The sequence below is a fragment of the Cavia porcellus genome, unplaced genomic scaffold (genome assembly GCF_034190915.1).
Source record: "Cavia porcellus strain 051 isolate PalLab524CR breed Dunkin Hartley unplaced genomic scaffold, mCavPor4.1 scaffold_1, whole genome shotgun sequence".
In the NCBI taxonomy this organism is placed as follows: Eukaryota; Metazoa; Chordata; class Mammalia; order Rodentia; family Caviidae; genus Cavia; species Cavia porcellus.
The window spans coordinates 200582420-200870777 of record NW_026947484.1 but is presented as its reverse complement, the minus strand read 5'-3'; the positions used below and the strand labels follow the sequence as shown (position 1 = coordinate 200870777).

Sequence of the window (288358 nt, the reverse complement as noted above, 5' to 3'; positions counted from 1 at the left end):
TTGAGAGGGCTCATAGAAGCCTCAAAGAAATTTTACAAAAACAAAAAGGGGGAGTAGGCCAAGGCCTGGCCCCAAAGGCACGATTATCCATGGCACTATTCACACACAATTTTTTAAATTTAAATAATGATAATCGCTCCCCAGCTGTGGAGCACTGCAACCCTTCCCCCAACCATAAAGGGTGGGTGAAGTGGAAAGATGTCCTGACGGGACAATGGATGGGCCCGGATCCAGTGGTCAGCTGGAACCGAGGCGCGGTTTGTGTTTTCCCACAGGAACCGGGACGAGAACCACTGTGGATACCGGAGAGACTGACACGGGCAACAAAGCCCTCGACTGAAGATCAGACCTGCCCTACTGGAGATCCATCACAGACCAACCAATAAGATGAATAGAAATAGCGGTAGCCCGAAATGGACAAGAAGATCCTCAGGCATATGCATGGCTTGCTCAATTGGCCCACGACCGAGTCTAGATATGGCGGGCATCCCTCATTCTCCTCCATAAGGTGACAATACACAGCAGGGTAGGTGAGTCAATGACGGGTAAGAGCGTGCCTCCCCAGCACGACTCGACCTAAGCCAGGCCCTACCCCATCCTGCACGTAAGCCGCTGGACTGTTAGATGCTGCCCAGGTCTAAATTTCTCTCCGAGGGGATTTCTTTACGGAGAGGAAATGAGTGCAAGCTTGTGTGCATCCAGGTTCCGTCCAGTTTGTGCCTGGCCCTAGAAAAAGGACGAGGGCCTCAGGGCCTTGGCAGACCATGGCATGGCCAACCAGGGTCTAAGCCAAGGACCTACGGTGGACCTACACATAGGGCATAAGCCTCTGCACCCAGTCCAGGAAGGGCTACGATGCGCACATTCATAAAAAATAAAATAGGGGGAGATGTTGGGAGCCGCGTCTGTGATAGCTCGCCTTGCGCGGCGGACGTGCGGCCTGTGGTAAAGAGCAAAGCCTGAGGTAGATTACCCCTCCCATCGAATATGTTAGTTTCCTGCTTACCGCGTAAACAACCCGCTCAACAATATAGTCTGCCTGGCAACTGATGATGTTAGCCAATCAGCTTGCCTTGCTTACTTTAACATGATTGGACACTGTACCCGTATATATACCGGTGCCACCCCTGGGCGGAAGAAGAAGCCAGGTAGAAGCCCGGAAGTAGAAGCCCAGAAGGAGCCGCGGAGAGCGGACCGGTAGAGGCTTCGGAGCGAAGCCCGGAAGGAGCCGCGGGGAGCGGACCAGAGGAGGCTTCGGCTGGGAGCGATCCCAGGGCAGGCTGTACGGAGAAGGAAAATAAAAAGAAAAGGTTGTCCACTACCAGACTTTGTCGTGTGTCCTTCCTGCCGGCCGGGAGCGGACATCGACAATTCTTCACTGAGGACCTCTTTGGATCGAGTCCTCTTTGGTGACTTTTGAACTTCACATATGTGACTGTTTGTGTCTTCCAAGACTTGGGAAGTTTCTAGCAATTAATTTATCAAGTGAGCTCTCTGTCTCTATCTCTGTCTTGTTTCCTTCTTAAACACCTGAAATTTGAATGTTTATTTGTTTAATGGCATCCTATAAATTCCATAGTTTTATTCACACTTTTTTCTCCTTTTTATCCTCTCTGGGAAATTTCAAAAGGCCCATTTTCAAATTCAGAGTTTCTTCTGCTTGATCCTGTCTGTGGTTATAACACTCTATTGTATTTTTTATTTTATTCATTGAGCTCTTCAGCTCCAAGATTTCCGTTTCATTTTTATATCTATCTCTGCTAAATTTCTCATTTTTATCATGACACTTACTTTCCTGACTTCACTGAATTGTTTAGCTGTACCCCTTCATCTCACTAAATTTCCTTGAGGTTATAATTATATTTTAGACAAATTGTAAATTTTCTCTGCTACAGAGTTACTCTGTTCATTTGTTGGTGTTACTTTACCTGCATTTCCATGTTTCTTTTGTCACTGTCCCAATATCTATGCATCTGGCAGAATTATCCTTTCTTCTGAACTTTACAGAATGGCTCTGGAGGCCTGGGCCTGGGGAGCGGAATACAGTTACAGTTTGGGAACCAGAACCAACAGGGCACAGGGATGTGGCATTACATTGTGGTGATTCTGAACTCTAGCACAGTGGGACAAGCAGTATTTCAAACTCTGTGAGTCAGAGGCAGTGTCAAAAATAACTCTGGGGTGTCAGAGCGTAGGCCCTGGGCAGTGGGGAGCAGCACAGCAGTAATCTCTACTCCCCAGGGAGAGAGCTTTTCAGCAGTGCAGTCTTGAGGGAGCTTTTAAAGTTCCAAAGAAGCATGGTAGTGGAGGACAGGATGTTTCAGTTTAGCCATTGCTCTGTTTCTGAGGGATGTGGGATGCCACTCCAGCTCGGCTAAGGTACCCTTTCCTTGGGAGGCAGACAGCAGCTTCAGCTTGGTCCCCAAGGGGACAAGGGACATCAACAGGTATGAGGGTAGATGGTGCAGCTCTACTGCAGCTTGGCCCCACAGATTTGTGTGTAGCAGCTCCTCGGGCTGGTAGGCCCTGGGAAGAGGTTGAAGGGTGGCTAAGTTTCAGGGATGGACAAGTGTAGTGGCCACTTGTCCCCAGAGCAAAGCATGTTCCAGCAGTGACTCTGGTTCATGAATGACTTAGTGCAGTGGCCTCATATGGGACAGGGCTGGGTCCTTCTAAGAGGAACATGGTGCTGTGGACTCCAAGTACCTCCCTTGGCTACGGTCAGTGCTGTGAAGATCCAGGAGTCCCCAGTGAGGAGGATTATGGGTGGCCACCATGTTGGTAGGCAGTAGTGATCTCTTCCCTGCAGGGGAAAGTCTTTCCTGGTTTTCAGTTGGTCCCCACTGGGAGATGGGATGGTAGAAGCCAGGCATTTCCTTGCATTGGGAGTTTCTGCACTCTGTGGGTTTTCTGCTACTCCTTTGCTATACTCTGGTCTCCTTTGTAGTTATTTTCCTCAGTGTCTACTTGTTCATTCATTGTTTCAGCTGCCTTTGTTTGAGGCAGAGTATGAATACCAAGAAGATCTAATTGGCCATTTTGTAGATGTTAGAAAGTAGGACCAATTCACTCTTTTCTGTGAGAGGTTGTCCTGTGTTTTATAGGCTTGAGCGTTGTTATGGTTGGCACATTGTGTTGTCAGTGTTCTAGAGTCAGCCGGGAGCTAGGATCCTTACTTTGTGAACATCTGGAGCCTGTGCAAGAGGAGGGCAAGGAGATTTTGTGAGAGCTATGCCCGCTTAGGTGGAGGGTAGCCTGCATACAATAGAAGGGAGGAAAAGAGGCTTGCTCTGCCCCCCTTTTGCTCTGGCTGCCTTTGCTGGCTGTTGCCTGAAGTGTTGCCCCTGTGCCATGTTACCCTGCCTTGGAGCCAGCTGACTATGGACTGAAACCTCCACAAACAGTAAGCTAAATAAACCTTTCCTTCCTTTATTTTGGGTATCTGGTATTTTGTCCCAACAAAGAAAGAAAGTAACCAAAACAAGTGTCTTTGGTTTCTACCCACCAAACGCTAGTGGCATCTTCTCTCCAGTTATGACAACCAGAAATCCTCCAGGCATTGCCCAGTGTGCAGGTTCCATTGCCCTGGGAGGCACAGTTTTAGCTTCACTCCTTTTGGGGCAGATGTAGTCTGTGAGGGAAAACCAGGACTTGCCTCTGAGGTCAGACAAAGAATAATTACAGCTATAAGAAGCGGGTTCAGGGGTATTGAAGACAATGGTGACAATAATGCGTGTGTTAGGTATTCTCCAAACAGTGTTTTATTTAATCCCTACCCCAGCCTCCGAAACCCCATGGTGCAAGGTTGGTGAATGAGATTGTGGAAATTCAGCATCTCAAAATCTTATCTTTCTCACTTTGCAAAAGAAATCCCATGTCCTCAGCTCCCTCAGCCTGTGCTCTGGGTCTTGGTCATTACTTCTGAGTACTGCTCAGTGGACTGAAAGTCCTGAGTCTATCACAGCTGCTGCAGAGGAGCATCTGTCCCCAGGACTGCTCATAATGCTTTCTGGCTGTGGATTTCAATTCTTGGTTCTTTGATCACCTTCACCACATTTAAGGGCAATGTCTACCTGGGTGGATCCAAGAGGTAGCATCCTAGTTTTATAACGAGCAGTGTATTTACCTCCTAGAATAAGGGTGCACGTTTAGGAATTCTAGTCTAAATACCTCTGGTCCCAGATGATCAAGGGAGCACTGCAGTTTCTTGGTCTAAAGCCCTTAAAGAGGAGCAGGTTGGCTTACTCAGGCCCATTCCTTTCAATCAGCATCAGATATTTCCTGAGCATCAAATGTGCATCAGACACTGAGAACAGAACACTTATAGAACCTGCAATTTAGTTGGGAAAAGACAGCAGCAGAAGTCAATGAGGTCATCAAAAGCCAGACGACGTAGGCCTGGTGCTGAGCTCGGGAGTCAGGGGTCCAGGCTGAGAGGGCCACCTTGGAACAGGCAGCAAGGGAGGGCCTCTGGCCCAGCCTGGGCTCTGCAGAAGCAGGGCTGGAGACAAAAGCATAAATGCGAGGACTTTATGGGGATTGTGAACTCAGAGAGGGGTGGACTGGGGGAGGAGGGAGAGCCAGTGTGAAGACGGATCATCAAGCTGGCCGCTGAACCCAGGGGTGACCAGTTCCATAGATCAGCTGAAGGACGGAAGTGGGGAAATTGGAGGGATGATCTTTCTATCAGTCTCAGCCCCTTTTGGTTCGATGTTTACCCCATGGGACATTAACCTTGCAGGACATTTAGGTCACACATGTGTGAGCTCCCTGTAGGTTTCCATGTGCACAGTCCAACCTGGATGAGACACTGTCCTGTTGTCCCTTCTGGGACTGAATGGAGCCTCCAGAGATCCAGATGCTACAACAGCCAGGGGTTGGAACAGACAGGAAAGTCCATTGGGATATGAGGTGCTCAAAAATGTCCCAAGCAGTACCTCTGAGAAGGTGACATGTGGTACCCAAGTAAGCACGAGTAAGCCTTGTGCTTGCCCACTGAGCCCCACTGGAAGAAGCCGTGAAGAAAGAACACGTGGTCATGGTTTCTGTTGATTATTTCGCAACTTTGGGGTGACCTGGGGCTAAGCACTGTGAGCCTAGCTGGTCTCTAGCACCCGTGTAGAACTGCATCTGGGTTCTGAAGAGTTAGAACAGAGGAGGAGCCCCAGAATCACAGAAAGACCACGGTGCATGCCAGCTGGATCTTTACTGATTAAAAGATGATTATAGATACTGTGGTTACTGGGAATAGTACTCTCCAATAGAAATACAGAAAATCTGTATAACTTAAAAATTTTTAAGGACTACACTAAAAAATAGGTAAATTTAATTTTAATAAAATATATTATCTAGCTCAGTATCTCCAAAATGTTATCATTTCAACATGTGATTGATACAAAAAAACTAATGAGCTATTTTAACATTCACTGATACTCTATGTTGTAAGTCAGGTGTGTGTTTTATACTAACAGCACAGTCAATTAGGATTGGCTGAATTTCAAGTATTCAATAGCTACATGTGGTTAGTGGTCACTGTATTGGACGGCACTGCTCTGGAAATTAAGTACAGTTTATTCCACACATTTCAATGATGTTTTTCTCTCATGAAATCTAGAAGAGTCTGAGGGGACGGCTGGGCCATCCATCAGTCACTTTCCCAGGAGTCTGCCAGTGTCAGCTGCTGAGGAGTCAGCTGCAGGGGACATCCCGTGACTTACAGAAAACTAAACTAAACATTTGACTTGCAGTAGCTTTACATTTACACTGTACCAAATACTATGAAGCCACACAATGCCCTGTAGCAAATTTCCCTGCAATAATAAGTGACATCTTGTAAACTGTGCTACAGTATCACCACTAGGAAACTGCCAGTGATAGCAACCCACTCAGATTCTTCTCTTTTACTTATACCATTGTGGGGTGTGTGTGTGTGTGTGTGTGTGTGTGTGTGTGTGTGTGTGTGTATCACGTACCCACCACAGTTACAATACAGAACACTTCTGTTTCAGTACTGAGAATAATTACCTAGGAACAGAATTTTAAGTATAAGTTTTCTGAATTGGCTCTGAGATTTTTGGAATTGGGTCTTTGGTCTGATTAGAGTTAACGGTGCTGGTGATTCTATTTGCAGTAGATCACTAATGTCCATGGTGTGAACTGTTTATTAGGACATGTAAAATATTGGATACTCCCAATCGACCAGTTAGAACAGGTAGGGGGCCAAGTGCTTCTGTATATGATACTTCATTTTTCTTTCTTTAAACTAAGTACTCTTATGACATTGGTTGGTTGCTCCTAATGTCTCTGGACAAAATAGTGAGGGGAAGGGAAGCGCTCAGGGAGTGGAACTCCCATTTGAGGGAGCCTAAGTGACTACTGGGCTTCAGGGTGCGTCCTGAAGGAGAGCCCTGTGTCCTGCCCCAGTGTGGAGGCTGCTGAAATTCAGATGCAAACCTCGCCCCATGATGACCAAAACACACTGCAAATGAGCTCTCAGTCTTGAGGGTTTTGCTGTTAAAGTGAGCTATTGACTGGCATAGAACGGGATCCTATAATTTGAGATAGAGTTGTATGAGAAGACTTGAGTGACAGTGAGGACACTGGATCCTATATTCTGATGGATATTATTTGCCAGTAGACGTTCTCCTATCCTTGTCAAACTGTTTTCCTCACCCCCAGCCAAAGAAGTGCAGCCAGGAGCCCACATTCACGGGGTCACTGGAATTACCCTGCTCCTCGACTTCCAGAGGCAGCTGGCCTGATAAGCCAGTGGGTGAGTCAGCCGCAGCTCTGCTGGGTGGCAGCGCCCTTCTGGCTGGGGCAAGATTCTCTGGAAGGCTGTGTGTGCTCTGAATCAGCATCTAGTACGCCATCCCATTTCTCTTACAGCCAGGATTCACAGGTCCAGGAATCAAGAAACGGACATGGGAGAGCCACTGTCACTGTTGTTCACTAATGACTCACTAGTAAAAGCTTGGCTTCCTATTCCTGAGACTTTATGCTCTACTGGCCCAGAGGGCTGAGTTCCAGAGACAGGATTGCTTCCAACAGGAGACACAACAATGACTCCATTGAACCAACCGACATTCAGACATTTTCCTGGCCACGCTGAGCTCCTCAAGCCTCTGCATTAGCAAGCAAGGAAGGGAGTCATGGTGTTGGCTGGATGATTAACCCCAACCACCAAGGGGCATTTGGAGCTCTGCTCTGTAGTAGAGGTGAGGAGGAGGTACCTGGGACACACGGTGGCTTTTATTAGCACCATGCCCCTTGCTTTCAGAACTGCAAACGGTCCAGATGGACCTGTCAAGAATGAGGACCTGAGCCACCCACCAGGTAAAGGCCTGTGATCAGCTGCGTCCTCACTGAAAAGGGAAGGGAGGATGGGTGATCCAAAAAGTCACAAATACCAGCCACAACCACGTGACCAACTTCAAAAATGGAGACTCTCATTGTTAGGAGCGTCCCTCCTGCTTTTGGTTGTGCACACCATTGCATGTGCACGCACACATGAAGCCAGTCTCCTTCTTTGTTTCCTCTCTTACTCCCTTTTGTGCAACATAAGAAGCGTTGATTTTATACCAATACTTAAAGCGCTGTTAATTCACATGGTAGATTTAAATTATGAGGCCTCAGAGGAGTAAATGCCAAGGTTTCACCTCCTCTGGGGAAGGAGCAGTGTGTTTTCTGTTGTACTGGAGACAGTCAGGTCACTGTCCTCAAAGCCGTGACCTTGTTAATGTCTTTATTTGGAGATGAAGTGTAGTTTATGTGTTAGTCATTTTCTCATTGCTGGGACAAAAGCCTGTCCAGTTTCAAGGAGAGGATTGTGGTGGCTAATGGTTTTTGAGGATTCAGTCCATGGTTGATTCAGTCCAAGGCAGAAACAGCATGGGGGAAGGGCCTGGTGGGGAAAAACTGCTCTATCCATGGCAGCCAGGAAGCAGAGAGAAGGGGGGTCCCTGCTGGCTCACTCCACCAGGTGACCACCTCTCCTAACCCAGCTGCACTTCCTAGCAGCACATTCAGCTTCTGAGCTCAGGGTCAGAAGAACCACGGGTGAGTACGGTGCCCCAGAGCCAACCACTTCCCAAACACAGGACCCACAGCCATCGAAGAGGAACCGTGATACCAAGTTGACAGCGGGGTGCAGCTGCAATGGTTTCGTGTGTCACTTGACTGGCCTAAGGGCTGCCCAGGAAGCTGGCAGAACATTATTTCTGGGTGTGTCTGCGAGGGCATTGAAACGTACCTCACCAGTGTGAGAGGGTGTCGGTCAACCCATTGAGGGACCAGACAGCAAAAAGGCAGACGGAGGATGAATCGGCTCTCTCATCTTGAGCTGAGACCCATCTTCGGCCCTGGACTTCGCTGCTCCTGTTTCTCAGGCCTTTGGAGTGGGCCTGGGGCCATGGTATTGACTTATATTAATTAAAGGGAGATTTCTTGATTTTTTTCTTTTTTGGTCCTTTTGAGACAAGATTTCACTACGCAGTTCAGGCTCACTTTGTAGCCCAGGCTGGCCTTGAACTCATAGTAATCCTCCTGCCTCAGCCTCCCGAGTGTTGGGATTATAGGCGTGAACCACCATGTCTGGCCCTGTTTTGTTCTTTGAGCGTAGGTCTCACTATGTCGTCCAGGCTGGCCTTGAACTCCCTATCGCACTGAGGGTGGCCTTGAACTCGTGGTGCTCTTCCTCCTGTCTCAGGCTCCTGAGTGCTGAGATTACAAACCAGCACCACCCCAGCTGGCAGTTCATTCATTTTCACCGCTCTCCACTGTTTCTTTCACTGTTCTTCACTTCCTACGGCTTTCACTGGGGTTGTAGCTAATAACCTTGCATGTCAAATGGTTGCACACAGGTTCCTGATGTGTGCTTCATAGCCAGTTTCTCCTGGACAGTTGGACAGATGCTGCGTCTATCATAGCTGGGAGATCTGACTGTTTCACCAAAGTGATTACTCAATGACCAAGGGCTGAGATTCAGGACGGGTGAGGATTAAATCTTGCATGTAGGCGAGGAGCACATTTACCCAGCATCCAACGCTTTGGTGCTGCTCTCTCCTTCAGATGCTTTTGGAACCAGGAGCCGTGGCTGCATGGGAACAGGAAGACGAAAGAGGGTTCTCCGGTCATAGCTGTGGAGGCCGGAAGTCCAGGATTAGGTTTCCTTGTCTGCCTGGCCCTGGTAAGGGCCTTCTGGCAGATGGCATCCCCTGACGGGAGCTCGTGGGAGAGACTGGCAGGAGAAGATGCAAGAGAGGAGCCAGGGTCCCTCTTGGTGGCAGCCTGCTCCTGAGGCCTGACCCAGGCCCAGAGAGATACATTAGTCCCTTTGGAGGGTGTGGATCATCCCTAGTTGAGGGGACGTCTGTGGCGGTCTGCTTTCATTTGCATGTCAGAGATGATCAGCCACCGGTGAGGCCTGGGGGCGGAAGACCTGTGCTTGACCCTGCCCTTCAGCTCAGGTCATGTGGCAGGCACATCCTGGCTCCTGATACTGTAGGCAGCCGGATCCCCAAGTCCTGCCTCCAAGGGGCTCCCAGGAGAGGCACGGAGACAGTAGGCAGTGCAGAGGGGCCATCTGCCAATTGACGGTGGTCCTGTCACACGCCAGGCTCACCCTGGCTCCTAACATCAACCCAGGGGTCACCATGGACCTGGTACCTGAGGTCCTGAGTGCTAACAGTTGATCCAAAGCCTCAGCGCTAGGAGGTGGCACTGGGTGTGATGCTCGCTGCCTGATGTCATCATCTGTGGTGTGGGGACGGAGGAGGCTGGGGCAGAACCATTTTCTGTGGGTCACAGGCTGCTGTGAGATCTGCATGCCAGAGCCACCTGCAGGTCGCCTAGCACGGGGGCAGGGTGTGGGGGTGTCCAGCTTTCCCAGCCTTTCTAGGTGCTTCCTAGGGTTCTGTGGGGCTCTCTCCAGGGTCCAGCTCCTGCACCAAGGAGCCAGGGTGAGCCCCTTGCTTCAGCCTGAGTCCCCACTAAAACCACCTTGGATTTCCTCTCCCGCTGTACAGGGACGCTGACTGCATGGAGCCACCAGTTTTGTCTGCCTCCCCCAAAGGGCGTGGCCGGCTGCTGCTGCAGGACTCAATGGGGAGAGGCTGGGACACAGGACAGTGCTAGGCACATCCCTGACCATGGGGCATGAGTCTCAGCTAGACAGGGACAAGGCAGAATGGGTTGATCTCTGGGAGCTGTCCCTGGTCCCTTCTCTGGGGCCGTCACCCTCCCACTTGGCAGTGGCAGGGACAGCGGCTCCCTCTCTGCTCCAGGCTGTCACTGCCTTTGAAATCTTATCTCCCATCTTGTTCCTCGAATCCTCTCTGTCCTCCCAGCCTTCTCTGTCTCCTGCCTCCCCACCCCCATCTGCTTCCCATCTGCAGCCCCTCCCCCTCCTCTGCTGGCCACTGCCTCTGTCCTGTCCAGTCCTGTCCCATCCTGTCTGCTGGCTCTAACTCTTCCCTTCCCTTCCAGGGAAGAGCTTGGAGCCGCAGGTTAGGACTCTGCCTGCTGCCTTGTCTGCCGCACACCTCAGACCCCAGACCCGTTATCTCCTCCCCTCCACGGAGACACAACTGCAGCTCCTAGGATGGCCCTGGCCCAGTGCCCACCTGGGAGGTGCACCCACCGACCTCTCTGCTCCCAGAGGCGCCCCACACAGCCCGCATCTTGCATCTCTGCACCCCCGTACCCCGTTACACTTCCTCGGGCACCACCTCCTACCTTGCAGGCCAGTTGGGAAGGGCTTGCATCTTCGGGTGCCAGAGGCAGCTATGAGCCAGCCAGGTGCCGGGGATTGAGAACTCCAGCTCCCCACGCTCTCTGAAGCCCTGGCCCTGCCTCAGGGGTCCTAGCCACCCCCAGGGGCCTGGTCTGTGGCACTGACCTCCTGGTGCAGCCTGCCTGGCTGCCTGGTTTCAGACCCCAGCTCTGCCACTCAGCATGGAACCTTCCAGGCTGGTCCTTCTCGATGGGTCTCAGGGCACTGGGAGGAATCGTGGATGAGGGTGCTGGGCTTAGCGCAGGCTGGTAACTGAGCAAACACATGTGAGGAGCTCGAAGAGGAGTCTGGTGTTGGTGACCATTCAGCAGGTGGCAGAGCTCAGGGACGGGGACTTGGGCCGGACGCTCCCCCCCCCCCCCGGGCGTTCACAATCAAGCTTATCGGTCTGTTGTGCTGCTGCCCCCTCGAAACTCTGGGAGGTGTGGGCTCTTTTTTTAACAATAAATTTTTATTAGGCCACTTTTGTATCACCTAACGATTACATTCATCCGGGGAACTGGTACACGTACATAGCACGTCTTAATTCTTTCTTGTTCCTGTCTCCTCCCCCATTTCCCCTCCTTCTAGCCCTCTTGTGGTCCCCTTTCCAGCTGCAAGAGGTCTATCTCCCTGTCTCCTGTCTTTTATTTCATGGTTTAATCTGTTTATACTTTAACTTGAGGGCTGTGGGATCTGAGGTCTAAGCTGTCCCAGGTACTTCCCACAGGGTGGCCCCGGACAAGTCATGGTCTCCTCCAGCCTTGGCTTATCCATCTGTAAAATGGGACCCGATCACCGAGTGACAGTGGGAATCCAGCGACTTTTGGTGAGCACTGGGACAGTCACCAACAGCGAGAGCTCCAGAGTGGGCTTTGCACAGGCCTGGGTGGCCCATGACAAGTGAGCCTACTTCAGGGTGGCAGTTTAGATCTGGTGTGTTTCCCAAAGGTCCAGATGTTAAAGGGTGCTGCTTTGGGACAGGGTGAAAGCTGAGGCAATGTCTTCCAGTCCTTGCTCCATGCTCTCGGGACTGTGAGACCCAAGCTCTTCCTCCTCTTCCTCCGCTCTTGGCCATGAGCGTGTGTGGCCACAAACCCAGAGCAATGGGGCCAGTCTGGCATGAAGGTCACTGCATCTCCAGAGCTCTGAGCCTAGGAAACCTTTTTTCTCTCTCTGAACTGATTCATCACAGACATTTGTTACAGTGCAGCCACCTGAGAATGCAAGTGGTCCCCAGACACCTCGTGCCCAGGGTCCCCCCATTGGGGAGCAGCTGGGTCTGAGTCTCCTGATGGACTTAGCTGTGGATTTTGTGTCTTACTGTGAAGCCTAAGCAGGGTGGGGCAGGTCCCTGAGGGAAGGTCTCCTTGGCAGCTTTGCTCAGAGCTAAGGGAATTCCTGGGATGTGGGGCTTTTAGCATCCGGGCAGGCTGGGCCGGGTTAGGCACTCCCAGGGGCCTGAGCATGAGAAAGTCTCAGAGGTGCTTGGAGGCTGGGACAGCGGGTCAGTGACAGTGACAGCTGAGGCTCTGTGTGTGTCGCAGGTGACACCACCCTCCTGCTGGGTTCACAAGCCTCCCCCTGGCCTGCTTGTTCTCCCCATTCTGAAGCTGCTGAGAAACTGAGGCACAGAAGGAACTGGCAACACATCTGGGTCACCAGGGTGGAGGGCTCACCCACGCTCCTGCCTGGGAGCCCAGGCCTGCTGGCCGCCAGTCCCTTCCCACTGCTCCTGCCGTCTCACCTGTGGTGAAGCCGTGGGAGTGGTGGCTTTGCAAGGGAAGGGGACAGCAGGCCTGGTCCCAGAGGGACAAGTCATTCAGCTCTGCTGCTTCTGGGCTGCATTCCCCAAACGTGCCCACCAGGCCCCTTTGTTGCCATGGCGCTTGTGTCCTGGGTAAGCAAACTTCCTCCTGGGGCTAGGGTGGGCCCACGTCTCAATATGGACCGGACTGGGCAGGGCTGTCCTGAAGCCCAGTGAGAGAGCCCTGCGCTGGGTGTGCGGCAAGCGTGGGGAAGAATAACACAGGAAGACCTCCTTCGGGATCCCTCTAAATCCCCACGGCGCCACTCAGCTGGAGCTGGCTGTGATTCTTCTTGTTTTCCAGGTGGGGAAACTGAGGCTCAGGCCAGGGGAAGAAATCGCCCAGGTGACAGGAAGTGAGGGTCGGGACCAGGCTTAGTGCCTCCTGCTGACCTTGCTCCCAGACGCCCTTGGCGCTTTGCCTCACCCCACTCCATTCCTGGCCTCTGATTTCTCCTTTTCTTGTCATGGGACTTATCACCACTCGTGGGAATCGAATGATTGGTTTTCCTGCCCATTACCCCTGCCTCCCATATGAGTGGCAGCTCCAAGAGGCCTAGGATTTTTGTCTTTAATGGTCCCTGAAAATTCCCAGTGTCTGAGCGGATCCTCAGGGAAGATCTGTCAAAGGATTCAATCATTTTCTATTTAACAGTAGGGCAAATGAACTGTGGTGTTCTTCCAGCGCCCGCTGTGCTGCAGTGCCCCATGCCAGCCAGCAGATGGCAGCAGAGAACAAGGCACCTGCCGGGTGGAGCCCAGGTAAAGCGGCAGATTTGACCGACGGGTCCTCTGGTTGTGAGTGTGCGCGAGTGTGCGTATTTGCGTGCGTGCATGGGAGCGCGCGCGCGGGGTGTGATGGGGTGCCTCTCCCTCCATCTCCTTACCCTAACCACTGGCCAGGCTTGAAGATCCCTCCCGACAGGAGAAATCCTTTTCTGCTGCCCCGCACTAAGAGCTGTCCTTAAGTAAGCTGGGCCTGCACTGCGCTTAGCCTTGACTCGCCTGCCTGCCGGCGCCCGGAAGCCGAGGTGCAGTCGTACTGCCCACGTCGCGGTCGGTGGGGTTCCTGGAGTCCTTACCCACAGCGAGATAGGGCCTGTGATCTTCCACTGGTCCGCTGTGAAGTCAGTGGGCCGCAGGGGAGGGAGGGAGTTCCCCGCCACTGGAGGTGTGCAAGCTGCGCCAGGTGAACTTCCAGCAGGTGGAGAGGCTGCAGGAGCACGAGATGCCCAAAGCCACCTCTGGCCAGGCGGAGCCCAGTGCAAAGCTAGAAGCCTTTCAAGACGGAGACAGCAGGCGCTAGCCCCGTGCACGGCCGCTCCTAGCTGGAGGCCCTGCGTGACCACACAGGCCGCATGCTCGCTGGCTCTGGGGCTGCAGTGGGAGGCGCGGCGTCGGGGTCGTCCCGGGGCTGGCAAGGGCTAAGAGCATGGGGACTGGGACGCAGCGGGGGACCTGGCCTTGAGGCTGCTCGGTGTGAGTCCAGCCCCTCAGGAGCCCGGGCCCCCGGGCCGTTCCTTCTCCCGGGACAGGGCCCCCTGTCCCCGCACCTTTTATCCTCCTGCCCTGGCTGTGATTTATCTCCCTGCCAGTGCCCGGTGGGCCCCGGAGGCCTTTTGATGGCCCATGAATCTTTCCTTTATGAATCTGCCGGCCACTCTCTGCATGGCCGGGCTGACCCACCACTTCCTCTCTGCCAAGCAAGGATTAGGGAGCCATAAAACAAGGACCCCAAATCCCTGGCTGGGAGAGCTCTAGGATGGGACTCAGATGCTCCACCGGAGGACAGGGGGCTGCCAAGCTTAGAGCCCCAGAGAGGGCCCTTCCCTAGGGAGCCCCCATTTCCAGGCCCCTGTCCCATGGAGGGGGACTTCCTGGCCAGTCCTGGTCAGGATGCCCAAAGGGAGACGGCTCTCGGCTGACACTGAAAGTAAGAGTGCACGTGATGGGAGCAGGGAACAGGGAGCCCAGGCGGGCTGGGGAGTGAGGGCAGCCCGGTGAAGCTCGGCGGGCAGAGCTGGGCACCGCATGGCTGGGCACTGACCGTGCACATGGTGGTCAGGTCTCCCTGGGCTGCCACTTGCTGAGGCCACACAGGAAGTGATAAGGCTGGGGTTGGAGGCAGTGAGTAGATAACAAGGGGAAATTTGCCCTGAGAGAAATTTTAAATCCATCATTCACATGAACGTCACCATTTATCCTGTTTCCCTGAAAATAAGACCTAACTGAAAAAGAGCCAGCCTTGAAAACTAGAGGTCAGAATTGCCGCCCAGCCTTACCTGGCTGGCCGAGTGGCCACCAGGCGAGGGAGGAATGAGATGTTGGTTTTTGCACCACGGACCGTCACCATGGTAACGGCAGTGCTTGTTTTCCAGGTAGGTCTTATTTTTAGGGAAATAAACATTAAATAAAAATAAGAGGCATGTGGCACAAAATTATAAAGCAACATAAAATAAGACTTAGAAAAAGATGTTTTTCTCTCCTCCCTTGTTGGTTCCAGGGCCCCATGTCCCAGCCCAAGAAACAGTCCTGGCTGCCAGGTGTTAATAGCTTTCCAGACAGAGTCTAGAGACTAGAAATATCTGGCATATTTTGTCTTCATATATATTATTGCATTCTTACTTTAAAGAATCTTAATATGTCTTGGAGACGTATCCATGTGAGAATGTATAATGACCATTTCCTTCTTTCTGGCTGCAGTGTATTCCAATGTGTAGATGGGGGTGTTTGAGTTAGCTATTGCTGTATAACAAATAACCTTACCTCTTAGTGGTTTTCAACTCATCCTTTAGTGTATTGTGTATGTCTGTGGGTTGCTGAGAGATTCTGCTGATCTTGGCTCGTTAACACTCAGGCCTCTCTGGCTGGGTGGCTAGGTAGTGTGGCCTCAGCTGGGTCCTGCACTGTCCTCCGTGAATGTCCCACACCCCTGCAGCAGACAGGCCTGGATGTGTTCCTCAAGCAAGGTAGGGTGCAAAGGGAACCACACCAGCAGCGTGGAGGGCCTGGCAGCACGGCTCGTGTCCCATCTGCCGAGGACTCACTGCTCTGAGAGGCAGGGAGTGGGGATCATAGAGTCGCTGGGCAAAGGTGCGAGGCCTTATGTCCAGGCCTTCCGGCTAAGCTTCATTCACCTGGACCTTAGTGTGGAGGATGCGACAGGAAGGTGCACAGGGCCATGTCCTGGCATGGCCTCGCCCCCTGGACTCTGAGGGCCCCCAGTCACGCAGCTGCCACCCTCCTGCTGCAGGACAGCGGCATGGGGAGTGGCTGTCCTGCCCCAGAGGCAGGCAGGTGCTTGCTGCCTGTGAACGGAATGAACCTGGCTGGCTTCACAGCCTGATGATGTCCCAAGACATCTTGCGAGAAGGTCCCCCTTCCTCAGTGCACACTGTGGGAGGCCCCTGCAGGCGGCCTCTGAGCTGGCCCTGGAGGTCACGACCCAAAGGGAAGATAATTCAGAAAACAGCCAAAGGGTGCAAAGCTTACACAGGAGGAGAGGCCATCCTTGCTGTCCTGGGAAGCGCTCTGTGAAGACGTCCTTCAGGATGGGACAAGAGCTCTAGGCTCTGAAGGTGAGTAGGAGTTCACCAGCAGGCCCAGAAGGAGAAGAAGGGCATTTTAAACGGAAGGCACAGTTAAGGCGAGGGCGTGGAGGTGGGGCAGGGCTGCAGAAGTACACAGTACACGTGTCTAGGGGTTGGGAGGAGACAGTGCTGAGGAGAGCCAGGGCCAAAAGCCCTAGAAAACTGTTCCCCGCAGTGGATTTCACGGTACGCAGGCAGAGCCCTACGGCTCAGACGCAGCGAAGCTTCCTCCAGGAGCCCGGCCTGGCCCCTGCTAGGTCGGGGCCCCTGACGACGCTGTGAGGTGCCGAGTTCTCTGTGGCAGGACGGGCGGGGCCTGTCTCCTCGGGGTCCTCAGCGCCACACACAGGCTCCCGTCCCCAGCGCCCGCCCAGCACCTGCGGATGAGTGAGTGGACGGACGAGTGGATGGAAGATGATGGAACAATGGGTGAGTGAACACGTAAATGGCCAGAAAAAACGAAACAAAAAGGGACAGTACTGGATTATGGGGGAGTCCAATGTCCATTTTATACTCTGTCCTGTCTGCAGCTTTGTACCTGGAGTTTATCTTATAATCAAGCGAAGATCAAATACACATTATTCTAATGAGCGGGTGAGAGGCTGGTGTGGAGGGGTGGCTGGGGTGGCTGCTGCCCTGTCCAAGGACGTGGCACACACAGGAGGGGCCCCGAGGGAGCAGAGCCTTGCTTTCCGCATCTGAAACAGGGCCAGCAGTCAGTGAAAACCGCCATCCTGCTTGGCCTCCCGGGATGCAGCCGTCCAGGGTCCTGTTACAGCCCTCACCCCCAGGGGAGGGGCACCCCCTTCCTGCTCAGGTGAGGACGCTGGGGCAGTGGTCCGTTCAGACCCTGGCAGCCCGAGCGAATCAAGTCGTGGTGGTAAAGTGGATTATGTCACCTTGATTGGCTTGGTAGCCTCCCCCCGGGGGATGTTGGGGTACACTTCTGGGTGTGTCTGGGTAGGTCATGGAGGGTGACCTTGGGTACTGGATCTGGTTCCTGGCTCCTTCCTTTTTGGTGCTGTCCCCATGGACTGGCCAGCTTTGTCCTACCATCCCCTCGGCCGTGATGCTGCTGTTTGGAGCTAGCGGACCATGGACTGGATCCCCCAAAGCCAAGTCAAGCCAAACCCGGCCTCCTGCCCACTGTGTCCGGCATTGTGGGTAGCAAGGAGAGAAGTCAAGTAGGAGACCCAGCAAAGTGGTTTCCAGGCCTCAGTGTCTCTGTCTACAAAGAGAAGACGACAAAACTTCCTTCGCTGGGGCATTGTGAGAGGCAGTGGGACTGCGTGGTGATTCCAGGTGGGTGGCACACAGAGGGGACGTGGCTGAGCAGGGATGCAGCCCAGTGTCCTCCCAGCCCCGGGGCAGGAGGCTCCCACTCGCCAGGCACTGACTGGCAGAGGCCCACCACGCAGCAGGGCTGGGTGCGGGGCCCCGCCCAGAGCATCTCCCTGGTGGGCAGAGTGGACAGGGAGGATCGGGGGTGCCGGCCCACGAGGGGCTCCGGGCCGTGTGTCCAATGAGGCTGGTGGTTTCCCAGCAGTGGCTGCTCCACGGCTAATGGCCCCCTTCATAACCACCCGTGTGATAACAGACAGATTTAATTAAAAAGCACGAGTCCCCTCTCAGCGGGTGGCTGCAGCCAGTGCGTGGGGGCCCGGGGCTGCCGGGATTTCTAAAAAGAATGTGCCCCCTCCATGCCGGAGTTATTTATCGAGTTAATTTCATCCTCTGGCCACAGTGTGAACCAACTGCAAGCCCTGCGCGCCAACCTTGCCCTGCCTCCTGCTGCCAGGCTGCACCGGACACAGGCGCCTCTTTTGGGAACGAGCAAGGCTGGGGACACCAGCTTCAAACTGGGGCCACACGAGCCTTTGTGGGGTTGGACCCCTGACTCTGCTCTCAGATCTCCTGTTTCAGTACTCAGAGCTATAGCTGCACCCCCGAGGTGAGGGAAGGTGCTGCACGCCCACGGCGCTTGGTCACTGGCTGTGCCACTGTCATGGCCCACATCGTGACAGAGCCCAGCAGGCCTTGTTGAGGGTGGCAGGGAAGGTTGAGGAGGCCCAGGCAGGTGCCCAAAGTAGTAGGCTTAGCACAGTGGAGACCTGACAGGCAGGGACACTCAGGTCTGGTTCCTGATTCTGCCACTTACTTGCTGTGTGGCGCTGGGGCTTTGTTTTCTCATCCGTAAAATGGGAATGAACCCAGAATCTTCGTTATAAGCTGAGAGATCTATGTGAGCTCAAAAGGCATGAGGCTGAGTGCTGTGGCCTCCGGAGGATGATCCTCAGGCCAAGTGGAGCTTGTTTTCTGGCCTGGCATGGGGCAGAGTTTCTCCAGAAGCCACCAAGCAGCACCGAGGGCCGGAAGGGGACCTCCCGGGTGTTTACTCCCAGGCGCCTGCTGCTATCAGGCTGCGGATGGAAGTGGCCGCCTCATGGACAGATAGGTGGCCAGATAGCTGGCCTTCAGGAAAAAGCTATCACAGGTGGCGACAGGATACTGAATGGGTTTCTCTGAGCTGGTGCAGAATTGCATTGGGCTTGGATTTAATTAAAAAGACTCAAATCTTTCTGATAATCCTCCCGGCAACGGCTGGAGCTGGGCCTGAAGCCGGCTCCCTGGCAACAGCGCATCCTGTTGATAAAGAACTTTCGGGGAGGAAGCCGCGAGCCCCTCGCTGGCCCAGCAGCCCAGCAGCCCCGGCTATCAGCCCTGCCATCGCCAGGGAGTAGGGAGCGGGGAGCAGCTGTGGCCCCCCTCCACGGCTGGCCTGCTGGGTGCCCTCACTCCCGTGGTGCTCGGGGTGGACTCTTTGTTCTCAGCACAGCCCTGCTCCCTGCATCTGCCCCCCTCCCCAGGTGCACCTAGCCCCTGCCTCCTCCTGGCTCCCCAGCAGGCTGTGGTGCCATCTCCCTATTGTGCAAGGAGCCGGGGGCTGGTTCTGCTAGAGGCTGAGATTAGAGGGGCAGAGTGTGGCTGGGCACCTGGTCCTCCCCGGTACCACCCCCACCCCAGAGCCTCCGCAGGCCTCTCCTCCCCAGACTCTCTCTTGACCTAAGTCCCAGCCCAAACGTCCCTCTACCTCATCCTTCTGATTTGCATGTGAGTCCCCCACTATCACTGCGGACAGTGAGAGCCCAGAGAGAGAGCAGGGCTCCAGGGATGTGTGAAAACTAACAGATGGATGGACAGACGGATGGACTGACTGAATGAGCTTAGCTGGGCCAGGCTGCCTCAGTGCTGGGCTGTGAATCAGTCTCACCACACACCACAGCCTGGCAGGCAAGGGACGCCCCTCCAGCCTGAAGCCTGCGTCGCCTTCATCATGGTGTGCTCCTGGGGCACACTCTAGGCGAGCACGGACTCGGCCCAGCGCTGGGTGGGCCACCAGGACAGCACCTGCTAGGTGCTGTAGCAGGCAGGACCCCTGCTGGCCGGTGCTGGGAGACAAGGCAGTGCTCATCCCATCACCCTTGAGCCCTGGGGCTCTCAGCAAACCACCGGGCCTCCCTGGCCTGGAACCCCTGTGTTTTACACTGACCCGGTTCTAGGCTGTGGTGAGAGCAGCAAGCCCCTGATGGCCAGAGCAGCATCATGTGCTTGCTTATATTGCTCCATTTTACAGATGTTGAAATGAAGGCCCTGGAGGCAGAGTTGGCAATGGCAGGCAGGGCTGCTGGGTGCGAGGGTACTTACCCTCCAGGCCCAACCTCTCTGGCCTCCTGGGTGGCAGCTTCTGCCTGCTCCTCCTCTCCTTCTCCTTTCTCCTCCTCTTTCTTTCCTTTCCCCTTCTTTCCCTTCTTTCTGGTACCAGGGATGTAGCTCAGGGCCTCATGTGTGGCAGGCCAGCACTACCACCACAGCTCCAGCCCCTTTAGCACTGTTAAAATTTCGAGGCAGGGCCTCCCAAAGTTGCTGGGCTGAGGTAGTTTGTGACCTTCCTTCCTCAGCTGTCTCAGCAAGTGGGGTACAGGCATGCACCCCACACCTGGCTGCCCAGGGTTTCTTGTCTGCTCAGTGATGCCCTCCCTTGCCCACCGCGAGGGCCTTTGCCTGCCGGCCCTGTGCTCTGGGTCCCTCTGTCACCCCTTCTCCCCATTCACTCATCTCCCAGGCGTCTTCCCCGGTGCGCAGGAGTCAGCAGGAAGCAGGGCGGATGTTGCCTGTGACCGTCAGAGCTCTGGGCAGGACAGGTGCTGCAGGAGGGGGCTGAGGACTGGGGGAGCCTCGTGGGGAGGCGGGGCCAAGGCACCCAGAGTCAAGAGGCCCTGGTGCAGGAGCAGAGGTGGCCAGGCGAGGCTGTGAGGAGGGCACTGCTGCCCACCAGGAAGCTGGTCCTGGAAGGGGAGGTGCAGTGGGGGGTGTGGCTGCGGGGGGCGGGTCCCGAGCGGCTTCAGCCGTTAAACTCCTGCAGCTAATGCTCTTTATTTCATTATTTGTGGTATGGAGGACTGAATGAATCCTGAGCCTTTGCACAGAGCTACATCTCCTGCCTTATTTTTATTTTCCAGTGACCAATTTTTATTCCAGGAGTTGGAATGCAAGGGGAAAGACGTTTCACTTATTTTACTTTAAAGAGAAAAGAATGTTTCAAAACAAGATAATAAGAGGTGACAGTGGTTAATGCGTAACACGTTGTTATCTTTAAATTAGTTACTCAGAGTGCAAGATATTGATATTCAATTGTCTAAACAATATTAGCACAAGCTTTTCTCTGCCCTATTAAAATTTTTTCCTTTTTTAAATTTTGAGACAAGTCACTAAATTCTCCAGGCTGGGCTCCGATTTGCAATCCTCCTGCCTCAGCCTCCTAGAGTGCAGGGATTATGGGCAGCTCATTAATATTATGCAGAGTGGTGGGAAGCAGAGGAGGGGGAAGAGGCGAGGGTGAGGTTTAGAGCTCTTCTGTGCTCTAAACCGCCCAGGGCTGTTCTCATTCAATCCACACCCCACAGGCGCAGACACCATCACTCTGCCCACTTGCGGCCTGGCTGGCTTCTTCCAAACGGAAGCACGCGCGCCCCCTCCCGGAAGCCCCCAGCCCTCGGCCCTCGCCCCGCACCGCTGTGCGAGGGTTCGCCCCGCGCTCTCCGTGCTCCGCGCCGGGGCGCGGCGGCCGGCAGGGGGCGCCCGGGAGCTGGGACCGCGAGCCGCTGCGTGCGCCCGCCCCGCCCGCGTCCCGCGGGGGCCCCGCCGGCCGTGCGGCAGGAGGCGGCGCTGCATCCAGACGCGGGCCGCGTGGGCGCGCAGGATGGGGAGGCCGGCGCGGGCTCGCGCACGTCCGAGGTCCTGCGGGCGCCTGTGCCCAGCGAGCATCCGCGTTTGCTTTGTGCTTCCCCGGGCGGGCATCAGGGCGCTGGGGAGCAGGTTGGCGGGTGCAGGCCAGCGGGGAGGGGCAGGACGCTGTTCGTGGAGGTCTTGGGGTGCTGAGCCGGGCTGGAGGAGCTGGGGGTGGGGTCGGGCGAGCGGTGGAGGACCAGATCCCCGCGGGCAGGCCCAGCCGGGACCCCCTTCTCCAAAGGCTGTGAGGCTCCCGGGGAGAGGAACCCCCGGGCTCCCCACTGGTACGAATCCTAGAACCCAGGCTGCCGGGCGGGAGGCGGGCAGGGGCCTCAGAAAGGACACAGCAGGTCACTGTGGGGGCCGCAGGTGACAGGCCGAGACCCGGTGACGGGGATGGGGCCAGGGGAGTGCTGTGGAGACCCCGGGACGCCGGGCGCCCTGCAGCTGCAGGCCTTGGGGACTCAGGGGTCAGTGCGCACCGGGACGGGGTGGCGGGGCGGGAAGCCGGAGGGGGCGCAGCGCTCGGGAGGCTCAGGAGAGACCTGCAGGACCACGCGGGAGGACACGGGGCAGGGGTCAGGTGGGGGCGTCCCGCTCAGACTGCGGCCAGCCTCTCCAGATGCCTTGGTCACTCAGGGCTGCTTCTAGTCCCCGTAGTCAGCCGTCGGGTAGAGAAGTTAGAGGCTTCTGATTTTCTTTTTAATTGGAAAGTTATGAGGGGAACACACATAGTGCCTATTAGAGAAACTTCCAGCGGGGCCCGGCAAGTGGAAGAAAGCAGAAAACGCCCACCGTCCCATCAATCAGGCTCAACCAATATTTATTAATCCCGAGCTGTTTGGAAGCAACGGAACCGCCAGGTTACAGACAGTATCCGTACAGGTGTGCCCTCACACACACTTTTTTTTTTTTTTTTTTGGTTTTGTCTTTTTCCTTTTTATCGGTATCGGGGATCGAACTCACGACTGCCTGCTTTACAAGGCAGGCGCTTATGCCATTGAGCTAAATCCCCAGCCCCACACACATTATTTTTAAAGATCATATCATATTATTTGCACCACTTAGTTACCTGATTATTTTTCAACAACTCTTCCCTCTGAAAATGTATGCATGTAACTGTTGGAGACAGGGTCTCACTAAGTAGTTCGTGCTGAACTGTGGACTCTATGTACACTGGCCTCAAACTCCAGGTAATCCTCCTGCCTCAGCCTCCCGAGTGCTGGGATTACAAGCAGATGGCACCATACTTCACTTTTAAATTTTATTTTAAATAAAAATAATAGAAGAATAAGGTGAAAATTTAAAAGAATAAAAAAAAAACCTATATTCTGCCAATATCCATTACTATTTTTGAAGGATGTTTTCAGGACTTAAAAATATAAATGTGCCAGCCGGGCATGGTGGCATCCGCCTGTAATCCCAGCACTCCGCAAGAGGATCATTGCAGGTTCAAGATCAATGCAGGCTACAAAGTCAGCTCAGGCCAGCCTGAACTGCATAGTGAGACCCTGTCTCAACAAGACAAAATAAGTGAATAAGTACAAATTAAATAATATAAATATGTGTATATATTTCACTACTACAAACATTTTATTTACTGTTTGATTTTATTTTTTATTTTATATTTTGATGCTGGGAATTGCAACCAGGACCTGGCATATGCTAGACAAGCGCTCTAATACCTAGTTACACCCCCAGTGCTGTTTTCTTTAATTTTACACCGAGTCTCACTAGGTTTCCAGGACGGTCTGGAACGTGTGATCCTCCTGACTCAGCCTCCCCAGTAGCTGGGATTACAGGTACACACCACCATGCCAGTTTAACATTTTTAAAAAATGCTTCGATAGTCTGGAGATCTTTGTAAGCACTGACAGACTTCCGTTCTATTTGATGTTTTAGGATGCAATGATTTATCCGTTTCCTTCCACCTGTAACTTGTGGCTTGATCTTGCCTGTTTCTGCATGCTTCGGAAGGGTCCGCGCGGTTAGGGCCTTGTTCACCCCGCGGGCCTGCAGGAGGCTGCACCAATGGCCTCTGCTGCCCGCGGGTGAACCGGCCGCTTCCCACTTCCTGCGCCTTTGTCAGTGCTGAGGGTTGCGCTGACGCTTGGCGAAGCAGTTAACGAAACATGCTGCCTGGAGCTTTGGGGAGGTGGCGTGTTTTCTTACACCCGTGGCCTGCTTGCGTCTGTTTTGTGAACCGCCTGTCATCTTTGTACTCCTGGATTTCCAAGAGATACTTCTCTGTGAATATATTCATGTATTTAGCAGATATCTCTCCTCTCCCCAAGTTAACTTCACTTTTTTTTTTTTTCATTTTTATCGGAACCGGGGATCGAACTCACAACTGTCTGCTTGCAAGGCAGGCGCTTATGCCGCTGAGCTAAATCCCCAGCCGCTAAGTTCACTTTTTATGTTTTGTTCTTTTGGCATGCTTTTATATCCAAATATTTAATTCTTTTATGTAAGCATTCCATAAATATTATGTAATATTTAATGAGTTTGAGAAATTTCAATATAGCATTTAAGACTTTGTTTTCATCTTTGGAGCCATACTTAGAAAAAATTTTTTTCACACTCAAGATTTTCTTCTGATAATTAAAAAACACTTCTTTTAAAAATTTAAATCTTGCGCCTGGGGATTTAGCTCAGTGTCATAACTGCCTGTCTGCCAAATGCGAGTTAGAGTTTGATCCCCGGTACCAAAAATAAATTAATAAATAAAAAAATAAAAGTTTAAATCTTAAATCAATCTGGAAATTATTTTCACACAAAACAGGAATCTGACATTATCTTTTTCCTAAGAGCTCCCCTAATATTTCCACATTATTTATTTTAAAATTTATTATTTTCCCTCTTGAGTTGAAATCTGTCCTTACCCTGCCGCATGTAATTGTCTTTGGGTCCCTGACTGGTGTGCTTGTGTCTTTTTCTAGGAGTGTCTCCCTGATTTAATCCCTGCACTCTTGCAAAATGTTTTATTATCTTACAGCAAAACATCTCATGAATCCTTCTTTTAAAACATTTCATGACAGTTGGGCAGCATAGTGCATGCCTCTAATCCCAGTTAGCCAGGAGGCTGAGGCAGGAGGAGGGCCATTTAAGGGCCGGTCTGAGCAACTTAGTGAGACCTTGTCTCAAAGTTTAAAAAATTAAAAGTACTGGAGATGTAGCTCAGTGCTCCCTGGATTCAACCTCCAGTGCTGAAGAAACAATTAACAGTAATTCTAGTATATTTCCAGGTAAACTTTAGAATTCAGTTAAAAGAGAAACTGCTAGTGATATGTTGTTTTTGCTGGTGTTAAATAGACTGCTTTGCGGAAGCCGTGCACTTTTATAGTGATCAGTCTTCCCATCTAGGAAGATGCCTGTTTTTATAAAGTTCTCCCTAGACCTTATTTAAAAGTTTTATCTATACTCCTTGTAAACTTTTATTTTTATGTCCTGTACATTTCTGGTTATGCTTATTTCCAGGCATTTAGAACATTTTATAATTGAAGTTTTTTTCCACTTTACTTTCTAACTACTTGTTACGGAAATGCAGAAAATCTGCTTTTTACTTAGCTTCTGCTATGGTCTGACCTCTCGTCTATTAGCTTGCTCTCTCTCTCTCTCTCTCTCTCTCTCTCTCTCTCTCTCCCTCTCTCCTGTCTTCCTCCATCATCTTTTCCCTGCTCCCTTTTCCTTTTGCGCCAGTGGGGATGGGCCCAGGGCCGGCATTCTGCCACCACACCATCCCGGCCTTGCGTACAGTGTGCATTTGACTGCTTGGGTCTTACGGCAGATGCACCTGTGTCAGTGGTGCTGTCCCCATTTCTCAGTCATGTGAGATCTCGGTGTCCTGGTTATTTGAGCAGGTGGGTTATGGTCCTGGTCTGGGGCTCACGTGTACCCTCAGGGGTCACCGAGCAATGCTGAGTGTCCCCTTCAACACCTGTGGACTGGGGGGGGGGTCACAGAGATGTGTGCGTGTGTTCGTGCTGTGAACACCAGACGAGATGACCACTGACTGCACGGCCAGCGTCAGCAGCCCAGTGTGGACCCTGTCCCTGCGGCCTGTGCTCCACTCTTTTTTTTTTTTTAACTTATTCTTTTCTGTGTTCCACTCTCGAGGCCAAAGTCTGTGTCTACGTGGTATTTATACTGTGAATGGGTGTTAAATGCGATGGATTTTGTAAGCAGAATTTCCTCATCTGACCCATATTTCTGAAATCATCATTTAATGTTGGTGTTTATACTGTTAATGTTCACCTAGACACTCTCTGACAGCGTTTGGCTTTCTATTTCCTCATCAGTATTGACAGTTTGTAAGGTTTATGGAGCCGTCTTTGTTGACTTATGGGATTCAATTTGAATGAACTGCATGAAATTATAAATGGAACTTCCCAACTTTTCCGGTTCTTTGGAAAATTACAAATTACATTTGTGTTATCTGTTCTTTGGAGAATGCAGGCAACCATCTGGGCCCGGAGCCGTTTTAGCATCATCTTTTCAGAATTGACATTTGACTATGCTACATGCTTTTGGTAGCTTCTCACTGGTCACAGGATACAGTGCAAATCTTCAGTGTGAATTTAAGGCAGAAAATACTTAACTACATCAACTCTCACTAACCCCATACTTATACTCTGGCCACTGCCAGCTTTGGAAGTTCCCCAAACCCTAGCATGGGAGAGGTCAGAGGACAAGAACTGTGCTTATTTTGTTCCAAATGAAGTCTCTGGCCCCGCTGACAGGTGTCCTCTGTGCTCTTGTGGAGAGACATTCACTCTCCTAATGCTGTATCTTTTTGCTTGTGCCAAGATGGTTCACTGAGCACCTCTTCTGTGCCTGATCACCTGGCAGTCCTGGGGAGGAGGAATCCTGCTCTCCGGTTGCTGGGGAAATAGATGGGTAAACAGCTTGATAAACAACAAAGTAAGTGCAGTGAGGGGGCACACGTGGGCATGTGGGAGCACCCGAAAGGGCTCCCCACCTGACCCAGGAAGGAAAAATCAAAGGCTGCTTCCTGCTTGGTGGCGCCTGCCTCTTTGCAGTACACTGGGAGGCTGAGGCAGGGCGCTTGCAAGTTCGAGCCCACCTGGGCAACTTAGCATGACTGACCCTCTTTCCTTCCTTCCTTTATTCCTTTCTTCTTCCCTCCTTCCTTCACTCCTCCCTTCCTTGTTTCAGTGCTAGAGATTAAACCCAGGGATGCTCTACCACTGAACTGTATCCCATCCCCTTTTTATTACTAGTTTGAGGCAGAGGCTCACTAATTTTCCCAGGTTGGCCTCAAATTTGTGCTCCTCCTGATCCAGCCTCCTGAGCAGCTAGGATTACAGACTTGTGCCACAGGAAGATTTCTTTGTTAGTGCTTCTCTCCAACCCAGTGAGATGTTGGTACGTGTCTCACAACCAGCTCTCTACAGAAAAAAGCATCGATCTGTAGTTTGGCAATTCCTATGGTGTAAATGCCACCACGATGGCTGATTTCAAACACATACTGCATGTGGTGTGACCAGGTGGGTGGCAACCTCCAAACCATAGTCTGGATCTTAAACTGTATAAATTTCTTCTTGCAGGTATTTTTTTACAGTGTCAGAAATTCCACATGGAATTTCTACCATGAGTAAAATAGATGCAGCCTTGTGAGCTTAGATGATAGTATAATAAAACAAATCTACAGGGATTGATGAGTTTGGAGTATTTATTACTTTGTTAATTATTGGTTGTTTAATTGTAAGTTTATGTAATTTTAAATTTCATCTATAGCAATTAATTTTTGGTGGTTCTGGCAATCAAACTCAGGGCCTTTTCCATTGAGCTATATCCCTAGTTCTTTTTAAAAGTTTTTTGAGACAGAGTCTCCTAAATTGCTAGGTTGTCCAAGGTGGGCTGGAAATTTTTCTCCTCCTGCCTCAGCTTCCCAGAGTGCTGCGGTTACAGGTGTATACCACTACAGCAGGCTGATTTACAGTTTTAACAATACCAGTGCTGAACAACCAGCTCACAGAATTACGTCTGAAAATTGAACAAGATGTTCTTGCAAGCTGGTGTGAGCCAAGTCCAGCAACCACTGGGACAACCCCAAGATGCAGATGGGAAGTAAAGTCAGGTCAGTAAACAGACTGGGTATTCCTGAGCGAGTAACTTCCTGTCTTTGAGCCTCAGTTTCTGCATCTGTGAAATAGGGATAAGGAAGTGTCCTTCCCAGGGTACTGCTGGAGATTGTGTGAGCTAATGTTCACAGGGCAACTGGCACATAGTAAATGATTCATAAGCATAAGGAACATGGGTCCTGCCCTCCAGGGATTCTCAGTCTTGTGGAAGGAGATGACCACAGTAAGATACACACATAGTTATAAAGGGCTCAGACTCAGGCAGGAAACAGGCTCCTGGGGCACCTGTGTTTGAGCCCACACTGATAGGCTTGGGAGAGGTGGGCTCCTGCGGTTAGGGTGGAGCTCTCCTGTCTGTTGGTCCTCAGCAAGCAGAAGGGTGTGCACAGAACCCAGCATGCCTGAAGATGCAGTGGAGCCAGTTGAAGAACACAGAATACAAAGTCAGAGCGTGCGCTTTCTTCCAAGGGCAGTAGGGAGCCATAGCAGGTTCCTGAGCAATGCACAAGGTGTCATGTTGGCCTCTTGGAACATCAGTGTAACCCTAGCAGAGAGGAAGACCAGGAGGGGCCAAAGAGAGGCAGTGATCATCCAGGGAGTGCTGGGTGGGGCAGCGGGTGTCCCAAGACACAGGCCCCCTTGACCCCTGCTCTTGTGCAGCTACTGAGGAGGGAGGTAGGGCCGTCTCCCCTCGGCCCTGCTCCAGCAGCTAATCCTGGTGACACTAGGTCCTGGGGCTGGGGTGGGGCAGTGGGCAGCTGGCCTCAATTAGCTAGAGAGCAGGGTCTGGACAGTGTCATTAGGAGAAAACCAGAGCCTGGCCATAAACTCTAATGAATGCATTAATGGAAGGCTTGTGTGCCTCAAAGGGGGAAAAAAAGCGGGTCTAAATAAAGTTATTAACACAGCCCACCTGTGTTCGGGCCTCGGTCTCTATTGTTCAAATAGCCCATTAGCTCCCGAGCAGCCGGTTGGAAGGCAGCCCTGCCTCTCTGAAGCAGACGTTTAACTGCGTTCATATAATTCAATTAGATTCCACAGTCCTGGTCCAAAGGAATTCCCTTTCTTTCATCTCCGTAATGGCCTGCAGGCCAGATCGGGGAACAGGGGGTTAAAAAGAGAGGCTCAGAACCTGCCTTGTGGCCCGACTCACCCCAGCACCCCAAGGGGTCTCAAATGAGTTTTTCAGAGCAGTGCCCCCACCCCCAAGCTCCCCTGGCGAGGGGCTTCCCTGTCTGGATTCGCATTGGTGCCTCTCTCCTGCCTTCCGGGCACGGTGTCCAGCCCGGTGCACCCCATTCTGCTGCGGCCCCTTTGTCCAAGTGTCCAGCATGCCGCCCACCCCCCAACTCCACCGACCCTATTAATAAAGTTAAGAAAATTCATTAGGAAGCGGGCCTTTTATAGATTCCATGAAAGCCTTCTTCCTCCCTCTGTCACCGAGAAAGGATAAAAATCCTTTTATCACTCTACAACTTGTTAATGTTCCACCCCAGGAGCACTTCATCTGTAATAAACATCTTCACAAAATATGCATCCCCAGGGAGGTGCCGTTAATTTCCTCGAGGCCTCACACATGTAAGGGATTTTATTGCCTGCAGGTGCTTCATGATATTGCGTGGGCTTCTAATAAACGGCCAGTAAACCACAGGTAGCGCTTGGGAGACCCATGGCTCCATGCACCTGTCCACGAAGGGCGTCCACTCTCCGAGCCTCTGCCTTCCGAGGCCCAGCCCTGGCACAGGCGGCTCCCAGCCCGACTTGCCCCCAGCCTGCCCCTTGGGATGCTGACAGGTAAGTCACCTCACCTCAGCCCACTTTAAAAACCCTGGGGGAAGCTGGGACTTGCCGCCAGGAAAACTGTACCCCGAAACCTATGCACCCTGGCAGGAAAATATAGACATGAGATGTCAAAGGGGCTTGCTTTCGTCTTTCTAGGTTTCTTTCTCTTGTTTTCTTTGAGTCACTCCCGTTCCGCTCTGCTGCGGAGATGTGATTATCGACAAGTTGAACTTTGCATTTTCTTAATAACTGAGATGGAGGGGAAAAAGAGAGATTGCCTCTCTCTCCTACGTGCTATTCATGCAAAATATGATTTGCATATCTTAAGCGCAATTTTCCGAATGTTAAAAATAATTGCTAGAAAAAATAATGTTGTAGCTCAGTCACTGGAAGAAAAGATTACTAAAGCAATAATTAGAAGTTTGCATTTAATAAATATCTCTCTGCTCTCCTGGATTCACTCCAAGTTTTGATCATCAAATGAGTGGTGAGGTCCATTGCTAGGTATTGGTTGCTGTTGTGATATTGGGGTGGGGAGCTGCGGGTTTGTCAAGAGCTCTTTCCTAATCCTGATGTGAGCTGGGGATGTGAGCCTGGGGCATCATGGAGGCTCTGGGAGAGGAGGCAGAGGGACTGCCAAGCTCAGAAGCAGAAGACGGGCAAGATGGCTTCTTTAGCTCTGTTCAGGGTTCTGAGGTGGTTTTGAGAACCAGGAGCAGGACGGTGGGATCACTTCTAAATCAGAGGAAGTGTGTGTCATTTCTGGGTGCAAGGCAGCCAGCGTTTCTGGGATGCCTCCGTGGACAGTCTCTGAGGATGTGATCTAAAACCTGGACAGTGGCTGGAGCTCCTGGGAGCTTGTTTTTTTTGAAGGATCAAATTGGTAAATCCTCAGTATGGATGATTGGTCCCCTGGCCATGTCAGCTAGATGCCTGTGGGGGCTTGGGACACATATATCTTGCCCTGGGGAGCCACCAAGCTAGGGACTATGGAAGCTTCCAGAAACAAGAGATCTCCATAGGGATTCTGGAGGCCATGAGAAGGAAGAATTAACTAGGTATTGTTTTAGGCCCTCCTTCCCCAGCCGGGGCTGCAGCAGAATCCAACAGGCTCTGAGTCCTCTTCCAGGACAGAGCCATGCCTGGGCAGGATGGTGCATTGCTGGCCGGGGAGGAGGATGGTGATGCAGAGACACTGTCTCTGCACACAGAGACACACACAGAGCCCCACAAGTCCATGGGGCTCTTGCTATGGGCCGAGCCCACCTCACAGGGACCTCATCCTTGGAATCTTCCTAACCACCCCTTATGGGTGAGGAAGCTGAGGTTTCAAGGAGAGGTCATCTTCCATGGTCACCTAACCAGGGATGAAAAGCAGTGTCTCTATCTCAGTCACCCCAGGCATTGTCCTCCAAACCTGCTGGCAGAGCTAGAGGCAAATGGGGCTCACCAGGCAGCCCCACGCTGCTCTTCCTCAAACATCCCCCCACCCCTTCCCCACACAGTGAGGGGAGAGGGGCCTTTGGTGGTGCCCCCACCCGCTGGTCAGTCTGGGCTGGCCCAGCAGAGCCATAGGAGGGCCAGGGAGCCTGGAGTGGCTTCAGAGGCTGGATGGACAGGATGAAAGCCCTAGAGCACGGGGCCCAGCCGAAAGGTTAGAGGAAGCGGGATTATTCTGCCTGGGGAGCGGAAGGCCCAGGGGGCAGGGGCCCTGGCTAATGGTGAGCACCAGATGCTGGCCAGCTGTTCTCTGTCTCCCTGGAGGCCCAGTGGGAGCAAAGGGCTTGTCCTGCAGCAGGAGGGAGTTAGAGGAGGCAGGAGAAAGAACTGCCTGAAGGAGCGGTACCCAGTTAGAAACCAGTCACCAAGCAGCGATAAGAACCAGGAAGGCAGGTTCCTACCTGCGCCCCGGGCATTGAGCTGGGCACTGGGACCAGGACGGCAGGGATGCCCTTCGAGGTGCTTGGAAGAGCTGGCCTTGGAAAACTGTTCTGCCTTCTAACAATACAATCTGACCCAAGCCACCCTTCTCCATGTCCATCTATCCTGCTGCAGGGCCCAGAGGCTGAAGCTGGGGTAGGGCTCAGGCTGTGGACAGGAGCCTCTGAGGCCATGTCTTCAGGGTCAGTGCAGCAAAGGAGGTTTAGAGTTAGGGTTAGGGTCTCAGAGACTTGGATCCAACAGCTGGCTGGGGACAGCCTGGCCCCAAAGCAAGTCCTGCAGCGGCTACAGCTCCTAAAACCTGTAGTGCTCCGGGCCTCAGAGGTCATCAAAATAAACCATCCTTCGCTGTGATGTCCGTGTGAGGGAGGCCTCCTGAGGCCCGGCTGGCCCAGTGGAAATCATTTGGGCTTTAAAAAGCTTCGAGGTGTCCACACAAACTCGGGTCGCCTATTGGGTGACAGAGCCTAGTGCTGCCTCCTCAGGGCCTCAGTTTTGTCCCATGAGGCAGGGATAGGGAGGGAGAGAGGTGAGAGCCCACAGGGCAGCTCCCTCAGGGCTGGCTCGGAGCTGGGCGGCCCTGCTCTCCTGTGGGCTGCCAGCAGCCAGGCATGGTTTCTTCCAGTGTGAAGCACTGATTTCATGGATTCAATTTTACATCTAGACTTTTAAAAAAGAAGCAGAAGGAAAATTCTGTTTGGTGCCCTTGATGCTATTTGGAACCAAAGCTAGAGCTGCCAGGTAAAATACAGGTTGTGCTATTAAGAAAAAGTAGCGTATGATATACCCAGTGGAATACTATTAGGATGCACTGTGAAATGTGGATTTTGGATAAACAAGGGAGTAATATTTTTAGTATAAATATGGCCCATGTGGTCTTTGGGAACATACTTAGACCAAAAAACAATTATTCTTTCTCTGAAATTCAAATCTAATACAATGTCCTTATTTTCATTTGCTAAATGTGAGGACCATCCTCAGAGTCCCTTCTGCAGTGGGGTGGCCCTGGTTCCTCCTTGATGGAACCTTCTAGCCCCTTCTCTGGCAGCAGAACCGCCCCCCCCCCCCAAATCTGCTTTTTCTGTTTGTGGAAAAATCAGGAGGCTCTAGTTGCTCTTTTTCTGCTGCAAAGGACAGAAAATGCATTTCCTTTTGACACTGCTCATTCGGTGTATATTTTTGGAGGAGGATTCCTTGTAGCAGGAATTACCTGTGGGGAACAGAGGCGTTTGTGGGTCATGTTGGCAGACTGCAGAGGCCCGGCAGTCTCTCTGATCTGGGGTCTCCTGAAAGATGCTGGGAACAGCCACGGGAGAAGGGGCGCTGCCATCTCACCCTGCCAGGATCTTAGCTCTTCAGTGAACAGTTTCTGAGGATACAGGTGAATTCTCAAAGGGTTAACACGGAAGGCAAGAAAAAGACAAAAGTGTTTGCGAGTTTACTGAGCGGCCCTGCGCCTGTGGCCCCTTGGCCCCGTGGTATTTCATTTTTCCAATTGTTGTGGGCTTTGTAAAAAATTATTTCCAAAAGGGCCATTCCATTTGCATAAGAAGAGATTCAGGAAAGCCTTCTCTTTATTTTTCTCCTCCTCTTTCTTTGTCTTCCTTAAGCAAAGACAAAAATGTAAAAGACAAAGCATTTGAACTAAATATTGGGGAAGAAATACTTACAGAGTCAAGAAAGATGAACCAGACACGTATGCAAAAGGGAAACATGAAAAGTTAATAAAACTCACACCAGAAAAAGTCTTCATGTTAGATTTTCTTGAAGACATTTTAACATTTGAATTTCCACCTTGGCTTGCTATTTAGATCACATTTAGTTTCAAAAATGCCATAACTGAACTCTTTAAATCTCGAGTACTTTTTTCTCACCTTTACTGAATATCTGATACTTTTTTCCATCATTTTATTCTTTTAAAATGAAATGGGTTCACAGACATAAAAGTTGGACCTATGAATGGGTGGTTAATGCGTACAGATGCAAATATTGTGTAACATTTAATCAAGTGGAACTTTTTATCTCCTCAAATATCACTTCTTTGTGATAAAAGCTTTGTGATAAAAACCCCTTTTCCTAGCTTTCTGGAATGTCCCTGACTTTATCACTTTCTCTTGTCACCATCCTGGGCCGCAGCACCCAGAGCTCCTTGCCGTTTAACCGTAACTTGGTGCCTGTCCCTCACTTCCCCAGGCCGGCAGTACCGTCCCCAGACACCCAGCATTCCACTTTCAATTTCTGAGATCAACTGTTTGTTTTAAATATCTTCTCAGACCAGGAGAAATGTCCCCATGTAGGGAGATGATGTCTTCAGAGATACCCTTTCTAGAATGGTCTTCAAAGGCGGTCAGAATCTGCCGTTTTTTTTTGTACCAGGAATTGAACTCCCAACCTTGCACTTGCCTGGCAGGCGCTGTGCCACTGAGCTGTGCCCCCGGCCCTAGGGTCTGCTCTTAAGGTGAAAATCTGAAGTGGTGCGGTCCCACAGGCTCAGCTGGCTCTGAGCGCAAAGTCGGCGTCGCTGCGCCCAGAGAAGGGCTGGAACTAAGGGCCAAAGCCTAAGCCTGCACCCTGTTTTCCATCCCTCCCACTTTCTCTCAGAGCGTCGACCCCAGACGGGAATCTCAGCTGAGCCTGGAGAGGGCAGCTGCGGCCTGATGTCAATTACGGTCCCCTTCTCAGGGTGCCGTCAAAGAGTTAACTAGGATGTCCCAGTGCGCAAATGTGGGATAATTGGGAAACAAATTCTACAAACATCTTGAAAGGGGCAAAAGACCTTTGATCTTCCTATGGAAAGGCAGACATTACAATGCCTCTGCCTTTTGGGGCCTGCACACATCTCTCTTACCAGGCTGGAGGATGGCATCTCTCTGAGAAATCAGCCAACACCTAATTCCACCGCACCTTAATTACCCTAACTGGTTTCGCATGGCCAAAGGCATTTTCCCCGAAGATTAGAGGAGAAGGAGGGTCTGACAAAATAATTAAATATGCAATTTGCCAAGCGTGGGCAATATGGCTTTGAAATCACCTTTTCAGGAAGTTTTACCGCTTGTTCATTGACATGTATATTGCAGACTTCAGACTTTTATTTAAGCTCTTTTGATTGCCTTAATGGATTAATACCCGAGTACCATCAGCAAGGGGCAGAGACCCGAGGCTGTTTCTAATTTCACAAATATTGCACCGCTTCCTCTAGTGCTATGACAAAAACAAGTATGCCCAACCTGTCTTCTCACTTAGAGCAACATGCTGAGCCCCTCAAGTGACTGTCTCATGTGCAGAGAGCAAACGGCGCACGGTGCTGTTCCTTACAGGAAGTGCTCACGGTGCCAGGGCTGGGGTGGTGGCGGTGGCAGTGGCGGCAGGACTGCGCTGTGTGCGTGCATTCGGGGCTGTGATCCATTTGGGTGGCATTCCTGAGATGAGTCCGTGTCCTAGGGCCGGGGGCACAGCTCAGTGGCACAGCGCCTGCCAGGCAAGTGCAAGGTTGGGAGTTCAATTCCTGGTACAAAAAAAACGGCAGATTCTGACCGCCTCTCAAGCTAATGCCCCGGTGGCGTCCAGGGGGTGTGGAGAAATGTCCTGCTGTCCTTGCTCCTAACTCCCCGTGTGGGTACCGAGCATTCCGTAGGGTTGGGGTGGAGGAGGCTGTGAGTTGGGATTTGAAGAAGAATCTGGGCTCAGACCCTGCCGCATCTGAGGGAGGCATCCGGAAACCGGAGCTGGAAGTTTGCTCGGAGGGAATAGTTTGCATTCTGTACTCTCTGATGGGGAGAACTCAAGTTCAGGAGGAGAAGCAGTCGGTGGGAATGAGATCACACAATTCCCCATCTTTCGGCCAAGTGGGATGTCTGGGGCAGTGTCTTAGGGCTATGAGAGCAGGGGCTCCTGGGGCGTCATTGTGTCTGGTGTGGGGCATCTGTGGGTCCCCTGTGGGCAGAAGCAGATCAGCGTAGATCGCAGGGGAGTTTGGTGCTGAGAGGTTAGAGGATCAGTGGAAAGAGGAGAGACTGGAGACAGAGCAGAAAGGAAAGGGGAAGGGAGACCCACACAGACACGGCCACACGCCCTGCAAGCCTTTGAAGGAGAAGGGACAAGGCCTAATTGTCCCCGGGATGTGCGCGGCAGCGAGCGGCCTGGCTTTTTCATCCTTCCCAGAGCTCCCTAATGAGGCTGTGGCCTCTCCTCCTGGTGGGAACTTTGCTCCCTGCAATCGGCTTTGATAAAGTGGACAGACCGTCTGGGACGAGTTACCGGGTTTTCCTCTTTCCCTTTTGAACCCTGCGGTGGTTTGGCTCTTTCATGGCAAGCTGAGCAGGGACAAAGTCCCTGGCCTCTGTCCTCGGGCAGCACAAGGCCATCCCACCTCCTGGGACACCTAGGCAAGGGGGCAGGGTGATGGCAGGCCCTGGAGGGGCCTGGGCCCAGGCTACTGGCGGTGGGCAGGGAGGGGACTTTTCAGTGCTCTGCAGTCACATGTCCTTGGGCTGTGCAGGGTCCAAAGGGCCTCACAGAAACATCACCAGACCCCGAAGGGCCAGCATCATAAGGACAACAGCATTGATAGCAACAATGCTGAGCAAGGGTGGGACTCTTCCCACCAAGCCTTGGTTAGACAAAGGCTAAGGCTGGTATGGCAGAGATGCTTTTACCTTGTACCTCTTTTATGGAAGAAACATTAGAAGCTTAGAGAATTAGATGTGTATCCATCAGAGGAAGGAGGGGACTGAGCTTGTCAGCCCCACGGCCTGTCACTCAGCCACTGACTTTCCCTGGGCACGTGGGTTTCCCAGTTGCACAAGCACACCCATGATTCCTCTCACCACTGCTTTCTGCAAGGCCACAGCTGTTAAGCTGGCAGCACCCTACCTCTCAGCTTCCTGGAGACCTGACCTTGTCTCCCTTAAACCCCTACTACAGAACACAGTGTCCAGAGGCCTCCCCAAGCCCTGGCTGGCCTGGCAACGGCTCTGGAAGGGAGGGAGGGGTGCTGAGCTGCCACACTGGGGCAGGAGCAGAGGAAAGGGCTGGTGCCTACAGCGGCCACCCCAGGAGGACCACCAGCCAACGGGGACTCGTCTTCGATCTCTGATGATTAAAACGAACACCTCTCTGATAGCCCCTCTTGAAGGCCATCCTTCCTGGCTGGAGAGAGGCTGTCTTGTTTGTGCCAGAGTCCTTCTGGGAGGCATCTTGGTGTCAAAGGCAATGCCAAATACCTGGGCTCTGGCCATCCCTGCCCAGATGGCCCACATGGCATCTCCTGACCGCCGCTGCCTTCCCCCTGCTCTGACCCAGTCACTAATGCTTTAGGCTTTTCCACTGGGCTCTGTGACCTTCTCTTGGGCAGTACTGGCCTGGCACCTGCTCATGCTCTGATGTTGCTGTGTTCAGGAAGACAGGTGGCAGGGGTGTCCTGTCCCCATGTCACTCACCCCTAACCTCTGCATGCTGCCTAAGGAGTGAGCTTACCGCTCTTACAACTTGTGAAAAAGAGAACATTTGTTGTAAGGGTTGGTTCATTCCAGTGAGCACCTGCTTTGGGCCTGGGAATGGCAGGAGGGTGGTGGACACAGTTCCAGTTCTGATCAGGTGACCTCTGTGCTACTTGCTTCACAGCCATTTGGAACACTGGATAGAGTGGCCATGACACGAGGGGAGAGAGCTAGGGACAGATCTTGCTGGCGTCTGCTGATAACCTTCCCAGTGGCCTCATAGGTCCCCAGGGAACCACATGTCCCCATGCTAAGGGCTCCCAGCTAGAGTCTGCACACACCTCCTTCGGAAGGAAAGTTCCTCACTCCTGGCAGAGGTTCTCCCCATGTCCTGGCATCGGTGTGTCCCTGGCATCTCCAAGTCACTTTGTGGTTAAAAGATGCAGAGGAAAAGAGGAAGGGAGGGGCATGATGAGACCCACAACCCGCCCCCCCACTATTGATTTATTTGTTTACTGGGATCGAACTCATGATCTCACACTTGCCAGGCAGGCGCTTAACTGCTAAGCTAAATCCTTAGCCCCTCCCAGCGATTCCTTACGTTCAAACATAAACCATTTTTAGGAAGAGTACAATAGTCCCCCACCCCCACTCCTTATCTGCAGGTTTCAGTTACCTGTGGCAAACCTTTGTCCAAGAATATATTTATCTTGACTCTTTCATGAGACCACATTCCCATCATTTTTATTTCGGTCTATGATTTTTTTAAGTGTGTATGGTTAATCCTTACTGTGCCTAATTTATAAATTAAATTTCACCCTATATATGAGCAGGAGAAACAGTGTTGTGGGGATGTGTGTTGTGCATACACAGTTTACGTCTGGGACGCATGAACTAGCAATGGTCTTAGACCTCGGCAGGGCCCTTGGGTTGTGTCCCTGGAGGGAGGTGGCTGTGCGCCGAGCTCACACAGACACACTGCCGTCCCTGCCCTGTGTCTCTGTATACACAGGGCTCTGTCCAGGTGTGTTTTGCTGTAAGTCTGAAAGTAAGTTTCAGGTGCGTTGTTAGATACCGTGTCCACTTCGCAGAGTGAGGTGATTCTCTGCACAGCACCCTGTTCGATGAAAATTGATAGTAATGGGGGAGGCGAGGGCTTGAGGACTGGTCAAGACATCTGCACAGGCATCTCAGCTAGGAAAATCAGCCTTGCAGAGTATATGATTCGGACGGTCCCCTTGGGTTTTGGTTGGAGCAGGACAAGAGAGGGAGGACAGAGTGACACTCTGGTTACAGAGCCCACAAGCTCCAGAAGAGCAGAGGTGGCGTACAGTAGGCGCTCAGGCATGCTTGAGTGAGCATGAAGGTAACACACCTCAGCCCAGTGAGAGTGACCGTGGGCAGAGCAGGGCCTTGGCGAGGACCTGAGCCGGGTCGGATCTACAGGAGACCTGGGCTGCCCCCACCAGGCCCTGCCTCCCTTTGGGGCTACAGAAGCAGAGTTTGGGTGAAGAGATACAGTGCCTCCGCAGGTGACCTCTTCCCTTCCCCCTGCTGAGGGGGCACAGGGCCAGGATCCAGGGTAGAACAAGGCTGGGGTTCAAGCACCCAAATCTTCCTCGACTCCTGCACTGCGGTGACTCCTGGGACCGTCTAGCTATGGTATCCAGGGCTCTGCAAAGCCTCCCAGAGCTGCCCCAGAGAGCCACAGGGTGTTCAGCCCATACCTTTGCACACAGGACAGCGTTGGAGCCCCACGGGCACGACTCTGCAGGGACCTCCCACAGGTCTAGGAAGATGGTGCACACAGGTCCCAAAGTGTGAGAAAAATGGGGATAAGGTATACATTTCAGTGTGCACGCATATAGGTGATGGTGGGGACCTGAATATATTGGGGTACAGATCTGGGTGTGTTGGAGTGTGAGTCTGTGCCCTGACTGATGTTAGAAGTAGTGTTTAGGGACAATGGGATTTTTTTAAATTTTGTTTTTCAGACAGGGTCTTGTGTATAGCTCAGGTTGGCTTTGAACTCCCGGAAGTCCTCCCACTTCAGCGTCCCAGGTGCTGAGATTATAGGCATGTGCTGCCGCACTTGGCAATGGAATGTTACTTAGCTTTGAAAAGGAAAGAGAGAAACATGAATGAACCCACAGAACATTGTGCTAAGTGAAAGGAGCCAGATACAAAAACACAAATACTACATGACTCCACTTACACGAGGGCACAGAGAAGTCGCGCTCCAGAGACAGAAAGGAAGGTGGAGTTTGCTGGGGGTCAGGGAAGAGAGAATGGGGAGTCTAATGGGGTGTCTAATGGGGACTGGGTCAGTTTTGCAGCTTGAGTGAGCTCTGGAGGTGGATGGGAAATGGTACCAAAATGAACTTGGTGCTGCTGAGCTGTACTTAAAAGAAGTTTCGAGAAAAAAATATATACAAATTCTGCCATAGGTATCTCAGCACAGTTGATAGAAGTGGCATTCTGGTGCCTGTGACTGGCTGCACTGTAAGGATTTCTTGTCTATTTAACAGTGACAGTGGCACCTTCCCCTCTCCGTCCCCCATGTGAAAGCCAGAGCACTGTCACCCGAGCTGGGGTGTTCTGGGGGCCCCCCAAGTCACAGACCCACGTCTGCACATGGAGCGCATCTCTGCAGCCGGGAACGGAATGGGAGATATTTTGTCAAAGGAAAGAACTTGATGAAAAATTGTTTTATGAAACTTGAATTTTGGCATGTTTTCACGTTTTCATTTGTCAGAACACAGAGCAATAAATGTTAAACATGTTGTTTATTATTATGCATGTTTGATTTCTTTACGATGACAATCTTATTCCAAAGTTCATAGTGGAGTCATCGCAGGACGGGGTGGGAGCTTGAGCAGAATTCTAGAAGACTGGAGCGGGAGAGACTGGGGAGTTTATTTTCAAAAAAAAGGGGGGTGATGTGGTCCAAGCCCCAGCTGCCTCCGGTGGTTAGAGAGGGCGGGGTGGCGGGTTGCGGTGCGGGTCTGGGGTCTCTGGCTGAGAAGCTGATGGCAGCTGCAGAGGGGTTTGCTTGCTGTAGGCCCGGCCTGCCGGCCTGACGAGCCCTGGTGCTCAGCTCTGCTGCTTTTGCCCTGGCTCCTGGGGCCGCGCCTGGGGGGCTGCTTTGTGGCAGGGTGGGAGAAAGCCTGGGGGACCAGGGGGCCAGCTGGGCAGCCTCTGTGGGGTCTCTGTCCCTATGCTGTGTGCTCAAAAACTAATGAGTTTCTTTTCTTTTCTTTTCTTTTCTTTTCTTTTCTTTTCTTTTCTTTCTTTCTTTCTTTCTTTCTTTCTTTCTTTCTTTCTTTCTTTCTTTCTTTCTTTCTAAAATCAGTGTATTTACAGTAATAGCCACACCCCTGCCTGGTGGAAACCCACATACATAACATATCTTGGTTATTTTTGATCCTTCTACCCCACGCCCTGCTCCCCTTCCCCCTTTTGATTCCTAGCGTCCTTCTTTAGTTTACTCTTTTTCTAACTCTATTTGCCCCCATGGATTATGGGGCCCATGTCCCCCTGGCTGTGGGAGCTCCCACCTCCTGACATGGGCGTTTGGAGGAGGCACTGCACACAGCCCGCAGAACAGCACTGTGTCAGTTCTGTATTTGGGTCCCAGTTGAGGAATCTGGATCAGAGAGAAGGGAGCCTGTACCCAAATCACCCAGCCATGGGGCACGGGGGTCCATCTGCTTGGAATGGGGCAGACATAGGGGCTTGGCTCTGCCTGGCCAGTGGAGGGAGGCACTGGGTCCCCTAGGGGAGCTGGCACCTGACTCAGGACTGCAGAGCATGGGCTGGCTTCTGGGGACCATCGTGGCTCCCAGTAGACCCCATGCTTCTGCTCAATGCAGCGACTCAGGAGGCTCCAACTCTCCTGGATGGAGCTGGCAGCCTTGGCCTCTTGGATCTACACCTGTGGCCTCAGCAGCCCCATACAGCCAAGTGATGAATCCCAGCGTCTGCTTGATTATGAGTGGTGGTGGAATCCTCTTCAGGGGTCCCGAGCTGCAAAGCCAGAGTCAGGGGCAGGGCAGAAGGTCCAGAGGCCCTTCCTGAGGACAGAGGCCGCCACGGGAGTGTACACATGGGCCTCAGAGGAGGGCACAGAAAGGCCAAGGTCCTGGCCAGGGCTCACCAGGCATGTCGGCCGAGGGTCACCAGCCAGCTCTGTTTGGGGTTAGGGTTGGGTGGGGAGCAAGGCAAGTGTTTCCCAGTCCACTGCCACCTCCACAGCTTTCTTTGGCATGTTGGTGGGGGCTGGAGGGACTTGGAGGAAGGAAATGTGTCCTCTCCCGCAAGACTAGGCCATGTTCCTGCTTCTGAGCACAGACACAGGTCGAGGAGGCCAGTGAGGGTGAGCTGGGGTCCTTCCCCAGACACACACCCAGCCAACCCTCAGGGGGCCCTGGCTCCTCAGTCTCCCCTCTGCTCTACAGGAAGTGGTGGGATCCGGTAGTGGCGTGAGTATCCCACAGGGGCCGTGCTCAGAGGGGCGCTGGGCTCCTGCTCTTTCTGACCCGAAGCTCCTGCCGCCCACCGCCTTAGCCTCCAGCCTGCACGATCCACTATAAAAGGATAAGGATCACATTCCTCACTTTTTAAATCACACAAAAGCTGTATGCATAATTAATGCGCAATAAACGTGAGCGGCTGGAAATTAACTAAATGAAAAAAAGGAATACACTTAATTGTGGAAATTTAATTTTGCCTTTATTCTTTTCTTTCTTTCCCTCTCTCCCTCCCCTTTCGCTTGCTCTTTTCACAACTTGTTATATTCACGGAGCCCCGTCAGATCTTGCTGGAGATCATGGCGTGAAAGAGTCGCCTCCTGACCTCTTGCCAGGGACGGGGACAAGATTAGTCTTAAGCTGCAGCCTAGTCAAGTTACTTTCAGTCCAGTGTCTGAGGGTGACCACGAGCGGGGGCTATTGTGTGGCACAAAGGGATGTTGTAATCACCCCCCAAGCCCTTCCTTGGGGGATGTGGGGATTTTCAAGGTTTTGGTAGATGCAATTTTGAGAGTCGCCTTTGGAAACTCGGAGAAAAAGCCTATCATGCTATTTAAAATTCCTCAAATAAATTTATTGGTTAAAAGTCAAGGGCCTAAATACATTTACGTATGTTCAAACAAAGCACTTGAAACTGCAATATCTCAGGGTCTTCTAATTTTTTAAAGGACAAGACCTTTTCTAGGTGGTAAGATGAGGTGATGAAATTTCCCAGTGGAAAAATTTATTGACAATTTCTGATTGTCGTATCTCTTAATAAAACCCGAAGATTCAACTTCAAGAAACAAGCCATCCACTTGAAAGAGAATTTAAAAATATTTTTTAAAAAGAATAAAACTCTATTAGCTAGATATTTTAAAATATGATTTATTGCACACATATAACAACAACAATAACCTAAAATATCAAGTCCCTGGAAATAAATCACTCCCGGTCCATCTTCCCAACATGCCAGCTGCTTTCCTGCTCCTGCCGTCCTTTCCAGGCCTGGTCTGTATCAGCAGATAATTTTCAAAGTGGCAGGAGAATGGAGAGATGGAACCCAGAGGCATTTTGGCTGTTTGGGGAAAAAAAAAAAACCCAAGTGTTTAGAACATCCTACTTTATTTGGTAGTTTATAACTGGGTCTTCTCAAGTCTTTACAAAAAGTAATTGATTCAGGATATTTCTGGGTTATCCTGTTACCAGATAAATGGATGAATGTTCATTCATTACCACCTCTGCCTGTGGACCTGGTCCCGTTTCAGGGAACTCCGGTTTTCCAAGAGTTGCCTGGTTGTTGGGGACTGCGGCTGTGATCTGTGGCTGTGGATCCCCAGTTGGCCAGCCCAGTTGGCAAATGTGGCTGCCTCCATAACCAAGTGGCTCACAGGAGACCGGGGACGGGCAGTGGGCTGGGGTAGCAGGCAGGATCTGCCACAGTTGGTTCAGCCCAAACCCTCCAGCAGCTCCTGCTGGACCCCAGCCGCAGACCTTTGCATCAAACAGCGTCTGACACTAAAACACCCGGACTGCTGGCCGTTGTCATAGGAATGCAATATCCTCTGGAGGTCCCCTTATTAAAACCAAGCTTGCTGCCACCGCCCAGGATAGATTTCTATTCCATTTGTATCGATCACAGGGAAATGTCTCATTCCCTGGTTGACAAATATGGCCAGCAGGGAGGGGGTTAGCACTGCAAGGAAAACATTTGTTTCCACGGTGATTTTGGGGACTGGGAGCTGGAGCTGTGATTATCTTCTTGAGGTTGTGATGTGAGCTCTAGCAATGATAAATACAGAATTACAAATGTGGGGTTACCATTTTGCAGAACAATGGAACCTGCCTGCAGGGGGAGTGGGGGGAGGGCTTCAGAAATGCTTTGATGCAGTTTCACAGACCTGGGGCCAAGGAGAGGGACTTACAGGGTCCCGGGGGGCAGGTGGTGGCATTTCTAGGAACCCATCTCTCAGATACCTGTTAGTGGTGGCAAAGGATTCACATCACAGGTAAAAGGTGGGCAACGACCTTAGTGAGCAGCACAGGTAAAAATGCTGGTGTCAGGTAAAATCCGGTTAAGTTACTGTTTTTGCTCTTCAGAAGCAGTTGAGTTTCTGTATTCAATCTACAGCACCTACTGAATGCAATGGCACTCAGGATCAAGAGGGAGAAGCTTCCCAAGCTATGTTTATTTATGAATAAAAGCAAGCAAGCAGCAGAGGGATGTACCTGTTATGCTCCGTCTGTGATTTCAACGAGGAAATGCACACATATCTGCTGGTCTAAGTCTCAGCGCTCTGGAAGGAAACAAAATTGTCAAGGTGGCTGCCTGGGGAGCGAAGCTGATGTTTTGTTTTACAGGCTCTGTGCCCTGTGTGTGTGGTAGCTATCACTAGGTTAGCATTAGAACAAAGACCAAAAGGTCTGCAGAGCCCTCCCTCCTACGGTTAAGAGCTTGGCCGGCTCTGAGGTCTGTGAATTCCAGGCTTCATGGTCCTGTAGCCCACCGAACCTCAGTTTTCTACTCTGTCCAGTGGGGGTGATGGTAGCGTTCACTTCCTGGAGTGGAAGCAAAGGTTTCCTTGAGATAGGAATGAGGAGGGCTCGGCCCTGGGGCACGGAGGTGTCAGCAAACGCTGGGTGTTGTGATGAACGACACATGAATCACACACACACACACACACACACACACACACACACACACACACACACCTTTATCCTGACTCGCTTGGCACTTGGATTTTCTTGGCAAGGACATTAAAAACTCTCCACGTGGGTTCAGAATCTGAAGCTGTGATTGTTGAGTGTTATATCTGTTGGAGGGGCCTTTCTGCTGTCTCGGTGGGTCTGATGTGGAGGAACCAGTAGATGGTCTTGCATGGCTGTGTACATAGGCAGGTGGACTAATAGAATTAAGCGTATTGGTTTAATTCCTCTGGGCCCCCTTGGCAAGAGAAGAGCAGCTGGATGAATATTTTAATTAAGCTCTGACACCCAGGAGTCAAAGTCCCCGAGTGGTCCCAGTGGGCTGTGTCTCACAGTTTGGGGTTTAATCAAGTGCGGCTTCAGAGTTCAAATTTCTTCCTGGACAGAAATATGTCATTAGGCGTCCAAGATTTCCACTGGAAAAAAAATACAACTTGACTATATTTTCTCTAGAGAATGACACCATGATTCGATTAGCCTTTTCTCCTTGACATTTTGCCCACTTTATTAACTTCTGCTCTGCTTTTAAGCAGGCAACTACTGTTTTACTTCCCTGAAGAAGCTCATAATATTATAATTCAAGTGTCAGGACAGATTAGGTTAAACGAACTGTGTAATTCCCGAAGGAAAACAAACTTCAAAACCAACGGTTAGCCTTGTAACATGTCATGGTTTGCATTAGCATCTAGCAGCGATTCCGATTCCGTCACCTAATGTGCTAAAGTTGGCTCAGATGCCCCTGCTCTGCAAGGTGAGAAATTACTTAGCTAACAAAACATTTAGTTTTCCTCTCTTTGCATTCTTTCTTTATGAGATCCTGAATGTGACATTTTCACCAAAAAATCTCTGTGCTTATTTGTGAAAAATGTATATTAAAACCAAAACCCATCAAATGGAAAGAAATCACAGATGGTTTTATTCACAAGCAGTAGAATTAATGGCCTCTCTTCTCTTTATAAATATTAGAAGCAGATGAGTTCATTACGATTTCACCCTAATAAAGAAAACCTGCTTGATTTTGACAAGACATCCACTTATCTAATATAATCTACTAAATAACAAAGCTACTTCCCGCCGGTAAAACACAGCCTGAAGTCACCAGCTCCTACCTGGGCTGTTTCTAAATTAATGAGAAACACTCTAAAATTCTGCAAAAGAAAGCGTGGTGGTGGTGGTGGGGTGGAATTCGAGGGATTTTTGAAAATGTGACTGATTTTGCAAAGAGAGGGTTTTGAAATGTTTACTTTGTGGTGGTTTGAAATTTTTACATCTTTCAACAAAGCGGGCAGAGAAGTGAAACCATCTGAAGGGGCTTTTGAAAAGAGCGATTCAGCATTCGTGGGCGAGGCTGAGGCTCCTTTATCTGGGGAATCCACACATCACATCGCGCTGCGCGCGCGCGGGGAGGCCGGCCTGCGCCCCGCTCCACCCTGGCGAGCCCCAGCGGCCTCGCCCGGCTTCAAAGCGCAGCGGCGGAGCGTCCTGGGAGGGAACAGGACACCTCGCCCCGCTCCGGGACCCTCGGGCGGCGCTCCTCTCCCGCGCTGCCGCCTGATGTGGTCATCTCGTTAGTCACGGGAGCCCGGCATTTCTGTTCGTGCGCTTTCACCACTTGTTAAGCGAGAAGCGGGAGGCTTCGCGAGAGACTGCAGAAGATGTTTGTTCTCCCCAGGGCCGCAGCATTGGGGCCACAGCCCATCCATCACTGCAGAGGCCTCATGGAGAAATGGAACGAGTCAGCTTTGCCCAGAGGGGGAGAGAACTGAAGGGCACGGGGGGCCTCTGTCGGGGACCCTGCTGGCCCGGCTCCAGCGCGGAGCGTGGGCTCCACCTTCGTCTGAGAACCGCGGAGGGCCCGGCAGGGGAGGCGAGCCACATGGCTAAGAAGAAAAGCAGCTCGTGGCTCCGGGCTGCAGCCCAGATCTGTTCCCGACTTTCCCCAGCGGGTGGGGCTGACACGGAAGCCCTCACACACCTGCCCAAACCTGTCTCAGCTGAGGGAGGGGTGAGAACCAAGGTGGATTTAAAAAAAAAAGTTCCAGGTGCTGGGGATGGAACTCAAGGCTTTGCACGTGTTAGGCAAAGCCTCTGCCAGCGAGCACCATCCTCAGCTCAGAAATCCTATCTCTAAGCGGCTCCTAGGGGTGAATGAGTCAGGTACCTCCACACTTGCAGAGCCTGCATGCTTCTGCTGGCCAGCGCTCTCCTTCCATGCTAGAGGCCTCCCAGGTGGACTTCCAGGCTCCGAGAGCATCCATCCAAGCACCTCCTTCAGGTCTCAGTTCCTCCGGCACCAAAGTTCTGGGGAAGCAACAAGTTTTTGAGCCAAGACCCCATGATTGAAATTCCCCAATAAATCCCTCCCAGCTGAGCCCCGAGGGTCTGTCGCCAGTTCAGCAAGTGGGGAAGATGGGGTTGGGGGGGTTGCAAATTTCAAACAGGACTTGGAGGCTTGGGGGATTGTGCCGAGAGAGGAGGCCACCAACCAAGTGCTCAGAGTTAAAGAGGCCACATGGTCGCATCTATAAAGTGGACCTTCTATGCACTAAAGCACCAGCCATCTGATTCTTGGCCATGTTGCCTTTTTGCTTAGGGGAGAGCCTAGAAAGCAGGCAGTCTTGGGCCACATTTAGGATGGACATTTGCTGCCCTCTGTGAGGCCCCAGCTGGAAGGACCTGCCCTTCCACAGACTCCAACACCTTTCAGTAGCAAATATGGAGAGTCTATTGTGGCCCAGACACCTGGCGAGGGCACATCACCAAGGGACACAGGCCAGTGCAGCCTGCATCTTACACGTGAGGAGAGTGAGGCTCAGACAGGCAAAGTCCCAGCCCCAGGCCAGAGTGCAGTGTAGGAGAATCAGGGTTGGGACCTGTATCCTCCAGCTTTGGCCACTGGCTGATGTCAGGTTCAGCTCAGGGAGCAGTGGAGCCCAGTGCCATTTACCTGCCACCCTCCCCTCAGCCCTGCCCCCTGGCACTGCCCATGACATTCAATCAGGTGGCAGTGATGTCTGGCCCGGCCATTAGGGAAGGGCCTCCCTAGCTTCCCAGCGACAAATGGTTCTCATTTGAAAGGGAGGTTATAAAAACACATGCCAGAAGACACTGCCAGGGAGCTGAGGATTAATCTCATTTCAGTCAAAGACCATTCCAAATATTTTTCTGGGGGTGGAGTATGGGTGGGCAGCAGTCCTGGCTGGGAAGGAAGTCTGGGTTCCCAGGCGCTCCTAAGGTCAGCCCTGGGAGGCGCGCTGTGGTACAGGCTGCTGGGCCTGGAGTCACCTCACACCAGGCAAGGCAAAGCCGAGCCAGGACCCTGCGGTGCTGCCTCAGTCCCCGAGGCTGGCCGCGGGGGAGGCTGTACTCTGGCCTGGGCGTGCATGCCACATTTAGGATCTTGGCTTGGTTTCAGGTCAGGGCTGCATAAGTTGCCAGAAGGAAGGGAAGGATTAGATGTCTGGGCCATTTTCATTTTCTGGGTGTGGTCAAAACTGAATGGTTTTCTCTGCTCTGCTAGGCAGAGACAGCCCTGAAGACCAGCCAGGGGAGGGCACTGCCCCTGAGCCCTTGTTCAGACAACTGTGGGCCACTCAGTGAGTCTCCTCTTCAAGTTAGGGGCCAGGGAGCATCCCTCTCTGTGTCGGGCAAGCAGCTTCCAAGGGTCCCTAAATGACACCCTATAACTGAAGGCACATTACCATCCACCCCATTGACAGAGGGGGTGGGTGCCAGGCAGTGGTCTGCAGTCTTCAGCCTACAGTGATCCTGTAGGGCTTTCATTAAACCCATTTTACAGTTGGGGAAATCAAGGCCCAGGAAGGTACAAGTGGCTTGCCTAAGGCCTGGAAGTTGGGTAACAGTGACATATACATCTTAACCTTGTCAGCTTTTCAAAGCAGGGACTATTGACCTCCCTACTTTACACATTTGGAGGTTGAGGCTCAGTATATGTGAAGTGGTGTGGTAGGGCTGGGGGCTCTTGGTCCCTAGGCCCGTGCTCCCTCCCTCTTCTCTGAGGTTGGCCAGGGTGGCTGGGCAGGGCCTGTTCCTTCCCAGAGCTGTGGTTCTCATGGGCTACTCAGCAGTGGCTGGCCTCCTTCCAAACACACGTCTGCAGTGTGAAGCCAGTGGATTTATTTTCTGGTGGTCAGGGGAGCTCCCAGCTCGGCTTTCTCTGTGAGAGGCTCCAGAGTCACTGTGGTGAGCGTGGATGCGGTGACCCGCAGAACGCAGCCAGGGTCGGCACTGGGCTCAGTAGAGGCAGCAGCCAGGTGTGGCTGACCAGGGGCGAACCAGCTCCCTGAGGGCGAGATCCTGGGGGACCATAGTACCAAGGGGTTAGGGCATCCATCCATGCTGCTCAGCAATGCCTCCCCACCTTGGTGTTACAGAGAAGTGTGTGGGGGAGCCCCACCCCACTCCCATCCACAAATGGGATTCATGCTGCAAGGTGCTTTACCTGGGACCTGCAAAGAGTCACCCTAGGGTGGGAAGTGTGGTCCTCAAGCAGGTTGCTCAACCCTGGCAGCAATCTCTGATGCACAGGTGCAGGGGTCAGGGTGGGAGTACTGGCTCAGACCCCAAGTACCTCACTCCTCTGGCAAAATCCAGGAGGGAGCATGCTGGGAGCAGCCAGTCTGCACAAAGTGGGGGCACCCACACTGGGGGACAGGTGTTGGCTGGCTAAGGTCTCATGGCTCTAGGTTATCAGTACTTCTTACCCACAATGGAGGTGCCTTACGGCGCTTCTCCATTGCCAAAGGCCTTATATGGGGCCTCCATTCCAACACCTAGATTCCCCGATTCTCCCCATTGTGTAGGTGGTCTGATCTCAGTTTCTCTGCCTAAAAGCCTTGCCTGGCTGGTTACTGTTAGCCTGGAGCCCCAGGGTGGCAGTGAAGTGAAGTGGCAGACCTGGAATGGGTCTGTCTGACCTTATGAACCATCTTCTCCTTTAACGATCCATTCCCATGCCATGACAGGACAGTGCCTTTCAGATGGCCATGATCTGATTGTGTCCAGGCCTTGCTCCGCAGTTAGGTCTCTCAACTGCCCTGTATGCTTCTGAGTACTCTCTGGGCCTCAGTTTCCTCATTTGGAGGAATCCCTAGTTACAAGGCTTGGTGATGCCTAGTGACACACTGTGACTTATTAAATATTCGCTGACATGAACAAATGCCACACCTGCCATCTGTTCATCCCTCACCTGGAATGTCTTTCACCCCAGGGCCACCTCTTAGAGCTCACACCTTGTTTCCTCCAGGCAGCTTCCCCACCTGGCTCCCAGTGAAGGTATTGCCAGAAATTAGAGCCATTTTCAAAGCGTTCTGGAGGCTTGGCAAAGGCTCTTAAACAGGAAGGGCCGACCACAAAGGAAAAGATGGTAACTGAACCAAACTCATTTCTGCTCATTACAAGATACCAAGACTGAGGCAAGCCCCAGAGAGGAGAAAGGCATGTGCACCTATCTTGGGCGAAAGACTTGCTTTGAAAACACGGAAGGAGTATAAGGAATAAAGTAAGGAAGAGAGGAACAATCCAATAGAAAGATGGGCAAAAGACTAGATTGTTATGTTTATGTTTGGATGTCCCCCCAGAGCCTCATGCAGTCATGGAGGTAGCTGAATCTAGCATTTGTGACTGGTTCATTGTCAAGTGCTGGGATTGGCAGTGTGAGTGCTGTGTCCACCAGGCTGCACACAAGGTAAGGGAGGGAAGGAGGTGTGCTTTCCCTTTTGCCCTTTTTGGTCCTGTTGCCTTTGGTACCTGCTGCTGCCATGAATGGCTGCCCCTGTGCCATGTCCCCTTGCCCGAGTATGGACTGGAACCCCCAAAATACTATGAGCTAAATAAACCTTTTCTTCCTTCATTTTGGGTGTTGGGTATTTTGTCTCAGCACTGACAGAAAAATAACCAGACACAGATCTTCACAAGAGATATACAAATGTCCAATAAACATATGAACACATGCCCAGCTTCTTAGCCAATAGGGAAAGACAAATTTCAACTACAATGGGATGTATCACATCTCATAAAATTGCTAATTTTAAAAAGTCTTAATGTGCCTGATTTTTTATTAAGGCTCTGGAACTGCTGGTGTGAGTGTAGGTTGCTACAACTCTTTTAGAGATTGCTACAGTCACTTGAGAAGACTGCTTGGATGTATTTCCTGACTCCGATGCTCCACCTGCTCTGTAACCTGCAGTTCCACCCCTAGATTCGTGTGCAGCAGTGTTGTGTCCCTGTGTCCATGAAGTGAGACAATTCCTCTGGACCACTTATCACCATATGCCTATTTTAGAATCAGTATCACATTGCTTTGAAAAGTTATTTTACTGAAATGTTAGAAGAGTTTTAGATTTATAGAAAAATCGCATGTTTCCCTCGACTCCCACGCCCAACTTCTTGTTACTGAAGTCTTATAGTCGAGCGGTGTCACACTGTTTTCATTAGATTTTCAGAGTCGATCTCTGGAAGAGCGAATCCTTCTTGTTACTATTTGCTTTGTAAAAGGATACTGAACGTGGACTTTTATTCTCCCATAAATGTTTTATCGTTTTAGAATAACTTTGTCAAATTCTGCCAGAACTCTTGCATGTACTTTTTGTTTTAAAAAAGAATTTGTGGTTTAAAACATTTTATTTCTTTTTGCTTAAATCTTGCTGCACATACTAATTAGAGAAGACAGGCCTCTTCAGACTAATTCATTGAACATATATTTAACAAGAACCTATTCTGTGCCCAGACCCTGCCCTATCTGTATAGGGCGTATGCTAGACAAAGGCTCTTGCTCTCCTGGTACATATAATGTTCTCCTGGACAGGGACTTTAGAGTGATAAGATAAATGTAGAATATCTTTCTGTTTATTTAAATATCCTTTGTCTTTTGAGTGTCTTTTCGGGGAAGCCTTGCCCTTTTTGTTCATCCCTGGCTATCTTATGGTTTGCTTATTTTCTATTTTATTTCCTTGTTGGTTGTTATCATATAGAGCAGTGATGGAAGACGTTTCAGATCTGTCAATGATAGCAACATCCCACCGTGGCACGTGAGCCTTAGGTCCACCACCGCTGACCGAGGTAAGCCATCGACTGGGGGCAGTTGTTTCTGTGTTTCTAGCAACCTTGCCCAATCTTTTACTTGTTCTGTTTGTTGTTTCTGTTTGGTTTTGTAGGAAGATGAGTACATAACCTGCCACGAAGGCCGGCTTTGTCTTCTCCTTTTCAGTCCTTACGCTTCATTTCTTACAGCAGTGCTGGGGATGGAGCCTGGGGCCTCTGACCCGCTAGGCAAGGGCTCTACTACTGAGCTACAGCCCCAGCCCTGCGCTTCAGTCCTTTTCCTTATCTTATGGCATCGGCTTAGTCCTCCATTGTACCCTGAGGAAACAGTGATAGTGGCATGGTTGACTGTCCCTGCCCTGAAGAAGATGCTTATAGAGGTTCTTAGTAAGGTACTGCCAAATGCATGTTCTGCATGGGTTGGGATCATTGTAGTGATTGTTAGTGCAGCGACACCCAAATGGCCATTTCCGTGTTGAACATTCTTGGAATGATCGCTATGATTTTTTAATATACTGTTGAGTACAGTTAGATAGTATTTTAGTGAGAATTTTACACCCATGTTCATGAAAAAGGCTTCTAATTTATTGTGTGCATGTATCATCCTTGTCTGCCTTGGAGGCAGATGAATGGGGTGGGCTTCTTTCTTTTCCTGTGTTCTAGACTGAGTTGTTTCAGAAGAAGTTTCTTATTTCTTGGGAATCTGAGGAAAACTCAGCCATATGATTGATGATTTGGTTTGGGGGATACTGAAGGAAAGGGGAGAGATCTTTGATTTAACTGTTTAATAGTTGTTTATTTTTATACTGATTTTTCCAGATATTTAATGATGTATAATTACTAAGATACTCATTTTAGTTAATTGTTATATTGTAGCTGATTTCAGTTTTTAAGTTTTTATTAGCACGTTTCATTACAAAATGATTACACTTGGTACGGGGAGTTGCGATGTGTCCATAACACAGCGTAACTCTGTTTTCTGCCCCAGCCCTCTCCCCCCTCTCTCCTCCTGCCCACCAGCACGATTCATAAAGCTAAATCTTGGAAGCAGCCTACGTGTCCATCAGCAGATGAATGGATAAAAACGATGATATTTGTAGGCAGTGGGGAACTAGTTTGCCATTAAGAAGGATAAACTTGAGTCACGGGAAAATGGATGGACCTTGAGAGCATAATAATAAGGAAATAAATCAGACACATGAGCTTAAATACTGCAGGGTTTACCCTACATAAGAAACCCAAAAATACATAAAGAGCAAAATAAGAAAATAGGAAAAGGGAGGTCTTTCTCAAAGAGGAAGAGGAACAGGAGACCGAGCATGGGAAAGAAAGGGAAAATGGAAGAAAAAAAGAAATGGAAAAACATGGACAGAACTTCTTGTTTAAATCCTTATTATTTCTATCGTCTCTCTCATGAGAAGTTTAGTCTCTAAAGGACAAAATTGAGACTTTTTTCATAATTCATCTTTGTTTTATGTATTTCATGGATTCTTTTTAAAAATTATTATTTCCTGTTTCTTTTCATTTACTTGCTGCTTTTTTCTGCCTTTCCTCAAATGACAGCTTGGTTGGTTTCCAGTTCCCTTCATTTTTGGGTAAATAGAGTCATTATGTGTACTGCCTCACTGTCTTCCATGAATTTGATACGTGGTAATTTCGCTATCGCTGCGCTCTGAAGTCCTACTGACTTCCCTCACGGTTTCCTCTTATTTAGTTGTATGTTTTGAGTTTTGCAATCTGGTACAAGTTTAAAATGTTGTCATTCTGTCATAAATCTCTAATTGTGTCACCAGGTGATCAGAGGTGACCTTGGGCACGATACTGAGAATTTCTGGAGGCTTCTTTACTGACGTCTCTAATGGCACTGGATGGTTCCATGTTGGGTTGAAAGTTTTGTGTTATCAGTCAGGTTACTCAAATCTTTTGCATCTCTGCTCAGATTTTATCAATTTGACTACAGTTTCTGAGAGAGATATATTAAAATCCTAAAGGGCAACTGCTGATTTATCTGGCTGTTTCTTATTGGGTGTGTATTTCAAACTGATAGGCTTTTATGCAAAACAACCCACCCTGTGTAACATTCCCAGGGCCCAGGGTCTCTGGGAGGACACTGTTTATATGAAACTAAGGTTCTGTTTGAACTGTGATGTCTGCCGTGGGCTGCTCATCTCTCTTTTCCTTCTGGTGGATGAGCTCTTTGGGTGCCCATTTTTTCTGTCAACTCACTATTCCTTGGGATGCAGCTCAGCTGGGTGGTAACATGTATTTGGGTGGGTAAGTCAGCTTTCTGTTGCTGTGACAAAATACCCGAGATAAACAACTTTGGGGAGGAACAATTGTTTGGCTTAAGGTTCCAGAAATTTCAGTGCGTGGTCACTTGGTCTCATTGCCTTGGGCCTGGAGCAAGGCAGAACATCATGGCAGGGACTGCTGGTTGGAGAAAGACTGTTCATTTCGTGGTGACCCGGAAGCAAAGAAAGAGAGGAGGGGCCGAGTCCCAGTGTCCTCTTCAAGGGCATGTCCCTAATGACCTAATATCCTCACACTGGGTTCTACCTCTTAAAGGTTCCACACCCAGTGGTGCCACATGCCTGACAACCAAGCTCTTAACACATGAGCCCTCAGGGGCATTTGAGATTCAAACCATAATTCCAGGAAAGGACCAAAAGCCTGGAATTTAGTCTCTATCTGAGCTATGCATTGAAATCACCTGCAGAGCTTGAAATGCTGGTGTCCCCAGTGCTCCTCTAGGCTCTTTTCTAATCAGTCCAGATGGGGTCTGGGCACAGAAGTCCCAGGGGCAGCTAAGGCTGAGAACTCTGTGCCTCTCTCCTGAGGACAAGGATGCACCTTGGGTGCTCCAACGTCTGCTATCCTCTGCCTGTGCGTCCCCTCTGCTCCAAATCAGGAATGCTAGCTAGGTCCTCAGAACCTTGCAAGACTTTGGCCCCAGCACCGCCATTCCCAGGGGCAGTCTCTGTGGCATCTTTCTGGGGAGGAGGAGGCGGGAGCTCAGGGCCCCGCCCAGTCACCCCAGGGCTCCAGCCATGCCCCCTCCCAAGGCTACTCCCTTTCTCACACCCGTGGAGCGGTGAAAACAACCCACCCAGGGTACTGTGGGAGAGAGAACACAGCCACAGCACCAGTTCCTCCCCCCCATCTAAGGTGTCATCACAGACTCAGGTTTCAGTCCAGGGTCGCTAGGCCCTGTTGCTTTGGAGCTGTGGTGCGGTGAACATCATGGCGGGAGTCAGGTCAGAGGAGGCTCCTTCCCTTCATGGCAGCCAGGGAGCAAATGCAGAGAGGAGAGCCTGGGGAGACCCTAGTGACCTCGTTTCTCTCCACTGTACCCCGCTTCCCGAAGGTTCCAAACTCAGCAGTGCCTTTCAGCCCAGCCTGCTGCTGGTCCTGGTCTCCGGGACCTAAAGGAGCCCCATGTAGCCTTAGTGTTGGGTCCTATGAGCCACTGGTGCCCTTTCCCATTTCTCTGGCCACCCCAGAGCTGGGTTCTCGGCTGGGAGTGAGCAGCTGGTGGCAGATCCATCTCCTAGTCCACTGTGGACTTAGGCCTGGCTCTCACACCAGGTCTCTGGTATTTTTTAGGCCACATCAGGACTTGTCCAGTGCTGGGTGTCATGGTTCCTGGCCTCCTGACCTCATTGTCTGCCCCACCTGTGTCAAGGGACTCATTCAGAGTCTTTGCGGGCACCTGCCATTCTCTGGGCTGGGGGCTCTGAATACTTATGTGGCAGGAGAGTGACAATAAATGGGACGTGGACACCTTCCTCTAGAAGTACAGAATTCAATGAGGGGATCAGATGGCTGCAGTCCAGCGACACATGGCACCCTGTGTTCAAGGGATGGGGGACAATCATCACCTTTGCCTCCTAAGGGTCAAAAAGGTTATCACAGAGGAGGTGCAGAAGCTGGAGAGGGGGACAGAAATCTACTGGGAAGAAAAGTGGGGGACAGCACATTGGGCAGAGGGAAGGGCATTAGCAAAGTAAGAAGGGACATAAAGCCAAGGGTTTGGGGAGTCACAAGAGACTCAGGTCCAGGAGGGAGGCTTTCTGAACCCTAAGGGGCTCCAGCTCGTTCCTAGGTTGGGAGGTACCAGGGCAGCGAAGCTAGAGTTAAAGACACGTAAGGGAGACAGCTGACCAGCTGGGGGCAGGGTGGCCCCAGGTGAGGGATGGGAGACTGGGGGTGATGGTGGGGCTGTTCTGATGGGAGGAGGAGCAGCTCAGGATTCAAATAAGAGGGTGTTTTCACCTCCGAGTGGGCTAGGCTCGCTGTGCTTTTGGAGTACCCAGGTGGAGACTTGCAGGTGGGCCCCTGGGATGGCATAGCTGGAGCTCAGAGGCCAGCGAAAGAGCAAATTAAGGAGAGGACACTGAGGGTGAGCTTGGGAGACCCAGAGCTCTGGGGAGGCAGCTGTGGCTTGGCTGGGAGTGGGCAGCCTGAGGAGCAGGGAACAGAAGGGCAGGTGGACGGCCGGTGCCACACGGTGTGACTTGGATGGATGGGCGGATGCATGGTGCCCTGCCCACCCCTTTCCCACCTCCCAGCAAGGACTCTGTCCTCTCCCTCCCTATGGGTCTGCACCTGCGGGACCTGCTCCTCACTCTCCGTGTGCCCACCCTGTGCTGCCACCCTGAGCCAGAGCTGCCCAGGGTAGAAGGGCTGCCTGAGTCTGAGTCTGTCCTGGAACTCTGGACTGAGGCTCATGAGATAGAAAATGAGTAGACTTGGTGCCAGGCAATAATGGGCACCATGATGCTGGTGTGCAAAGTGGGGTTCCCAAGGACAGGTGGCCACAGGACCGGTAGGGGAGCCACCGCAGCCTGGCCTGCTTCCGAGGTTCAGCTGCATTGGTGACCTGGTGCTTTGGGCTCTGAGCCTCCTCCAGGCATGATCATGTATAGTGTATGCAGATCATACCCACCAGCCCGGGCATCCACCCACTTGTTGTGCCCTGCAGGGCCTGAGCCCTCAGACACTGGCCCAGAAGAGACTTTGTGCATTCTGTATTGCCAGAACCTAGATCCTGAAGTGTGAGCCGCCAGGTGGCTCCATCTCTGCTGGACACTAATGTTCCCAGGAGGCCCTCCCACCATGTTCCCAGGAAGTCCTTGAGGGAGGGCAGCTGCCCATTCTGTCGGTGGTGCTGGGCAGGAGCTGAGGATCACAGGGTCGGGGGGTGGCAGAGGCTCTTCCAGTGGGTGGAGGGGAAGACTCATCCCCTCCTGCTGCTGCAGGGGAAGACTGAGAGGCGGTGGGGTGTGGAGCAGGCTGGTGGAGTCATGCTCTTTGGGGACCCGCCCTGTGCCTGGGAGCTGAGTGCTGGCTCATTCTGACTCCTTTCTGCCAAGTGTGAAAGGAGCTGCAGGCAGTGACAGCCCAGGCTGACATGAGTCCAGAAATGCAAAGGTCACCAGCAGGGAGGCTCAGAGCTTTGCTAGTGAAACCTGAGCTGCCAGCACCACTCAGGAGCCCCAGGCCGCCTCTGTCCAGCCGCCTCTGCCCGTGTGGCGTGGCGTCCTGCAGGCAGGTGAACAGTTGGGACAAGCCTGAAGGACGGGAACTGCAGCGTGTTCCTGACACCGATAGCCAGAGGTACCCTGCACCCCATAGTCAGGGCTCGGGGCAACAGGAGATGAAAGCACGCTTGGCATTCCTGGCCAGCCCGCCTCATGGCCACGGGGACTTCCTCCTGCTGCAGCCAGCAAACAGCTGGGCTCTGCAGCCCTGCTAGTTCCTTGGCCGGTAACCAGGTCACTGGAATTAAAGGGGGCACAGCAGCAATTTCTAGAAGGCTGGAAGGCCCGCCTGGCAGAGGGAAACTAGGAGGAGGAGCACCAGGCATCCTGGGGGCACACTGACCTCTGGTGGCTTGAGACACAACAGCAAAACCGGGAAAAGGATTAAAACAAACGTTTATTTAACAAATTATATTAAGAATACAGACAATCACACAGTGAATCCTCCCTTTGCCAAGTACAGAGTCACCTTGAATAAATACGCAGTAAAGGGGCCATTCCTAAGGGCTTTGTCCAGGGCTGGCACAGTGTGAGGAGCAGGTGGATCCTCTGCAGGGAGGACGATGCCCGTCTCCGGTGGGGATGGTTTCAGCAGCCCCCAGGCCTGCGCCTGGGACAGATGAAGAAAGCCGGGCTGCCCCGAGGTGCCAGGCTGCCCTAGAGGGAGCTGGACACAGCGGACAGGGGCCCTGCTATGGGTCAGGTAGACCATGAACTGATCCATGAGCTCTGTTTTTGCGTGGTTCCCAGTAGCTGCAGGCCGGGAGCCCACACACGTGGCAAGTGACGGGCAGCCAGCAGCCTGTGGGCTGTGGAGCCCTGGGCTGTATGCAAGGGGCAGGACAGAGGCTCCCGACCTGCGACCTGTGCTCACTGCATGACGTGACGTGGTGACTGCAGTTGGGAAGTTCATCACAGGACCAGGAACAGTAGCCAGTCTGAAACCTGTGCTTACAAGAGGACACCAGCCCTGTCTCTGCCACTTGCCAGCCTGAGCCCATGTGGAGCCACCTCAGATCCCTTGTCTGTAAGGAGGGGCAGAGGGCGTCTGCTGCTGGCTCTCTCTAGGGGGAACCGCAGGAGAGATGTGCTTAGCCTCGGGCCTGGCAGGGAGAGGTGCTCAGCAAGTGCAGTCCCCGTGTCCTCCCACTGCCTTCTGCAGTGCTCGGGGCCACTGGCCGCAGGCAGCCACAGGCAGCCACAGGGTCAGGGGTAGCTCTAACCTGCTCTTTTGGAGGCCAAGGTTTCCTTCTCTCCAAGTGACAGAGGCTGTGGCTGGCACTGTTCTTGGACTTGGGGTGGGGAACAAGGCCTGACGATAAAATTTGCAAGGGGACCTGAAAGATGCCACGGCTCCCTGGCACCTCTGGGCCACTTCCAAGGCCCTCTGAAGGAGACTGTGTTTCCTCAGGGAAAAGGTGGGGATGCTGTGCTCTGGTTAGTCATTTCAGAAGGACTCTGGGTGCTGGGCAGGGACAGCAGCAGCTGTGGGACAAGTCAGAGGGGACCCAGGGGAGAGGCTGTGGCCCTTCACATTTCCAACAGAATCCTGTGCTTCCTTTCCATGGTGGCCGGGGGGGGGGGGGGGAGAAAGGGCTCCCTTGGGACTTGAAAGGTTGTTGGACCCTGGATGTGGGGCCAAGCTCCACCCTGGGCCCTGTGGGCCACCTGAGCCCATGCAGGTATGCGTGTGCACATCACCCGTGGCTCGCTTGTCCTCCTGGCTCTCAGGAGGCGTGAAACAGAGGGTTGGGGGTAGCTAAAATCTACCACAGACACCCAGGGCTCCTTAACACCATCACTGCCTAGTGAGCTTAAGCTGCCAATATCATGACGTTCCAGTCAAGGCTGTCCTCGGTCTAAATCCACGATGCCACAGAGGTCTCTCCGGCTTGCTGGAGTCCACACAGCCACTCTTCTTGGTGGCCCCCACCAGCATCTGTGGAACTTCTGGGTGTCCTTTCCTCTCTCCTGATGCCACCTTTGAGCCTCTCCAGGCTATCAGACTCTGCTTTCCATCCAGGGACTTGAGGACACAGAAAGAGATTGAGGACAAAGTGCACGAACCAAGTAAGTGGGCAGGAGAGGCCAGCCTCTGCCCCAGCCTTCCCACTGTCCCCAGCCTGCTGGACATCACCCCTCTGTGCTGGCCTCCAGTTGTGCAGGCCACTCGGTGTGGGGTCTACCACCACAAAGTCAGCAGTAAACACAGGTCCTCAGTGCTCCGGTGCCTCCAGAACACAGCTACCTTACCTGGCGAGCATGCTGGGGTTGGCTTGTCTGCTCTGTCCTGTTAAGCACCAGCCCTGAAATGGGTCCCCCTGGCCCTTTGGGCATTGGCAGGTGAGCTGAGTGCCTGGTGGCATGGGACAGCCAGCCCTCTGGGGGGGGGGACCCAGGTAGGTCTTGTGGCAGGGAACCAAGTGACCATGTCCCAGCAATGAAGAGGTACTAGAGGAAGATGAAGGCTGGCGGTGGCAGAGGCCGATCCACAGAGATGCCCTGGGGACACAGGGCGTGACACTGGCGTGTGAGGTATTTGGGTCCCTCCCCAGCTCCTGGCCAGCCCTGGCATCATCTTGTTTCTTGGGCACATAGGCTACCCATTATCCATGGGCTGTCTATGGGACCACAGACGGGGGATCTGTACTGGACCCGTCTCTGACCCCTCTGGAAGTCCCCATGACCACAGAGCCCCCCCGCCCCGGGGACCCAAAGATGCCAGACACCTATAATCTGAGGAGCCCAGAGAAACCCTGACAGCCAGTCTCAGCGAAGCAGCCCACTCATGGGTGAGGGTCTGGGCCCTGAGGGACGTAATGAACCCTGGCCTCCTGGCAGTCATTGTGGGTTAGACTGGGCACCTCTCTGGACTCTTGCAGAGAAATGTTGATGCTGGCCCAAACCAGAGGCATGGGGCACAGGGCTTTCTGGGCCAACTCGTTCCTACTGGTAGATGCCTCTGAGATAGCCTGGTTCTGGGAGCAACTGGATGTCCATGTGCTTGGGGACCCTCAGAGAATGCCCTGTGGTCATGGGCCAGGGCACCGGGCTGAGGCAGGGGGAGCTGCTGCTGGCACACGGGTGTCCATGGATGAGCCCTTCAGGGAGGGAGCATGTGGGCAAGCCTGGCATCCTGGCAGCAGCGCCCACATCCAGAATGGTGCTGGATCACTCAACTGTCCCCCCAGAAAATGAAGTCCCCTCTGGCGGCGGCAGGGGCCTGCAGTTGTCCAGCCTCTGGACGTCCAGTGTGTGGACCAGGTGAAGACGCCACAGGTGTCCACTGAGGGGCAGGTTTGGTCCTGGCCCACTGGCTCCTCCTTGCCCTTGTCTCTGGGCTGCAGGGAGATGCTTGGGCCACTTGACCCTGTTGGTGAGAGGGACTTGCTCCCTGGCAACCTTGGATCCAAGGGGGTCTCACGGGGGCAGCCAAGCTGAGGGTCTTCCGGGAGGTAAACAATGGCTTCGTGGGATTCCCTTGGAGGAAAGGAGCCAGAGGGGTCACTGGGAGCCTTGGGGGCAATGGGTGGGTGAGGTGTTTTGCAGTACAACTCATCACACAGACACGCTAGGAGCTGTGGGTCACTACGGCACACATAGATTAGTTGCGATTATGAATGGCGCCCCCAGGAGAGCTGGGGAGCCTTGTCGGGCAAGCTGCTGACCGTGTGACCACTCAGCTGCCCAGGGTCCGATCACTCGGTGTGGGAGGGGCTGGCGGGAAGGGAGGCAGTAGGGCGGGCAAGGGGAAGTAGCCCGCAGCCCCAGCCGCTGGGTCAGTAGTGTGGGCACCGGGTGGGCGCGTCTTCTCCCCGAGGAGGCGCCTCAGGACTGTGGGATCTGCTGGCACCGGGTGGGACTGGGTGGGAGCCTGGCGGCGGCGCTCTGCTCCGTGCGGAAGCTGTACTCGTACTGCGGGGAGAGAGGGCGGGAACGGAGAAGCAGTCAGTCCAGAGGACACAGGAGACCGTGGCCATGTTGAGGTGCTGATGGTCCCCCGAGTGTCCATCAGAACAGTGGCTGGGGGCTGCCCGGTGGGACACACATGGGTGATGAATGTGAGCTGCGGACATTTATACTTGGGAACACACCTCAGGGATGACAGGCTCAGGTGGGGACCGCTGATTGCTTTCATAAGCACCAGCAGTGCCCCATGCCCTGATGCCAATGCAAATCGGTGCCAGCTTGTATGGCCACCTCCCCACCCACCAGCTCACAGAACAAGAGTCCTCTGATTCCTGCTGCTAGAGGAGACCACTGTTCCTCTTGGTCAGGGACAGACCTATGATGTGACCTCAAACCTGATGTGAGGCTGGGGTGACAGAACGGAGCCACTGGTGCACCCCCAAGCCTCTTGCTTTCCTACTGTCTAGCAGCCAGGCCCAGGCCACCATCCGGGTAACAGTGGCTGGAGGCCGGCAGCCCCAGATAGTGGCACCGGCAAAGGCTGGCATCATGCTGCCCCCTGGTGGCTTCTTGGGTACATGCAGGCCACCAACAGCTGCAAACTATCCCTCTACCCACGAGTTTCAGCCTGTGTTGGATGCCTGTCAGGCACTGGCCCACGGGGTTTTCCCTCCCAGAGCTCAGAGGGCAGTGGGGAGTGGAACAGGCCCTCTCAACACAGCCCAGTGGAAGTGCTACTTCCCACAGTGGCTCACGGGATAGGGCCCCAGGAGGGCACCAGGAGGGCTGGGGGCCAGTGGCATTCTCATCTCTAGAGGACAGAGGGGGTCTGGCATGGGACACCAGAGCAGGGCACAGCAGGTGCACAGGGACCTACATGACAGCACCCATACCTGAGGGGACAGTGGTGTGAACAATCAGACACCAGCCCAGACCCAGGACACAGGGGCTGGGGAGGGCACAGAGTGTGGCTCCTCTCAGGAGCGTACTAGGACGGGTATGGAAACAGGGACAAGGGCTGGATGGGGCTGGGGGCCACACCAGGGGGCGTTTCAGGAAGAGCACGAGGTGAGAGGACAAGCCTGCACCCCGAGGAGGGGCTGGGGAGGGCGCCTAGGGGAGGGAGGCGAACTCCAGCCCCTGGGCCTCCTGAGATGCAGATTCTGGCATGGGTGCGAGGACCTGGGCAGGCCTGGGAGGCTGCATTTTCAACCCTCCAGGTAAGCAGTCGCGGGGGCTGGCGCTGGATGCGGCAGTGACATGGATGGGGAGGGTGGAGAGCAGGAGACCCTTTGATGTCAGGGCTGGTGGGAGGACGAGGAACAGTGACCAGAGGTCAGCTGAGGGCGGGAAAAGGCCCAGCGCTGGGCCGCAGCCAGGCAGGATCGGCAGGGGAGCAGGCGCTATGGGCAGCAGGCTGGGGGAGCAGTGGCTGGAGCAGAGGGCCTGGGGGAGTCAGGCCAGCCGTCTTCCTGGCCAGGAGCAGGGCTGTGTTACAGGGAAGCGCAGATGGGCCTTGAAGATGAACTGCTCAGTCCCTGCCGCACTGGTGCACTGGGGGAGGCGGGGGGGGGGGCGTCACAGGGGCTGCTGCCTCCTCCTGACCCCTGGTCTGAGCACTCCGAGACCCAGGGGGCTGGGCTTTGGGGAGCACGCAGACTGGTTTTTCCTTTTTAGGTTATCTTGGCTGCAGAAAAGCACCCTGCTCAGCTCTTGTTTTCCTTAACTCCCCAAATGAAATTTCAACATATGTCCCCCGACATAATCCCCCTTAGGCTGCGGATAACCTTCCCACAGATGCTGTCCTCTGCCCAAGATTGCCCGTCCCCAAAATGTTTGCCCAAGAGACTAGGGCTGCTTCTGGAAGCTCTTTCAGTCCCTCGGGCAAACAGCGACTACCTTTGAAGGTGGATTTGGGCCTGGATCTGTTTACCCAAGACATCAGTCTCCTGCATAAGGAAACCCTGCACTCGACTACCAACAGCAAATCCTTTTTGAATTAAAAAAATTTTCAATTAAAAAGCATTTGGTTTGCAGAGCCCTTTGCAGCTGAGCGGCGCTGGGCCAGGACACCCTCTGGTGGCTACAGGTTGCCACTGCAGCCACACGGCCACCCTAACCTAGCAGCTTGCAGGAAAGAGATGTCAGTGTCAGATGTCAGAGGACTTTCCTGAGGCCTGGGGCGCCCTGAGGCTGCGTGAGCCCCAGCTTCCACAAACCTCTGCCCACCGAGAGGGCAGCGTGCCATCGATAGGAGGTGCTCAGCTTTAACTGCACCTGACTTCCTTGCAAAAGGGGCTCTCAGACCCTCCCTGTATACACCTATGGATCATGAACCCACTAAGATGCTGTGTATGACACCACTCTGACAGGAAGCCAGCAGTCCTAGCTATGCACCAAAACTGAGGATTTAACACATTCACAACAGGGCTGTAATTTGTGTCTTGCTGCTACGGGTTCTGAGCCACCAGTGGTACCTGTGTCCCATCTGGCAGCATGGGACAGACATGCATGTGTCACTCATGTCATGCATGGTGGGAACGTGTTAGCCAAAGCAATGAAGGGGGAGGGCATTGTGTACCAGCACCGGGTGATTTTAGTGGCCAGCTGGGCAAAGCACGGCCTGCTAGTGTGTAACTGAACGTCTGATGAAGGGAAGGGGAGAGCGTACCCTCTCCGGGTCCGTCACCTGTCTTCCACTCTGAGACGCCACTACTTCCAGCACCCGAGCTTTGCAGATGAGGAACCCAAGGCCGGGGAAGGATGAGACGTCTGAGCCCTCAGAGTGAGCTGCAGCAGTGCCCAGGCCCAAGAGGACGGACAGTGGGCGGGGGGGGGGGGCGCTGAGCTGGTGGACACCATATCAGGGCGCAGATGGGTGGGAAGCAGAGCCAGCCGGTGCTGCAGCGATCTCAGGGTCCAGCAGGGTGAGGCCAGTTGTGGGGTAGGGTGGCCAGCTGGCTGCAGAGGTCTGGCCAGCTGAGGACAGAGGATGAATCTGGTCTGGGTGAGTCATGAGGTGGGCTTGGGCAGGCTGGGGAGCTGGGTGTCTGTTCTCCCACCCTCCTCCCCAGGGCCCCCTAATATGCTGCCCCCCCCCCCCGGGCCTGAGCCCCAACCTGCTGTCTTTCCGCTTTTAAATTCTCAGAGCCTTAGCTTTTTTTTTTGTACCAAGGATCGAACTCATGACCTCGCACTTGCCAGGCAGGTGCTTATGCCACTGAGCTAAATTCCCAGCCTGAGCCTTAGCTTCTTACCCCTGGCTTGACTGTCTGGAAATTTCCTCTCCCTCAAGAAGCCTGCGTCCCTCCAGCTGGCTTCTGGAGCTCAGTCCTCTAGGAGGAGAGGGGCAGGGCCACCCAGGGCAGTGCTGTGAGGCCTGAGCCCTGCTCTCCGCAAATGGACCAGGCTATTGTTGTCTGTCTGTCTGTCTGTCTGTCTGTTCTGACAGGACCTCTATGTAGTCTAGGTTGGCTTTGAACTTCTGACCCTCCTGTCTCGGCATCCCTAGTATCTGGACTGCAGGAGTCTGTGCCCACATCCAGCTGACCAAGTTGGATTTTAGGATGGTTTTTAGCCTCCTTGGGCACTAGGGCTCAGCAGGTGTGGGCACCTGTGTTTACACAAAGTAAATTCTACTCAACATCCAGGTCTGGTACCCCCGGACATGTCCACTCCCTGCATGAGTACAGGGCAGGCAGGTGGCGGAGCAGGGAAGGTGCGCTGTGTGGCCTGGCTCTTCCATCTGGCTACTCTGGGCCATGCCCTCCTGGCCTGCAAAACTGGCCTCCATGGACCCCTCGGAGTCCTGTTCCCTGCTGGAACGTCAGCTCTCCAGACATGGCAGAAAGGATCAAAGGCAGGAAGCCTGGAGGCCACTGTTCCCTGTGGACCGGGGCGTCAGGGTTTTCGAGGGAAGCCAGGATGGCGGGTGGAGGTGGGGCCCTCCACTGCTCTGGAGCTAAAAATATCTCACTCCACACCTGTGTTCAGGTGACACCTGCCAGCCGGGCTTGCAGCTCAGGGCTGTGGATGACAGGTGCTCATGATCCCTATGGTCTCTAAGACGGTGACAAGAGCGGCAGGACCTGCTAGTCCCGAACCCCCAGGGCCTGGCAATACTGGGGCAGAATCTGCATTTCCCTCCTGGTGCAGAGGAGGAAACTGGGTCCAGGAAAAGCTGAGCCTCCTGACCAAGGCCATGGGGGGCTGGGCCGCAGCGGGGAGGCCCCTGAGCCACTGACCCTCGGGGGCGGCAAGGCAGAGGAGGACTCCCCCTGGGGCCACCCTGGATGCAGAGGCTCAGCAGGATCTGCTGGCTCCTGTCTCCCCTTTCGGTTTACTTCGTGCTGCACCCCAGGCTCCCCCAAGCTCTAGGGGCAGGAGCCACACATCTGGGCACTGTGTCCCCACCCTACAGCCCGGCCCAGGGATGACGCTGGATGAGCCCAGGGCACCCCCTGCAGCAGCCCTTCCTCTGCGAGGACCCCTCGGGCCATCTCTGCCCACCAGAGCTTGGCAGTGGCCCTCTTCACACTGCTCCCTGGCCCGAGTCCAGGCCTCCCGGGAGTGACCACACCAAAGGTCCTCCTCCACCCGCTCCCTGTGCTCAGGGCCAAGACAGGGCCAGTCTCAGGAAGGCCTTGTCTCCCAACAAGGGACGAAGTGGCGGAAGGCAGGTGAGGGAGCCGAGCCGGAGCCCCCCGCCCCGTGAGGCCGCAGAGGCCTCTTCCGGGTGGCTTCAGACCTGGCCTTTCTGCCACGCATCACTTGCGCCTCCACCCCTCTGAGTGCTGTCCTGTCTGCCTGTGGCGCTCTTCTCCCTAAGTATCAAAGTGCTACTTGTGCTTTATAACCCAGCTAAGGGTGTCTCTGTTCTGGGAAGCACCTTGCTTCCCTGGGCCCCTGAAGCTCAGGTGGCCACGGCATCTCAGCCAGTTTTGCAGGTCAGGAGGGGCATGGCCCAGAGTAGCTGGATGGAAGGAAGGATGGATGAGGATGCATGGGTGGGTGGGTGGTGGACAGGCCAGGCGCTGGGCCTGGTTTAACACAAAGGAGAGACAGCAGCTAGGTTGGTGGCTCAGCTCTTGGGTCGGTCACTCTGATTTTAGTCCTCTGTGGCAGCTGTTGCTCGTGGGCACAGCCTTGGATCCTCCGAGCAGGACAGTGGAATGGCCCTGTCCCATGGAGCAGCAACTCATGCATGGCAAATCCCAAGCCCAGTGCTGACCTGGCTCCGTGCTCTCCTTCCCTGTGGATGGTGAACCGTGATCTCTGCAGAGTGTGCTCAGGCTGCCCAGGCAGGCTCACACGGTAGTGGCCTGAGCAGCGCTTAAAAGTAGCCACCAACACTGAACAGTTCCAAGACTGCTCAAAAGGCCAACATTCCCCAGGCTCTGTGGAAGAGAGCCTGCAAAGCAAATCGCCCGCCTCCGCTGGGTGAGTGTAGCTCGCTTCCTCCAGAGGGGCAGCGCTTTGGGCCTGCCTGGGACCCCACCAGGCAGTCAGGGGCTGTGACAGTATCTGTGGGTGAGTGTGGGAGGTGACGGGGACACACTGTACAAGGAGAAATAGTTTCAGTACCCCAACTATTAAAGGAAAACAAAAGGCTAAGAAGACCACAGATGAAATGAACGCTACAGCTGTGCCACTGTGCAAGTGGCCCAGTGAGATGGCATTTCAGAATTCACCTGCACATCACCTAAAAAGTATGGTGGCAATGCCTGTAATCCCAGCACTCTGGGAGGCTGAGGCAGGAGGACTGCAAGGTCAAACTCAGCCTGAGCAACTTGGTGAGACCCTGTCTTTAAAAAAGGGCTTATATGTAGCTCAGTGGGCAGCCCTCAGTTCAACCTCCAGTACTGAACAAAAATGGGTATTATGATCCCTCTCTTCTAAGTTACTGGTATAAAAACCTGAAACAATGCTGACTTCCAGCACTGTTGAGGAGCCCTGTGACACTCTGGGAAGGTGCCCCCAGTTCTTTCCCTTTATGCTCACATATTACACACATGTGATAAGGGGAGCCGGACCTGCTACCAAGGTGTCGACTGAATTTCCAAGTACTTGGTGGGGTCATCCTGTGAATGCCCTGGGCCACTGTGGGGACAGCCTACCAGGTGACGAGTGTCTCCATAGATGATGAGAGGACACTTATCAAAAGCCACCATTCATTCCTGATTAAAACATTTAGAAAATACAAAGAAATGGCCAACTCCTGAGCATAGTAAATAGACAGGCGGGTGTGTGTATGTAGCAAACCATCACGCAGCTGACAGTGGAAACTTCTGTTAACGACTCTGGTACAAGCAGGAGGTGGGGTGGCAGGACCTGCTGCCAAGGCGTCGCCCAGAGGCTGGGCAAGGGGGTCGGTGCCGCAGCGCAGGAGCCCGAGGGTGCAGCTGCTGCCTGGGGAGCCCCAGGAATGCACCCCAATCAGCAAGGAAGGCAGTGAGACAGCCAGCTCCAGACCAGTGAACAGAAGCTGGCAGTTTCTTTAATAAAGTGACAAGGAAATAGGAAGGAAGGAATCTACCAGAGCCACAGAAACACCGAGCAGGAAGGCGGAGCTGCGGAGCAAACCACCTGCCCTGCCCGGTGACCACCAGGGCCTGGGTGGACAGGCACAGCTGTCCGGAGACAGGGACACTCCGTGGGACACGTCAGCCACCCTTCTCGACTGTACCCGCATGATTCCAATAAAGCTGCTGAGTGGAGTTTTTAGGACCCCCCGTCCCCCAAGATCCTAAAGGTCAGCTGAAGGAGCAATCATGCACTGTAACTAGGAAAACTCCGTGGGAAGAGAGACCTACCCTTACTGTGTGTGAAAGCTTATAATAAAGTGAGAACATTCAAACCTGTGGCAGTCATATAAAAAGAAAGCAGAACAGTCAGGAAAAACCTCCACTGGCCCATTTCCATGTGGAAATGTTCGGGAAAGGCCCCACTGCAAAACCGAGAACTAACACTTTGGGCTCAAATACAGCTGGCTTTAGGTCCTCCTTGCTAATACATTTCAGAAGGTTCTCCGGCAAAAAGGGGCACAAAGGCACACGCACGTGGAAGAATACTGAGCTGCGTACTGACAGCCGATTCAAAAGCCAGTTAACGGGGACTGGTCATTGCATGTGGTGCTGGGGACTGAATTTAGGGCACTGCATTAAGTTACAGCAACACTGTCAGCTCTTCTTTTCTTGAGACAGTGTTGTGCTAAGTTGCTAAACTGCCCAGGCTGCACTAATGTGCGACCCTCCTGCCTCAGCCTCCCAGAGTACTGGGATTACAGGCACACACCACCTGTACTTAAACATTTTTTCTAAACCGATAAGAATTATGTAATCTGCAACGTAGACATACGCATCATGAAGACTCAGTCGTGCTAATTAACAGACACAGCGCCTTGCCAGCGTATCGCATCTTTGTGGTGAAAATGTCAGGGGTCTGTTTTTTGCCAGAATGGTCTCAGGCCCATGTGAGAGAGCTGTAAGGTTTTGGGGGAAGGCTCTCTGTCTTCAAGCAGTATACAAAAGGGGAGCAGAACAGATCCGCTCCTGTTGATGTAACTAACTTTTATCTCATGAGCAGATCAGGCAGATTTCTTTTCCCGAACATTTCAGGTTCCAGACGAAAAATAAAGCGATCAAAAGGACACTTGAGTGGTGAGAAATAGTTGAATTTCAAGCAAAGGCAGTTTCCCGCTGCAGTTTAACGCCTGGCCACTAGATGGTGCAATGGGACCACGGATCGTGTGGTAGCAACTGAGCCCTCCCAGAAATTGGTTCACGATAATAAGCACAATGAAAGCGTTCCAAAAGTAGAAAGATTGAACAATTGTGTTGGGATCTGAACATTTTGCTTTTATAAAATTGGGACTCTGCCATTTCATTACCGATACAAAAATCTTCCTTCTCTTTACCTGCAGGATGTAGGCCCGCATTCACCCTAACCTCATATATTTGAGGAGCCAAGGCAAAGCAGACCTCCTAAAGTGGAATTCGAAAATTCTTTTTACCTCTTGCTGCCAAGTATATTTTCATTAATTTCACCTCAAGTCGTGACGTAAATGCGGGTGGAATCGGCCCCAAGCTAAATAAGCAATAAGCTCCATTTTTCAACACACAAACACATAAAGATGTCAGCTCAAACTGTTTACTAATTAACACTTAAAAAGACACAAATTAGATATGCGTGGCTAAGAGCAATTATAATCAAGACGAATTTCTCTAGTCATTTGGGAACTGAAAAAAATGCCTAATTGCTGGAACCAATGTTTTAAAAACTGAAATCAAGCTAGTTAGCAAATATGTTCATTTAAAGAACATTCCACGTGACTGCACTCTGGAGGATTAACTAACAAACAGGAGAACAAGGAAAATATTTAGGTATAAAATTAAAATTTTAAGCTCCTTTAGATTTATAACTTCTTCATTAAATATGTCTGCAAACAGCAGCCCATAAAAACCTGTAGCAATTAAGTGGTTAAATGAACTGCCTCCCTTGTCAATTTTAAGGGCGTGATTAATATTAGAGCGTCCCTTTACTAATTAGATGCTCCCTCCTCATTCAGCCTTTGAGTCCAGTGAAAATGGAGGCCGGCTGCTAGCCATAAAGCGTGGTAGGCTAACGCATTCTTCCCTCGGCCTCCTTTTCTAAGGTGTGCACCTTGGTTTTGGGGAGCTGGGCTGTGCGTGGGGCTGGAGGGCCCAGCTCCCCCTGCCCTGCGCAGCTCGCCCCGGGCCGGGCCGGGCCGTCTGTGCCTGCAGGCAGAGGCCCAGGTGCACAGCGAGCCAGTCCAGGCCGCAGCCTCCTGGGCCGTTGGAGAGCGGCGGGAGGATGGGGAGGCGGCGGGATGGAGCCCCTGGGCGGCGCGGGAGGGTCGTGGGCCGGAGAAGAGGGTAAAGAGGGAGCCAAGGAGCGGGATGATTTCCGAGGCTGCCGCCTGGATGCAGAGCTGAGGCGCCCACCCCGGCTGCGGCTGCGGCTGCGGCTGCGAGGGGGAATCCATCAGATGGAGAAATGGGGCCGCTGCTTACAAGGGAAATAAAGAGCGGCGGCGACGGGAATATTTATACGCCCGTCTTCGCACTCCGAGCCGAGCTGCTTCATCACGGCGCTGCCTGCGGAGCTGGAGCGGGTCTCTGGGGCAGCAGGGGCGGGACAAGGCTGTGGACAGGCTGCGACGAGGAGAGATGGGCGGGCTGGACTAATCTACATGCGTCCGCGAGGACGCAGGGCCCCGCGCCGTGCGGTGGCTGCGCGTGGGTGGCAGGGGACAAGGCCGCGGGGCTGGAAGGCGAAGTGGGAGGCGCCCCGCAGCTGCAGCCCGAGGGCGGCCGCGTTAGGGCTGCATTAGGGCCGCGTTCCGCTTCGCACGTACTCACTAATCACAGCGTCCTTCATCGCTCCCCCAACCCACCGCTATGTCTGTATTCTGCTGTCTTTCCAGTGATTTTTTGTTTTGGAAACCTGCTAAAGGCCCTGGCAGAGACGCTTGGCACGCAGGGTGGGACATCAGGCCTGCACTCCAGTCTGAAGTGGGGCCAACCACAAAGTGCCCAGGGGCCAGGCCTAAGCAGTGGATTTGGGGCTCTGCAGCCTGCAGACCCGGGTGGGCCTGTGTCCCAGCCACCGCACCACATCACCTTCGCCATCTACAAGTCCACAGACGCCGCAGACACTGCCTCACCACTGAGATGCTGGCCAGTGCACGTCCCCACTTACTGCTCACTGAGTCCCTGACTGCTGAGACCTAGGGTCACACTCTCCTTTAAGCTCGTGACCGGTGACCACCAGCTACTGGACGCCAAGCAGCTCCGTGTGTCTAGGCTGTGTCGGATACCTTTGGGTGCAGGAGTTCATCTGAGGTTCTTCTGCTGGGGACCATCGCCCACCATACTCACAGAGGACCTGACAGTGGATCCTGTAGGCCCAGTGAGGGAAGATGGGAGCACAGCCGGTGGCAATAAAGCAATCGGTCCTGACACGGACAGACAGAATGACACGCTGCCTTTGGCATTGAGCAGTGGTATTTGCTTTCAAGTTGGGGCCTCTTGAGTGGAGGGCTGTGATCATTCAGCTAGGGTCACGCTCAGCCTCTTGCTAGCACTGGGGGAGCCTGTGTGGTGCCTCTTCCTGCTGGGGACTCTGGCAGCTTATTCTGCTCCTTGAGTCTAAGTTTGTCCTGCAGGTGTGGATACCAGGTCCTCCCATGGGGGACACTCCAGCCCAGCATGGAGCAACCACCTCACGAACACTGGGTTCTCCTGCCTTGTGAGAGAACCTTGGGGGGACCCAGGAGTTTCCTGGGGTCACGAGTCTGTGTCCTGAACCCCAAAGCACTGTCCCTCCTTCACTTACTCTGTTTTGAGTTTGGTTTAATGATGCAGAGATCTACCCTTAGCAAAGCACATTTCCAAGCTGAGCTCCTGAGGCCCCTCTCCAGAGGTAAACAGACTTAGAATGGAAAAGAGTGAAATACTGTAAAAAACCAGAAATCATCCCTGCCAGGGAATATGTGGTCTGATTCAGGGAACACTCTGCCTGTCCCAGGCCCATCACACAGCAGAGGCTGCAGAGGCTCCTCCTTGTCGGGGCTCTGACCCCCACAAGCAGCCCTGCTCTCAGTTCAGGGGCCAACAAGGGCTTATTCAGGAGACAGTCCTCGGAGGCTGCTGTAGAGAAAGAGCCACTCACAGAGGTGGCCAGCAAGACACTGGTCACCATCAGATGTATACACAGGGCTGCTGGAGGCTGCTTTGAAATTCTTGATCATGTGAAAAACTCCGGGCACCCCCTGCCCCAGGACAATTGTGGTTTTACACCCCATGGAACCTTCTCATCTCCATGTCCCCTGTTTGCTCTAAAGCAACTTTAGTTCCTTTCAATATTGAACACAGACCTGTTCATTTTTACTGATCACTAAAATGAGAAATATGGCAAGGGTCATTTGGGGTGTGACCTGCACAACGGGGATGGACGATGCCATGTTACGCCCTTAGCTGTGGACAGGGATACCAGGTGTGGTGACAATGACCGTGACCGTGCACAGCTGTCTCAGACCTGTAACAGCTGTTGGGTTAAGGATTCTTATTCCCCCCTTGGTTTTACACTACAGAAACTGAGGCCTGGAAAGCTCAAGTGGAGGAGCTGAAGCACCCCTAGCTCTTTGCCCGCCTGGCTCTTTGCCTCCCACCTGGGGCAGCCACGCTGTGACTCAGGCGCCTGATGTTGATACCCACAGGACGTCCAACCAGATTCCAGTCCCTGCAGTGGGAAAGAGAACCAGGGTCGCCCTGTCCTTGCTGCACACCTTGGCCAGGCACTGGGCCTCCCCAGGAACCTGCTCCCGGCAGCTGACAGGCCCTGGCAGTGCACAACCCCAGCCATGGCCATGGTCCCCTCGGCTCCAGAGGGGCCCTGAGCGGGGGCTGTGAAGTCAAGACCTGGGTCTCAGGTTTCCTAAGACCACGACTCTATAGAGTCTCAATTTCTGTCCCATGAAACAGGAAGGACTAAGGTTCCTATGATCAGCTGTGGTGAGGACCAGAGACAGATGCACCAAGCTGGGCCCAGAGCTGTGCATGGAGCAGGAGCAGCTGCCCGTAGGTGAGCTTCATGGTGAGGACCACAGGGCAGAAGCCTGCTGCTGGGACGGCCACGCCTTTCCCCGATACCGGACCCTGGTGATGGGACCATGGCTGCCAGCCCCTTCTAGCCTGCATGGACGGCATCCACGGAACCACCCTCGGGGGCCGGTTCTGCTGTCATCCTGCTCTCAACACAGGGTGCACTTATTAATCTTCCCACCCCAACCAGGCTTGAATTTGGTTTCTACCAAGCCCTCAGGGTCAGAGCCCCGATTTCCCACCTGCAGCTGAAACAGCCATCTTCTAGGGCCTTCCCCACACAGCCACCAGGCCCCGCACTATGGGGACCTGTGCAGAGATGACACTCACAAGGGCAGATGTGAAGGTGTATGTGTATTTACATTTCTAAGGTTGCAGCCCAGACATTTCCCCCATTAAGTTACTATGAAAAACACTCCAGAAACTATGGATGGCAATCAGGCTGGCTTTTGTGATTTACTGAAAATCAAAGACAAAGGGGGAGTTTTTTGTCTTCTTTTTGCTATGACAGCTTTGGAAATTTGTTGTACTACATTGATTCAATTTTCCTTGATTTCAGCCATCTTTCAATAATGCAACCTGCTTCTGCTAGCTGGGTACACAGGAGAAAACCCCAAGGAACCGAGAATATTGAAATGGTTCTACCATTTCCATCTTTGAGACAAATGCTCCTCTCTGAGGGGGAGAGCTGGCTGCAGCACGTGACTGCTTAACAACCTGCTATACATAAAAGACGACGTGAACGCCAACGCTGTCTCAGAAGGAGCAGACGCTGCTGGCAGATCGACCTCTAGTTTGATTCCACCATCTTAACCTTGAGTCTCCCGAGTTCTCTGGACTCTCACCCTGGATGCCCTTCTTTTTATACAGGGACATGTCCCAGCTCCCACGAACCAGGCTGCCAAGTGGGTCTGACTCATCGAGCTTGCACAAGGTGCCTTGACCCCTCTTCTGCGTCACACCGCCGTCTGACCTCTTCCCCACCGAGAGCCTCCTGCTGGGAAATCGTAAAACCTTGTGCCTGTCTCCCACCTCCACCTGAGCTGAGCTGAGCCATTTTAAAAAACAAAATAGAACTGATCGCTCTGTCTGCCTCTTAAAACCTGACTTGGAGAAGACACGATGTTGGTTGTATTTGACTGGAAGTCACAAATGCATTAAAAATGAGTTACTTTTCCTAAGAAATAAATTTGAGTGAGGATTTTCCCCCCCGAATAGGGCACTCACCCTATCTGCTGTCCCGGGCAGCAGATTTTGACGTAGGCCCACCCACCACCACTGTGAGTGCTCACTTACCTCCTTCTCAATTTCTGCTAGAGATTTGATAGTGATCCCCAAGAGATCAAAGGGCTGCATCTGGAAATACAATCAAGTCACCCTTTTAAATGGCCAGAAAATCCTTTTTATATTTCCTTTCTGCGTGGCCACAGTGAAATCTCAAGCCATCCTGCGGGAACCAGCATCTCCCCACCCTCTTCCAAAAGAAACTACCACGGTGACTCTGCAGTCACTGGTGAGGGTGCAGGGAGGAGTGACAAAGACTAGAGTGGCCATTAGAGCCATCGGCCTCTGTCCTGTGGGCACCATTTAGTCATGTCTGTGGCACCCATGAGAGTGATGGCTCCTGGGTGACAGTCACTATGGGTGGACAGCTTCACCTCTCTGTCCCTGCTGCCACAAGCAAATGTGGCAAGGTTTGGTCTTTCGTGCTAGAACTGTGGGATGGGAAGTGAAGGATGTCACCAGGGGCCAAACTACTACCGTGTCTAAGGAATTCCAGGAGTCTGGAGGTCCAGGGGAGGAGCTGAAGGGACTCCAGGTCTTTGAAAATGCAGATGAATGAAGAAATTGCCCATCAGTTACCTTTTGTGAAACTGATTTTTGTCAGAAATAACAGCCTTAGCCAGGCGTGGTGGCTCACGCCTGTAATCCCAGCACTCAGGAGGCTGAGGCAGGATTGTTGCAAGTTCGAGACCAGCCTAGACTATAAAGTGAGTTCAAGGCCAGCCTGAATTGCACAGCAAGACCCTGTCTCAAAAAGACAGGAAAAAAAAAAAAAAAAAAAGAAAGAAACAAACAACAGCCCAACAGCCTGCCTCTGTCCCTCCATCCTTTCACCCCTCCCTTCCTCGATGCTTCATCCCTTCCTTCTTTTCTGCAGAACTGGAGATGAAGCCCAGGGCCTTTATCTCAAGTTTTGTGTTTGAGACATGTTGTTGCCAAATCACTAAATTGCCCAGGTTGCCTTGAATTTGCAACCCTCTTACCTCAGCCTCCCAGAGTGCAGGGTTATACGTATGCATCACCATGTCTGACGTGTAAGGTCCTACAATTTCATGAACATGAGGACCTTTCTTTGCAACTGCTGCCTTTTTATTTTATTTTATTTTTATTTTTGGTCTTTTTCGTTTTTATCGGTACCGGGGATCGAACTCATGACCACACACTTGCAAGGCAGGTGCTTATGCCGCTGAGCTAAATCCCCAGCCCAAATGCTGCCTTTTTAACAGACAGCATACAAAGCCAAACACATAGGCAGTGTGAACTGCCTAGAGACCCATGTGGCCGGGCCGAGACACAGAGGAGCCTGTCTGTGAGACCCCGTCTGGGTCCCTTCTGGGCACCTTAGTTCTACATTTCCAAAAAGGCAAGTGGCCCAGCCTCTTGGGTCTGGGTCAGCAGCTGGCACCCTGGGATAAGCAGGTGGAACCTGAGAAGTGGTTCTGACCTGCAACAGCCCAGCAGTGGGCTGCATGATGGAGTGGCTGTGCGAGTATTTCCAGCAAGCGGCCAGCTGGAGGCTAAGGGTCTGCATTCAAAACCGGCTCCTTGTGATGCAGCTGTAGGTTAAACCGCTGCAGTGCTCATCAGCCCACCCACCCCATTAGCCTGTTACAAAGCTGGGCGGGCGCTCCTGGCCGGGCTACAGGGGGATTAAAGACAGAAGTGCTTGCAAGGGCCGAGCTGGGCTTGGCCTGAGTCCGTGGCCTCGGGCACTTGCTGAGTAGACAGCGGCACATTCGCAAGGGGCAATCTTGGGACAGGGCCACCAAATTAGACACTGCGCTCCTAGGGCTGCTCTGCCAGGAGCCACAAAACAGTTTGGCTCTTTTCGTGCTGCCAGCCTGAGGGGAAGGAGCACGGGGCCACCTGCCCAAGCTGCCCGGATCCAGCAGAGGTCCAGCTGTTGAATCATTAGGCTCTGACTACGCCACTAAACTTTCCCAATTGGAGCTGGTGAGCAGGGCAGAGCCCCCTCTCCCAGGGAGCTGGCGGGAGAGGCGCCAGGGTCTCCATGGCAACGCGGCCAAGTGAGTCTGTGGAAGTTACTCAAGCTCCGCATGTCACGTCAGGAGCATTTTTCAAGATTAAGCTGCTTACCAGAAGGGTTCAGAGGAGGCCTATTATATTTCATGAAAATGGAAACTACAGAGCAGGTCAAATCATAAGCAGGGTGGTTTTAAACTGGGTCCAAGAAAAACACTGAAAGGGTCTTTAGCTGGTGCCCAAACTGAGGCCTTGGTGTTTCTCAAAGCGATCTTCTGCAGAAAGGATAAAAGCCAGGCACAAATTTTCTGTGCTGCCGTGCGCCAGGCCTATGCACTGAGGGAGGGCCACCGCCATCCTGGGGCACAGGCTCTGTCTGAGAGGTGCCCCAGCACAGGGCCCTGTGTGTGGCAGGTGGCTCCTGGGTCTGGATCCTGGCCTCTAGGCCAGGCCAGCTCACTCAGTCCCTCTGCACAGGGCTCGGCCTGGAGCTCAGGGAGCTCATGTGTATGGTGGGGTCAGTACAGCCAGAGACCTGCAGCCAGGACCCCTGCGCGGCCACAGAGTCCTCTGGGTCACAGAAGAGGATGCAGCAGTGGCAACGGGATGATGGGACAATCTCCTTGCTGCATGACGTTGTCACTGTTACATAAAAAAGAACAAAAATGACTAAGCTGAACTTGGGAAACCAAGACTTCACAAACAACCAAGTGGAATTCACCATCGTGGTGGAAATGAAGGGTCTGGCTGTGTGTGAGCCAGTCTAGCAGTCCAGCTCACGCCCCACAGACCTCCTTACTCCTCCCTGCACTTCTCCAGCACCTATGGCCCACGGGTGGACATGACCTCTCTGCAGCTCTCTGCAGGCACAGTCATTAGACTGTGGAGTTCAGGTCTCCACGGGGAGAGAGGCGAAGATGATTTCCCTGGGGTGGGCTGTGTGGACTGCCCACAGCAGTCAGCACACACGGAACCATGGCAGAGGGATTCAGGCTGGGGGAGGCAGGAGGGTGACTGAGCGTAGAACTTACACTTTCTGGAACACACGAAAACTTCTCTGAAATCATAAAAGGCACGCCATCCATCGCTGCAAAAGGAGAAAGGAGAGAATAATGGCACTGAAGACGTTGTCACGGCCTCATAGGACATCATCACAGAGTACAGTGAGTCCCTGCTGGAGCTGGGAACACCCAGAGCAAGTAGTAGGGGCCACGAGGTGACAGCAGGCACCCCGTCTCTAGGGACCATAACCTAATGAAGGAGACAGATGCTTTCTGTCCTCCCATACCAGGCAGATGTGGCTCTGGGACCTGCACAGGGCTGGCTCAGAAAACCACCCACCCCACCCGTGAGTCTGGCCTCCTGGCTGGAAGCGGTAGGAGCCACCACAAGGCTGACAGCAAAGGAGGTGACACAGGTAGGAGGAGTGGGGTGCCCCCTGGGGGAGGCAGCAGAGGCGGGTCCATCAGACCCTCTGAAGGGGAGGGAAGAGGAGTCCCTGGGGAGCAGCTGAAGTCCCTTGCACAGGAAAACGGTGCTGTGAGTCAAAGGGCAAGTCAGGTTGTGGGGACACCCAGCCCCAAGTGTGCAGGTGAGGAGACACACATGGTCACTGTCACTGACTGTCACCACCCAGGGCTGATCTGAGTCTTGTGAGTTTGCTTTAACTTAACAGGACATAATGGGAAGGGTATAAACTGGGCCCAGGGAGTTTGGAGACCAGGAGTTCCAGGGGTTCCTTTTCTGTGGGTTCCCTCCTTTGCTCCTTCTGCACCGTCCTCAGGTCATCACTGTCAGAGGAGAACAGTGTACTAGGAGTGTGTCTCCACGAGCGCTTTCCCTCTGCCAGTCACAGTGTTAGGGGAAACTCTGTGGTCACTGAGGTGCTGGAGACCTTGCCACAGAGCAGGAACGGGAGAGCTCTGACAACATGTGACTCGGGCTTGGCAAGTGTGACCTCTGGCAGCCCAGTGCCGGGCTGAGGCCAATCTGGGTTCCCCCTTCGGACTCTGCTGACCTAAACTCAGCCTCGTGGCTCTTTGAGAAGATCAACAGCTCTGAGGCTGGCTGTGGGCCTCACCAGAGGGGGCTGGTTCTAGGATAAGCTGTGGTTTTAGGAAGGAAAGGGGTGAGGGCCTAGAAACCTTGGGGTGTGGGTTCCCAGGAAACTGAGAATCTTGGCTTTCCCTGTGCTTTTAGAATTAGGACTTCCAGGTCTCTAAGTGCTACACAATCTTTCAGTTCCAGGGCACAAGAGCAGCAGAGGCAGAAGAGGCAAAGCAGGAGGGAAGAAGGGACAGGAGAGAAATTCAGTCACCTCCTTTTGGGTTGGCAAAGATGAACCAGAGAAAGCATTTAAACTATGTTCGTGATTGATTCCAGGGAAGGAAAAACAAAGCCTCCTTTGGTAGTCTGAAGAGAAAGAGGGCATGGGTGCCCCTGTGTCTGTAATGGGGACACCTGGGGAAGGCCACTGTCTTCAGTGTGGCCACCAGGCTCCCAGAAACACCTGCAGGCAGAGCCCTGCACCCTGCTGTCAACAGCCCAGAAGAGAGGCCTCTGAACACTGCAACGACGTGAAGGACACTTGTCCAAAAGCGCAGGCAGCAAAATCATCTTATACACCACATGTCTAAACATACCCGTGCCTGGTGAACACCTATGCCAAGTGCCTACTTATGGCTGAAATAATTCTGTGAGTAAGAGGCCCTTGGAAAGCCAGAGCCTCCAGAATGGGACAGAACCATGTTCCAACCATGTATCTGGGGAGACACTGTACTGGCTCCTGCCACCAGCTGCCCACGAGGCTATGAGGGGACACTCAGCTCCACATGGCATTGGATGCTCTGACCTCTGGCCCTGTCCATGCTGCTGCCAGGCCAGGCATGCAACATGTACACACTTTGGGTCACTCTGCAGATTGGGAAGCCAAGGCTCCAAGTGGTGAGAGCTTGCCAAGATCATGCAGGTAAGAAGCAGTGACCTCAACACCCTAACTCGTAAAGGCTGGATACTGACAATGATATTATACATATATGATACATGTGTTTAGGACATGTAATCTATTACATGCCTGGTCTAATCTATTACATGCCTTACATTCCTGCCTGGGCTGGCAGCAGCGAGGACAGGACCTGCCTAGACCCCAGCCTGGGTACAAATGACCACTCCATGCCAGAGCTCATGACATAAGGCACACAGCCCTTTGCTGCTCATATCCTTTTAGAAAACAGATTTTCAACAAACTCGCAGGACAGCAAGCTGAGGAGAACAGGACTCTCACTGACCGGAGGCTCCAATAAGGAGAAAGGAGAACTACAAGGAGCACAGTCAGCATTTGCTGGTAAAGAGGGTGCCCTGCCGACCAAACTTCACTTAGAAAGCACAGGGGTTTAACAAAGCATTTTGACAAGATTTTTCATGTTATTCATGTAGCCGAGATGGATCAATGTGGCTGGAAACAGTAGGGTTTGGAGGGTTCCTAATGGGGCCTCTGAGATGGAGATTAACGGGGTGATACCCACCCTGAGTGACTTCTCTGGAGGGTACCAAGGGTGTCCACTAAACATAGATACTCAAGGGATGCTTTCCAGAGTCCTGCTGCAGGGAGCCTATGAGGGCAGTCTACGTGCTGCGTCACAGTGAAATCCGATCACATTCTTAAGCCACCGGCCTCCTGGGCTATCTGAACAGATGGAGTCCACAGAGGTCAAAGTTATATCCTGCAGTTTAGGTCCAAAATCCAACTACATTAGGCACAACAGAAGAATTGTGGACTAATACACATAGAAAGGAATCAAAGGCTTGGTTGTACTTGAGTGTCAGTTCTACAGTGATTACTCAAGGTGGGGGGGGGTATGTGCACCATCACAAAGGCCATACCGCCATGGTCCTGGTGCCACGACTCACATGGTCGCCCTGGAAGCCTCGAAGGAGGCCCGGATGGTGAGGGGCCCTGAAGCCTGAGCCCATGAGGAAAAGGAGAAGCGGCCATTGGGCTGGATGCCCCAGGAAGGTACCATCCCATCCACTGTTGTTCACTGTGTCTGGCCCCACCACAGCCCAGAGCAGTGTCCATCAGCAGGAAGTGTGGCCTGAGTGGGATCCTGTCAGGTCAGACTCACAGTGAGAGCGAATGTCACACAGTTTTGCTAGTTGTCACGGAAGAAGGGTAGACAGATCACCCATGGTTGGGGGGGGCAGACCTCTTCTTCCAGGAAGGGGTACTGGGCAAGGGGATCAGTAGAGCCACTGGCCAGGGTCCAGGCAGATGGCTCCTGGTTGGCCAATCAGTACAGGATCTCATCTGTGGGACAGCTAAATCCCCTTCTAATTCTATAACATCTATTTCTACTCTCCTTATCTGGGCAGCCTTTCTGTATTTAAAAATATCCAGAGGGTTCCCAAACATAATTCTTAAAATCAATGGCACATATTTTTCATGTGTTCCCGAAGACTGCATAAATCACCTCCACCCTGGCTTCTCATGGGGAGCATTCGCCTCTTTTTTTTCTCTCCCCGCCATCAGAGCGGGCTTTTCTTTACTGCTTCTCCAGAGCTGAGACCCTGTAATCACTACCTACCAGCCAGCCTTTCACCAACCCTGCTTAGAGTGACACCCTGCTCCAGGACCTGGTGACAGGGAGCCAGGTCTACAGTGCACAAGGGCACCTAGCCTGCCCTGCCAATCTGCAGGGGCTGGGAGGGGTCCCTTTCTTGCTGAAAAGGCCTCCAGGGTGGGAAGGAAAAGAACTATTGGCCTTGCCAAGTTCTCCCAAAGAGAAAGAGGAAAGAAGACCCACATTTGTTGCCCACATGCTAGGTTTGTGAACTTGCAGCAAATGACTGAACCGTCAGCGCTAGCATTTGCCAGTAGTCTGCACGCCACAGAGGCTGGGAGGGAGCCAGGATTCAAACCCAGAGCCTGGTCAGTGCTGGGGCAGCTGACGGTGGCGGGGAGGCATCTGGCAGGTCTGTGTTTCTTCTTACAGGCCCAGGCCACGATGCATCTCCCAGCCCTCACTGTCCTATCCGTAAAGACAGAATTAGGAGCAGAGGTGAAGAGCCCAGTGTGCGGGGCTGGCTGCGCGGCAAACTGGGTTTCAAAGACCAAAAGCCATGTATTGAGCGGGCTTCCTTTCAGCCCAGCCAGTGTTGCCTTTTTCTTCCTTTTTTAAAATAATACGAAATTTTTGGTGGCAGTTTTAACAAAACGCTGATCGGCAGCACTGAGCACCATCCAGAGATGAAAGCAAGGATGTGCCGCGGGCTCTGTAGCGCAATTAGCATTCTCCTAAACAAACGAGCGTCAGCAGAGCTGTAATTAAGCAGGCCTGTAATTAAGTATATGCCCTTTATCATAACGATCATGCTTAAAAATGGCACGATGCATGGAACTCTGTTATTAATGCTGTAATCCTGAACTGAAGTGCGAGTACATGGAAATCAGCGTGTCAGGCCTGTCACGGGAGTGTTTGTAAAATACATTAAAGAAAAACCCCAGAAAACAATGAGCTCATTCAACTGTTCTTTTTACAATCAGGCACTACAAGTCAAGAGGATTGTGAATGCTTACAGGTTCGGCAACATTTAAACAAATAAAGCTCTAATGTGCTACTACATTAAGCCTATCCCCTACTTTAAAGAAGGGGAAGTGGTTTTTCTTTTTTTTGGCCAGCTGACCTGATACCTGTCTGCTGATCTTAGGGAAGCAAGTCCAGTTTGCATTTGTTTGGACACAGAAGTGGATTCCTGTTTGCAGACAGCGCTGCCACGCATCTGTAGGAACTGCATCTGGCAATGGGATACAGTTCCCGCCCCTCCTTTCCTGTGGGAACCCGCCCAGCAGTCCCCAGAGCGGTCCCTTGCTTCTCCCCTCTCAGCTTTGCCCAGGTTCCACACAAACCCACTGGTGACCCAGTCCCAAGGGCTCTGGACCCAGGGCTCCCCACCATCCCACCGACTATGTCCTGCACTGTTTCAACAGACAGGGTGAAGAAATATTCCCATCCACACACGGATTTAATTTCAACATGTTTGATTAAAAAAGTCATAAAAATCTGGCAGTAAAAAGGTAAAAATTTAAAACCAGCCCCCATTACCAGCATTTCAACTGTCATCTGCACACAGTCGCTGGGTAGTATTAAGTGAACCCGCAGTGCGGTATCTTAAAAAGTACACTTGGACCATGCTGAACCACATGGCTTATTGGCAGGTAGTCATTTTCAAAATAAAATTAAATGTGGCTGGAATGCTAGGAGACCTTAATTCTGTGTACTCGCTTTGGGCTCTGAGCTGTAAATAACCAGCAAGCCCAGCCCTTTCTTCTTCCCTTTCCTGTAGCGTTTTGAAAGTCCTTTACAATTTGTGATGGGAAAAATGCCAACAATTCAAGATCTCAAGGCCATTTCTCACAACTCATTTGCAAACCAAAATACGGAGGCTGCTCTGTGCTTTCCTAGTGATTTCACTTTGGGGATATTCCTTGGAAGATATTTGTAGATGCCTCCAGAGCTGTCTGCCCAGTGACATTCCAATTGAGTTTACAAAAGGCCAACAACTTCCTTCTAGATCCCCAAAGTAATTTGTTTTGCCATGTTATTCATAAGCCAAAAGGGGTGATTTATCAGCCAGGGCCAGCACCTGTTGAGCCCCATGCATGAGAGGTGGCATCATTGGGGGGAAGTGTGTATGCACAGGGTCAGAGACGTTTGCCAAGCCAGGCTCAGCGGCTCATAAGCTGTGCAGCCTTGGACAAGTCACTTAACTACTGAGTCAGGTTTCACGTGTCACATGAGGGTAATCATGCCTATCCTCTGGCACTGTGGAGGAACATGACAGTAAACGTGAAAGTCTGAGCAGAGCTCGCCCTACAGCAGCCCCTTGAGATGAGCTCTTCCAACCCCAAGCAGCTGACTGCCGCGTCCAGGCCCACCTCTGACCAGCGTGCAACGTAGAGCAAGTGTGAGCTCCCCAAGCCCTCCCTTCCTCAACTGCAGGAGACAGGAGGCAGGAACATCTGGACTGCTAGGGAGTTTCAACAGATAAACACCAAGCTCTACGCTGATAATGGTTAGGCGTTATTATTACTAGTACTATTATTATCCTCTCTGTCCGAAGGAAAGTGGGCTTCTGTGGGAAACTCTGCAGTATGTGAAACCCTAGGTGCAGCCATATTACACCATGTACTGTGACCCAGGAGCTTTAACTCCCAATCCAAGAGCTTCTGGAGTCACGAAAGCAGCGCCAACCAGTGACTCACTGGGTCTGGCCATGGCCTCCCTGGTGCCAGTCATCTCCTCAGTGTCAAGCTAGTCTGGGCTGTTTGATGTCCTGGGAAAAAGCCCCCAAAGAAAAGAGAAGGAAACTGCCTAATAAAACAAAGAGGTCTCCACCCTACAAATGAGCATTGTCTGAAGTTCTGCTTGGTAACAGCAATCTGGGTCCCACACCCAAATGCCCCCAGCTCCCATCTCTATCCAGAATGTCCAACAGTCACTGTTCTCTTAATCACAGGGCACCTCATCTCTCCACACCCCTGTACCCCAAGTCCTCTGACCTCTTCAGAACTTCCTGCAGACGCCTGGGCAAGCGTGGGGGGAGGGGAACAGGAGACCACATGGCACAGCCAGGAAAATCTAGAAATAGCCTGAATTAGTTTTTTTTTTTCCCCCCCACTGTGACTAAATACCTCCCATATACAACTAGAGAAGGAGAGGTTTATTTTGGTTCTCTGTTTCAGAGGCTTCAGTCCATGGTCAGCTGGCCCTAAGGCAGGAATATCATGAAGGAAGGGTGTGGAGGAGGGACACTGCTCACCTCATGGCAGCCAGGAAGCAGAGACAGAGACAGGGTCAGGGACAGAAGCAGGGGATAACACGCAACCTTCAAACTCAGGCAATAGACTGCTTCCTAGTAAGCCTGAGGTGGATTAATGAATGGCCCACTTGTAACACCAGCTGAGCTGAGTCAGCCTGGTGCTGGGTGTGGAGGGCCCACCTGAGGATTGTGGTCAACAGCATAGAAGGAGACCTGCAGGGGAAGCTACTCAGGCAGGCTTTCCTGATATGAGCTCAGCTGTCCTCACTGTTGAAGAAGCTTGGGTCCTCCCTGTTACTGAGGATGGCTGCAGTTCTTTTCTGGGGAGCTTGAGTCTTTACCTCAAGGGTCGCTTCCTGGCTCCAGTGCAGACCCTCAGCCTGGTGACACAGATCCTTCATCCCAATGGTTCGGACCTTCTAGCTTCTGCCACTGCCCTTTGGGCCTTCCCAGTGCAGACCCCTGGTGCAGACTTGCATGAGACACTGTTATGGGCTGTAGGGCGCCAGTTGGACTCATGGAGGACATTGCCACGGGCTCTGGGTCCTTAGCTAGTTATCTGTGCAGGATGCTGCGGTGGGATCCAGGCCCTCAGCTGGATTCTTTGGGTCTCTACTGAGTGGACATATTTCCTCTTTTGCATTTGACTCTTTGGATGAATATTATAAAATAATCCTATAGATTATGTGTCCTGTATTAAATCATTTCCTTTATAAACTCTGATGACAATGAAGCCCATCCAGCTATAGACTGAATATCATGATCAGTACTACCATGACCTCCACGCCCTACCTCTGATCACTGCTGCATTAGGATCAAACGCTCAGGACAGGGTCTTTGCAGGGGGAACCTTTGTATTTAAACCATAACATGAGGCAATCAGAGCATCCTCAGTTCTCCAGAGAAAAGCTTTCCTAGCATGCGCAAGGCCCTGGGTTCAATCTGCACTGCAAAAGAAAAAAAGTTTTAAACTTTATAAATATTTAATGGCTGAGGAAGAGTCCAACTGCATTTTGCTCAAGATAATAGTAAATTCAACCCAGGGTCAGTGTTCACGCCTGCTTAAGTTGAAGAAGAGCAGTTGTTAGAAATGATGGGAAGAAGACCAGAATGAGGAATCGGCACAAACTTGGCTTAATAGGTAAATGTAGACATTTGTATGTTTACACAGAGATAGGTGTGCATTTGCATGTGTGTATGTTTGTATAGCTATGTACACAATCACATTTTTCTCTGCAAAAGCACTAAAACAGTCACACCTGACACACAGTGAGTCACACCTGGAACCCAGGCTGTAGTGCTGAACATCTGCAACAGAAACAGGCTCTTTGGAGAAAGAGCTGCTGATTCAGAGCTGGCAGGGAAGAAAAGCCAGGAGCATCTCCCTGTGCCAGCCAGTGAAGATGTCTGCAAGAATCACAGGAGCACAGCGGTAAGACAGGAGCCAGCCTGAAGGAGCTCTCCCAGCTAAATAGAGAACAATTTGAGCATCAAAATAATGGATGATGATAATGAATAAGAAGCTGTTAGTCCACAGCAAATAAACAGATCAACTGGGGATGAGAGAAAACACCACCTTCTAGTCCAAGAGCAGCCATATATGTGAAGAGGATGATGGGGAAGTAGTGGGACTCAAGGGATGTGAAACTGGTGGTGAAAGTTAGATGAGGTGCAAGCCTTAAATATGGTCCTGAAGTATTTCCCACAAAGCGGGGAAAATACTAACTTTACAGTGGAGAAACTGCTCACCTGGGTGACTCAAGCTGACCACCAATCCCAGGCCAGGGCAGCGGCGCGAAGGTCCCAGGGACGACCCAGCAGCAGCCACACACATAACACGAATTCATCACTGAGAACTGAGGACACTGTGAACAGTACAAGCTACTGAGGCAGAAAAGAGAAGCAGTTCCCGCGCCCTGCTCACGGCGGTTCCGGAGAAGGCGACGTTAGGTTAAAATTATCTCAAATGCAATTTCCCACTAGAGCCAGGGGAATCCAGTGTGCATGAGTGCATATGAGTGGACATGTTCCTGCATGTCCATCCTCTGCCATGCATGTGGATGTGGCCACCCAGGACCACATGCACGCAGTCCAGCTGTACTGGCCAAGTCAGAGTGGGCACCTGCTGACCCACAGGACCAGGATTACAGATGGTGGCTGTTTTAAGCCTGAAGTCTTAGGGTGGTTTGTTAGGCAGTGAAAAACTCATGGAGGGCCTGCGTCTTTGAGAGGAGATGCTGGTAGATTTGCTGCAGCACTTCAGTTTATAAACTTAACTCTTGCCGTGAGTCAGGGCACAGAACTGGAATTCAAATCGTGGAAATAATTAAGCTCGTGAACTAAGGTACAACTGTATATCCAGAAACTGCCGTCTTCTTTGTATCTTTACTTAGTCTTTTATGGGGCTGATTACCCGAGAGGTGATGCAAGGACCCAGCAGGAGAAGGCATGTGAACAGAACGTCCAGTGTGTTAGCTGGAATCATCACCACCATGACACGAGCTGAGGAAGCCTTTCTTGACTGGTTGCTGGAAGGGGCTGTGCTCCATGTGCCCCCACCCTAGCACCTACCAACTGGGAGGTCACTGTGCACTTAGAGCTGCGTGACTACCACACAATATGCACCCACAAATAACTGTCCAATAAATAACAAGAAGAGGACTGGCCCCTGGTCAGTCATCTCAGGGTCTCCAGTTGTAAATAAAAGGGTTGGACTCATTGGACATCGTGGCACACATCTGTAACCCCAGCACTATAGGAGGCTGAGGCAAAAGGATTACAAATTTGAGCCCAGCCCTGACAAGGTTGTGAGACCCTGTCACAAAATAAAAAGGTTTGGGGTGTTGCTTGCTGCCAAGGCCCTGGGTCCAATGCCAATGCTTACTAACACACACACACAGGGGCTGGACCCGTGGCTGTCATCTGGGTGCTAACCTGGTGATTCAAAAGACTGCTGTTGCCTGCTGGTCTCAGAGAACAGGGATTCTGATTTAGGTGCTCTGAGGGGTGAACTCAGGGCCTAGCATCATTTCACAGCTCCCAGGAAACCATGCAACTAGGTCAGAGGCGTCCCGGGCTGGATGTGGTCTGAGATCCATCTCTGGCACTGTCAGTCTTATAGTGGCATCGGTCACCATGAGGATTAACTATGGACTGGTGTCTGGAGAACTTAGTTAAAACTCCAAAGGAGGCAATGCATAAAGTCTACAGAGTTGTCTGTTTCGAGGTTTCTGTGGTCCTCACCCATTTCCCATTACAGACGAAAGTATGATCCGAAGGAAACAGCAGGTCCTCGGCCAGGCGCCCTCCTTTTCCACCTTGAGCCCAATGCTTGGAAGAGATGGTGTCGCAGACCCTCCAGGCCTCTGAGGCTGGTGTCACCCCCTGCTCTGGAGCACAGGCATTAGGAAGGGTCTGCCCAGGGGGAGAAGAGGGGCCCAGGACACCCAGACTTTCTCACCTAAACCTGTGATGGCCCCGTGCGGAATCACCATCCCACTCTACCAGGAAGGGGCTGGACTTCAGAAGGGAAGGGACTCAGCAGGGCCACAAGCTGCTGCGTGGCAGTGCTAGGGCAGACACTGTGGTCTGCTAAGACCCTGCTGCCCACATTTGCAGGACGAGGTGGGAACACGTTCCTATGTGACATGAAGAAGAGTTGGTGAAAGATGGGAAGAGAATACTAGATTTATTTTCCAAAGGTGGATTCATGTTCCACAGGGTGAAGAGGTGTTAGGAGGGGGCACACGGATCCTCTGTGTGGGTGGGGGCGCCCTTCATGGCCAGTCACACATCCCCCCGGCCAGTTCTGTTCCCTCCAGCACAGCCCTCACTGCGTCATCTCTTTCCTGGGACACTGGCTCTTTTCCTGAAGTTCACAGGGTGATGTCTAAAAGCCACAGTGTGGCCCAGACAAGAATAGCCCAACCTAGCTTCGTACAGAGATACCCCACACTCAGGATGGGCCCTCCAGGCCCCCCAGCAGACTGAGTCCACATTTCCTACTGATTAACGTATTCTGGGTGCCAAATGCCACTCTCCCTGCCATGGGTTCACTCTTACCTGCTCAGGGCTCCTGAAACCAGCAGCACAGGTGTCCCCCTTGGACATCTCCAAAGCTGCCACTTTTTGGTCACCCTGGGCTGCACTCAAACCATCTACTAAAGGTTCTCGTTAGGAGGATCATGAAGGAACCTACCCCCGGCACTGGGGAACTCCTGACAGCCAATGCAGAAGGAAAAGCCCTGAAGTCTTCAAAATAGAAGAAAGCTGTTTTGTAACAGGAATTATTTAGGAGCCCACAACAAAGGGACAGTCTAATGCCTTCTTGCCAGATTGTGATTTCATTATTCATTTATCTAAGAACTTTAGCAATAAAAGGGTAGACCTGGATATTCTCAAACAGAAAAAGAATTGTCTTGTCATAAATTTTAGTTAAGATCTGAAAAAGACCATTGATGAACTGAAAAACAGAAGGTTCGAATGTGCCATTTTGGTACCACAGCCCTGAAATCTGACGCTGACAGATTGCATTCCCCAGGACCTGGGCTCTATCCCATGCCCTGAAAGCACTGAGGAAGAGAGTTTCAGGGCTGAGGCTGTAGTTCTGGGCTGAAAGTGAGCCCTCAAGGGGTGGCCACTGAGAGAGAAGCTGTCTGAGGGGACAACCCGGGACTTCTCTCTTCAGAAGCCGAGATTCAAAACACCAGACGTCTGCAGGTGGTCATGGTGGTGCATGCCTGCCGTTCTAGCATGCTGGGAGGCTGAGCATGAGCAGAAGGATACAAGTTCAAGGCCAGCCTGGAAAAACCTAGCAAGACCCTTTGTGAGCTAGAAAAAGGCTGGAATATAGCTCAGTGAGAAGAGCCCTGGGTTCAATCAACAGAATTGAAGAAATAAAGGAAAATAAACGAACAAAAAAAGACCAGTCAGAGTGACAGGCAGGTGCATACCACGTTAGTGACCTGCTGAGGGTGTGACCTCAGTCTTAACCCAGTTTACATTTTGTGGAGTACTGTACTGCTTGAGTGCTTGTGTTGGTTATTATTTACCAGCAAAACTTATTTTGAAGAAGGAAAAAAAAGGCATTTCTAGGCCTTATATTTTCCCTACTTCACAAGAGACTCAAACATGAACCCCCATTCAAACTCATCCCCTAACTGCCCTATCCCCATCATAGCTGGGCTCATAGCACCTCGTCAAGTGCAAACACCTGTGGTCCTCAGGGCACAAATGTGCAACCATAGACATCTGAGTATTAACACTGTTGGCTGGGACAAGGCACAGGGGACTGAGCACTGCAGCCACATGGAGGCAGGCTTTCCCAGCACCGGCTCCATGGGAAAGGGTTCCTCTTGGAAGCAGGAAAGGCACAGCCACCATCCCACACTGTTCCGGTGCACAAGCTCTCTGGGCTGCGGTGACAGGGATGAAAGAGCAGCTTGAGGCAGAGCCGATGACTGAAGTGACGTCTGCTTTGATTTGGAAATACCAGGGAGTGTGCTGCCTTCTATCTAGCGGCCGTGTCAGGGAAGTACAATGCCGTAAATCACCCCAGTTTCAGATTTAATATTAACCTTTAAAGGGCATGCCACAAAAAAAAAAATGTATCCTCTAAATATTGGTTGTTAGTTCACTTTGTAGGTCTTTCAGGGAAAATAGGTGTGAGGCTGCCACCGTCTCTGCCTGTACCTGTCACGTACATCTCCTGCCACCTGACAGTAATTCCGAGGGAACGCAGCAGTTCCAGGAAGGAACAATTCAGCCAGCCACTCCAGCCGAGGCCCAAGTGCAGCCGTGAGACTTAATAATAGAGCCTGCGAGCATTACTCTAATTTCTAAAGCTGATGAACCTACAGAGGCAATATGAGCTGAAATAATGAGCAGAGATGACAAAGAATTTTAATCCAAGGTTCTTTGAACTATCCAGTATAATAAGCACTTGTTCTTTTCTACAATGGGCATATAAAAGAGAAATCTAAATAATAATTGCTGTAATTATCTTGAAAAATATGCAGAGATTAATGGTGATTATGAAAATCTGTATAATTGTTCTCTGAAATCATCCCCGATCAAGTGGTATCTCGAAATGGCCACAGCCAGGGAACTTCTGACACCGAACACCAGGTGGGCGCGGAAATGTGACACGTTAGCTTTCTCTCTGTAAAATATCACCCTGTGTTTACGAAGTGCGTTTGCATCACGTCCAGGCCCTGGGTCTGTGTTTCAACTCTTCATCCCAGTGCCCTGAAGAGGCTTCCAAGATGCCCTTAATGCGATATGGGTGTTATTGTGGTTCAAAGCCCCAAGTTCAACTTGTTATTTATTCAAATAATTAATTACTCTTGTATCCATCGAGCAGTTTGTCATGACACATTAATGACTTGATAGACTTCCATGAACTGGTGAACACAGAACAGCAGAGCGTTTTTATCGTCATTTAATTTTAAAACGATCCTGTGTGAAATTATCTCGTCGTGAGTGATGGGCGCATAAAGAACCGACTCAGCAAAGCCCCTTTTGGATCATTGCTTTATTAATGGTAACGTCAGGGAAATGAAAAATGCTAACATTGTCATATTCCGCTGCTGGGTGGAGATGGATGGCGGGAGTGGGCTCCACGCACACACTGCCGGGAGCACGAACCCCTCCTGGTGCTGGGGCCCGCGCCCACCCATTCCATGGCTGGGCTCCGTTTTCTGGGGCTGATGGCTCCTGATGTCTGTTCCTTTGTGTCTGTGGCTTTTCTTTTTCCTGATCTTGAATTCTCCACCAGTGATATAAAACACCCCCATGAAACGCGTTTCACTTTATTGCTTTGAACATTAAATATTATTAATCCAATAGAAAAACATTAACGATATCACTGTCACCTTTAAATGTGAAATGATATTAGGAGCTAAAAATCCCTGGGTTAGGAGAGAAAATGTTCTTTTAGTCTCTTTCAAGTCTTGAGATAACTGCCGGGTTGATGGGAATATTTCTACACGGCTCACAGCACAACATCTGCTGAAGAGAGGCTTTCTGTTTGGCTTTCTTTTCTTTCTTATATAGTGAAAATTGTTTCTTGATTGTTTTAATTGTAAACTTGGGAATCTATGCAAACTACTCCCCAGCCACATGACTCGAAGACGACAGAGCCCAAGATCCCTGTGGAGCTGCCTGAGTCAGCCTGTGGAATTGTGGGGCTGCTGACAGCCGTGCAGGTCCATGCCAGGACGATGGTTAACCAGGAACTGGGAACTGGGGATGGGCTGGTCCTGTTCCGGCTTCCTGGTGAAGCAGGGAAGCGCTTGGTTCCTTAACCAGCTTCCTGTTTACTTCCCCCACCTCATGATGCTCAGGAAAACAGCAGCTAAGTACCTTGCCCAGGAGCACAGGGCTAGTGAAGTTTGAGCCTGAGTTGAACCCAGGGGGCATAATTCTCTCCTGTCACAACCCAGAGCCCTCTGTTCTACACACAGAGCTCCTGGGAACCTGCCCCTCCCCTCCAAGCCCAGCGTCATCCACCCCAGAATGTGCTGCTGTTAGCTGCCTGGCCACTCCTGGCTGTATACTCCCTACAGTGCTAGGGGATTCACTTGTAGCGTAGGATTCGAGCTGAAGCCAGGGAGTTAGAACCTGAGGGTGCACAAGGCAAAGCAGGTGGATGGCCTGAGTTGGATGCTTACGTGGGCAGATCGCCTTGTGACGCTTTCCTTCTGCTGATGGACACTAAAGCTGAGTGCACACAGTTCACCCAGGGATGGCCAGCGAAGGGGCAGCAGAGGTACCTCATACGGCAGGTGCTGATCAATGCCATTAACCCTACTGGGAGGTCTGAGTGGTGTCACAGTGATCAAGAGTGGCTGGGTGGGAGTTCTGCCAGGTTTACAGGTACAGGAGTGCACAGCAAATTCATCTGGGGGACCTTTTGGGGGACCTTCAAAGAGACGGGCAAGCATCCCTCAGAGCAGCTGGGACCAAGTGATGTGAAACCACAGGTGCCATGGGTTGTAAGGAAGGTATCGCAAATAGGAGCCCCGGGATGAAAGTCAAGGCACCTGCCCTAGGTCACAGGGGAAGCTGCTTCCCAACCAGGCAGCCTGGCTCAGAAAATCAGGCTGCCAAAGACAAGCAGGGAGCATGGACACCTTGTCACTGGAGAGCAACCTCTTCCCTCAAGGTGGGCGAGGAGGAGCTGGTTCTCAGAACGAGTCACCCTGTGGCAGAGGTGGCCTGTCTAGATGAGGGAGGAGGTCAGGACGGGCCAGCTTGGCCCTTCTTAGTGCCTTAAAAATGGCATCTTCAGATTCCTGCATCTTGGAGGCCTTGGCTTGGGGATACCTGGCATCCCTGGACCAGGGAGCCAGTGTGTGCCTGGCTGAGAGTTGTCTGCCTGTTGCAGTTCGGTGAAACTTTCTGCCCCAAGGGGGCTCTCTGTTACCTGTGAGGACCAACTGTGACAGGGATAGGCGGTTGTGAACCTGGTCACAGCTGACACCTGGCCAAAGTGCTGGCCTTTGTGCGAGGCCCTTCCACAGGTCATGACCCTGTGAGACCCATTTTCCTGCTGTGAGAGGCTGGGCAGCCTCACTTTGAGCCCTAATTTTTTAAGATGGGGAGCTATCAGGGCCTTCTATGGCCAGGACCTTCCAGTCACTTAATTATCATTGTGTGGCCAGCCCAGGGTCCTCTTGGGCCCACTGTGTGCACTGAGCCTCTGGAACTTACAGGAAGAAGGGACCTTGGAAAGGCCCTGGCCTGTGTCTACCTCTGAGGTGGACTTCTGAATTCTCAGGGTTTCCATGGCCCTTACTTTCAGTGGTAGGGAAAACAAAGACTAAAATAAATGCAGTCATCACACTAGTGTCTGTCTTTCCTGGAGTCCATCAGAAGGTGCCCCTCAGAAGATGCCACTGAGCTCTTCCTATTTTTTTTTTTTTTGCAGGATCGGAGATCGAACTCACAACCTTGTGCTTGCCAGGCAGGCGCTTACGCCACTGAGCTAAATCCCTGACCCGAGCTCTTCCTATTCTGAAGCTAAAGGAACATGATTGTTCTAACTTGTACTGGATTCCTGTGTTTCCTCTTTAAATCTTTCTGAGTTTCTATAATGATTTCCAGCCACTTGAAAATCTACCCTGATCCTTTTAAAGGGACTTTTTGGTCAAAACAAAATGTAAAAGGACACATTTCCATAGAACCTAACAGCTTAACAGGGTCCACACAGGTCATTTTCCACCACAGGGTTTCCAAACCTGCACAGCCACTTGGGGTGGGGGGCTTGGACTGCAGGCATCTGGCGGGGGGGCGGGGCACAGGCTGATGGGAACTGGCTTGTGCTTAGAAACACTTTCTTCAAGGCCCCAGGGGAGAGAGAGGCGCGAATAAAAAAGTACAACCCTCGCAGAGGAGAGGAAAGCTGCATGTGACACTCGGAGGCCAGTGTGAACAGGCTAGCTGGCCTGGGCAGGGGTGGAGGACCCACGGGGATGCCCAGAGGTCCCCCAGCAACTCAGAAAGACAGACAGTTTCTCAGACACATAGGAGTTGCTGTGGTGCTGCTGCGGAGACTCCAGGCCGGGAAGCACCCGTTGATCCCGTCTTTGCAGTGGCCCTGTGCTGCCGGTCCTATTCCAGCTTTGCCATGACGGCACCGGGTTTACTGCCGTGCTCGGTGCCACCCTGTGGGCTAGTAACAGCGCCGGGTGTTGAATACAGGTCTCCAGGCTGCTACATAATCATTTATTGTGTCAATGGAAAAATCGTTTCTGCACAGGCTTGGCAGGGACTCCAAAAATCAAACATCAAGGCGGCTTCTTGGTGAGGGAAGGGCCGGGCCCCTTTTCCTACCCTGGTTCTTGAACCCTGGTGGCCACTAGCTTTCTGCTCAGTCTTTATTGTGGAAATTCCCCAGACGTCTTCTGGTAGATATCTTTTGAAGGCATAAGGCTTCTGCTGGCCTTACTGAGTGGTTTGTGGCGGATGGAGAGGGGGGTTGGCTTTCTGCTGTGGGCTCTCAGCTTGACTCCGCCTGGGCTCTTGGACAGGCACCAAAGTGTGATTTCATTTGTGCCTATGGTTGTGAAAACACAAGGTGGCTTTAAACACTCTGCCTGTAAAGTCCTGAATGGCCAGGCGATGGGCACTGCTCCAAGCACACACCTTTTTTCCCCTGGCAGAATAAGGCACCTCCAGATGTCTTTTAGGCCTCAATCTTACGAGGAATGACAGAAGGGGCGGCAGAGGTGCAGGTATGGGCGTCCTGGCACCTGAGACACTGCAGTGGCTGAGACTGTAACACGGGGGCTAGAAGCATCGCAGGACCTGGGAAGGTCATGACATGAAATAATCTGTCATTTTGCAGGGGTTTTTCACAAGGATTCCATGGGGAGGGTACACCTGTGTAGGGTGCTGGGCCTCCTATCAGACAGCACACCTTCAGGGGAATTCCTACTTTTTCTACAAAGAGCAGTAACTCCCTTAAAGCAAGAGTTTGTTTCCTTATTAAACAAAATAAAACTGAGCCAACCTAAGAGCTAACTGCTAGTGCTGGTGATGGAGGGTCAGGGGCCAAGACACAGACAGGACTTCGCTGGGTGTGGTGACGGACAGATCTGGGGTAAGTAGACAAGTGGACAGGGCCGCTCTGGGCTCCAGTGCGTGCAGAATGGACCTGCCACTGCCCACACAATATGCGGAGAAAGAGGAGAAAGAGGAGGCATGGAAACTGCTCTACCAGGGAGAGGGAGAGACCCGGGTGAGCAGCGACGGGCTGTGTGAGCTCCTGGTCTAAGGAGACCAGCAGAGCCCTGGGTGAGCATTTCCAGCAGGAAAGTGGTTTTGTAGCTTTGAGAAGTCTTTTCCCTTTAGCTTTTTTACACACTGAAGCTGAAATGGGGCACCCATTGGCAGACTATGGCTGGGAGCCTGCGGTGGAACAGACTCAGCGTTCAGGGCAGAGGCACTTGGCTCTGCCTTCTCACACCAGCCGCGGTGGGAGGGGAAGAGCTGCCAAGCTCACGGGCACAGAGGGGGAAGAAGGATCCTTGTCCTCCCATGCTCCACAGAGCTCCTAACCACCCAGCTGGGCCTGCACCAGCACTTCGCCTTCCTGCGCAGAGGAGTGCAAAGGTCAGGGCCCCGCCGTGCATGCTGACAGCTTGTGTTTAAAAAAAACATTAATTCTTTTTTTATATAACAAGAAGTCACAGTTAAAGTTATTAATCATGATGTAATATAAAGAGGAATTTACTTTAGTGAGAATTTATTTAAATAACTTTATAAATGACATCAGTTTTTACTTATTGAATCATTAGTTCCAAAAGTTCACCAGAACGTTTCACTTCTACATTTACTACATTTTGTGAGAGAAATTATGTACTAAAGAGTTGTTTTTAGAATTTGGAGGTTTGGGAATATCTTGGAGAAGTATTCTACAAAAAAATAGGTAGGGTCTAATTTCTACTTTGGAGGCAGTATTTGAGATGACCCCCAAACTTGATTATTTTAGAATCATAGCAAAACTGCGCCACGGAGCACCTGGGTCTCAAAAAGCTACTCCTACTTCAGTTGTTTAGTTCGGTCTTTGGCAAGGGGTGGGCAAAGATACGCAGGGGTTAAACCAGCCAGGCCCACCTCCCCAGGTACTGGGACTTTCTTTTCTCTCTCCTTTTTTTTTTGGCTTTTTAAGACAGGGTCTTGCTGTGTACTTCAGGCAGGCATTGAGCCTCTGGGAATCCTGATGTCTCGGCCTCCTGAGTGCTGGGATCACAGGCGCCACCACACCTGATTTAAATGGAAACTTTCCTTTGGCCAAGGCTGGAGTGTCCTTTCCACTTCCCCAGCCACCACAAGATCACGCTCTCCAAGGCTGGCGTGGCAGAGGAGCTGGGAACAGTGTCCAGACAATTAAAATGAAAGTCACTGCCCACTGGTCTCTAGCTGAGCAAAACTCAGAGCAGGAACGGAACGGGGGCGGGAGGCCAGAGTGACTGCTGTGAAGCAGCCAGGAGCCGGGACTTTGTGGTCCCAGGACCCGGCCAGGGGGCAGAGCAAACACACGTGAGCAGCCAAGCTCCCGCTCTCACACATGTGCAAAGCTTTTGGAATTTCACTGGAAAACTTTATTTCCAGTGTGATCTTTGAAGTTTGCAAATGAAAGGAAAAGGCCCTTTCGCAGTGCCGAACGATGGTTTTAACTGTTGGGGGGATCACAGGACAGCGGTGATGGGGCCGGGCAGCCCCACTTGGGGGCGTGGATCTCTGCCCCCAGGTCTCCTTGTGCTTTCTCCTGCTCTGCCATCTCTGTCCCTTTTTGCCTGATTTCCCCAATGGGACACCAGGCCTTCCTTTTCTCTCCCTCACTGTCCTCTGTCTGTGGGAGCTGCAGAGCCCTCACCCGGCCCTGGAAGGTGAGCTGGATGGTACTGCTAGGGGTGGAGAGGGGGGTACCATGGGCGTGCATGTGAGTGTGCGCACATGCGTGTGTAAGGAGGGGGCATGGGCGAGCAGAGGCTGTGGCAAAGATGAGACCTGGGTCACTGAGATTCCCAACCTCAGGGCTAAAAGGAAACTCCGGACCTGAAGACAAACAGGCCAGGTGGCGCCTGGCACTCTGTCTTGTTCCTGTTGCTCCCGCTGGGCCTTGGCTCACTCGGGCACCCCAGTGTTGCCTGCCTGCACGGCGACCTTTTGTGGTCCTAACTCACAGGTTCTCCTGTCCATGGACAATGCACTGCCATGGGCATGGATGCTTACGTGAAGGTGGTACCTTCCTGAGGTTTTGTGTATGTGACACAGCACAGAGATGGGCAAAAACAGATGCTCACTGAGACCCATTGAGCTGGGTGTGGTGGTACACATGCCTGTCATCCCAGCATTTGGGAGGCTGAGGGAGGATTGTCACAAGCTCAAGGCCAGCCTGGAATACTTACTGAATTCAAGGCCAATCAGAACCACATAGTGAGACTCTGTCTCAAAAAACCAAATCAAACCAAAACAAATCACAAAAACCCTACTGAGCGGGAAAAATAGAGACTATCATCCTGGTGTATTTCACACCCACAAAGCACCTTAGCAGGGCTCTCCTCACTGGTCCTTGCCATGATCCTGGAAAGCTGGCACTGCACCCCGATAAGCCAGTGACTGCTCTGTCTGGGGTGGGGGGCACCAAGTCCAGAGCTTTAAAAACCGAAACCCCACTGTCCGATGGCCACTACCCTCCCAAGCCACTTTTTTCCAAGAAAGGACTGCACTCAATATGCAGAAATGGCTGGAAAAGAAAGGTCCACAAAGTTGTCAAGCATTTCATATTTTTTTCTTTCTGCCCTCAGCAATCACTCTTGAATTTCTCTTCCTTTCCCCCTTTCCTAATTCCTTCAGTCAAAACTCACCAAAACTCCCACATCTCACCCTGCTTAGCTGTCACACACATCGTGAGATCAAACGCCAAAGAATGGGTTCTGATGACCCGACTCCCTCCCCTGATTGGAATGCTTTTCCCACTTGTTAACTGAGAAGAGAGAGGCTGCACAAGCACCATGGAACTCATAGGATGGGCTGCAGTGGCCCTACATCCCCGGATGGACCACACTTCCCCTGCTGCAAGGCAAACCCAGGGCTGCAGCTCTGGGCCGCCCATGTCTGCTCTAGTGAGGGAAAGCGGCCCAGGCTCAGGGCAGGGGCATCTGCTCTGCCTTTTATGTTCCAGAGTCAGGCGGGCGAGCAGCGCACAGGAGGGCCTCTGGGTTTAATAAGTGACTGACTGGCGGCCTACACCTGGACACCAGGACCATGCCGTCCATTTTTAATATGGAAACTCCCCGGGAGGCTGCGTGGGAATGCACACCTGCACGTGCACACACGAGATGAAGGCACTTGTAACACTTCTTTCTTCAGCTGCCAGGGCAAAGAAGGTGCATCTGCTGGTCATTGTCACCTCAGGCCTCTAAACAGGCTTTGACACACTGACCCCCTGCTTCTGGCAGGCGCTGGCTGTGGGAACAGGGCTCACTGCAGTGTGAACTCTGTACACACGAGAAAGAGAGCCACTGAAAGAAATTCTGTGGCTGTCTTAAGGGCCGTGTCCCAGGTGTCCCAAGTGTCCTCCATCAGCTGCCTGAGTGAATGAAATTTACACAGGCGCTCAGCAAACAGCCCGGGATCAACCGCATGGCCAGGCTCATCTGTGTCCCACCTGGCTTTCCAATGTCTATCTGTGACCAGCAGCTCTGAGTCCTGAGCATCTCTGAAGCTAAAAGACAGATGAAAACAAATCCCTTCTAGATGACACTGTTCTGAGCGCCCAGCCCTTGCGCCCTCTCTTCCTGCCTCAGCCCCCAGGGTGGCCCGTCCTTTTGGCCTCGATTCCTCTGCCCCTGGGACTGGAAAGTCTCCTTCTCTTGGTAGAGGGACTGAGTGTGGCCTGGACTGCGCCCCTGGCGGCTCTGGTCCCCACCTGTCTCCAGAGCTCTCGTGGGCTGCGGCTCCTTGCATCCTTCATTGGTCACCCAGGGATGCACTGGGGGACCGAGGCCTCTGGCTAGGTCTCCTCACTGCTTCTCAGTCACCCTGCATGGCAGAGCACCCTGTATGGCCAGTCACCTGGGATGTGCTGCCGTGTAATCTTTACCACGGTTCTGAGAATGATTTTCCTGCCTCTGTTTTTGGTTCCAGCCGTGAGGAAGCTGAGGCCCAGATGGTGAAGGGCCAGCTCCCAAACCCAGATCCCAGACTCGGTGTGAAAGGCAGCGCTGGCACCCAGCCTTCCAGGCCTCTTCCTCCTCCTCCTCAGACTGAGGCCTCTGCACCCTGTTGCCTTCAGGGTCCTGTCGCTGTTGGGGAAAGGCCTAGCCTCCGAGTTTCTGCTGTGGAGCTGGAGGTACAGCTGGTATGGATCTGAAATGTCCCCTAAACCCCAGCCCAAAGCAAGGGGCAGCTGCCCTCTGAGCCCTCTGACACGCTCGATGGTGGGGTTAAGGGCAGCATGGGGCCAGGGAGGAGAGGTCCATGCAGGTGTCAGTCGCTGTTATGATCATTCACTTGCAGAACACAGATGAAAAGGCCCAATGTCGGTCCTGGCCGCTTCCCTCTTGTGTCCCTTCCACGCTCCAGAAAGCAGCTTCCTGGGAGAAATCTTCACAACTGGAGGGGAGGCGCAGGCCAGGGAGGGAAGTGCCCTGAGCCACCAAGGCTGCCTATGACATGACAAATAAGCTGTGGGCTGACGTGCCTCTGGGACAGACTGGTGCTTACTTTGTCGTTTGGACCTGCCATCTGTGCCTCCCCTGCGGATGTACTTTCTGGGCTGTGCTGGGAGTGGGCAGGAGAGGTCACAGGGCCCTGGATGGACCGGCAGGCCAGGCTGCCCCAGGGGCAGAAGTGGAGGTGCCTACTGTCTCGGGGGACAAGGTCTCCTAGGGCTGCAGTGCTTATTGCCCGACAGGCCTTCCTGGCCCTGCCCAAACCAGGCTGCTGGCTGAAGGGGAAACCGAGGGGAGATCGGACAGTAACATGATCTTGACGGCAAAGCTCTCGTAGACAGCTCTGATGCTGTCCATCAGGAAACGGGGGCGAAAGACGGAAAAGGCCAAGCACATGCTTTAAAGGGTACACAGTCTTGGAACTGAGAAAGAAACTCAAAGTCAAGAGTGGAAGAGAAAAGTTACAACAGAATGCTGCAAGAGACACCACGAGCAACCCGGAGTGGGGTCCACTGTCTTGGTTTGCTGGGTGAGCTTGGGCAAGTCACTTGATCTCTCAGAATCTCAGTGCCTCATCTGTAAACTACGGATGACAGTTAATACTACCGAGTGTTTCCGAGGGTGATTTTGAGGTGACTTAGCTCCATCAAGGCTATGATTCCTGAAGCGATGTGAGTAGCTTGCTTCTCTGTAGTACAGCGGCCGGTCGGAAAAGGACAAAAGCCAGCCTCTCACTGCAGGCAATGACATGTGGTCATCCCGACCCGAGTACAGCTGTCCTGGGACTTGTGGGAAAGGCTAGCCCTGTCCATGCTCAGAACTCCTCTTAGGTTTGTGGGTGAGAGAGGCAGGGAATATCGACATCTGCCCACATCACAGGTTGTGCTAGTTTTTAACACAGCCTTCCCCTGGGAGGAGCTGTGCGAGGAGGCACTTTAGGCACCATTACTCGCATCCAAAACCACATTAATGGCAGGAAACAAGGGCAGCACAGCCTGTGTGTCAGCCCGAGGCTGGGAGGGAAGGCCCGCGATGTCTATGGCTGTCCCTATCTGCCAGCGTCGCACTGGGGGAGGCGGTGATCCGCCCTGGCGAACTGCACGTCACACCTGAGTCCCACAGCTCCTGTTCCGTGGCAGGCGACATAGGCTCTGATGCCCTCTGAGCATCCTGCCGGCACTGTGGTGTTAGTGACCAGTCCTGGCTATCACTGCAGGTGGACCCACACTCCACTGGGTCCTCACAGCCCCTGGAGACGTGCAGAGGTCCTGGTGTGATAGGAACCTGAGACTGGGCTTGAGAAGCTGGCCTGTCGCCACAGTCCTTGCTGTTCCTCAAACCCCATGGTGCCTGGTGTTCATGCGTTTGTCCCTGTAGCATCACCAGGGAACATGGGGAGGTTTTCACACCAGCACTTCCAGTGAACAAAGTCCTGGGATGAGTGGCTTCTGAGAAATATCAGCTGGTGTTTTGTGAAATGCTCTAGACATAGAAGAATCCAACAGCCACAGTGGCCCTTTCAGCAACAAACTGGCTCCTGGCTAGGAAGCCGAGGGCTGAGGGAGGAGCAGCAGTGCTCACAGGCAGGTCTGGGGCCTGCAAACGGTCCTGAGAGCCAGCCTGGCCCAAAAGCCTCACAGGAATTAAGACCCAAATCAAAATGGAACACAGGGCCATTCTACTCAATGCAGAGTGAGAAACTCAATGGATCACTTACAGTACTGAATTTAGTGCCCCCAAGCCAACAAATTCAATGGTTATAATAGTCTGGAGAAGAAATCTGCAAAAACAGTAACACTAGCACTCTTTGGTCAAGTAGGGTGGATGTAAACGAGTCCATATGGGTCTCACCGACCCATTGCCCTTCTCTGCCAAAGAATGGTGAGAAGTACGTGTACCAGGCACTCTGGCTATGAAAAGAAGATATATTTTGAAGGTATTTTTCTTTTACTAAAATTGATCATCTATTAGGTCATAAGGATTATAAAACCAAAAAGATAAAAAAGTACTGACTACCATGCAATGAAGTGAGAAACATGAAAAGATTAGGCAAAAATCTCATTCATTAAAACATTTTTTAACATGAGTCAAAGACGCCATCAAAACTACAATGATGGTATGTTTATAAGACACTGTAGAGAACAAAGCTATATAATGCCACACAACCAATATCTAAAACCATTTACAAAGCTTTGACTACTTTGATTAAAATTCAAAATGGACTAAAAACAAATGAGGTGATGATTCAGTCCAAGAAGTTATTAAGAAACAAAATAAGCCAAGAGGAAGTACAAAAAAGAACTCATCCAGATAAAACTAAATAATGAATATAAAGCAAGTTTAATGGTCATAAATAAATTTAAAAATTATTTTTTGAAAATATAAATAATACAAATTTCTAGCAAGGGAAACCAAGCAAAAAGAAAAAAATTGAGAATATTTACCTATCTATCTAATAGGTATATTAATTTTAAAACCATAAATATTTAGGCCTACTTTTGTACCAGTAAACTTCAAACTTCAGATGATTTTTCTTTCAATAAAAATGTAAATGAGGGGCTGGGGATTTAGCTCAGCAGCATAAGCACCTGCCTTGCAAGCAGGCAGTCGTGAGTTCAATCCTCGGTACCGATAAAAAGGAAAAAGACAAAAAAAAAAAAAAAAGTACAAAAATGTAAATGAAAAAACTGGCTGTAGGAAAAGTAGAAAGCCTTAAAAAAATTGTGAAAGAAATTAAAATTGGTATCTCTTTCCTCAGAATATCTTAGTTTCCTCAAAGGCTTCTAGGTCCATTTAATTCTCACAGGAAAATTTTCTTCATTCAAAATCCCCAAAGAAGGTATTACAATATTTTAGCAATATTATTATATCTCAAAAAAACAACTCTGACTTTTAGATCACTAAAAAATAATATTTTGACAGTATAATATTAAGCCCAATCTCACTTCCATTAGTGCTCAAATCCAAACTTAAGTAACAGCTCAAATCTAGTATTACACTTAAAGAACACTGAAACATACAAAAGTAAGATTTATCTCAGAAACACAGCTTGCCATCCAAACAAAATAATTTATATCAAAAGCTAAATGAGAAAAATCCACAATATTATACTGATAGATTCTGAAATTTGCTTATATTAAATTCAAATTACTGCTTAAACTGAAAGAAAAATTCTCAAGAAACAGGTATAGAATTGTTCTTTTAACATTATCAAACCCTCTCTCTACCAAATGACCAATCTGTATCAGACTTAACTGAGAAACCTAGAATCAATCAATCCAGAAACTAGGTTATTGTCACTGTCGTCTGCTGCTTTGAATGTCCTAGACAACAATATTAAGACAGGAAAAAGAAGGATATGGTGAAGTTATCAGAGGGATGTTATGTCTGTATTTGTAGATGATGTTGTATACTAGCAGGAAACTACATCAATCAAACAGAAGCTCCTAGAAATAGCAACCAGTTACAAAGTATTCAACCATATCATCGCCCCCCCAAACATAACAAGGGGCAAAGTAACAGCTACAAGTTTAAAACCTAGGAAGGAAACAGAAGTGAACAATAACACTTTACTGAATAATATAAACAGGCATCCAAATAAATGGAGAGTCCTATTATATTTCTGGAAGGAAAGACCAAGTGTTTTGAAGACCATTCTTCCCAAATGAATTTATGGCCTTAATGTTTTTTTAATCAAAATCAAAAGTATTTTCCTTAACATGTCAAGTGATTCTGAATTTCATCTGGGTAAAAAAAAAAAAAGTGAACTAGAACTACTAGGAACATTTTGAAAAACAACTACAAAGAATAAGGTAGAGAATCAAAACACACATATAGTAACTGAAAGTGGGATTCTCCCAGCAGAATATGTACCCAAGTTAATGGAACAGGTCCCAATGATATTAAGGGGTTATCAGAAAAGTGCTTTTCATCCGAGTTGATTAAAAAAGAAACAAGAGATGATGTAAGTAGTAACATGGGGACATTGATATATAGATTGGAAAACCAGATCCACATGTCTTACAAGAAAATCTGACGTAAATCTTAGATGTTAATGTAAAAAATATGAAGTTACCAGAATATACCATGAAATAAGGAAGGCTTCAGAATCAAAGGGCAAAGTGCAAACTAGCAGTGTGATGGAAAGAGACTCGCCACACAGAAGTCCTGGAGCTGACACCCCAGGGCAAGGCTGAGAAGCAAAAGGCTGAGTGTGCACAGACAGAGAGACAGAGTGCAGTGGCCACCACGCCACATACAGGACACAGCTGTGGCCCGAATCAAGGCGGTGTAAACTGGCCGCCACACGCCATCCTACCTTTCAGATTCATAAGGGTTCTGGACAATACCAGTCAGTTATTAAGGGCTGGGGAACAACCCTTTTTCATATGTGTTTGTATAAGCAATCTGAACTACCTTGTGGACGATACATTATTATGTGGGAAAATAATTAGAAATGTGTTTACCTATATTTATCTAAAGCAATGCTCATCAAAGTACAGAGGACCCTTGAACGATTACAGGGTTGGGGTCACAATAGTCTGGAGACTCAATCTGTGAAACAGTAACTCTAGCACTGTTTGGTCAAGTAGGGTGGATGTAAACAGGTGTATCACCCATCCACTGCCCTACTCTACCGAAGAATGATGAGATGTATGTGTACTCTGGCTATGAAAAGATAGATTTTGAAGGTATTTTTACATATTAAAATTGATCATATATGAGGTCACAAACATAAAATTGAAAAGATAAAAATTGTACTGACTAACGCGCAACAAAATTAGAAATGTGAAAAGATTATTAGACAAAAATCTGAATCATGCCAGGGGTTTACCTCAGTGGCACAAGTACCTGCTTGGCAAGGATGAGGCTGTGAGTTCAATCCCTGGTATCAATGTGGGGTGGGGAAGGAACCAACCAAACAGAAAAAACTGAGTTTGTTCAAAAACCTGAATCACTTGTTAAAAAAAATTTTTAAACATTTGAGTCAAACAGGCCATCAAAACTAAAATGTTTATAAAGCAGACACTTTATAGAACAAAGCTATATGATGTCACATAAGCAACACCTAAGAAAATTTAGATAGTCCCCATGTAATAAAAAATCCAGGTATAAACTGGCAGAGTGGCCTGTACCATAACCCCAGTGATGTAAGATGCAGAGGCAGAAGAATGACAGGTCTGAGCCCAGTCTGGACAAATTCATGAGACTCTTTCTCAAAAAAAAAAAACAAAGAAACTTCAGGTCTAACTTCTAACTACCTGGAAAGGCAACAGGGGCTGCAAAATCATTACAGTAGTACAATGTGGACTACAGTTAATTTTATACAGCTGTGACAATGCTGAATGTATAGTTCTCTTGGCTGAAAATTGTACCATGTGCCACCTGTAAGTGTCCATGTGCCTTTGTTTTTTAAAAAATGTGTAATTTTTATAATAGAGAGGTATAATTTATGACAATAAACAAAACAGACTGCTATCTGTATGTATTTCATGCATTCATGATATATCTTCAAAAATTCAGCAGACTGATGCGGTGTAAACCAGTGTTGCCCAAGGGTCCCTGTACGCTGGTTTCAGAAGTGAGAATGACATAACTACCATCCCCAGAGGACTGGGGAGGTGACGTGTGTTGTATACAGTGGAGAAGGAACATGGGACCGATTTCACAAGCAGACTCGACCCAGTGACAAGGACCCAGTTTCAAAACAGAATGGACATACTCGGCAAGAAGGAGGAGCAAACCAGTGACACAGGCAGCACGGTGGGAGAACCCGAAGTGTCCCCTGCAGGATTCCACGTACATGATGTAGAACAGGTAAAGGGCTGCCAGGGAATGGCTACACGGGACAGAAATGACTGGAAAAGGGTGCAAGGGGACTTCTGGGTATGATGGAAATAGTCTGCATCTTGCTTCTGGAGGGGCTGTCATGCATTTGACATCTATCAAAATTCACTGGTCTGGGCTCATGAAAAGGGTGAGTTTTAAATTGTTTGTAAACCGGGGATTTAGCTCAGCAGCAAAGCACCTGCCTGGCAAGTACAAGGTTGTGATTTTGATTCCTGGTACCAAAAAAAAAAGTTTTTAAAATTATATCTCAATCAGTTGAATTTTAAAACAACCTATGATGGACAATTACACAGAAATATACTCTTGTATGTACACAGTATAGAAAACATGTCAAGAAAGATATACTGTAAAATACTTGTTTCTCTGGTGAGTGGGACTATGAATGCCACTTTCTTCCCTTTACTTTTATGTATTTCCCAACCTTTCAGCAATGAGCATGTTACTTCATAATTCAGAAAAGAAAATGTTGTGTATGGTTTTAATTTAACAACAACAAAAAAAAAGTGTGTGGGGGGAATCTCTCAATGAACTGTTTTGTCCAGCAACAGACGTTTTATTAGGTTCTTTCAGGAAATGACGGGCAGCCCCTGCTCGGTCAGCACCTTGGTTCAGCCAGCCCTGCAGCAAAACTTGCCAGGGACCTCTGTCCAGTCCCAGTGAGGTGCCTGGTTCTCATGGGGCTCCAAGGCTGACGGCAGGGCAGAAAACACAAAGGCCATTGGATCCAACAACAGTGCAATCTGCAGCTAGGAAAATGGAATCCCAAAGAAAGGAAGTTTGGAAGTTTGGAAAGTCAAAATGTGCCAAAACCTGTGAAAGCCTCGAGTTCAATCAAAATGGGTCTTCAACCCAGAGAGGTGCTATTTCCACAGCTCTGTGACACCTGCCCACGTCCCTGGTCTCTGCCTACCTATGACAGGAGGACCAAGCTCCTAATGAGCTGAAGGGTGAAGGTGACACAGGGAAAAGCTACTGATGCTATTGGCCAATGTTTCCCAGACTCCTGGAAGCCCTGTCTCATGTCACTATTACCATCGTTGTATTTTTCTTTCCATCTGACACTTTTTAACTCAAAATACCTACCTCCAGTGGGTTTGCCATTCCCCAAGTGCGTGCTCTCACTTTCAGTAAGAGTATGGGCATCTCCACCCACTGCCATAGCAAGGGCAAAGCCTCCTGGCAGAGGACAGGCTTCTGCCTCACTGGTGCTGGCTGGGCTGTATGCCTGGCCTTGCCACATCAGGCTAGAAGCTTTAAGAGCCAGGGGCTGTTTCTCCCAGGTCTTCACTTTCCCTCCACTGTAAGAACCACAATGCAGTAGTTAAGGGGTGCTGGCTCCCAGGATGAGGACACAAAGACAGAGTCCCAGCCACCCAGTCACCAACTTATAACTTGAGTGACATACAGAATGTTGTACTGTAAGCCACTGGGATTTGGAGGACTGTTTGTTACTGTAGCATAGCCCAGCGGGGACCAATACATCTGTGTTAATCTTACTCTGAATAATGATACCTATTGTTTGGGTGAAATAAAAGATTAAAGAGGTCATCTGTGTCTACTCTAAAATCACTTCCATCCATGACAGCATACCTTCAGGAAACACTGCTACATCCCCCCAGGGAGAAGGAGGTGGAGACAGAACAAGCTCTGAAGGGAGGAACTTCTAGGGCCATGTGGCGGGACTCAGCAAGGTCTGCGTCTCCCCTGAGACCCACGAGCTGCGCTGCCCTGCAACTTTCCTGTTTGACTGTATTCTTGTGTTATGGCTGTTTGAAAGACGTAACTCTAAGACAGATTCCAGATTCAGAATTGTGTAGGGAAAGTACATCTAGGAATAAAGAGATGTTGGGAACCACAAAGGTATCAAAGTGAAGAAACTATTTCCCTAAGTACTTGGTTTCATTATCAAATCCTCCAGCTATCAACTCTGTAAAACCAAATCTACCTGACCAACTAAACACAAAAGTTCCTTGGTGACTCCACCACTAATTTAGATGTCTGGCATAATAGGTACTGTGTAGCTATCTAGAACCTTCAATCAGCTACATCACAGTCTAATAATTAATGGTCCACTTGTTTGGCTCAGGTAAATTACATTTGCATATGCAAATTATGTCTAAATATTCTGTACTATTAATGTTATCACTAATTATATAATAATAGTTACCAATTTCCACATGGATCAAACTTACAGTTTTGTAGCTATTAGGGAAATTGTGCTTTGTAATTAAGATAATCCTCATTTCCAGATGCTAATTAACTATACAATAATTAGTCTCATTCAGTAATGCAAATTAAGGATTTTCATCTTTATTGATAAAGGAGTTGCTTCTTATCGGCTAAGGAGCAGTAGCCCCAGAAATCTTGTAGAGAAATACTTTTTTCTCCCCTCCAAAGGTTAAAAGGTAAATCCATTTTTATCAGTCTCATTTGTGAATGCAAATTAGGTCTGATTAATCAAGTCAAAGATAAATGTGCTAGTTTTCTTTCAGGCCAGAATGTGTAGCTAACTGAGTTCACTGCTTTTCTCTTTATAAACACGCAGATAAACAGAAGTCCTCCTAATGGGAGCGATTCTTCTGTGTTCACAGATCCACTAGTCTCTGTGATGCTACCTTTTGTTTCTCCTTCAGCTATTGGGAGGGATCCCGAAAGAGATGTGTCATTAATGTTCAAGCCACAAATGGGGACAGGGAGGAGAGACGTTTGTGAGTAAATATGGAGAACGGGAAAGCCGCATTTGCCTGGATTATTAAGTTTTCTGTGCTCCAAACAGCATACAAACTGGCCCCTCCCCTCGTGACTAATGAGGGCCGCCTGGGCGAGAACAGAAGGGCTGACAGCCAGCGAGGCCTGGTTGGCAGGCTCCGGCCCAGGCCTTGCCACATTCATCATCCGCTAAACCAATCCACCAACTCCGCACCCCCATTTGTCATTAATTATGCTAATCAGCACGCCATTACTCTCTGATGACACTGTAGCTGTTATTAGCTAGTTATGGCTTTTCAAAAGCACAACTTATTGTGCATGCAACGAGCTGTGCACATCAGCCCACAGGGAAGAGATGTCCAATTATGAAAAGAAGAAATTTACTATTATCTTTTTATAACAAACCAATTTAGTAATTAGGAAAGTCTCTGAACTCATAGGTTCTCTTCACCCCTACTTCCTTAAAATAACTGAAACAAACAAAAAATGCCTTTCAATATTTCTCCAAAAAAGAGGGAAATATCAACCTGGAGCCTTTTTGCTACACAAAAAAGGGGCCCGGAACATGAATGCATGTGTATGTGGACATGGAGATCCTGTTGGGCTTTTATCATATCCGATCCTGAATTAGCAGGACCACTTTATTACGTGTCTCAGCCATGCTGAATGCCTGAGCAGTGCAAGCACACCCATGTGACCTTTTATAGCGCGCTCACGGTGGGCAAAGCTGTTCACATATGGATGCCAGGCTGCACGCTCCTTACCTGGCAGATGCTTCCAGGAGGGGCACAGGAGCAGCCTCCTTAACCCATCACATGCCCCAGTGACACAGCCAGGAGTGTCAATGCCTCTCAAGTGACCTTGGCTGGGATGGCACGAGTCCTTGCGGAGGGAAGAGATGGCCCTCATGCTAGCGGAGGAATGGAATCTGCTGGGGTCAGCACCCATGTCAGGTCGGGAGAGGCCCCTTTGTGAAACTCCAGGATTCACACAGGGGTCGAGCTGATACTGGGGTTGGTCTGCAAGACTAACCTAGCGCTTGTCCAAACCAGGCACCGATGCTGAGTTGTGTTGGGGCTGGGAGTCTTTACCACTATTTTGAGAAGCTTCATCTGGATTAAGAGCTCATTAATATCATCAGAGTAAATGGGCCTATTAAAACATCTTTAAGCAATATCTGAACATAAATCTCCCTAAACTATATTTAATGACTGTACTTAAGATACATTATATGCAAGTCTTAATGAGACATGAGATGGCATTTGAAGATTAAAATTAGAGAATCCATATAAAGTCTGTCCACTTAATGTAGCCTTAAGCTATCCTGATGAAAGCATTACTACCAAATTATTACTGCATTAGAACAAATATTTTTAATCATGTCTGATTTATGCATTCTCTTTTTTGTACAATTTTCATTTTCGCAAAAATGTATGTGAAGTTTACAACAGAGTATATGTGAGAATTTTCGAGTTTACTGGAAGGGCTCTGGGGAAAGGTGGAAACAGAATTTCATTGGCACTGCCTGATCAAAGCGTCCTGGGTGCCGAACCACATTTCTTACTCGTGGTTTCATTAGTCATTCTAGTACTATGCTTAGCCTAGTGAATTTTACCTTACTATCAACTTGCTACAAGATCTGATCAGATAGAAAGCAGATTTAACCAAATATGTCCTGAAGTCAGACAACAGACAGGGTACAATGTGTCCAGCATGAACAGTGTTAACCTCTGGGCCCCTGAGAGGTTCCCAGAGCACAACTCCCACCCTGTCCCCAGATAAGACATTTTGAGCTGAGAGGTCTGAGACCTTCTGTTTGTCTTTTGTTTCCCTGCAGCCCGCCGAGGAGGCATCCACGAAGCCCTGTTTCCACGCCAGGGACCTCTGTGTGAAGAGCAATAAATGTTGATGGTAGAAGGATATTAAAAAAAATTATTTTTTGATTCCTCTGGGGCCAAGGGGATTTGGACTCCTTAAACAGATCCAAATCCTCCTCAAGTCTGCTCAAACAAGGAAGCATTCTCCAGGCTCATGTGGAACTGCTGGGGGGCAGGATGGGAGCACGGGGGTGGGGCACTGCAGATAGGCAGGTGCCAGTCTCGGGGGGGGGGGCTCTGCTCCCCATAAAACAGGAACACAGGCTCACATAAGCTGTACCTGAGAGAAACCTGATAAGACTTCAGACTTCCTGGTCTTCTGAGAACAAGTCAAACTTCAGACTATTGGCACAGGACTATTTTCCTACATATTTATCTACTATACTTTTAAGACACACACCCAAATGATATTTTGGTTTTGGTTGATGTGCAGTGCTGGAGTTAGAACCCAGGGCCTTACAGATGTCAGGCAAGTGCTTGCCCACTAAACTGAATACCTGGTCCTAACAAAAAGAGTTTTGATGCAGAAGAAAACTCTGTCCATACCCACCACACAGCTGCCCTCAAGAGGACCAAGACCTGAGGTCTGTTCCTGGTGGATGTGCAAAGTCTGCTGAACAGAACAGAGGTGTGCTGCGTGAGGCTGTCCTGGTACCAGTTGGTGTGAATGCCTCTGGGGAACACGCACAACTTGGGCTTAGCCTGACACCAGCACAGGTGCCTGGCAACGAAGTGGCACTTTGGAAAACGTTAGAGGCAAATTATCATTGAAGGTTTTCAGACTGCCCCCCCCATACTTTATACCAAAGTGTAACCGCCTTTATACATGCGATTCAATTATGAAAGACTTCTGGGATTATGCAAATCAAGAGCAGTCGATCTGTGACACCTCTCTTAATAGAATAAGAATATCTAGTTTTTTTCCTCCTTCAAAGAAGAAAGTAACACAATTTGAACACATTGGTCATTTAAAGAAGGCTCCTCCCTTAGCATGTAAGATGGGTAGCAACAAGCCTATTTCCATTTGCTCTTTCCAGATATTCTCTCTCCAAAAGGAACTACTTCATAATACAATTTCGCGTTTTTAACGGTACGAATTAGGCATTCTTCATAAATAACAGCTATGTTCTATACACAGGAGCTCCTTTTTATTAGGGACACAGTAATGAACAATGAGCAATGTGCTCTATTATTCTTTGTCAAATCACAAAATGCTACATTAGAATAACTGTGCTGGTCAATGTAATATAGTAGATTAAATTCAACTTCTGTGGAAAAACCACTGTAAAACAGCATGATAAGAAGGCTATAAAAAATTTAATTTTACTCCAAACTCCATCACAAAAAAAATGGTGTGAAAAGTAATTTTGCATAATCAGTACACGCCATCTGGAACAATTAACCGATTTCTATAGAACTATGAGGATCAGTCATATCTGCTTATTAAAGATCAGAAATTATACAAGTAATAAATCCTTGAAAAAACTAAGCGTACTCCCGCCTGTCAACGCTATTTTAACTTCAAATACTGAAGAATGCCTGATAAGGCTGAAAAGAAGAGATTAATATATGCAAATTACATCCAGCATTTAAAATCCCCACAACTGTCTCCGGGTTTCTGTCCCTTATTGCTGCCTTTATGTTTTATTCATACACCAACTCACCTGTCACTTCATAAGCTATAATATTATGGGGTATTATTAAACAGCATAAAGCCGTGCTTTAATTGGAAAGCTTCATTGCATTTTCCAATTATTTGGAGTAAATTAAAAGCAGATGCACATAGTTTAATAAGGAGTCTAATATCAGTTCCGGGAAATCAAAATTCATTGTCATTACTATGCGGTGATAGTTTTGCAAACTGTACTCAATTTCAGAGGTTTTCAAAAGAAAATCTGTCTATGCAATCTGTTAATTGTCATTCGGTTAATAACTGTTTAAATATCCAAACTACACAGCAGCTTCCTATTTTAAAAAATTAAACTATAGCGTTTGTGAAAGCAAACAAATACGCCATGCGGCTCCTGGGCACGGCTGGACTTCTCAGCCTTGGGTTCACCGAAAAACAATGGGCGGCTTTGGCAGCTTCACCCTGGAGCCCGAGGACAAAGAACTGCAGATTTGCACCTCTCCATGCACGAGGTTACTGTACTTGCAGACAGCTCTTTGCAGAAAAGGGCAGAAGCCATGTTATAAATCGTGCTTTCTGAGGTCTGCACCACTCAGCAAAAAATTAGCTTCCAAAGTTTTAATTGGTCCATCCAAAATAAATCCTTTTAATGGGTGAATTAACTGATTCAGGCCACAAACATGGAAAAACCCAAAAGAGCAAATGTCGTGAGCAATTTGTTTGTTAAAAAAATTGACCCCTGAAGGGCCATTCCTGCACTAGCTCACAACCCCTGAATGGAGGGTGCCTTACGCTCTGTAGTCACCGGCCACCGTGCCTTCAAGTGGACCCAGCTGCCACACAAAGGGCTGTAGCCTAAGTCATTATGGACTTAAAGGACCAAGCCTTATAGGTTACTCTTGGTAAGGAATCTTGCTGCAGATGTAGTTACAGCGGGCTCTGCAGCTACAAGTTGCATACATACAAATACGTGGAGCAGAGAACATTTACAAACGGGAAGTCATAGGTGTGCTCCAACCAGTACACGTAACCTTTTCATTTTTATACTAAGTGACAGACTTTCAAATCCTCGGTGTGTAAATTATAATAGGACAAGTAGTAATTGACTTTTAAACTCCACCCACCACGAGGGCTACAATTAATCTGTTTTTAGCGTTAGAACTGCTGTGCTACAAAGTTCATAAAGTGTAGGGTCTTTCCCCGAAGCCAATTAAAACCTGAATCTTTCAAAAAAGTAACTGCAGAATTTGCTCTGCAGCTGGTGTTTCAGAGGGTGGAATGGCCAATGTCCGAATCACAAAAGGGTAAACCCCTCCAGGCCAGAAAGGACACCAAACACCAGACCGGACAGCCTTCTGCAAAGCCACTGGGATCTAAACTCAAAGATGAAGATAAAAGCAATTCTTGTGCAGTGATCCAAAAAATAGCATCTCTTTTTACCCCCAAAATTACCTGTTTTAATAAAGTAGAAATACTGTGCTAACTGAACCATTTAATTATCTGCAAAAATGATGAATCAAAACAATAGTTTGCAAAAATAAATGACTAACTTCTGATTAAAAATGTCTGTCCTCATTAAATCCAAATAAAAGGTATGATATCTTAAAAAAAAAAAAAACCATAGCCTGAAGAAATGAACAATCCCTCAGCAGTGACAATCCTACACTGTATGGTGCCGGTGACCTCCCGTAGGACGGGACTGCTAAGAAAGTTGGTTAAGCTGTGCTCTCAAACCCTGAGAAGAGACATGCGGAAGGGCAACTGGGTGCAGTGCATGGCGTGCCCTCGGGGACTCAGGGCAGAGAGGGGCAGCTCAGGACAGGGCCTCTGCTCCGCTGTGCTGCGCTCGGTGTGTGATTCTGGGGCAAGGAAAGGGAGCTCTTAATATTACTGTTATTGTTGCTATTTTGCTAAAAGATCTAGGGAGGCGAGTGACTGGGAAGGCAGGATCCACAAACCTAAGAGAACATGACAAAGGGCAAACGAGAAAGAAGAAAAACCATTTGGAGGCTGCAGCACAGACATGATTCTTTCTCAAGTCAGAGATGATTTGAAAAAAAGGGAAAGGGAAAATCGAGGCTGATTTAAATCTTGAGAGGGTAGCAAACTAACATCTCAAGCAATTACTGATTTCTGTGCTAGGAGAGACGGTTTGATTTACATTGCTCCTGGCTGGTGCCAGGTCCCTTCAGGTGTTCCCTGCCGGTGGCTGCTGAGCAGAGGGGCTGCCCTTTCTACTCACTTGTGGGGGACACAGTGCAGACAGGGAGGCCAGCGCCTCCTGCAGGTACCAGAAGCCCAGTGCTGGGATGACAGTGGTAGTGGACACTGTTTCTGAAGTGCCTATTTGGCACTATGTACTTCATATGCATCACATCAAATCTCAGAAGTCAGGAGGAAGAAATGTCATTCAGAATTACAAAAGAGAAAGTGACTGAATGTTATATAAATGGCCTAAAGTCATGCAGTTGAATACAAAAGGGCAAAAGGTGCTGAGACCAGTTTCTCTCCAGGATCAATTGAACTGCAAATATTGAGAGTTTCCTGCATGCCTGACCCTGACTTGGGCACTGGACACGTATCTCCAAAAGAACTTGAACTCTGGCTGAGAAGCCAAGCACCGAACAAGATGCCATCACATGAAAAAGGGACTCCTTCCTTAGAACAGGGAGTCTGAGCACATGGCCAAAGCTTTCTAAGAAGCATACATGGCCAGAAGGCTTACTGCCAAATAAGCTGCCCATCCTGGACCTACAGAACGGACAGTAACCATTGATGGAGAAAATGCTCATGGGTGTTGTGTAATCCATGCACCATAGGAACTCGGAAGAGGAGTGAAATGGGCATTTTGCTGGCACAGGGCATATTTCGGGTAAATACACCAGCTGAGGGGGTATAAAGACCGGTGTGCTTATTGCCTGTGGATACAAGCGATTAAGGACTCCTAAGAGTGTCACCAGAAGCAATGCTTAGGGCCAACGAGGCAAGCTTTACTCTCTCACTCAAAATAATGGATGCTGCCTCGCCAGTGGATCATGAGATCACTCATGCTGTAAAGCAAGTCAGGCGTGAGCAGCCCTCTCTAACAAAGGATCTCACCTTAGACGGGGGCTCACATCACTCATTGTCTTAGAGACAAATGTAAGACAAACCTGGGGAGTGAGGGGCCTCCTTCTCTGAGTATACAATAAATAATTCCATCTGAGTTCCAGGCTGGAGAACCGAAGTGTGTGTGTTTTTTACGTAAACAGGTTTAGGGTCATCACTGACCATTAATAAAAAGAAAGAAAAGCTCTCGTATTCAGGACACAAACACAAGTGAATGACAGGGATGGGTTCAGGTATTCTGCCCACATGGGAAAGGCGGCTTCATTTTCTAAAGGTATCAGAATCTCCTTTGTCCTCCTGTCAGCAATTAAATGCTTTTGTTCTGACACAGGTAGGAGTGTGTGACAGCTGGCTAACTTTTGATCTTATCACCAAAGCTCCTACAGCCATCTCCAAGTTCTGCCAACATGTTCACCTACTGGTAGAAGCTACTGAGAACTTAAACACGCCCACCTGGAATCAGAGGCCCTGCTGCTACCATCGAAATCCAGAGAGGATCGGGAGCTGGAGAACTTGGGGACTTAGGAGCAGGCGGGGAGGGGAGGCATTGGGGCTAGGAGCGGTGGGTCACAGGAATGGGCCCTTTCTGAAATGCTGGCTGGGACACTCAGGGTCTGGGATGATCTGGGTACTTGGCTTGGTTTCAGCTAAGGCTTGATCTAGAAAATGAAGTTTCAAAGCAGGGAAGCTATAGGGTGGCACTAAGGTGACTGTCAGTTCAAACAGGACCCCTGCCCATGGGCAGATAGGCTACAAGAACTCAGTGCCAGACAGCAAGGGCAGGGGAAGGAAGCACTGAGGGTTTGGTCCCCCACTGTCATTACAGGGCTCAGAGAAGCGCAAGGTGACATCGGGTGATCAGAGATCCCCAGACAAAGGTTTACCATGGCAGGGCCAGTCTAGTCCCACCTACTGATGGGGCCTTCTGGGGTACCTGGTCTACCCTTTTTCCTAGCGACGAAAGGGTCTGAGAAGCACTGGGAGGGAGGGGCTGTGGGACAGTCACACACCCACAGCACTTTCTCTAGCCTGGACCTGGCTCTGACCCCTAGCATAAATCACTGTCACCCTCACCTTGCAGATGAGGGATTACAGTGGTCCTTAGCTCAGGTCATGTTAAATAAGGAATCCTGTGTCTCCACTGTACTGTTCTGCCTGGCCAGAGCTGACAGGATCCACCTGTCATTCATGACACCTTTGTACCCTGGGCACTGCCATCAGCCAAGTGTCCGAGGTCTCACTCCAAGGAGGTCCCACACACAACAGTCCAGGGGTCATCTGAGATTTTATTCATTTATTTATTTTTTTGGGTACCGGGGATTGAGCTAAATCCTCAGCTCCTCACCTGAGATTTTAAACAGTGCCAGCACCCATGAGTGCAGGCTAGTCCTCGCATGACTTAACGCAGGTATATGCATCTTTTCCCACTCTCTGTCTGACAAGAGGAGGAAAGTGCCCCTGTGCATCCTGGGCTGAGAAAGCTCCTCAGGTCAGGGGCTCAGAGCACAAGGTCTGGAGTCAGAGACCTGGGCTTGAGTCTCAGCTCAATGGTGTAAGTCACAACCTCTCTTGGCAAGGAGGTACTGAAATTAAGTGATAAAATGCAAGAAAGCGTGCATTGGAGTCTTGTTCATGGCAGGCACTGGAGGAAAGTTGGGTATTATAAAATAAATCAATTCAATTAGTTTAATCCCGTTTAATAAAGCAAAAATAACTTCAGCTCCCTAAATGTGTTTAAATGAAAGAAGTTGCCTTAATTATATCATTTTCCCCTCTCAGCTGATAGTTTATTATTGTGAGAGAGACAGAGACAGAGACAGAAAAGGCTCACTGATACAAGCTACCCCTAGGCAGCAGTGCCTGCAAAGCAAACTGCTTGCTCCCTCCAGAGCCAGCCTCTGAGGAGGTGCTAAGAGTGGATAAGAGCTGGGATTAAGGTGCTCCTTGGTATCCAGAATTTCTCTGCCAGGTCTGTCGTCACGCCACCTACCAGGAAGGAAATAACAGGTCTATTTCTGCTGAAACACCAGACAAAAGAGACAGAGGCCCAGGGAGGAAGATATCAAAGGTCCAAGCGTTTGCTAACTGCTCACAGGTTAGGGACTTTCTGGTCAGGACAGGGTTAGGACACAAGGTCTGTGAAGTCTGGGGCCGTAGCTGCATCTTTGCAGGCCTCACTTGGGCCACTGCAAGGTGTGCAACGCACCTGGCTCCTTCCCACAAACCTGCGGCCTTGGAGGTGAATGCTGCTTTGTCCCTTTAACCACCAGCAACTTTGCACACGGGTGGCTTCTGGTCACTATTAGCTGAACACCACTGCTGAAGTGACGGATGTGACTGCAGCTGCTGGGGCTAAGAGACGTGGGTATCTGGATCCAGACAGGCTGAGCGCCGGCTTCTCAGTGGAGAACCAGGGCCTGACCCCAGCTAGTCCCCTCTCAGGGCCCTCTGAATTTAAGAGGGGATGTGGTCCATTAAACCAACGCCGCCTACACCCTGCCATGCTTAAAAACCAAACACAGAATGAATATATGGTGGGAGGGCGGGCACCTTTCTAAGAGCACTGAAGTATCCGTCACCTAATAATATCCATTTTCCATCATGATGAAACTGGAAAAAGTCTTTGCTTCCCTTCCCATGCAGTGTGGGAGGAGCAGGCATGAAAGTCTCCAGCAGAGGCCAGCCCGTAGTTGCTCTTCCCCCAAAACACCAAGAGTGGGTTGGAGGGTTTTATAGAAGCCCCGAGCTTCTCTCCTTCCTGCTCCCCAGCCACCATTCTGTCACCTCTGAGAGAAAGGGCTCATGGGCTGCTTGCCACGGAAAGCAGCCCACTTCTAAGTGATGGTGCGTGACAGATGTCTTGGCTTCCAGGAGCGTCGCCTCGGGCCTCTTATTGCCAGTTTCTCTGGACTGAGGATGGAATTTTCCATGTGCACTCAGAGAAATAATTTTATATGCCACAATTTCATGAGAGAGCATGAAGATGATGACAACAAGAAGATGAAGACCAAGCTGGGCCCAGGCCAACATGTCCTGACAATTCTCAATTTCAATCTCTGGGCTCCCACATGAGTGCCCACGTGAAGGTGGGGGAGAAGCGGCATTCCATGCTAATTCCTGGAGGTCACAACACGCTTACAATCCCTGGCTCTTACAACAACCCAGGGGATGGAGCATCAGTAACTAGTACTGAGGGGCTTGCCCAAGGCTGCATCATGCAGGACTGTAGTGGGTGCTGGTTACCTATGTTGTACAGTGCACATCCTGGGCAGCTATGCACAGCAGCTCTGCAATGGTTTGTATGGATCACAGCCAAGACTCTGTGCTTTTGACCTCAAACACCCCATTGGTCACAGGCTTTCTGCTGCTGTCAGGAGCACAAGGTCCACACAAGGCAGCTCTCAGTGCTTACAGATGAAGAGAAAAAACAACTTTGTTCTTTTCTTGCTTTTATTTGCATCCTCCTCAACTAGAAAGGCCCGAGGGCTGCCTTCAGCCTCTAAACACGGTGTCCAACTGCTCAAGCTGCTCACAGCTGAAATCTCCCCAGCACAAAGCAGCGTGGCATGAACCAAGAAGAGAGCACCAGTTGGAAAGGAATCAGAAAGCTCTCATGGAAAAGCGGCTTGGGACAGGAAGCGGGGAGGCAGATATTGGAGACAAAGCAAGGAGGAGACGGGGAGCAACCTGGGCTGGAGCAGCACCAGCGCGGAGGTCACAGGTGGGAGCTGACACCAGTCGGGTGAGCTCCGGATGGATGCAGGTGGCTGAGCCCTGGGGTGTCGGGGGACACAAAGGTTTGACTGAGGGGCAGACAAGCCCAAGCTGTGCTTTGGGAAGAGGTGTCTGCCACCTGGGCAACTGGACTGTGGCTGGAGAAGCCCAGTCCAGGAGGAAAGCCCAGGAGTGCCAGAGACAGAGCCTGTTCCCTGGCAGGTCCTGCCCAAGAATGGGGACGCAGGAAAAGAGAGGTCACCCTAACGCTGGCTCCGGTGGACTCGCTGGGGCATTGGCTTGATCCAGGGGCAGGTGGCTCGGAGACTTCTCACCTGTCTCTGTGAGATCCTGCCGTGGATACTCACAACAATGAGCTTCCAGGAGGCGAGCACTCCCGAGTGCCCAGTGTGCCTGCCCGCACACGCTGTTCATTAACTTTGGTGACACAGCCACCACAGTGGATGTATAAAAGCACATCCAATTAGCCGGGCCTACATGAATATTTGCACTCTTAAATCTTTTGCATTTCGAAAGGGTTAAAGCTTATTATTAGCATATAATTTACAGCCCTTTCTCCCAGGAAAGGAATAATGCACAGTAAATGCCACATTCATTTTAATAATACATGTTACAGTCTGTGCCCAACATCTGCACAAAGGTAAAGGAGACAGATTTTTTTGACATGTCCCACTCTGCCATCTAAACACAGGCTTTTTGTTTCTTAAGTGACGGAAGGTTTAATCAAGAAAGCAGGCAATTCATCAATCGAAACAAGGCAGCGTGCGTGCGCCTGACAGCACACACATGGTTGTGTACAGAGCAAACCTGGCCACCTGTCAGCCGCACCTTTTACATCAGGATATACAAATATGCTGTGCGATCAATTCCCCGTCTGCTCCCACTCATTTCTTCTTTTGCTTATTATATTTTTCTTTATACTCGATTTTGTTGTCAGTCAGGGCCAGAGGAGATGGATAGACAGGGGAAGCCACGGCTGTTACAGGTGATGATAAAAATTTATATGCCTTTACAATGACTTATTTCCTCCTTGATTTGAGCACCATCATTAGAAACATTTTTCACCTCATTCAGGAATTTTCCCCATATGCTACTATCTGTGGCGGTGCCAACCTGAGGTGACTTGCTGGGACCCTTGCCGCCTCCCAGGCACTCACGTGCTACCTCTCCAAACTAACCGAGGTGCTTCTGAAATGCCGTGGCAGAGGGTAAAGGGAAGCAGCGGACAGAAACACAGTGCCCCATCAGACCACAAGAACAAGTCCTAGCAGGAGACAAGGCTGACACCCCCCTCCCCATCAGTGCACACCGCTCATATATTTGACCCATGCACGAGCTGACACCCAAACCCACGGGCCATGGTGAGCCAGGCATGCACACACACGTGCATGGTGTAGACTCTGCAGGGTGAGCTCATCGGCCCCCACACCAAGCATCTGGGACACAGGGGCTGAGCCCACTTTACACACACCCTGCTGTGGGAATCTCTCCCCTCTCGTTTTCCAACCCTTCAATGCTTCACTATCACTAAGATACTAAGTTTAATTCTGCCCCCTTTTTCCCAGCCAAGGGATAGTAGTGAGGTAGACACTACCAGTGAAGGGAAAATGTGTTTGCGATGGTTTAGTATGCACTTGGCAAGTTTCTAAATGATTACACTGTAAGATACACAGATTTCTTTCTATCCTAAGATGAAGAGCTCATGGCAGAAATTTTATCCGATTGGATGAAATATATAAATCATGAATTGCACAATACTGATAATTAAATGTCCATCTTCCAGTTTAAATGAGGAGTAGATTAAAACTGCATGGAGGAGGCTGATACTCAGAAATCATTAATTATTTTTAATTGCTTTGTGCCTTCCTAGTCCGATGTCAGAGCTAACATGGCTCGTTCTTGGCTCTTTCGGGATCTTGAAAGGGGGCAGATGTTTAAGAGGGGACAGCTATGGAGCGCAATAAGGTGGCTTTTCCAGAATTCAAAGAGAAAACTGAAAAAAAAAAAACTGGGAGGAGAAAGCTGAGATCAGGTGGTCAATACCAGATGTGAGGGTCAAAGCACACAGTGAGTGTTAAATGTTAAACATTTATGACAGTAAAAGACAAACTGTCATTGGCACGCTCGGGATAGCATCCCTCACTGCAAACACACTTTCTCAAGCGGTTCTGCAAGTTCTCTTCTGTGTCCTTCTCCACGCTGCATGGTTGCCTGAAGTCCTGAAACAATGCAAAATGCTAACGTTTTGTGGTCATTTTGGCTTTGGGGAAGAGCCAGAAGTTTCCGGTGCCAGATCCGGTGAACAAGGTGGTTGAGGACACACTGTCCAGTTTTTATGAGACTGCCCTTCCACTGGACAGCACCGGGCAGCAGTGCCCATCATACTTTTATCACCCCTTATAACGATATGAAAGAGGACTTCCAGAATTGCTTCAGAAAGCTACAAGAATTACAGGATAAATATGTTCCAGGACAGGGGAAGTAAACTGGGGATAAATGACAATATGTCTTTTACTAAAGTAATTTTTTTGTTGGGGGAGGTACTGGGGATTGAACTCACCACCTTGCACTTGCCAAGCAGGAGCTTACACCACTGAGCTAAAGCCCCAGTCCTACTAAAATAATTTTTAAAAATTAAATATTCATCATATATGCATGTGCTTTGCTCTACAGCATTTTTTTCAAGACAGGAAAGTTTTCTTTGGTAGAAATATCCTCTGCACTTGGAGACAGAGATTAGTTTATAGCAGCAGCAAGGCTGGGTGCATTGGTACACTTGGGAAGCAGAGGCAGGAGGAGCACTCCAAGTTCAAGGCCAGCCTGGGCTACACAGTCAGTTCAAGGACAGCCTGAATTACATAGCAAGACCCTGGGCTTAAAAACAAACAAACAAACCAGCAATGACAAAAGAACAGCAAGCAAGACTTCCAAATCTGTTCATTAAGCAAAGCCAGCTGCAGGGCTGAAAGAAACATCCCCCAGGCTAGGAAAAGTAATGCTGCTCTCCTCCCTGCTGAGCTGTATTCCTGGAACCCTCAGGTACCACTGCAGTCTGACAGGGTGTGAGGCTAAAGGACATTCCCCTTCCTGAGGTCCCCTAGGTCCCCACTGCAGGTGATTCAACTTTCCATCACCCCAATGGGCACACAGAGTGTTCTTTGGTTGTTTCTGTGTGTTTGGTTTTGCTTTCTTTCTTTCTTTTCTTTTTTTTTTTTTTTTTTTTTTGAGATGGGGTCTTGATATGCAGTTCAGGCTGGTCTTGAGCTCACTTTGCAGCCCAGGTTGGTCTCAAACTCGCAAGGATCCTCCCACCTCAGCCTCCCGAGTGCTGGAATTACAGGCATGAGCCACCATGCCCGGCTGTGTTTGATTTCTTTTGAGATAGGGCCTCACTATGTCCCTTTGTGTTCAGGCTGGCCTTGAACTACTGGACCCAGGCTGGCCTTGACCATCCTGCCTCAGCCTCCCAGGTGCTGGTATAGACTGTTTTTATCAAACTCACAGTCATCACTGCTGGAATGTTATGTTTTCCACAGCACTTTACAAAGCCCTCTTTTTTTTTTTTTTTTCCAGGTTATAAATATTTATAGTTCTCTCACCCACATACTTGCACAACGTTGTTGGATACACTAATGAGCTTTAATACGCATCTGTGGGACTATGATTTGTCAGGAATAGAATGTGGACAGGGACAGAACTGAAGGAATGAACCCATCTGAAAACAGAGCACATGTTTGGACAGTACAGACTTTCTACTCCTTCCACTGGGCTTTCCAAGGACCGCACCACGGCGGGCCAATAGACCCAGGGCCTCTTCTCCAGGAGGGGCTGTTTCCCAGGGTCAGTGAAAGGAGCAGTTATCTTCTTCCCAAGTAATTAGCTTGTTTCAGCTCCTCCATTCAGAGATTGTCTTAGATGCAGAATCAATGCAGAGACCCTGCATACAGCTATCCCCTGCTCCTCTGTTCTCTTTCATGCATTCTCTTGTTCCTATTTCACTTTAAACATAGATATGTACGTGGGGGCTACCTTGGCTTGTCTGAGACAGGTGAATAGAAGCTAATGAGAAGTCAGTCAGACATCCACGCAAGAACTCTAAGACAGGAAAAGAAGTCTGTCTGGGACCAAAATAGAAGACATCTCAGGAAAGACAAGATATTCTTAAAAAGAAAACCAGCAGCTAGGAAGAGTCCAGAGGAGGACACTCAGGGCAGTTTGGGTACAATCTATAGAAATCAGCACCCGCTGAGCACAGCCCCCCAAGATCACAGAGCTGTGAGGCGCAGCAGGGGGAAGCGCCAGCCTGGCAGATAAGAGCTGCCACTTACCTATAATAAGGGGAGAAAGATGCACTGAAGTGTGGACCAAGGGAGAGCGGCGCCTACACTAGGGTTGACGGCAGAGGCCCAGCTGGGTCGGGCACTGAGCATTTCTGGCTTTGCAGGCCACAGCGTGCCGCCAACAGGACCCTGCTCCTGCGGTGCAAGGCAGCTGCAAACGGTGCAGAGGAAGAGGTGTGCTGGGATCCAATAAAACTTTATTTGGATTCCTGTCATTGTTGTATGGCACTAGATATTTTTTTTCTCAATGATTAACATCTCCCTCCACTAGTAGGTAATAGCATAGACTGTGGGTGGGTGCTGGCAGAGGGCTCCTCTGGGGAAGCCGCTCCAAACCCTAACACAGTAAGCAGGACATGCAGAGCAAGAGAGGTGGGGACAGCTGGGTGTGCAGGGCCAGCAAACTGTGAGAGGAAGTGGCAGTCAGGATCATGGAGCAACCCGAGTGAACAGAGAGAGGTTCAAGGGGCTGAATGGCAGGAAATAAACTATATTTTCAGAAGACGGACAATAAGAAAATGATCGATCTGTGGTCTGGAAGTGATTTCCAGTAAAATCCTAAAGCCTATTATGAGCTAGGCATGGGTGATCATTAGGGGCAGCGGGGTTTACCAAGAACATGCCACATTAACACCAGGTCTGTACTTTTCTTATTACAAAAGCAACACATGCTATTACAGAAAAATGAGTCATGGCAAGGAAACCAAAGAGGAAAAGAGGATTGGAAAGTCCAGGGTGAACCACTGCAAATACCTTGGTGTAGACCTTTTCAGACTTGAGATATACATATATATACTGAGATCCCATTGAACATTCTTGTTTGTCAGCTGCCTTTTCCCCACCTACCCATATTCGTATGCATCTTTCTATCTAAGTCAGTTATTGGGATAATTGAAAAGTCAAGGCCACTGGGTGGATATTTTACAATTTAACCATTTATCTTTCTTTTGGGCATTTAAGATATATTTACCCTCGACCTCTGGCTTTGAAGTATTATTTTGAAAAATCAACAGTGTTCATCCTTTAACAAATCTTTTCCACACCAGCTAGTATTTTCTAGAAGAGACCCGTGGAAGAGGAAGTGTAAGACTCAGAGGTTTGCCTTGTGGCCATTTTGAATGGGTACAAGAATTTAATCCTCAACCCAGATTTTAGTGTTGAACCAGTGAAAATTTCTTACTCTGATTTCATAGGCAAGAACCAAGTATTGGTTGAACTATGTAGGACACCTGGAAAATTTGCCCAGTGGAATGTAGAATACCCCAAGTAGTGGGTAAATAGGAATATACAGGAAGGCAGAGTCCAGCTTGCCAAGGGAAGGTCTTGTGGAAATGGCTGGTTGGAGGTGGTCACCCCAGACACCGAAACATTCAGCTGGCAAATCAGGGTGATTGCCTGCCCCAGGATGTTACAGGGAATTCCTGTGCAAGGGAGATGCTGAGCGAAGCACTCTCCTGCCTCCCTAACCTCATTCCCGCCTCTGCATGCCCGGGGCAGAGCTGCGTATTGTCCCTGCTGTCACCTCCAGCACCTCTGAGCAGTGGCTCTCCCTTTGCAGGCATGGTGGGGGTGAACTGTTATTATGCAATGCCCGAGAAAAGGGGCCCACTAATAGGCGTGCCACTGAGCAAACCGTTAAAAGCACATAACTGTACATACACACTGAAGTGGGAAGTTTTTCACACCTCTAAGATATTGTTTGGAAACTTACTTATCTTAGGAAGGGACCATTAACTAAGGGAGCAGGACCAGTGTCTTGGCATTTGTACCAGAGTCTTAGTACAAGAATATGTCATCAAAAAAGTGCCAGTGTTAGTTCAGAAGAAGAACACCTGGATGACTCAATTCATTACCAGTAGAACTCCAGCTATGCAGGTGTGGACCGTGGGCAGGGCTGGGTCCTTGGGTATACTCTGCCTTAACTGTTTCTGAAATTAACATCAGAAAACCTAACTTCGCAGCACTCACTGAGCTGTGCCACTTGGTGCCAAGTACTGTTCGCGTAGGGGGTAAGAGCGTGGTCTCTGCTCCCGCCTAGCCAGAAGGACGCAAGGGCAGACTGCCAGCAGCGGGTGGAGGGGCGGGCAGGCTTCCCAGTTGTGCCCTTATTGCCCAGTGCTGAGCTTGCATGCATTATGGGTCCCTTGGGGTTATTTCTGGCAGCATCACTGCTGAACAGTTTTGGACCCTGGACGAGCAATTTGGTGTCTGCAGCCGTGGAAGAAGCCTGAGCTGTCTGTGCTGTGGGCTGGAGCCTCGATACTTCTGGAAGATAAAGCCCCATGGGCTGCCACTTGAATTAATATAACAGGAAGTTTCTGAATGGCTTCCCCTGTGTCTTAATACTGTTACCTTGGTATTGCTAAACTAACAGCTGAAATGAACCCAGACAACACCTCATCACAGACTCGGAGCGAGGCAGCAGAGGTCCACAGGCAGACGACCACACTCCTGCTGGACTAGAGATTCCTTTCACTGGGGTCCCTTCGCTGTAGAAACGCCACAGCTGGGAAAGCCATCAGGGACTGCAGGGATGGCGGGGTAGCCTGACACTGTGCTGGAGAGAGATTTGCAAGCTGCAGAAGAGAAGTCGTCTGTCTGATGGAGCTGTCCTTGTGTGTATCAGGACCAGGGCTGCCCGGCTGGATTTCACGGGCCTGTTATGCACCACACTGCCACTGAGCATCTGGGGAAATACTCAGCTTTTCTACAAAATAGGTCATCTTTCCACACTTGTTATGCTCCCTGTCGACTCTGCTGAAATAGCCACGCACAGAAGAAATTCTCCCTGGAGATGCTTTTCTCAAGACAAACACGCTTTCCCCTCTCCCCTCAGTTCCTGGAGCCGAGTGGGGTGGGGGCTTAAGGACAACCTTGTTCCTTCCCTTCCTAGCAGAAATGTCACCTAGAAATGGAACAACTGGCTTTTGCTTATACTTCCAAACCTATTAGGGAGTGATCATAACGAGAGAAACTAATACTGACAAGAATTATGCCATTGTTCTATTTCATCTGTTTAGTAACCTGAAGTTGCAATTTTTAGAAAAAAAGATTACCTTTTAAATAACCGATTCATTATGGTACATGAACGAGTGCCATGTTCCCGTGTTCAGAATGTCACTCACCATTAAAGGCGTGCGCTGGTAAGTGGCACCGATTTGCCACTTCCCCCTTGTATATACAAATGCCCCTGCCTGGCGGCCCAGGATAATCAGAGGCGAGTTTGTGGGTTTCTCCAGCTCTTAGCAAGTCACCTGTGCTGCCAAGCACCTAATGAATCTCAATTCTGTAATAAGGCTGGTAAGTTTTCCTCTCCCTGGGCGAAGGTGAAAGGGAAACGAGGGCTGATGAAGTTCCTGCCAAGGTAACGCTATCAATTTCAAGGCCAAGTTCAGAAATCACAGACTCATGCTCCAGGCATGCGGAGGGGGACCGCGGTGTGCCCTCCGGCCACAGCCTGGCTCTGAGAAATGAGAGGTGAGGACAGACTGAGATCCGGGAGGGCAAGTTGGCCCCGGCTGAGCTCAGTGCTGCTCTGGGTCCCCCGGGGAGACCCGGCCCCTGGTCTGGCAGGTACTCGATGTGGTGAGTGTTCCCCAGAAAACTCCCTTCCAGCCTCAGAAACATGCACCTTGTTTTTCATCATTAGTTTCAAAACATGCTGAGTATTTGGCCTTTCTCTACATCCTGCGGGGACACAAAGGAAAGGGAAAGTCTGGTTCCTGAAGAGATGGGTCCAGGCCTCTTGCAGGGAGAAAGGAAGGTGAGACAGATGGGTGTCACCAGGAGACAGTGAGGGGGAGGTGGCACCCAACACAGAGCCAGCAGCTGGACCGCAGCAGGGGCCCCGCATACCTGATATGGCATACAAATTGGAGTGCTGGTACTCATAGTCCGTCCGGGTGCTGTTCCTGCCTCGGAAGGTGGCAGGGAGTGTCAGAGAGATGTGCCTGGGAAAGAGACACAGCAGAGAGAGAGGTGGTTACAACAAATAAGGAGCAGCTCCCAAGGTTCAGAAAACACCCAGCACCACCATCAAGAGACAAACCGCAGCAGGTCCTCTGGATTCCAGGTCCTCTCAGGAATCCAGAAGCTTCCAGACATCAGCAGCCACCCTTTTCCATACTGGAGATCTAAGAAGAGTTGCCCAGACCTCCTAGCATGTCCAAGTGTGGGCCCAGTCCACCCACTCAACAGTGTGCACCAAGGGAACCAAATCCATTATCCATCCAGTGGCTCCCATACCTGCTGTGGTGTGACAGGGGCACAGCACAGGAAGCACTTGGGAAATGGGGAGGTTGGGTATTATTAGCAGGTGAGCCCAAGTCACTAATGACCTCTGTTAATCAAGGTGGCACAGCACAGAGCTCTGCTGTGCCTGTGTGGTCCCCCTTTGGGAGGAGGATACCGTAGGTGCTCAGGAAAGCACATTCCATGGGTCTAAATGCTGTCTTTTATGGTTGGAAGTTGGTCATGACAGATGTGTCATGAGCACACAGGATGTCTTTAACCCACACTGAAGAATCCTTTAGGTGTGGCCACCAGCTGCCTTTAGTGAATGGGGAAAATAATTATTATGGGAACAGGAAAAATACTCAAATCCCAAACCTCTTGGAGCATGACTGGTGGGTGGCTGGAAGTAGCTCGGTAGCTGTGATTTGGCCATCCCTAGCCACTTCCAGAAGGAAAGAGCCTGGAGGGAACCGTTAGGACACAAGGAAAGCTTTCAGTGATGTGGTGCCTTTTTTTGAATAACCAATGTGTGACCTTGTCAGATGCCGGTTTTGTCCAAGGACTCCAAGGAGGAAAGAGCTCAGGCAGGGCTGTGTCCTCAGGGCCATTGTTGAGCCCCACAGGCAGGAGCCTCACAGGGGCAAGACAAGTGTGGAGGGCTGCTCTCGTGGCGGACAACTATACCACAGACTTGGGGGCTGCACCCAGCAGAGGCTCCAGAGTGCGATCATGTGTCCAGGCTGCAGGGACCAGCGGACACCTGCACACAGGCACCCCTAGGCACTCTCGGGCCTGGAGGAAGGGGTACTGCGTGGGTGTCACTAGTGCTGCCTACCAAGGCAGCAGTGGCTCCCCAAGAGCTCTGGAGCTTCGGGGAAGATTGCTGTGCCATGTTACAGGTGCTAGGAGAAAAGGGAGACCCAGGCATGGTGAGCATAGAAAGAAGAGACAGCTAGTTCCATAACGGGGGGTAGGGAGGGGCTTCCCGACACCTCTGATGAAGAAGGTATGGCAGAAACGCACCAGGCAGATTGTCCTGTCCTGCAGACTGAGGGCCCCATGATTCAGTCATCTTCAAAAGTCCCACTGCTGAACATACAAGGCTTTGGGGGACACTTTAGATCCAAACCATAATCCTGTCCACTCCCCAGGGCACAGACAAAGGCACTGTTGCTCAGGGCTCAGTGACAACACAGACACACAGGCTGGCCCTGGGGAGCCCGGTCCAGGGCCACATGTCACAGGCTCTAAGGCAGCTCTAAGGACAGCTAGGAGGGACCCTGAGAGAGTCAGGACTGCCGCAGGGGTTTCGAGCTGTGGACCCATGGCTCATTCCAGCGGTGGAGCTGAGTAAACAGAGGAATGAATGAGGATGGCTGGCGGCGCTGGCTGAGCAGAAGCAGCATGATGACAGGTGACCCTGCAGAGTGTGGCCAGGTGGCAGACCCGGGCTTATGGGGACAGCATGCAGTCTCCAAGGCTCCTCGAGGTGACCCTGTGAGCTGGCTGCAGGGGCCTACGCATTGCACAAGGCCTGCTGCAAAATGAGAACACTGAGTACCCGTTCAATCATGGGCACCTTGTGAGTGACAGCAGCTCACGTCCTGACACCGATCAGCGGCAGCAACTGCCGTGGTCCCCATTGTACCAGTGAGGGAACTTCAGCGCTGGGAGGACCAGTGTGTTAGGGCTGCCAGACGCTAAGATTTCTAAGTCTCCAAAGGCCTAAACAGGTGCCTTTGACCCGCTCAGGGCCCGCGGGCACCTGTGTGCTGCTGGGGCCTTCACAGAACTTGGAAAGGTGAGTGGCAAAGCACTGCCACAGGGTCAAACACACATCCACACAGTCTGCAGGGACTCAACCAGACGTGAAGACGTCCACGAACTCGCACTGAGTGTGAGCTCTCGTGGAAGCGGAACACCACCACTGCTGGGAGGGCAGGGCGGACAGAGCTCTCAGGAAGGCTGAGGCAGGAAACCGAGGCCCGCGGGGAGGACTGGTGCGCATTCTGGGCTCCATGGAGACCCCTCAGAAGTTTGGGGAAAATTCTACAGCACACAGGACTTAAAAAGAAGAGATGTCTGAGAGCCAGAGAAATCACACAGCCTGGCTATTTGGCCACCCCAGACAACAAAGAATTCTTCCTAGCTTCAGCTTTCTGGCCTCTCCTGGGTGAGCCTGGCTGACCATGCCCTGCAACCTTCCCTGCTTTCTCTACTCCCTTCCTTTCTCTCCTCTCTGTTAAATGCTGCCGTTTGTGGGGTCCTGGTGTGGCGCCCTCCTCACAGCACACACTTTCTCTCTGCAGCCTAATACATACCCACAGCCCTGGATCCAGCCAGTCCTGCATCCCAGCCCACCTCTGCAGACTGCCTCCTATCACAGCTTACTTAAGAGCTCTGGGAGTCTCTGAAGAGGCCTTACTCTTGCAGGTCTCTGCCTACCAATCAGTGCTGTTCCCTCTTCCCAGAATTTCTATTCTCCACCTTCTTTCCAAACTCCCATTTATCCTTCAAGACCCCAGCCCATCACTTGTTCTTTGGTAGAGTCTTCCCTGGGCTAGTCCCAGGCTGGACTGAGTGTCCATGTGTCTTCTCTCATGACTGTAACCTCCTCAGCAGCAGGGCCAAATCTCACCAATTTTATATCCCATTTCCGAGGACAATTTCTGCCACTGAGCACAGCCAGTTACTGAACATTTGTTCACTGAATCAAGTGTTGTGTTTCACCCACTAAAACTGGGGCAGAGTCTCTGTGCTGTGTCTGCCCAAGTGGACCCAAGGATCCCCGTATTTTTCACAGGTGCCACCCTTCTCAGCTGCAGAGGGAAACAGGAGTGGTGTATGAAGAAATCAATGGCAATCAGTGGTGGCAACCATGATTTACAAGGGGACGAAGAAAATAAAGCTTCTGTTTGTACACAAAGGACAACGTTTAGCTGACGCGGGCCACGTGCATTTAAGGGACAACTTGTGTCTCAGGTCTGCAGCTGCCCAGCAGGAAGATGCTGAGCTGAAATCAAGTTACCACCAGCCCAGCTCCAGTGGCTGAGGCGAGGGTGGGTACAGATGGGTTTCAGAGCAGCAGGGGACTGGTGGAGCCCGAGACTGCTCTGGGGGAGAATGGTTCCTCCCCACCCTGCAGTTAGCATTTCCCTTTCTCCCTCTCCCTGGACAGAGGACGCAAGTGTGTGAGGAGAGCGGGGTGAAATGGCCCACTGGGGCCGCCGGTGCCGAGAATGAAGAGTCTCATTCTCCTCTGCGTGAACAGGACAGAGAAGCCCCTTGCTGCAGGAGTGGTGACCCACCGAGGCTGGAGTCGGGGCAGCCTGGAAGGGGCAGCAGAGGCCGGCAGGAGGGCTCTGTGATCAGCTGGTTCAGGGCGCCGTGAGACGCGCTCTCTGTGCCAGGTGGACAGTGTTTCTTGGTAGGAATAACAGCTCTCACCTAACACAGCAGGAAACAGGCTCTCAGAGGCAAAGCTGATACGAAGGCGGGGAACCCAGGGACAGATGGCCCGTGTCCTCTGGAGGTTACTGTCACCGTTACCCTGATGTGTCACCTTGACAATCAGGTCTGGAGACTGAGGTCCCCCTCCATCAGGGCTGCAGGCTCCATCTTGAAGACCCCCTTGGAGTTAAGGATGCCAGGGACTCAACTCCTCTGCCACTTCCTGGCCACATACACAGATGGCTACCAAGGGAGGCAGAGCAATCGCAGTGGTCAGCCATTGGACAGAGGTTCGAGTCCCAGGGCAGCATCCAGGAGTGGGTGGCCTTTGGCAGGGCTGTGCCACCTGGTACACACCTGGCCAGAAACAGCCATGTGGTGAGCATGGACCAGCACTCTGGCTTCAGTTCCTATTTTGATTCTTCCCATTCTCACCCACCCTGGCATTATTTTAGAGTCCAGCTCATGAGGGTCTGAGGGTAGGATTGTTACAAAACCTACTGGGGACTTCCTTTTGCATTTCAACAAGATCAAACTATCTCCCATGGATTGGGAGGTCTTACCAGTTCCATCTCTCTCTCTCCTATGAAGGCATCTTGTTCATATACCCTGCTCTCATAGCTGCCAACCTCAGCTGAGGATTTTGTCCCTTTATCCCCTTGGCTCTCATTCTTGCCACAGGGCCTTTGCACTTACTGCTCCCTCTGCCTGTAACACTGTTAGCCTTCTAGAATTTTGCTAAATATTTTTGGGTTCCTTAGAAATATCTAGCCTGGGGCTAGGGGTTTAGCTCAGCGGCATAAGCACCTGCCTTGCAAGCAGGCGGTCGTGAGTTCGATCCCCGGTACCGATAAAAATGAAAAAGACAAAAAAAAAAAGAAAAAGAAATATCTAGCCTGATACTCCTTTGGAGGAGATACCCCATCTCCAGCCACTCTCTTGTGACACCCACTTTATCCTCTGCACAAACTTTCCCTCTCTACATGGCTGTCTGATTTGTTTCTGTGTCACCAGAACATGACCTCCACTCCATCCTCATCCAGCGCCAAGGATAGTCCATGACGTAGCTGGCACTCACAAGCATTGGGGATGATCCTGCAAGATTAACCAATGCTTGCTAAATGAATGAAAGAATCCAACTCTGACTGTAATTAGAGATAATTTTGGGAGTCTTCCAGGAAGCCTTCCCACTTGTCTCCTTCTCATCCCCAGGACTGGCTGGTTAATGGTTTGGAAAATGCAACTATTTCTGATTCATGGACATTTTTACATAAATAGTAAGTACATACCTTGGGGCATTGCTTATAAAGCCAAAAAATAGAATCAAATGAGATATTAAACAATAGGGGACTGGTTAAAAAATTATGGTACAACTGTGTACTGAAATATTTTGCAGTCTTTTGAAATATTTTGGAAGATTACTTAATATCCTGGGCACTCACCCACAGCATTTAGTGAGAAAGATATACAATCCTGATTTTTATATTGCACTTGTGATCAGTCTCCCAAGCGCTCTGGCTGAATTGCCCAATGAGGTAAGTGGTGCACCCAGTCCTGGCACTGGGCTGGAGGGGAGGGAAGAAGGGGACAGGGCCACCAGCAGAGTGGGTACCTGGCATTCGGCTCCTCCACAGCACCAGAGCCAGGGGCCTCAGGAGGGTGAGCAGAGGCTGGACAGACAAAATGGAACCAGAGGTCTGAGAAAATGATGGGGCTGTGTGGACACCCACTGCAGTAGAGTATTTCTGGGGCCCCAAAATGACCAGATCACAGCAGACCAAGAAGTCCACCTAAAGGTCCAGGACACCATCTCTGCATGGGATGTCACCTAGAGAGGAGGACCTGCCAGCACCTTCCCCAGGAAGTACTGGCAGCCATCAGACTCAAGTGACGGCTTCTTATTCTGAAGTCTGTCTCATAACAGGAGAACCGGGACTGGAAAAGCCCCCAAATCTCCGAGGGGCTTTTACCAAGCTGTCTTCCCCAAGTCCTGCCCACAGAACTGCCCAGCTGGGATACACTGCTGCTTCTGGTGGCCGCCACATCTGTCACAGCAGGGACGAGCTGCTCCAAACAGACCAGCATCACACACTCTGCCGATGACAATGGCTACGGCTAAATAGATGCTGAAGGAAATTTCATTTTTTTCCCCCCAGTCAGGCCGAGGCACCTTATTCAATTAACATGGCCACGAAGCTGCAGACAGCTCCATATAAAAGCCCTTCAGTTATAGAATACATTTTATTACGTGACAATAGTTGCCAGCACGATTTATTTCCTTTGATGGGATTCTGCTTTTTCCTTGTTAATTTAAAATCTGTATTTTCTAGTGCTGATTCCAGGTCTGTGTGAATTTTTAAAATGTTACCATTAATCTTGTGAACCCGGTGGCCACATATAATGAAGACGGCTCTGCTGGGCAGTAGCGGGGCCTGCTGTCCTCTCTCACTGTCAAAGGACAGTGTCGAGGGGATGGTGGCTAGGAAGCAGAGGTGGCTTGTTGTCAGGCACAGATGTCATTTACATCTCCCACCCGCTGCATGCTTGCTCTCTATCACATTGTCTGTCTGTGTCTCTGTCTTTCTCTTGCTCATGAAACAAACTTGGTGGCATGAAATCACAGTGGCCACTCTCTCTCCTAGGACTGGGCACTGCACTAAAACATCTTTCTGCAGCAGCGATTTTCACTGTGTGTTTCAGGGATCGTTGGGGGCTCCCTAGACTTTCAGAGGGCCCATAAATCACAGTGGTTTTCATAATAGAGACATCACTTGCCTTTTTCCTTAAGCAAAATGCTAAAAACCACAAAGTATACAGAAAAAAAAGTCAACAAATAGACTTCCTCAACATTTAAAAGTCTTGCTCTCCAAAAGATGCTGTTACCAAAACAAAAAGGCAAACCATAGACCTGGAGAAAATATTTATAAGTCATATATCTGACATGTTCAGGATAGATGTAGAACTCTGGAAATTTAAGAACACATCCAAACTAAAGATGGCTCAAAATTTTGAACACACACTTTCCTAAGGGAAACACAAACAGTAAATTTGGATGTGAAAAGATTTCAGCATCATTAGTCATAAGGGAAATGCAAATTAAAGCCCCAACGAGGTGCTACCATGTATTTGCCTTCTAGAGTAGAGAAGCTAAACAAGGACCACACCAACTGCTGGCAACGGTGCGGAGCAAATGGAACGCTTACACACTGCTGGCAGGACGCAAAATGATACAACTTAAAAAGCTAAACGTGCCCTACCATAAAACCTAGCCGGCACTCTTCTAGACCTTTTTACCCAAGAGAAATAAGGGATGGCATATGTCTACACTAATACTTACACATAAACGCATGTATCAGCTTCACTGGTTACAGCCCCAAACTGCAAATGAGCTGCCAACAACACAAGACTGGGCACACCACATGGTATATGTCATCTAATGGACGTTATTCAGCAATCAAAAGGGAACAGATTAGATGCAAAAGGAACAGGATAGACGCAAGAAAAGCAAATCTTCAGACAATTATGTGGAGTAAAATGTAGGAAGAAAGGAGTATGTATAGCTTGATTCCATTTATAGAAAGTTCTAGAACTTATGAACTAATCTCTGCAGCTAGGAAGATCAGTGGCTGTCTGAGGGTTGCACGTATTATTATAAGAGGCACAAAGAGCTGGCCGTGGTGGTGCGTGCTTGTAATTCCCGACCTCTCTGGGGCTGGAGGAGGAGCCTGGACAACTTAGCGAGCTGGGCTGGGACAGACCTTGGACATCAATGCTGAAGGCCAAATGGCAAAATTACTAAACATCTGACTCAGAATGCAGTGGACATGAAATGACGGGCCTAGGGCCGGTGGGAGCCCTGGAGGGCGCCCGCGACGGCTCGCTCAGGGAGGAACTGCAGTGCAGGGCTGTATGTACACAGAGCATGCGCTCAGCTGCAGAGAAAGAGAGGGACCATCTGAGGGGCGGCATTTGTCATCGTGATGGACTGGGGACGGCCGGACTGACACATAAGAGGAGAGCCATGGAACACCGACGCTCACACAACACTAAACCAGGATGGCAGGAGGACCCAGCCAGCTGCTCCTTCCTGACCACGGCCAGATCTAAGTGACGTGGCTGCAGTAAAAGAAACACTGGGACCAGGAAATTCCGGAGCAACACCGTACAGATGACCCCACAGGACACTCTGCTGGGTAGGTACAGCAGCACAGTGCGAGCAGGCCCGGAAGACGTCCCAGCTCTCGGGGACAGGGAGGCCCCAGCCAGGCCATGTTCATGGTATTGATGAGAGAGGCTGCAGTGTGGCTTGCCCTTATTTTTGGTACCGGGGATCAAACTCATGACCTTGGTTTGCCAAGCAGGCACTTACGCCGCGGAGTAAAATCATTGCACCACCTCCCAGGTATTTTTAAATGTAAATATGTTTCAATGAAAAATTGCTTCTCTTTTTAGCAGAAAAAAGAAAAACTAGGAGGTGCATTCAGGGAGGCTGAGCCAGGAGGATCACAGGTTTGAGCCCAATTTGGTCAACTTAGTGAGACACTATCTCAAAATTTAAAAAACTAACAAAGGGCTGGGGATGTAGCTCAGTGTAAAGGCCATGGGGTTCAGTCCCCAATACCACAAACACAAACACATAGTGTTGGGAGACTTGGAAGACATGGCACACATAAAGCCCCTGGCACAGCACTTGGTATGAAAGCCACACACGGCTTGGTTCTGCATCACGCATCTGGTGTGAGCCAGGATAGGGCAGGGACAAAGTAAAGTAACAGGTCAGGGTGTGGTGTGGTGGAAGAAATGCACAAATGCAGAACTAACTAAGCACAGTGGCGGCGGTGGTGGCAGCGGAGGCCCAGCAAACTCCTCTTATTCCTGCAGGGGGCCGCTGGGAGGAAGTCATCTGTGACATACAGCTTCTGTGCCAGGTGTAAGGACGCACTTAATGAATGCTACTAATGAAGAAAAAGGCTCTTATAAAACACCTGGCATGAGCAGGGTGAGGGAGTCACAGGGAAGGGGACCCTCACCGCACCTGCTGGTACTTTAATAAGCACCTTCCAGAGCGTCGCTCTCCACGGCTGGTCAACGGTGTCAGAAAGAGGTCCCTGGCCACTGCCTACGTGCACTCACAGTCTGGGGAACCTTATTTCTTAAGGACCATATGCTCAGATATTGGCTTGCCCTGGAAGGTAATTAAAATGAATCCCATTCAGCTGGAAGGCTGATGGATCCTCCTCAGTGACCTGGAGGCCTGGGTGCCGGCTCCAAGTCCTCTGTGCTTCCCACCTGGAAGAGCTGAGTTATTTGGGGGATCCAGAGAGACTGGTGTAACCTGGCTCCACTAAAATGTAAAGGCAGTTATTTTAATGACTCTAGGCCCTAAAGTATTTGAAATTTTGTGATTTTTCTTTTCTTATTGATTTAGGAGCCAACCTCTGAAAGAAGCCAGTGTGTGCAAAACATATTGCCATCTATCACATCTGAGAAGTCACTTTATTTATTTTCTTGGTGTTATCAGGGTTGAACTCAGGGCCTTCACGCTAAGTTACGTCCCTGGTCCATGTTTTAAAAGCTTTTGAGACAGGATCTCACTAAGTTGCTAAATTGCCCAGGCTAGACTTGAACTTGGTGATTCTCCTGCCTCAGCCTCCCAGAGTAGGCTAGAATTATAGGCATGAACCACTAAGCTGGACCTTTTTTGTCTTTTGTTCTTATGTAGTTGAAAACCAGCAACACCAGTAAGGTTCTGTAAACCTAATGGACCTGTGTCCTCAAGAAAAATAGCAACTTGTCATAAGCTTTCCATGCCCCTGCCTGAAACTGAATTCCAAATATACTCAACAAATAGGATCCCACCCAGACAGAGAGGAAGGTGACATTAACAGGCACCAAGTCTGCTCCAATCAGTGTGTGGCGACTGACTCATTTTTAATTGAGCTCCCACTGTATGCTAAACACTGTGCCTGGCATTGAGACAGTTTACAAAACCAAGAAAGAATCAGATCCTTCCATCAGGGACTTATCTACAAGCCAAATAAAACACATACATAAATCTCTTCTGTTGCAAAAAGCTCTAACTATTGTAAGATATGCAATTAAAGGCTATGTGATTTCATGCTTCAACTTTAAAACAATGCCATGAAAAGAAAAATAAAATCGAACCACCAACATCCGTTGAGTGTGTACTTCGTGGTCCCACCAGGGGACAGGAAAGGAAGTGTGGAGGGGAAAAAGCATAGGCAACAAATAAGCAGTTCCAGGGTCAGGATAATGACTTCAGAGACGACGTCCAGCAAGATCTGGGCAGTGGAGACGGAGGCTCGAGCGTCATGGAAGTGGAAATCTGGCTCGGATAGAGGGGAGTGTTTCTGGGGGACCCAGGCATTGAAGGTTCTGATCCTGCGGTCACCTGTGATCCCAACAGTCCCACCCATTGAGGACCTGCATGGTTTTCATGCTTCACCCTCATCTCTCAACAGCCTAGTGAGGCAAGTAGGAAAAGTGGCTCAGAGAGATCAAGGAGTTCGCCCAGGGACACACAGGACTCGAGGGCACGGCTTTTACACTGTGCCACGCTGCTTCACTGAGCCAATGCAGAGCTGCTGGCTTTCCATTCAAGCAACCCATTTGCCCTGATAAAGATAACTTCAATCTTCCAACCTAACTGTGTAATGAGTTTCCCTCTGGACAACACACACGCAAAAAAAAAAAAAAAAAAAAAGTAAAACCCTCACAAGAAAACTGAGAAAATCACGATTCCAAACTCCCCAAGTTCCTAAATGCATAGCTGTAAAGTGTGTGCAACTCGACAGCATATGGCAAATCAATTACTAGTTTAAACCTTAAAACAAAAACATGGCAAGTGTGGTACAGAAATAATCAAGAACAACGGTTCAGTTTAGATTACTGTGGGCCACTAGAGTTTTGAATACAATTAATCATCATTCCAGGCAATGGGAAGCCATATTGACACTTATTCCTAATTTGAATATTTAATTAGGGTGAAGTTCTTCATCAAATTATCGCAGAACTGGGAGAAAGCCTGGAAGACTTACACAATTACTGCCTTAACCCCTTACCATCTGCTCCCCGTGAGCTCAGGGTTCCTGCCCAGCTCTGTGGGGAGGACCTGCTTCAGCTCTGAACCCCAGACCCGGATGCCTTAGAGTGGGCTCTGGTGGCCAGGCAACGGGAGCACAGACCAGCCGGGGAAGATCTGAGGTGTTAGCTGCTCACCGCTAGCGCTCAGACCCAATTAGGTGACGATCCCTGGACAAAGATGAAACCAACACCGATGGTGCCACTGTAGGCCGGAGGCAGCCCATGTAGTTGTCACTGCATTCTTGCCAGTACGATGTCCTGAGCCTCATCTTACAGGCAGGGAAACTGAGGCTCAGAGGAGTGCCTCAGTTCCTCAAGGGAATAGTGCCTGTGACGGGTGTGAAGATGGCCAAGTTATTCAGACACACACACACACACACACACACACACACACATTTCACCAAAAATAATGACAAAGGGAACCCTGGAGGGTGAGGCGGGGACAATGTATCCAGGCTGCATTCCGGATATTCCTTGGTGCACCGGTAAGCAGGGAGGAAGGGCCAAACCCAGGCTCCACCACAAGCACCACCGAGTTTAAATCTTGAGACTCAAAATGCACCACTGACTGAGTTCCTCAAGCCGGGAAGTCCCAGTGCTGCTGTGGCCCACTGCTCAGGAGAGTGGGGCAGGCGACCGACAGCAAAGTCCCAGGCAGTGGCACCGCGCAGCCAACCTGAGCCAGGAGACAAAGTGACAGAGCGAACCCCAGAGCAAGGGGAGTCCTGGGAGGGCACGGTGGGCACGGCTGGTGTCCCCAGGGCAGGAAGGCCAGGAAGAGGATGAGGAAGCGTGGGCTTGTGGTTTTTCCTTCCAAACAGCCAGGGCCCTACGGCACATTCTGAGTGTGCTGGGGTAGAGGACAGGTTATATTTCCTTAATGCACTTCCGTTTTACTACAAAAAAAAAAAGGCTTTCGCTACGTTTCACAGACCCTCTGTGATTCCATGGGACCAAACAGGCAACATTTCCTTCAGGGCTGGGCAGGCTGACCGCACACCGCCACTGGCCACCTAGCTCTGGCTTCCTGTTTGACTCTGGACTCTTCCCCCAGGTGCTCAGCAGAGCGCCTCCCTGTGGCTTCCGACCAGCCACTGTCTAGAAAAGCTCCAGACAGCAGGGCCACTTTCAGTGGGACAGAGGGCAAGAGCCCCACCTTGGCCTGGCCCACAGGAGGAGCCTGGGACCCCTCAGGCCTGCTCCGAGTTTCTCGTGATGCGAGCACATGGCGCCAGGAACTTTGAAACTTGCCTTTACATATTACATGAATCTATATAAGAAAATCTCTTTTAATGAGGAGTGATGTAGTTACAAACTCTCCAGAGCCATAATTAAGGCAAACTAATTGAAGTTGTGTTTTGACACACTTTCCAAACTCACGGGTGCCGGATGACATATTCACAACACTGCTGCTGCACAACCATGGAGACGGCAAAATCATTAGGCTAATAACACTTATTTGCATTCTTATCATGCCGGCAGCTCTCCTTTAAATACTGTTTCTACTATTGCTCCTTTACTCGAAGTTTCCACGGGAAGATATTAACAGTAATTATTAGTACTTTAGTGGAATTTTAATGTGAAGAATAACAACGTGTATTAACATACACCGAACGGCAGTTGGTTTTCTTAATCACCCTGGGAAAGTTGGGGGGTTCCTCTTCAGTCCGCACCCCACAGCCCAGGGGTGACCAGATGCAACTTTAGCTTCACAGCAAAGGGGCCACACCTGGTGGGTTCTAAAGCCTGGGTTTCTGACTACTTGGTTTCAAATGTTTGATGAGAAAATTCTTTCGTTTCTTCTTTTTCTTTTTTAAATAAAATAGTCAAGCAGGAATTTTTTCCGAGTCATTAAAAAAAAATCTCAATTTACAATGCAGTCTTTGGTAATAATGCTAATGAATTCCAGGAGGACACGCTTTGGCCAGTCTCTGTCGCCACCCTCGTGGTGATTAAAGGCAGACATGAGGGGTGAGGCCGCCAGTGAGCAGGGCCGGGGCGGGCGGGCTGGCTCTGTCAAGACAGAGGCACCGTGTGCCACCAACAAGGCCAATTTTTTGGATGCTTAACTCAGACACTCACATACAGAGAGGAAGACTCGACAGCTCTAAATAATGGTTATTAATGACACTCTCCTCTGTAGTGACAAATTACTTCTGAAATTTAGAATCGAAGAGGGATGAAGAGGGAGCATGTTCTGCTGAACGTGACAGGAAATGCCAGCAAGCACACGGGGTTTCCACCCGCTCAGGCGGGAGGAGAAGGCCAGGGACCCCTGCTGCAGGGGCTGGGCTCTTGCACAAGGGTGGTAATGACCACAGCCAGCTGTCCCCTGGAGCCTCTTAGCAGTTCATGTTGGTGGCCCAGAGGGCACCCCAGCCATGGGAATTGTAAATGCCAGGCTTCTCTATGTATCTTGGCATCAACATAAACAACCACCGCATCATTCACAACTCAGGAGCAAATGTCTCAGCTGCAAACGCACATTTGTGTTGAATTTCAAACTATTCGAATGAGTGTCACAGGACGTCAAATCTCCACTGGGGAAGATTTCAGTGGGGGAAGAAAATGCTTCCTTACAAGAATGGCTAGATAAGAAAGGACTAGATAAATATACTCCTTTAAAGTTTGGGAGTTTTCTGTTGCTTAAGTTACAATCCTTGTACCAATCTGTTAGGTTCCAAGTCACTGATTACTTTCAAAAAATAAAAAAGGAAACTCACTCTCATAGCTGCAGCAACACTCCAAATCACGGTATTTATTCTCTACATTTAAGTTTTATTACACTTGAACCCTGCATGCCAAAACACCTACCTCCCATATAAAAGAAATGAAGAAAAAAGCCGAGCCCCAGACCAGGGGCACCACACTTCCATTCCAGATGATCTAGTCTAATCTTATAAACTGAAATATTTAAAGAGTCTCTAAACCTCGCTGACCTTACTTCTAAAAACTAAGAACATATGGGCCCTGTGAGCTTTTCATCTTCTTCCAGCCTACTAAAATATCCACTTTTCCAAAATTCAACAGTCGGGGCGCTGCCAAACTCAGATTCATAACGGGCTGTGTGCGTGAGAGCACTGGGCAGGCGCTGCGTGGTCCCCCATGCAAACAGCACACCCGAACAAAGGACCTGCGGCAGCACTCCGCTCCTCCTGCCCAGCCCACCTCGAGGGCTGTGGAAAACAATCTGGTTAGCGAAATACAGCCCTGCTGTGGAGGCAGCGGGACGTGGATATCAGCCATGGGCCGGACTGCACATTTGGTCTGTAACAGGTCACACCCTCTGGCTGCAGAAAATAGTTCCTAAAAATCAGGAAGCCCTGAGGCTCCCTGCAGGCAGGCAGGGATGAAGGTGGGCCATGGCTCCCTGCCAGCTGCTCCAAATCCTACCTCCTCTGTCCTCTCTGAGGTCAGTCTAACCCTGTCTCAAAGTAAAGGCATGATTATTTGCCTTACAGCATAGTTATAAAGATTAAAACTATACATATGTATGTGTGTGTATACACATAATCCTTGCATACATCTCAAAGGTTTACACAATGCCTGGCACAAGATGCTCAGAAAACTGTGGCTGAAATAGTAATGATAATGATGATAACTGTATTTATTCTAATAATAGTTATTTTTATTATTATTATTATTCAACTGGAAACAAAACATCTGCTGCTCAAGACGGATATTCAAATTGAATTCTACCTACCCGTGGGCAAAACCCCAACCCAAATAAACTCAAAAGGCCTTTTGAAAGTTACTGAAAGCAAAGGATTTTATTAAATATCCAAATTAATAATTGAAACCCAGCCTTGAAATACAACAGCAGAGTTGGGGGGCGGTGTAATAAAACCCCAGGAAATAGCACTAGTGTAACGCTCATTTTTACTTTATTTGGCGGCTAGATTTACACTGAGAGACCCAGGTGAAATATTCTGTAGAGCTACCTGCAAATAGACTGTCAGCTTCCACTCTGATAAAAGGTAAAATATCCTCCTCTAAATGGTCTGGTTCACAAAACCGACCCTAAAGTGAACTGATAAATCTGTTCTGACACACAGAAAACTATTTTCATAATCCTGAAAAAGGCCTCTCTTCAAACCCCGGAGCAGGAGCTGGTTGCACAAAGAGCCCTCACACACACGAGCATTCCCTGGGCCCAGGAGGGAATGATTTTACATTTATAACCCTCTTTCCTGGGACAACCTCCACCAAAAAGCACATGTAATCATCGCAACCTTGGAGAAAAATAAGACACTCACAAAATAGTCACACAATCTCAAAGCTAGCACCTTCGCAAGCAGCAAATACCTTGTCAGAATCGGATCCGGAGACTGAGAGCTCAGGCCGGCTCAGAGGTGGGAGCCTTATTGAGTAATAGTCAATTCTTCATTAAATAGAAGCTCTGACTTCCCAAGAAGCCCTATTAAAAATTAATATCAAAAAGTGTATTGCTCAGCCTAAACTCATCATTCATATCTAACAATACCAAACTGCATTCTAATGAAATTTCTCCTTGGAAACTACCCTGACACCAACACTAAGTTAGGCGCTGCCGGAGGGGCAGTCTCGGCTCCTGGGCCAGCATTTTGAAGATACTTGCACCGCCTCACTGGGCAGGTCTCCTTCATGTCACCCTCATGCTCTCCACAATAAACCACATTGCTTGGAACTGCGCTAAAGCAAGGCCTTGAAACCACAGAGGGGACAGTGATGGGGACCTGTGGTATGACCGCTCAATCTCCTCACTCAGAATCCATAGCCTGAGTGCACTGGGCCCGGCCAAGATTCACACATCTGAGGGTCGCTGCAGATGGCACAGGCCGTGCCCAGGGACAGGAGCCTCTGGGCGCTGAGTCCCCAGCCCCGCAGCACGCCATGATGTCCTTACCCCTGCTGCTGCTCGGAAGCCTGGAGAAACTGCCACCTCCTGATGAAAGCTTCACCACTAGAGACCCTGTGATCACATATAGCAGTGACATTCTACAAGCTAAAGATAGCTGGCCTGCCCAGTTCAGATCCCAGCTCTGACACTAGCTGTGTGGCCCTGGGCAAGGTAAGTGAACTTTATTTTTTGGTACTGCGGATCGAACTCACGACCTCGTGTTTGCCAGGCAGGTGCTTATACCACTGAGCTAAATCCCCAGGTCCTAAATTAACTCTTTTAATCTCCAGTTTCTCAGCTGGAAACCAGACTGCTGACTGTACCTGCCCCAGAGAGGTTGCTAGGCGGGTGTGAGTGTTGGTTATGCGCGGCAGCAGGGCCTGATGCCCAGCTGGTCCCTGTGATACACGTCCTTGCTGGCTGGTTTGATGGACAGACAAACACGTGATGTCTAGTCCTACATATATACACGGGCTCACTTTATATACTGAAGAACATGTTCCATAAATAACTCCCAAGTGCTAGGTGCATGGAATTCAGAGGCCCCTTCCGTCGTGGGGCTACATTTTTCACTGTGCGAGTCCTGAACCGAGTGAGATGACAGCCGAAAGCACTTGCTAGGTTTTGATGCACAGCAGTACAACATCATCCTCCTTGTTGTCACTGTGTGACCAACGTTTTCCGGGATTTTAAAAGAAAAAGGAAACGAGAATCCCTGTCACCCATACGCAGCAAAGTAAAGTGGAACATAAAAACAGGCGCAATGACAGGGAAGCAGGAAATGCCAAACGCTGGCAGCTGGAGGAGGAGGAGGGAAATAACACGGGTCAGGCTTTCTGGACTGGCCGAGGCCACAGCAGCAGGAGGGGCCCGGGACCAATGGAAGCATCCTGGGGGTGCAGCCTAAGCTCCTGGGGACAGATTGGCACAAGGGGAGTGCTTGGCAGTGGGTTGACAAGAGGTGATTTGAAACAATCAGGGCCCACGAGGAGGCGCCTGATTAATGCTGGCTGACGAGAGAGGCAGCACGGGAAGGCTCCCCGCAAGGAGAGCATGTTTGAAAAGCCCAACGGCATCAGGCCATTGACTGAAGACTTTAGGTTAAGAACAAAGGATGCAGTGTGGGCTGGGAATGGAGTAACAGCTGAGCTGTGGGCGCCCTCCCTGCCCCAGCTCTGGGTGTGGGTGCTGCCCCCCAGGGCTCCTCTGTAAAACAGCCAGGCTGCTGGGCTGCTTCTAGCCACTCAAGGGGTGGAGACCTCTCAAACCACAGAGCTGTTATTTGTTCCCCCACTGGGTAATAAAACCTGTACCCCAGTCTTCACTATAAAAGTAGTGTCGCATCAAGAGGGGAAAAAAATGAAAACGTGCAGCCTATTTATTTTTTTTTTTTTTGTCTTTTTCCTTTTTTTATCGGTACCAGGGATCGAACTCACGACTGCCTGCTTGCAAGGCAGGCGCTTATGCCACTGAGCCAAATCCCCAGCCCCCATGAAGCCTATTCTTAAACGAAACACACGTGCTGCTTTCCCGTGACAGAGGCGGAAGTCTACCTGCCCTGAAAAGGTGTCAATGTTTGGAGGCTTCCATGCCAAACAGCATGCCCCAAATCTTCCAACGCGACAGGACAGCGTGCACGCTGTCACTACCTCAGAGTATCCCTTGCCACTGTGGCGGAGGAGCTCAAATCACCCACAGTGTGTTCACTATCATAGGGGAGAAGGATTTCCAGGGGTCAGCCCTGGGTGCTGCTTTCCAACGGTCACCCTGAGGCAGGACCCACGCGACCTTTCCCAATGAAGACTCCTAAAATCTTGCTCTGCTGAGCCGCTGGGAGGAGTTTCTGGGTCTTCCCACAGGCAAACAGGTGCTGTGCCAAGCTGCCACCTCAGGACAGGTGGCAGATACCGGCGCAGGAGAAGGAAGATGAGGCCTCCGCCTCATAGCCCTGGTGCAGACCTCTCAGGTGACAGATGTCATCTAAGTACAAAGACCATTTTATAATTGAAAATTGACAGAGGCAGCCTGAGGATCTGAGGTGTCAGTGTAGACAAGGGGTCCCCAGCCGATGACAAAGGATCCCTGCCCACCACTGACTCTGCGGGTTGTTGAGGAGGTAATGGAGTTGGTCCCTGAGTCCAGCGAGGAAGGCAGGGGCAGGAGGCAGGACAGGGCATGGCTTGCTTGTGAGCTCTGGCAATGGGCATGACTTGGGATGAGCATGGGTAGCGTGCCCTGAATTCCAGATCACCTCAGTGTGATTTCCTCTCTCCTGCAGAAAGGGCCATTAACCTTTCAGATGACAGCCCTGGGACTGGAGTGATGGAATGATTTCCGAGGTCAGCAAGGATCTATGTTCTCCAAACCTGACATCAACATGCAAAAGTTGTGACTGAATCCAGGTGTCCCTGAGAGGAAGACTAAGTGCATGTGACAGATCTTCTGCAATCAAAATGCCCCATTTCCCAGAGTAGCTGTCACAGATTGATAACATCCATGCAAAAAGTTAAGTACAATTATGTCTGTCACTGAGAAACAGACTTTGGGACCTGTGACTGACAACTCACTGGAAGCTGACAAATCACTGGAGATCACGGGTATACCTCGGAGGAGCGCCAGGCCACCTTCTAAGGGACACATGGGAGGAGGCTCGGGAGGCTGCCCCTCAAGGGAGGCTGTGGGCCCTGCAGCCGGGAAACGAGCACGTGCTTTATGGCCTGGTGGGACAAGAGCCCTTGCTCCTGGGGAAGGGCAGCGTCAGAAAAGGGGGCACAGGACATGGCCATAGCCCAGGGGCTGTGGGCAGTGGCTTCTCCTTTAGGACAGTGGTGTGCACCGCTGGACACCCCAGGCAGAGATGAAGGGACCAACATTCCAGCTCTTCCAGGGCAGCTCCAGCTGAAGGCTGAGTCTGCATGAAACGTCCTGCAGCTTCCAGCAGGCTGGGGTCCAGGTACTCATTTCAGATGGACACCACGGGGGCAAAACGATATGCCTCACTCACGCAGGCCAACTCTGGGCTAGGACTGTGAGTGGACACTGTCGGGGCCCCGTGTTCTGCAACGCCTCTGTATACTGCCACCCCAGGCTGATGCCACTGCACCCACTCAGCCACCGTCCAGGCTTCCTTTAGTGTCATCAGCACTGAGCGTAGAAGGCAGTCCCTGCAGCCATATGAGCAGGGCTGAGGCCGAGGCCCTTTCTCTACGCCCTCCCTGCCCCTGCAGGACTCCCCGTCCCACTCCAGGCACTCTCACCAAGGACTCTGCTGAACTCGAATTGCTCAGGGAAGATGGTCTTTTTTGGGGAGTGGGTGGTACAGGAGATTGAACCAGGGCCTCTGTACTGAGCTATTGCTTCAGCCCTTGTTTATTTTGAGACAGGCTCTTGTTAAATTGCTCAGTTGCTAAGTCACTAAACTGAGCTTGAACCTCCGATCCTCCTGCCTCAGCTTCCCAGAGTGCCGGGAATACAGGGGTTGCGCCACCACAGTCTGCAAGATGCTATATTTCGTAAATAAAGTTTAAGAAGTGTGGTTACTCTAATGCCATCAAAGGCCTGAAAAACTCTAATGCTATCTGACCACCTGGGCAATCGGGCGCTTGTGACACTTCCCCTCCCTCCCACCCCACAGCTTTTTCCACACCACAGAACTCTGCTCGTGTAGTTTATTTATTAATTTTTTTAAAGTAATGAAACCAAACATCCAGCATTGAGTTCTGGTGGCTTCCAGAAGGCTTCTCCTTCCCGTCCCACCCCTAAACACTTCTACCCTTGACACACTGACCACTGGGCATCCAGAACTGGCCACTGGTCAGGTTAAAGCTCAGGCAGCTGTTCCATGGGTCACACAGTGGTAATGCCACCTGACAGGGTGGCCAGGGCATGGACAGTGGACAGTGGACGCTACCCGCAGGCTGCGTTCCACGCTCCCTCACCTAGTGGCCAGCTTGCCCCCTCACACACGTGCTGCCAGCCCATGCTCTGTGGATCAGCTCCTGTGCCGTGGGCTGTGTGACCCTTGGCAGCCTTCGTGTGTAGCCTCGCCTCTCATCTCCTGGATCCTGCTGTGCAGTGGCTGTGAGCAGATGCGGAGCATTGATTCTGTCACTTTGCACATCGGCACTCCCTAATGACTCTGTGTCATCTGCAAGTTTGATAAGTGCGCCTCTGACGGCTTTATCAACTGCTGATTCCTCTGCTCAGCAAGCTGGGGCCAGCAGCACATCAGGCCAGCTCCCCATCGACTGAGACCCACTTGCTTGTCCACACCGGGAGCTCCTGGTTCTCACTCTGCTGGATCCCTCTGCCTCCCAGAGCTTTTCCAGACCTTTGTCCTGGCCCCTGGGAGCAGAGCGCAGTGTGAGACCCCTGAGTATGCCCCTGTATGGGGAGGGGGTGTTGCCCAAGCCAGGCAGGTGCTTCCCCTCTCCACACCCTGTCCACGGCAGCAGCACTGCTGAGCAGTCGGAAAACCCTACCTGCCGGACACTTGAGGCCGACTCACAGCCAGGCTGGCCCTGAAGAAGGATGAGGGGACAGACATTCAGGGACCTGGCCAGACATTCTCCTCCCCTCACTGGGCAATGTGCATGAGGGGTTTGCAGGGTATGGGCACCCTGCACGGGGAAGATGGGGCTCTGTGTCTTGGGGGAAGCAGCCTGCCCTTCTTCACTTGTCACCTGCCAAAAGCAAGTGTGCAAGCTGGATACTAAACGCACAGAGGAGGCGCTCTGCTGGCCACTTTATGCTGCCTTTGGACACAAACGCCATCCAGTTCCCTGGACAGGGTCAAGGAGGACAGGTCTCCCCAGATCGGCATCTGGTGTCACCGCGAGCACGTTTCGCAATAACGAAGACACCACAGGCAGGTCACTCCCTCTTGTTCCAGGAGCAGTGCCTGCCTCCAGAAAGGGAAGCATCACTGCTAGGACACCAGGGTCACCAAAAGGCCCTTTTGTCTGAAATTGCGTTGAGATGACAGTTGTCTAAAAGTGATGACAAAAACTGGAGGTGCCTTCTAGCTTTTGAATGCCGGGGCTCAGGGAGGCAGTCCACTGCCTAGGCTCCTCCTTCCTCTTCCCCCAGCTGGAGTGCTGGAGTCCATAGGGAGAACAGCCAGGTGTGTGCTTCCCACGCCTCACTCCTGCCTGCCACCTGCCAGTCAGTCAGTAGAGGGCGCTGCGTCACCACTCTCCGTGCCGCCTTGGCTTCTGCAGCCTGCTCGCTGTCCACACAAAGAGCACACTGAAGACAGGTTACTAATCCTGTGGTTCAACACTCCAAGAGAAAACAGCACAAACCACAGACCTGCCGAAACACACTGTGCTATCACTTACATAAAAAGTACACAGGAAAAAGATTGGAAGCAAAATCTTAGAAGCATTTGCCCACTGGAGATGGACTTTGTTTTCCTATTATTTTCTGCCCATTTCCCACAAGCCTGTGTTGCTCTGGTAATTGTAAAGCTTCCGTAGTGCTCTGAGATTCTACAGTCATTGGGGAAGGGGCTGCGACACAGGGAACACGTATGGGGCCAGGAAGGTGCCAACCGGGGAACTCCTGGGGGCTGGAGCCTGCTGTGCCTGAGGAGGGCCTAGGTCTTTACCCTGCACAGAGAAGGCTGAACTGTCTCTTCTGAGTAGTTTACAGACCCCTGACACCTCCAGGAATAAAGTAACATACTCATCCTCACCTAAGTCTTCAATGAAAATTCAAGTGAGAATTCAGCATTTCATTTTTTAAAAAATCAAAGATATTGGGTAGGAAAATACTGCAAAAGAAAATCCCTGAGAAACCTCACAAAAGACAGAAACGATAACACCTGGTGAATTAGGAGCTTGGTGAGGTGCGCACGGCACCTGTAAATCATGGGGCAGCAGAGAGGAGAGCTTGGGACAGACAGGGCTTCCTACCAGGCAGCATTAATGTACATGCAGTAATCCTACTGCACTCTGGCCGGCTTAACTCAGCCAAATTAGAATACATTTTATATTGACTATTTTGACATTTGTTTTATTTGGCAAGTAAAACAAAACTGATCCAATTTCCTTGCAGCCATTGTAAACCATAAACTGTACAACAAAGGTTATAAAATATATCAGCCTTATAAACGCTTTGTTCTGATACCCTCTGATTCCATCTGGCTCCCCGTGGCGGGGGTACTCAGCCTTGTGACCCCAGTGACAGGTGAGCCTCCTCCCCTGCTGACTGGAGCTTCTGAGAGAGCACTTTCCCCCACTTCACCTGGGAAATGCAGCTTCATCCTTACGCAACTGGAATTGAACCTGGGCTCAGTGGTTCCCTTTTCCAGGCCTTTCCAAATCCTGTGATGTCAGCCAGGAGTGGCTGTAATCATGGAACTGTGTGGCTTCCTGGGCTCTGCAATGCGCCCAAACCAGAGCTGACCCCAGCACAGATGACACCTATCCCCTGTCCCGTGACTGTGCTGTCTTCCTCCTGGGAGGGTCTGCCCATCTCTGTTCACCCATGTGGAAGCTTTGCGGTACATTCTCATTTACACACTCTTAATCTGCAGAGGACACCATCTAACCTTCACTGCTGTTTATTTACGTTTGCAATCCTTTTCTCAAATTTAGTCCACCATTGCTGCTTGTTCCTTTCCCTCAAACGATTTACTACTGGTGATGCATGAGTTTTTGATTTTTTATTATTTTTACTGCTGTTGTTTTGGTTTTATGAAATGAGGTCTTGCTACATAGTTCAGGCTGGCCTTGAACTCACTATGTAGCCCTGGCTGGCCTGGAACTCACACTGATCCTCCTGTCTCAGCCTCCCACAGTGCTGGACTGTAGTGTGCCACTATGCCCCCTGCAGGGGTGCTCAGCCTTGTGCTCAGACTTTTAATATGACAGATTTCTCTCACCATCTGCATTTTGCAAAAAATGTAGACTATATGCCTTCTATTACAACTGAAATTAGGTGAAGAGTGGACAGCAGTCTGATCCACTTCTTGGCTTATAGCTCACTGGGAAAGAAGAGAAACCATGTAACGAATATGATTACTGACAGAGACTCTTGAGTCCCAGATAAATTGCTGGCTGAGGCAGACAGGGAATTCTGCCTACTGGAGGCCAGAAATCCCAGCCATGTGGTTACTACACATGAATCTATGTACATCCATGAGCTCTTTCAAATACCAAGCCCATTTTAAGTGCATATTCTGCTGTTTCAGGAGCCTGCAGCGTAGGCACAAAATAGAATTTAGAGTGACCTTTACACTCATAATGCACAGATTCCTACCTGGGCTTTAAAAATCCCCTCTAAGGTGTGTGTGAATTTAGATTAAATGTCTACAAGTGTCATCTTGTACCCCATGCCATTTTAGCAGATCCGGAGTGATGTGTGCCGGAATGTGCAGTGCACACCCAAAGCCCCATGACCCCAAGACACCACCCAGCAGCCTCACCTGGGAAGGTTGGGGGCTGGGGTGGAAGCAGCTGATGACTGTGACGGCGTCGTGGGTTGAGATGAGTCGTGGTTTCTTGGCACTCGGCCCATTCGATACCAGATCCCCATGCTGTTCAGTTCCCTTTTGGAGAAAAGAGAAATGGTCATGGTCTCCTTGGGCTGGGAGCATTTACTGGAGCCACAAAACAAACCAACTCCTTGGAAAGTCAAAGCCTCAAACCCCAGGGAGCCAGGTCTTGCCTAGGTAAGATGGGTCACAGCCAGAGCCTAGTGTGAGTGTGACTGTGCCACCCAGGGAGGCCTTTGCGACACGGCCATCCCCTCCTGCCACCCTGAGCTGCCTTCCTACCCTGGCTACATTCTCCTTGCTCTCAGTCCTTGAAATGCTTCGTGTTTCCACCTCATGGTCATGAGCTATGTGACAAGCGATAGGAAGTGACATGTAGTTAGAGGGGGATGGTGGGACGGACAGACTGACAGACACATTTGGCTGGGTCTTAGCCATGACAGGGTTAACCCCATCCTATCAAACACACCCCCATTTCAGGATGCAGCTCCTCAGAGTCAGCACCATCATAGAGAACTTCACTCCAGTCAGATCATTTGGGGAGATATCATCAAACCACATGACCCCAAGCCTATGCCCCATGGGTCACCACAATTAATAGTGAATACATACTGTGTCTGGCATGACAGCCACAGGATCCCATGTTGTGTTGTGGTCATGAGACAGGGACTTGAGATCCCTAAATTGCCGAGGCCAGGCTTGAATTTGCCATCCTCCTGCCTCAGCCTCCCAGACTAATAGGATTACAGGTGTACCTTGTACAGGAGTTGTACCAGGGTGATTCTAGCCATAGACAGCTTCACTATAACCCCAGGCTGGACATGTGTATAGCTCAGTAGAACACAGCCTTAGCTTGTGCAAGGATCTGAGTTCAGTCCCATACATCAAAAAATAAATGGAAGGGACTTCCGGAAGAACATGGCGGATAGATAGCAGCAGCTATGGAAGCTCTCTGAGACACCCCGCTTAAAATCCAGGAATAGTGCGGTACGAGGAGTCCTAAGTAAGGGGAGATACACCTGCTGACCCAGGAATGAACTAAGCTAAGAGAAACCAACTGGAAATCCAATCCTGGTGCTATAACAGGAACAGATAAAATCTCAGCGCGGAAGGTAGAACCCGCGCCACTGGAAGCCACGATTTGAATTGCCTGCTGCCGCTGCTGCATCCAAATCTGCTGGGCAGGGAGAGAGATGCACGAAAGCTCTGAGAGTGGGAATCTGCGAACGGAGTTGAGAGCCGGACTAGCAGGGAGCCCTACATCAACTTGCAGTGAGTGAGCAGACGGGGACCCTTTCATAGAGTAGGAGGTTCCAGCAAAGGACATGCTGGGACTGGGCAGACTTGCCGGAACAGGACGCTGCAGTGACATTAGTTGCATATTCCCCTCTCAAGTGTGATTGGTGGGGAGTGCTGGCCTGCGTGACGCCTCTGACTAAGACCCAGTAGGCTAGTCCAAACCAGGTCCCAGTGCCTGGAGGTGCACCCTAGCAGTGAAGCCTTCGGTAGGTTGACCTGGAGGGGTGGGCCCATCAGAGGCTGCCCAGGTCTGTGTCTTCCTAGTATACTGCAGTGGGCGGGAACACCCAGCCGGCGCAATTCAAACAAACCATAACCGAAAAAGAGAAAAAAATTGGGCCTCCTACATTCACTTGTATGGAAGGAACAAAAAAGTATGGGAAGAGGAAGCAACAAGAAAGGGTCCTCAGTCCCCAATCCTGAGAACACTGATCCAGGAAAGGGAAACACAAAGGAAGACAGAAAACATGCAATATCAGACACAGCACCAATAGACATAAAGCAATATCTCCAGAGCCTCATAGATGAGTTTAAAAATGAAGTATTTAACGAAATAAAGCAAGATATAAGTAGAATAGTTAGAGAAATGCTAAGCACCACCCAAGAAAAAACAGATGGTGGGATGGAAGAACAGAAAAAAAGGGGAGAATTGTTTGATGGAGAAAATAGAGAAAACATAGAATACATGAAGCAGGTTCAAAGAGATTACCAGGAAACTAAAAACTCTATAAAAAGCTGGCATAACAGCTTGAAGGAACCTAAGGATAGATTATCTGAATTGGAGGGCAGATTTGTAATTTGGAAGCATGAAATGAAAAACTTCTTAAAAATAACAAGAAAACAAACAGCAATAATACAAAGGCTAAAAGACAAGAGGATCTATAACTTAAGAATTAAGAACATAGAAGAAGTAGGGACACAAACAAATGGACTACAAAAGCTATTCACAGAAATAATCCAAGAGAATTTCCCTAATTTAGCAAAAGGTAAAGATACTCAGATGTATGAGGCATACATTGGGTTGTAGGCAGCCACCTACAACCCAAACAGAGCTACACCAGGCATATAATAATCAAAATTCCAGAAATCCAATATAAGAACAGAATACTAAAAGCCGTCAGAGACAAGAAACAGCTCACTTACAAGGGAACACCCATCAGAATTACAGCAGACTTCTCAGCACAAACCATCAAATCACGAAGAACATGGGGGGAAATAATTCAAGCTGTGAAAGATAACAACCTCCAGCTAAGATTGATATATCCTGCACAACTGTCCCTAGAAACTGATGGAAAAACAAGGTGCTTCCAGGATAAAGAGGAACTAAGGGAATTTGCAACCACCAATTCAACTCTACAGAGAATACTGCAGGACATTCTAAAAAAGGAAAATACCAAGATTCCAGAAACAGTGGCAGAGAGGCCATAATGAATGGAGCAGAAAGCGAAATGAAGAAGACAAACTGACAACAAACAACAGAAAAAGAGCTCAACAGAAATGAGGCAGAGAAGATTGGATGGTAGGAACAGCTATTTTGGAGAAAACAAGACATCATAATAGCTAGTGCTGATTTAGTGTCATCTTGCTTTGAAGTCCCATCAAGCTTGTATTCTTCTGTCTCCATTAGTCTTAACAGGTTGTATCTTATTGGATTTTATTATATGTGATAATATAAGCAAAAACTTTTATAGACAAGGACATTATACAGAAACCATTGTTCATTTTCTGATAGTTGGTTCTAAATACCCTGTAATGCTGTCATTCTCTTGAATGGTTTTACATTGTCTTGATATGTTTGGTGCTACCGTATATGAAGTGATACTCAAAGATTTCAAGGAAAGAGACACTATGGTAACTACTTTTATGTCAGGATATCTTGTGGTGAACACTATTTTGCTTAAATGGTTATGCTTTGACCTGCGCTGTTTTGTTGTTATGCCCTCTTTTATCTCAATCTCCTTTTTTAAAATTATTTACTTTTTTATTTTTATCTTTTTAATTAAGGGAAAAATAAAAAAATAGCAGGATACATTATAGTAACCTACTTTGATTTCCTATTAACTTGATTTGAAACCCTATACAGCCCTCACCATCTTGCTTTGACTGATTTTCCTCTATTGTGCTTTGATTGATAGTACCAAGTTCAAAAGTATAGGCAAAACTGTGAAGGCAATAAGATTCATTATGATGCCCATTCTGGTTGACTATTATCTTCTTTTAAAGTCCTGTAATGTCTCCAATGGTTTTATTCTTTACTGTTTTGTTCAATTTTATTATAACTGATGATATAAGCAATTCTTTTTAAGATAGCAAGAAGCAGTATGGTAACCACTGTTGATCACCTAGTATTCTGTTTTTACATTATCTATTATGTCCATCCTTTTGATTTGACTGACTCTGTTCTGTTATGTCACATTTGGTTTTACTCTCTTCAAAAAAAAGTGGGGCTGGGGATTTAGCTCAGCAGCATAAGCACCTGCCTTGCAAGCAGGCAGTTGTGAGTTCGATCACTGGTACCGATAAAAAGACAAAAAAAAAAAAAAGAAGTAATAAGAACTGTGGGAGTAATAAAACCCAAAATGAGTAATTGTCATTGTACAAAAGAAAGGAAAAGAAAGTGCTCTAAAGAATATAACTGCATATATATTTAAGTGTATAAGATAGATAACCATATCACTGAGCTTTGTTGGATCATTGAACAGAGCTGTTTCCAGTCTCACTGTTTGAAAGTTCACTTTATATGCTTTAATTTTGTAACTTGAACAACTATTTCTAAGATAACAATATGTAATCTATTAACTAGTGATTTACTATTGTTTATTTTTTCTGAAATTCTGTATAACTTGTACCCTTTTTCTGTTTTTTTTTTTCTCTTGAAATAAAAAGAAAAATAAATGGAAAACTGAAAGAAGGACCCCGTGGTCATCCCCCTGCTACGCTGCATGTTCGAAAATCCTGTTTTGTAACATGGTTTAATTATGGAAGCAGTACTGCAGGGTAGGAGGCAGTTAAAGAGAATAACCATGGTTCAGTAACTTGGAACTGTGTCTTTTGGACCAGAGGCAAATGAATAGCATCCCTTTCAAGAGCCTCACAGAAAAATTTATTCTATGGTAAGCTTCTCAGTGCACCCAGGAGCTCTTCTAACGCTCAGTTCTGTCAATTCTGATCATGTACTCTAGTTTCAGTGTGTCGTGATCCAGACTGCCAAGCTTTGGAGTGGCCCTTTGAACTGAGGTGTCTATCACGCCTGTGGATAACCCTGTGACCCCGTTCAGTAACATGTGGAATGGTACCTGTTTTACAAATAAGTAATGCAGTGTTGCAAATACGGAATTCTTTCTTTATTTAAAAATAACTCTATTTTTAGCCGGGTGTGGTGGTACAGTCCTGTAATCCCAGAACTTGAGAGGCTGAGGTAGGAGGGTCACTGCAAATTCGAGACCAGCCTGGGCTACAACAAAACTCGGGCAAGCTGGGGATATAGCTCAGTGGCACAGCTGCCTGGCAAGGGCAAGGCTGTGAGTTCAATTCTTGGTGCCAAAAATAAATTAATAAGTAAATAAATAAAGTAAAATAAAAATAACTGGCATTTTTCCTCTGGAAAAGGATTTTTAGCCCAGGATGGAATTAAACAACACATTAACAATCTTTCCAAAATAATATAAAGGAAAAAAATTCCAGTTTTGGTGATCAAGACAAATACTAGTAAAAATCTATTACTTTAGAATTGTTTAAATTGGTTAAAATTGCATCCTTTTATAATAGCATAGTTTATAGTTGGAATACACATAGTTACTAAAATTGGACTTTAAGAGTTCATTACTAAATTGTTGGCTTCTACTATTTGTATGTAAATGGCTGCTTCCAAGTTATTGAACTATGGTTATTCTCTCCTGTGATACTGCTTACATAATTACAAAACAGAATCTTTGAACATTAAGCATAAGAGGGGGATGACCACAGGGTCCCCCTTTCAGTTTTTCATTTATTTTGGGGGGTATGGGTCTGAACCTGAATCCCTGCGTAAGCTAAGCCTGTGCTCTACTGAGCAACACGTATGTCCAGCCTGAATCATTATTGCTGTCCTCCTCTTCCACCATCTTTTTGTGGTAACGGGGATTGAATTCAGGGCACTGACCCACATCCTCAGTCCTTTTTACACTTTAAATTTTGATACAAGGTACATGTGTAATCCCAGCACTCTGGGAGGCTGAGGCAGGAGGATGGCAAGTTCAAACCCAGCCTTGGCAATTTAGGGGCACCCAAGTGCTTAAGAACCACAAAATCTTGACCATCTGAGAACACATCTGGGGACAAGTGTGATGCCCACAAAGTGTGACTAGTGGGAGAGGTGCATGGCCAACCAGGCTGAAGACCACCGCCACAGATCTGCCCGGGAGCCTCTAGTTTCCATTTTGATTTCTACCTTGCCTCCATATTTTTGGGGCAGCCACCCACTCCCTGATCATGCTTGAGTTCCAGTGGAGCTGACTATGTTTCCTGCTCAGCCAAGTTAAATCAGAGAAGGACATTTTCCAGATAACAGTGACCAGTTCAGGGTGCCCAGCCAAGACCGAGACTGCATTCTAGAACTTCTGCATGAACCTGGAATGTAGCTTCCCCGGGCCTCTGGACTTGACCCCTGAGCAAAGGTGCTCCACTGTGGTTCCCTGGGGTGATCAGGTGTCAGGTGCAGTCCACCTGGAGGACTGAGAGCAAGGAGGATACAGGAAGCTGAGTCCTAGGCCTCCTTTGAGTTCCTACTTCAGCCACCAGAAGCCAATCTGTGCTCTGAACTCCCTTATGCCAGCCACAGGTAAGCCAATCTGGACCGGGTTTTCTGTCACTTACAACTAACAGAGCCAAGAGTGCTGTCTTGAGATTCCACCACACTTAGTATTTGTGCAGCAGTCACAGGGCCAGGCCTTTGTCCCAGGCTGATGCTGCCTGGGAGCAGGACATGAATGAGCCCTGGCCCAGCAGATGAACAGCAGACTGCAGAGACACAGCGAGCTTTCACGGAGCATATACCTGTGTTTCTTCCCAGAGCAGAATAAAACCCAGGCAGCCACCATGTCCTCGGAGGCTCTGCCACTCTTCACAGCCCCAGTGCTCAGCCCCTGCTTGCACTGTCCAGCAATGCACCCTGCTCCTTGGCCCTGGAAGTGGCTCTGCCCCTCTTCCCACTGACACTTCTGCTCGGCCCAGCATCTTTGCCGTCTCACCTCACACCGAGTTCTAGGATTTCACCCCAGCTCAGCACCCAGGGAAAGCAGCAGGCAGGAGCAGTGTCCCCGGGACTCACCCAATGAATGTGTACTGAGGAGGTGCCTGCTTGGTCCGGCCCATGATCCGAATGTCGCAGATGGCGGCTTCGGTTGAATCCCGGGGGATGAACTTAATGCAAAGCCTCTTCTTCCTAAAAGCCACCTCCTCTGGAGGAAAGGACGACAGAGAAGATGTGAGTCTCTGGCCATGCCACCCTCCGCTCTGACAGCCCTGTCTCCTGCATGGCCCCTTCCTGGAGGCAGAAGTGATGGTTACCCTGGTCCCCCAACAGGAGGGCAGTGCTCTACCTCGTGTCTTTCTCAAGCCTTTGGCGGACAATGGACTGTGACCACAGGGTTTGTCAGTTACCGTGCCCCATGCCCAGCTGAACCCATGCACACCAGCTGGGAAGGGTTAAGGTCAGGTTCAAAGTCAGGACCCAGGAACCCACGTCTCTGCAATGAACCCCAGAGCAGTTCTGAAGTCCTCAACCACAACACACACCGTGGCCCGAGGCTCCCTTTCTTTTCCCTCATGCATGCCACAAAAAAGAGGGAAGAGCAAAATGAGTCCCACTGTCCATACCGCAACAGCGGACAGGCTGGTTCCACGGCTCCCCCAGCTCTCCAGCTTTGCAACACATGTGGAATGGAGCCCCAGCACCACCCTGTGCGCCCAGCTCTGTCTCAGCAGGCATCTGTGATGGATGGTTGTTGCACCATGACGACCTTGCCATGATCATTCCTAGTGAAATCAACAAAAATCCTTAATATCTCCCAACAGATGGGCTCCATTTATGTTTCTCCATCTCAAGATGTCGCTGTACAGTTGGTTTGTGTGGGTCAAGGCTCAGGTGACATCCACGTCCCGCCTTGGCTGCCGGGTCTCTTACTCTGTAATGATCTCTTGCAGCTTCCTTGTTCTTCAGGGCACTGAAAGGCCACCGAGATGAGCCCACTTGCTGCTTTGTGCTTCCTGTAACAGGACGGAGCTAAAGGTGGGGGCAGACTGCCTCTGAGGGCAGGCGGGCTCACAGGTGGCTTGCAAAGAGCCACCTCCTTTGATTGGGTTCCTGAACTGTCAGCCTGTGACCCCCCATCTCTGAGTTCTCCAACAACCCCTCAGAGCAGTTTTCCTATCTGCAGTGACAGCTGTGAAGGTCCGTGCTTCTACCAGGGTTTCGGGATGACTGTTGGCTAATCCCATCATCCTCCGGCATCGATCAGCTGGAACTCTCCGTAAAAATTGTTTTTCTTCACCAGCTTCTCAGCCTCCCTGAAGTAGTTTATCTAGGACAGAGTGTGTGGTTCTTTCCTCGTACTCATCAAGTCTTAGTGTAATGATTCGGTCCTTGCAACTGCCAGTGGTCACCAATGAGGTGGGTTTTTTAAAATTATCTACTTGTGGTTTTGAATACATATTTCAAACAACCCATGAGTCTGTAGAATCTGAGTTGAAGCTGTCTTTCTGCCATGTTCTGGTACTGTGCCCTTAGGTGGGTTACTTAGTCCTTTTGAACCTCAGTTTTGTTATTCGTAAAGAGATTGGTTACACCCCACCCCACAGGGACTTCCAGTGGACACAAAGTGATAATGCTTGATTCCCTTGGTCAAGGCTGGCACATCGTAAGTGGTCAGCAAAGAAAAGCCAGGAGGAAGCTTACTATCAAAATGACAAGGGTGCATTGAGTACAAAATTGATGTCTCCGCTTGGTATTGACCTTTAAGACCTTCCCATTTTGTGGCAGAAAACATGAACATTCGTAGCACATTTAAACCAAGGAGTGGGCGAAGGGGTGGCAGCCCTGCCTGCACGTTCAGCAAGGATAGAATTTGTGGTACTACTTGGCAGTTGTTGTTTTCTGGGTTGAGGGTGGAAATATTTTAAAAAGCCAGATTGAAACTGGAAATGCTGTGAGTCCTTTTCCCAGGTGTAGAAGTGGGGCTGAAGCAGATCTGATCACAGATCCCAAACAAACGCCATCTCTAATAAGGTGGGAATGGCACTCCGAGGGGAGCATGTCGGGGCAACCCTTTACCTTCAAAAATTACTAGCTGCTAAGATTGGCCTCGGAAAGTGGGCCAAGGGGGGACCTTTCTCCAGGTATCCAAACGCATGTGTCTGCCTTGCCACTTGAGGCTCCTCATCTCTCTCTCTCTGCAGCACACCCGGGGTAGGGATGCAGCCGCTCATTACGCATGCTTAAGCAGGCCTAATTTTAAGTAAACATGTTATACATAGTCAATAGAAATGTGTTCGCTCATGCTAATAAACACAGAGAAAGTACACAGCACTTTACTGAAACAAATGACCTTCCCGTTTGTAAGTGCTGTGTGGACGGCACTAAACTGTATTTTAAATTAATTAGAGGAGTCTCATCTTTTTGGCTGACTGTATGAAATCGGGGCCTTAAATACTCTCTCCCATGACACACGGCTGACCATAAGGCTCCCCCGGGAAATGGCCCTGTGACCAGAATGAAATGGCTGCCCCATTTGCCCTCCTGTATGGTAAGTCCATTGACAGACAGGACCAATGCAGCCCTGACATGGGGCCAGGCTTCCAAAGAGGACTGCTGGTCCCCAGCAGGCCACCAGACAAGTGGGCCAAACTAGCACTCTCCAGAGATGGGGGGAGGCTGGGGCTCTGCAGCACCTCACATAGGAACATGCGAAGCCCCTGAGTTGTCAGAAACAAATTATCAAGGCATATTTTACAACTGCACAAAGCATGGGGGGAAAGTGGAAAAGCAATACGAGTCTATAAAACAACTTCAGTTGATACGCAGACAATTCATAATATGTAAAGTAGCCAGCAAACACTTGGGAAAATGTTCAGTCTTAAACCAGGTGCGGTGGCTCACACCTGTAATCCCAACACTCAGGAGGCTGAGATAGGAGGATCATTGCAAGTTTGAGGCCAGCGTGGGCTACAAAGTGAGCTCAAGGTCAGCCTGAACTGCATAGTAAAACCCTGTCTCAAAAAGACAAAAAAAAAAGTTCAGTCTTGCTATTAAATAATAAAGTAATAATTAAGCACAATTAAAACAGCAAAACTAAACACAGAGTTACCTATGCTGGTAGGCATGAGCCTGTATCACTAGTAGAAACATAAACCCACACTTCTGGATGTCAGTTTGGCCACAGACAATAATAAGCTTATCTTTAAGGTGCCATGAGATAGGCAAGGCATGGTGCTGGGTGGGATGGTACCTCAGGTAACCAGAGATGAAGCAAACATAGATTGTCCTCAGAGATGTAAGTAGCAAAGGCATGAAGAAAACATGTAACAGCTGTGATGCAAATGACCAGCAACATTATGCGGCAGGTCATGTCCCCTTGCTTGACAGACAAGGCAACTGAGGCCCAAGAGGGTGATGGGATTTACCCAGAGTTCCACAGTTGTAAGTAGGAGAGCCGAACACTAGGCAAGATGGACTCCAGAGTCCATGTTTCTCCAACCACACCAGGCAGCAATCTGTCCCAACACAAGAAAGACAGAAATCTGGGGTAGAGCTGAGCACTTCTTTGGCTTCTGCCATGGTGACTGGCACACGGTCACTTCTGCCCCTCCCTGAGACACAGCACAGACATTTTGTCTGTCACGTGGTACAGCAAGCCTGCAGCCGGCCTGGCTCCCCCTGGACCAGGCTTCCCGAGGGGCCTCTGTGCAACTCTCGGGCCCACAGCCATCATTGCGTGGCCCTGACTCTGTGAAGAGGAGCTCGAACTGCCTGCGAAGTGGAACCTCGGGCCAGTGAGCGACTGACGTTCACCGATGCTGCCCTTGAAGGACAAAGGGTGTGGGCAGGGTGAACAGAGGGAAAGGTGCTGCAGGCTGGAAAAACAGCACCCCAAATAACCGGAGTCAGATGAGAAAGAAGTGTGAGGACAGCACAGAGGGGGCAGGGTCTGTGGAAGGCCCAGGGATGTGTCTGGTGAGCCAGGGTGGCAGCAGGCTGTGGAGGACCTGGTAGACTCAAGTACTCGGACAGGTGTCCCCAGGAAGTCACTCAAAACCTACATACATCCAAACTGACCGACAGACTCAACATCCTTCCCATCCAAATCGCAGCGGGTTTCTTTGCGTAAACTGACAAGCTAATGCCAAAATTCATGTGGAAATTCAGGAGACCCAGAATAGCCTAAATGATTCTTGAAAAAGAACAAAGTGGGAGAGCCACACACCCCATTCCAAAACCTGCTACAAAGCTCCAATCATCAAGAATGTGTGGTACTTACACAAGGAGAGATAGACAGATGCAAAGAACTCCTCGTCCAGAAATAAAACTTCCCACTTTCAGGGGGTGATACCCAGCAAGGATGGTGGGAGTCTAGCGGGGGAAAAGGAAGTCTTTTCAACAAAGAGTGCCGGGACAACCTGGGTGTGCAAAAAGATAAAGACGGACCCTCTTTCACAAAAATTAACTAAAGAGGGATCTAGGGCATAAGTGTAAAAGCTAAAACTACAAAACCCTTAAAAGAAAAAGACAGGCACAAAATGCAATAGATTAGGCCATGGGTTCTAATGTACGACATGAAAAGCCCAATCAACAAGGGGAAAGCACGTCAGTGGAACCCTGAAGATGGAATTGTGCATTTCACAAGACACCATCCAGAAAGTGAAAAAAAAAAAAACCCCATGAAATGGAGGAGATTTTTTGCCACCTACACCAGGGATTTCTTAATTAAAATGTGTGCATTTAAATATTCTTACAACTCAAGAATAAAAAGACAATCCATTTCAAAATGAGCAAGGCCTCCGAACATACATTTCTTTCGAGGAGATACACAAATGGCCAATGGCACAGTGGCCGCAGGGAGGGGCGACCTCTTCACACCCTGAGGATGGCCAGAATGAAAATGGTGTTGGTGAAGATGTGGGGACATCACAAGTCTCAGAGCTTTTACCATTTCAGGCAATCTGAAATGGTGCAGCTCCTTTGGGAAACAGTGCCGCAGCCGCTCGAATGGTGAAACAAAGATCATCCATGGCCTGGTAATTCCATACGGTGGCATATCCCCCAGGGAACCAAGGACGCGTGTCCATACAGCACCCTGCACGGAAATTATCAGAGCACTAGCATTCATAGTAGCCGAGAGGAGAAGCAGCAGAAATATGCATCAGTTGAATGAATCACCAGAAAATGGCATATCCATAGCAAATGACATTATTTGGCAATAAAAAAGAATGAAGTACTAATACATGCGAAAACATGGACCAACCTTGAAAACATTATGCTAAGTGAAAGAAGCCAGACACAAAAGACTACATATAGCTGGGCATGGTGGTGTGCACCTGTCATCCCAGCACTAAAGAGGGCTGGGGCAGGAGGATCACCATGAGTTCCAGGCCAACCTGAGCTACACAAGAGTGTTCAAGGCCAGCCTGCACTACACAGTGAGACCTTGTCTCAAAAAAAAAAAAAAAACCCCAGATATATAGCATGTTTCCATTTATAGCAAATAAAAGTGGTAGGTGACATTTATATGTATTCTAGTTACTTATAGGTGGGGAGGATTCTATGTGTGACTTTGGCTAAACTCTTTAATCCCTGAGTATTTACTGTGCCTCAGTTTTCTCATATGTAATATAGGTATAATAATACCATCTCTAAAGACAGATTTTCTGGAGACAGCACAGTATCACATAGGTAAACCATTTCTCACAGAGGCTAGTACATGGAAAACATTGATCTGTATCAGTTATTATAATTATTAGCTAATACAAATAATGGCAGATGACAAAAAGCAACTCAAAGTCTGAAAGTGAGGATACCATCAAGAAAATAAAAACCAGGGGCTGGGGGTTTAGCTCAGCGGCATAAGCGCCTGCCTTGGAGGCGGGCAGTCGTGAGTTCGATCCCCAGTACCGATAAAAACGAAAAAGACAAAAAAAAAAAAAAAAAAGAAAGAAAGAAAATAAAAACCATTTTGCAAGGGGGGGGGCTACTTGCTTTATTAAAATAACAGGTGTGGTGAGGGTCTATTATTTAAGTCTCTTTAGCATGCAAAGCCAGTAAGAAAAAGGCAAATGAAGAGGGGTTCACAGTGGGACCAACCACAGAATGATAAAGCACACGTGGCACAGGACAAGATGGAATTTCATAAATGAACCCTATGCCACAGAAAACGGGCCTCTGTGTTTGCTTTTTTAGTTCCTATTTCACCACTGTGGTTATACAAAGTTGGGTAACAAGTCACTCAAATAAAACAAGTTAGATTTCACCCGAGGAGGAAGCACAGGCGTCCAGAGGCTTTCCAGGTCCATTTCGCCCCTCCATGGCCGAATGGCAGGGTCCAACTCCCCAGGTCCCCGGGGGCCCGGAGCAGCTTCTGAGTCATCTGCGGTTTGCTTCTGCTCAGCTCAGAATTGCTCAGTGGCCAGAATATTTGCTCCAATCTCAATCCTGTGGCTCCACTCGCAGCCCTTTTGTCCTCACTTTCCCTGTGTGCTCCACGGGCCCCACATGGGTCCCGCTCTTGCACTTGAACTCGCTATGCATCATATGGTTTTTTCCCCCTTTGGCTTCTGGGTCCTACAAGAAGCTCAGCTCCACCAACACCAGGGGATGAGAGACAAGCCGTCACCAGGCTTATGCCCCTTCCCAAGTGAACTCTCCTTCAGCAGGAAGCACCTTCCAAGGGATGGGGACCCTTTTTACTCATTTACGGCCCAGAACAGCTGCAAACCCCTGGAGGACCCGGGATGGGCACCAGAAGTAGCAGGCTTTGTTCAGGGGCATGAGGGAAGCCCTCTTAAAATGTTTCCAGGCTGGGGATTTAGCTCAGCGGCATAAGCGCCTGCCTTGTAAGCAGGCAGTCGTGAGTTCGATCCCTGGTACCGATAAAAACGAAAAAGACAAAAAAAAAAAAAATGTTTCCAACAGAAAACACCTCCCAAAAACACCCAAAAAATGGATTTGCAAATACACCTGGAGGAAGGAGAGTCTTGTGCAATGAGCAGAACAAAAGGGTGACTCACGTGTGTCCACCGTCTCTTGGATGGGGATGAAGCCCACGGGCAGCGTGTCCTTGATGTCAATGAGCTTCATGTCCACTAACACATTCCCCAAATGACTCTTGGGAAGAAAGAAAAGAGACACAGACTGTTAATGTCACCGTGCCTGCAGTGGGTTTGCTATTCTGCCTTCAAGATGCATATTTAACACAATGACTCATGCAGCTTTACTACGGCAGGTTAATTAGAGTAGGTGACACTTAATGTTCCCCAGCGGTTACACGGGGACTCTGGTGGCCCCCGGGAAATACTTTCATCTGCAGAACCTCAAAGCCACTTACTCACATGTGGCCTTTGTGAGCTGGATAAACAACCCAGAAGACGCTGTAGACATAACCCAGCAGAGGGCAGCTGTGCACGTGTCCCCAGATCTGGCCACCACTCAGCCCTGAGCAGCTGATCTCAGGTCCAGTAGGCTTTAGAAACAGCAGATTTCTGGAGCACTTGCAAGGGTGAGTGGAATCTAAACCAAAAGGTATCAATCCCACTCCTAAGTGATCATTGCTCTTCATACTGACACACACTTAGGTGGCTAGATACATTTTACAAAATCCCAAGAATCATAAACTAAGGCAGAGTGAAAGCCGGGCTGCCTCAGTATTGCACATCTTCTCAAACGACACGCACAAGGCTCTTAAAGCTCCTATTTAGTAGTAGTATATGCGGTCCACTGTGCACAGTTTCTGTAACCAGTGTAAAAACATCTTTTGAAGACAGTACAGCACCATTCTATAATTGCAAGAGAGAATTCTTTGTGAACACACCAGCACTAGCAGCCTGCATTTTACACTGGAAACAGCCTGAAGAAATCTGCCCTATAATGTAAATACACAGGGCCACCGTGGAGATTTCATTACCATCTTCAGAGTTGTCTGCATCCTAGTTCCGCTGTCTCTAGTTAGAGCCAGTTAAGGGAAGAATGATGGGCTCCGATCCCAAATCTCTTCTGTTAGGGTACTGGCGCTGCACTGTGTGCCCATTCTCCAGAAATGCCTCATCCCTGAAGCCCAGTGTGCACAGGCCTTGGTTCTCACACTTGTCTATGAACCTGCGTGAACATCGGAGGGTCAGCCTGTCACCCTGCCCTAGTGGCAACCCCTCAGGTCACTGTTCCTACTTCTCAGGGAAGAGCTCCTGTCTCTGTCTCTGTGCCTGGGGTCCCAGACCCCACCTCTGTCTGGGTGGTACCGGCGTTTCTGAAAGCTAGCAGGGAATTTTCTCTGAGTAAATGAAGCCATCATCCTCTCTCTGGGCACTTCCTGGTTACCTTCGTGTCAATGTCTATATTTGTAAGATTATTTGTTTAATATCTTTTCTGTCTCTCCACTAGAACTTAAGAAACTACTCCTCCTGTAAATCCAAACCTGGCACTGTTCTTGACCCATCCTGGGTAGTGGATAATTATTTGCTGGGTACATTTTTCCATGGGGTGTTATCTGAGAGTCAAAAGTCAAATCGGATTTGCTTGGAGGGCAAATCTAAACCATACCATAAAAATCCTGGAAGCATGTTCAGTGAATACACAATGAATTAAAATGCACAAATGGAGTAACTTCTTCAATTGAACTATGAAGGTCGCAGTGGAAAGTGTGACCTCCGGCCAGTGTTTCCGTGGCCCTGTCGTCACAAAACTGCCTCTCTCTCAGCACTCTGGTATTTGCCAACAATTTTGTATCTCAGGTGCTGGGTCTCAGACGATTTTCAGCACAGCAAATGGAACGTGCAGGCTTCCCTGATGTGGAGTAAACCTCTGGCCCTGCAGGAAGGGCTTGAACCATTCGCCTAACTTGCAAACATCAGCTGCTCTCACAATCGCCTGATCTAATCTATCACAATTTTTTTTTCAGAGCAGTTGCCTTTCCATGTCATCACTGCTTTCTGCATTGAGAAATTAACAACCGGGCATGTTTTGCTGCCCTGGAGATGGATGGGCATTCATCAATACCCTTCTCAAATGTCTTCTGCTTGACAAGTTGGGCTTCACAGAAGTCAACTGCAAACCACTTAGCGACCCCACACCCTACACCCTCTACGAATCTCCCTGATCATAAAACCAGAACATTGGTGATGCGGCCATTAAAAGAAGCATCGGGAAACCCTCCTGTGCATACAAAACGGGGGGCTCCGCCATGGAAGCTTCCCACAGCCCGAGTGTGGCCTCCTTGCTGCTACACACAGGGTTTAATCCTGTAGGTCTGCGACACCATTAATTTTGCTTGTTCCTCTCCCCTCCCCCACCGTGCACTCCTTCATTTCCTCCTCATAAATATGAAGAACGTATTCCCAATCCTTGTTGAGCAAATGATTCATGCCAAAAGCCCAATATGTACTGACTCAGGGTATTTATATTGTCTCTGGTAGCCAGTATTTGCTAGTATACTGTAATTATTTTTGACAACCTTGCATTTAAGGTAGCCACAGATAACCAACTTAATATTCAAATGTTCATAAATCCTTCTGTTTAATATCCTCCCTACCTAATCTATGTACATTATTATTACAGGTAATGCAGAAAGTACAGGGCATGAAAAGAGCAATTAATCTCGATCTTTCCCCAGGAAGTAATGTCACTCCAAAGCCGGGTTTCTGTATTAATAGCATTATTGGGGGAAAAGAATTTAGGTTCCCAAGGAGGCTCCCCAAACTCCTACGCTGGGAGTCTCAAGTTGCCTAATTAAGGGTCTTCCCAGTCTTGAGATCCCATACCTTCCTGCGCAGTTGTAAGATTTGTGTTCTGCAAAGCCTTGGCTCAGACTGCAGGGCTGGGACAGGTCAGATGTCCTGGGTTGCAATGGGCCCCTGCTGCACCTCTGATTTGATCCCAAATCTTTGGCTTGATTGTTTGGGACTCATTCGTTCTTCCCACCAGTCTTGTGAGGGTGACTCCCAGGCCTTTGCTCTTTGCTTTCTCGTACCCCTTCATCTCGTACCCCATGAAGGACTGTGAGATCAATGAGCTGTCTCTAGCACCCACTCAAGACTCCCAGAACTAACAAGCCCAGGGACTTCTCTCTGCCATGGTGGACTTGTAACCTTCCCCACCCCTGGGGAGACAGAAGAATAACAGCTTTTGGGGGAAAATACAACCAAAACCAAAACCAAAAGGGGTCACAGAGATGGTGGTTGTCCTCTGAGACTGCAGAACTAGAGCCTCTCTGGGCAGGGAAGGCCAGGAAGAAACACGTGGAAACCACAAGGGGAGACTGTGTGGACAGGCATCCTGGACTCCTGGACACAGCCCAAGCTGTGATGAGGATGCTGACCTGCCACAGGAAGAGCGGCCAGTGGACAGAACAGAGGTGACAAGAGCTAAAATCAGAACTAGGCTCAGAGAAGAGCAGGAGTAAATTCCAGGACAAAAGAGTTGGTGGTACCCTGTGGGAGGGCGGGCAGGAAGGATAGGCCGTGGGGCTGATGACCCCATGAGCCAGAAGTCTGGGAGGGCAACAGCACCATCAGACCTGTTCTTCGGTTGTCCTCAGATCAGGGTGAATCCCAGGGACCTGCACCATGCACAGCAAGCTCAAGGCACAACCACAGGGGAACGCTCTGGCTCAGCCACCATCTCCCTGGTACAGAAGAGGCACTCGCGCCCTGTATCAAAAAGACTCCTTGATCTTAGCATCTACACTTTGCCTGACTCCATAGATGCTACACTTTATAACAAGGAAATATACTGCTTGTGTAATTAGGAGATTTTACCCCTAGTCTTGGGCACATGAGAAATCATTCTTCTAACATAATGTCATCAACAAATAACAGGGGTGGGGGGTGGAAGGGTGCAGGCCAGCGGTCCATAGTCAGCAAACATGGAAGGGACCCACGACAGCACCCTGGCCAGGGGCTGAGGTGGGGAGAAAAACTTCTCTCTTTCAGGCTTCTGCATGATGTATGAAGTTCTTGTGTTGGTTTGGTTTTTCTCTTTTAATTTTTAAATTTTTATTAGTACATGTTTGCAGTACACAATGATTACATTCACTGGGGGAGTTGCTACACGTACATAAAACGTCTTAATTTTCTTTACTCCCTCTTCTCTTCCCCTCCCTGCCCCTTCTGAATCTATCTCTTGATCCTCTTGTTTTTGTTTTGTTTTGTTTAACCATAGACATAATCAGTTTTAAAATTGGTAAAAATATCTCAAAAAATAATTACGTGCCCAGGAAAGAGACAAAAACATTTAAACCAACAATACAGCATCCCCCTTAAAAATGAAAAATCTGACTGCTCCATATATTTGGGTCAGAGAAGACAACTGGCTTGGGGCAAGCCTGAAACTCTTGAATCTCAATGTCATCCCTTAGGGAAAGGAGGTAATGCTGGGAGCCACTGTCTAAGGGGAGACCGACCTGCACATGCAGGGAGCTCAGAGCAGCCCTGCAGCACAGGAGATCGCTAACGCTACTTCTTGTTTTTCTAAGCCACCTATTAAAATTCCTTAAAAGGAAAGCCTTTTATGTCTTTAAAGTTTCCTAATTTTGGGCCCAGGTACCAAAAAGAGCATGCTAGGAAATGGGCACATATAGATGCTTTCTTATAAAAATAATGAAATGTCCTGTCACCTAGAGACCCAAAATGGAAAAAAAATCTCCTTTGAAACAAGGCCAGGTCTGGGACTGGGGGTGGGGAATGAGTGTGTAAGTGTGTGTGTGTGTGTGTGTGTGTGTGTGTGTGTGTGTGCGTGCGCGTGTGCCTATGTGATATGAGTCTTCCTTTCATCGGGGCTGCATTAAATCCACTCCACCGGATGACTCACATCCAAACTGGTCTGTGATTTGTCACTTGGAGGAAAGGTAGGCAAATGAGAGCTGCAAGAGAAATTTCCTGGTTTCCTTCTGAGAGCACATTTTAATGGAATTCACTGTACACTTGGGTACGTGGTTAATAACACTGTTAATAAATGAAACACAGCGCCGGCTGCTGATTCTACCCAGTTCACTAAAACCTTAGATAAATTAATAAGGTAATGAAAATAAACCACAACAACAAAAAGAGAAAATTCCGAGCAGGAATATATGTTACTCCTGCTCACTCAGCAAATGGAAATTACTGCTAGACTTACATTTTCTTTGGAGAATGATCTGGTGAAACACAGGTATCTGGTAACCTTGGACTTGAACAAGCCGTCTTTCCAGAGGTCAGCGTCCACACCATCTGCTGTCTGCGCAACCTGCACCGGAGAGACAGGAGAGGACCGCAGGTGAGACAAGATGGAACTGAAGGTGTGCACACGCGGCCCCTCCGTACCTGCTCCAATTAACACTGGCCCGAATTCTCAGGGCATCTCATTAGTTCGTTTCACCAGGCACTAGGAAAAGAGTTTCCAAAGGGGAAAAGAGAGAGTGTGAAAAATACAACTTCTAAAAATATTGTCCCTGGGGAAGCCACTGATTAAAGACACCCTGACAAAAAAATGGTCCTAATGAGAAAAGAGCAACTTTTGTTGTAATGGACCAAGAAGGGGCTGGGAAGTCAGCACATCGGCTGCTTATTACCATGCACTCCAGGGACGGGGCAGGGTGCAGAGAAGGCCCGATGGGCTGTGAAATGCACCTGGGAGGCACTGCCTGTGGGGGACCTGGCAGGGGTTTCTGGGCACTTCTGCCAAGGGGTTCCGGAGGAAATGGGTCAGGAAAACTGGTTCCACACTGCACCATCTTCTTGCTACGAGCCTTGAAGGTGGAATTTGAGGTCAGAAACTGCCTCATGATAGAATAAAAACAATCAGTTCCCTGTTCTGGTCTCACTAGGAAGCCATTTTCTCACATCCAGCTGTAGAAATTGTCCTCCAGGAAACGTTTTAATCTGCCTGACTGCCCTGGACTGGGGAGCAGGCACAGTCATGTGCATGCTGTGGCTTCACAAGGCAACTGGACGGAGGAGCAGAGGGCCAGAGGAGCCTGCTGTTCCCTTCCTTCCTCTCTCTCCAGGCTGTTGTTTTTCTAGGTGGCCTGGGCTGGGTCCAGCAGCCCAGTGCGACAACATCATGGCACCAGGTGACAAGCAATCACTTTCCACACAGTGCCAGGCCCATGAAGCCAGGGCCCTGAAGGGGAGAAGGCCAGCCCCACCTTTCAGGACCTATGGGAAGGGGTCTTCAACTGTCCGTTTTTGGACTGCTTTGGGGTTGTTCCCTGGAGGCTTTTCCTAGATCAAGGTCTAAGCCTTGATCTGACAAGCTGCTGGCCATTCTGACAAAGTGCTGAGAGCGGCTCCTTTCTTTACCCACAGCCGCTGTGATCCGGGCTCATCCCATGCGCACTGAATGCGTGCACCACACTGTATCCGCAGTCCTGGCCCTGACAGGCCCAGGTGCAGTGGTGGGGGCTCCCCAGGACAAGCCTGGTGCCTACGCTCTCTGTGGAGGAGAAGCCACAAAGTCAGCTGACACTAGAAAAGAAGCTTGTTTTTCAAATAGAACAATTGTAAATTAACAAACACAAGCACCAGGAAAAAAAGGCCCTTATGCTGAGTATATAAATCTCTTTGACCTGAAAGCCGAAGGAGGATTGGTATGGGGATAATTTTAGGAGCCGTCTGCTCCGTATGCGTGCAGTGACCCCTCACGCTCTGAAGAAAGTGGAGCGGCTTTGTAAGTGGTTTCCCCCCAATGGCCCACTTGGAGATTCCAGGAAAGTGTGAGACTGCGGGCTGTGGTCTCGGCCTCCACAGCTTGCCTTCCTCCTACAAGAGATGGACCCAACCGCCTCTCCCGTTCAGTCACACGGAGAACCTCCCCCAGCTAACCATCTTCAAGACAAATGGCACAGTGTGAAGTGGACCAGGAAGGCTGGGGTGGGTGGTGGGGAGCCAAAGACCTGGTGAGGAAATGGTGCCATGGAATCCCCAAACAGACCTGCCTGGAAGCCCAGTGGCTTCAGAAGTCCAATGTCCACCTGGGTACTGTGGACATTCTGTCCTGCTGGAGTCACTGCTGGGCTAGAGCACTCCACAGAGCATTTGCAAAGACTGCCCAGCATTTCTGAGCTGACATGAGGACACTGTGGTCTGACATCAAACCAGGTCTGTCATAAATGTCAGGATCCAAAAAGTCCAAAAACGTCCCTTGGGTTTCCGTTCCCACCCACAGTCCTCTGAGATGCCTTCCCCATCTCTGGACCTCGATCTGATCTTCAAAGGCAAATACACATGTGGGGGTTCGCCCCCAGCCATCTGGCCTGGATTATAAGCTTCACTGGGACCAGGCCAATGCCTCTTCTGCTTCCCATTTTACCCCCTGAACCAAGCAGAGCCTGACACAGGTGGGCTCTATCAAAACTTGCTAAAATAAAGAAGGAATCAACCGCTGAATCAGAGCAAAGTCAGAGTCACACACTCTGCCCGCCCCCCCCCCCAGGCGAGGGACTAAGAATGTTTTTAAATAAAGTTTTTAAGACTGAACCCACTGAGCTGAGTGGGACACTTGGACCTCTTTAGTACCCAGGATCTTCCTCCCTCCACTCCCAAATGCCCCACTGTGAAGCATGTACCCACTGCAGCACTGAGGCCACCTGTGCTTCTGGTTCGCTTGTCTGTTCTCTGCCTTATTCCCAAAACAATTTTCTGTGTTTCACACGACTGCTGATCACAGTGCCTCTAAAGCATGTTATGGGTCACACACACACACACACACACACACACACACACACACCCATGTTTGCACCACCTTCCTCTCTTTCCTGGGGTACAGGAGTGGGTGTCCCAAAATAACCAGGGCATTGGCAGATCTCTTCCCTGCCATATTCTTCTAAAGTGACAAGTAGCAAAAGTAGGAACCCACTAAAATGAGGAGCAAGGGAAGAACCAAACACAAGAGAGATGCCGACAAATTCTTGGAGCTGTGGAAAAGTGGGAGTTAGCCAGGGAAAGGGGCAACAATGTAATGGTCTTCAAGGGCCAGTTCAGTGCCCAGGGCCCAGTACCACACACTGCTGAGGTAGATAGGGCTGCAGGGAGAGGGAGGGAGCTCAGCACTGAAGTGGTTGGGCCAGAACAAGGTCCACAAACCAAGCTGAGAGACTACCAGATTCCACATGCATTTCAGGAGTGTTTCTGCAGAAAGTGTGCTGGTGAGGCTCAGGGTGCTGGAGGGAAGGAAGGTGGGGAAGGAGCTGGAGGAACAGGTGCCCTCCAGATTAAAAACAGGGGAGCTAGATCTGCACAATGAAGGGATGTCCCCACCACCACCACCATGCAGCTCACCCTTCCAGACCTCTCCCCAATGCTGGATGAGGAAGCGCTTGTCTCAGCAGACACTGAGGAGGACTAGAGGAGGAACCCCACACAGATAAAGGGGCGCCCTGCTGCAGTGCCCACCATCGAACAGGCTACTCAGTCAGGAGCTCAAACCAGGAGCCAGTGCCTCGCTTCTAGGTATCAACCAGCAAGGATCAGACTCAGGGGTCTTGGTACAAAAGAAAAAAACTAGTAGAAAATAACACGAATTTAAAAAGACAAAGCAGCAGAGAGGGGACAGTGTAAGAGCTGAAAGCAACACCCGCAGGAGGTGGGAATGGGCTGGCGAGGCTGACAGCTTCCCTAATAGCCTTCTGGTGCTGGTTTCTAACTGCAGGTATACACTCGTGACTCCTTTTAGACAAATACCCAGTGCGGCACACTGCACGCTCCTTGCCTGGCGGTGAGACTGCCTCAGTGCGTTCCCAGGCAGGTGACCCCACTCAGAGCGGTGCCCGCCACTGATCCCAGCCTTCCCCACTGCTAGCATCCACCGCAAGTAAACTTTCAGACGCCCCAGGAGCAGCCACAGCTCCAGGGGCATCTCTGGGACGGTGGCAGCCAGTGCTGCAGCACCAAGAGTGGCGGATTGGCCTCTGTCTCACACAGTGCCAACCTCTCACTTCCTCCTCTGGAATCAGACTGGGGTCACGTTTCTTGGCAGGTACAGAGGACAATGTGTCAGGAAACCGGGGAGTAGCCCTCCGGGCAGGAGACTGGCTACTGGCCACTGACCTGTACTACCGTCTGGCTGTAGAGGAGCCCTTGAGGGAGAGTGGGAGAAACCTCCCTGACCTAAAGGACAAGGTGGAGCTGGAGTCTTTCCTCAGTACTTACTGTCTGCAGGAGCCATCAAACTTAAGCGTTAGCATGCGTGTGGACACACACACACACACACACACACACACACACACACACACGGCCAGGGATACCGGCATTATGGCCTCCCAATTTACGGAGGACAAAATGAACACTTAAGAAAACCTGGCCACCAGCACTGAGAACACTCACCTCCCAGGTGAGAACCAGACTGCCGGAGCCCTGCCTTGGGTGGAGGCTGTCAGAGCACTGAGGGGCTGAGCAGGCTACCTGGATCAACCCCAAGGACCCACTCAGGCAGACGAGCCATTGCAGAGATCCACCAGGTGTCACCATGGCAAAAGGAACGGGGATATAAAGATCAATACAGGGCCGAATGCCCAGATGAGGGGACCCTTGAGGACACTTTCTGAAGGCTGCAGGGTTTGAGTGCTGGGCTCTGATGACAGAAGTGGAAGACAAGCCATGTGTTACGGTTTATACATCCCTCCCTAATCCTGTGTGGGATACGTCGCCCGTGCAACAGTGTTAAGAGGTACAGGCTCTGAGGGCCCCACACGATCCTCCAGCAGCAGGCGCTTGGCCCCTACTCTTTATTTCTTGCACCCCAGCCTCGGGACACCTTCTGCCCAGTTACTATAGCAGCAGGCCTGCACCACACGCAGGCCCCGGAGGGTGGGTGTCCCGGCCTCTGGAACCCTGGGCCAAATGAGCAGAAATTGTTTATAATCCACCCAGTCTGTGACATCCTGTTACAACATCAGGAAACAGAATAAAGACACAGTCACTCTCATTTTCTTACACCAAAATCACTTAATTCATTTTGTGAGAACTAAGTCTCAGCTAGCTGCCCTCATGGCTTTAAGAGGCCTCATACAGTAGGGTAGGCCCAGTGTGTTAATTAAATCCTTGTCAGACACAGAGGTGCCCCAGGTTCCCCAGTGAAGGACAGTGCACAAGGACACAGGCACTCGGAAAATGAGAGGAGCCCAGGCTACCAACCTGGGAAGACAGTGTGCTCTGGGCCCAGGGGGCCTCGGGGCTGGCACACAGACAGTGGCCGTCTGCCCTCTTTTCCACGCCCCCTCTGCTCTCTGCCTGCAAGCCTGCCCACCCCAGCCTCTGCTCCTACAGCGCTCAGTCTCGTCCAATCACTGGTGTAAGTGACTCATTATCCCAATGGTGGGACCAGTCAGGCCTGACTCACTGGTAAGGAAGCTGAGGAACAAAAGAACATGGGTTAAATAAACCACGGGGTGTCCACGCCGTGGTTGGTGTAGCTCTTAGGAGGATATGTGCACACCACCTTCTACCTGTGACATGATCAGTGGGGAGAAAACCACTTCCCAAAGGCACACACAAATAGCTCTCGTAAGGCACCAGGCAAAAGGCAAATGCTTTAGTCACGAAATGGGCTGAGGCCATCCATCAGCAATCCAGGGGGCTACACAGATGGCCAGCGGACGTGGAAACATGTTAGACTCGAATAGTTATTAAAAAGAGAGCATGTGATCTTGGCCACACTGATGAAGACACTTGGGAGGTGGGTGACAGTACCAAGGGGGCAGCAGGACACAGGTACATCACTGACTTAGATGAGCTTGGCACTGTGTATCAAAAGCCTTAAAAGCCTCCACGCCTCGTGACCAGGAATTCTGTTTGTAGTGGGCTCTGAGGACATGGTCGGCTTTGTGCACAGATCCCCTCACTGCAGCCATCCTGGGCTTCTGGGTGCCCGAGGCTGCCCAGAGCTGAGGTCTCCGATCCACAGGAGCTGCATCCTAGGCGGGAAAGACATGAAGCAAACATAAAGCAGTGTGAGAGAACACGGGCCTTTCACAATGTCGAACAGGTGACAGGGACAGCCAATGTAGGGGAGGGAGGGGACCGTGCTGCTCAGGAAGGGGTAGGGAGGTGTGCTGTGAGGCTGAGCTCAGGCAGGAAAGGACCTGACCTAGGAGACCTGCCGGGGGAGGGAACAGTGGCCACCCATGTCTGCGGGGGCTCTGTTCATACAGACAGACAATATCAACACTGTGCTTTAAAATCATCTGTATACGAAAGTAGCTAGATACAGAAAAAAAGCAAAGGGTCACTGGCCTCTGCACATTGACTTTATGGGCATTTAAAAGAAAGGAACACATCCTTTTGCTTGCCCGTATTTTCTCATTTAGGCAGGTAACAAGCATATATAGTTTTATAATATGAAAACATAGCACTTATAAAGACTTCATCTCATGGGTTAGGAAATTTAAAATCTACCGGATTTAAACTTGAGAAATAGCTTGTAAATCAATCACCTACCCCACTAAGCCACCTGGAGAGGAGCCGCACACTAAATCATGACAGTGTGAGAGCTTTTTCAACCTCAGGATCAAGTGCCCCTCGCCAAGGAGAGGCTCTCCAGAGACACCGCTAGCCACTAATTTCATCAACCTGTTTACACCCTGGTCTTGAAAAGAGAGCCCACCCACAATTCAGAGACAGAAAGCAGACAGCAAGCAATGCAGGAGGCCAGGAAATGCTGCAGACATTCCAGAGGAAATATCTGGCTGACACGATGAACAAGAAGAAAGTTCAAAGGCGCCTGATGTGTTAAATCATTGACTGTGGAACGCACAGGCTTGGACCAGCGCAGACCTTGGAACCACTTAAGTGCTAAGTCAGAGCGGCAGGGGCAGAGCGTGAGTGGCAGGAGCCTTAGGAACCCGCCTTCCGGATCCAGGCAGAGGCTCGCGCCAAAGGCTCTCTGCAAACCAGAAAGCAAACAACAAGCCAACCACGGCTCTGATGACCAGCCTATAACTCCTGGGTGTTTTCTGGTCTGGTCTGGTTTGCTTCCAAACAGAGCGCTCCAGTCTGCCCCAGACCTGCAGCTGAAATGTCTAATACTTATTAGCATAAGAAATAGAATGCACATCTCTGTCCCCCAGACACGTGGGCCTTTTGCAGCCTCTGGGTTGTTCCCGTTACTCACAGGGCGCCTGCCCTGCAGGGCTCGCCCTCTAGGTAACACGAGGCTGCACGGCTCTGCTTCCCTCTGGCTCTTGCCTAACTATACCCAGACCCTAGCCCTGCCCTTGCTTCAGCTCCTGTTGTCCCCAGGCCCATCTTTGTTGTTGAAAGTGGTGTCACCGCATGGGGCCTGGCTGAAGTAAGCTGCCACCGCACAGCCGCCCTGGTAATACCAGCAGAGAGAAGCTGGATGTTTTGAGCAGATGGATTTGAACTCAAGTCCAACTCTGCTGCTTCCTCTCCAGATCCCGAGTCATACTGGGGCTTCTGAGCCTCAAGGGAAAAGAGAAAATAGTAATATCTACCTCACGGGACTGCTTGTGGGGATTAAGTGTGAGATAGCACAGAAAAACACATAACATGAGCTACCACTTCAGGCTCACTGCAAGAGCTGTAAGTGAGAAGACAATAATGAATGTTGGCAAGGACATGGACAATCCAAACCCTGGCACCCTGCTGGCACTGTGCCTGGTGTGGTCACCTAACAGTCTGCTAGATCCTTCAAATATCAAACACAGAGTTACCCTGTGCTGCAGCAATTCCATCTCCAGGTATATACCCAAGAGACATGTACCCCAAAACTTGCATGTGAATATTCACTGAAGCATTTTTTTTTCATAGTCACCAAGTAACACAAACAAGGCAAATGTCTGTCAACTGATGGAACAGAATGTGTGCTATGAATATTACTCACTCATGAAAAGGAATGAAGTACCAATACAACATGGACAGAGATGGAAAACATCATGCTAACTAAAATAAGATAAGCACACAAGTTCATATATTATATGATTTTGTTCATATAAAATGTTCAGAAAAGGAAAGTCCACCAATGTAGAAAGTAGAGAGAAATGTAGAGCACCACTAACAGTGAGGGTTCTTCTGGGGGTGATGGTGATGGCTGTGCAACTCTGTGAACACAGCAGAAACCACCTGTATGTACTTTAAAAGAATGGATTTCAGGGTATGCAAAGTGCATCTCCATAAAGCTGTTTTTGCAAAGCACTTAGGGTAAGCTCTGAGACACACAGACACTCAAAAATGTTCCTTACTGATTATAATCTCCGGTCCTTAGCATAAGGATCTTACATTATTTATTTTCCCAAGCAACCGGCCCATTGCCCCGGTAAAAATACACCACCAGCTGTGTGACACTTGGCTACACGAGCCACGGAGTGAAGGCAGAATCACAGCAACGCACAAAGGCTGAGGTGAGCAAAGCTGGGCTTTGTCCACCCTACTGGTGCCCAGCTGCCCAGAGAGGATGGACTCTCAGTGCACAGGCAGGAAGAGGCAGAGCCCTGCTTCTATCTGGGGCCCCAGGGACCCCCTGGTTGGGCACCTCCAGAGGGGCACAGGAAGTCCCATGTGGCACTTAGCTCTTGGGGCTGAGAGATCCCACATGGGCAGCATAGCCACAGCCCTGCTCTGTCCAGGTCACCAGGAAGGAGGGCCTGGGCCGGGAGTGCTCCTGACTCTGCCTCAGTGTCAGGGGCGCTCACGTCCTGGCCTGGGACACTCAGTCTGTCCTGGGGCCCTGCTGACGCCAGACACTGAAACACAGACTGTTCTGACCGCAACACCCAGAGCCCGGCAGTCACCATGGAACAAAAACTAAATCGGAGTCCTGCCCACAGCAAAGCCTTATCTTGGTGGCTTAAAGATTAGCTGTGAAGGGACTGGGGATTTAGCTCAGCGGCATAAGCGCCTGCCTTACAAGCAGGCAGTCATGAGTTCAATCCCTGGTACCGATAAAAAGGAAAAAGACAAAAAAAAAAAAAAAAGATTAGCTGTGAAACCAAGGCTTTCAAACTTTGAGCAAAACTGTGTAATAACTGTATCCTTCTGGAAGGAATTATTAAAGAAATATCCTTATATTTCTTTACATGTCTACTAGGGTACCAATGAATTTTAGTTCCCTACACCTAAAAACTTGGATACCACAAAGACACACACACACTAAGCAAAAATACACTCCCAATGATGAACAGTGAGGACAGCACTGACAGGGAATGAACATCTAAAATCAGGAAACAAAGACTAAAATCCACCAGATCAATGAGAAAAAGAAAGTGTCCACAAGAGCCATGGCCGTACCCCATTAGATAAAGTTTCGTCTGCCTAGGAAGAGGAACACATTACACACGATGATGACCGATCATTCACAAAAAATTCTGACCAAACTGTGAGGCAACAAACATCTGCTGAGCAGTACACACACTGACATAGCATGGGAGGCCACACAACATGGGTGTTAATCACAACATTACCTATACTAGTAAATTCCTAGGAACAAAGCCAAGTGTGGCAGTGCACACCTGTAATCCCTGGACTTCGGAGGCTGAGGCAGGAGGATTACCGTGAGTTAGAGGGCAGGCTGGGTTGCATAGTGAGTTCAAGGCCAGCCTGAATTACAAAGCAAGACCTTGTTTCAAAAACCAAAAATCAGTCAATCAATCTTGACAGTAACCCATTAACTAGGGGTGAATATATAAGTTTTAGAGTACACATGCAAGAAGTTTCCATACAGATTGAAAATGAAGCAGAGCTATATGCGTCCGCAAGGGTGAGCCTCCAGAACAGTGTTAAGCAAAAGAGGCAATGGAAACACACACAGGCCCTCTACACGCCACATTACATAATCCATAGGAAGTTTGAAAATATGGAAAAATACATAAGATGATCAACACTAACTCGGAACAGCGTAAAGAATGGGTAAATGTTTTCTTTCTTTAAACAAACAAACAAAAGAAAAAACTTCACATAAACTTCGTAAAATAGTAAGACCTGGAAAAGCTGCATGGATTTACTACATGGCTTTTCATACTTTTCCATCTGTTTAAAATGTTTCATAATATAATTTTCAATTTTGCAAATCAGATAACAGACCTAACAAAGCAACATTTCTTTCCCAGATACTCACTATTGTGCACAAAGAACAGACTTGCCGGAAGAAACACAGCTCAATCGGTTTAGCTGAAAAGTCAGACAAGCAAATAATTTTTCAAATTAAAAAATATTTCAAAAATTTTTTTTCACAATTAAAGGTCACCTTGTGTTTTCATTTACTAAACCTGACACCCCGGACAGGGAGGGACATCTAAGGGTTATTTAGTGAAAAAGTAATGCCTCCTAGCAGAGGTTTGGGTGGAGAGCCGGCCCCACCGCGCAGGCCAGTTAACCAGAGACGCAGATGTGTGAGCAGCAATCTGGAAAGACCTCCGAACACGTGCACTCATAAAAATAAAGCAAGAACTTGCTGCATGATCTCATCCTTATTAGGAACGCAAATTATCATGATCTGGACCCACAAGTCATTCATATACACAAATGCAGAACAGGAAATTAGCAAGGCCCAGTGAGCGAACTGGGGACAGCAGCCACAGCCACCAGGGCTGTCCAGGATGTCCTTCAGTTTGGGCTGCATTGTTTGATGTTCTTAAAATAAGAAAACAGCCTGGGCGTGGTGGCGCATCCCTGTAATCCCAGCACTCTGGAGGCTGAGGCATGAAGACCCTTGGGAGTTCCAGACCAGCCTGGGCTACAAAGTAAGTTCAAGGCCAGCCTGAACTGCATACTGAGACCCTGTCTCAAAAAGACAAAAATAAATAAATAAAATAAAATACGAAGGCATCCTTGTATTCTTTTTTAAACTAGAAAGAAGTTTTTTTTTTTTTTTTTTTGTGAAAAGAACAAAAGGAAGCTAGAAGGATGTTACCAGACCATCTATGTGTACGTGTGGGATCAGAGGAAAAGAAAGGTAACATTTTCCTTCTGTTGTTTATAAGAACCACGCGAGTTTAGGTTTTCTGAAATGAGCTTTTATATTTTTAACGTGGCATGAGCAGAGGAGGAAAAACAGTGAGGTGAAGCCAAGCCAAGATTTCAGCAGGTCAAGCCGGTCTCTGAGTCTCTGCTCACCATGCCCCTGTGTGCCAAAGCTCCCCTCTGGCTGAAATCACCACGACAGCCCCTACTGCCCACGTCCTGGGTCAGGACAGTGGAGATCGCAGCCGTTTACAACACGGGTCTGTCCTGAGAGATGCGTTCCAGCCCAGGTTTGGCTCAGGGCCTGGCTCCCTTCCTTAATCTCTCTCGCTCGCACAGCCGGCTGTAGTGATACTAAAATCAACAATGCAGACCAAGTGCACCACACCAGCACCTAGCACGGCAATGGCCCTAGCGCAGGAAGCACGCTGGTGGCTGCTGGAAACCCACTTCCCTCCTGCATCAGATAAGCAGCCTGAGCTGCATGTGAGGGTGTCCCTGGCACGCAGCACGGCCCTCCAGCAGCAGTCTTTACTTTTCTTTGGCAAGTATTTATGAAGCACTTGAGATCTGTGCCAAGCACGTACAGGTATAAGCCAGGCCTGCTCCTCCCTGCCTCTCGAGGGTCCACAGATCGGCTGGACAGCAGTCCAGGCAGATGCTGGCTCTGGGTACCTCCCAAAGAGGCCTCAGGCATCCAGGCTCTGCTTCGCAGGCTGGACCATGAAAGGAGGACACCTGCAGGCACAGACTGCAGGGACTGTGAGAGCCAGGCTTGGGTGCACTGCAAGGGCCAGGCTGCGCTGAGTCCCCTGGCACAGAGGGTGTGGGGCAGGGTAGGTGATGAGAAAGCAGGTGGGGGAGGGGGGCTAGAAGCAGAGGCAGCAGGAACACAGCAAGGGCAGAGGGGAAGCAGGAAGAAAGGAAGGAAGGGATGGAGTTGGCCGAGAGTAAAAAAGGCTGGACGAAGCTGTAGGCTGTGCGGGAGGTGGAGAGGAGAGCAGGCCTCCAAGTGCTGGGGTGCCGGGTGCTGGGCCAGTCAGAGTTTGGCCGTCCCAGTCCCAGGAAGCGCTAGGGAGCTCAGGGCAGGGAGGAAGAACTGGGAGAGCCACGCTGAAAGGCGGGATGCCAGGGGACCAGGTCCCTTTGGAAGGGACCCTTGGTCCATGGGCCAAGGGCATGAGGATCTGACCTGGGCGAAGGCAGAGCCCCAAAGGACGACCCAAAAGATGAAGAAACTTCTTGAAAAGACTCCCAGTGGACTGGGCTCCACTGCAGGGATGGGGTTCTGGGGTCAGGGGGAGGGGCATTGGGGATTTGTTGTTGTTTTATTTTGTTTTGTTTTATTTTGTTTTTTGTAGTACTGGGGATTGAACCCAGGGCCTTCAGACTAAGCTTCACCCCTAGCCCTTTTTTTAAGTTTTTAGAGACACGGTCTCACTAAATTGCTCAGGTTACCTAGCTGGGCTGACACTTGAAATGCTCCTGCCTCAGCCTCCCACAGTGCTGGAATGATAGATGTATACACCACAAAGGAGAGGGCAGCCCCGCTGCATGGGGACACAGTGCAGTTCCAGCCCGGCCAGACCCGGGTGAGGAAAGAGCACAGTGACAGAGGCTGGGTCTGAGTCTGCGGCCGTATGAGCTGAAAGAAAGTCTACCACAGGAAGGGCAGAACAGGAAACGCAGGACATCAAAGGGAAGGGGTCCCAGTAACTCAAGAAAGCAGCATTGCAGGAGAATATCTGACAACGTAAGAAAATACTGCAACAGTACAGTAAGAAACACAATGCACTAACAGCTATAAAATAATATATGTAACAGGGTCCCACTACTGCACGCATTCACACAGAAAGAGAAAACTAAAGACCGTTTGTCAAAGTATCAATGGCTTTCCTGAGTAGTACGATTAGGTAAGACGATGGTTCACTTTTATTTCCTTCCTTGTGCTTTTCTTTACCTTGTAAAAGTCTATCATGAACACGTATTCATTCTGCACTCAGAAAATGTATGTATGAAGGAAGGAAGGCAGTGGCTGGAGTTGAAAGGTTGGAGTGAGACACTAATCAAGAATTGGATGGGTGCAGGGTGTGGTGGACCATGCCTGTGAGTCCAGCACTCAGGAGGCTGAGGCAGGAGGATCTCAGCACTCAGGAGGCTGAAGCAGTGAGCTCCAGGCCAGCTTGAACTAAGAACGAGACCCTAACTCACAAAACCAAAGAAAAAAAGAAGATTAGAGACGAGGTAGAGATGGTTAGGAAGATAAGATGGTGAGTGGAACGGTCTGGGAGAGAAACGCACACAAAGACAGGAGCTGAGGGCCAGCAGGATGCAAGGCAGCGGGGATCCTGCAGAGAGGACTGACTATGGATGGAAAAAGCCATAATACCCTGGATTTATGGGAGACCCAGGACAAGAAGACAAGGAAAGGAGAGTTCACCAGGGTGCCACTCTGGGCAGAGGGCCACCTGAGGGCTGGGGAGGTACAACAGATCCCAGGTGCAATACACCCGACTCTCTCACCTGTCCGTTCCCAGCCTCTAGCAAGGGGACTTAACAGAGACCTGCTAATGAGAAACACATCCCTCTCTACAGTCTGATGACATCACCTGCCAAGCCAGAAGGGTGAGCCATGAAGAGGGGCCCAAGGGGACTCAGGAACCCGGAGAGATGCTGGCTCCCCAGCCGCAGCATGGGCCCCGAGAGACATTCGGGCACCTTCTCCAGAACAAGAAGGAAGCTGTTCTTTGTCAGGCCAAGCCGAGGGGCCGAGGTAGGTCCAATGACAGGACACGATTCCTGAGACACACAAAGAGAGGACAGTGCCAGGTCTGCCTTAGCTGAGAGTCAGGAAGCAGTGACCCTGAGGGCAGCTGTAACCAGCGACCCTGTATGGACCCCCAGGCCTTGGGAAAGGACGCTGGCCTGAGGAAAGTTTCCCTCTGCCCTACTGTGCGCTCCCCACCTCTGTCCAGCTCTCTGAGGGCACACCCAGCCTGTGCTGGAGCCAGCAAAGTCGGACTGCACAGCTTGGCTCTGGGCCGACTGGATTTAACACAGCAGCCCCAACAGACCCAACAAGACAAGGAGGGCAGGAAGAGTTAAAGCGACAGGATTTCAGAGAAGACAAGTTGAACCCGTACTGTTCATGAGTCACGCTCAATGACAGGAGGCAAGAAAGCAAAGGAGATGAACTGACCGCGTGACGAAGTCACTCTTCCTATTGACTCTATTACTCAGCTCTCAAACCACATTGCCAGCTGTAATTGCATTTCAATTCATGTTTAACACCAGCATAACTTAGCTGGATGTTGGCATCCAATATCCCAGACACAGAAAGGCAAACAGAAAACAGCCAACTCAATTCAATAAATGTCCTTTGTGTGCCTGCTGGAGTCTGAACACACCCAGGCACTGTGCTGGGCATCAGCAGCACAGCTTCAGGAAAGACACAAGTCACCGGGGGAGACTGCTGGCTGACGGCTGTCACGAAGACTGGTAAGAGCTGCAGTACAGGAAAGGGAAGATGTTATCAGGACACAGAGCAGAAGGCAGCTCCCTAAGGGAATGGTGCATGCATGTGCAAAGGCACAGGGGCAAGAATGGCAATAGTACCTCTGGGGAACTGGACAGAGGTCGAGGGGACAGGGTGAGTGCTGTAAAGTAGGGAAGGAGTAAATCAAATCTGAGGATGCCAGTGAAGCATCCACTAGACAGGGCACTCACTGGCAAGGTCAACAATGAATTCGCCTTTGAATCTAAAACCAGGGCCAGGACACAATTCTAAGCAGGGAGTGACCTAGTCTTAGACCGTTTCCAGTGGCAGGGATTCAGGAAAGGCCAGGGGAGGTCAGGATGGAGTTAAGGGGTGCACTGGGAGACAGTTCAATAGCCCTTAACAAAGGAACTGGAGAGACAGCGAACAGGGATGGGGTCAGCCAATGGGCCAACCCCTTCCCAAACTCTTCCTGCTTTCCCACCCCTTCCCACTGACGCGTGGACTCCTAATGCGTGGACTCCTAATGCGTGGACTCTGCAGCCATGGACTCCGCACCACGCTGACTTTGAAAATCTGCCATTCTGAGCTGAAGGGTCATAGAGCAGCCAGGGAACAAAGTGGAGAATTAGAAACAAGAAAATTCCCTGCAATTACTGGGTGCCACAGAAATTTATTTTTGAAAGGTTCATTTTAAAGATGGAGAAAGTACTTTTAGAGATGGAGAAAAAACAGAAAGGAAGGGGAGACAAGAGACATGAAAATAATCAAAAGGTTATATGTATGTACCAGTGTATCAGAATTAAGCCTCACTGGGGCTGGGCACATAGCTTAGCAGCACAGGCACCTGCCTGGCAAGCACGAGGTCATGAGTTCAATCCCCAGTTCTAAAATTAAAAACAAAAAAATGACTGTCATTGTTGTCACTGATCTATATTACTTGTAGTAATACATAGTTTTCTTATATGTATAATTTGCAAACTACAGCCAATAACCATTTAAAGAATACAAGGGAAATGCACTATCAATATAATAGCAGTAATGGCAATGCCAATTATCACGCTTAATAGCTCTCTAGACAAAATAAGAAGTTCTCCATACTTTGTTTTATCAAAGCTTTGGGATGAAAAGCTTAACACCAGCATTACCTATTCCTTGAAATTTTGAGGGAATATAACCTATTCTTTGAAAATTTGAGGCAGTTACCTGAAAATAGTTTAGGCCCTGGTATGCTAACATTATTTCCAGTTTGTTTCTTTAATGCAGATCTGTTGTAGAGTTTCTTCTTAAATAGCAGAAGTTAACTCACCAAGACTTCCAGTTTTAGTCAGAAATGGCATAAAAGCTACCCATCATCTGCTAAGTTTTAAATCTCTTTACATTCTTATTTTCCTTTTCTAAATTCTGTGTATCTTTATTTTACTTCCTTTTATTATCAGAATTGCTAATTCATATTTCCACTCACACACAAATTAATGTGCTTTACTAATCTTCCGGAAGGTTTCAAGTCAATCAAGGTGAAATCCAATCACCCAGCAGCGCTGCTTGCAACATTCCAGGGCTTCCATCACAGGCATCAGCACACTTTTCCAAGTCAGTTCTAAAAGCTTCCACACAGTCAAGCACATCACAGCAATGACTCCGCTGCTGGTACCAATGGTATGTACTAGCTTTTTTGTCACTGGGTCAGAATTCTACTTATACATCTTAAAGGAAGAAGAATTTGATTCTGCTCATGGCTTCAGAGGGTTCATTCCAGGCTGCTGGCTCCAAGGCAGAACCAGCATTGTGGACAGACATCGACAGGGGAACATTCCAGAGGAGAACAGTCAGATACAGTACCCAAGGTTGTGCCTCCATGACTCAGCCGGACACACCCAGAGGTGTGCTTTACTAAGCCATTCCCTCAGCAGACAGAACGCACTCCTCGCATCGCTGGGTTCCTGGGCTCTTCACTGCACCTGTGGCTTTGGTCCCACAGCTTGACCCCTCCTCCTTTCAGGAGCCAACCAAGCTGACAATCCACCTGAACTGTCACGATAAGACAATAAAATTTAAGGAACAACATTAACTATGTACTGAGGGGCTTACAACATACATAGAAAAAAATGTATGAAAATAATAGCATAAAGGTCAGGAGGGGAAGGAACAGGCATTACACTGCTCTTGTACTACACATGAAGATATGAATTACTTAAAAGTGAGGGGAAAAGTAGACCAGGCTATGTTGAAGACATGTGGTATAAGTCAAAAGCAACTCTAAGAAACAACACAAGTAACGTAAAAAAAGTTGAGCTAGAAAGTCAATAGAAGAAATAAAATGGGATAAAAATAATCAAAAAGTCGTTGGGAAAATAGGGAACAGATGGGGGAAACCCCAGAAAAAACGAAGAGCAAGATTGGTAGAATTAAGCCCAAACACATCCATAATCACTTTAAATGTAAATGTTCTAAACATGCCACTTAAAAGGAAGAAGCTGTCAGACTGGATAATATGCTATCTACAAAAAAACACTTCAAATATAAAGACACAGATGGGTTCAAGTGAAAGGATGGAAAAGGGTATTTCCTGCCTACACCAATCAGAAGAAAGCTACAGAGACAACACTAACATATACCAAAGTAGGTTTCAAAGTACAAAATGTTACCAGAGATAGAGTCACTTGATCATGACACTGAGGTCAACTGATGGAACAAACACCATACCTAAACGTTTGCATCCCTAATAACTGGGCTTTAAAATACAGAGAACAAAAGTAAGTAAAACCAAATGGAGAAATAAACTAATCCATATTTATAGTCCAAGAGTTCAAAACTCATCTCTCAGTAACTGAAAGAAGAAGCAGACAGAAAATCAGTAAAAATACATCAGGCTTGACACCTCCAACCAGTGCAGCCTAGTTGACATCTAGAGAACACTAACTGCACTGAGGGCAGACCTGACATCCTTTTCCAGTGTTCCTGGAACGTTTACCAAGATAAATCATAGCCTAAGCTTGGGTCAGTGAACCACAGCCTGTGGGCCCAAATCCAGCCCACAGCCTGTTTGCGGATGCCTTAGGATTACAGATGGCTTTTTATATTCCTTATGAGTTTAAAACATGATAGTAAACAACAGAAATCACATGTAGTTCACAAAACTTGTATTTCCTATCTGGCCTGCTATGGAAAATCTTTGCTGATACTTATTCTAGGCCATAAAACTAAGCTCTATGGCCACATGGAATTAACCAATCAATAAGGAAAACATACTTAGAAAAACAAACTTAAACAAAAGAGCATACATCAAAATAACCCATGGGTTAAGGAAATCAAAAAGGAAATTAGACAATGTTGTGAATGGATTAAGATTTTATACAACACGGTAAAACTCGAGGAATGCAGCAATGCAGCACTTAGAGGGAAATTCGTAGTAGTGAAATATTTGTACTAGAAAAAAGGTCTCCAGGCAGGCAAGGTAGCATACACCTGTAATCAGCATTCTGGGAGGCTGAGGCCCAGACTTGGAAACTTAGTGACCTAGTGAGATCCTGTCTCCAAATAAAAAGTAAAAATTAAATAAAAGCTAACCGAGTATGGTGGACATGCCCATAATACCAGCACTCAGAAGGCTGAGGCAGGAGAATTGCCAGGAGTTTGAGGCCAGCCTGACCTACACAGTGAGTTTGATGCCAGCCTGAACTGCATAGCAAGATTTCACTGTCTCCAAAAACACAAAACAAAACAAACAAACAAACAAACAAAAAACCCCACCAAACGAAAAGAAACCAAAAACAAAAGCTGGAGACATAGTTCAATGAGAAAGCTGGGTTCAAGTCCCAGTTCCACAAGAAAAAAAGAAAAGGAGAGGTCTCAAATCAGGCTCCCAAACTTGCCCCTTAAAAAACCAGAAGGTTAAACTCAAAGTAGAAAAAGGATAAAGAGAAAACAAAATACAAAGACAAATACGGAAAACAAAGCTCGTTCTTTGAGAAGACAAATAAAATTGACAAATTCCAGGCCAGGGACTGTGGACTTTTCAGAGCTGCTTTCAGCCCACAAACTGCCCCTGCAGCCTGCGGGCCGGCCGCGGGTTCCTCACGCAGCCAGGCAGCTCGAGGAAGAAACAAGGGAGGTGACACCAATTACCGTTACTGGGAATTAAAGAGAAGGCATCCTACAGTCCTCACCGAAATTAAGCAGATAAAAGAACATATGAACGGCTTTACACCCAGAAATTGGAAAGCTTACATTGAGTAGAAAATTTCTTGACACGAATTATCAAGGTTCATTCAAGAACAGATAACCTGAATAGCACTCTATCTATTTTAAAAATCAAATTGTTGTTAAAAACCTTTCCACATCCTGACCCAGAATTTCAGGGGTGAATACTACCAACATTTAAAAATAAATAACACCGGGGCTGGGATTTACCTCAGCGGCATAAGCGCCTGCCTTGCAAGCAAGCAGTCGTGAGTTTGATCTGACAAAAAAAAAAAAAGAATAAATAACACCAATTTTACATTAAGTGTTTCAGAAAATAAAGAAGGAATACAATACCCTAATACTACAACCAAAGATACGGGAACAGAAAATCACAGGCAAGTCAACATTTCTCATAAAAAATACATATATGAATATACAGAATATAAATAGATATTCTATATATATAACACTGTTTTCTTTCTTTCTTTTTTTTTTTTTTTGCCATAATGGGGACTGAACCCAGGGCCTGATACATGTGAGGCAGGCACTCTACCACCAAACTACACCCCACATTTTTAAACAAATTTTTAGCAAATTGAATTGCTATATAAAAAGAACAATACACTGTGTCCATGTGGGAATTCATCCCAGTAATATGCTTGGTTTAACATTCCAATGACCATCATATTAAAAGTTTTAAAAAATTTTACCACCCTAATGGGTAAGAATAAGGGATTTGACAAATATATATGATCAAAACTACCTGGAAAGGTACTTCCAGTTAAAGCAGTATCTATTAAAAATAAATATACCATATTCGTGGATCTGAAGATCCAACACCATATTTAAAAGTAGCCAAACATTAAAGATTTTCTCAATGGGTTTGGAAGAAGACAATAATGTTTGATTTCACCACATCCCATCAACAGTGTACTGGATAATCTAGCCAGTGCAGGGAGAGAGAAAATGAGACAGACAGATGGACAGAGAGAGAGACAGAGACAGGAGAAAAAACGAAAAAAGAAATAAAATAGCAAACAGGCTAGCAAGGAAAAAAAAGTTTTAAAACTGTTAGATTATGACCTATGTAGAAAATTGCAAGGAATATTTTAGAAAGCCACAAGAACTAATAAGTTTAACAAGGATTCAGAATAACAAAGCTAATACACAGAAATCAACTAGAAACCAGAATGGGGAAAAATAAATATTTCAAAAATATGAAACGCCCAGGAATAAATCTGACAAAGATCTACATAAGTTGTAGACTGCAAAGTAAAAGATCTCTGAAATTAAATTAGGCTTAAATAAATAAATATCCCTTAGTCATGAATCTGATGACCAAATATTGTTTAAATGTCAAATATCTACAAATTGACCCATATATGTAATACAGCCCCAATCAAAATCCCATCAGGCTTTGGGGGGTAGAAATGGACATGTTAATCCTTAAATTCATATTAAAATTCAAACAAACTGGAACAACCAAAATAACTTTGAAAGAGAATAAAATTAAAGATGACCGCATTTTAAGAATGATTAGAAAGTTACAGCAAACAGGATGGGTCTGGTATACAACAAGTCCATCAATGGTGTAGAACACAGAGCCGAATCAAACACCTATGTGGACATGATCAGTGAATTTTTAACAAAAATGCCAAACTGAGTGAAGAAAGGATAATCTTTACAGGCAGTGCTGCAATTGGACACCAAATACATAGAAAACTCTTGATCCACACATCACACTATATGTAAAAATTAAAATAAGTCACTGACCTAAATGTAAGTGCAAAGCCATAAAACTCCTACTGAGGATCAAAAGGAAAACTCCTGACTTTGAGCTTGGCAAGGATTTTTAAATATAATTTTAAAAAGCACTAACTATAAAAGAAAAAATAATAAACCGAATATTCCTAGACTGTAGAACTTTCCTTTTCAAATTGTACTATTAACAAAAATGAAAAGGTAGGCTACAGAGTAGCAGAAAATATATTCAAAATGTATGTCCAACAAAGGGCTTGTATTTAAAGCAAACAAGGAACTCTTCCAGCTGAATAAAGAGACAACTCAGTAAAAAATGAGTGAAAAACACTTCACCAAGAAAGACATATTTACAGTGAAAAGAGCGCAAAATCATCAGTTATCAGAGAAACACAAATAAGCTCATAAAGGCATACACACACTGGAATGGCTACAATTGAGGAGGACCACATCAAACGTGGCACGGATGTTGAATGAGTGGGACCCTAATGCTGGGCCAATGGGACTGCAACATGATACAACCACTTGAAAAATAGTAGTTTCCTAAAAAAGGTAAACCATCCACCGACCACACAATCCAGCCATCTCACTCTTGGAAATTTACCCAAAGGAAATGAAAGCAGATGCATGTGCGTGTTCACAGCAGCTCTGCTTTAATAACCCAAACTGGAGACAACCCAATCAACCATCATCAGCTGTCACACAAGTACACTATGGAGCCCAGGCACTAAACAAACAGGCCAGAGCTAATATACCCAACAATATGAATCAATCTAAAAATAATTGTGCAAGAGGAAAGGGCTAGATTTCAAATTGAGGGAAAAGAATCAGACCCCCAAAAGGAAGAAAGTATCAAATTCTATAAAATGCAACACGGTGTCCAATGACAGAGGCAGAGCAGGGCCTGCAACAGAGATGGGGTAGGGGAGAGGGGCGTGCAGTACCCCAGGGCAGGAGGAAAGCCGGGCAACGGGGGACAGCTTCCTTAACACCGTCATTGTGATGGTCTCCCAGCATGCACAGACACAAGTCCAAACCCATCAAGTTTAAATAGATGCAGAATCCTGTGTATCAAATATATCTCACTAAAGCTATAAAAAGAATCCACACACAATAGAAACAAAGCAAAACACATACCTAAAGCAATAGAAATGACAAGATATATAGGGAATCCTATAAAACTGTCCTGATATAAAACAGGACCTAAATAAGTAAGAACACAAGCCAGGTCCCTAGATGAGAAAACTCGGTACTATACACATGTTATTTCTCTTCAATTCAACTTACTAACTCTGGGCAACCACACCAGGAGTCATAACCTTTTATGCAATGTTACAAGTTAACTCTTAAGGTTTTTATATAAGATAATATGTAATAACAACCAACTTAACAAAGTCTGATACCATATTGCAAACAAATCTGAAAGACGATGGTCTGAGAGAAAAATATTTGTTAATACATATAATATAGACAAAGAATTAATAGAACTTATGAAAGAATCCTACAAATCAGTGAGAAAAAGCTAGCCAAATGTGTCATTTAAAAGGCTCAGAAGTTAACAGTAAAAATACAAATGGTCAACAGACATAAAAAGATGTTCCACTTCATCACTAAACAGACCTATAAGTTCATACACTAAGCTCCTAGTTCAGAGGCCTAATAAATTTTGGGGGAAAAAGAAACTTAATAAGAAGTAATGATGAGCATGATAGGCATTTTTGAACACTGCTTATTGGGAGAATATATAAACTGTGGTCTGGCATTTTTGAAACGCTAACCTGCAGTAACTGCTCCATCTGAAATGTGCACACCTTTAAAACATCCACCCGCCGGTGCACATCCTGAGATATGCAGGGGTATTCATCACAGCACTGCTTTTCAGACACCAAAAAGAGGTATCCAAGTGTTCGCCAGCAGGGCAGAGGTTAACCAGTCACCACCTCCCAGGAAGAAACATCCAGCTGTTGACTAGAACGAGGCTGAGTTGTGAGTGATGACCCGGCAAAGATTTTCTACCAGCACTGCTGAGGGAGGGCAAAGTCAAAAGGATGGTTACTTAGAGGGTGTGTCTAAATAATAATTACCTCACAGCTACAGTCCTCAGGCTGGGATCATCAGTGGGCTACACTTTAACACCGGCTCATTTAAAATTCCACTGAAACTCCCCAAGGAAAGTTCTGTTAAAAATGTCCACTTTTCCAAGAAACTAAGGAAAACAAGCCTACAAAGGTCACAGTGCTAAGTGGCAGAGCCAAGATTCGAACCCAAGTCTTATGCTTTTGATTACTGAACTACACAGCCTCTCTCTAAAAACAGATAGTCATGGCACTGTTAGAAAGGATTGGAAGGATGCAGACCAAATGGTTAATAGCAGTTGCCTCTTGGCACACAGTGACAGAGACTTACTTACTGCTTGAATCTTACAGTGAGAATACATTTGTATAATACTTTCTGATTAAAACAAAACCATTCTTACAATGACACAAAAGAATGAGTGAAGAGCCAATCTCCAGAGTCCTTCAATGTCTGCCTACTGCAATCACCCAAGCAGCCTGTTCCTGCTCATCTAATCTTCCTTGTTTGGAGATATCTTGTTGTAGTCAGGGGTTGTGCAGAGAACAATTAGAATCAAGACATGGAGTTTAAAGTATTATTTATATGACGGTCACCCAGAGTTAACATAAGAAACTGCAGGAAATCTATCCACAACACTAAAGACATAGAATATCTAGCCAAGAGCCTAAATCCCACAGCGATGTCCCACATGAGTCCAGATGAAGACCCAGAGCTCATGACAGTGCCTCCCATGAGTCCATTTGGAGGGCTACAGAAGGACTCATGCCAGTCTCTTTTATGGATCCATGCTGGCACGGCCCATGCTGGGAAGGCCCAAAGGTCAGCAGTGGAAGCCAAAAAGTCTGTGCCAGCAGGATGAAGGAGCTGTGCTGGTAGGTTGAGGTTCTATGCTGCAGCCAAGAAATCACACTCACAACAAAGACCGGGGCTATCCTGAAAAGCACCACAGCCATCCTCAGTGATATGGAGGCCCTGAGCTCCTCCTCCGACAAGCACAGTAGAGTACATGCCAGGAAGCCAGTGTGACAAGTTCATCTTGGAGACCAAGCAGCACAAGTCTTCTCCTCCGGAGCCAGGAAGCAATGCTCAATGTGAGGACCAGAGCTTCTCCATGAGAACCAACGGCTCAAACAGCAACATGTAAGAGAACCTACAATGCCTCAATGTGCCTCAATGCCTCTCAACGCACCAACACATAGTTTCTCCTTCTCTACCTCTCTATTTATGCTGGCACGTTCCTCAGATGGGACATCTACCCTCACTGCCCTACTGATTTAATTCAGCTGGTGTTAAGTTGCCCACCAGTTCTTAATCCATAGCACATCTCTAGGTGACCACCCTCTAATTGAGCTCACCTCCCAAATCCTCAACTCAGGCCGCCCATCCTCCAGGCAGTGTACACCAGACCTCATGCAAATGGACAGTTAACAGCGTAAAACTGAATGACAAAAGCCAGAAAGTGGTTCTGAAGCACTGGAGTTCTGCAGACTTTCAGGAGTAACTGGCGAGTAATTTATGAGCATACAGTAGCACGCTTCCTTCCTGTATACACAGTAATAAGCTGAAGCCTAAATGTTTGGAAAGATTTCTGACAGGTTTAGCAATGAACGGATTCTCGGTTACTTCGGTTCACATAAAATTAAAGCAAGCCGGTACTTAGATATTCAGGAATACAGAGTAAGTAGGTAAACACACTGTTTCCTAGTCTCCCTCTAGGTAAAACCCTTGGACACCACATGAGACACACATTATACCAAGCAAGAGAACGGGCAGAGGCAGGGAACTCGGGCCTAAGGGGCAACGTGGTGGGGAGTGCCCTGGCCTTCTTTTGGTTTCATATTTCTTTTTTTTTTTTTTTTTTTTTTTTGTCTTTTTCCTTTTTTATCGGTACCAGGGATCGAACTCACGACTGCCTGCTTGCAAGGCAGGCGCTTATGCCGCTGAGCTAAATCCCCAGCCCCTGGTTTCATATTTCACCGACTTAAAGCCAGAGAAACCAGCAACTCAGAAGCAGCAAGTGTGAGTGGGGGGCAATGACCAAGACCTTTTTTCTCTAGTCAAAGGGCAGCCTGGCGAGACACAAAGACTGTATACAAAACCACTGGATTCCAACTGAGCACCACGTGAGACACTTGGACGCGCCCCTACCAGGACAGCAAAGCCAGAGTACAGAGCCAGGCTCCCATCTGACAGAGTGTAAGGGATGTCCGGCACCCTCCCCAGGATGGGGTCAGAGAAGGCCTCCCACCCCCAGTGGGTGTTAGTCCCCATCGCAGTGGGGTGACATTGAAGATGCAGCAATCAGAACCTTCACTGTCATAGCTAACAGGTCCCCTCCAAGCCATGTGAGGTCAGCAGAGGCCCCCAGCAAGCGCAAACCCATCACTTCCAGGGGGTATCCACCTGTGAGGAGGTCAGTGGTAACAGGCAACCCCGCCTCCTTGAGTGTTAGTGACCGCCACACAGGGAACTGGACTTCTATCCCTGCCTGGCAATAAAGAGGTGGTCCCCTCCCACTTTTTCTCCTAGAGCAGTGACAGTAGAAGCTTGCTTTACAAGGGTTTAAATAGGACTCAGGTCTCATAACCCCCAAAACTTTCAGGTTGTAGTACAAAAACTACCACTTATAGCAAGAAAACACAATCTCAGACGGAATAGAAGACAGCAATTACAGGGTGCCAAACCAGGATGACAGACACAAGTTTCAAAGCAGCCATCATAAAAATGGTTCATGAGATAATTATGAACACACCTGAAATAATCTAAAAAAAAGACTCAGCATATATGTATTATTCCCTAGTCTACCTCTTATAACACAGTACCACACACCAAGCATACTTTTAGGAAAAGAATTTTATTCTGACTCATGGCTCTGAAGGCCAAGGTGGTGGAGTCACATCTGGTGATGGCCTTCTTGCTAGCAGACTCTTTGCGAGTGCAGGTCACCCTGTGGAGAGAGACGGGGAACAGGTATGTATACATATGTTTCTTCTAATTCTTCTCATGTCAAATGAAGCTATGACTCAATCCTGAGCCCTCTCCATGACTTTATCTACTGCCAATCCCTTCCCCAAATCCCCACCTCTAAACACCATAGAATCAGATTGTTTTCACCCTCTTTATGCCTCATAACAGGGACTAAAGTTCAACACGTGAATCTTTGTAGGACTCACTCAAATCACACCCAAACCAAAGGACATGATGAATTTAAAGAACCAGATGGAAATTTTAGAACTGAAAAACATAACAATTGAACTCAATGGATGGATTCAACAGAACAATGGAAGAAAACACAGACTCACTGAGGTGGGCAACAGAGAAGAAATGATCCAATCTGAGGAAGGGAGAGAAAATAGACTAAACACAAAAAGAAAATGAAGTGTTGCCTAAGGGGCCTATGGAACTGTAAGAGCTCTCAGTTTTGTGTCACTGGAGATCCAGGAGACAAGAGAGGACAGGAGGGGAGGGGAGCAGGTTGCGCAGGAGGGGAGAGGAAGAGGAGAAAGGCTGAAAATATACTTAGAGAAATCATGGCTAAAACTTTCTAAATCTGGTAAAAGGCATAAATCTACAGAGGCAGGAAGAGAAGAAAATCCCAAACAGAGTAAGTCCAAATAAGTCCACACCAAGGCACATCATAGTCAACTTCTGAAAAATCAAAACAGAGAAAAACTTTTCATAGTGGGAGAGAGAAACATCTTACTTAAAAGGGAAGAAAAATTCAAGTGATTGCAGATTTCTCATTATAAATCACATGGACACATCATTTATCAACTGCTAAAAATCTTCAACGGAGAATCTTATAGCCAGTGAGATTTCCTTCAGGAATGAAGTAGAAAACAAAGACCTTCTCAGAAAAAAAAAAAAGAAAACATGATAATAAAAATATAAGTAAATAGATTTTCTTCCTCTTAGATTTTCTAAATTATGTTTAATAATGGAAGCACAAATTGTAACACTGTCCAATATAGTTCTAAATGTATTTATAGGAGCTATTTAAGGCAATTAAATTGTCAATGAGAAAAGGTAAAAGGAGATAAAGGGAGTAAGAATTTTATCTTCACTTGTTCTGGTAAAATATCAACTAACAGATTGTTTTGGGTTATTTTTCCTTCTTCTTTTTTGTCTTTTTTCCTGTGCCAGGGATCGAACTCAGAACTGCCTGCTTGCAAGGCAGGCACTTATGCCGCTGAGCTAAATCCCCAGCCCCAGATTTGTTTTTTAAGAACGCAGAAAGCCAGACAAACACAAACACCATGTTACACCTAGGACAACCACTGAAAAACACAAAGAAATTCACTCAAAATAGAGAAACCAAAAGAGAATGGTAACAAATGTTTAACCAACCCACAAGGAGGCAGGAAAAAGAAAACAAAGACAATAGCAACAAAAAAACTCAGAGCAGAATACAAAAATCAAAATGGCAGTCTTAAGCCCTAACATACCAGTAATTATAATAATAAATATAAATGGTCTAAAAATAGCAATTAAAAAAGATTGGCAGAGTGAATTCAAACCATAACATAACTATATCTGTCTAAGAGAAACAGTTCAAATACAGTGCTACAGATGACATGCAAGTAAAAGTAGGAAAAGAGACTTATGGAAGTATGAAGTAAAAGTAAGAGCAGCTATATTAATATCAGATAAAATAATAACCAGACAGAAAGGTCAATTCACCAAGAAGACACAGTGACCCTAAAGCAAAAGGCAACAGTTTTACAAAATATATGTAAAGCAGAAACTGACAGAAATGAAAAAGATACATTCAGGATTATAGCTGAAGACTTCAATATAACTCTCAAAAATTGATACACAGAAAATCAGTAAGAATGTAAAAGAACACAATAGCATTGTCAACTAAGATTGTCTAATCATATTTACAGAGCACCCCATACAACAACAGCAGTATACACAGTCTTTTCAAATGTCCTTAAAACATATGCAAAAATATGTCTTTTTGTGGGCTATGTGACCTCTTCAAATTTAAAAGGAATGAAATCATTCAGAATGTGTTCTCTACCACAATGAAATCAAACTAGAAATCAATAACAGAAAGGTCATAAGAAAATCTCAAGTACTTGGAAATTAACACTTCTAAATAATCTTATGGCTCAAAAAAAGTCTAAAAGAAAAACTGAAAATATACTGAATGGTGTCATTGGTCTCTTCTGTGAGGAGCCAGCACAGCAGGGAGAAACAGCAGCCAGCCCTGCCCCTACAAGCCTGCTGGCTGCCACTACCTTCAGGGCCTGCAAGGGGAACTAGCCAGCCATGCCTTCCAGAAGCCATGAGTGTCTAGAGAAGTCCACCCTACGCCCCTTCCCCAGGGAACCTGGGTTAGCATAAATTCAGGTGCCTGACCCATCCCCTTACAGTGAACAGGTAGCCAATGTGGGAAATGCCTGGGATCCACATGTCTGGAGGAACCCAAGAGTATGTCAAGATGAAGGCGCAAAAGGCAATATCTGGTCTCTAGCCCAAATGAAACAAGTCTAGGAGACTTAGACACAGAAGAAAGTGTAAGTTGCACACCTGAAATTTCTGGGATGATGGCAACTGAAGGAAAGAAACTACTTCATGAGACCATGAAAGAAATCAGATTGGAAATAATATCAGGTAAAAGAATAAGTGAAAACATAATAAAAGGGTTACTGAGCATATCTAAAGACATAGATAAAAAAGGAGCATAGGAAAATGAGGGAAACCCTGAATGAACAATACGGAGAAGAACTGGAATGCATGAAACAGACTCAAAGAGATATCCAGGAAATTAAAAACTCCATTGAAAGCTGACAAAACTACTCGAAAGATACTGAAGATAAGATTTTCAGACCTTTAGACAGAATGGCAGCTAGCAATCACAAAAGGAAAGATCTCTTAAAAATAATAAGGATCCAGGAACTAACAATACAACAGCTGCAATAAGATGCGAAGAAAACTAATTTGAGTGATAGGTGTCAGCAGAAAGCAGGAGTCAACACAAACTACTAAAAAAGCTATTTACAGAAGTAATAGCAGCAAACTTCCCAAGCATGGGAAAAGGACCTGACATACAGATAAGTGAGGCATACAGATTCCAACTAGCCATAACCAAAATAAATCTACACCCAGACAGGTAAAAATCAAGATTCCAGAAATTCAGCATAAGAACAGAATATTAAAGGCTGTTAGAAAAAAAAAATTACCTATTAAGGAAAACCCATCAGAATCACAACAGACTTCTCAACACAAACCATCAAGTCAAGAAGAAGATGGAATGAAGTATTTCAAGTCCTGAAAGAAAACAACTTCCAGCTCAGAATGATGTACCCTGCAAAACTATCTTTTAAAATAATGGAGAAATAAAATACTTACATGACAAAGAACAACTGAAGGAATTCATGACCACCAAACTAACTCCACAAAGTGTATTGAAGGACATTCTAGAAAGAGATAAAAATGACCACGGTTCCAGAACAGCAGCAGAGTGGGATCGCTGAGTGGGACAGATAATTGAATGGAGGGATAAAGTAGGGAGCCAATGGTAGGAGAAAAGCATGGCAGACACAAACCAGTACAGGTTGGCCATACCCATTAATGTAGATGGCCTCAATTCCCCAATAAAAAGAAATACAGGCAGAGTGGATTAAGAAACAAGATCCATCAGTATGCAGCATACAAGAAATACATTAACTCAAAAGGAAATTCATAGACAGAAAGTTAAGGAGTAAAAATAATGTTCCATGTAATAGGGAATTAAAAAAAAGCAAGGGTTACTTGCCCATCAACTGCAGAATGGATAAGAAAGACACAGCATTTTTATAGAGTGGGAAGCTACTCAGCTATAAAGAAGGATAATCATGAGGCTCTCGTAGGTAAATGGATGCAACTTGTGGTCATGCTCTTGGCTGAAACGGTTCAAACTCACATGGGTGAACATCATGTTGTCTCCCTAGCATAAAAAAAGCTAAAGAAGTCAGTGGGATCCAAAGTGTACAACAGGGCTGGGGAACACAGCTCAATGGCACAGAGCCTAACCCTAAGATAACAAGAGGCATTATGGTAGCCACTGTTGATTCCTTATTATCTTGTTTTAAAGTCCTGTACTGTTTTCATTGTTTGGTTTGGTCTCATTCTGCTTTGTTTGGTTTGATTTTATTGTATCTGATGGCATGGGCAGCTATTTTGAAGATAACAAGAGGCATTATGTTAGCCACTGTTGATTTCCTATTGTCTTGTTTTGAAGCCCTGTATCACTTTCACTGTTTTGTTTTGCTTGATTTTATTCTGTTCAGTTTTGTTTGACTTTGAAATGTCTGATGGTATGGGCAGCTACTCTGAGGATGGTGGGAGGATTGTGGCAGCCACTGCTGAATTCGTACTGTCTTGTTTTGAGGTTCTGTGTCACTTTCACTGTTTTGTTTTGTTTGACTTTATTCTACTTTATTTTGTTTGGTTTCATTCTCTTAAAAAGAAAAAAAAGTTAAAAAAAAAAGAAAATGTATGAAATGAAATAAAAATTACACTGATAAAAATCTGTGGAATACAGTTAAAGTGGCACTGAGATAGAAATTTTTACCACAAAATGCATGTATTAACAATGAGGAAAAGTCTCAAATCAATAATCCAAGCACTCAATTTAGGAATCTAGAGGAAAATAAACCAAAGCAAGCAGAAAAAAAAAATAAACATAAATCACTGAAACTGAAAATAGAAAAACTGAAAAGAGAAAAAGTAATGAAAGCAGTTTTTAAAAAAAAAAATAAAATTGAAAAACTTCTAAGAAGACTGACAAAGAAAATAGAAGACACAAATTATTAGTATCAAAGATGTCTACCATTATAGATCCTTCAAACATCAGAAGGTAGTGCTTCAAACAATTTTGCACATATAAATTTGCTAAGAGATGAAATGGGCCAATTCATTAAAAAATACAAACTACCACAACTTACTTAATATAAAATTGACTCTTTGAACAACTAACAACTACACTAATAGAGTAGAATACAAAACTTTAAAACTTTCTAAAAATAAACCCCCAAACTCAGATAGTCTCAGTGTAGAATTCTACCCAACATATAAAGAATAATTAACATTAAGTCATACCAGGTCTCTCACAAAATAGAAGAGGCAGGAAGGAACATTTTCCAATCCACTAATCTGATATTGCCAAACCAGATAAAGACAGTTTAAAAAAAAAAGAAAACTACAGGTCAATACTCATCATGAATGTAAACTCAAAAACTCTTAACAAAATACTAATAGAAAATTCAGCAATAAATAAAAAGAATCATATATTATGATCAAGTGGGATTTATTTTAGGCATGTAATCCTGGTTCAATATTCAAAAATCATTCAATGTAACCACAATCATAATAAAATCAGGAGGAAAAAAAAATCACATGGTCATGTCAACTGATGCAGAAAAAGCACTTGCCAGAATTCAACATCTATTATAAAAATTTTCACAAAAATAAAACTAGACAAGAACTACAATTTGATTTTTAAAAAAAGTACCTCCAAAGAAATCTATGGCTATATCACTATCATACTTAATGAAATAACTATTATACTTCACAGTGAAATACTGCTTTCCCCTTATAATCAGTAGTAACATAAGATGTTCTTAGACAACACTGGGCTAGAAATTCTATCTTAGCCTTTGCAATAAGACAAGGAAAGGAAATAGAAGACATATATAAGAAAGGAAGAAAGGATGTCTAGATAGAAAATCCCAAGCAATCAACAAAAATAACTAGAATTGATAAGTAAGTTCAGCAAGATCACACCACATAAGGAAAGTCTACAAAAATTAATCTAGCTGGGTGTGGTGGTGCATGCTTATGGTTGCAGCACTCAGGAGGCTGAGGCAGGAGGACCACATGTGTGTCTGAGACTGGTGTAAGCTACATGGTGAGTTCAAGGCCAGACTGAACTTCATAGTAAGACCTTGTCTCAAATAATCTAATTTCTATTTAATAATAATAAATATGTGAACACTACAATGAAAAGTACAACTCCATTTACAATCATTCAAAAATTTTTAAAAAACACAACACCTATGCTTAAATATATACATACATATATATATATATATTGCTTGCCTACTTAAAACTACAAAATGTTAAATAACTCAATAAATGGAGAGATATACTGTTCATGACTCAACATAGTAAAGGTTTGAGTTTTTTTCAAATTGATACATAGATTTAACATGAAGGGCCATCAACCCCCCAAAAAGATCTTTGTTGACATAGACAAGATTATTCTAAAATGTATATGGACAGACAACTCAAGTAGCTAAAGCAATTTTTGAAAAAGAATAAAATAGAAGGAGTCATTTTACCAAATCTCAGAACTTACTATATACACTCATTAATCAATACTGTATGATACTGGCAACAAAAGAGATTAATAGAAGAGAATGAAACAGAAAACCACACAATATGCCTGACTGCTTTTTGACAAGGTCCAAAAGGAGAGGCAGCCTTTTCTGCAAGTGGTGCTGAAGTAGTTGGTCTTCTGAAGGGTGATAAAAATTTCAACCCAGCTTCACACTTCATATAAAAAATGGACCACAAGCTTAAGTCTTCAATATAAAATCAATCTTTAGGATCTGGAGCTTTAGGTAACAAGTTCTTAGAATTGATCCCAAAACATGATTTATAAATGGGAGAAATGACACGTTGCTTTCATCAAAATTAAATCCTTTTGTTCTGTGGATGACCCTGTTTTAACAAAAAAGACAAGTAAGCCGAGACTAGAAGACAATTTTCACAAACCACAGATCCCACCAAAGAGTCACAGCTAGAATATACTGAGAACTCTCAAAACTCAACAGTAAAAAACCAAATGACCCAATTAAAAAATGAGTAAACAACACGAAGAGACTTTCCTTGAAGATCTACAGATGGCGAATATGCACATGAATGATGTTGCACATAATTAACACAAGCTAAAATCAAATGAGTGATTGCCACACACCTGTCAGAATGACTGGAACAAAAAGACTGAAAAGAACAAATGCTGGAAAAGATGTGGAGAAGCTACACCACTCCTACATACACCCCAGACACACAAGCAAGTAGTTTAGCATTTTCTTAAAAAAAAAAAAAAAAAGGAAATATGCAACTCCCACATGATCCAGCACATGCACTCCTAGACATTTATCCCGCAGAAACAAAAACTGATGTTCACAGGAAAGTCTGCCTGTATTTATAGCATCTTCACTCATCTTTGTTCCAAACTAGAAACAAACCAAGATATCCTTCACTGGATGCGTGAGTCAATAAATTGTGGTTCATTCGTATCATGGACTTTAGCAATAAAAGCAACAAACTACTGACATATGTGATGGATTCTATGGCTGAATCTCCAGAGAAATTATGCTGAGGTTTTGGGGGAAAAAGTCAATCACAAAGGGTTACCTACTGTACAATTTCACATATGCAACATTTCTTTCTTTTTCTTTTTTGAGACAGACTCGCTGTGTAGTTCAAGATAGCCTTGAACTCACTGCGATCCTCCTGGTTCTGCCTTCCCAGCACTAGAATTACGGTGTACACCACCACAACAGTTTATATAACATTTCTGGATTGAAAAAATTGTAGAACTGGAGAACTCATTGGTGACTATTGAGGTCCAAGAGGAGGGCTGGTGGGGAGAAAGCTGACCACAAAGGGGCAACACAGGGAATTTCTATACTGATGGTAACTGCATCATGAGGGCCCCCCATATTTTATGATGTTTTGCAATCTTGGGGTCTTGCAGACCCAGGCAGGGACCAGCCCTCCCCATTTAGGTAATCTGCAGAGACAGGAAGTGACTTGCTTTTTACTACACTTTTAAGATACAAACTAGTCGTACTCCTGCTGCTTCTGTCACCAGCTCCTATAGTCCCTGCCCCACGCCACCCTAGAGCCAGGTTCCTGACAATGGGAACCACCTCTGTGACCCAGAGTCCACCAAAATAACTCACACTAGACATCCTCAGGGTGCCGTCCTGCCGCCTTGCCCGCCCCAGATACCACACGCAGGCTCCCACCCCTTGCTCCTCCCACACGGCCCAGAGCTGCGAGTCCCTGCCGCCCTCTTGATGAAGCCACTATGAAGTCAGTGGTGAGAACTTGAGTCACTTGGGTCAACACTGAAAATTCATGGCTGGTGGGAGAAGGAAGCCTAGAAAAAGTCAAGACCAGCTCCTCTGTCACCAAGCAGGGGAAGCCGCTACATTCGATGAGATCATCAAGATGGCAGCCATGGAGAACACCTCTGATCAGGGTCTTGTGCTGGGAATGCCATGTCCTTCCTCTGAAGAGCAGCCCTGTCCCCGGGGCCCTGCTCCACAGGTTAACAGGGACTGGTGGAGGGACAAGCGGAGGCGTTAACAGATGTCTGCCATGCAGGCCACAGGAAATAAAGGCCCAAAGGCTGGCCACAAAACCACCTTCTGAGTTTTCAGTAAATATGAATTTAATGTATTTTTCATAAAAACAAGGCAGAACAAAAAAAAGGCAGAACACCAGATGTCTTGTATCAATCAAGCTCTGGTTCTGAAAATAAACTAGCCTGAGAGCCTGAAGTTATTTTTCCACTCGGGAACCGGGGCAAACCCCACCCCAGACCTCCTACCAGCAAAGCCCTGTGCAGGAGGCAGCAGACACAGGACAGGCGCTGCCCCAGGTGGGCTCTCCCAGCACAGCAGGGGCCCAGGCCCTGCGTCCTGCATCCTGGTCCCAGGAACCTGGCTGGTTGCCTGCCTTGCTTGTGGCCTTCTGGAGACCATGTGACAGCTGTGATCCGACCACACACATGCCTTTCACACTTGCCACCTGGTATCTACCATATGCTTTTACCAAAGATGGTGCTACCATCTTCACCAGCTTTTCCCAACATTGATTCCTTAAGCACCATATAAAAATAAAAATATGTGTTTTTCTGAAACTGTTTCAGCATTGAATGACTTTTATTTTATCTTTCTCTGCTTTGGTAAATGAAACTCTCATGTAAGGTTTAGGATTTCAAAATGATCCTTCCCTCTGCATCCTAAACCAGACCACTGATTCAGGGAGGAGCTGATTTTCCCTGGTGCCTCCACAGCGCCTCACACTGGACAGCTCAAGCACCTGAAACTCCAATTGTTCAAAACTTCAGGGTACATTTTGGGCATATACACGTTATCTACTTCAAGCAATTTTGAGAGATGTTCTGTTGCCTGGTAAGTTTCAACAGTGTTGAAAGAAGGGAGACAGAGGAAGAGAGAACGCCGGGGGAGGAGTAGTGCTGATTTGTTGGGCATTGGGTTCTTGTGCTGCCATGGAGGCCTGATGGGACGCAGTAGCCATGACCAAGGCTGGCTTCCCAGCACCCAGCTGCAGGAATGAGCAATGGTTCCACAAACGTCACCTCTGGGCTCCGGCAGCCCCAGCTTCTCCGCCCTCCACCAGTCACCCCTCTTCTAAAGTCACTCACACTCTTAGACAGCTAAACACACTCCACATCTGCCCACCTTCAAGCAAGGGGGAAAGGCTCCTGGAGTCCTGTCATCCCCTCGCTACCTTCACCTCTCTTCCTCAAAAGCCATCCACCCTCTGCTTGTCACTGTCATCTCCCACATGGACTTCAAGTCCACTCCTTGCTTCTGGGCCTTCTCTGCCCCTCCTCAACCAGCAACAATCCACAGGACTCAGGTGACTCAGCTGTGGGTCCGGCGTGACACGTCATCTCTCCTGCTTACACAGCCTCTCCTTGGGTGAGCCCCGCTGGTCCTTGTCACATGATCGCCCCGAGACCTCTCTCCAGACCTTCAGAACTAGGACTCTACTTGGATGTCACATAAATACCTTAAACTTTACACGTCTCAAACTGGCCCTGTTTGTCCCCAGCCCCTGCTCCTCCCCCAGGCTGCCTGTGTTCCTGTCTCAACCGAGAGCATCAATATCCTTCCAGCTCTCAGGGAAGAGTTCCTTATGTCATTTCTAGCCTTCCTTTCCCTCACCTCTGCACCCAGCTCCCAACATTCAGTCCTTTCTTCTGCCAAGAAGTGTAACTGGGTTCCCATCGCCTACTTCCAATCTCCTTTCCATGGCCCACTGTGGGCCACCTCGCTGTGCATTAATGGGTAGCCTCAAAACTCAGCCGCTGCCTCAATGCCTTGTTCCAATTATTTCCTTGTTCTGCAAATCTCCTGAACTTTTAAATATACAAATTTGCCTAAGAACCTCTTTTCCTTCAAATTGTTTACTGAACTCCTCCAAACTAATAACCAAACTCAATACGGCTCACAGCTCTGGGCCCCATTCATCTGCCTGTCTTTACTTCTGACTTTTGCTGTGTAGAGACCAACTTGCCTAGAACCCTCAACTTCCAGTGCTTTGTGCAGTAGGAGATGGTCAGTCAGTATCCGTGACACTAATGAGTAGGTGAGTGAGCGCTGACCAGAAGTTTCACTGCGGGGCTGGGTGAACTACGTTTCGAAGGATGAGTAATTAAAAAAACAAAAAGCCAAAAGCCAACACAATAAAAACAAAAACAAAAAACCAAACTGAAGGAGTGGAGGCATGTTGGGAATATGGAAAAGTGGGGGCACAGGTATGATGACACAGGTCACCTTGTACACACAGTACTGTAGCCAGTTGTAAGCACTTGCTTGAAAGGTAAAAGGCATATATGTAAAAAGCAAGGTATACAGCACAGGAAATACACAGAAATACACCCCAAAATGATCCTCCGTGATGTCCAGCTCCATGTCTCTGAGGAATTGCAAACTCCAGAGTGAGCTAGAAATCAAAGGTTAAACATGGGGCACAGAGGAGGCAACCCTCCGGAAGCGAACCCCCAACCCAGGATGAAATGGCCATCGTGCCTCATGTGGCGGCATCACAAGCACCAGACTCCCCCGATCCCTGATGGCAGGGACCACCAGCCCCGGTCACGCCCAGATTTGAGAGTGTGGCTACCGGACACAGCGGGTGGAGCTGAGGGGAGACTGCAGAAATAGGAACAACAGACTGAAAAGTTTAGTAAATAATCCCAGCGCCTACCCAGAGAAGCTTCCCTGATCCAAAGAGAAGGGAAACCCTTAAATTAAGTTTTTATAAATGAACCCTTTGCTTCTTTTACTTCAAGCAGCAGCAGCACCTAAGCCCACTTTGAAGCAGTTGCGCAGCTCAAGGCCAGCAGCCCGTCTGGTGCCCGACAAGCAGGACTGTGGGGTCACCCTGCTTAGCCCACTCTGTGCAGGGAGATTAATCCTACAGCAGTCACACCAGGCAGACACGGCCTCGACATGGTCAGCACACAGGGCTCCCTCGTCCTCTGCACTTCTGCCTGGGCATCCCTGTAGCTGGCCACCAAACACATCGCGCACTTTGGTCTGGATGTTTGTTGACTTAATGTAAAATTCCAGATGAAAATACAGGGAAGGATCTCTTCTCACCCTGCCCTCTGCGCCGTTCCCCTTGAACTCTTGAACTCAGGACCAGACCTGAGTTATCTGAAAAAAGTCCAGAGGCCAGAACAAAGTGCTGACTCCTACCTTCTCACCCTCTCCCCAAAGGGCTCTTAGAGGGAGCGTGCAGCCTGGGTAATTACCAGGCGAGCTAGCTTGAGCCCCTTGCCCTGCTCACCTTCCACTAAAATGCATGGTACAGCATGATCATGAAATGTGCTTATTAATTTCATCCATTTGACACTGCGCTCTTCTGCCCTGAGCTCGACATTAGGAGAAAATGATAGGGATAGATTGTGCTCTTGTCAGGCTTACCAGGACTTTCAGAAAACCAAACTGTCAAAGGGCATCTGCCGCCCACTAGCCAAGTACTCACAGTGACCCCAAAGGTACAAACAGAATGTTACAGATACAGATTGGCAAGAGAAAGGCAGCAAGGCTGGAGACCCAGGTCCAGGGCGGGAGCCTGCCGAGAGAGGGACCCTGGCGCCCGCACTCCCACGGATTCCGAGCCAGCCCTGCCTTGATTCACAGTGCACTGCCTCAGACCTCACTCATCAAAAGACACTTTGGCTTCTCAAATCAGGAACGTTTTTATTAGGTTCCCCAAGAGTTTTATGGCACAACGCCATAGCTAATGATTCTATTTTATGGAAAGTTATACATTCCAATGGAGCTTTGAAGACAGGCAGCAGGTAAGACTCAAATCTTTGTCAAAAGATCCCTTCGTTCTTTCACTTTTAAAATGTTTATAAGCTTTCAAACAGATGAGAGTGATGTGCAGCATTTGAACAGGCTCCCTGGTCTACACACAGGAACCAGTACTGATGGGCCCAAGTAAGCACCTGCCTTAACTGCAGTGACTTCCAGTGGGGATGGATTTTGCCCACCCACCCCTTCCTCCCGGGAACACTGGGAAATGTCGGATGATATATTTGACTGCTGCCTCTGAAGGAGAAAGAGCAGCTGCTCTTGGCATTGGCTGGATAGAGTCCAGGAACGCTGCTAAACACTATTCGATGCAGGAGAGAGACCCGCAGCAAAGAACTATCTGATTATCTGGCTCCAAATGTCAACAGTGCTGAGGCTGAGAATCTCTACCTTGGGGCTGTTCTAAGACCAGGCATCCAGGCCTTTCTACCCCAGGACCAGCAGACACTAATCTAGTCAGTATTTTTTATGTATTCTTTGTGCACATTTTCAAAGAACAAGGATAAAATGTTGCCATAAACAAAATGAGAAAAGTAAAAATAAGATTACCTTAGAATCTCAAAACATATGATGATAGTCATTATTATACCCTCTTAAGGTCACTCTGCACTCTTTAAGCTCTACCAAATTGGAATTTATCGACTGAAACAACAAAATAACCAGTCCCAACACACAGGGCTACCGAACACAGCACAAATGTCTGCTGAAAAGCAAGACAGCTCTCTGCTAGACTGTTGGGCTGTGGGTCACCGCATCTGACCTGGGAGGAGGTCTGGTTCTGATTAACCACTGCACCCAAGGACTGGGATTCTGTCACTTCATGTGGGATTTGGGTTCTCCCAATTACCAAAGTGCAGATAAAGCCACTTGCCCTCCGGGCTTCCAGGGACTCTAAATGAGATCACCTCATAGTCTTTCCTAGGGTCCTAGATCCTTTTCATAAAATGTCACAACTAGAAATGACTTTGGAAGTCAATGAATCCAATCTTTTAATTTTACAGAAGGTAAAAATGATCATCGCAGAGGTCAAATAGTTCAGCCACACCGCAAGCCAGGAAAGGAATCTTCTGATTCCCTAGCCAGACACTGGCCATGGCCTTTCACCAGTGATGACCTCCCCCTCTAATTATCTTAAGTTCCTAGAGGGAAGCAGCACATCTCACACACAGGCCAGACTCAAGGATACAAGAGGTGAATATGTGTTTAGTCAGTGAGCAAAATGTACAAACTAGTGTCCTGACTTACTACATCATAGCCCGTTGGGGCCCGGTTCCGGGAAGCCACCACCCCGACTCCCGTGATGGGGTCCATCGACATCTCTGGCAAGGCTTCCGAAAGGTCTTTAACTTCAGGCATGGTGGATTGTTCCTGGTTCAGAAAAGGAAAAAGAAAGCACACAATTCAAACAGTGTTCCATGTGAGCAATACACACAGATAGAACCAGAATCTTGGGGCAATTTGATCCTTTCCTCGGATCAAGAATTCCAATCACCTCTATTCTGACCCTTGCTTTTCTAAGGTAAGCTGAGGGCAATCTTTGATCTCAGGAGGTATTTTGATGCAAGCCCAAAGCATATCATTCTTAACACTATCACCAGCTGCCTGCCTTCTGAATAGATACTAGTAGCTCCTCTGAGGTTAAATCAAACATAGCTAAGTCTAACACAGCTTTTGTTTTTCTCCTTTTACAATCCTGCCTTATAGAGGCACAGGCTTCCCAACCACAGCCCCTACCGTGCAGAGATTGGACTTTCTGCAGGCAGAGCTCTGCAAACACACAAGGAGCTTTGCAAACATGGAGAAAAAAGTGTTCTGGGCATGGGGCACAGGAAAGATGTTTTGAGCTCAGGCTCCAATTTGAGCAAGAAATTTAACCTCTTGGATACTCAATTTGCTCACCTATAAAGTGAGGCTACGATACCAACACCCTCAGAGTCGATGCAAGAGCTAAGAGGGCCACGGTAAATGAGGAGCCTAGAGAGGTCTCCAGTGCACAGGTCACATGGGCACTCACTCAAAGCTAAATACAAACAATGGTCCTAACTCTTGCCGAGCACTCCGGCTGAAAGAGGAAAGTAGGCAGAATTATTATTCTGCTGCTGCAGTCCTTGACAGGACCAGAGGAGACAGGTACAATATGGACAGCACCAGGCCTGGGCAGCCCAAGTGGCCATGCCACCAGGAAGCAAATGAAAAACGCAACACCTTATGTAAATGAATGTAAGTACTTTTACAAGGGCAAGCCATGAAAAAAGGAGCCAGTTAAATTCCACCTCGTTCTGCAGCAATTAAACTCCACTGGCTGTAGGTCTGCCAGCTCTCTCAGGGCTGGTTACTGCTTTGAAAGTAAACCAGGTACCCTAAGTAGGCAGGCAGGAAGGCAGGCAGGAGGAGCATTCTTACATCTCAGCCTAGAATCACAAAAGGCAGAGACCACTAAAAATGGCTGCAGCCTCCTAAATAGAGACAATCAAAACGCTGCATGCAAGTTACCCGTGTACTCAGTGGAACCCACAAAAGGCTCCGGAAACGGGCTTGTCGGTGCAACAGAGCCAAGTCCCCAACCAAAGCTAGGAGGTGCCTGGCACAGCTGCACGCTCAGCTTCTGTTCATGACAAAAGAGAAACTAAGCAGCCTTTACTTCTACTGAAAACAAGCCTATAGAGGTCTGGGCAGGGGGTGGGGACCACATCAAATCACTCTATCATTTCCTATTTTCCAGTTTCATTCACCAGCTAGGTTTATCTACATAAAGCACAGGGCTTAGTGCTTCCTGCACCCAGTAGGCACTGGGTGAATATTTATTGAGTGACTATGTATGCATGCCCCCAGTATAGGTTTCCAGTTAAATATCTGCACCTGCCTGATCCAAAGCGTGTGCCGACCAAAAAGTGCCTGCACTTGAAAAATCCTGTATTAACAGGAACATGAACACAACATTGCTGCAGTTTGCAAAATATTGGTACCTGCTGCTGGTTACCAAAAATGCTTTGCAATTAACAACTCATTAACAGAATGTACAGATTCTGCCAGTGCTAAATATCACGCTGTGAATTTAATAAAGAACATGTGAGGTGAAGGGTTTTTTTTTTTGTAAGATAGTATTGCCTTTACTATGGGGGGGGGGCTGAGAAAAAAAGAGAGGGAGGAGAGAGGAAAGGGAAGAGAGAAAGGCAGAGAGACAGACAGAAGGTAAGCCTAAGTGAGATATATCTTATTTGCTGATAGATTCATGTCCTCCGGTCACAGTGTGCACAGCCAGGCATCGATGACTACGGCTCTTTTGCTCTGCTGCATGCTATCAATTGCAGGAGGGCCAATTGCTCTGGAGAAGGATGCTCGGGGATGCTCCCACGGAGACAGCCCAGCAGCAGCTCCCAAGATGGCTGCAGGCGGCCTCCAGCTGAGGCAGACAAAGAGCCGGGCGCCAGTGCCTGCCCAAGAGCCAGGGAGAGCTCAGCGCATCTCCGCGCCCGCCCCTTCCCCCTTCCCCCAACTGCGGTGCCCTGGGGATGAGGCAGCCTTTGTGAAACAGACAAATGGCTGCTCTCTCGTGCGGGGCTGTGGCCCACTCCGCTGCGGTGGAGGGAGTCCCACCACCAGCTAAGGAAGCTTTTAATGAGAAACACCCAAGATATCCATGGCAGAGGCCATCGCTCAAAGCTGCTTGCCCTGAATTACATATTTTCTGACTGCAAATTACTTTTAACAGCATCTCCCCCGTCACTTCAATTGACCTTCCTAACAAAAGGCCATTTATTAACTAGCACTCCGCATGCCCCCCCCACTCCAGCTGCTTGGAGCCTGGAGCCCAAAGGGATGGCACTGCGCATCCTTAGCAACCCAGGGTTGCAGGCCAGGCCTCTGCCACAGGATGGCAGAGGTCAGGGATCTGAACCCACAGAGCAACTCTAAGTGGGGCAGGGAGGGCAAGAGATCAGAGTGCCAGGCATGAGGCCATGCTGCTAAAACACCCGAGGCCCCCTTGGCCTAAAAATGCCTGCTCCCATCTCAGCAGGAGATGAAATCTCCTTCCTGGTTCACCTGCATCTGCAGCTCAATATCCTAACTGCTTATATGCAAACACATTGCTGTTGAATCAGTGCAGCACTTTACAAAAGTCAAAAAGCTTCCTCAGGCTCCTTCTCAGTTAAGACACACATCGGACCTAAAGGGTGGCTAGGCCACGTCATGCCAATTTTATAGGACAGCAAACTGAGGTCCCAGGTTCCCAGACACCATGCACCCACAGCCAGCAGAGGCGCACTTCTCCCCAGTCAGGCTTTGGTTACTCTGTGCACAAAAGCCCAACGTGCCACCCAATTGGCAAAGCAGTTTCAACCCTAATTATATTTTTAAAATGCCAAAAGCTCTTCTTTCTCTAGCCACAGCTCAATAAGTCAAAGCAAGGGGGAGAAAAGTATAGAAAGATAAAAGTAACACGGGATTAATTTCCCTTGCACTCAGTTTCAAGATTCAACAGTTCCCTCATAAATAATTTAAAACAATAAAAATGAGCTAAGGCCATGTTTGTGTGGGACGGAGGTAAATTCAGGCCTAATGAGGGAGATCCGAGCACAGCACAGGAGGGAACAGGTTGATGTACGGCCTGGTGCATGCAGGATCGACGGCACACAGGGGCTCCATTACCCTCCATGAGTCCCAGGCCCACCCGACGGGCCGAGGAGGGAGCCAGAAAGGGAAGCCTGTGTCATCTAGCTGTGGTTGCAAGGAGGACCTCTACAGGGAAAGCCAAGCGCAGTCCCAGCATTGGGTGGCGAGATAGCAGAGGTTGAGTTTTGGTTTTGTTTTTTGTTCCTAGAACTTTAGCATTTAGCCCATCTGAAATCACGTCAGTCCTCATCCCAGGCCAGCTAACTAAGGAATGAAGGTACTTGGGCACTTTCAGTCATGGCTGCTCTTGGCCGGGGGCAATAAATACCTTGGGCCATCCTAATTCAGCCTCCTGGGTCATCTCGTCTCCATTCCCAGGGGACCTCTCCCCTAGGCAGGCCTGTAGCCTAGCTTATTCCGAGGCCTGGCTGCAGGCAGCTGTTCCCAGGCTGCCTGAGATGACCTCCCCAAGGCATGGAGGTGCTGCCATGTGTGTACACACATACGCACTGTGTGCGTGCCCCTGTGTGTGGACTGGGCAACATGCAGAGGGTTCAGCTGAGATGTTTCCCAAGCCAGGAGGATTTGGTCCCCCTGCCAAGGTCAACTCCTACTGCAGGACAGGCGGGGCTGGGAGGAGGCCCTGCAGGTGCTGTCATCCAGGTTCACAGGGAAATGAAGTTTAACTAGGAGGCCTCTTCATACAGATGGCACACTGCTCCCTCGCAGCTGATCAAAGAATTACCACAACAGTGCGCCTAATCCCGAAAAGTCAGCAGTGCTGGGCTGAACTGACGTGAACATTGTTTCAGAATCAAAGGCCTGCTCCCAGCCCCAGTCTGGAGAAAACTAAGCTACTGTATCACAGCTGAAAACTCAGGGGAACTTTGATATCATCTCTGTTTAATTTCCACGGCCTAGTGAGCCTGGGGTTTATCTCGTTTTATCAACTCCAGTACTGAAATCAAAACCCAACTAACAACGTTCAGACCTCTCTCCACTGAGGCCCTTCCAGCGGCAGGGTGTGGGCGCAGGAGTTTAAAGTGCTTTCAAGGGCCAGGACTGCAGGGGGTACGGGGTGTAGTCTTCAAAGGAGGCATCCGCCTCCTGCCATCTCAGCTCCCTGCCGGGCTAGGAAGGCCAGCTCAGAAGCAGAGCCAGCGCTGCTGCTGGGCCCAAGGCGTGACTGCACAACTTTTGAGGAGAATAATTTCAAAGTACTAACAGGGGCAGGTTAAATTGAGCTCCTGTAATTGAAATGACAAAAAGCATTGGGTTAATTAAGTCCCTATAGAAGGATAAACCTGTGATCAGTTTGCTTGAATTCCAAAGTCAAGGGCACCAAAGACATAAACTGTCTGCCCACATCTACCTACTTGGCGGGGCTGAGGAAGGGAAGGAAATAAATATTTCATTCGCTGTGGGATACAGCGAAATGGCCAAAGGGACCAGGCAGTCCCCAAATAAAAGCTGCAGCTACAGTGGATATCGTGGGGAAGTGCTTCAATGTTCCCTGTGGCAGCCCTTTCTACTGACAAAGCCACAAGCAAGGCACAGAAGGAGAATCTCCGTCCCAAAGGTGGGAACACAGAAACAGCCAGCCAGCCACCTCCCGGCAACAAAGGTGCAGAGACCACCTCCTCAGGAAGCTGAGAGCTGAGGCAGGGGCCAGCAGCACACAGCATGTGGGCAGCTGGCTCTCAAGTCACCCAAAGGAAACAGCGCAGACTGCATGGTGTCGGCTACAGAACCTCAGGACAGCACCAGCACCACCTGCCCTGTGACCTAGGCAGATAACCTGAAGGCCAGCAACAGTCACAATCCTGGGACAAATGCGATTGGGGACAGTCAGGTGGCAGCAGGCCATGGGCTGCTGGGAGGGTGCTCGGATATTGGGGAACTAAAGCGCGTGTTTTTCTAAGCTTTTCCAGGATCACAAAGGATTTTCCTGCTAGGAAACTAACAATTGTGGGCATTTCCTTTCCTTTCACTAAAGGTCTGCTTCTTTTAATAGGAGAATCTGATGCAAGAATGCATCAATTCAATCCGACCTATGCTTAGATTTATTTTATATTAACCATTTGATGACCATTCTCAGTTTCCAAAACCCATGTGAGCCAGGTCTAGGGCTCAGGTTGCAGCTAACACAGGGCAATGTCACAGCCCAGAATTCTCTCCCCCCAAAATAAATCCAGGATCAAGCTTATAGCGCTGCCCAGGCCAAAGCCCTGCTCCATATAAACCTAACTCTAACTCGGGTCAAGAAACACTGTTCAAGGGTGGGGTACCCTCTAGCACCTGTGGGAGCACCACCCCAACTTGTTCACAATCACTGGAAGTGAGAGTTGTCTGGTCTCTACTCCTATCAGGGCTCCCATCATAGTGCCATGTTGTCAACCTGACTTGCACATGGGACTTGGGAGTTTCTTTCCATGCATCCAGTAGTTTAATCATTCCACCTGCCTGCTGATGACTTCCAAAACAACCTCCACAACCTGGGCTTTTCTCCTGAGACCACGGTGGGTAACAACAGAATAACCTGACAGTCATCTTTACCTGCATGTCCTGCTGATGCCTCCAGCGTGGCTGACCTTGATCCAAACCCCCCTCCCCACCATGTTCCCAGTCCTTAACAGAGCCCATCACCAAGAGTCCACAGATGTCTAGGGAGAGCAGAGATGAAGACGGACAGTCCTGCACCAGAGAGCAAGAGTTTGCTGAGAACCACAAATTGACAATGACTAATTTTGCATACTTCTCTAGAGGATAAATGGAGGTTTAGGATTCTCAGTATCACCCATTTGAGACTTCCCATTAACTCTTTAGGGGTGGGCCATCTTCTCCAAGCCACTAAGATAAAACTAAGACCACTAAATTCAAAAAGCACTCCAGGGCAAGATCCTTCTTAGCATAGAATTGTCTCTGCCCTCTTGAGTCATCCCAAGATTATACTTGCCCGCTGAGTCATAGACCCCTGAGTCTTTGTACTTCGTATCTTCCGCTAGCCCCACCTATCTCTGATATCCCCAATAAACAGCAGCTATCTTTGAGTGTTGCTCTGTTGGCCCATCTGGAGGCACTGACTTCTCAGTCACTCATCATGTTTTACTAAATTTGTCTCTGTTTCTTATTTTATCCTCTCACTGTACCCTTGATACAGGCAATCGGGACTCTTGATCACATCCCTGATATAAGTTATCACACTGTAGCATGCACGAGCATCCCCTGGAGAAGCTGTTAAAACAGACACTCATGAGCCGCATCTCCAGGGACCCTGACTCCATACATCTGGGAGGGGACTGCTGAAAGTCGTCTTTCTAACAAGCTCCCAGCTAAAACCACTAGTCCACAATTCAAATACTGTGTCCCGAATAACGGTTACTTATTAAGTGTCTGATGAACAAATGATAAATGGAACGAATCTGAAGGTAGCCTCGCAGAAGAGCAGTCTGAGAACAAGACTCCTCGACTCTCCCTCCCTTTCATAGGTCAGCCAAGAGCACCAGCTCCTCCACTATGGACACCAAGCTGAACACTGGAACTCTGGGCCACATCTCCCATCCCCTAAGACCTTCCAGCCACACAGGTGGTGTCAGCATCCTGATACCAGCTAAGCATGTGGTATTAGCACACACACTTGCACAGCTGGGTTTACACACATGTCTAAAGACATATACACCCTTGCCACTCAGAGAGCTGTAACACTTTAGCAGGACACAAATTGTTCAAAGGTATATTATGTATATTCATTACATGGATAATGGATAAAGCATGAATGAAGTTCCTGTGCTCTCAAAACTGTCCTAGTTTTACTGGATTAAGGAGAAAACATATGCAGCAGAAGCAACAGTGACTGTCCAGCCCTTTCCAGTGGAGCTCCACACAGAGTGGCCGATGTCCCCAACGGGACACACATGGCTTCAGGAGGGAGCACCAGTGGAGAGTACAGTACTTCCAGGCATTTCCAAGAGTGCAAGGAGCTAGATGAGGGCCTAGCAAGAGCCAAGGGGGTCCAAGCTGGCTGAAGAAGAGCGCCCCCAGGAGCATCCCAGTCTATAGTGGCCCGCTCTCCACCCTACGTTCTGATTTAATGAATCTGAGCTCTGAGCTGGGGCAGGGAATGGATACTGCCCAGCCAAGGAGAAGTTCCACAATGCCTAGGGAAGTTGATAAACAAGACACAGTGCCCACCAGCTGCAGGAAATATCCCAAAGCACTGCACACGAGGGGACACTTCCTTCCACCTTGCTGAGACAGGAAGGCAGGGAGGAAGAGCTGGCTATCCTGGAAGACAGAGGGTGGCGAGTGTGCAAGCCTTGCAGCCAGAAGACTGCCACCCACGAAGGCACAGTAGTATGGACAAACATGGGCCATCCAGGGAACAACAAGCAGCAGATGGACATGGAAAGAAACCTACGAAATATTAAAACAAATAAAACCCAGCTAAACTCAACTGAAACAAAACAACTACACCTGCAGCTCTCAGCCTCTTCCAAGGGGTAAAGCAATAATGCAGACCCACATGCAGGAGCGCCCCAGTGGTGCACAAAGGGATTCCGGGTCTTCCAGTGGATCCCTCTCCCCTTCAACAGTACTTCCTTCAGACCGGACTGGCTGAGGACTCCCATGCTGAGAGGCAAGCAGAGCGGAGGAACAGGAAGGGTGCAAGCTCAGGAGTCAGAGGAGCCCACTTTAGAAGTGCAGCTCTAACAGTTAGTGCTGTGTGATTTTCAACAAGTTAACCTGGTGATGCTTGTAATCCCAGCACTCAGAAGGCTGAGGCAGGAAGATTACTGCAAGCCTGAGACCAGCCTACACTACACAGTGAGGTCAAGGGCAGCCTGAACTGCAGAGTGAACTGTCTCAAAAACAAAAAACACAAAACAAAACAAAACAAAAATTAACCAAACTAGATGAGTTTCCATCCCATAAAATTGAAATAGTGGGAAATATTTTCTCTACAGGAGTGAAATGTGTATAAATCAGGAAGGATTTGTAAATGGATGCAAGCAACAGGATGAAAAGGCAACCTTAGAGAATGAAATAAACAATTTGCAAATCATATATTTGATAAGGGGCTTCTATCCAAATCCACAAAGAGCTCCTAGAAGTCAACAACAAAAGTCAAATTATTCATCTGAAAAATGGGCACAGGTCCTGAATAAACACATCTCCAAAGATGACAGGCAAGTGGCCCAGCAACCACATGAAAAGATGTCCAACGTCACCAGTTATTAGGGTAATGCAAGCCAAAACCCAACCACAATGGCTATAACCTTACATTCATTACTGTACCTATTACCAAAAAGACAAAACAAACAAAGACAAACAAACAAAACCAGAAACTCAAAGTACTGCACTGGCAAAGATGGGAGAAACTGGGAACTCTGATGTGCTGTTGGTGGGAATATAAAATGCAACCACAATGTTACAGAAAACCATTTCAGTTCCTCGAAAAGTTAAAAATGAAATGCCCACATGATCCAGAAATTCCCTTCTAAGTATATACCCAAAATGATTGAAAGAAGGGTCTCAAAGATACCTCTAAATGCATGATCATAGCAGCATTATATGCAATAATCATAAGGTAAAAGCAACCTAAGTGTCCATCTGTGGCCCAGATCCACAAAAGACGGCACATACATTTGATAGAACACAGTATTTTATCTGTGTAGCCCTCAAATGAAATAGTGGGTAATATTTTCTCCACAGGAGTGTAATGTGTATAGACCAGCAAGGATTTGTAAATGGATACAAGCAACAGGATGAAAAGGCAACCTCAATGAAATGAGCAATTTGCAAATCATATACCTGATAAGGGGCTACTAGCCACGGGCTACTACACCAGGATGCACCTGAGGATATTCTGCCCAACGAAACCAGCCAGTCACCAAAAGTTACACACTGTCTGACTGCAGGTCTGGGAGGCCCCATGGACAGAGAAACACACAGAAGCAGAAAGTAAGCATGGTGGCTGCCAGGGGCTGTGTAGCGGGGAAACAGAAAGTTGTTTAATGGGTAAGAGTTTCAGTTTTGCAAGCTGAAAAACTTCTAGAGATTAGTTTCATAACAATATGAAGATATTTAACGCCACTGTGCTACATACTTAAAATTGCTTACCATGGGGCTTTTTTGTTCTGTTGGAGGGGGGGGTCTCACTATGTAGTTCAGGCTGGCCCTACATTCATGATGATTCTCCTGCTTCAACCTCCTGAGTGCTTGGATTACAGGTATGCACCACCACACTCTGCCAAGTTTTGTTATGCGTACATGTATCTAATAATTTTTATGTTATGTGTATTTAATACTTCTTTTAAAGTACCTAGAAGTGTGGTTCTTAAAGAGAAAGTGCTTGTTAAACACACAGATTCCAGGGCCTCTTCCTTAGAACTTCTGATTCCTTAAAGTCTGGGTACCCAGCCCTGGAATCTGCATTTTTATAAACACTCCAGACACAGCTACCTCATTAAGAATTCCCTGAAAGTATTTCTCTCTTCTAAAGGGTGGAGGAAGTTCTTTTGGACATTCTGCCCTGCCAATCTGTGAAGGAAGGGGGAGGAAGTGCCCATGTATGTATCTCTATCTATACCATCTTCTCTGTCTACGAAGAATAAACTCATGCAGATCCCAGCCACAGACCCAAGGAGATGGCCTCCACCCTTAGGGAGCCACGAGCCATAAAACTCCCCTGTGAGGCCCTGGGCCCCAGCCCACAGGGCTCTCATATTTCTACCTGGCCAAGCTCTGCCTCTTGCCAGAAGCGTGTCAAATAAACCAACCCTTGCCCCACAGGATGTCCCAAAAAGGAGGGTGATGCAATGCACACCCCACAGTTGCTTCGCCCCCCAGGCAGCTAGAGAGAAGAGATCTGCCTCAGGCAAGGCCGCTGCGGAAAGGCAGACAAGCACAGGAAAACCACAGATCCCAAGGGCACCAGTGAGGGGGAAGACCGTGGGGAGCCCTAGGGCCAGGGAGAGGCCCGCAGGGGCCTTGGGAGGCTGAGCAGCCCCAGAGAGGCTGCTAACTCCAGGTCCCACACCCACCTTCACCACCCAACTGGGAAAGGAGGCTCTGCTCACTCAGCCACAGCCCACTAACCAGTGTCCTCAGCCCAACCACATCCCACAGAGTCATCTATTATCTTCCCACCACGAGGGCACCTTTGACATTGCCCATGCTCCACACTAACACTTTGCTACTTGGCAGTATGGCAAGGATGTCGCTCTTGGGGCAGAGAGCACTTCAAGCCTGCTTTTGCACAGGAGCCCAGGCTACTGGGATTCTGATTCCTGAGAAGCAGACCTGCCATGACATGGTTAGAGATTAAACTCTAGGTCTCTCTCCCTTACCTCTTCAAAAGCCCTGAGAGGGCAACCAGCAGTATGTTTGTACACAGTTGTATGGTTCTGTAACACAAACAAAACACTGAGTTTTTCAGTTAGTCTAGGATTCCACAGAGCTTATCTTCTAACTTTCCTAAGTCTTTTCTGGGGTTGCTGATAAGATTTGCCAATTCTGTTAAAAGGAGATGAGATAGCCTGGTCACTATCAAAAACTGTAAATATCAGACCTACAAAACCAGGATTTGAAGCAGGGCGTGGTGGCGCACACCTGTGATCCCAGCACTCTGGGAGGCTGAGGTATGAGAACTGCAAATTCTAGTTCAGCCTGGTGATTGAGGAAGACTCTCAAAATTTACAGACTTAAAAAGGAGTGGGGATGTAGCTCTGTACAAAGCCCTGGGTTCAATTTCCAATAACAAACAAACCAAGGATCTATTGCTGGGTGCTGAGTCTCACTTAACTTTCATGATGAAGTCACATCCTTTGGTTTGTTCAGCCTTCCTGGTCACGCTTATGAGTTAACTTGTTTATTTTTAAACCACTTTCACAAAGTAGCTTAAGAAAATAGGACTCAGAAAGGTTCCAGGACATCTCTTGGTCACCTGAGGTCCAGGTGGTGGCCTAAGATTCAAACCCAGGCCCCCAGACCAAACCCAGTGTTCACTCTTCTGTATCACTATTCCTACCTGCCCTGATAAGAACCAGATAGTACCCACAAACAGAAAGGTCCTCTAAATATAAACAAACAAACAAATAAGCTTTCTATGGGATTAGTTCATGGACAACTTAGAAATAACCACTAACTTTTACTGATGACTTCCCACGTGGCAAGCTCTAATCTAAAGTTTTTTTCTTGCAATTCTTTACCTATCCCTTAACACTAGGAGCTTAGCTATAGTCATTAGCTTCACTCAGATGAAGAAACAGATTAAGAAAGGTTTGTTAATTCACTCAACAATACACAGGAAGTAGGAAGGCCAGGACTAAAGCTGAGACCTAATTCTAAAGCTCCTGCCTCTAACTGTGGTGCAATATTCTACAAGTGAAGGGGCCCCACTGGGTGCAGGGTGCAGATAGGGCAGAGAAAGTAACCTGAACCTACCTCAGAGACCTCAAAACTAGAAAGAAGTGTTGCAGGCAGCTGAGTTAGTTAGAAATATTATAGGCAGTCTGACTCTGGCAGTCAGACAGGGCTGGCTCCTCCATGGAGCCAGTAGAGATACCTGGCAACCACCAGGGAGACTGCCACCTCCTGCACTGGGCCAGGCCTCAAGACAAAAGACCAAACAAATACACCCATATCCTGAGGATTGGTATTCTAAACAGTTCCCTATCACCCTGAGAAAGCCTAGGGTCACCATCTCATCCCCCTAGGCAAGAGTCACAGCTCTAAGAATGCCCCTTTCCTACAGGACTTGCTTTCCCATTTGTCCCCAATTTAATCAATTTTACCTGAACTACTAATCTTATTGGCTAACTATAGTTATGTCCCACCTTATGCCCATCTGCTGTGTGAGTTCCCAGTCTTCCCCGCCTTGGACCCACCTCATCTCATGATTTTACTCTGTAATAGTCCTTGGAAAAGACAGTTTTTGGCAACCCCTTCTGACTCTTCAGACAGAAGCTTTCTTTCTCTCAATAAATATATTCTGCTCTTAACCTCCGTTGTTCCTAAAATTCATTCTTCGATTTTAGAGAACACGAATTTGCAGACATAGTAGGTTCGGAGTTTCATTCCTCTGTATCAGAAGGAATGACAAATGTGAATTACAGCAAAGGTTTTAAGTTCCAGTGAACTGGTAGTTACCACATCAACTGCTCTTCATGGATCTTGATGCCTAGGACCTTCCAGGAGCTCCTTTTCTAGAGGCCTCCCACTTAAATATTCTGGGCATGGCACAGTTCCACAAAGCACTCTACATGACTTCCAGCCAGCAAGAAAGGTGTCACCATCTCCTGTAACAAACCTTCTGAGCACACTGTTTTTCAGTTAGCCTAGGATTCCACAGAGCTTATCTTCTAACTTTCCTAAGTCTTTTCTGGGGTTGCTGATAAGATTTGCCAATTCTGTTAAAAGGAGATGAGATCCAGCTAGCTGTTCAGAAATTTGCAATGAGATTATTCTGAGAAAGAACCACCAGAGACAAAGGCCTCTTAAGAGAGGTTGGCCTGCTGTCTGCTTCTGTGGCTGAAAACCAAGGGCTAGGGATCTTGGATGGGGGCAGGAAGCAGAGAAGAGGCAGGAGCTATCTGCCTTGTGCCCTCCTGTGGTCTTCCTCTGTGCCCCTTGAGCAGGCTGTTGGGGACAGGGGACTGGTATGTGTATCTCTGGTGGGGAGAAAGGCAAATAATTTAGGAACCCATTGTGTACTAGTAACAAAGAGGACAAAGATGTTGCTGGTGTTCCACTGTGACTGTCTCTGAGGGTCTGACGCTCCCTGGTGCTATGCCACAGCTTATGTCCTAGCTGCCCCACCTTGTGCCCAGCACCTCAGGTGCACTGGGGTCACTGGAGGGTGTTCATCGACATGCTGGTCAACCTTCTGGACTGGTACCCTGGGCCTGCAGTGCTCACGCCTGGGCATCTCACTCTGCAGACAGGTGCCCAAGGACCTAGGAGTCCTCTCTTCTGTGTTCAGGTCACAGAAGTGGCCAGCACCTCAGATGATGCACGAGGGTCAGGTGCACACTGGTCTGCATCCACATGAGCACCGAGGGCCGGACCCCAGGGCCTGTCGGTCAAGACTGTCTGTCCCCAGCCTGTGCCCAGGTGGGCCGCCTGGCCTCTCCTCCGAAGAAGGCAGAGGTGGCTCTGGGCGCCTGTCCTTTGCTCGGGTCTGGGGGCGCTGCTGGCACTCGAGTCCCCGGTCCCCTCTTGCCTCCCGCCCGCGAGGCCGAGCCGGAGACCCGAAGCCGCGGCCGGTGGGCCCCGCAGAGGCGGCCTGGGCCTGTCCCCCGCGGGCCGGGCACGGAGCCCGCAGGCCTCGGCTGAGCCCGGAGGCTGCTCCCGCCCCCGGCCCGGCCCGGCCCGGCCCGGCCCGCGCCCGCCCGTCCTCCGGTCCACCCGGCGGCGCTCGGGGCAGCCGGGCCGGCGCGGCGCGGCCTGACTTAACTGTTCCCCGCTGGGGCGGCGGCGGCGGCGGCGGGTCCCGGCTCCGTCTCACGCAGAAGCAGCTTCTCATCGCCCGGGCGGCGCGGGAGGGGCCGGGCCCGGGGCCCAGGCGGCGGCAGCGGCGCCGCAGCTCGAGCGCGAGCTCCCCGGGAGCGGCGGCGCGGCGGCGGCGAGGGGCGGGGCGCGGCCTGGCGGCGGCGGCGGCCACCACACGGCGACAGCTCCCTCCGCGGGCCGCGGCGGCGGGCCGGGCCGGGCCGGGCCGGGGAGGCGGCGGAGGGGAGCGGGAGCCCCGGGCGCCCGGAGCCCGAGCCCGCGCCGCGCCCGAGCCTGCGCCGCGCCCCGCTCCCCGCCCCCCAGGCCCAGCCTTTGGCCGCGGGCAGGGCCTGGACCCCGGCCCCACCGAGCCGGGGGCGCCCGCAGGCCAGCCTCAGAGCCCCCGCAGTCCCGCGCCTCTTGGAGCCCGGGACATCGACGATCCCCTCCTCCAAGTGGGTCTCTCCCTGGACCCTGGACCCTAGGCCTCACTGCACCCAGGATGCATCCTCAGCCTGGTCGCTGCAAGCCCCCAGGTCCTCCAGACTAACTGGAGTGGCCTCTTTTGGGGACACCCTTCCACCTAGCCCTTCTAGCCTTTACTAAACCCCAAGACAACCCCTCAGCTCTTCCCACTGCCCAGCTGACCTAACAGGCAGGCCTCTTAGGCTGACCCCAATCTCCTAGTAATTCTCAGCCGCTCCTTTTGCTGGGCAAATGATTTGTCCACACAGCCTCGGGGAAGCACAGAGAGCCAGAGGTTTAAGCAAGAGTCCAGCCCCTGCAGTACTTGGGGAAGGGTACAAGCCAGAGGATGAAATGGACCTGGAGGAGGAGGAGGATCCAGAGCTGGACCGGAGGGGGGGGGGCTGGAGTAGCTGGAAGGAAAGGCAGGCACAGACTTTGTCCCCTTAACCAGAAAGGTTCTACACAGCCTTAGCCAACCGCCCCAGGATGAGGGGTGTGCTGCTTAAAAGGATGCTGGCCAAGAAACTGGCACATTGAGGGCAGAGGACCATGCAAGGATGATCAGCATCAATTTACTAACACATCAAGCCTCATTTTCACACGTTCTAGGATTTTCCAAAATATCTTGATCCTAAAGAATAGGTGCCAAGCAGAACTGGCTGTGGAGGGAAATGTCCTGTGGGGCTGTCACCCAAAGGTGTGCATTCCCAGCATCTGTATCACTTAGAAATGTTGCTGGTTCAGGTGGTTTCACAGCAAGTTCGACAAGTTCTGTCACACCATCAGGAGATGGACCAGGTCCTGTGTTGTTTAAACTGTTCACAAGGGAAAAATTCATTCTCCAGGTTTAGCATAACTCTGATACCAAGATCCAGCAAAGATAACACCCAAAAGAAGAAGTGCAGATAAATGTAGAACACGAGTCCCCTGTCTTGCAGGAGGACTTTAGCAGTTGGATAACTTACACTGTGTGATTCTCCACCTTTTGGATTATCACAAAGTTAGTGTATGGAAGTCTCTATGAAGTCTAGGAATAAAGACACCTGTCTGCTTTGTTTTACCTGGCATTTCCCAGACTCAGCTGAGCCAAGACAACCTTTGCCAAGCTCACTGATCAGCTTCCAGTATGTGAGTCACTACTATGGACCAATACCCTTAAGTGTATAGTAGCTGCAAAACTACTAAGTAAGAATTTAACAATTTTAATAGAATTTGCACTAAAACCACCTCAATCAATATGTGTTTCTTCCCAAAGTGCAAAGAAAAGATGCAACACTGGGGACTCTGTAAACTCGTTGCATTGTTAAAAGAAAATAAATCACAGGATAGATGGTTTAAAAGTATTTGATAAATGTCAATACCAACGACATAGGAAAAAAATTTAGGAAAAAAATTTAAATTTGACGAAGTTAACCAGAAGACATCAACACATTTCATGGTGAAACATTAAAAAACACTCTCATTTAAATCAGAAACAAAGCAAAAATTGCTAAAATTGCTACAAACTAATGCCAGTGGAATAAGTTAAGAAAAATAAACAAGAAGTATAAATAGTGGGAAGAAAGAATATTTTCATTTTTCGCTCCTGGTAGTATTTCCTTAAGAATAAAAATCAAAGCAGTCAACTAAAAGTATCACAGACTTTGGTAAGGTAGCCAACTTTAAGATGAATCAATAGCCTTCCCAATTGTTGGGGGCAGCTTTCTTCCCTATATAGAGGGACAAGTCCTGGCCTCTCTCCACCCGAAGTGAGGATGAGTAAATTTTGAAGTAGTTAGCAAGTTTAGGAGAAGCATTAGACAAGAACAGATGCTTCTGAATTCTCTTTTTTGGATTTTCGCTGACTGCAGAAAACAAATACTTTTTTTCACGTGCTTTTACCATTCAGTAAGTTTGTAGGCTAGAGAGAGACCATTGGCCCAAAATGCCTGCAACTACAAGAAACAGATCTATTGAAGGAGAACTATAGCTACAGATCAAAAGCTACACTTTCCAATCATGTTTATCAATAATCAAGGTAGTATTTCTATGTCCTGTGTTCCTTTCATCGATGACTTGGTGTTACGGCTTGTATCTAGATGTCCCCCATAGCCTCAGGTGGTCAGAGGTGGTGCTTTTCAGAGGTAGCTGGATCTAGAGTTGGCGCTGCTGGGATAAAGGATGTTATACTGGGATTGCTTCATGGTACAATGCAAGGGTTAAGGTTGTTCTGCCCTGGCTGTGAGTGCTACTCCCCGGAAGAGTGGGTAGCCTGAATAAAATATAAGGGAGGTATTTTATTATAAAATAAAAGAAAGAGGGTTGCTACTTGTGACTTATGGCTTACTGCCTTGCCACCTTCCGACTGCCATGAACTATTTCTCCTCTGCAATGCCTCCCCGCCACGCCATGCCACTGATTAGGAAGCAGCCTACTATGAACTGGAACCTCTATAAACTGTGAGCCAAATAAATCTTTCCTCCTTTAACTTTGGGTGTTGGATATTTTGTCTTAGCGACAAAAAAGTAAGACACTTGGTTTGTTCTGAACTCAAAAGAAGGAAAGAGAAGCACTACTTCTAGGGCCACCTGTATATAACACCAAACAACAGTGATTTCCATTTAGAAAATATGATGAAAAAGGTATATCAATAAATAGTATACAGCATATTCTAAATGAAAGAGCCATAGGAGGAAATAATATCTCACTTAAGGACATTAAAAAAAAAAAACCTTTTAACTAGAAAAATATAACAGGTCTCTGGACAGGAAGCCTCAACATTGCAAAACTATCTTCCAAACTTGATTTATAAATCTATATCGAAGAACCAATATGACTCACAGTGTGGGGTGGGATAAAACATGACAGAATTATTTCAAAGTTTCTCTTGATAAATAGATAAAAGGAAGTGAAAATTTTAAAATGAAAAAAATAAGGGAATATTGCTCTAACAAATATTAAAATATAATGTAAAATCTCAGTAAATAAAACTATGGGCCACTAGTGTAGGAACATATACTTTTATCAGATATTAAATCCTATTTATAAATGCTCCTTTTGCATCCTTGCTCTATTTCCATATTCCAATACCAACAGGATATACAAATTTGAATATTCCCATGTACCCAACTCCAACCCAAATTACCTGGCTTGGTCCACTCCAATAACTTGGTTACTGGTCTCCTACCTTTGCCCCTGTCCAGACAATGGAAAACAGCAACCAGAGTGATCATTAAAAAATACTAATAATAAAATGAAACAGGCCACTCTCTTGCTTAATGCCCTCTGATGACTTCCTGTGAAATGAAATAAAATAAAATTCAGCTGCTCCAGCATGCCCTACAAGGGCTCATGCTGTCAGGAACTAGCCTGCTCCTTCGTACTGTTAGCTTCTCTAACCACACTGGCTTCTTTTCAAATCTTTAAATATCAAATATTTCTTCCCTGGGTAATTTGCCAATAGCACTTCTCTGTCATTACAGGCCTGGGCTCTTAAAATTCTTAAATTCTCAGTTTAAATGTCATTCCTTGGAGAACTGCACTGGTCACTTCTCTAAATAGGTCCCTGTTTCCATACCACATTAGATTTTTTCCTGTTTATTTCTCACGATAATCTGTAACTGCGCTCGTCACTTTTCCATTTCTGGGACAATATACCCGATACCTGCAGTTTAAAGGAGTAGGGATTTATTTTGGCACACAGTTTTACAGGGTTCAGTCCATGGTCTTCTGGCTCCAAAGCAGAAACTCCATCCCAGAAGGACTTAATAGAGGAAAGTCACTTTCCGCATGGCAGCCAGGAAGCATGGCGGGTAGGGAGCCTGGGACAAGAATACACCCTCCAGGTTTTTCTTCCAGTGCCCTCATCTTCTGACTAGGCCCCATCTCCAAACACATGAGACTTCATGGAGATAGTGCAGGTCTAAATATAATAGCGACTATCGGCCACCTATTTATCCATGCGACTGTCAGTCTTCCAGACAGAACAAAAGCTCCACCCCAGTCAGGGGTGTAGTTGTTTGGTTCACTAAGCATAACTGTATCACACGTGGTAGCCCCTCAGTGAACATTTTCCTAGAGAATGTGTCAGCATTTAATATGTGCCTTCTCTTTGTCCATGTCTAATAATTTATCCAAAGTAAACAATCAGACAAGTGCCCACGGATATACATTCACGGATATACATTCAATTATTCAAGGATAATTATTCCAGCATTGCTTATAATGAGAAAATATTGGACATACTTTAAATGCCTAGCAATAAAAGATTGGTCATTTTAAAAAACTGTACTAACATAGAAATATATGAATATCATGTATTTGTTAAGTAAAAGGCAGGGTACATTTATTTTATGAACCTATCAATTACATGTGTGTATTTATATGTATTCAGATTTGTTTAAACACTTTAAAATATACTAAACATTAGCTTTGAACAATGGCTGTGTCTTGGGGATAATTTATATCAGTGGACCACAACCTTTTTGGCAATAGGGACTGGTTTTGTGGAAGATAATTTTTCTATGGACCAATGTCATGGTTTCTGTCTGTGGCCCCCAGGCCTCATGAGTTTGAATTGTGCATTTGTTATTTGGTCATTGTCTAGTGCTTAGATTGATGGTGTCAGTGCTCCCCCCACAAAGGGGTGGAGCCAGGATGTGATGTAATGGCAGGAAGAAGGTGTGTCTTTCTCTTTGCTGGTTCCGGCTTGCTGTTTGCAGCCACCATGAACTGCGGCCCAGCCATGCCTGCCTGCCTTGGAGCCAACTGAGTGTGGACTGAAACCTCCAAAAACTGTAAGAAATAAACCTTTCCTTTCCCAACTTTGGGCTTCAGGTATTTTGTCTCAGCAATGAGTAAAAAGTAACCGAGACAACCAAAGTTTGGGGGATGGTTTTGGGATCCTTCAAGCACATTACCTTTATTGTGCACTTTATTCCTATTATTATTATAATACATACTATATAATGAAATAATTATTCAACTCATCATAATGCAGAATTAATTGGAATACTGAGCTTATTTTCCTGCAACTAGACAGTTCTATCTAGGGGGACAGAAGACAGTGACACCCCATGTGTATTGCTTATGTCCAGTGTTCTCCATAATCTTGTTCTGGTTTCTATCATTGCAAAAATTCCTGTTTCACAAAAATGGGGTGTTGAGAATGGAAGCAGGCTTTTCAGCACTCCTGTGGCAGACTGTCTGCCTTGACTTTAGTCCAAAATGTTAGTCCAAAGATGTCTCAAACATATTTTTAAGATCACCATCATTTGTAACCTCAAGCAGCTGAACCTCTTCTAGCATGGATGACCTGACTTATTCATAAGAGAGCTGAGGATTCGTTCCTTGCCACTTCTGAGGTCTTTTGTGGTTGGGAGGTGGTGGGAAAACTCCTTTGAAAGCCTAGAAGGTGGTTATGCAGCAGCAGGGAGAAAGAAGTCCAAACCCTGCTGATGTTTGAAACATGTCAAAAATCTCAATATTTTCACTCATTGCCCCATAATTCCAGTTTAGCTTTGAATGCAGCCCCAGTATTTGTGACTTGGACACAGTTTTCATTCTCTCCTGAAGTGACAGTTAGGGGTTTGTTGAGTAGATTTAGTATGTCATCTGAATAAGCAAGTTTTGCAACCTATTCTTGAGTGACTGAAATGTGCTACCAGTGGTGATTGTTTTTCTAAAAGAAATCTCTGGAGAGCTTTTGTAATTCAAAAACTCTGGCCAGAAATCTACCTTTAGAAAACGATGTCACTTCTAAGTATAAGAGAAAGTGTGTGTCTGTATCCATCTCCTCACACATTTGCAGAGATGTGTATTAAAGGCATGTACTTTAATGTGGTTGATAATTTTATCTTTTTGAGACAGGGTCTTGCTATGTAGTCCTGGTTGGTCTTGAACTCATGGTTGCCTCCTGCATCCACCTCCTAAGTACTAGTATTACAGTGTACCAGCATACTCAGTTGATAATTGTAAATGTTGTCAAATTCAGTTGACATCCAGTTAAAATCAGTTGATATTTTTCAGTAAGCCAGCTTTCTCTATGGATGACACAGTGTGTAAACTGGAATTCAGGAGTGATCTCTTTGAGTCAAACCTGAAAAGAAAGCCATCCAGTCATGGCAGCCATTCCATCCATGTATTTACCAACACAAAATGACCAATTTAGTTTTCCAACTATGTAATCATTCAAACACTTGAATGGTTCTGCAGCTGTGGTGTTGGTTGGCAACAAAAGTGCATATAACATACTGTCATGCACATCTTTTTGAAAAATATATCCAATAAAAACAATCATTGCTACTTTCTTGTCAACACTGGTAGACTTAGCAACCGATACCACGGTGATTTGTTAATTCTCTGTAATTGTGCCTCAGTGTTCTCTGCTATGTAGTCAGTGCTTCTAGTTTTAATGCTAGCCAAAAAGGAACATGCACCACCTTTTGAATTGCAGCCTCTCTTAATAGTCATTACAAATGTCCTCAGCATCAGACTGGATCAATTCTGAACCAATAGTAAAGGGTTTCTTAGCTTAAGCAGTGTGTCAGACATTAAGAATCATGCTGTCAGTGCAGATATATTTAATAAAACGATGGCTTTCAATAATAGGTTCTGTTCTTCATGTTCGTGTGTTTTTCCTTTTGAAAAACTCCAAATACTCATCTCTTAATGCAGGATTCTTGGTCTCTATATGGTGAAGAAATTTTGAAGGTTTCAGGACTTTGTTGGATAGCTATTATACACAGCAGAATTGGAGAATGTGACTCACCTGTTGCAGTGAGCCTATAATTTAAGTGAGACTCTTGGTGTTTTCTTGAAATGTACCTGTCTTTTTATTGGCAGTCTTAGATTCTTCTGCTATCTCATCATTAGGTCAAGGTCTCTGTTTTTTAATCATTTTGGCTAGGGTTATCTTGTGACCTTACCAAAACTCTAACTGAAGTAAGTGTATAGTACATGAAAAAGGTGCAGATGAAAGTGGTAAATAAAATAATAAGCAGGCTGCACCAGAACTAAGATAATTTTTGGATTTGTAATTCCTGCTATCAGATGCAGTTATAAAATTGAAGTACACCATCTCACTTGTCACTATATATAGTCTTTCACTAATTGCAGTGTAATTGTCACTTGCCTTTCACTAATAGGCTTTTTGTTTTCACTGATATGCTTTTGATATGAATCTGCAGGCAACTGATTTATTATGATCTCTGTGCAGTCAAACCTCTCTGCTAATGTTAACCTGCATTTGCAGCCATTCCCCAGGGCTAGCATCACTGCTTCAGCTCCACCTCAGATCATCCAGCGTTACATTTTCATAGTGAGTGTGCAACCTGATCTTGCACATGTACTGGTCACAGTAAGATTCCTTTCTATGAGAATATAAGCCACTACTATCTGACAGGAAGCAAAGCTCAGGTGATAATGAAAGTGATGGGGAGTGACTGAAAATCCAGATAGAGCTTTGCTTCCTTACCAGCCCCTCCCCTCACTTCTTACTGTGTGGACTGGTTCCTAAAAGGCCAGGGGGTGGTACTGATCTATGGCTTAGGGGTTGGAGGCCCCAGTGTTGACTTCCTGGTTTACACAGGAAGTATCATTTCCTATTTTAATATGTTTGTATCAGTTGGGAATATGGTATAAACAACAGAAAATCCAAACAACAAAAGCTTGAACACTAGGTGTATATTTTATTAGCTGGCTGCCATCTATCTTTAGTATTATTAAGACAGAATGAAGCTATTAATAACACATATTTTTCCAGCGCTCTCTGAGATTCTCAACTTGCTGTCTTTTTATCCTTATGCCATTGCCTCATGGTCATGGACACACTCCAGTTCAGGTGGCCTGTTGTTCTCTTTTTTAAGGCAAGAAATGGGAAAGAAAACCTTTCCCAGAATCTGCCCAGCAGGCCTTCTAAGATTTCATTGGCCAGAAATGGTCATGTGGTTGTTCCTCACAACAAGACAGCCTGGGAAATTGGCTTCCTTAATCATGACCACCTCCTGGTCTTATTGCCAGTCTAATAACAAAAATCAGTGCTCTATTATCAGAGAAGGCAATGGAGGTGTTTAAAGGGTTAATAATAAACATATATGACCTTTGTAATCAGGGGGAAATGTCAGGGCATTTAAGACATGAAAAGATCCTGGGGGTGTTCAACGTCACAAACAGAACTTTTTCTGAAAGAGGTAGATGAGGGAATAGCAGGGCTTCCCACTCACAGGTTTCATCCACAGGTGGAGAGCAATTTGGCAGCTTCCCAGAGCTTAGATCCCACTCTGTCCCACTGTGGCCCTCCCTAGGGGCTCTCTCCATTAATAGATACATCATTACTCCTAGGGCTGCTTTCTGATATTGATTTGTGGGAACTAGAATGGATTGATTCTGCCTGAAGAGAGCAGGGCAAACTCTCATCAGTTATTGGTCTTGCTGGCTAAACATCACTTCGATCTGCATAATTTTTGGACTGATCTCTGTTCTCAGATTGTACACAGGTACTCTAGGAGCCAAGGGCAGGCAGGTATCCTCACGTTGGAGGGACAGTGTGTGCATGTGACTGACTCTCATTCAAAAGAATTTGACTGGAGAAATGTAGGAAATAAGCATAGACTCCCCGGCACAAACAGTGCCGCTGAAACTAAGAAACCATAAAGAGATCTGCTTTGATTACACAAAAGCACTGCATAATGAGAGACCCAAATAGTGAGACTTTCAATACCACCCGTAAAAGAGGGGAACCGCGATCTAGAAACCACGATCTTAACCAAGAACTCTGTTAAGAAAAGTCGCTTCCAGTAGACCGGCACCTTGCCTTTCTTATTTAGCACTCTGGGATATGGGAGGTACTCCACAAGTATTTCTGGAATGAATAATATTAGCCCTCAAGGGCAGTTATTGGGAATCCTGATCATTTTCCACAAGGCATTTCTTTTGCACAGGCACTGGGCTGGGCCTTTCCTTCTGAATAAATTATTTTAATCAGTGTTGATATCATTCCTGTGAATCAAGGACAATCATCCCGACGTTGTACCTCTGGAAACTGCAATTTAGAGAGAGAAAGCAGATTTCCCAGAATTTCACTGCACAGAACTCTGGCACAGGTTTCCAGAGAACACTATGTGGGTCAGAGCCCTGATTCTACATATCACAGCTGGTCCTTCACCCCCAGATTGGAAGTGCTGGCCAGACTTCTAGATTTAGAGAGATAAACATGATTTTTGCCTCCAAGTTGCGCAGTCTGGATGGCAGTGCAGATGTTGTCCTTTGGTAATCGTTTGGCTGATAGGAACAGAAATGCACTCAAGCTGTACTTTCTTCTCCTTTTCTCCCATTCACAGTCTAATATGGATGCCATGACGGTGTCCTCTGCTCTTGCTTTATGTCACATCAGCCCTAGGGACCCCTGACTCTAACAACTACCTGTACGCCCCAGTTGCAGACTGATGAGGACCTGACAGGCCCCATAATACTCAGCTTACTCTGGATCCACTAAAGTGAGACACACAACAGGGTCACATCTGTTTATCTTCTCCCATGGGCCAGACTCTGTGCCAAGACACAGGGAAGCTGAGCAGTCCAATCTCAGGAAGGCACAGAGACTTTAATGCCAGAAGGAACTTCTCCATGTCAGACCATCACTCTGTGCTCTGTATATTGACCTCATCCTCTCTCAACACACAGACTCACTTTCTCCCTCCACATGACACAAGCAGACTGCTGACAGTGTCGTATTTTCTTGTTACTTCTACTACCATACAAGAATCGTTGGCTAAGATTCACCATTAAAACCCTGGGGAAATATTCTGATTGGCTAGTTATGATCAGGTGACCACCCTGCTCCAATCAAAACTGTCTAGAGGGGTAGTATCCTATAAGTGTCCAGGTGCTCCTCCACAAGGAAGTGTTGTCAGGAAAACCAGTGGTCCCAGACAAAGCATCAATGGACTACTCCAAGCTGTGTGATGACAATCTGTTGGCTTGTTTCCTCGGCTACCATGCACCACTTCCTAAATGGTCCCAAAATAAGCAAATATGGCTGTTTCTCCTTAATTCTATCTTACTCTATAACCAGCATCTCAATATTCTGGTTCTATCCTTTAAACCTTTCCAAGTCTTTTGCCATTCCAGAAACTTCTTCCCTCCCTCAGTCTCTTCTTTTCCTTCCTCTCTCCTCCCCTCCCCTCTGCTCCCCTCTCCTCCCCTCTCCTCCTCCCTTCCCTTCCCTTCCCTTCCCTTTCCTTCCTTCCTTCCTTCCTTCCTTCCTTCCTTCCTTCCTTCCTTCCTTCCTTCCATCTCTCCTCTGTTAGTGTATATGTGTGGGTGGGCAGATAACTGCTCTAACTTTACCCAGGCCTCCTATGAGGTTTAAACTCTATGCCCCATATTTTGGTTCTTCACACACCAATATTCCTTTCTTTTTAAAGGAATTGGCTCCGGAAGATCAAAAGCATATTGTCTTTCAGATTATTCATCTGTCAAGGACTTTTTGGAGGGTGGATGGTTATTAACTTATTTTGAGATTATTTTTAGAGCAGCTTTAGGTTCCTGGAAAAGTTGATCAGGAAACACAGAACTTCCCCCACCCTCACTACACACAGCCTCTCCCAACAATATTGGCACACCCCACTGGAGCTGTACGATGCATTACAATGGATGATCCTACACTGACACATTTTTATCATCCAAAGCTCATAGTTTGCATGAGGGTTCACTCACTCTTGGTGCTGTACATTTTATAGGTTTGGACAAATTTGTAACGACACATGTCCGCTGCTATAATGTCATCCCAAGTAGTTTCATTGCCCTGAGAATTCTCTGGGCTTCACCTATTTGTCCTTCCCTCCCATCTTCCCTCCAGCCCTGGAAACCACTGCTATTTTACTGCCTCTGTGGCTTTGACTTTTCCAAAATGTCATATGGTTGAAAAACATACAGTGCATAGTCTTTCCCATTTAGGTCACCTACTTAGTTATTTTACTTAAGCTTCTTTTGTATCTTTTCATAACTTTATAGCTCCTGTCTTTTTTAGTATTGAATAATATTCCATTGCGTGGTGTGTTAGATGGACTGTAGTTTATTTATTCATCTTCCTTCTAAAGGACAACTGGTTGCTTCCAAATTTCGTCCACTGTGACTAAAGCTTCTATAAAAACCCATATATAGGTGTATGTGTATGTGTATGTGTATGTGTGTGTACATAAGATTTCAATTCCTTTGGGTAAGTAACAAGGAGCATAATTTCTGGGTTGCATGGTCAATTATGTTTAATTTTTATGAAACAACAAAACTGTCATCCAAGGTGGCTACTCCATTTGGCATTTTTACCCTAAGTGAGTGAAAGCGTACATCCTCGCCAGCATTTGGGGTTGCTAGTGTTCTGCATTATGACCATTCCAGTAGCTGTGCAGTGCTATTTCATTGCAGTTTTAATTTGCATTCTCTGATGATACATGGTATAGAGTATCTTTTCACTGGACTCATTTACCATGTCGCTCTCTTCTTCGGTGAGGTGCCAGGTAAAGCCTTGGAGTCATTTGTTAATCAGTTTATTTGTTTTCCTATTTTGAATTTTAAGAGTTCTTTGAATGTTTTGAATAACAGTCTCCAATTAGAGATTTCTTTTGGAAATATTTTTCCCAGTTTGTGGTTTGTCTTCTCATTCACTCAATACGTTAGATTTTAGTAGTGAGACCTGAAAACTCAAAGCAAAAAACTAACTACTTGCTGTGCTTTGTGTTTTTGCTTTAGTTTTATATTGTTTCTTCCCTAAGGCATTAAACCTAAATTTTACAGTGGAAAAAAGCTCAGGCCAAGGTGCTAGAAGAAATTTCCAAGAAAAAATACATTGGGTAATCTTCTGAAATATTTATCAATGACACAGGTATTATAGTATAGTGAGAAGTAATTTGCCAAGGGTCTCAATACATAAAGTCAGAGTGCTGTAGAAGAGGTGAGAATAGAAATATTCATTTTTCCAGGAAGAAGGTATGGGAAAGAATGTATAAGGTGGCCCTTGAGAAATGAGGGGTACCCACCAGGCCAGCCAACGAGGCCCGCTACACATATTTGCAGCACTCAGAGGAAGGGTGAGAAGCTTGAGAGGCGGCCAGTGCCAGCTGGAAGGATCCATTGTCCTTTGCCAAGGAACATTGGGAGCTACTTTTCATATAATCTCATAAAAATGGTTTTGAATCTAGCTATGCGCTGCTGATTCCCACATGTATGCTCCTAGCCTGGTCCGTGCTGGGGAACTCCTTGCTCTTCTATCAGTGATTCATCTGGTGGGCATCCCAGATGTAACACACCCAGAGTTCAGCTCCTGGTCATCCGTCTGAGTCCTCTGTTCTCTCAGTCTTGTCCAGCTCACGTGTTGGAAACTCCACTCCCAGTTGTTTAGCTATGAACCCATACATCAGCTTTGCCTTCTTCTGTCTTACACCTCACACCCAAATATGTCAGCCTTGAGGCTCAGGCAGAAAGAGCGCCCTCTGCTGAATGCATAGTTCACTTTTAGGTCTGAAGAAGAGGACAAGGCAGGTGCCATTTGAGGGACAAATACAAGCTGGCCAGACAGAGACAGTAAGGTTTCATGCTCAGGAAGAGGGTGATCCGGCCAGAAATAACATATGCAAAGGGAACAAACACACCAGTAAGTGGTGAAGATGTCAGGAGGCTCAGTCTGGCTGGAGGGTAGGAGCTGCAGGGGCTGGGTGAGGTCAGGCTGCAGGAGCAGACGGAGTCTGGTTGGCACCTGCAGGTCCTGGCAGTTCCTTGTTCTGCAGCTCACCACGCAGGTCCCTCGGAAGCTGTCACGAGTCCCCACCGTGTGTCCCTGCTCTTCCTGCATTCACACAGCCTTGTACCCAGTGCCCGTGTGGCTGCCCTTGGCTCCCAGCCAAGTTCTTCTGCGTTCAGCTTTGGACCTTGGTTCCTGTTGTTCTCTCAGCTCTGTAATTTCCAAGCACCCATGCACAAGCCAGTGCTTGTTGGTGAGACAGGAAATGCAAACGGGGAAATGAGAAAAATAAAGGCATTGCAGTATTACGCAAGCAGAAGCCCATTTCTGTCTGTGTGTTACTGCAATGTGGGAAGATGGCTGACATTTTCAGTGTGAGCAGGACGCCAGAATGTGGAATGCTCTGGCCTAAGAAATTGAAGCTAAATGATATGCACAAAGTTCACATCGAGGGATACTCTTGTTGGGGTGTAGTCTATCCCCGCCAAAACTCATGTTGCAATTTAGTTTCCATCATGATGACATTGGGAGTTGGGGCCTTAAACAATGGTCAGGCCATTAAGAGGGATTGATGCTGCTGTACGGGATTGGGCTCATTCTTTTGGGATAAGCGAGCTCTTGTGCTCAGGAGACCAGATTAGCTCCAGTGAGGATGGGCTTTTGTAAAGGCAGGGTGTCCCTGGTATCTCATCTTTTTTATGTGTCCTCCTTTAGCCCATCCACTGTCCACCATGAATAGAAAGAGCAAGAGACCCTTGCCAGTGTTACGCTCTTGGACATCCCAGCCTATAAATCATGGGCCAAAAATAAATTTCTTTCCTTATAAATTACCCAGGCTCGTATATTTTGTTGTAGAAACGGGGAAAAAAAGATGAAGATAGGCACCCTATGGGAAAAATTTCTCATACAGGTAAGCAATTATTAAAATGAGAGGCCTTTAAGATTTCTAATTGGGAAGGGATGTGATGTGAATATTAAGATTACCACAGTAAAAGCAGACAACTTATTTTAAATGTGATTCCCATGTTGACAATTTTGTGGGTGATTCTTTGGATGAAGGGTGGTGACTTGCCATTAAATAGCTTTTTTCATGGGGACCTCCTTGTAGCTCTGTGGTGAGTCACAGGGCCAACTCACTTATCTGTTGGCAATAAAAGACTCCCAGGAGTAGCTCCACGAAGCCAACAAAATGTAGTACCCATGCCTGCCTCCCTATCTATCTATCTATCTATCTATCTATCTATCTATCTATCTTCTACGTTAAAAATGCCAGAAAGATCCCAGTGGAAGTGCCCTACAGACAACCCAGGGCATACAGGTGGCCCAGGCAAACAGGCCTTGCTCAGCGTGAGTTCACAGACAACAATGACAAAGCCATTAAGAGAAAGACCCAGTGGGTACAACCACAGGGCCCCCTGTCCTCAGCACCTGGAGATAAAGCAACACAAGCTGTGCACCTGGGTCTGACCAGTGAGGTGGAGGAGAGAGAAAATAAGGCAGGCACAGGAGAGAGGGGAAAAGAATAGGTTGGTGTGTGGTAGCAGAGCCATGGCCTGCAGCTCTAGATGTTCCCAGGGGGAAGGATGGTGAGAGGGTGAGAAAATAAAGAAGAGGCAAAGGGGTCAGGTGGGGCCCTTGCTCTCCTGCTGGGAGAGAAGGAGCTGCTCAGCCACTGTAGCAAGTTTATTTATACCTTGCCTTAATTTCAACCTTGCTGCCTAGCAACTTGTTTGCCTGGCAGCCCTGGGCCCCTCGCCTTCTTGGTGCTGGAACAGCTTGTTTATGTGGCTTGTTTTGAGCTCTCTGTGTTTTCAGGGCTGGTCTTGCTTTAGCCCCACACATGTGATCAGTCTTAAGATTCAACAGCTCCCTATGTGGTAGAGCCAGGACTAACACCCAAGACCTTTGAGAGTTTTAACCAGGATTTGGACGTAGATTTCATGTCAAAGCACAGGCAATATTTTATCATTTCATCCATCCATCCATCCATCCATCCATCCATCCATCCATCTATTCATTTTTCAAAACAGCAGTATCCATGGACTCCTGGGATCAACCAGACAGACCTCTGTGTGAGTCCTGGCTGCTATAACCTGGTCAAGTGACTGTCTCTTTGGGAGTTTGAGTCTTCAACTCATAAATGGGGATAATGACCCTTTCCTCATGCAGGCTTATAGGGAGCCATACAGCAGAGTCTTGTGAAGCAGACTGATGCGGCTTGGCCATGAGGGTCACACCCACCTCTGGGTGCAGAGATTTGTTTCCGCCACAGGACATGGGTGGAGGGCAGGAAAGAGCTCAGAGCAGGAGGGGACGGCGGTGGGCCCTGGCACTGAGACAGAGGCTGCTTCATGAAGTCTCACCTTCCCAGGCTGCCGCTTCCTCCCCTGCAGCCACCACTGCGGATTCTACTCTGCCCCATTGTTTTGCTTTTCTGTCAGCTTTTGTGCCAGTGTTCAGGAGGCCAGCATGCCACAGAATTCGCCCCGGAGCCAGCCCAGCCTCCGCACTGTCCCTTGCTGCCCATGCCCGCATATGTTGAACCTGCTGTGCCTCTGCTTCTGCAGGCACCATCTCCTTTCATCTCAGATTAATAGGCTCCCTCCCTCTCCCTGCACATCCTGGCTTCTGGCCACAGCCCACAGACAGCCGCCTAGAGGGACACAGACAGACGCTCACCACGCCCCACATCCCAGGGACCCAGAGACGGCGGATCTCACTCTGACTGGCCCCACTCTCTGGAACTGTGATACCTGGGATTCCAGATCAGTTCGTCGACAGACCCCTGACCCCTCAGGTGACCCCAGTTCTCACCAACAAGGGCAGGAGAAGATCAAGGAGCCCTAGCAACAGAGACTCCCAAGGACAGTGCCCCTGAAGACCAGACATTTGGACACGCACAGAGCTTGACTTGGAAACACACCTACACAGTCATGGGGTCCGTGGGACCCACAGAGCTACCACATAACCACAGACCCTGTTATGAGCTGGATTATGTCCCTGAAAAGCCATGTGTTGAAGTCCAACCTCCACTACCTCAGAATGTGACTATGGGTGGAGGTAGGGCCTTTGAAGAGGTCGCTGAGTTTAAATGATCAGCGTGGGCCCTGATCCAGTATGACTGGTATTCCTATAAGAAGGACAAATCAGGGCACAAACACACGCAAAAAAAAGTCAACCAGATGACATTTCAAAGGGAAGATGACCTTACAAGCCCAGGAGGTGGCCCTCAGGTGACACCAGACCTACTGAGACGTTGACCTTGGACTTCTGGCCTCCAGGATGTGAAGAAATCCATGTCTGCTGTGCAAGCCCCTGGACTGTGGTATTCTGTGTGGCAGTACACGCAAACTGACACGTGGGAAGTCTGAGTCCCCCGAAACCCCTCTAGTGAACTCATGCCCCTTGTCACCTCCCTAGCCTCACACAGAGTCCCAGAGTCAGCACGTCCCCACAGAGCAGAAGTCCAGAGCCTGCTAGTGGGCCCCATTCCTCATCAATCTTCTGAGGTCACCCAGGTAGCAGAGGACTGCGCACCAGGAACTCTCTCCACTGTGGAAAATGCTGAGACAGTAACGGCTCACACACCGAGTGCCAGTTATTGATATTAAAGCCTCTAACATTTTCAATAACTCTTTAGGGTAGGTACTGTTATCAAAGTCTCCATTCAAGAGATAGCAAAACTGAGGTATGGAGAGGTTGAGTAGCTTTTCCGAGATCCTACAACCCACAAATAAAGAACTGGGATGTGAATTGAGGGAGCCTGGCTCAAGGCCAGCTCTGAACCATGGGTCAATCTGCCACGAGGAGGAGAGGCGGAGCTGGATGCAGAAGAGCCCAAATCCCTGGCCAAGAAAGAAGTAGGCCCAAATGCTTTCCCAGCAGCACAGACTTTCCTGGGGGCACGAGGTCCTGGGGAGGCGCACTCAGGGCTGGAGCACATACTCCAGGGCTTAACGCAGAATGAAAACCTGAGCCCCTTGTTCAGGCAGCAATGAAAGACACCAAAAAAGAAGCTTTGGTCTGTCCTCAGTGTTCTCTCTTGACTTGTAAAGACTTTTATTTGTTACGCACGTCACTGTAAAGAAAGCAAGAATATTTTAAATTATTAGCATGCATTTTCCATAGTTTGCAAAGTCACTTTCAAATGCAAATGGTAGGGCACTGTTGCTTTCTAAATTATTTTGTAGTTCACATAGAAGAAGGCATATTGTTCATACTAGAACCACAGAAACTCTGCTTCCAACTAACTACTGATTTCTTCCTCCTTCTCAACACACATGGTATCCATCCTTTCCCAATACTGGGACAACATAGCCTGCTATTTCCAGGACGACAGGTTTACGTATTCGGCTCATGGTTCCCAAGACTTCAGTCCATGATTGGCTGGCTCCAAGGCAGGAACATCATGGCGCAGGGCACTTCACGGAGACCGGGAAGCAGAGCGCAGAGGAGGAGAACCAGGGACCAGCAGAGTCCCCCAAGGGCACATCCCCATGACCCGCCTTGGCACACGCAGAAGTATGCTTTACTAATTCCCTCAGTGACACCCAGGCCAACCAAGTCAACAGCCAGTCTTCACTGTCACACACACACACTCATCCAACTCACAGTGTCTCCCTCCAGCTGTTTCCTTTCTTTCTGTGTCACAGTTTTCAGCTTGCAAAGTTGGTTAATACTGGGAGGCACATGAATCCCAAAGGGCCTGGTAGGGGAAGGTGGGTGCGGTCTTCGTGTTTCTTAGAGAACCTGTACCTTCCTTTGTGTTCTAAGCACTTTCTGATTTGAGGGTAAAGTATGCCCCCTTGGGGGCTGTGGCACCCTCGGAGTCATGGAAATACCACACTTCCCTTCTAACTACCTGGAGTCTCCCTGGTTTTGGAGCATTGTGGGTCTATTGGAATTCTGGCCTCCTGTGGTCACTTCCTCTGTCCACCCGCACATTCCTTTGTCTGCTGGACTTGACTGTCAGAATACAGATTCAAAGGCAAAATTATTAAGAATTTCAGAAAAGCAGCAGCAAAAATGTTCAACTAAGCTCAGGCCTTTCCTGAGCATGGATAGGACTTCCCAGATCTCCTGCCCATGACTCTGTCCCTGCTGTCCCTGGCAACATTCCTGCCTTGGCTCACAGCTCCTTTCTAGTTCCACTGGCCTGGTCACTACCTATCAGAAAGCCTATGGTCTCCCTGGGCCTCTTTCCTGGCAGGAGAACTGGACCAAGGGCTTTTCAACCTGGTCCAGTTCTCTGCCTTCTGTCAGAGCCATTCCAGTGTGTGGAAGGCCATCCTTTAAGCCAGCATAATTTCAGGATGTGGATAGGTTAGTGCTGTGTTGTTGTGGCAAAATACCTGAGAAAATCAGCTTAGAAGGAGGAAAGGTTTGTTTTTGCACCGTGTGCCTGAGATTTTAGCCCATGGTTACTTGGAATCTGCTGCTTTTGAACCTTGTGACAAAGCAGAACATCATGGTAGAGGCAGGTAGCAGGGAAAACAGAAAGAAAGGGAGGTGAGGGGCTATGGTCCCAGCATAACCTTTGGGGGTGTGCCCCAGTGAACAGCTTCTCCCAGGAGGCCATAGGCGAGGGCCCAAGCCTTTCACAGAGTTGTTTTTGGAGACATTTAAGATACAAACCATAACAGTAGGGAAGGCATGAGACATGCTTTTTGCCTGTTTTGCAGGGCACTAAGCCTTATGCTGGAGACTTCCTTAGTGACCCAATCCCTTAAGCACCAAAGGGATTACTACCTTTCAGCTATAGGCCCAACCTGGCTTCTGAGTTCCAGGTGCCTCGGCCCCGCTGCCTGCAGGCTGCTTTCCTCTGAATGTCCCCAAACCTCTGAGACTCGGAGTTATTAGCCTGCTTTCTGCCCCAACCCGCTCCTCATCTCTGTGTTAGGAGCTGCTGTCTCCCCAAAACTAAGGAGTCTGCCTTGTGCCCCACTCATCCTAGCGAGTCTGCCTCCATATGGCCATCTACGTCTTCTCTGGGGCATCTTCCCACACCCTGAGCACAGAGCTTATCATCCATCACTGGAACCACGGCAGGAGTGGCTCCACACTCTCCTGTCACTGATTTCTGAAGGGTAGATTTGTCACCCTTAGAAACTTCCCCAAACTTTCCAATGCTTCTGTAGAAATTTACATTCCTTAGTGTTATGTAACAAGATAAGCAAGCACCACCCCCCAAAATATTCCCCTGAAGATTACAATCAGTGGAGGGGCATTTGGACCTGGAGCAAAGGTGAAAGTACCCGCTGCTCTACGTGGCAGACAGAGAGTTGGCCTAGGCTCAGAGAACAGTGGAGTTGGAACACCCTGCTAAGTAGACACTCACGGTCCACTCACCGGGAGAAAACATTCAACACCTGCAGCTTAAAGGAGGAGAGTCTTATTTCAGCTCACAGCGTCAGTGGGTTCAGCCCGTGGTCGGCCAGCTGTAAGACAGACACAGTGTGGTGAGAGCCTGGTGGAGGCCAGCCGCTCAGCCCTGCATCAGGAAGCAGAGTCTGCGTGGAGCAGCCTAGGAGGAGAACACACTCTTCCAGATCGCAGCCCAGCAGCTCTTCCTGCTAACCTGTCTCACGTCTGAACTGCATATTCAGCTATGAACTCATCAATGACTGATAAGCAGAGTGCCTCATGTGACAATAACCTTCCTAAAGCCACACCTCTCAATACTTAAGACTCAGGTGACACTCCAGGCTTAAATCCTAAGAGGTGTATTGGGGAAAATGGGTTGGTGCAGGGAAGTGGGTGGCGCTCTGAGAAGCTGGGCTGAGGTGTATCTAAAACAGCTGTGGGAACAGAAGCTGAGTCCACTACGGCTGAATGCTGGAGACCACTGTGTGATCATCATCTTCCTAAGCACCCAGCTAGACTACATTTCCCAGTTCTCCTTGCAGTGAGGTGGAGCTAAATGGTAAGTTATGGCCAATAGCATGTGAGGCAGGTAATTTCCCGGCCAGTAAGACATCATCTTAAGAATCACAATGCGGAAGGGGCCTGAGTTCCACACAGCCCACTTCCCCTTCTTGCATATGGGCATGTGTAGTGACATGTTTCTGCTGTCAAAGCAAGAGACGGTGGTGTTGTTAGCTGTGGTACTTAGCTTGTCCTGACTAACCCACAATTTCTGCCTGCGTGACACTCTGAAAAACATCTTTCCATCAGTGCAGGGCGTATGTGTCCCTTTGTGCTGTGTCAGTTGAAGGGTTTTCACTGGGCTGACAGCTGGATTTTTCTGTAGTTTTTTTTTTCTCCATTCATAATTATGTTTTCCCCTCCCCAGAACTATGGACTGAACCTAGGGCCTTTACACTGGGCTACAACCCCAGCCACTGCTACTGTCCTCTCAAAACAGGGTCTTGCTAAATTGCCTAAGCTGGGCTCTAATTTGTATTCCTCCTGCCTCAGCCTCCTAGAGTGTTGGGATTATAGGAATGCACCGCTATGCCCAGCTATATATAATTATCTTTTAATCATACAGGCTGGCCATAAAGACCATCTCACTCTCCTCATTTGTAAAAATCTGGAAACGTTAACAATGAAATGCAAGTCCCTTTTTAGTCCTTCCCCCCCTCCTAACCCACCACCACCACCACCACTGTACAAGGACCTTTCCAACAGTCTCGAATGTTGTTACAGGCAGAGTTGTCAGATTCAAAATGGAGTCACTTGGGTCAAACTGACAGTGTACAGCTGGAGAAAGACACAAGCGAGGGCTGTCATCTATAATTTGCTTGAGAACAGGAACAATTACAACCAAGTTTTCCAAACCAGAGCTCACTACATGAGTCACCCAAAGGGTGACTACAGAAACTCCAGGAGCACCATCTTTGCAAAAACACTTGTCTGACACTGTCTCAAAAAACCAAGCCAACAAAGTGGCCTAGAATGACTTTAAGATGACAAGCTTTACCTCGCAGCTGCCACCAGTCACCGGTCAGAGTTTACCAGCCCCCCAAAGACACTGCCAACCCTGATGAACTTGCGAAATAGTTTATGTAACTTTTCTTTCTTTCCCAGTAAAACCTCAACTGTCTCCTTTGATCTTTGGACAGAGCAGAGGCCACCTGTGTCTGCAGATGTGTTCCAAATGGCAATATTATTCTCTGTATATCCTCAGATAACTCCCTTGCTTGGAGACTTATCTACCATTTCTTGCAACCCTTTTTGAATTGTTCTTTCAAATCTTTTAATGAATTTTTTTTTTTGTTTTGAGTTTTGAGACAAGCTATCACTCTGTATTTTAGGTTGGTCTTGAACTATGTAGCTCAGGTTGCCTTTGAACTCATGGTGGTCCCCCTGGGTCAGCCTCCTGAGTGCTGGAATTGCGGGTGTGTGCTGCCACACCTGGCTTTTATGAATTTTTATCCATAAATATTGTGATTCTACTTCTCCTTCTCTTTTGTCCCTGTATATAATATGTGGTGATTTGTCACTTGATTTATTTGCCTGATAGCACAATACCTCTTCAAGCATGATGTCACAGATTTACCATGTTTAAACAGTTGCATAGAACTTCACAATCATGGATCCCCTGGAGATGGACATTTCATGAATTCCTTGAAGACGGACATTTTGGTTTTCTCATTGAACATCACAACAGTAAACATGCTTACACAGGCACCCCGGTGCATGTGTGCAAATATTTTTCCATGTGAGATATTAGCAAATGGATTTTCTGTGCTTCCAAGTGCTTGTGTTAGTTTGCAGTGTCACCAGAGGTACTTAAAATTTCCTATTTCTGTTCCCTCATCAACACTACATGTCAAGTTTTAAATTTTTTAGCCAATCGAATGAGAAAAATATGGTTCATAGTAGCATAATGCTTTATTTCCTTGATCATTAGTGAAAATGAACATTCTTCAAGTTTATTGGTCATCTGAATTTCCTTTTCTATAAATCGACTTCTTTTTTATCATTTGCTGAGTGTTCCATTGGGTCATTTATCTTTTTCTTATTGATTTGTTAGAGTTCTTTGTATATTCTGGATGCTAATCCCTTATCTGTGATATAAATTGCAAATATTTTCTCCCGGGCTATGGCTTGTTTTCAGCTTGTTTATGGTGTCTGTTGTCGCTTAGAAACTTCACATTTTAGTGTCACACCATCAATCCAGTGCTCCCTTTGTGCTGCTTGCTCTGAGCCAGTCTTTCTGCAGCTGCGACACCGCAAGGCACAGAAGCAGCAGCCAGGAACTCAGGCCCTTCCTCCAGTGGACGGGGAGATTTATCTGGGCGTCACTGTGAGACAGCTGGTTCCTGCTGAGGGTCACAGATTTAGCTCAGCTCGGGGTGACTGGAGGAGGCCTGGAGGACAAGTGCTGCGGGGAGAGAAGAAAGACTCTTTATTCTAATGGGGAGATTTTTTTCTGTGTTGATTAAACTAGACATATAACTTTGATTCCACGCCTTTCCTAATCCAGTCTCCCTTTATACTTGTGTTGTAAACCATCCCCTCCATGGAGCCAAGATTCCAGTTAGATCAAATTCTCTACCAAACCCTGCTTCCATGCCTTTTAATAGAAATGATGATGGCACTTAATCTGAGCCAGGCTCTGCTAAGCTATTTGCATACCACGTTACCAGTCAGGGTCGGCCCAGGAACACAGAACTCCAAAATCCCACACCTTACAACTGCCAAGGTCTATTGTCCCTCAAGCAAGCAGCTGGTCCAGGGCAAGTTGGCTGAGGCCTGGCAACATTTTTATTGACTGACTGACTGATGATATTCCTTCCAGGATCCACAGAGCCCAAGAATTTTCTGTATGGAGCATTGTGATTATGATTGTTGCTTCCTAAGAGGAGAAAAGGCAGCAAAGCACAAACCGGCTCTTACAGTTTCTGTCTAGCAAAGCACAGTGCTCCCATGCTTAATTTCACTGACCAAAGTAAGTCACATAGTTAAGACTGACATCAAGGGGCTGGGGCACAAGTGACTGAGTTCAAGTTCAAAGCCCAAGATCTTCCATGATGCCTGGAACTGCTTTATCAGACAGAAGAGATAACTGACCCATCTTTGGTTCAGAGCTCTATGACTCAAACAAGCCTCACTGCCCCATCTGCAGCGAGGCGGGACAAGTGCTCACAGTTAAACATTCCCGTTCTGAAGGGACAAGAACAGAGACACACGGCAGTCACAGCTCTGCAGGGATTCTGGAATCGTGCTGGGCACACAGTTCAGGGGATCCCCGTGCCGGGCTTGGGGACTCTCCTTGATAAGGGCCTGTTTCTTGTTCTAGGAGGAAGGTCCAGCTGGAAATTTGCCATGTCCTTTTTTCTAAGGCTGAATCACACAAAATCCACTTTTAAGGTGAAAATGGTTGATTTTTGGCACTTTGTGTGGCCATACCCATCCCTTTTCCACACTGGAGTCCACCCAGTTTGGAAGCTAAGCAGATTTGTCAGCGTCGTTTTCTAACCTGGAAAGACAGAAAGCCCAAGGATAGTACTGAGTCTTAGGCAGTCATGATATCTTAGGCAAGGCTGGTTGTTCTCAGTGTCGGGATGGGAGTACAGCCTTCCACATCATGTCTGTACATCTTTCTGAAGAAATGCTTTCATGGTTTTTTTGTTTTTTGACAGATAAGAAAACTGAAGTTCAGAGAAGTTAAGTATTCTGTTCCAAATCACACAGCTGGTACGATTTTAAGTGCAAGTCCAGTTTCATTGCCTATTCAAGCAGAAAAAGGTAAGATTTTTGTCATAGGCTGCAGATGGGCTGGGGGCTGGGTCCCTCTGACCCACTGTGCTCAGTTTGGATTTTTATTCTTGCATGCAATGATGTTTCCATCATGGAGCTTTTAGCAGCTGCTCTTCCTGCCATTTCTTCTCATGTCTTCAATCAATTACCTGGCGGGAGTTCTGATTAGCGTGTCCTAGGTCAGAGGACATGGGCAAGCCAATGACTGTCTCAAAGTGGGTCAGATATTCTAATAGCTCAGGCTGAGGCATAAAACATGGGTTCCGAGGCAGCAGGATGCTAGGGGGAGTGGTTTTTATGTACCGTTGCCTGGAATCCCCAAGCACTAGCTATAAGTGGTAGTAACATAGCTTAGGGGATTCATTACACGTGTTAAGTACACTTAACCTTCACAACAACCATATCATGCAGACATCATTATTACCCCATTTTATAGACCGGTAAGTTGAGGCTCGGAGATTAAAGAATTAGCCCATAGTTTCACATTGCAAGCCTCATGGCTAAATGAAAGCTCTTACTCCTATACCATCAGGTCCACTTGCATCTCTTCATTGAAGCCTTCCCTGATTCCTGTGTCCAGAGGCTTCTATATGCCTTTCTCTTGCTCTCAGGAGATGAGCACCTTTTGCCTGGTGCTTTGTCTCAGGGTGGGCAGGGGTTCATCTCTGCATGCTCCTTCATGAATTTGCTCATTTGTGGCATCTTTATTGAGCACCTAGCTCTGCATATACCAATAGAGTCCCTGCTTTCACACAGTTTATTGTCCAGAAGGGAAGACAGACATTAAGCAGATAATGATACCAATAATTATTTAATTGCAATTGTTATAAACGTTATGAAGAAGTCCAGAGGGGCTATGAGCATTTATAACTGGAGACCCAACTCTGGAGCCTGGGGACAATGTTTCAGAGAAGCCAGTGTTTAAGCTGAGTTCCCGAAGGAGAGGTAGGGATTAATGAGGAGAATGGGGAGGAGGAGCTTGCAGGCAGTGGAACAGCAGGAGGAGGTCCTGAGACTCCAAGAACCTGGTGTTCTGAGCCTGGTTCAGCGGGGCAGGGTGGGATGAGCCCAGCAGCCTGGCACTGCTGTTCGCATGTCTCTCCGTGCACCCACACCGTCAGTGCAGGCCTGCTTGCCGGAGCTGGAGCAAAGGCTTACCAAGCCAGCAGCCGCACCCCGTGCCCCTGGGTCAGGAGGGGGAGGCAGCAGAGGACGCGCATGGCACACTTTTTATATATGTGCAGCCATAATATTTAAGTGTCTTGGCTGTAAGCCTGCGACGAGGTCCCCCGACAGCCAAGCCTTGCTCCGCACGCTCTAACAGCTGTCTGTAAAACCCGTTTATGGAGCCTCCATAAATTTCCCAGCTGCTGCAAACCACAGGGCTGGGGACAAAGAGTTGGAGGGAGGGAGGCTGGGAGAACAGCGGCCTCAGCATCTCTGCTGGCTCGTCCTCTGGGCCCCAGCTTGCCCCCTGCCCACCTGGGGCCGCCTTACCCTAAATTCTTTTATTGAAACTGATCTTAACTCAGACCTCGTGGGGCCCGCTGGGCAATCTAGCTCAGCACGGATGCAGGCACTTTCAAGATTGCAGCAAAAGGTACAGTAAATCAGAATTAAGTGTCATGATAGTGATTTGAACTGACACTGTTTTCACCTTGTCCATTTACTGGGAAATATATAACAGGAATAGATTGAGCCTGTCATATTGTACCTGAAAAATACAGCTGTTAGGGTAGGAACGGCAGCTGGCACGGAGGCGGGGTCCCAGCGGACAGTGGGGTGTGTGGTTAGTGGAGGGGGGCTCCTTGTCAGCAGCCTGTTAGATTGAAAGCTTGTGGTGACAACCGAGGGCCAGACTGTGCCTTTCCCAGGGTCCTTTCGAGAAAGTCACCTGACCAGTCTCCCGGGTGGTCATGTTCCACATGTCCCACACCTACCAGCCCTGCAGTCCTGGGGTCCCACCAGCTTCGTCACAAAATCTGTCAGAAAAATTTGTTACTGAAGTATGGTGTAGACACAGAAAAGCACACAAATTATAAATTAATCTTACCCACACTGTGTGCCTCACACGCAGTTGGAGAGAGAACACCCTGGCCTCTGGAGAGCCCTGGCCTCTTCCTGAGGGGAGACCACTCCTCTGATGGCTGCAACTCTGGTCATTTTGTACGTGGCATTTTTAATGAGGTCATTCAGAAATTCTCACCTGTCTTATGAAAGACATTTTGAAATTCCCACCTGTTATTTGGGCCTCCAGGAAAAATAGGGCCTTTTAAACAAAATTTCCAAGCAGACTGGAGGTGTGGCTCAGTGGTGAGTGCTTGCTTACCATGTATGAGTGCTTGCCTAGGTCCCATCCTCAGCACCGAAACAGCAAACAGACAAAAAATGAAGATAAAATAAACACAATGAAATGTATAAGAAATGTGAGTAACAGATGCCTTGGTTTCTCTTCTCCAAGATCCTGAGCAATATTGCCCAGGCTGGGTGTGCAAGGTGGATCTGGGTAGGGGTGTGGGGTGGGTCAGGATTCGGAAAGCAGGAGCTTTCCGAATTGGGGTTGAACACAGTAAGGGAGTGGAGCCTGGGGCAAGCAGGGGTGGGGTTCAGGGAGGGAAGAAAGGTGGGACTGGGGTGAGGCTGGGCCTAGCTAGAAGGGCTGAGTGAGGGTCAAGGATGAATGGAGGGTCACTCGCAAGGTGAATTCAAAACCAGGGCGGAGTCGTGATCAGAGGGAGTCATGGAAGGAGGGGCTGTGGTGGGCCCCAACTTTACAACGCTAGAAGGTGCACGCGAGGTCCCCGGCCCACCCATTTGTCAGAACACGGAGGAATAAACAGCTCCTGCATCCAGAGCTGAGCTGAGGGCAGGAGGTTGCCCGGGCGCCCCCGTCTGGCGGCCCCAGGTATTACTCCTCTCTGCGGCTCTGCAGCTGCCATTGGCCTCCTCTATCCCGCTGGGCCCCAACTCTACTGAATCCATCCTGCCTGGCGAGACTCATCCTCCCCTACTGCTGTGGGACATGCTCAGGAGGGATCACCCTCTCGGGAACAGAGAGTTGTCCACTCTCCATGAAGAAGCCAGCCCCACCTCCCTCCCTGCAGGATCCCTGTCCTCCTGTCCCGCCCACTCTCCCAGGCCACAGTCTGCTGTGGCCACGCTGCTCTCTGCTCCGCAGGGTGCTCTCTCTCTGCCCCTGGTTGTAACCTTCAGTGCCTTGATCTTCAGCCCTGTTTCCTGAGACCACCCCATGGGGACATGTCCCCGGAAACCCTCCTTGTGCCTACAATCTCCCCAGGCGCTCCGGGATCCAGGGGGGCAGGGCCAGGCCTGGCCTGCGGGGTCTAGCACCGTGCAGCCTGGCACAAAGCCACCGCTTGGCAAGTTCCCGTTGAATGGCTGACAGGTAAGGAAATCTAGGCCTGAATCCTGAGACTTGGACTTGGAGCAGTATTTGACTGCTGTGGACTCCAGGTGTAAGATGAGATCACCAGTTGGAGCCCAGAGTGGGCGGCTTAGTGACTTAGCGAGGCTCTGGCTGAAAAACAGTGTATGTATTTAAAGGGCTGGGAATGTAGCTCAGTGTGAAGGCCCTGGGTTCAATTCCCCAGTACCCTTCCCCAAATAATTAAATAAAAAGGAAGGATGTGGGCTTTCTCCAAAGCTCGGTGAAAATAGGGTACCAGTGTGTGGCACATACAGGCACTCAGCAGGTGCTACTGCTATCTTTCATGCATTCTCCTCCTACCGCAACCACTACTGGTGGTATTTCTGTACCTCCTCCTACTGGGTTCCAGCATCCTCTGCCCTGCCTCCACCTTTGAGGTCTAGGTGCTTTCACTTATGGCCTCAGGCTGCATGCTTACTCCTCAGTGGGCCCCTGGGAGCATCAAAGTCAAGGCAAAGTGTGGCAGGACTTCCAATCCTTTGGAATCTGGCAGCCTTGACTCCCTGGGGGGTGGAGGGGACAGGCTTTTCTCCTTAAAGCGCCCTGTCTTGCCCTCTGCTGGGCACAGCCCTCCCCTCCGGATCCTGCTTGGCAGCCTAGGGCCAGCCCCAGGGGAGCCGCAGAACCACCTGGCTGATGGCAGCAGGAGTGGCCGTGGTCTTGATGAAGAGCCTTTATCGACCTCCCTCTGCGGATGCGGTGACATCACTCACAAGCCGGGGGACTGCAGCCTGTTCATCTGGGGCTCAGACCCAATGAGGTTGGGATTTCTCATCAGAGGGCCACTCGAGGTTCACAGTGGAAAGTGTTAGTCTAATGAATTCCCTGAGTGAGGGTGCTGTCAGGCATTGATCACAGCCCGGCTGGGAGCCTGTGAGCCCTTGGGCCAATCCCCTCAGGGCTCATCTTTTCTGGAAACTTCAGAGCCTCATAGTGCCTCAAGACAGGGATGGAAATGGCTCTTGAAGTGTTTCAGGCTGCTCTCTGTCACCCTCTGAAGCCTCTCTGCTAGGGCTGGTGCTCTCTGGGAGAATTCGGGTCCAAGAGTTCACCCCGAATCTCAGTTTCTGTTTGTACAGTGGCATGGGAGGCATCGCCTTACCGGAGACTGCAAGGCCAAAAGGACATGTGTGTGTCAGCTGCCTGACTCGATGCCTGGTATTCAGGTCTCCATGCATGCGGGGTCCCACCCGCCCCTCTCCTTTCCTTCCTCCCCAGATGGCAGGATCTGGTTTATCTCCACCTCCACAATGCACATGTGAGGTTTGTATGATGGTGGATTCTCGATCAATGAATGTACACATAGGTGAACGAATGAATGGAAGAAACTCAGCTTCTGGAACACCAGATGCAGGCTTTATTCTTTGGGCCAAAAATATGAGAGGGTTGTTGCACAGTCCTGGACACACAGCCGAGTGTCTCCTCCGTCTCCTGTCCCATTTCACCTCTGCACTGTGGTACTGGGCATAGTGGCGTGGGCCACAGGGAATGGCAGAGGGTGTGGTGTCGTTATTCCTTTGCTCAGGAACCACCCATGGTTCCCCAGTGCCCTTAGGTTAAAGCCCTAAGGCCTTGTCTTGGGTGACTTGATTGGGCACCCATCTGCTCTTCACCCACCGGCCGTCTCACTCCTCCCTTCCTTGCTCTCCCCTCCAGCCATCTTGGTTTTCTCTCAATCCTCAAGTTCGCTGTGTCCTCCCTGCCTCATCCTCCAACGTGCTGGCCTTGGGCACAGCTCTGTGGCTGAGCCCATGATGACCTTTCTTCTCCCCAGTGCCCAGGCTCCTAAACATATTGCAGGGTCCCTCTGTTACCTTCCCCTCCACTCCTGGGCCACCACAGGTGTTACCCAAAGGCTCCATATGGACAGGATGGCCATGCAAGTGGCTTTGGGGTCTCCCACCTGGCCCCAGAGACTTTCTGAGTGCAGCTACTGGCCTCCAGGCTCGGGTTGCTGCCCAGGGTGTGGCATAGAGGATGATTCAGGAGTGGCAGACACCTGTGGGCTTACCTCTGCAGCCCTCTGCTGACGGCCACAGCCCCGTCCCCCCTTGGCCCCTGCTGGTTTGACTGGTGTTCGCTTCGTCTTGCTCAGGACCACTATCCCCACTTCTCCTGCCCCACAGCCAGGGAGTGGGCCACTCAGGGCTTCTGGGGGCTGCCCCGCTGCCCTTGTCCTCTCATCTCCTCAGCATTCAGACACCGACGGAGGCACAGTGACCACAGAGGCAAATGTGGCAGGAGTGGGGATGCAGAGCCAGGCGTGTTTTACAGCCCTGTCCAGACTGCTGGTGGCCTTGGTGACACTGCTGCTCCCAACAGAGGCCTCAGAACTGTCATAAATTGGGGGCGCCTGCTTGGCTGCCCCACCTCTTCTCAGATCACCTGTCCTAGGAGGGAGATTTGGGGTTCTCTTGGCCAGGGACTGTGGAGTGGCCACCAAGGCCCACTTGTGCTGCCCTCGGCAAGGGCATGCAGGCCTGGGTCAGGCAACAGTGAGACTGTGTGTCCATCTCTGTGTGTGTGCGTGTGGGTGCTCACTCATGCCTGTGTACAGGCATGTCTGTGTCTGTCGGTAGTGTATCCATGACAGCACACGCGCGTGTGTGTGAGATGTATGTACCTGTTATAAGCATGCTGATTTGCATATGTACATATAAAGATTAGTGTGTCTTTGTGTGTCCCGCATAAGGCTGTATACTTGTGTGTTTATAGCAGCCATCTATTTGTGTGTGGATACGTCCATGTGGTTGTTTTGTTGTGCGTCCTCTGTGTGATAGTGTGTTTCCCTGTGCAAGTGTTTCCATTCGTTATCAGTGTACGTCTATATCATTTCACCTCCTAAGCATTAACTGTGTCCTTACTATGTGTTGAGATTTGACTTGAGCTAAGGACACAGCATAATAGACAAGAACTCAGAAAAAATTAATTTAGAGCAAGAGAGAGACTTGATGAGGGTGTGAGTGGGGACGCAGTTTAAGAAGAGTGGACAGGAGGAGGCGGTGGAGTCAGTGGAGGTGACAAGGAGCTGAAAGGTGAATGATGGGAAAAAGAAAAGCATGTGAAAGGCTGGGCTAGGAGGGTTCTGGTGGAAGGAGCTGCCTGTGCCAAGGCCCTGGGGTTAGTATGATGAGAAGGCAAGGGCCAAGAGGGAGGGACAGGAGGTAAGCAGGGCCAGGAAAGGCCACAGGGACCTCAGTAAAGAAATTTTGTGACAGCAGTCACTAGCTTTTGGCAAGGAATGGCAAGTTTCCATCTAAGTCTTAATCACTCAGACACCGAGGAGCCAGGACCTGTAAGGACGTAAGGTGTAGGGGACAACAAGAGCAGGGAGGGCCAATGTGGTGGCAGTGTGTGGGGTGACAGTGACCGGGAGTGGGACCGGCTTTCCCTAACTTTTATTTTGAAAAAGCTCAACTTAAGAAATTGAAATGAAGGGTATAATTAATATATTCTGGTATTACCAGTTGCTAAAATTTCACACGGTTGGTTTTCTTTCTGTTTCCTCAAAGCTGGTTACAGAAATGACATCGCACCCACCAAATACTTCAGAGTGTCTTCCTAGAGTAAGGTCATCCCCTTACATCGCCATGATACCATTATTGTATCCAAGAGACCAACACTGGTTTAGTCATATCTAACATAAAGCATATACTTACATGTTTCCAATTATTGTAATTCTGTTATGCCAAAGAGCAAGGATGTCTCCCAAGACTGTTGGGGTCATGTGAAAAGGACACAGGAGACAGCTGGAGGGACTTGGCCAAGTTTTGAACAATTCGAACATAAAAAAGAATGACAGTAAGAGATTATAGCCCATAGATTTAAAAAGGAATCCATAAAGTTTGATGCCTAGAACTACAAAAAATAAAAAAGTAACCTGTGAATCTATACCGATACTTCAAGAGGACAAGAAGGAAAGTTCTTTCCTGAAGATTGGAGAATACCAGTGGAAGAAATGATGAAATAATAAAAATCATAATTTTGTAACCACCCATGTAATATTTGATTGAAAAAAGATACCTTAATTGATTGTAAGATGACATCCTGGGGACACAGAATGTCCACATGATTTCAAAACATTCCTTAGTAGACTACTTTCTAATTTCAAACGGAAGTTTTGAATCTGGTCTGGGAGAGACAGCACCTTAACCAAGGGATCAAACTCACAGCATCGCCAGCAGTGGCTGCAGGATTGGTTTGGAAGTGGACCGAACCAGGGGTTGCTTTGGAAAACCATCACATTTGGAGTTAGGGCTTCAACATAAGAATTTGGGGGCGGCTGCACAGTTTAGTTCATGGCACCATCCCCGGCTGGGAAGACAGGGGCCTGGGCTGGCCGCAGTGTGGCTGGCGCAGGGCTGTCCAGGTAGAACCTGTGATCACACCTGCTGAGGTGGCACATCTTTTGTGGACACTTGGAGCAGGCAGGCAAGAGATAGTTTCTTAAAAAATACTTTACTCAAGTATAATCAACATCTAAAAAGCTGTATGCCTTCCAGACATACAACTGGATGAGTTTGGAAGTAATTATACATCCATGAGACCACCAACACCATCAAGACCATGGGTACCTCTAATTTCTTCCCATCTCCTTTCTTAGTATTTCTTCTGATTTTTTCATTAAAAGGAGATAAAATATATCTCCTTGTGTGTGTATGTGTGTATATTTAGTGTTGATGTATGTGTCCATGTGTTTGTACGTATAATCTAAGTAACCTGGAAACACATCCATCAAAATGTCAAAAGCGCTTAGCTCTGGGGAATAGAAATGGGGTTGGTCTTTGAGTTCTCAGATCTTACTTTAAATACTTCGATAGTTTTCAATATTTCCTCATGATAAAAATAACCTTGATTTCTCTTTTCATATGATTTATTCATTCTTACAAGGTTTTTAAGAAATAAAAAGGTAGCTGGGGCTATAGCTCAGTGGCACACACGCTTGCCTGGCAAGTGCGAGGTTGAGTTCGAATCGTGACACTGGGGGAAAAATAGAGAAAGAGCAAAGTGATAGTCCCTGAAATTTCATCAGTCACAGTGACGACCACAGGCAGACACAGTCTGTTCCTCTGCTTTCGCACATGCATCTGCATGTACACGCATGGCCCCCTGCGTTGTGGCTTCTCCAGGGACATCGGAAAGCTCCCTTGTCTGATTCCCTTTCCAACTCTCTGATCTCTCCTAACAATCTCCAAATCAGCTCTCACCACTGCTGCAGTCCTCCCAGGCCTCCACATGGCTCTGCACAGGCACGCACAGGGCCTGCGGATCACTGTTAACAAAGTGAGTCATATTATGTATATTTCTCAATTTTCCCAGCTAACAGTGCACCCGTAGAAATCCATTCAGGTGAGTCTACTCTTTTAATAGCCACATCTTCTTCCGTGGCATGAACACGTCGCGATATAATCACTCTCTCACGGGTGGATATTTGTGTAGCTCTTTGGCTACTACAAATATTGCTGTACTCAACACTTTTATATATTTCTGCATCAAAGTGATTTTGTTTATTTCCATGAGACAAATCCTTATGGGGGGGATTGCTGGTTGAAAGATGATACATATTTGAATTTTTAAAATCGATTTTTTCCCATATTGCTTTCCAAAAAGGCACTATTAATTTTTCTTTTCACCAGCTATCTATAAAATGATACTTTTCATTTCCCTGCCGTCAGGAGTAGGTGTGAACATTCTCTTGAATTTTTGTCAGTCCGATGCGATTCCTCAGTGTTCCGTCAATTTGCATTTCCCTGAGAAGTTGGAGCTGGAGCCATATGTTTATTGGCCCGTTTGGGTTTACTCTTCTCTCAACCCGTTCCTATCCTGGGAACATTTTTCTGCTAGATGCTTCGTCTTTTCTTAACAGTTTGTAAGCGCTAAAATTTAACTCTTTATGTGTCACAAGCATTGCAAATATATTTTCCCCCAATTTAATGTTTGTATTTTAATTTTGTTTATGGGACTTGATATCCATCTAAAATAGTTCAATTTTACGTAGTGAGTTCCCTTTTGATAAAGGACAATCTTTCTTACGGATAAGAAATTCTGGACAAACTATTAAAAAGCTTTGTAAAAGCACTGAAAATGATCAACCCAGTGTAGTGGTTTGGGTCTAGGACGTGGCCCCAAAGTCTCACAGGTCCAGAGGTGGGACTTTTGGGTGGCAGTTAGCTCACGGGGTGCTATGTTTATCAGGGATCGACCCTTCAATGGATTTTCAGCTGAGTGTGTAGTTAGGCGGAGTGTGGGGGCCCTGAATCGAAGAGGCATGTCCTAGGAGCCTGGCTTTGGAGGGTATTTTTTCTTCTTTAGCTCCTCCCTTCTCTCCCTACTTTCTGGTTGTCATGCATTGAGCAGCTTTGTCTCTGTCATGTCATTCCATCATGATGCTGCTACCTTGGAGCCAGCCAACCATGGACTGAGTCCCCTGAATGAGTCAAATTAAACCTCTCTTTTAAGTTATGCGTGTCAGATATTGTGCCTCAGAAAAAGGAAAAAAAACAATTTTTGTTTTTGAGACAAGGTCTCACTTACTCTGCAGTTCAGGCTGGCCTTGAACTCACTTTGTAATATAGGCTGGCCTTGAACTCGAAACATTCCTCCTGCCTCAGCCCTCTGAGCGCTAGCATTACAGGTGTGCACAACCACACCCAGCTAAGGAAAGTTGACTACTACAACCAGACAGAAAGCTTGAGAGACTGACATTTGCAAGACGTGAGCAACATCGAATTTCTCTCTTTCTTTTTAAAAAGAGAATTAAGTTTATTAGTGCAGGGCCAAAGGTTTAGCTCCATGGCCTAAGTGCCTGCCTGGCAAGCATGAGGTCGTGAGTTCAATCCTTAGGACCTAAAAAAGAAACTAAAAGTTTACTGGTACAAGTTAGGTGTATATAATGATCATACTCATTATAGGGACTTTTTTTTTTTTTTTTTTCCGTTTTTACGGGTACCGGGGATCGAACTCACGACTGCCTGCTTATAAGGCAGGCACTTATGCCGCTAAGCTAAATCTCCAGCCCCCATTATAGGGACTTTTGTACCTGTGTATGATATAACTTGATTTTTTTTTCCCATTCCCCCACCCTCCCTTCCTCTCCTCTTGAGTTTCTTATTTATATATTTTTGTGTCTACCAGGAGGCCCCAGGCAGTACCACATGATTTAAACCTTGCAAAGAAATGTGCAGTGTGCCTTCTTGCGGAACCAGAGGGCAACACTGGAGACTTCTAGAGAAGTTGGAAAGTAAAGGGAGAAATCCTAGGGAGGAGAAATCATGGAGCGAGTGTTCTAAATTCTGATTATGAATGTTATCTAACTTCTAGCTGTTTGTAACCCATGAATTCACTTGAGAAACTCCTAGGTTCCTGACCATGGCTAAAACAATTGTATGGAGAATTCAGCTGCTTGCTCACCACAGGTTAAGTCTGGCCACATTAACTCCCCATTAAAATAAAAAATCAGTACCCTTTTAGAGGAACACAGTAGAATCCAGAGTCTCTACTACTTATCTTTGACATGGTCTAGGATGCACTCTGGAATTATCAGACATACAAAGACATGGGGAAATGTGATGCATATTTAACAGAAAAGGCTATCACCAGAGATCCATCTCAAGGTGACTCATGTGTTAGAATTAAAAGGCAAATATTTCAAAACTTCCATAACTATGCTCAAGGACATGAAGAAGAGTGTGTTACAGTAATGACTGATTAAACAACAAATTTGAGCAGGGAAATAAATTATAACAGTAAGCAAATAGGAATTCTAGTACCAAAGAAAATACAATACCAGAAATAAAAAGTCAACTTAATGAGGTTAAATTTTATGCAGTCAAAAATGATTATTTCTTTATAGAGTCTAGGTTTCCTCCCTTAGGTAAAAAGAATATTCGCTTAATCCCTGGATTACACATACCTCATATAATTACCTAAAAGCTTTCCAATAATTGGTGCTTTATTTTTACATTTGAGACTTATTAATTCATCAGAATTTAATTTTTATGGTATGAAATGATGGTCCGATTTCATTTCCTTACAAGTGGGTAGCTGCTTTTTGCCAGTATTCATTAATTAATCTTTTTTCCTTGCTAGGTAAAATATTTATTGTGCACTGAATTTTCATCTAGCATATATTTCTGGGCTTTTTATTTTATTCCAGAATTTTCTGTTAATCAAATAATTCAATACCAATAACATACTATTGGATTTTAATGGCTTTACAGTATATTTTAATATCAGTAAGGCAGATCAAGATCTCCTATGAGGCAATCATTGTTAGGCATTTATTCTTTCACATAAATTTTATGATCATTTTATTCAATTAAAAATAGTACTACAATTGGAATTATGTTAAGTTTATACATTAATGTTGGAAGAATAGCCTTTTTATATCAAAGTTTTATATCCAAAATAGGGTATTTATTTTTCATTTCTTCACATTACATTTTAAATTTTGGAAAAAATTCTCATAATTCAGTGAAAATTGAGGTGGATTAAAGACTTTATTTTATACATTCCTGTATGGTTTGAATAATACCAGACATGCATTCATGGAAATAATTCAAAGTAATTGTTCTCTTAGTAAAAGAGATAATATATATCTTAAACTGATGGGTGGTTTCATATGTTATTACATTTTCAATACTGTTTGTATGTCTAAAAATTTTATTTTTAAAAAGTGAAAAATCCTAGTATATACACATTGGAAATTTTTTTCAGACAATGCATAAATCTACCAGGGAGAAAATAAAAGGCATCTGAAATTCCACTAATTGGTGATAACCTTTCAGTCACTACATTTTGGTTTACTTAATTTCAGACTTTTTCAAATTTTGTACATTCGCACAGGTACACAAATATGTCTCTATATATGAATATTTGTACTTGTACATGCATCTGAGATGTGTGTATATATCATAAGGTATTTGCATGTATTTAACACATGTATGCACCAAAATGACCTTATGCTGTTAGTTTTTAATAATGGAATTTCATATATCATGAACAGATTTTTATTTCCCCACGCATACATCATCATTGTTAGAAAATGCATAGATTCCTTTGTATGGATACATAACATTTTACTTAACAGGCCCATTTTACTTAGTAAACATGTGGATTATTTTCAGTTTCCATAGTTACAAATACCAACATGAGTTGGTGCTCTCTTACCATTCACAGCTAAATTTCTAGGAGGATTTTCTACCCTTACTTGAGGAAGTCTTACTCACAGGACACAGAGGTTGAAGAAGCAGCCTGTGGGCCAAGGTCCTAATCTCTTGCAAGTCCCTGAAAACTCAGGGTGGCCCTGGGCACCAGCATTCTTAGGGCAGCTAATGCTTGATGGGTATCAGTTACAGGGTGGCCAGAGTGTGATCCTGCAGTTGGGTGTCCAGGCTTTTGAGGATGAAAAAGCATATATTCCTTTTCCTGAGCACTCTTACTATATTCCAGAAAGTTTACGCTCCTGATTTTGCCTCATCTTTACAACAGCACGTGAGGCTGATGTTATTCCAGGACCCATCTCCCAGAGAAACTGGCCCAGGAGTGCCCCTCTCCCAGAGCTATTCCATGTGGGTTGGGGTTTCTGTCCCCTGCTAGCCTACACATGCTCGGTGGACAGCTGGCCGTGGACAGGTGCAGACAGGCCAGACCCAGACGTGTGTCAGTCTGATCCCCAGCACAAGCTGCAATCAGCTTCTAGACCAGTAGCATGCTACCATCGCCTGCAGACCATGAGTCCCTGCAGAGGGACCCTGTGGGAGGTGATGTTTGCCCCTCGCTCAGACACAGACACGCAGAGCCTCATGGCCCCCGGTTCTAGAAGGACACCCCTCGGTGGGCTGTTCAGGGTGCAACTTGACTCCTCTGACCCTTACTTCCCCCTCAAGTCAAACCAGAGCCCCACATCTCTGGCTTGGTTGCCCAGGATGAGGCTGCCACTTTGACACTGTGTTTAGAATCCAAAGGGCAGAGCCCAGTGTTAGTCCTCAGGCTTCCAGATGAGTTGAGAAGATGCTCCTTCCTCAGGCACCAGTCTACATGGACACTCGCTGAGGATGACACCGTGACCGGAGCAGCAGAGAGCAGATGTACGTACAACACAAGTATGTGTATGCACAACCTCAGCACACACACAGACACAGGAACATGCAGCCACACACACACGCACACACGCACACACGCGCGCGCGCGCGCACACACACACACACACACACACACACTCTAGATAGGGTTAGCCTAAAAGAGTGGTTCCAGGTCTTCCCAGGAAGCTCAGTGTTAAATGCGTCTAAATGTGCCCACATGTCCAAGAGCATGTGGATGTAGATGTGTGCACATAAGCGTGTGTGTGCAGCTTTGTGTGTGTGTGCAGCAGAATGGCTGTAAAGCTGACTGTGCATGCATGGGTGCTGTTTAAAGGATCAGAAGGCATCCAGTTTGCCATTCAGGGTAGGGATACGCTCATCGCCAGTGAGATGGCCCTCTGTCTTATAAACTGCAGTCCTCTGCATTGTTCCTAAGCACAGCCCACAAGGCAGGAGCTGAGGTGCACAGAGACGAGGCCGAAGAAATGGGAGGAAGCATCAGAAAGAACCAAAAGGATCCAACGAACAGCCAGGCGGGGACTCCGTGGAAAGTCGGGGCCAGCGCAGAATTCCCCGTGTGGAAAAGAGCTGACACAGTTCTGGGAATAGTGATGCTTGATAGTGAGTTTTAATTTGTTTCTTGTTGTGTGCTGTAACTGCTGCTGTTTAGGGAGAATTAATGAGCCAAGAGGAGGAGTGGGTGCAAACAGCCAAAGATGGAGGTCAGAGGCACAGTTAGGGGCTGGGCATAAGAGAGTCCTGGAAACCCACAGAAATATTGGTGCAATTGTCCATAGTATGGGAGAGAGAGAGCTTGAACTGCTTTGTTTGAATATTAAATTAAGGAGTAATCCTTAGGGAGTCTGGGTTGGTGATGCGTGCGCCTGTAATGCTGTGATTTGTGACTCTGTTTATATCCATGTCAGTCTGGGACTGCGTGCCAGAGTAGCCACCATGAGACCAAGTGCTGACCTTAAACATGGACACCTTCTCTCATGCATGCTTATTCACTCCCTGGGAGATCTCAGCTGCTTTTATCAGTCCACGTCCCTAAATATTTGGTCTGACTCAGAAGCTGTGTTTACAACTTAACATCTCTTCCATGTCTCCAAATCACACATCTCGAACTAAACTCACTACGTTCTCCCAGCAACCAATTTCTTGATTCACATTCTCAGTCTGCAGCCCCACTGTGCGCCTAAAGATGTGAGCAGGAAACTAGGCATCGTCCAGCCTCAGCTTTCTCACCAGGCCTTTATCCAGCCCCTCGGCGAGGCTTGATCTTCTAATCGTGTTTTATTTATCTCTTGTCCCCGGGTCCACTGCCACCAATCTAGTCCAGCAAACTCTTGCTTGCCTGCACTGCTCCAGCAGGATTTGCCCCTCCTCTCTGCCGGTTCTTAACTTCCCATCACCACTGCTGCTCTGCAGCCAGAATGAAACAGAAACTTAAAAGTCATATAAAATTATACGCACTGGTTAAAAGTGAGGTATCTCCATCCTATTTCTACCCCAGTCCTCTAATCCAAGAGGCCACTTCCCACTCCTTTAGCTGTACTTTACAGCTTCTCTGTTTCTTCATTTATATATTTAACACATTTTTCACTGCATTCCTGCTGTGATAGGTGAGGGTTTAGCTTACAGAAACACCACTAAAATATTGTCCATTACAGAGTCAAGTAGTACTTTAATGGTGTTTTCTTCGGTGACTACCACTTTCCCCTGGGATTTCTTTCTACCTGAAATTTCCTTTGTGCTATTGGTCCTTATCATAACGTCATTTATTCTGGCCCTTGCATTTAATTTTGTACTTAAGTATGTCCTCCCTTTCCAGGAAACTCTTATCTCTAAGATAGGCTGACTTTTCCTCAGATCTGTTGAATCATTTCTCTTCTAGAATTTGTTTCCAGTGTTTCTGTCTTGTTTTTTAGATATTGTGTATTTCTTTATGCCCTCGTTCTGCTGGAACACATCCTCGAGGAATTTTCTCTACAAAAGGTAGCATGGAGCTAAATATTCTGAAACTATCTTTCTTGTTACCTCACATTTATCAATATTTTTGTTGGGCATATAAATTCTAGTTGAAAGTTACTTCTCTCAGAATTCTGATAATATTGAAAATACTGCATCTAATGTAACTACAGAGAAAACGGATTCTATTTCGGTCCTCAATCCTTCATATGTACCATTTTTCTTTCCTGAAGGTTTTAATACTGCCACCTTTTCAACGTTTAATGGCAATGTATGTGTATGTGTATCACTTTATGCCCATTTTTGAGCATTCAGTGGCTCTATGTATTCTGGAGGGTTGTATTCTTTAGTTGCAAGAAATTTTCTTGCATTTTCTCTTTAATAATAATACTTCCTCTCACTCTTATTTTTAAATTAATCTTTTTCTGGAGCTACCACTAGCCAGTTAGTGAAACCTTTAAATAAGTTGTTAATTTTTATTTTCTTCTTCTATTTTCTGCCTTAAAAATCTTGATCTTATGTTTTGGGAGAATCCTCTGAACTTGTTTTTTAATTATATTGAAAATTTCACTTTAGCAATTTGGTTTTAATTTCTTAGAGATTTTTATCATTATTCAAATGTTCTGTTTTCATAACCAGTCATCTGTTCTCAAGGTGCTTGTCTTTTAATTTTTCTGAGACATCAGTTGAATTACTTTGAAATACTTTCCTATCTCTTGTGTTGTCTTTACTTCCTCTGGAGTCATGTGTTTGATTTCATTTTATGTCGGTTATCTGCTCATATTCAGGTGGAGACAGTTAGAGGCTGATGGGGAGTCCTAGGGCTTTGGTGTGGTTGAGCCAAGACCCCCAGTGAGGCAGGGTTAAGATAAAGGAACGCTCTTGTCTGAGCAGTTTCCGTACAGAAAGCCCTGATTTCCTGTCTGTGTAGATGCTGGGGCCCTGGAATTCTCTGTGTAGGAGGAATACGGTTGTGGGTGAGGAGGACAGAGATAGATAGCTTCATTTGCCAGCTCTGGGCAATGCTACTGTTTTAAATCCCACGTGCTACCCTAATATTCCTGAGTGTGGCATCTTCGAAACTGAGCTTCCTCAAAGTTCTACAGTGGGTGTTAATTTTGTTGTATTTAATTTGGGCTTCTCTGAAGACTAATGACATTTAACACTTTGTCATATGTTTGTTAGCCTTTTGAAAATATACTTTGTGGTATGTCTGTTGAGACTTCTTTTTCAATTTAAAAAATGATTGTCTTTTTCTCATTGATTTACAGAATTTTTATCTTTTGTGAATCTAAGTTCTTTGTTAGATACATGAGTTGCTAACATCTCCTCCCACTCGTTTGTTAGGTTTTCACTGTCTTGATAACTTCTACGAATAGACATTTCTGATTTTGATATGTTTGCATTTTGGACTTTTCCTAAATGATCAACCTTTTGTAATCTGTTAAAGACACATTTGCTTCCTCCACAGACATAAGACTTCCTCCCCTGTTTTTCTCTAAAAGCTTTATTATTTTACTTTTATTTTTTAGCTCCACAGATCACATGGATTGATATTTGTGTGTGATGTGAGGTAGGGATCGGGTGATATACCCTACTTCCTGTGGCTATCCAACTAATTCCAGCATGATTTTATTGAAACAACGAGGCCAGTCCCATTGGACTACGGTGTTGTCGCTGTGATAAATAAGTAATAACTGTGCTCTAGGTGTGAATCTGTTGGTCCTTGGCTTCCCTGGTTGTACTCTCTGTTCTTGTGTCAACACAGCATTGCCTTCATTACTAGAGCTTTATTTGCCAGCCAGTTTTGTTTTTCTCCTTCAGGTTTGCCTTGACTCTTCTTAGCCACTGCCCTCATGCTAGACTCATGTATTTGTCATGCTCTCTCCAACCCCAGGACCTTTGTACGTGTTCTCTCTGTGACATAACACGCCCTTGTCTTGTCACTGTTAGCGCTTGGTCTCTAGATCCTACCCTAGTTGTCACATCACCTGAGCCCCTATCCCAGGACTCCCTGTCCAGGCCACATGTTCCAGAGAAGCCACCTCACACCACCCACCTCTCATCTGTGACATGGATTGCAATTCGTCTACTGCTGTAAGTACTTGATCGAAGGCTTTTTTCTTCTCTAGTTCGTTGAGCTCACCAAGGAAGGGGCCTGTGGTTGTTTTACTTATGCATATATTTCCAGGGCTTAGCTCAGTGAGGAACTTCCTCAATGCTTTTGAGTGAGTGAAGGAAAGGGTGGGTCCCTTCTTCATGTCAGCCTACGTGCGGATCTGTGTCTCCGTGTGCCTTTGTGTGCCTGTGGGCTGAATTTGATCAGTGTGTGCATTCCTGGGGAAGCGGGAACAAAGAGGCTGACATAGGAGCCTCTGAGATGGATCAGAGGTCCCGGACCCTCCTCAGCCTTCCCTCCACTCCCAGTCCTGCGAGCCCCAGCTCCAGCCCCTCTCCCCCCCAGTGGCGGGAGGAGGACTCTGGTCTCCAGCTGCCTCCGCTCGGCTGCCCTTGTGCGGTTGCCTGCCAGTTGTGCACGCGATTGCTATGAATGCCACCATCTGGTACGCCACGTGGACATCATAATCTTTTCTTAATTACATTAGCAGCGCAATCAGTTACTGCATTACAAGGCCGGCGATGAGCTTTTAAATCTTGGTGGAAATCATAAATAATTGCGCTAAGTACCAGGCGCCAGATGTGTGTGCCAACTTTGGTTGCACTAGATAAATAGTAACCTTACAAGAGTGTTAGACAGCAGGCGGTCCAGTGGCCACCGGGCCACGACACACCTGGGCCTCAAAGCAGGAAGGCCACAGCAGACACACACCTGACGAGAGGCGAGGGGGGCACAGGGGCCCTGAGGTGTAAGGGTGCCAGGTAGAGAGAGGGGCATCCCCAGAACCCGAGCTCAAGATGGTACAGGAGGAGCCTGTGAAAAGACGAAGGGAAGATGAGGTGGGTGGACAGGGAGGGAGATGGAGAGAGAGAAAGGGAGGGAGAAGGGAAGGTGGGAGGAGAAGAGGAGGAGGACAGAACAGGGGCCCAGGGACAGACCGAGTGGGAGGCAGAGAGACACAAGGAATGACAGGGACAGTGAAATAGTGTGACTAAAAGTCTCAGAGGAGTGGCAAGGCTGAGAGAACAAAGGAAGACTTGTTTCAGCTGACCTCACATTGCGGTGGCCATCAGGAGGGACACAGGGACCAGCCTGGCTCCTCAGGGCGCAGCCATGGGCCCTGCATGGGTAAGGCGACAGCCCGGCTTGGGAGGGCTTCGGCAAGGCCTTCCTTCCCTCTTCCTGCTTACTGAAACCCTGCGGTGCGTGGGAAGGAGGTCTGGGGAACGGCGCTGGTGCGCAGAGTCCTGGCCACTGGAGTCGGTGTAGGGAGACAAGATGCCCAGGACCGAGGGAGGGACTTTCAGCAGAGACGGGTGTGCTGCGTCACAGTGAGCCAGGCAGACTGTGTCCCAGGAGAGGGGAAGCCAGTGTTTGAAGGCTCCGAGGCAGAAAGGGACTGGGCATTTAAGGCTCGGTTTAAGGCACTGGAAGGCAGATATGGCTCAGGCCAAGAAAGCGATGGAAAGAGGCGGGAACTCCCATCAAATGGCTGACTGAAGACATATTTATTTCTACTCACTCTAGAAATGCCACCCAAATGGGCCCTAGTGAAACTTAAAAAGGTACAAGCCCACAGGGTAAAGACAAGAGAGGAGACAAAAGTTGATGAGAATGTTGGAAGCTGAACAAATTCTTGGGAGCTGAAAGGAGACGGGTGCTGATGACTGGCGGGGCAGCGATGGGTAAATCCTAAGGCTACAGATCAGCAGTGAGCTGGCGGCCACCACAATAGCCCGGCCCTTGCAGTTTAGGGTTCAGGAAAGTTTCAGATGGGAGGCTGGGCGCTTCTGAAAGGGAGGAGGGAGCAGCAGGAGAATCAGGCTAAGCCTGTGTGGGCCAGTGGCAGGCACCTCAGAGAGCTGGATGGGAGGCTCTGGCCTTGGGCAGAGCTGAGGAGAGAGTGAGGCCCCGGCTAAACCTGGACGCGTAAGAAATGCAAGCACCTCAGTGTGGGATGCCCATGCCTCTCCTCTCTGCCGCCCACAGCGTGCTGGCAGTTGCACTGAGGGTCGTCTCCCCGTCTCTTTCCCCCTTAGGTCAGGAGACAGGAGAGTTATTATCTGGGCAGCTGCCAGGCATAAAAGAAGAGGTCCACAGAGAGCATCGTTTGAGGATGACACGGGCAGTCTCTGCCCAGTCCCTGTGGGTGTGCATAGAGCTGCTAGTCACTGCTGTATCTCTCACTTCTAAACACGAGTGGCAGCCAGCTATGAGGCTATTTATGGAAAATAAGGTGAAGCATGGAAACCAAAGATTCTGGAAAAGAGAAAAAAGCAACTAGGAGAGACAATTCATGGGTAAATCAGTACCCATAAATTACAGCCTCTGAAAGATAAGACACTGGAGCCACGAAAGAAGAGTGAAATGATAGAATTACCAAGATTGCATTTTACTCTAGCATGAAGGGTCATCACCAGGAAATCAAATAATAACAAATGCTGGTGAGGCTGCAGGGGAACAGGAAGCCTTCTACATTGTTGGTGAGAATGTAAACTAGTACAACCACTATGGCAATTAGAATGCCGATTCCTCAAAAAGCCAAAAGTAGAAATTTCATTTGACCTGGCTATTCTAGGTATCCTTCCCAAGAGCTAAAGACATCTTATTACCATGATACGTGCATAGCCACACTTATAGTAGCACAATTCATAATAGCTAAATACTGGAAGCGGTCTATGTGTCCACTGGCAAATGAACCAATAAAGAAGATGTAGTATTTGTACACAATGGAGCACTGCTTTGCTATAAAGAAGGATAAACTTTAGTTATTTGTGTCAAAATGGATGTACCTTGAAACCATAATGTTAAGTGAATAAATCAGACACACAAGCTTAAATATTTCTTCTATGCAAAACCCAAAATAAAAGATAAATAGTAGGAAGTAAAGAGATTGCAAGTGGGAAGATGATCAAGAGATGGAGAGAGAGAGGGAGGGGAGGGAAAGAGAATGAAAAAAGAAATTGAGATATGTTATGTGTGTATACAAACTCCACACAAAGAATACGATCATTATATAATGTGAACATGTACTGATTAAAAAGGATTAAAATGGGATTTTGAGACTATTTGAAAGAGTTGGAAGACAGCATCCAGGGATTGCAAGAGTTAAAATAAAAAGATAAAGATTTTTTTAAAATAGAAAAAAATGCTATGAGAAAATTAGAGGATCAACCAAGGAGGGCCAACATCTAACCAGTGGGAGGTCAAGAAAGAGAGAAGAAACATAAGCAATTCGGGAGATCTAGAATAATCCAACAGGTGTTCTAGAAAAAGAAAAGAGACAAAAAAGACGTTCTCAAAGAAATGATTAAAAAAAAGTTGTTCCCAAATTGGACAGAAATTTCTAGATTGAAAACAAGGCACATTCCAACCCAAGGAAAAAACACCATTGTTAGGCGTATCATTACAGTATTTCAGAATACCAACAATAAAGAGAAGATCCTAGAACATCCCAGAAAAAAAAGTTACATACCAAGAATTGGAAACCAGGAGTATTGAACTTTCCAATAGCAAACCTGTAAGCTAGAAAAAATAGAGACAAAAATTCTGAGTGAAAATTATTTTCAGCCAACAATTCTAAATCTCAGTCTCACTCAATCTCACTCAAATAACTGTATATGCAGAATGAACACAATCTCAGACACGCAAGATAAAAATGAAGTTGTATTCTAGGCATTCCTTCTTGGGATGCTACTGGAAAGCATGCAATGGCTGTAGGATCTAAAAAATAAGATCCGATGGAGAAGCAAACAAAAAATGTGGGTTGAAAACTAAGCAAATGAAAAAGCAAAGCAATTATTAACACTGGGAAAAACAAAAGTTGAGCCAAAAAATAATATATTAATAATATCCTCTGTGGCTCAGTTATGATCAACATTTACATAATCCTAATTATATAAATATTGAGTGCTCAAAAAATTTTAATATAGCTATGTTGGAAAGAAGGAAGAGTGTGGTGTGGTATAAGAGAATTAAATCCTCATCTTTTTAACTGAAGACTTTAAAATGTGGGGCTAGCAATGTAAAGAGTTATTTTGAAATGTGAGTGTAAGTAGCAGAAGAGGCCACTCAAAATGGAAAGTGGTTGGAGTAGTCAACTTTCCAGCACTATAATGAAATGCCAGAAGTAATTAACTTATAGAAAGAAAAGGTTTATTCAATGGATGGTTCAGGGGCTGGGGATATAACTCAGCAGCATAAGCAGTTGGCTGGCAAATGCAAGGTGGTGAGTTTGATTTCTGGAACAAAAAAAATTGTAGTGGAAAGTTCTGTTCAAGAATTCAAGCTCAAGAGTGGATGGTTACATTTCTCTCAAAGCCTCTGGGCAAGGGCAGCACATCCTGGAGGAAAGAAATGTAGAGCAAACCACTCACTTCATGAGCCAGGGAGGAGACAGACAGCAATGGAGCCAGCAGGCCATGGACTGAACCCTCTGCAACCATGAGCCAAAAACCTTTTTCTCCTTTAAACTGTATATGTCACTTATTTTGCCTCAGGAGCAGAAAGATGACTAATGTAAAAGTCAAGTCTGCTTATTCAGAAAATTATTCATGTCTGATACATTGACCTGAGCAACTTGTGGACAAGGAGAGGAATTTGGAGAGCAAATGTATATTTAAGGGCTGAGACTTTGGGTTGCACCAGGTTATTGGGTCTTTCTTTACTAGGCCCTTGCTGTCTTTGCACAATACTGGCTTCAGCAGAATGGGAAGCACTAAAACAGCCAGGTGCAGGATAAAGGCTGCTGCTGTCTGACCCTTGAGAAGCCAGGAGGTAGTGGATCTGTGGACAGGCACTGGAGAGAGGGCACTTTGGTTACAGGGAGAACAAAGCTTAACTATATGCAGGCTTTTACCTTCTTACCTTGTAACAAATTACCACCCACTTAGTGGCTTAACACAACCCCAGCATTTTGGCCTGTAGCTCTGAAGGTCAACGGTTCAAAATGGACTTCTCTGAATCAAGATCGAGGTGTTGGCACAGTTGTGATCCCAGGATGCTGACTGATGGAGAACATCTCCCGGGAAGGATCATTCAGCACAGGGAGTGAGATGGAGCAGGAGATGCTTGCTTAGGAACATTGTCATCATAGCTGGAACTATTTCCTTATTTTCACTGTGGGAGATGCCACAAGACAAAGATGGTGCCTTCCTACAGGAAAAGGTGAACATAGACGGAGATAAGGCTGCGGGAACATCCCCATCGTGCAGAAAGTAAAAAGTAAAAATATCTACCAGGCCAGGGACCTGGCAAGGAGAAGAGAGTGTACTCTGACGGGTGTGTGGCAGGGGTTGTGATCCTCACTTGGTGCCAGGACCGGAGATGACAAACCTGCAGCACAGCACCAGCTCAGACATCTGCTGAGAGTACTGTGTGACAAAAACAGGCATTCAGAGGAGCAGGGAAGCTGCTCTGCAGTCGTGGCTCTTGAACTTTGCGGCATGCTGGAGTTGCCTAAGGAGATTTCTGTTATTCCACATGTATACTGCAAGCTATACCAATTAAATCAGAATTTCTTGGGGGCAGTACTCAGGCACTGATGTCTTATGAAACTCCCCAGGGTGTTCCAAAGTGCAATTGATATAAAGGATGGGGCCTTGCTGATCAAATTACATCCCATGAACACACAGCTTGTTTAGCTTTTTAGAAATTCCAAATCTTGGCTTCCACCCAGCCTTACTGAATCAGTATCTGCTTTTAAATCCATATCTCTAGGGATTTTTGTGTACATAAATGTCTAAAAAAAGCACTGTTTTAGAAGGCACATGTCTCAGCCCTGAGCTGTTCCTTCCAAGCAAGAGGCAGAGCTACAGCTCTGAAAACCCTACCCCAAGACACTGGGGCAGCAGGTCTTCAGATAGAGAAGCAGTCTCTGTAGAACAGCGCTGGAAGGTGAGAAGGTCACTGCAGGTGACACTCACCATGTTGTTAACAGTAGTTGGCCTGTTGCTTTGGGTGCAAGGGGTGGAGCAAAACCACTCTCCTCATAGCCAGGGAGAAAGCAGAGGAAGGGAGAGGGGCGGGGCCCCCAAAGCTCCTTGCTCCTCCCCTACTGACCCACCTAAAGACCTCTTAAAGGTTCCACCACCTCCGTAGCGCCACCCTGAGGACCAAATTTTTAAGACTTAGGTGTCTAGGGAACATGCAAGCTCTGGATGGATAGTAAAGTAGGAAGTGTGAGTTTTGGTTTTTTTTTTTTTTTAAATATATATAGAATTGGAATTTCCTGTGTTTGTATGCGTATGAGAGTGTGTGTGTGTGTGTGTGTGTGTGTGTGTGTGTGTCGGAGGTTGTTAAAGATTATGTTGATGGTACGATTACAGGACCTTCTTTAACATTTTCTATATTAAGAAAGCTAATAAATGGTATTTTTAAAAAAGCAATATACAAGCAAAAGCTATTAGGACTACCAAGATGAATTTGGCAAGATCACAAAGTTAATGGGATACCTTAATATTATTACATTGCTTAGTCTTTGTCAAGTCAAGTAGGCAAAAAGAAATGAAAATATGAGAAATATGAATAATTTCATTAATAAGGTTATTTACTAGATATATTTAAAATCTGTAATCTAGAAATGTAGAATACATAATCTTAACACGTTCCACTTAGCTTTGAAAAAAGTTAATCATTTTTCTAACCCAGTAAGAAAATGTTAATAACTTTCCAGAGATAAAAAGTTTAAGCCACATAAGGGTAGAGAATATTTCTGTGTAATCACCACTGATAGACCTTGTTCATTCATTTATTCACTAAATAAGATACAATGCCAAATGTTTGAGGGACGTATGTAGAGTTTAATAAGTCATTCAGAGATAATTGCCTCCCACTTGGAAACAAAAAATTAGAGCCTTAACTCACACTATCCATAAAGAGAAAGTTCCAATGGATTAAAGTCCTAAATTCAAAAAAATAAATAACTGTACTGGAAACAATTCGTCATTTCCCCTCTACTTTAGAGAAAGAAGCACTGCTACGCATTCCTTTTCTATAACAAAACCTGGAAATAATCAAAGTGTTCATCAAACAGAATGTGATTCAATAAACTATTAAATCCATACTGTACAATGTATTACAATGTTAAAATGAGTTAGGTAGATGTATAGATAACAACAGGAAAAGATGCCTATCACCACTGGAAAAAGAAAGATGCAGAACAGAATAGATGGTGTGACACATGCAAACTTTTGAAAAGTCAATACTCTGTTTTGACTGTAGAATTCTTAACATGATTTCAAGCTCATTAACTATATTGTTCAAATCTTTATCATTACTAATTTTATTTTTATCTAAATGACATACATAAGAGAGAATACTTTAAAAATCTGCTGCTATGAGTGTGATTCTATTTTTCCTTTTCTTCTCAATGCATTAAAAAAAAAGAAACTATTTTCTCTATGCTTTTAAGTATATAAAGGACTAGAAAAATCGGGACAAAGACAACAGTATAACACTCTCATATAATATGATACCCTTCCCTTCTCTCACCCAGAATCCTCCTAGAAATATAGCATAATAAATTCCATGATGTTTCAAAATACATTGTTTTATACACACATGCGCGTGTGGACACACACATTCACACACACACACACACCCGAGGAAAACATCCCACAAAGAAGGATATTTTCAAGAGCCAGAGCTACCAGAATACAAACTGAAATTCAGTAGCCTTAGACTGAGGGGGCCAGATATTAAATAGGGAATTAAACTGGAAAAGTTTTAAAACAATTTTATAAGAACACCAGGGATGGGGCTGGGGATTTAGCTCAGCGGCATAAGCACCTGCCTTGTAAGCAGGCAGTTGTGAGTTCGATCCCCGGTACCGGTTTTAAAAAAAAAAAAAAGAAAAGAAAAGAACACCAGGGACAAATGGGAGGAAGTGCTCATCATATCCCTTAATATTTGAGGACAAGGGCCTGGGTACTGATGAGCTTCAAACTTCGGTAGCTCAAATGTGCTTTATAAAAAATGTAAGCAGAGAACTGATGATCAAACTTCCAAATCTTTTGGGGAGAAAAAAAGAAGAAATTTTTAAAAATCTGATTGTTCATACAGAAAACAGAAAATGGGTGGGAGTAAAGCTGTAAAGGAAAATCATAGAGAACAAGATGGTGGAAATAAATAAGATGGTAGAAACACATGTTGGCACTCATTATTTTGACTAGGTGTGCTGGCCTCGCGTCTTAAATGACCAGGAAAGAAAGCAGCAACAGCAATGTGGTGAACGAATTGTTTCAGAAAGACCGAGAATTTTAAATACAGAAAGACCATGTTAGAGAAATTTAATCCAAAAATACATTTAAAAATGAGTGTAGCTGCACATATTAAAATCTGACAAAAACAGATTTTGAGGCAAAAGAAGTAATAGAAGTAACGTTATATAATAAGAAAATTAACAAGGAAGATGTAAGGATCTCAAACTTCTACGCATCTAACAATAGCCTCAAAATATATAAAGCAAAATGTTACTGGAGTTACAATGAAAAGTGAACAAACCCATAATTATAGAGGGAGACTTTCAAGTTTTCCTCTTCCTTATATGACAAACAAATGAAAAATAAAATTAGTAAGGAAGAGGAAGATTTGAATAGCACAATTAACAAGCTTTACATTATAAAGTTCTGTGGCACAAAATTGAGCCTTTCAGAGTTCTGTGGTACAGTTATAAAAATTAGGCAGGTGATAAACCAGAATAGCCATTCAGATCATAGGCTCTGATAACAATGTAATAAAATTAGACATGAATTATAACGAGGTTGCCAAAACACTGCATTCATTTAGAAAATTAAACAAAGATAAAAGGGTCATATTCCAGAACTTAAAGAAAGGAATGCTGAGGAAAGAAATTAAAAATCGATGAGTTAAGCGTAGTTCTAGAAAAACAGACAAAATTAACTTAAAGACAACCAAAAAATTTAAAAACCAGAAAAAAAAGAAACAGGAAAATAATAGAATGCAATTACATATAAATTAACAGTACAAAATATAAACAAGACTCTAAATTGGTTCTTTAAAATAAGTAAAGTAAATATAAAATAAAATACTTAAATCAATACTTTAAAATAATATTTATATTTTAAGGGCTGGGGATTTAGCTCAGCAGCATAAGCACCTGCCTTGCAAGAAGGCGGTCGTGAGTTCGATCCGCGGTACCGGATAAAAGGGGGGGAAAAAGTTTATATTTTAATATAAAAATTTTTGATGTGATTGTCAAGAAAAAGGAGAAAATACACACTAATAAGGATGGAGGACAAAACTTCAGCTATAAGAAGTCACAGGCTATGATGTAGAATTTTATAACAAATTAACTTTTGGAAAGATGTTCTAGAGAAATGTAATTTTTAAACGAAAGGCAAGAAGATCTCGTAGAACTTGGCTGGCCCTTGTCACAGTCTGGAGGAGTTTATAAATTGTAATACCAGGGAAAAGTTATTGGAATTCTCGCAAATTAATTCCAATCTTGCATTTCCAATGGAACCCAGATGAGAAGAAAGAGACTAAGGCGTACCTGCAGTTGTGGGGAGCCAAGGGGCTCCTAAGTCCAGAGGGAACAAGGGCAGCTGGGACACAGGCACCGACCTGCGCTGACCTTAGCTGTAAGAGGGGAGTGGTTCCAGGTCCAGGCACTGTACACTAGCAGGAAGGAGGCACAATGGCACTCTGCCGTGTGCAGAGAGACATCTGCAGAAAGCGTTCCAGATTCCGGAACAGGTAGCCTCTAAGCTTGGAGGAATCTGCGTAACAGTGTGAGAAAATAGCCTGTTTTGGGTCAGCTCTGAAGTCTAGCTGTCATTGCCCTGGGACTTCATTCTTTCTGGAAGCTCAGTCCCCGCCGGAGGGGCGGGGTCTCCTGGCCTAGCTCATGCTGAGTAGTGGGGGGCTTTCAGCAGGGCAGCACACACCTGTAGCTTTGCATCAAAGCCTGCATGTATCAGAGTCTCAGCTGGACCCGTTTGCATTGCTAAAAGTCAATCGAGGGTCAAGGGAGCATCTTCTTAGCCAGCTCTGTACCTACCAGCACAGGAAAGTAGGGCACGGGTGAATCCAGCTGGAAACAAAGTGTCTTCTTTCACGGGCAGCTGTCCCAGGGGTCCTCCACAGATCGGACTGGGTCTATATCTATTAATAAAATCATGACACTATGTTACACTCTAACCACAAAAACAAAATTATTAGATACAGATGACTTTACGTGTAAGTGCAATTAGCAAACCTGAAGGGATGTTAGAAATGCCTGTGATGAAAGCGTCCCACATCCTGGTGTTGATATTCCTGCCAAATACCAAACCCGGATCCCATATAGGTTTTGGATTGGGAGTTTAGAGGAAACAGCTGCAGAGGAACAGGTTAGCTGATAGCACAAAGGGCGCGTCTTGGAAAACCCAGAATGTCAAAATCTACAGAGCAAACGATTCATTTTTAAAATCAATAAATTTCAAGGGGCCAGGGATACAGCTCAGCCACAAAGCACCTGCCTGGCAAGCAAAAGGTCGTGAATCTGGTCCTGATATAAATAAATAAGTAAACACAAATAAATAAATTTCAAGGAAAAAAAGGTTGCAGATACTTATACATTAAAATAAGCTTAGGAAACATCCAGTCAAATGCAATCTATGGGCTTTATTTGGATCCTGGTAAAGTAAACCACATAAAGGAAATTAAGAGCATGGCTTGGTGGTGGAGCACTTGCCCAGAGTGCCATAAAAAATCTGCCAAAAGAATCTCATGATATATTGTAGAAATGTATTTATTGAAAAAGTGTAATTATTATTTTTAGATATAGTAATGTTATTGTGCTTATAAAGAAACCTGATCTTTTAAAGGTTCATGCTCAAATATTTGAGATGAAATGCTATTAGTTGTACAATTGTCAATCAAAAATTTAAAAATTAAAATAATTATTAAGGGGAAGTGTTCAGAAACACACATAAAGCAAGACTGGTCATGACTACATTTATGATCCTATTCACTGGGGTTTTTTTGTTTTGTTTTGTTTTGTTTTTTGTTTGATTCTTGTTTTTAAATGATACTGCGGCCTTAGCCCTTCAAAGACTGGGGAAAAAAAAAAAAGGACCGAGGCGGAGCCTTACTGAGTTGCTCGCTGCGCGGCTCGGCTGGGCTGGGTGCGAGCCTCTGGTCCTCCTGCTTTCGCCTTCCCAAGTGTTAAGGTTACAATATGAGCGCCCACACTCAGCTGTACTTTTGTGTGTTTGACATTTTCTAAAATAAAAAGTTAAAGGACATGAAAACAATGCTGGGATGATTTCTTATCCACGTGAGAAAAAGATAAATGAGATCTCTACTTCATTTCATGTAAAAAAAATTCCAGATGAACAAAAACTCCAATTGTGAGTTGCAAAATCTTGAGAATTTTAGAAATACATATAGGAGCACATGTTTATGACACTGGAGTAGGGAAAATTTGCTAAGCAAAGAGCTGATCGTGAAAGCAAACAGATACATTTTACTACCTAAAAATAAAATCTTTACAAACGTAAAATTACCTGAAAGTGAAAGACAAACAATAGTCCGAGAGAAATTATTAGCCATTAACTATGAGTACCCACAATATGTAAATGACCGTTTACAAATCAGTAAGAAGAGACATGGGGCCATGGGCACACCTTGTCCAGGGGATTTGAAGAGAAAACCTGAGATGGTAAACAAGTGTGAGAAATTACAACCTCACTGGTAATCAGGATAGCGCAGTTACAGCAGCAGTGAGAGGCACTTCACATCCGTCACCCAGCACAGCATACATATCAGATGGTCCCTGGTGATGGTGAGGAGGCGGGAAATGAGAGCTCTTCACAGCGCTGGTGGAGCTAGATCGGCACACCCACATCGCAGACGCTTTGGTAACCCTAGAGCTAGACAGGATGAAGGGGGCGCAGCCTGTGGCTTAGCAGCTGCACTTCCACATGTCCACCCTAAATTTGAGCCTGAAAGATATGACCACACACACACACACACACACATATTATGCTTGTATGTATTTGTGTTTGTTTTACAGGTACCCTGTATAACAGCATTAAAATGGAAATAACTGTACCTTTAAGACAAATAAAGTGCTGGCAAGCAGGTCACTGAATGAACTATACCTACACGGAGCAACATGAGTGCGTTTCAAAGCAGGTTTTTTTTAAAGGTATAGACATTATGCTGCTGATCATATAAAATGAAAAACACACCGAAGACTTGTTTTTGTTGTTATGCTACACACTCATATTTCTAAGCATACAAGAATGAAACCCACCATGCCAGGACGTGGTACCCTTATTGGAGGAGGAAGCGATAAAGGAATGGGGGAGACTTTAATTCTGGCACCTTACTAATGATCGCATCCTTAGCTGTTACACTGAGGGTGCTGACAAGGATATCTGTTCACCATTCTCTGTACTTTTTCATGCATTTGAAATATTTCATAATTAAAGTTCTTTTTTTAAAGAAAATGCATTGGTTTAATATCCTCAAAATATTATGTTGTGACGCATTAATTAAAGATGATATGATTTCCCAGATAATTAACTGAAACCTACTTAGAACTAAAAAGTAACAGTGGTTATCCCTGGGGATACAATTATTAAGGAGCTTTCACTTCTCTACTCTTTTAAATTGTTTGAATTTTAAAGTGATGAACATGTGTTACTTTTTACTCAGAAAACAATAATGATAGTTTCATTTTAAACTAAAATTAAATAAGATGGAGGAGTACAAAGTCAGATAACTAATAAAGCTCAGGATGGTAGCAGGTTGCAAAATAAATGACAGAAATAAAACTTTAAAAAAGTAATGCTAGGAAAAAACTACAATTATAAAACCAACCCAAATTTTTAATCAAAAATGTACATATTTACATGAGGAGAACCATAATGGTTTACATAAAAGGAGACTTAAGAAATATACATGAAATGTTTCAGGTTGGGAAGATTTTATATTCTGAAGATGTTAATTCTCTTTAAATGAACCTAAGATTTGTCAAAACCTCCAATAACACACGTAGAATTGAGGTAGGTAAGAGTCTTTTCACAAAGTGATTCTTTTTTTTTATTTTTTATTTTGTCTTTTTCCTTTTTACTGGTACCAGGAATCGAACTCACGACTGCCTGCTTGCAAGGCAGGCGCTTATGCCACTGAGCTAAATCCCCAGCCCCCACAAAGTGATACTAAAACTCATCCAAAGAAATCAGTGGGTTAAAATAATTGACAAACTATTAAAAAATGATTAATAATGAAAGTTTTCCTTAATAAATATAATATTCTTTAGTTGGAAAAGTAGCTTTTGTAGATAATTATACTGTTCATTGTCAAAAAACTGAAACTTATTTATTGTACAAAATACAAACAAGAACAAAACTCAAATTTTCCATACTTCCGTCACTCAGAGATTATCACTGTTTTGAAATGATGAAATTTTTAATTCTGTGCTCACGCACATGCGTGCATAGCCTAGAAATGAACCCACTCTAATACTTCTATTTTTATAATCCAGTGCTTTACACTTACAGACAGTTAATGAACAGATTTCTATATCACTAAATGTTTTCCAGTGGAAACTGATTCCGAGCTGCATGGACTCCTAAAGAGTTCTTCAACTCATTGACATCAAATGCAAACTTATCTACATGCGTGAATTTTTATGCACAGAGTTTCTATCACTTGTAAGTGACCTCAGAGTGGCCCACGCTGGAGGAAGACTAAGAACCACTACTGTAGGTGACTTTCAGGGGTAACAGAGTTAATGGATATAATTCATGCACCGAACTGTTACTGGATCCTGGGATGCCCTGGGATCCTTTTGAGCTCTTGTTCTTCTGTACAAGGAATTGGACAAGATGAGTGAAGGACATAGAGATTTTTTCATGCTTATTTTTCATTTATTAAAGGTAAAAGGAGGTAGAAACATAGGGAGAAAAGAGAGAAGGAGTTGGAAGAAAAACAACTGCACGGAAAAGTGAATGTGGGGAAAGAAAATACGTTTTACATGCAGTGCGGGCCACTGCGAGAGAAAGACAGTGCCCACGAGGCCAGTGGCTGCCGGCGTTTACCCCCATTTGAAGGCAGAGCCCAGCCATCCTGTGCAGGGTGCTGCAGCGGTTCTGTGCCTGTGTCCCGGCCGTGACTGGCAGATCTCCATGATTGGCAGGTCATGCCCAATTGTCCAGACTGTTTACCACGCTCTAATCTCCTGCCTCAAGATGCCACACCCATTTAAAGCATATACTTGAGTGCCTTTAGTGTGTCCACGAGGCAACAGCCACCAACCCAATTTAAGAACGTTTTCACCACCCCAGACCCTGTACCCGTTAGCTGTCCCCTCTCAGACACCTCATTTTCTCCAACCTTAATCAACCACGAATCTACCTACCTTCTGTCTCTATAGATTTGCCTATTCTGAACATTTCATGTATATAAAATTGTACAATATGTGGTTCCATCTGTATTTCTTTTTTTAGCAACCATTTGTTTAGATTCATATTTTTCAATCTTTTTTCATTATCATTCCCCTAAGCAGAAATTTTCACTTCATTTAATTAATTTTATTAATTAGTTAATTCATGAATTAATTTTAAATTATAATTACTCCATACTATAATTTACATTACTATAATTAATAAAATGAACTTATTTGCTGCATTAGTTGACTTTAAATTCATCCTAATGGGATAAATTAAATAGTAAAAAGTAAGATTTATTCCTTGTGGCTGTCCTTCGGAGAGCGACAAACCATGGAGCTATCTAAAATAGCTTCTGCTCTCTTGTGGGCAGCGTCACAGCGTTGGGAATGTATACTTCAAACAGCGCTTTGCACCCCCGTGGTGTGGTCATTCTCACTCTTTTTGTTTTTGGAGGATGCTTCATATGTGGGAGAACCTGGCTTTTTGTAATATACGTTGCAAATAATTCCCCACCACCACCTTTCACTTTCTTGTGACTTCACGGTAGTGTGTGGATTTTGAAGCCACACTTACAGATCTTTAAGAATGTAGTTTAATTTATCAACTTTCTCACGTCTTCTGGGGCTTTATCATATTTAGAAAGGCCTTTGTCATTCAGAAATTATAAAAACATTCTCTCATAGTTTATGATTTTATTTTCCATGTTTAACTCTGTGATCCACCTGAAATCTATTTTAAAGGGAAAGTAGGAAGCAGCGACCCAACTTTTTTCCCAGATGACTGCCTGTTATTTTAAGATCGCTTTTTGAATGATCAATTTCCTCACATTACCCTATAATTTGAAAGGTTACTGGTGTTACACACTAATCTGTGGATTTATTGTCTGTATTGTTGATCCATCTATGCTTACATGTACCATTACTGTACTGTTCTTACAGTGTTATAATGTGTTTTATTATCTAATGGACTCTTCCCCTATCCAATTTCTTGACATTATAAAAATTGATTTCTTATTTTATTTGCTCATTTTTTTGGTCTTTTTTGAGACAGGGTCTCTATGCAGTTCAGGCTGGCCTTGAGCTCACTTTGTAGCCCAGGCTGGTCTCGAGCTCACAACGATCCTCCTGCCTCAGCCCCCCGAGTGCTGGGATTACAGGTGTGAGCCACCACACCCGGCTTATTTGTTCATTTTTAACAAAACTCTGAAATCAGTTGCTTTTATAAAATAGCTATTGTGTCATTTTTTCAATCTAAAAAGGCTAATAACTTCTTTTTGTCATTGTATTCAAGAACATGAAATGACCTTATAATTGTGAAAGTATTTCAAAGTTTTACCTGCATTACACATTTTATTGTTATGATAAAATGCTGAGTATTATGTCCGTGTGTGTGTATATGCTAGTTCTTCTTTTAATATTATAGCATGCCACATTATTGAACATTCTTACAGTGTATAATAGTTTTTAGTTTGACTTTCCACCCACACAGACACATCATCTGCAAATGAAGATAATTTAACATTTCTCTTTCTTTCATATCTCTAATATTTTTCTTTAATCACACGAGTTTACCCTGACTTTAATGAGAATACTTTTAGTGTTTCTCTCATTAAACACTAAACATAAATTATTTTCTCCTAATAAAAGCATGATGTTGTCTTATGGGTTTAGATTGAATCTATTTTATATGCTAAAGAGATAACTACCTCTTCTTATTTCAACAAATGTTCTAAAAATTAAGAATAGATATTGTATTTTGTCAAATGTCGTTCCAGTATTTGTGGAAATGATCCTATGATCATTCTCCTTAGACCTATTAATGTGATGAATTATATTAATAGACATTTCCCCAGCCTTTTGTTATGAAATCGTTTGAACAGATCCCAAAGTGGCAGTGTAACGGTGAACAAGCATACACCGACCCACTACATCCTGTCACTAGCAGGTTTCCAAACTTGCTTTATCATTTTTGGGTTTTTGGATCAAATAATTTTGCTTCATGAAAACAATTTGGTACAAAAATTTGGCAACAGGACAATGTAAGTAGCATTGGAACTATGAATCCCTTAAAAATTGACACAATTTCCCTGCAAATCTATCTGGAATACGCTATTCTTTGAAAACCTGGGTAAATTTTTAACAGTGTTTTCTATTTCCTCAGTGCTAATCTTTCCATTTATTATTTCTCTCTCTTCTAGAGTCAATTTTTTGTTTCTTGTTTTTTTGTTTTTTGTACCAAGGATTGAACTCATAATCTCATGCTTGCCAGGCAGGTGCTTACACCGCTGAGCTAAATCCTCAACTAAAATCAATTTTTATAATTTTTTCCCGGTAAAACTGTCAGTTTTTCTGGTTTGCAAATTATTTATGTGAAGTTGAGCTCCTAACTATCTGTTGTGTTTACTTTTACAATGGTCATTACTGTTTTGTGTGTCTTTGCTTTCTTATTTTGGATTAGGTTACCAGACCTAATGCGCTCTTCCCCTCAGCCACTTTTATGCCAAAAAACTAGCACCTGGCAACAACAGAGAGGGCAGAAAGTCTCCTGGCGTGCCACCACCACCCCACAGCTTACTTCTAAGAATTCAGAGAAAAAATTCTGTGTTATTCCAGAAATAGGAATAAGATTGCAATCTAAATTCAAACAAAGATTTTGTATAAGAAAAAAAGGAGCAAATGCAAATAAATGGAATGCTATTCTGACAGAAAGAAAACATACGCAAACACAAAGCTAATTGAGCCAAAAGCAGCTAAGAAAATGTGGAAACACAGAACTAACCAGCAAGAGAAGAGCTCAGCCAGGAAATGCCAGGCCGTGAGAGGGATTTTTAAAAATCTGATAGTATTGGAAAACAAAGAGGATTTTCTTTACACAAGCAAATTTTGAATGAAAAGAAATACAAGAGTGAGTAAAATCCTCAAAGGATCAGTGATAACAATAAAGATAGAAAATAGAACTGAAGATCAAACAGGAATAAAGAAAGAAAGTAAGAAGACTTAGAGGAAATGACAGTTATTAAAGTCAGGTGCAGGAGATCCAACATAGGTATAACTAAAGGCCATAAAGCCTAAATAATAGAACAGAGTAAACATTTTAAACCTGAATTTTAAAACATTTGCTGAAATAGAAGAAGATTTAAATCTAAATATTAAAAGGGTACATTCTGTCCTGGGAGTTTTTAACATAGAATCATTGACACTGAGATTTAGTCTGGTGTTATTGTTCTTTAATAATAAAATAAAAATCCTTTAAAATAGGTGCACCTTGAGACCAGAATGCTAGGAGAGATAAATCAGACACACAAGCTTAACTAGCACATGACTTCTTTTATAGGAGAGTCCCGACGTACAAATAAATTTTAAAAAATAAAATTAAAGGCAATAGGAAACAGGGAGATAGATCTTTTGCAAATGAAAAGAGAAACCAGAGACACAGAGAGAGAACAGGGAAGGGTGGAGGAGAGGAATAAGAAAGGATTAAGACAGCTTCAGTACGTGCCCTGAGATGAAGGCAGACCCCGTGCTCTGAGAGTTATACTAAAAACACCGAAAAAATCCTCTAGGCGTGAAGACAAAAATCCATGCTACTTGTAAGAAGAAGGAAATCAGGTGGGAATTACAATTCTGTACAGTAATGTTTTATGTTTTAAAACTGAACAAATTAAAGATATGGAAGGAAAGTAAATAGGCCAAGGATTTGTATTAAAGTATAAAGGCTACCAACCTGTCTGCTATGAAATGCTGGACTCCAAAGAACATTGTCCCTCTGAATTTCTTCTAAGAAGAATACTAGAGAAAGATGCCCAGAAAATTAAACAGTTGGAGAAGTTCGGGCATAAGATCTTCTAAATGTTGACTATATGCAACTCCAGAGGAGAGATGGGGATACAGGTGATAAAATCGTATGCGTCTCTACTGGGTCCCAGCAGGAGACAGAGGACGTACTGGCCAAGGGGTGACTCGGGAAAGGTGTAGTTTTGAAGGGACAGTTGAGAGCTGTGGGGCTCTGGAAGGTACAAGAGAGAAGGTACAAGAGAGAATGCGCTGCTCTGGCCTCACCTCCAGATTCCCAGGTGGAGAGCGCTGATTCCTGGATGGACTCAACCGCTTTGAGAGGAACAGTTACATTAGATAAACACGGCCAGCCTAAGGGTGGGAGGAAGGAGCCTGGAGAGGCAAAAACTTGCATTCATTGTCCTTATTTTTAGTGTCTTTTGAGCTCCCAGTCCAGAAGTAGAGGACACAGGACCTTCTCAAAATCCAGGTTGAGCTCTGGCTGTGTAGAAATGATAGATACAGTGAACAAAAACGAAGGCCAAGAGAAAGCAAGCGGTCAGCTGGCTGATTGCCTCGTAGGTGTTCTCTTGAATGTCTTTTGGAGCCTAAAATCCAGAAGGACAACATAAAGTTTCTTTTCTTTTGTTTTTGGTACCAGGGATGGAACTCATGACCTCGAGCTTGCCAGGCAGGCACTTGTATTGCTGAGCTAACCCCCTGCTAGGCATAGCATTTCAAGAAGACAAAAGTAAACCAACTAACAGTAGTAACTAAAATTGGCTGGGGAGGGCAGGTGAGAAGGTCAGGAAGTGACTACCATTGGATGACTGTACTTCTCACAGCAGGAAACAAACAGGCTCTCACAAAAGGATGTTTCATACACAGATGCCTCTGGGTAAAAAGAAAAAAAAAGACAGCCAGCCACAGGGAGAAAGACTGTGTGTGTGTTTGTGCTCATATGTGTATACGCACATGTAATACAAACCTGAAGAATACGATCACACTCAAGAAAAAACATGTCATGTAAAGTTAAAATCAGCCTGTCAGTGTGACACGAATACATGTGAAAATGTTTACTTCTGGATAGAGAGGGAAGAAGGGAGTGTCGGGGGGTGAATATGGTTAAAATATATGCTCGTATAATAATGCCACAATAAAACCTGTTATTTTGTAAAGTTAATATGCACTAGACTAAAGTCAAAATGGATCAGAGGTCTAAAATAGAACAAACACTAAATTTGCTCGAGGAGGGAATGGGTAGGACTCTTGAAGCCACAGGTGTCCGCAAAGACGTGTGAAACAGATTAGAAGGTGCAGAAACAATTCTAGTCACACAAGCCACCTTATCTTTGACAAAGGTGCCTACCACATTCACTGGAAGGAAAATGGCCTCCTTTAATAAATGGTGCTGGAAAAACTGACTAACATGCTGAAGATTAAAACTGAACCCATCATATCTTTCACTACGTACTAAGCTAAAATTGGAATGGGTCAAAGATTTTAACATCAAAACAAAACATTAAATCTGCTGAGTAGAGTAGGTAAAACCCTTAAAGACATTGGTGTAGGCAAAGACTTCATGAACAAAACCCTAGTTGCACAGGAATCATCACAAAAAATCAACAGCAGGGATCTCAGTTATTAAAAAGCTTTTGCACATTAAGAGAAACCAGCAGCAGAGTGAAGAGACAACCCACAGAGTGGGAAAACATGTTCTCCTGCTGCTCTTCAAAGGACTACTTTCTCGAATATATAAAGAAGTCAAAAAAATCAGACCCCCACCCCAATTTAAAAAGACTCAGTTCACAAATGGGCATCTGAAATGAATCTATGCTTCTCACATGAAGACGTATGAACAGCAAATAACTATATGAAAAAATGTCCAACATAACTGGTCATTCAAGACATTGAATTCTGAGATTCTATCTCATTCTAGAAAACAATGACTATTACCAAGAAATCAACTGATAGCACAGCTTGGTTGGGCTGAAAAAAAAAAAAAAAAGAACACTTCTTTGGTAAAGTGGTTGGTGGAAGTGTAACCTGGTGCAACTATTGTGAAAATCTGTGGAGATTTCTCAAAAACCTAACACTAGAAGTTCCATTTGACCCAGCTGCTCCTCTTTTTGGTACCTTCCTGAAAGAATTAAAAGCATCATATCACAGCAGTATATGTGCACCTATGTTTACATCAGCACAGATTGTAATAGCTGAATCTTGAAAATGGCACAAACACCCATTAACCAATGAATGGATAAAGAAGCTGTGGTTTTGTTTTTCTATAATAGAGTACTACTCAGCCATAAAGAAGGATAGGCTTGAGACATTTTTAAGTGAATGGATGCAACTTGAGACCATTCTTACCTGAAATAAACTAGCCACTCACGTGTAAATATAACATTGTTTCTCTGATGTGAGAAACTGAAAGTATAAGTAGAGACCCAAATGCACTATAGACACTGTGAAATAGGAAGAAAATATTCAAATGGGAAAGGGCACTAGAGAGGGGGAAGGGCAAAAGAAGGAAGAGAAAAGAAGAAAAAATAGAAACAAGCTTTTATAAATAAGGAGAGGAGGAGGGGTGGGAAATGGGGAAAAGAAGAATCAAGATCTATCAGGTACTGGTACAAATTTCCTATGATGAATATGATCATTATGTATCTCTAAAATGTACCAATACATTTAGTTATTAAGTACACACAAAAAACCCACTTTAAAAGCCTTAAAAAAGCAAAATCATAAACCAAACAACAAAGTAGGACCAACTGGCAATAGATGACAGATAGAGCTGCTATATGAAGTCCTCTCGCTAATCAGTAAGGAAAAATAAATATTGAGTATCAAAGAGGTGAACAATAGTGTGATAAATCACAGAAGTGCAAAAGGCCAGCAAACTTCAGCCTAGAGATCACCATTTCAATGGCCATTCACAACTGAAAATCTTAAGTTAAAAGGGATTTAAAAATTCTCAGTAGTGAGATCACTCATCCACTGCTCAATCAATTGGTGTGATATTCTGAGAGAATTGGTAAGTTTTTCAGTGTACCTATAAGAATTTAAGAAAATCATCATGTCATTTATTTGATTGATGTTAACTGATTTATACCAGAAGCTTGCTTGTTGCTACGTGCTGAATGATCATAAGATTTTATATAAGAGGAAGGCCAGTAATCTTAAAAAGCCATTAGCACTAATTTTGGTCAATGTATTTTGATCTAATTATACGTTAGGATAATACATGGTTATGAAAATGTGTTTGAGAATTGGTTATTTTAAAATATGCAGTTTGGATTAGCATCAATTTTCAGTTCATCTTCATATTGGGCAATGAAAGTTTGAAGTGCAAATAGGACATTGAACTACTACAGGGAACATCAAAATTATACACTGCGGCTGTTTAAGTATGCCCCGAAGGACCGTGTTAAAGGCTGTCACCCCAGGACGGTGCAGCTGGGAGGTGATACAGACTCCGAGAGCGGGGATGCAGCGGGCAGTCGTTGAGCCACTGAGGTCTGCCCCTGCAGGGCTGTGGGAGCCTCTGCCACCTGTTTCCTCTCCTTTGCTCCTGGCTGAGGAGGTGAGTGGTTTTGCTCCACCGAGCACTCCCGCCTTGATGTGCTGCCTTGCCACAGGCTCCAAGCAGTGAGACCAAATCACTGTAGAGTGGAACTTCCAAAACGGGGAGGCCAACAAAGCTTTCACTTGCCTAATCTGATTCCGTAGGAGTTTTCTTTCGGTAACAGAAAGTGGATTTACATATACAGCGTGTAATCTGTGGCATATACATGTACACATATATCATTTTTACCAAGAAATAAGGAATGAAAAAAGATCAAACAGAACAAACTCAATGAATAATGAGAAAAATAATGATGAATACACCAATCAGTGAAACAGTGAAGGAAAAACATACAGAAGATAAAACCGAGATTTCATCCTCAGAAAAAAACTGATTTTAAAAAGAGATAGAAATGTATAATAATTAGAAAACATTATGAAGAACTAGTTGCTAACAAGTTTCAGAATCCATATAAAATACTTAAGCATTATAAGAAAATATAAAATAACCAGAACTGGGGCTGGGGATTTAGCTCAGTGGCATAAGCGCCTGCCTTGCAAGTAGGCAGTCGTGAGTTTGATCCCTGGTACTGGTACCGATAAAAAGGAAAAAGAAGAAAAAACAAAACAAACAAACAAACAAAAAAAAAAACCAGAACTTGTACAAGAGGAAGTAAACTTGTGTAGACACAAACGTGATGGGCAAATATTAAAAATAATAGGAGTGTAGTAAATTATTTTCTTTCTACCCCTTTCCAAAAATAAAAATGAAAAACTTAAACAGCCTAGATCTAGGTGGATTAAATGGCTCTACATATGAACCATATGAATGCTACTAAACTTCTAAGGAACAGTTTGATGTTTTATTCAAATTGTTCTATAAACAAGACAAACTTGTACAACTAATTTTATGGGTCTAATTTAATCCTGATTCCAAATCCAGGTAGAAACTATGCAAAAAAAGGGGAAAATCATGGCCTAATTCACTATAGGTTCCAAAACCCTAAAAATATGAGGTGTGGGGAGTGTAAATTTAGTGAAAGAGTGCTTCCCTAGCAAGCATGAGGACCTGGGTACAGTGCTCAGCACACACACACACACACACACACACACACACACACACACACACAATCCCAAGGAAAACTTTTGCCAGATAATCCCTGTAATTTATTAAAAATAATACATCATATTCCAAGATACTTCAACATCAGAAAAAATGTGTATTTATTTCAGCATATTAAAAGAAGGAGAAAATAATGTATGATAATCTGAATGGATGTAAAAAAACACTTGATAATATTCAGTACTCTTTAATGGTAAACATTATAAAATTTGGAGTAGAAAAAATTGACTTGTTAGTTGGTTCTGAATATCCTGTAATACTTTCATTCTCTTGAATGGTTTTATACAGTCTTGTTATGTTTGATACTATAGTATATGAAGGTATACTCAAATATTTCAAGGAAAGAGACACTATGGTAGCTACTGTTATGTCAGGTTGTCTTGTGGTGAAACACTATGTTGCTTAAATTGTTCTGTTCTGACCTGTTTTGTTATGTCCTCTTTTATTTTAATCTTTTTTTAAAATAAAAATAAATTTTAAAAATTTACTTGATTTGGTAAAACTTTTGCATCTCAAAGCAAGTAAAGTACAAAATAGAAACATTTTAGATATATAGCTTTAAGACCATGGTACCTTTTATAATGATACCATTTAACACAGCATTAGATTCTAACTGATACAGAAAGGAAGTTTGTGACTTTCAGAAGAGAAGGCACAGAGCTATCATTGTAGATGTGATTGTCCATCTAGATGGCTACGGATGGAACTGATAGTCTGGTTATTAGAATGAGTTTGAGAATTCAGCTGACGTTGCCCAGACACAAGATTTTCCTACAATTGCCCACTTCAGTGATCATAAACTGAAAATGTAGTAAAAATTTCAATACAAAAAGTGATCAATATAGCAACTAATTATTAGAAATTATAAATGCAGTAAAAATGCGACACCAACATCATGGCAACAAAAACTACAAAATACTGTATCTGAGAATTAAACCAACAACATGCAAGACCTCTAAATGAATTTAATTTAAAAATTGAGCAAATGACATCCCTTGGTTAGGATAGCACTGTTGTAACCAAGGCAACCCTCTCCAATTAGTTCATAAATTCACTGGATCCTAATTGTCCATATACATATGGGGAGAGAGAGAGAGAGCTAAAATATATATACATAAGGAAAAGAAAAATTTGTGTAAATATTTTTACACCAAATTTATTAAGGTGTTATGAGATTATCATGTTACCATTGACTTCTACAAATTACAAGAGAGGCTCAAAGCGGTGGCCTTTAGTTTCTAGGCATTTATCCGTTATTAGTAAAGTATATATACATATTTTGGGTGATCTCTCTCTCTCTCTCTCTCTCTCTCTATATATATATATATATATATATATATATATGTATATTTTTGTTTGTTTGTTTTTGTGGATTTTTTTTTTCAGTAAATCTGCTCCAAAGATTATCTGGGATAAAGGAAGGTCCATTAAAAACTAAATCAACTTTTTAAAAGAGGATTAAGGGAGGTGACTTACTTCGCCAAGTATTAACACCACCTATAAAGCCATAGTGATTACTGACTGTGGGTTGGCACGGAATGGACAGATGAAACAGAAGAAGAACTTGAGGGCTTCCTTCTGAATACCCTGTATGGGAAACTTACTGGGATAAAGGGCATGGCCACACAGATCATTGGCAAAGGATGGATTGTTTTGCCAATGCCATAAACTAGAGAAAACCATCTCACTCTACTAAGAACATTCTAGCTGAGTCACTGCTTAGCCTCATGTGCAAGGGGACTCTGGGTGGGTGGAAGACATAAATGTTAGCCAAAAGGGCCAGGGATATAGCTCAGCAGCACAAGTGCCTGCCTAGCAAGCATGAGACCCTGAGTTCAATCCCTGGTACCAAAAAAAAAAAAAAAAAAAAAAAGGTGTTAGTGAAAAAAAAATCCATAGAACCATCACTAGGACTGGGAGCAACAGACCGCGATGCCAACTAACCAGACCTCTGGTAAACCGCCAAGCCGTGCGGGTTCTAGGAAGAGAAGTCAGATAGCGCCTCCCGTGAGCCTATTGGTGCATTGGCTGAGAACGCCCCCCTCCCCCACTCACCTCTGACCCCCATAAGCATTCAGCTGGTTCAAAGAACAGGCTGAGTTGATAGCAACTAAGATACAAAAAAGTAAGTCAATGCTTGTATCGTTTAGTTGATTTTGCAGGCCTGGGACCAGCTGTCTGAGCATCTCTTGGGAAGATGACAGCATGCAATATAGCAAATATGGGGGTTTCCTTCTGTCTTGTCTCTGAAGGCCAATGTTGTTCTTCCTGCTTTGCTTAGTTCTGATGAATTATTTTGCTTTATTCAACAGTCTGTTTTGATTGGTTTTATTCTGTTTTGTTTTTGGCTTGGTTTTGCTGTACCTGATGGAATGGAAAACTATTGTGAAGATGAGATATTCTATGGAAGCTATTCTTATTTTCCTAGTATACTGCTTTGAAGTTCTGTACCAATTTTGCTGCTTTGTTTTGATCTGTTGGATTTTATCTTTAAAATAAAATTTTAAAAAAATTTTAAAAATCCATGGAGTCAACAGAAACACGCAGGGAGGGTATCTGGGCTGAGGAAAAAGAAAGGGGCTTATTTCACAAAACTTTAAAAGTGTAAATCATAGCGCATAAATGTACTGGAATTGATTACATCAAGATTTTTAAATTGTGTTTAACAAAGAAACAGTGCAGGCCAATTAAGAGCCAGGCGATAGGCTTTCTACATTTCTTTAAGCCTAAAAGTGACAAGGGATTAACACCTAGAACATACAAAGAACTCTGCTAAGCAGCAAGAGGAGCACATCAACTCCAGTGGAAAAAATGGGCCAGCGGTATGACAGGCAATTTACGGGAGAGGAAACCCCAAAAGCTAATAAGCAGATGAAGCGATGCTCAAACTCATTAGCAGTCAAAGAAATGCAAATTAAAGCAAGATATCACTTTACACCTTCAGACTGGCAAAAACTAGAAAGCTGGGTAATACCAATTAATGGCAGGAGTGAGGAAACTAGGTCTCCTCACACATGAAGGTCTTTTTTGGGGACTGAGTACACGGTACCTATAGGAATTAAGCACACGCACACCCTAGGGCCCCGCAAATTCTAACGTCTGTGTGCAATGGGAAATCCATGGGATGCGTCCTGCACGTTGCTGGGGATGGGGGAAGAACTGGTGGCGGCCAGGCTTGCCCTCCAGTGTGAGGATGAAGCCGGGAGTTCGTACAAACACAGCAACACAGATCTTAAAAACCCAGCAACAATCAAAAACAAGATAAGAGCACAGTACAATGTGTCACACAATGTCATGTACACGAATTATAAATCCCCAAACATTCTCTGGTGAGCATGCATCCTCCTCAGATTTCCAAAGCACAAGACATGTCTGGCTTATCTGTCTCAGTGTGATGCCACTCATGAGCCAGATCAGTGTGATATCCAGTGCTGCGTGGAACCAGCCCAGACTTTCTTGTACCATTTGATGACTGAAAATTAGGAGTTATAATAGCTCCAGGGCAAAATTATGAATAACTATTGCTGTCTGTTTCTGGTTGCACCAGAAAAGAATGCTTGCACCAAATCCATGGCAGCACACCACATACCTGAGGTGAACCAACCTTCTCACCAATGGTACTGTGCCCACCTTGGCAGCTTCAACAAGGGCCCCAGTGATGGCAGGTGGGATGAGCTCCTGAGGAGCCTCAGAGAGCTCAAGGGCAGAGCTGTTCAGCCTCCTGGGAAGGAAGGCAGGATAGCACAGGACCGATCCTAGAGCAAGAGGGCCGTGGCTGGGAGCTGGGAGCAGAGGCCTTCGATGGCTTCTCTTTTCTTTTTCTGTCTTTTTTTTTTTTTTTATCGGTACCAGGGATCAAACTCACAACTGCCTGCTTGCAAGGCAGGTGCTTATGCCGCTGTGCTAAATCCCCAGCCCCTGGCTTCTCTTTTCTTTGTAAGGACTAGTTTGTCAAATTTTATCAGAATTCTTCACTAATTAGGGATTTTTCCAAATCATTAACTATTCCTTGAGGATGCCCCTTTTGAAGGCCGCTCCTAATCCA

General features: G+C 47.6%; 1 protein-coding gene and 3 long non-coding RNA genes across 6 annotated transcripts; 2 read left to right on the top strand and 2 right to left on the bottom strand.

Moving 5' to 3' along the window:
• Positions 1-42098: 42098 nt before the first annotated feature.
• On the bottom strand, positions 42099-43694 carry LOC134474268 (uncharacterized). The gene is made up of 2 exons (XR_010045010.1): positions 43460-43694; positions 42099-42308 (listed from the first exon to the last, which is right to left on the bottom strand). It is a non-coding gene; the product is annotated as an uncharacterized LOC134474268 (long non-coding RNA).
• A 5839-nt stretch (positions 43695-49533) lies between these two features.
• On the top strand, positions 49534-53703 carry LOC134474263 (uncharacterized). The gene is made up of 3 exons (XR_010045009.1): positions 49534-49643; positions 50929-51016; positions 51112-53703. It is a non-coding gene; the product is annotated as an uncharacterized LOC134474263 (long non-coding RNA).
• Positions 53704-56917: 3214 nt separating this feature from the next.
• Positions 56918-220737, bottom strand: Mvb12b (multivesicular body subunit 12B). 3 transcript variants are annotated; one of them, XM_063227674.1, is made up of 10 exons: positions 219907-220091; positions 206082-206204; positions 167404-167511; positions 162309-162405; positions 155362-155491; positions 148686-148808; positions 125446-125540; positions 76370-76425; positions 73368-73427; positions 56918-60453 (listed from the first exon to the last, which is right to left on the bottom strand). In XM_063227674.1, exons 1-10 carry the CDS (start codon positions 219973-219975, stop codon positions 60367-60369), a joined length of 948 nt encoding a protein of 315 aa, XP_063083744.1. In that variant the 5' UTR covers positions 219976-220091; the 3' UTR covers positions 56918-60366. The 3 variants fall into 3 exon arrangements, with proteins under 3 accessions (XP_063083744.1, XP_063083736.1, XP_063083738.1); XM_063227666.1 differs by lacking the exon at positions 219907-220091 and adding an exon at positions 220590-220737 and having other exon boundaries at positions 60393-63426; XM_063227668.1 differs by lacking the exon at positions 219907-220091 and adding an exon at positions 219270-219288 and having other exon boundaries at positions 60393-63426.
• A 4301-nt stretch (positions 220738-225038) lies between these two features.
• Positions 225039-273851, top strand: LOC134470904 (uncharacterized). Its single transcript, XR_010040115.1, has 3 exons — positions 225039-225184; positions 243714-243819; positions 273471-273851. It is a non-coding gene; the product is annotated as an uncharacterized LOC134470904 (long non-coding RNA).
• Positions 273852-288358: the final 14507 nt, after the last annotated feature.

Excerpts from the sequence above, each read along its gene's own strand:
- Mvb12b (XM_063227666.1), bottom strand. The coding sequence starts at position 206,192 with ATGCCTGAAGTTAAAGACCTTTCGGAAGCCTTGCCAGAGATGTCGATG. Across the intron at positions 167,512-206,081 it reads CCCCAACGGGCTATGATGTA|GTTGCGCAGACAGCAGATGG; the intron begins GTAAGTCAGGAC and ends TCTCCGGTGCAG. Across the intron at positions 162,406-167,403 it reads GATCATTCTCCAAAGAAAAT|AGTCATTTGGGGAATGTGTT; the intron begins GTAAGTCTAGCA and ends TTTCTTCCCAAG.